Source organism: Gavia stellata, chromosome 4 (assembly GCF_030936135.1).
Source record: "Gavia stellata isolate bGavSte3 chromosome 4, bGavSte3.hap2, whole genome shotgun sequence".
Classification (NCBI taxonomy): Eukaryota; Metazoa; Chordata; class Aves; order Gaviiformes; family Gaviidae; genus Gavia; species Gavia stellata.
The window spans coordinates 44,533,599-44,757,025 of record NC_082597.1 but is presented as its reverse complement, the minus strand read 5'-3'; the positions used below and the strand labels follow the sequence as shown (position 1 = coordinate 44,757,025).

Genomic DNA, 223,427 nt, shown 5'->3' with positions numbered 1-223,427 from the left:
AGGGACGCCGCGCGCCCCGCCCCACCCCGCGCCACTGGCGCGCCCGTGCCCGCCCTCCCGCATCGGTCCCCCCCCCGCGGCTCCTCCCAGTCCCGCCTCCCCCCCCCGCCCTCCGTGAAATCTCGCGGGGTTATGCTAACGAGGCTGCCGTCGTCCCGCCCCTCCGGTTCCCTCCCGCCCTGCGCCCTCCATCTGGGTGGGTGAGTGAGCGAGGGTGAGTGCGGGCCGCGGTGCGCTGTGGGATACTGGCGGTATATAGTCTATCCTCGGTGCAGCGTTAGCTAAGGGGGCCAGGCAGGAGCGGGGTATGAAGATGGCGGACGCCAAGCAGAAGCGGAACGAGCAGCTGAAGCGCTGGATCGGCTCCGAGACCGACCTGGAGCCGCCCGTGGTCAAGCGCAAAAAGACCAAGGTGAAGTTCGACGACGGCGCCGTCTTCCTGGCCGCCTGCTCTAGCGGGGACACCGAGGAGGTGCTGCGGCTGCTGGAGCGGGGCGCCGACATCAACTACGCCAATGTGGACGGGCTCACCGCGCTCCACCAGGTCGGTGCAGAGCCGTTCCCGCCGGCCGGGGGGGGCCTGGCCAAGCTCGGCGGCGGGACCGGGGCTCGGGAAGGGGGGAGCGAGGCCGGCCGGCGAAGTGCCCCCCCGAGAGGAGGAGGAGGAGGAGGAAGGAGCCGGAGGCTGCTGCTCTCCCCTCCGCTGGGGGGTGTCGGGGCGGGGAGGGGCCGCGAGCGCGGGGCGGGAGGTGGCGGCGACCGGGGTCAGGCTCGGGGGTGGCCGGCCGGCCGCAGGGGGCCACGGGGGAGCGGCCCGGGCCGGCTGGGCTGGAGGGGGCGAGAGGCTGCGCCCCCTCCCCGCAGGCCGGGCGTCGGAAGGGGGCGGTTGGGCCTCTCCTTCGGCGGGGAGGAGGTGCCGGTGACCCTCTTTCGCTTTCCCCGCTCGCCTCGCTTCCCCTGTTGGCAGCGCCTCCCTCGGGAGGGACGGGGGGAGCGGGCCCTGCCCCGAGGTGTCTGGGGGGGACGGGACAGGTGCCCCCCGGCGGAGGGGTGGTGGCCGGCAGGTGAGGGAGGCGGGCTCGCCTCGGGGGACGCTTCCCCCGGCTGCCTCTTGCCCGGGATCCCGGTAGCAGTTTCCTGCTTCCCCCGTCTCCCCGGTTTCGCAGCAGTTGAGCCGATTAAACCTGCTCGTGTGTGCGGGCGGGCGGGCGTGTGGAGAGACGGGTCATCTATTTCTCTCCGGTTTCTAAGGGGAACCAGTGTTTTGTTCCTAATATAGAAACGTGTATCAATAACAGGCTGCTTGCTTTCTTTAGTGATGGCTTCTGCCGCAGTGTGAAAGCTGAACTTTAAGGGGAGCAGAGCTCTTACAGTTCTCTTTCGTGCGTTGGAGAGCAATAAAAAAACCGAATCCATATTGCTTTGTTCTGGTGTGGGTATGTGGGAGGGGGGTTGGTGCTGAGGGAGATAACTTTCACTTGGGGCAGGGGGGGAATGGAAGGGAAGCTGGCTGTGAAGTTTCCTCAAAATGGATGCTTTGTGCATGTTGAACTTCATAGCAGTCTGATTGGAATCTCAAAACGTTAGCCAAATAAGGAAAGGCTGTGGCAATCCAGAGATAATGCGGGTTTGCCTGAATAGTTTTTGTTTCTCTAGAAGGCCAAAAGCTTCCACACAACATGAAATTTACTGGATATCCAAAAAGCAAAAAATTATCTTTGACAGGCTAGCTGCTTGTTCTTAAGTTTAGAAGTTGTTTGGTAGTTTAAAAAAAAACCATAATGATTATGACATATAAGTTGACCAAGTAGAAATCTTCCCAAAATCAGTTATGTCAAAGGTGACATAATTAGAACATTGTTGTACAGTGCTTTTCTTAAATTCACCACCTCATTTTTGTTTAATGTATTTTAACGATCCCATATAGATTTTCCAAGGATGTGAGGCTCTACAAATACATAAGTTGCACCATAGTACTGGATAGAATCCCCTCCTGAACATAAGATGTAAAATTCTACTACTCTTTGCTCTATTTCCTGTGTATAAGTTGTCATTTGCTCCCCTGTAAAAAGGGTATTGGTTTACTTTCAGTTGTGAACTGAACTGAAGGAATTCATGTATGTTGTGGTTAAGCCCGTCAGCATGTTACTGCAGCACGATTACCTGACTTCAGGCTAGCCTGTCACTTCATAGTGAGGTTTTATGTATTTATTATTTTCTAATCAAGTTATGATTGCTTTATGCTTCCAGGGAGCTCTGTATTAGAAGTCATACCTTAACTGGTTAGATCGTTGGGTCTACAAGTTACTGTACTCCAGTGATTGGTGGGAAAGGATGACGTTTGGTTTGACTCTATTGTTAGAATAAGAGATGAATGGTGGTGTTTGTCTTCATGAAGTCCAGATGGCTTTTTCAAAATGTCTTTGATACTATATACAACAAAGCTTTCATCAAGATCGTTCTGAGCTTATTCTCCCCTCCTTTTTACCTGTATTTGGCTTGCAGTTTGGAAGGGCAAAGTCTATGGGAACAGAGGTGAAGATTTACATCACTGCTAAAACTCTTGTTCACTCTCCTTCTCCCCTCTCCCCTGCCCCCCTCCCAGTGATAATGAAGAGCCTTTTCTGGTTTTGTGATACTGAAAGCAAATAAGAATGTTGCCTGTTGCTAGAAAAAAAAGGCATATAACCAATGCCTGCCCATGACCAACTCTGTATTGTTTCACTTCATTATTATCAATAAATCTTTTTCTCCTCTAATATGCCATATGAAAGGCGCAAATCATACATGATGCAGTCTATAACATGAATTCATTTAATCAGATTTGGCTGTGGCATGGAACAAAGCTGTATCTGTTCCCAAAGGAAACTCTTCAAAAACTTGTCATTCTTCCTGACAGAGTTTTGTCTGACTGATGTCAATTGTGCTAAAGTCCACATTGTTGTGTTTAAGACTGCCATGGTTTGCTGTTGCTTTGTGGGTTTTGTTGGTGGTTTGGGTTTTTTTGGGTTGTTTTTTTTTTTGGGGGGGGGATCTGACAGGCAACACATAGCAACGTGGATTTTGCTGCTTCACAGGAATAGCTCAGTAAAGATACAGTGACTCTACCTTTTTTGGGTTGTGTCCTTTTTGTCTTGCATCTGACTTTTTTTGCAGTTATTGAAATAGCAGTAGAATTACATACTATTTTGCCTTTCTTTGTCCAGCTAACTAGGAGGAGACTTAAGCTGTGTTTTCTTTTTCACAGCCCAGGTGGTTGGAAGTGCTCAGGGGAAAGTACCATTAATCCTGAAATTCTGGTGAACTTCAGATCTGGTCTTTAATGGAGCATCAAGCTTTGTTACGAAAGCCATTAGCCAAACTTTTCCTGTAACAGTGGGCTAGAATGCCATCACCATCAGAAAGCTTTATGTAGAATTGTTTCTCTTAATGTATATGGGAAAGAAAAAATAACAATTGGCTTGGTAGCTTAGAGAAGGAAGGAGCAGAGCCAATGCAGGTACTTTCTTCACCTCTTGACACTACCAGTGAGTGATTTTGTTTTATACTTGCACGCGCATAAATGAGTGGACTTGAGTGCATCATATCTGAGAACATGTGAAATAAATTTCAAATTAAAAAGGGGAAAAATTGTCATTAGGTGATCGTTATTATTCCTGTATGTAATGTTGGGTTCAAATATCATTCTCTTTAAGAACTTGTTTCAGCATACATTCAGGTTAGGCTTTCAGCACAAAGGACGAATTTTCAGCACAAGGCCATTTTTCTGTCTATGGGAGATACTATCCTGCTGCAATATCCTATATTGCATGTATGTATTGTGCTAGCATATCCTACATATTATACATGTTGTGTGTGTATGTCTGTAAGACCAGAAAACTTACTTTTAAATTAGACCTTGAATTTACAATCAGATGTTTGTTCTATTAATTTAGTGGAGGTTGAAGTTTATTCTCAGCTTTTCTCATCTGCCTTAACAATTGAATGTAAGGAGAAATTGAGAGAAAAATGGAGCCCAGAGGTGAGCTGTGACCTCACAGATTAATAGTTTCTGCAGAGTGGGGGGGGAAGAGGCCTATTCTGAAATAATGTAAAGAAGAGACTATATACTGTTTTCAATAAAACCTGGTCCCTTCCAGGGCAGTCATATTTATTTGGAGTGGGATTCAGTTCTATCATCCTGAAAGCTTAGGACCTATCCTTCCTCAGAGTTTGGACTCTCTCTTCCCTTGCTTTCCACAAAAGAGGACTTGGTTCACTAGCTCTGATTGGAATTTATTGCTTAAGTGACTGAAAGTAGTTTGTCTGAAAGTTACATAGAGTTCTGTATGGGAAAGAGGAGCCCACCCTTTCTGGGCAGCACTATGGAAAGGCTGCATGTGGTGGGGAGGGACTGTGATGGGACCAGTTTCCTGGAAGGCTGGATTTCCTGTGCGTGCTGCTCCCCTGGGAGCATGGGGTGTGCGCTGTGGAGTACCTGCATGCTCCTGATAAAGAAGGTGGCTGAGATTAGGCTGTGGTTAGGTATGACAATTTATGCAGCCTGATTTTTTTTTTTTATTTTGGTTGCCCTTTTTCTTTGAGGCTGCTCAGACTTTGGAGGTTGTAACCTGGTTTTTGGCCTCATTTTCTTTGAGTGATGAAGGTGGGTGCTGCGGCCTAATTCCACCACATAGCATGAAGGGAGCATGTTCTGCTGTCTTGATCTTGCTTCTTTCTGGGGAGAGTGCTGCTTTGGAAGTAAGATAAGGGAAATTGTCTTGGCTGTTTGTGCATGGGGATCATTGAGTACTGTAGGTATTGTCCTTGGTGAAGGCTGAACAGCAAGAGATGCTCCTTATCATTAATGAAGGATTCATGTGCTCTTTTTTGTCCAGGACAAGTACAGTTTAATTAAGCAAAGTTCTCCAAAGGTGCTCTCTCTGTTGCAAAAATGAGTGTTTTTCTGCAACTCTTCAAATACTAAAGTGACTATGAAGGTGAGACTGTTTTACCCACATTCTAGTTATGTATTGGTTTGCAGGCATAGCAGTATGCAGTGTTAAATAGAAATTTTGATTTGATGCCACTGCTGTAGGACTCTGCTGCATTGATCCCTCAGTAGTAATTAAGATGCTGAGAAACTCTTCACAAGTGTGTTTCACTGAACACTTACTCTTTCTAACTGATTAAGGACAGTTATTGCTGTCTTAATATTTCCTGTGGGTTCTGTGGGATTTATTTCTTGGATAAGAAGTACCTTCCTTTGCGGGAGTTTCTGCAATAGTTTATGTGAAAAAGTCTGTTAGGACTCCTGGTGGTATGCTCATAGTACCTGTTACAGTAAAGGGTATCGTAATGGTAGGCATCAACCGTCATCCTTGTTACAACATCCTTTCAAACAGCAGGGAGTGATGAAAAAGAGACATAAAATCTACCAGCACTGGATACCTTTGCCTTGGAACTTGATAGAGGGCATTAAGGCTGTACTGTCAGGATCCTTTTTGACAAATGATACCACAGGTCATGTATTTGAGCTGGGGCCATAGCATGCAGAGCATGTCAAGTCATAAGAGCAAAGAACAGGTTGCCACAGTCTTAAATCTCTAGGGTGTTTGCATCACAACAGCAGCACCCAACAACCAAGGGTAAGGAAGGTATGGAACTGGCTCAAAGTTGTCTTCGTAACCTCCTAGCTATGACTTCTACACTGCCTCTTTTGGAGGGTGAAAATACTGGTGTGTATGGTAAACCTGGTAATTTTTCAAGACCGTCAAGTAAGAGAACTTCCTTTCGTACAGAGAGGTTTGTACTTAGTTATGAACCTGATGCCTAAATCTCACTGTTCAGAGGGGAAACAACCTCCCACCCACCAAACCCCCTAATGCTCTCCTTGTAGATGATAGACAATTTTGGGTTGTCATTTGCTCAGCTTGTATTATGTTATCCTGATTTATTTTTTTAATTCTCTATCTGTGCCATAGAGCACAGAGAAAATGAGTCCTGAAATAAGTGTAATGTCAACTTCACTCAGTGATTAGACTACAGAGTAGTATTTGTTTAAAATCCCTTTTGTAATAGGAGTTGGTTCTTGTGTGGGCTATAGATCTTTCTCTCCGTGGTTACAGTAGCTAGGTTCAGATTCTACAATAAGTACTTGTTAACTTCCTACTGATCTTGTCATCTAAGTTGGTTTTTTTTTTTACCCTTTGAAATGGAGGCAAGAAGAGGAAAAAAGATGTGATTCTTCATAATATACTCTAAGTATAACAGTAGAAATCTAAATGCTGCATTTGAATTGTGTTTTGCTTGGTGTTTTATAAAAGAAACGAGTAACAATCTTTTCACCTTTTTAGGTTTATCTCCAAGTGTCTCTTGGCTTCTTCGTGTCTGTTAAGTTTCAACCTGGGGTTTCAATGTCTGGTTACATAGCAGTTTTCATTGCTACGGATATTTCTTGTGCACAAATAGAACAACCCGAGTGAATTCTAGCATATAGTAGTTGTTCTAATTATTTCACAGAATCACTAAGGTTGGAAAAGACCTGTAAGATCATCAAGTCCAACCATCAACCAACACCACTATGCCCATTAAACCATGTCCTACAATGCCTCATCCACATGTTCCTTGAACACCTCCAGGGATGGTGACTCCACCACCTCCCTGGGCAGCTTAGTCTAATGTCTCACCACTCTCTCAGTAAAGAAATGTTTCCTACTATCCAGCCTGAACCTCCCCTGATGCAACTTGAGGCCATTTCCTCTTGTCCTGTCGCTAGTCACTTGGGAGACGAGACCAACACCCACCTCTCTGCAACCCCCTTTCAGGTAATTGTAGAGAGCGATAAGGTCTCCCCTCAGCAAGTTTCCATGTTAGTGTAACTGACAGATTTCTTAAACTTACCTAGTCATGGAGGAAGACTTCTGTGTTCAATGTAAGGATGAATTCAGCTAGTAGGGCTTTAGTATTTACTGAAGCTCATGTTCAGGGGCAATTTCTGCTGGTCTATAGCTATGAGTTTCACTGTAGCATTAATACTACTTTTACAATAAAGCTTTATCCATGGTATTCTACTATATTCTTGGTATTGTTAGAATATTTTTTTCATGATATCTACTCTTACAAGGTGTATTTGAGTTGGATATGCTCTTGCATGTATGAATAAAACTGATTTGAACACACTTGATTTGAGGCCTTTTTGATCTTGGCACTGTAGTAGCAAACGTATTATTTTTTACCAAATTACTCAATTTCAGTTTGTTAGCTAAATCTGAGGCTAGGAGACAGAAGTAGTCATTATAAATCATTAGAGATACAACTTCAGTGTTCTAACTGAGGATCTGTGTTCCCAGCTTAAAGGGTATATGCTAAATTTTAGTTGGAACAGATGGTTTGACAGGCTTTTGGCCAGTTCTTTTCTTGTTTATCCCTTTGCTTGTGCTCTCGCTTGCTCTCTTTCTCTGAGTTGTTACTTGGGCTAGTAAGATACTTACTGCAATCCTCTCAAAAATTGAGAGCCCAGCAAATTGCTTGCTTCTTTCTGTGTAGTTGTGACTCTTTTGAGGCTGGGCTGACAGGATGTGGAATTGAGGAACGTGCATGTGTTCTTGGCAAATACTTAAATTTTATCCAAGAATATATTCAGATGGGCTAGACTTAGACAAACTAATATGCTCTGAAAGGAATGTGGTGGTAGTTTTGGATAACTATGGCATGAGTACATCCTTCTGGGACTCTTGCAACCAAGAAATTGTAAATTATGCCTTGTTGCTGCCATACTATATCAATATAGAGTATATGCATATAGGACATGCAATGTATGAGGACATTAACCTAACAAATGTTGCATCAGTGCTTAACAATATATCTTTCTTCACCGATCTGGGCAACTGTAAAAATGCAAACTGGAATGCAGCTGCAAGGTAGTGGAGCTGTCAGTAAGCTGGGCAGCTTCTGATGCTGCTGGATGGGTGGAGACATTCCAAGCTGCTTTACTTTCCTATATGCATTCCTGAAATGACAGTCAATGGAAAGCATGGTATAAGAATGGCAGCATTCCTCAGCTGTTTCCTTTCTAGTAATTTCAAAACTGTAAGGTTAGAACAAGAAGACAAAAGATGATCAGGGTACTTGGGGGTAGACGGGGAAGTATTTCTGGATTTATTTATTTTTCAAATGCTTTGTTTTGACAAGACCTGGTACCCAGCTTTTCTGTCTCAGTTGTTTTTTGAGAACATTGAATCAGCGACTGCGCTTAACCTGGAAGCACTGAATCTTCGACAACACTCATTCACAAAAACAAAATTAGAGCAATATAATGAAGTCTTTGAACAAGACTATTTCCTACTTATGCCTGAGTGCTGTTAGCACTTACCCCATTAACAATATATGTTTCTTAAACTAGTGGCTTCTAAAGGTCTGTTAAACAGAGTGAAGAGTGGAGTTGGCTTTAATAAGAGAGTGAAACCCCTGAAGAAAACTTGACCAGCAAATGCAGCCTCATTTTGGGCCTACACACAGAAGTAGGTTTCTCTTCAAGGCTGCAAGTAAATAGTTCTTATAGTACTGCAACTTTTGAATACTTTAATTTTACATTTGGTCTATAACTGGCGCATAACCATGCTCTTCGATACTAATATCTGTAAGCTGTGGTTGTTAGAAATGGTTCCAGCTCTAAAACATTGTCAGAGGCCAAGTCTCACTGATTTTTTTTTTTCCCTTAAATCGGTCTGAAATATCCTTTGATTTATTTTCCCATGTTATGATTGTAATTCATTGTCTTGAGTTCAAACTATGACAGCTTGCTTTGACAGGATCAGTTAGCCAGCCAGTGGTGATTACTATGCAAGTTTTAGTTCTGGGGTGATTATTTAGTGCTGCTGCTGTTTTAACATCTTGATAGTGAAGCTAGAAGAGTAACCAAAGTATCTTCTGTATATGTACTTGAGTATTTGAGGTTTCTTGTACATCAGGGGATCATAGGCAAGTCTTGGCCTGTGTTGTGGATCTGAAATATATATATGTCACTTTTAATGTGAATTTAATTTTCCTGTTATTTTGTTGGTTCTTTCACAGAATGACTAAGATGAATATTAGCAACATGAAACTTGTTTGTTAATAGTTCTGCTTCAAACTTATAGGATGAACTTACCGAACAGTATTTTTCTTAAAATTTCACACTTGAATTGAGTATTTGTTTAAGGCAAAATAACAATATCTTCATCTGGTAACAAAGGTGAGCACAGCTGGCAAGCATGTATACTGATGTATGTGTGTGGTCAATGCTACCTTCTGAAACACCTAACTTGGATGAAGCTTTCATTGAGAAGCTGTATTCCTCTGTTAAATCCAGGATCCTTGTGGGCTCCTTCTGAAAGCAAAATACCATCTTGGGCTTCCGGCTTTGAAACTTTTGGCTGCTTAATGTCCTGAGATTTGCTATAGCATTCTTGATTGTAAACCTATGCTTCCATTACTGAAGTGGAAAATTTGTTATTTTAAAGCTGCAAAGCATGTAATCTCAAGTTTTAACAAAAGTGTTGTTACTTGCAGTATATTCGCAAATGTATGCAATTATACTTGAATGAGTAGGCTTAATTGAGTGAATAATCTTAATGAAATCAATGAGAGTTTTCAAAAAGTGTGCCCCCATCCCAGAGATGAAACACTCCAAGCTATTGGTATTAGCGCCTCAATCAGTCTTAATTTTGACTACCTTTCCTGTATTCTATAAAATGTAAGTAACCCTGCTTATTGTTGTTGCAGCATTAAGTTATTTTTTTATCTAGTTACAAAAAGTCAACAACTCTTAAACTTGTTTTACTACCCTTGTCTTTGGAAATGTTTTCAAATCAATCCAGCCTGGTGCTTTAGGTGCCGAAATTGCTGCAAACTTGGGCAAAAATGAATTGCCTTAGGTTTTAATCAAAGTGAAAAGTGAAGACTGGGGTGACAGCATTGTGCCTGTGGGCCAAATTGGGACTCCTGTTGTTAAGTAATAATCTAATTTCAATCAAACCATATAAAACAATGTTTTCAGAAAGCTTGCCAAACTTCACAATTTGCTACCACTTTTGTTTTGTTCAACTACTGCAACTTGAATTATTCTAGGTCCTAATTATAAAGATTTTTTTCAAGGGGAGCATGCGATTTGTCTCCTACTAAATGGAAAACAGAAGTTTAACACTATCTCTTTAAGAAGAATTTTTGTGTAACATCAGTTTCTTGGCTTTTGAGAATAGCAGAGCAGAGAGGGTAGGTTGCACTAACACTGTGGCTGTCAGTGGATTTTTGTTTGTTAATCTCTCTGGACATGGCTTTCTGGTCACTTATTTTCTACCTGCTTGAATACAACCTAGCCAAATGCTTGGCATTTTTGTCTCTGTATAGCTACACTTGTATGTGTGTAAGAGTGGTATTGAATGCTAATACTTGTATGTCACAGTGCTTATCAGATATGATTAGTAAGAGAAACAACTTCCCCCATCTCTGCAAAGGAGTAACTTAACAGATCTTGTGGCTCTTGTGCTTAACACTTGTAATATACTTACAAAATACTGAAGAAGGCCACTGACAAGTATATGATTGCCCTCTGTTTTAGTTGAGCTGCCCTCAAACTTGGTTTTATGGGAAATAATTTCTTCATATTTTTACCTGCAATTTACATTGTCATACCTTATCCACTGTCTACCTGGCTTTGGCCTGATCTGTCAAATGTGACTTCAAAGAAAGCTCATGAAGTTATTGTATAAACAAGTTTTACCTATAGCTGTAGGTAAATACAGCAGTGGTGATTTAAAAAAACTACCATTTCAAAGTAGAATACAAGAAAACTTAGTGTCAATGCCAGAAGACATATCACATATTTTGTAAAAGTGTTTTATCAGTTACTGACCCATGTAAGAAGATGTGGGGGAGCTCTTTTCCAATTGTATTCTCAGCAATTGAAGAGGATGCTGCACTCCATAATACGGTAAAAAAGTGTTGATTGTAATTATAGGTCTGTGTTTGCAAGCTCAAGTGACGTTTGGATTTTTAGAATACCTTCTCTGCTGTTTGTTAAAAGATTTGACTGCTGCAAATAAATACTAATGGAAATGTTGCACTTGCTGCTTCCAGAATAAGAAGAAAAATTTTCATTTTGGTACACAAATAGCTCCAGATGTAAACATCATGAATGTAATACTGTGGGGTGGGGGGAAATCTAATTGATGGATTGTAATAGCTTGTGAAAAGAAGGACTTAAGTTAGAGGAGCTGCTGTTGGGATCCAGGAAGAGGCTGTCTTGAGAAACTTAGGCTTTGGCAACATATACCAGTGCTGGATGCAAATGTAAATACTGATGTGAAGTATGGAAACACAGGCAACCTCTGGCTGTTTGTATATAGGAATTTTTTAAAAAGAGGTATTACTTGCTTTTCTGAAAGCAGGATGAGAGGTGTGGGGGGATTTTATCCTTTCCTTAATTTCCTTTAGAGAGTTGTTCTTGAATTAGATTATCCTAGTGCCAACCTCTGTAAGTAAGACACAACTTGAGGCCATCTCCTCTTGTCCTATCACCTGTCACTTGGGAGGAGAGACCAGTACCCACCTCTCTGCAACCTCCTTTCAGGTAGTTGTAGAGAGTGATAAGGTCTCCCCTGAACCTCCTTGTCTCCAGGCTAAACAACCCCAGCTCTCTCAACTGCTCCTCATAAGGCTTGTGCTCCAGACCCTTCACCAGCTTCGTTGCCCTCTCTGAACACACTATCCTTCACTTGAAACTAGTAATTCCTGACTAATTCCTTGCTAATGGGTTAGCTTTTCACTAATGAATAGAAGTAATAATCTAATTTCATATGGCTGTCGAGGTTTGGAATCCATGTGCTGTTGTAGTATCTAAGCAATGTTAAAGATGATGCTGTCGTATGATGAGGTTACTTTTAAAAAAGCTAAATGCAGACTAGGCATTTTTTCCTTTTTCTCCTCATAGAGGAGGCAGAGCTTCATATAGTGATAACTGTAGCTAGCTGACTACCATTAATTGGGGAAAAATACTTAGTGTCAGATGCTGAATTTACATGATGCTGTGGTAGATTACTTCTGTCTCTCTGGTAGTAGTACCAGCATGTCAAATGTAACTCTTCCCTTTTCATGAAGGGGAATGTGCAAGAGAAGGTATTTATGTGACTGCAAGGAAAAGTCCATTTCCATTTAGCTATCACTGTGCCTTTTTATCATGGGATTCTTTTGTGGTGGCCTGAGATACTGCTTTTTATATATATAATAAGTATCTTAATTGCTAGAGTCCATTCAGTGTATCTAAATTCTTAAACACTACTTTTCCCCGCAGTCCCTAGAAAAGCAAAACTGTACTGTATTGATAGGTGTGAGTATACCACAGATGATGGAACTTCTATTTGGAGAAACATGCATCGTAGGCTTGAAGTGCCAGGTGATTCTGTGGTACTGTCTTTGGGTGCCCGAGGAAGACTGTTTGATTTATCTTCTTGCTAGTTACAGATTAGCTAGTATTCAGGTTTAGTTTGTTGGTTTTGGTCTTGTTTAAGGCTAGAGACTTCCCCAAAGTATTTGAATGTCACATTGCCTTCAGTAAGAACTTCATGCTCAAACATGTAATTTCCCTTCAAGAAAAACTGCCACCCTGAACAAGCTTTATTAAAGACTAGTACAAATATTTAATATGGTTCTGAGTACAGTTGAATAGAGTTCTTCAGTAAAATTACTACTGGAGTTCTGAGTTTTTTCTTAACCAGCATTTTCAGTTCACAATTCGTAAAGATTGTGTAAAGTAAACATGAAGCCGAAGTAGCAGCTACAACATTCAGTACCTGGTTATATTTGGTAAGATGACTGGAGGCCTATCACTGATTCGCCAGTCACTTTAAGTAGTTGCCTTATTTTATATCTATCGATTGAGATTTATACATATGAACTCAGTTTGTCCAGTTGGAGAGCTGGGCTGTGTCCAGAATGCTATAGTAATTGCTAGTTCCTGATGCAGAGTGCTGTTAACTAGACTTCTCAGCACCTCCCAATTTCTGCCTAGGATTACAGATTTCCTATTGAAATTCAAATAAGGCTCTTGTAACCATTTGGTGACTTGAATTTTCTCTTGATTCTAGCATAATTGTCCATCCTGTCACCAAGGCAGGAATGGTACAGTAACCCGAGAAGATGCTCATCTCCATGTTTAGTGCAATAGAAGAAAGAAAAATTTACACACAATTCAAAATGAGAAGGACGTACTGCATTGGGTGAAGCTTTTATTTTGATATAGCAGATGGATTGATTGGGTGACATGTTTGTGAGGGATTGAAATCAATTTAAATGTGTCTGGAGCTGTCTTTTATTTTTGCTGCAAGAAGTCCACCCATGTGAGAATTGCTGTACCTGCGAACAAGTCACCATAGCTTTCTGGAGCCTAATCATTAGTAGTTTCTCTGGCACAAGAACATGGAAATAGGGGAGTTTTTCTGGATGCGTATGGAGCGGTGCCGGAGGGAAGGTCAGCTGTTGGGTGTCAACTTCAGTTTGACTTATAGAAACTTTATAAAAGCCAGAAAAGCCTACTAATGCAAAGTACTTGATTAATAAGATGGTGGATTTTAAAAGCTGTTGATGCTATTGTTTGGCATTCTCTTTTAGATTAAGTGACCTGTAATGTCAGGTGTGTATGCTATATTAAAACATGAAAACAAGAGAATCCTGGCATGGAAAAACTTGCATGATAATAGTCTTATTAAAGATATTTTTCCATTTAAGTTTTTTTCCAAAATATGGCACATAAATAGAAATCATCAGTAAAAGTTGAAGGTATTTGAACTATGGGCATTCCAATAAAAGTCCAAACAGCACTTAAAAGTAACTTTCTGTTAAGCCTTGTCGGCATCAGAGCCATAGATTCTTCAGTGACATAGTTTATCATCAACTACACAGAGATACGACTCAAGTGTTTACTTGAAGAGCTGATGTGTAATTTCCCCCTTCTTGGAGATCCTCCAGGGACTTTGTATCTCGGCAGCTGTTTGCTTACCTGCACATATGGTATCAAGACAAACTCTTGTGACTGTGTTTGGAAGGCTTTGCTGTCTTAATTTCTTTCTTCTAGGATTTCAAGCACTTTTCATATCCTCTCTGTAATTATCTAGTATTTTCTATAACCGATTAAATGACTTAAATATGGGAGAATTATCTTGGTGTTTTTTTTTCTGTTCATTTTGCTTTGTCATGTTTCATTGCTGATAATGTGTTCGATAACATGCTTTGCTTTCTATTAGTATTTGGAAGGTGTTTATGCAGAATTTAAACAAATACCAGCCTAAGTCAACTGATTTGGACTGCTTTATTGCAGCTTAAACTACAGATACTACTTGAGTATTAAAATCATTTAAACCTTAAGCCAGAACCTTCAATTTTTAAAACAAAGATAGTTTAAAATCTGGCTTTAGATGTTTGTCAGTTAGGGTCATGTGATAGACTGTAAAGCTGAGGAATGTCACTTAACTAGGTATGACATCACTAACTTTTTTATCAATACACTTCTGTACTTATCTTTGGTAGCTGTCTGTGGTTCATGAGACCCATATTACATCATACAGTTGCCTAAGTTGCTTTTTGAAGAAGTTCTTTGACCTAGACAGAGGTGGGCACAGGGAAAGACAGGGTAGAAAATATTCCCCTGATCATAAGATAGAACAGTGACAGAGGTAGGAATTTTAATCCCAGATAAATTGCCTGTTTTCTCTTTTTCTGTTCTCCTGTCTCCTTGTGCTACTTGTGTTACAGAAACTGGGTCTTGGCAATCAAATTCTTTTGCCTCGTAACTTTAAATAAGCAGCACTGGTTAGTTATTTGTGTGTTTAGAGCTATAAAAGCAGGCTCTGAATTCAAGTCTGCATCTGTAGACAGTTAAACAAGGTGCTGATGCTTACGGTAACCCTGCATAACCAACTTTGATTTCTTTCTCCAGTAAAGTTCTGTCACAGGTTTGTTCCCTTTCTTTGATAGTATCAGCAACCATTGAGACACAGGATATTTACATCTCTGCTCTTCACTTCATGAGGATACCTAAGATGACACCCCATCCTCCCAAACCTATGATTGCACTATAAATTTCTCCCTCTGAATATTTTAACTCTGCTTAATGCAAGGAATTGTGAAGAATTGTTCTTGTAAAACCAATCATGTGAACCAAAGATTTTTATGAACTCTTGCTTTTGCCAGTCTCAGTGTGTAGACTGTGACATGCTTATGGCACTTCCAGTGAGTCTTGATTCACTAAGAATATTGATGACTCCATTAGGCTATTTACCTTCTTAATCTCAAATATTTCTGGGTGAAGTCCAATTTTAGTAATGCTCCAGCTTTAGAAGTTGCATATAAGACTCTTAAATTCTTATGTTAAGATGCAGGTAATTTGCTCGCTGTAGGCACAATGTGGTGTGTGGGTTTTCTGCAATTTTTTGATTTCTGAATATAAGACTTAAATTGCCAGATACTTCAGTGACTGAGTTTTATCAGTTGGTGGAACCTGACTCCATAACAACAGAATGCTTGGAAAAAAGTTATTAACCACTCCAGTGAATATTGCAAAAAGTTGTCACTCATGGAGAAAAGTATGATTCCCTCCTTCCATGAAACACTTCAGTCATACAACAACAGTACTGTTGCCAGTTTAAAAGACGGTGCTGAATGTAGGGAAACTGCTGCTTACAAGATTATGCTGATACATGAAGGGTGAGTAGCAGACTGTTGGTGGCCTGCTGGAATAACTAGGGAAAGGTAATTTGTCTGCCCCGTCTGCTTTATGGGGGTGGAGGGTTGAGAACAGCACTTGATTTGTAAAATTACACCTTCAAGTTAGCACAGTGTCTAAACTGAAAAATGCAATTAGGCAGCAAGTTGCTGGCTAAATGGGCTAGTCCATCATGCCAAGAGAATTCTCTCTTCAGCTAGCAAGGCGCGTGTTTCTACAGTTGATCCAGTAGTTCTGGCTACTTTGCTATCTTGTATTTGAATGTGTCTTCTGAAGCCTGTTTAACCTAAGGCTTTTGACTTGTCATCAGGTTTATCCCTTTGGCTTTGTCACAGCTGATGTCCACAAAAGCAAGAATTAAAGGGAAGCGCTGCATCTTGCTGAATGAGAGAGTGTAAAATGTCAGATTGGACTGGTTATGGTAAAGGCTGTAGGAGATGCAGTATGAAGTGAAGCTCAGTGAAAAACTTGTGCAGAAGATGCTGCAGTTACAACTTTTCTTCTCTACAGTTGCTTATATTTTTGCAACAGAAATAAATATCCTTTATCAGCAAGTATCAAGAGGTTACAGGTAAGAGCAAACTCATAGTGTTTTTGATTGTTTGTATAGTTTTAGAAGTATTTGGAGGTCTGTTCCACTTAAGTTTTAGTTTCTAGCCTGAAAAGTGGCAGTGTGTTTCTAAAACAGACTGCTGTGATGGTTATAGTGTAAGTGTGTAATTTTTCTCCCCTCCCACTTCAAGTGTAAACTACATTTATAGTTAATACTTCTTAACATTCTGAATGGCTTTTCTTTGCAGCTCTTAAGAGATGTTTCCATGCCATATAGTTTATTGACTCTCATGGTATCCCTTGAGTTCAGGGTTGAATAGGTGGGTGTGCTCTAGAACCTTCAGTTGTATAGTAGTGATGTAATTAACCTGTAATATCTCCATGTTATTACTAGGTCTTCATACTGTTTTTATTAGAGTTTTGCAGCCTTGATTAACCAACAGTATGGGTGCTTGGCTGATTGACAGTACTCTTCAGCCATAAAATGAATAGTTAAAATTTTGGCTTTAATTATGTCTCTGAATCTTTGATGCAATAAACTTTTACAGCATTCTTTTTGAGCTTGGGAATTCAAGTGAATATGTCAACAGTAACTTTTTTAGAAGAATGTTCAAATTGGCAAGCTTTATGTTGGGTTTGACCTGTGACTTCAATATACATACCACATACAATGAAAGAATTCTGAATTTTCTGTATTGTCGTAATTCTTTCCTATATTATGCCAGTAGTTACAACACTCTGTACTTTCACGAAGTGCTCTAAGCTAGTAATCCTGTCTTTTCTCCGAGTTCTTTTGAAGGACCACAGGGAAGGAGAAGCATGGACATTCTGCACTTGCTAATTGGCAGACATATGTTGAGTTGTACATGGCCACTGAATTTGAAGATAAGAGAAGTCTCTGAATACCTGAAACCAAAATGCTTACCTGCCGTTACTGTGATGTGGGATTATTGAATTTGTAATTTCATCCAACACTTGAGCTAAAACTGCTAGAAGTAAATGTTAAATTCTTCAGTAGTAGCTGAATCTCAGTAGTAAAGTTTAGTGCAACTTCTGCCGAAGCTGATAAAATTCTTTTCTAGTACACTTGCTTTTATGAACTTAGATTATATTTTGCGCATGTACTGGCAGAAGCAGATCTTTCAGCTTGTAACCAACCGTGATGTGTAATCAAGGATAGCTAGATTGCTCTGACCTCCTGAAAGTTGGTCTCCTAAAATGGAAATTATTCATTTTGCAGATGGAAATTGGAGCCAAGCAACTGTGAATTTCTGGAGACATACTGAGGCAAATTCATAACTTTGCTGTTCTGTTCAACAACCAAATGACAGTTGATTCCAGTATTTGCCACTTGCTTTCCATCTGTGATTTAAAGATCTTTTCCGTGAAGCCAGCAAGTATTTCACAGAATCACTAAGGTTGGAAAAGACCTGTAAGATCATCAAGTCCAACATCAATCCAACACCACCATGCCCACTAAACCATGTCCCGCAATGCCACACTCGCATGTTCCTTGAACATCCCCAGGGATGGTGACTCTACCACCTTCCTGGGCAGCCTGTTCCAATGCTTCACCGCTCTCTCAGTAAAGAAATTTTTCTTAATATCCAGCCTGAACCTCCCCTGGCGCAACTTGAGGCCATTTCCTCTTGTCCTATCACTAGTCACTTGGGAGAAGAGACCAACACCCACCTCTCTGCAACCCCCTTTCAGGTAATTGTAGAGAGCGATAAGGTCTCCCCTCAGCCTCCTCTTCTCCAGACTGAACAACCCCAGTTCCCTCAGCCGCTCCTCATAAGGCTTGTGCTCCAGACCCCTCACCAGCTTCGTCGCCCTTCTCTGGACATGCTCCAGCAACTGCTTAATAGCTAAAGTTTTTTGTTTTTTTTTAAATAAGTCTTGTCTTCATAATTCTTGCCTTCCCTAGCTTCCTCCCCAAAAACAAGCAGCTCTCGCTATACCCCCAACCTTTACTTCTGTGGCTGCTGTTTTAGGGACTTACTGTTAATTAGTGTTTAATCAGCTCTTACAGACTGAATGGCAGGAAACTAGGATAGTTTGACAACTTTGTGTGCGCATTTTCCTACACATGCAGCAGTGACTCTGGTTACCTGCGGTCTGAGAGGTCGGTGTGGAACTGCTGAACTAAAAGGGCTATTACAAAAGCAGAAGTCAGAAATTACATGCTTATAAATGATACTTCCGTGAATCTGTGCTCCACTGTGGCTCAGTATAAATATCCTTGCCTAGATGGAAGGTTTACTGTTCCATCCTTGGTTTAGTTTTGGAAGTTAAGAACAAAAACTGGGTGAAATTGTATTACTACTATTGCCAGTGTTCTGTGCTGTTCTCATGGGACTACTTCTTTAAACTTACAAAACCATCATCTAACTGATACAGAAATTTTCAGTCTTGTGTGAAAGTTTGCTGTATATTTCAGGTTTTGATAGAGGCTTGCAACTAGCACTATTTCAGGTTTTGTTTTTGACAAAAATCTGACTTGTAAGCAAAAGCAGAGCTGGGAATATATGCAGGCAAACTACCAAACAGTTCTGCTAACAGAGGGGTCCTACATGAACTGGAAAAAAAATGATGCAGCCTCCTTAAACTGCAATCCTAGTAGCCATATTCAAACCTTACCTTTAAAGAAAGAAGGCTCTTGTAGTAGTGCCCTAGTGCTGCAAAAAACCTAATACAATGGTGTACCTAAGCAGAATGGTTAGGATCGTTTCCCAATAGCCACATCAGACTATAGGAATTCTTTTTTGGTGGAAAGTGCTGTATTGGAGGACCGTTAAGAAGGTAAAAGACAAAGTAGAGCTGTGGTTTGCTTAAAATTATTTTTTAAACAAGTCTTCTACTGGGCCTTGAAGATAAGATGCTGCTGTTACATGGGTTTCACAACCTTCCTGATTCAGCTCTCAAGGAGCAGACACTGTGAACATGGTACTACTTTCTGTTATAAGGTGGGCTGTATTTAAAGTATGTAAAGTACCTTTAGATGCCAGCTGTTGAGTGCCTAGTGGAAGGTTGTACTACTTCTACCACTGAAGTATCTGGAAGATACTTGCTTAATCTTCATTCGAGTGCTTTTAGGTGAAATAAAAATGGGAGGGCTGTCTTCTACTTGGGGGGGAAAAAGTCTTAAATGTGGTTTATGTGGCTTTTGATTTATAGAGTCTTAGGAATTCTGACTTCCTTAAGTCCCTGGCCATGGAAGGCAAGTAAATATATGGAGACCGGGTACTTAACTGCAGTTGGGTACCAAACAGTCTTCTGTTTCCTGCTATATTTGCACAGATACAGGTTGAGCGGAGAATACAGCACAAATACAGGCTGGGCAGAGAATGGATTGAGAGCAGCCCTGAGGAGAAGGACTTGGGGGTGTTGGTTGATGAAAAGCTCAACATGAGCTGGTAGTGCATGCTTGCAGTCCAGAAAGCCAACTGTATCCTGGGCTGCGTCAAAAGAAGCGTGACCAGCAGGTTGAGGGAGGTGATTCTCCCCTTCTACTCTGCTCTCATGAGACCCCACCTGGAATACTGTGTCCAGCTCTGGGACCCCCAGCATAAGAAGGACATGGACCTGTTGGAGCGAGTCCAGAGGAGGGCCACAAAGATGATCAAAGGGCTGGAGCACCTCTGCTATGAAGACAGGCTGAGAGAGTTGGGGTTGTTCAGCCTGGAGGAGAGAAGGCTCCAGGGAGACCTTATTAGCAGCCTTCCAGTACCTGAAGGGAGCCTACAAGAAAGCTGGAGAGGGACTTTTTACAAGGGCATGTAGTGATAGGACAAGGGGTAATGGCTTTAAGCTGCAAGAGAGTAGATTTAGATTAGATATTAGGAAGAAATTCTTCAGCATGAGGCTGGTGAGGCACTGGAACAGGTTGCCCAGAGCAGTTGTGGATGCCCCAACCCTGGAAGTGTTCAAGTCCAGGTTGGATGGGGCTTTGAGCAACCTGGTCTAGTGGAAGGTGTCCCTGCCCGTTGCAAGGTTGGAACTAGATGACCTTTAAGGTCCCTTCCAACCCAAACCATTCTATGATGGTAATGTTCTCTTTGGCCTTTCTTTTTTTCCCAAGGTTACCAGAAGGAATAAGATGATCTTAGCTCTGCTCTTCTAACTATGTACATTTAGCAGACAGACAGTTTTAGAATGCTGTTTGGTATTATATTGACCTCGATAGCTTGTGGTGTGGTCTTTCCTGTTTCAGTCAGACCAAGCAAGGAGTATCTCGCCAGTCTAAATGCAAGAATGCAAGCTTCAGTCTGTTGAGAAGCAAAGGGATTTGTCTGCTCAGCCTATTCCTGGACCTATGAGCTTATTTCTTTGGCAGGTAGGTATGTGTTATAATCTTCCCACGTACTGCAGAGTTAGTCTGGACAGAAGTTGTGCTCATCTTAAGTGGTCTTAGTTCCTGAAAAGCATAACGTAGGAACCAAAGAAACTAGTGGAGAGCAGGAATGGCAAGAGCATACCAAATAGAAAAGATTTGATGTGAAAAGAAAGTAACAAGTTTTGTTAGAGCAAAGTATTTTGTTCCACAAAGCAGTGATGTAAAATGCAGTTCTTTGATGCTATGTAAGTGAGTATTTAATACATATTGGTTATCTTGCAGTACCTCTCTAGATTTTGCAACAGTCTGTGCCTTAGACTGACATTTAACTTTTTTTTTAAATGTGACAAATGTGTGAATAGGTGAGTAAGGGAAGAGGTGAGGGGCACTAGCTTGATGAGAAATCAGTTTGAAGAGAATTGTTTTTTTAATGAAAGCATACCTTAGACTGTCTGCTTTGAATAGTCATTCTTAAAATTGGATGTAGAAATTTAGATACCCAGGATAGATCTTCAGCAGTATTGTTTGTGGAGTTAAGGACTCTTGGTGGCATGCTAACTAATGCTCATCTACTTATTTTAATTTTTTTCTTCCTTCCCTTTTTGGAGACTCTTCTGTTTTTGCTACACTCAGGCAGATTTTTGGCTATCAAAGCAGAAACCTCTTCCAGAAAACCTGAATTGCTCTCCAGACGTGGATACGATGCTTCTGGAGATTGTGGTCTGTGTCTAGAGCTCCTAGGTGTTACAGTAATATAGGGGGTTATGTGGTAACTGCTGTATTCAATAGCTTTTATCCCATAATCTGCCTGACATACAGACCCAGCAGAAATTCCTAATGAAACAGTGGCTTTACTTGTGCTAGACTATGTACAGACCTGGGAAGACATCATTCCTACTCTCCAGTGCACTATAGTGGAAGATGTATGTGAAGTCTGGAGAGGAAGAATACAATCAAACACATAAAATTACACTAGCTTGCAATTTAATGCGAGTTTCCTGTTGAAAGAAAATAAATTTTTGACTTACTATACTATTCTGTCAAAGGTAGATTGTACTCCATTTGTATCTGTACCTGCAAATTGAGGGGCACTGTAGTAATACTGGAAAGATGTCCACTGTTCCTGTGCTGTTCAGTTTTTGTTCTTTGGGGTTTTTCTTCCTTATCAGGTGAATTTAATTTGAGTAGTTGGGTAGGAATAATTATTCAGAACTTCTTTAGGGCAACTTTACTTCCAGCTTTCAAATTTTTTTTTCTTTGAAAACTGAAATACTATCAAATATGTGAAATTATCCAATCCTGTAAACTGTAAGGGTTTTTTTGTAATAGTGTATGCATGTATTTAATGCAGTAGCTATTAAAGAAACAAATATGCAGTCTTGCTGTTCAGAAACTTTATTTGTAATGTGACAAAGCAGAGGATCTTTTTAACAGCCTGTAGTTTTTATGGAGTTTTCATTTGTATAAAGCCACGATCCTAAAGTAAGAAATTAAAACTGTGATGGTATAAGTTAAGATCCCTGGTGATAAAAATCTTTATGTTGGGTCCCTAACATCCATCGAAAAGGTGATAAAACTGTTGCTATTTGTTACTTGATGACAAAGAAGGAATGGGTTAAATCTATATTTTGGTATTTAAGTATTGTACAGGGTTTTTTAAATTAGATGGGCCATAACTCCTACTTCAAGCTCATTTTAATTGCTAATTTCTGCAAATTTTATCTTGCTTTAACCATAGTTTTGAAGCTGTGATGTTCTGAACATGCTCAAACTGAAAGCATCCAATAAAAACAAAGTAGCTTGCAGTAATGGAAAAAATGACTCAGTACATGTTGAGAACAGAAATTGGCTAAAAGGCAAATAGTAATCCTTAGAACAGAAGTTGAGTTTAAGCACTTCATAAACTAGGTTGAAAATCAGTCTATTCTGCTGGTTTTCCAGTTACACAAGTGCTTCAGTCATAGTGTTCATGTATAATTTTTACTAAAATTTCCCGGTTTTGCCAACCAAATTTCACACTGTCAGTGTTTTAAGGTTGGTCAATTATTACCTTATTTCAAGAACCATAAGCCAATGCGAGTGCAGTCATCTGAGATTAAGGTACAATTTAACTGAGGAAACTCATGCTGCACAGTTTAGAATGTCACCTGAAGGACAAAGATGGTACCAGTTTGCTCATCTTCTGCTGGTTTTGCCAATGAATGCACACTTTGTTGGAGTAATGAGGAGGTTGCTGGTGACACAGGAGCCATCAACTGTTCAGCTTCTCTGGTTCTGTGTCTACATACAATGTTCTGAGATATAGATCAAATAAATCTCAAATGAAAGAAATAAGCCATTTCCTTATGTGCAAAAAAAGTCATGTATTGCAGTTGCACATTTAACCTTAAATGTTAAGCATTAATAAGGAAGATTGCTGCAATTAGAGACTCATTACTTTATAGTTATGAATGAGGCTAGTTCATAGACATCTCATATAAAGCATGGTATTAATCAAATTAACAATAAGGTGCTTCTTTCCTTTGACTCTTGTCTAATTCAATCTGTTCTAACTGTACCTTTGCCCAAACTACAACTAATAACTCGAATATTCTGCTTAAACTACCTAGTCATATTTTGTGATGTTACACTCTGCATTGCTAGACATGTAGCACGTACCTACCAAAACAATACCTGGAACTTGTGTTGTAATGCGTGTTGCAGTTGGGTAGACATTTATTTTATAGACACTGCTTTTGTTACCTCAATACTCCCTAAACATGCTTATAACATGGGAGGAACTAACTCCTGCTTTTATGGCATCCAAATGAGCTCCAAATTATGGAAAACTGGTTTTGTCACTTGGTTTCCCAAGAGGAAGTGAAAATTAAACACAGCTTACTCTTAAACTTCCTAATCACTTTTTCAAGGTGATAATTCTCAGTTTTACACACCTTTTCCCTTCCCATATTCAATTTCTAATGTTGGCTCCTGCATGAATGATGCCTCTATTATACAGGTGGCTTAAGGCACAAGCATGCATAGACTTCTTCCCCAGATAGCATTAGCTTTCCAAATAAGAATGGGGAAGTTCTGAATAAGGGCTTTGGGCTGCCTTTGTAAGCATTGGCCAAGTTTGAGTCCAACACTTTCTAGTCTCATTGTTAGAGATAATGACTCTACAATCACCTGAATGCAGTGATTTAGAACACCAGGAAAATAAATACAATTAATCCTTTTTTTTGTTGTCTTATTTGTGATAAAATTGATTCAAGTTGCACTTGATAATTGCTTAACAAAATACTACTAATCATTCTTCTAAGAACATTATTAATCCACATCTGACACCTTCATCTTAAAACCTTGATTATCAATGTTTGTCTAAGAAACAATGATTAATTTACTTATCAATCTTTATAGGGTTCTACTGTAGACAGTAGTGAGCACAGACTCAAGAACTGCATGTTGCTTCTACACCTGGAAGCACTTAAACTTCTGTAAATTCCACAGCTTTAGTGGAATTATCTGTAAGACTTCCCCAGCTGGGGCAAAACTCTACAGCTGTTTCTTGGTATACCTGGAGCATCCTTTTGTTAATGCTCGCATTTAAAATCATATATTCTAGATTCTCCAACACTATAGCTATAACTTTAATGCAGCTTTCCAGTTTGCAAAGGCATTGTTCTCCCCATCTCTAGAACAATAAACAATTCTTATCTAAGCACACAGTTTGCATCTGTTTTAATGAAATAAATTGCTTAGCAAAAGGAACTATCTATGGTAATACCTAAACCTGTTTTACTGCAGACAGTATCAAAGTACTTTTTTCTGGTCTGCTGGATAATTATATACTCTGCTTTTGGAATGGAGTGATTAAACACAAACCTTTAGAGCAGCGAGGTGGTGTGAGTGTCTTCTGTCTCACCTCTGTTTTTGCTTACCGTCTTGATGTGGGGGAACTTTGAGTTTGACACAACTCACCTGTTTCTTCTACTTGGATAATAACCTCATTCATTTGTAAATATGCTGCTGCTGGTGTCTCTGGTGTCCTGTAACTTTTCATTAGGGCTGAGAGAACTGATTCTTGTAACCATTGTAAAACAAAGTCTTTTCTTCTGAAACTTGACATCTACGTTGATTTTAATGCAAATATATACACATGCTATTTTATTGATGAATGTATCAACAATATGGTGTTGTATGAAGATACAAAGAATAACTGTAAAGTTACTGGAAACTTCTTGGCCAGAAAGTGACCGAATTGGATTTGGATTCAACTAGTCTGGATCAGACCTCTTCTTCACTTTGACCTCAGAAAGTGACATTTGCGTTCTGCAACATCATCATCTTTCACAACTGTCCTCCACGGCTGTGAGATGCAACTTTGTGATAAGAATGAGGATGAGCAGTGCGCTAGCATGTGATCAAGGTCAGCGGTTTGTAGGTTTTGAAAGAGGAGTGGTTATTACTCTTTGAGACCTTACAAGGCTTAAGACTTCTAAATTGTCACTCATTAAACTAAGAAGGGTGTATGCTCTTGTTTTGCCCTGACCTGAATTTCTACTGTTTTCTTAAGTGATCATAAAGACTGCTTGGCTGAATTTTGTTGATAATCAGTTACTCTCTCCTCTCACAGTTCCTAGGCAGCAGGAGGGGAATTAGGAAGGGGCAAGATGTGAACTGATTCTAAAATTTTAAGCTAATGACTGGATAAGAAGGTTCAGAGTGACTCTGCAGCATCAGCTGTTGTCCGTGTAGAACCCCACTCCTTGTATGCTGCAGCTTAGGATATTTAGGTGCAAAGTACCCATCTGTTTTAGCAACCTGTTCTGTCTGAGATATTAGGTTTTTTCCATGGGAAGAAAGTAATCGGTAGCCCAGACTAGCTTAGAAAGGCAAAATCTCACCTGCCATCTCATTTCCCTCTCTCTCTTACCTACTAGCACATTGCCGAGGACTTTGACATGCTCATGGTATTCATATGTCTGTAGCATGCTACATCTGTGCTGCGTTTTTTACCTAACCTAATTTAGTATAACAAGGGTTAGTCCTCAGCAGAGCAGTAGGTATTTTCTGTGCCATTCCTAAGGCCAACAGTGTATTAATGGTATATTGCTTCAGTGTTAATCTGATATTATATATTTAGTGGAGGACTGTTAGAAAATAACTTTGCTGGATTCTAGAAGCGTCTCAATACTGAATACAGTCCTTCGAAATGAAAGCTCACCATTTCAGCAGCCACAGAGGCAATCTCTGGGATGCCCATAGGAATTGGATGAGTACACTTCCTTAGACCTTTCTTCTTAGGAGAGCTTTTTGAGTCCAAGGCCACATAAAACATGCTTTTAGCAAATTGTTATCCTGCAGAGCAGAAATATAGTTGTAGCTACTATAAAGTTATCTAAACTGGCTTGGTATAACGATACTTTTTTCTGAACTAAGCGTGCGTTTACTTTAGATGGTTAGGGATGTAGATACTCTGAACTACAGTGCTGTCATTATTATAGACTAAATGCCTTACTTAAGCACAGTACTTACTCATTGATAGTTCCTATACATTCCTGTGCTCTTTCACTCTTGTGTAGAGAAGTTTAATTTGTCCAGTTGGCAAGTCATGTGATAGACAAGCTTGCAGTTGGAGTGCAGTAACTTATAAAACATTGGTCTAAGAACTAATTGAGCAGTCCATTAAATTACTGCTTAGGACAACCCAATGATAAGATCTTGAGGACGAGAATCTTAGCTCTCCTCTGTGGATAAAATCGCATAAATCTAAGTGCTTTACAGGTCCTTAGGGGATTTTTTTAATTTGGAGGAGTGCTAGCCAATGAGTTCTGAACTTGAACAGAGATGGCTGTGATTCCTAGTGTGGCACATAGGTTTCAAGGGTGGTTAACGCTGGGGGCAATTTAAGAACAGACTGAAATTTCATCTTACACATAAATGTAGTTCACATCTCTCCTTCTGTGTGTATTTATACTGTGGTCACATATGTACTTAATTTCTGTAATGAAACTGATTATGGGTCCTGTTTGGCTACACATTGCTTCTTTTTGCCCCCTTTTTTTTTTAACTGGTGTAATTGCCTATACTATTAATCATATAAATCTTAGTGATTATGAGATTTAAGACTATCTTAAACATTGCACTACTTCTTTCTATTTAATATATATATGAGGCAAGATGGAGATATAAAGTTCATAGAGATCTGGCCCATAAAATTTTCTCTAGGTTAATTTTTCTGTTTTTATTGGTCCAGACTGACCTTTGTTTCCTGATAATTACACTTGGTTTTGGACTTCCGTACTAAACTTAGTAAATGTGAAACGACGGGAAACCATGCTATATTGTTAAGTTCTCTTCAGTTATGAACAAAATCTTCAAGTCCATCGGAGTGGGAGGGGAAACTAAGTGAAAGATTATTCCTGGAATGTCTAGACTTTCTGATTTTTGAGACTTTTGCCAGTAACTCACACCTCAACTGGAATAGAAGAGGCATCTTCAGGAGATCTATCTGTATATATTTATATAGTTTAATAGGAAAATTGTCTCTTAACAGAAAGTTCTGTCCTGACTTAAAGTGGTGGCCATCATTTTATATTAAATGACTGTGAAAAGATCCCCCCCACTAGGGTGTATTAAATAAATAACTTATGGGAAGAGAAAGCAGTGGATTTGTTAGTCCTTTCTAAAGCTTAATTCTTAGAAGACCAGAGTGCCATTCATAAGTATTAAATCTACAGGTGAAATCTTTTCTCGGTCAAAGATGTGCATCCCACCTGCCTTATAGTTTAGAGCTTGAAGAGCTTGTTCTTTGGATGCCCAAACTAGCCTTTCCCCGGAAGGAAGCCCCATTTCTGAATATTGCTGCTTTTATGTTCTAGCCTAAATCTTGAGGGCTGTCTCTCTAAATAAACTCTTTATTTTGTCAGCCCATCCCATTCTGAATCTGTTTATTTGCATTGAGGAAGAAACCCCATGTGTTATTTTAGTTCTTGGAAGTCTGTGCTTAAAGTTCTCGATGAGCAGAGAGTTGTTTGCATTTATCAGCTATGGCTGTTGTATTCTGGTTACGGATACAAATAGAAATCAGTATTGTACTTTGACTAGAAGGTTCATCCTTCTGTAAATGGTTTTGCTTTTCTAAATCAGAACCTTGTCTTAATCAGAACTGTTGCCTTATCTAACAATGCCAGTTAATGATTACATAAAATTCAAACGCTGAGGTAAGTGGAAACATAGTCTTCCTCTCTCCCTCAGGAAATTAAAAAAAAAAAATCAGAGCAAACCTAGGGGATGTAAAATCTAAGGAAAATCTTTGACGTTTACTTTCGTTTTTGGATACAGGAATTGTTATATGTAGGGGTGCCATAGTGATGTGATGGCTGGTTAGGCACTGAGCTGGTGGTGTGTGCATTGATAGTTAATGTAATTTTCCAGTGTGCTTGCAGGAAAAACTCAGCCGCTTTTGTAGACAATGTAATGTAAATGGTTATACTAACATGAAACTCCTGTATTTTTATGGAGGGTATATGAAGTTGTTCTGACTACCTGACATTTTACAGATTCTTTGATGTGAGTGACTGGAATAGTAGCTAATAGATTGGTGATATTGTCATTTAGTTTGTGAGCAGTTGGGCTGCGGCAGAGGGAATCCCAAAACAGCTATTAAAGGTGAATAGCATGAGCCATATGCAATGGAGGAAGCATTTAAATTTTGCGTATTTAATGGATAGAATTGTTGGTGACTGATACTAATTACTAGTTGTTGTTACTGCACATTGTTTCCCATGGTAGACAGGACAGCAAAAATCTAAAATTTCACTTCTCTGTTAGGGGAAGGGAATTTTTAGGTAGAGAATTCTGCATTGAAAATACCAACTTCCAGCATCATGCTACACAAGCCTGCGTCGTACAGGCAGTTGGTAACCAGTGCATATGTTGAGTATTATTTTTAATATTAGTACAGAGATTTTTTTCTGTGTTAGATGGAGTATATTCTCTGAGGTGCAAGAAGGCAGCTAGACCTGGCAGCAGCTAGAATTTATTGGAAGGAATAGTTCGGTTCAGATTGTATTAAACTACAGACACATTTTTCATCTTTATGAATCAATAGACTATGTGTTGATTGTAGGATTACATTCTAGTCCCAGCTAAAGCAGGTGCAAATGTCCTAGTTAATTTAACAGACAGGTAGTCAGGTATACAGAATACTGCAAGGTTTTGATATCTGTTTGAAAAGGAAACCCAGTGTTGACCAAACCATACAATGTATTGGCAAAATTGAGTTCTCATAAAGCATTAATCTGTGTTGTGAAATTCATACCTAAAAAGATACTAATTTAATTAATTAATTAACTTTTTAATAAAAGCAAATAGTAAGTGAAGGTAGGATCTAAGAGGAATGGCAGAGTTCTCTAGTAATTTTGGTACTGTGTCAGAAGTGTTTCTTCCCAACATTTAAGTGCTTGATTCCTTCTGAAAAATAAATCCTAGAGTTAAGAAGATACTGTCGTCATGCTGGCACATACCTCCTACTAAGGCTTTTTGTATTCCTGTATTTGTCTGTGTAACCCTAAGGTCTGCATAGATTTCTTTCTTGCCCGTTCTTTGAGACTTATAATGTTTTCCTTCTATTGTTTCGAAAGTTCCCCTGCCCTTCTGAAGTGGAAGCCCTGCAGTCCTCTTTATTTCGTACCCCCACCTATTCAAGAATGGTGCTTTCTCCAGTTCTCCCTGCCGTTTCTCTGTAGACTCTGTATTACCATCTCCTTATAAGCCCTTGCTCGTTAGAGTTATTCTTGTTGGAATCTAGGCTACAAATAATCTTTCCATGCAGCAAGTTGCTGCCTCTGATAAATGCAGGCTGCAGCCAGCAGCTGGCAGGAAGATACATTTGCTGTCAGACCCCTGAATTGTGAATTAGGCTTTTTTGGTAGTTTTCATCTGCACCAAAATCAAAGACATTGTGCTTATGAATGCTGCCTGCAATTTTGAAATTGATCTAGTCTAATATTACCTAAATAAAGGTATTCAGTCAAATGTTATGCTGTAAATTCTTCTGGAAGGCTACTTAGATGAATTCAGTTAAGGCAAAAGTAATGCTGTATCTGTAAGATGTAATTCTGAAGTGTCTTTTAAAAATGTACTGCAAATGTTCATATTAACTATAATATATAAACTAAAAAGACTGCATGGATCTGATTTGTGTAAGCATTTTCTATGGGAATCCCAGTGCCTTATATGGTCAACTGGCTTTGTAGTGTTTCAGTGAAATGAAGGCAGCCATCCAACAACCAAAAAAAAAAAAAAAAAACCACCACAAAAAAACCCCAACACCAGCCCAGCTGGCTTTAGCTTTGTCTATAATACCCTCTTGCTTGGCCTCCTTCAGTAGCACAGTAGCTAATTATTAAAACTAAAAATGTGGCAAGAGCCTACGTAGCTAGTAGAAGAAATTCCTTTTGTGGCAGTGACTGTATACTAAAGATTTAATGCTAATTTCATAAAGAATAGTAGCACATTGATAATACAGCTTTGTTGCATAATGAACTTGTGCCATCAGATAAGCTTTACCCTAGCTTGTTGTAAACTGATGATAATTCCTGTTACAAACAAAGTTTAGTCGACAGAATCCAGGATGGTTTTTTTCTGTGTGTTTGACCTATTAACTGCTTGAATAGATGCTAGCAGTTTAAATAAGCACCTGTTGAGGCTTGCGTATTAAGGAATTGCTTCAGAGAGATCTGGTTCAGGTTCCTCTGGAAAGAGCATCTGAGTATGGTGGCACCAGTCATTGAAAATGACTACGTTTGCAGCGAGGTAAGCTACCCTGTATTTACTCTCAAGTATTAGGATGCACATAAGCTTTACTGTACCACTCCTTGTGGTAACTTACATACCTATACTTTAAAAAACCCTCCTGAATGAGAGGCTAGACTGTTAAACTTAGTCATATCTCTTTATTGAGATACACAGAATCCGGTTTTAAAAGAAGTACGATAAATTAAGAATGCAAGAACGTCAGTACCTTTGTTTGGAATATTAATGAAAAACACAACTTATTTTCTGTTGCAGAAAAGAAGAAACAGCACTTTGTCACTTACCTACTGTGATGAGAATAGTATGTAGTAAAAATGCTATAGTATTCATTTGACTTGCAGTGAGGAGAGTTTTTTTCTATATCTGGGCTGCCTAAGGCCTTTAGGACACTTCCAGTTAATCACATAGCTCCAGTGCCTGATTTATGTAAAAAGGACAGGCCAATCTACTGAACTCAGTAATAAGGCATCTCTGCTTCTGCTGATACAGGGCATTCCAATCAGCTTTCGAAAAAGCAGCTTTTGTTTTCTGATGTCTTTTGGTCTCAACTCTTACTAGCTTCATGTAATGACTTCAACTCCTTGTACTAGCAGAAAGGCTGAACAGCTGATTCCTATTTACTTTCTCCATATTACTCATGATTTTGTAGTCCTTTATTATATGGTCATCAAAGTCATTTTGTTGTAGGCTGAAGAGTTCTAGGCCTGTTGAGTTCTTCCTTTTCTGGAAGACAGTCCATACCTTTGATCAAAAGTATGGATCTCTACAAAGTCTGTTCTCTCACTTTTTTCAGCTAAGAGCTGTAAAGAAGGATGATACTGTCTTTTTTCTTCAGCCAGTCAGGGTTGCGTTTGCCTCCATGGTAGGGCATTCTGTCAATTGTAGCTTCAGAGTGACAGCTGGATGTTTTTATAATTAATCAAATTGGGAGAAACAAAGAGAAAGTCTCCTTGGATGAATCTGTGTTTTTAATATTCTAGCATTTTGGAGGCTATTTAGGATTTTTCAGAACTCCTTTTTTCAAACATTTCAGATTCAGCAGAAGAGTACTTCAGAGAAAAGCTCATAGCCAACAGAATTTACCAAGACCTAAAGAAAAACTGCAGTACTGTACAGTGATATATCTAAGTTAATTTTGAATATGGTCATTCAGAACATGGAAGCAGTACAGACACCAGGTTGCTGTGGACTTCTGAAGTCAGTTAGAGACATGCTACAGCTGTCTGTGCTGTGACCTCTCTGCCTCCACTAGCACAGAGGAGGAAGCTGTAAGATGCAGAAATAGAGTAGGGAGGTGGGAGTGAGTCAGAAGAGTGGAGGCAAAAGCGAGCTGTCAGATGTGGGCTGGCTGTCAGAATGAAACTGAGAGTTAGGAAAATTAAATGGTGGTGTGGAAAAGGAAGTGGGAAAGAAAGGCTGGTACTGGGAATACCGAAATAATGGAACTCAGGTGGTGGTGTATTGGATATCAGGTAATTAATGTTGCCTGTGAAATCTGTACTTGGACTTAACATGCATTAACCTTTTAATACTCTATTATGTCATCATGCCTAGATTATAGGGCCTGTATAGAGGATTTGCTCTTGGGATAGTTTAGGACATCTGATAAAAGATGCTGTTGCACATGGGACTTCTGCTTTATCAGTGGGGGAAAAAGAAGAGTGGTATATGGAGTAGGGGACTCTGTAGAAACATTGTGCACTTGTGGCTGTAAGTGTAATGAAAGGAAGCTTTTCTTTAGCCGTATGAAATTGTGTATATCCTAGAACTTCAGTTCCATGGTATTTCAAAACGTATGGTTAAATCAGGGAGTATGGCTTATGTTGACCTTTTTGTCTGTTTACCATCTGTAAAATGGTAACTTTTGTGGGGGAGGTTTTATAAGAATTCTGCTTAAGTATGTAAATGGTCGTAAGTGCTGATAGGTAGAAGAGCCCATGAGAAAATGACTTCCATTTGGAACAAGATTGGAATAATACAGCCGAACACGTAACAGTGAAGAAAAATCCATAATTTTGAATAGCTGCACATTATGAAAGCACTGATCATCTCACAGATTGAACAAAACAAGTTCCAGTAGAGATCATGCAGGTCTGTACACAGGTGAAATGCTTGTGGGGCCAGTTGCTTTGGCGTAGACAGCATTAATTAAAGCATTTCCTAGTCCTGGAATATTTGGCTGTTTGCCCTTACTATTGCTTAAATATAGGTCTATGCGTAAATGAAAATTTAATGTAAGAATGGAGTCCTTAGAGAAGCATAACGCTTAAGCACGTTTTGGCTAATTTAATAGTGTAAATTATGTGGCAGAACAGCTTTCCCCTCCAGGAATTCTTGTGGAGGTGTGCACCATAGAGGAGAAAAAGCAAGCTCAGGGCAGCGAAGGTAGTCTTCTGGCATGTCAGGGAGTGGGTTTCTCTTTTCTGTTTAACATGGAGGCAGTTTCTCACCATGTGCTCCAAGGCATTTGGAGCATAGCCCTTAGCCAGACGGATAGATCTTTCATGAAAATAAATTGAGAACCAGTTTTAAAAACAGTTTGCATTGCAGGAGCTTTCAGTTTGCAGCATGAATGGTGGATGATTGAATAGTAGAGAAAGCCAGATGGGCCTATGTCCGTTTTTCTGAAATGGGGAAACTTGGAAGTCTTCCCTGTCAAACCCTACCCCTGCCCTTGCTGCTGCTCTGTCCCTGCCAGGGCCACTGAATGGTTACCTGCCAAAACTTTGCAGCACATAGACTTTCCCATGCTTAGGCAGTGTGTATACTTTCTCCGTATAATCAAATCTGTTTCATTTTTTGTAGTTTTCCACCTGGTTACTTTCGCGTTTGTTCTTACATATTTGTGGGGGAAATGCAGTCAGTAAAGTCACTCACATTGCTATGACTGACGTTGAAGCCAATGTGCTTTTCAACCAGCCTTTCATTTTTGTGCTCTTTTATAATAATTGTCTTCAACTAGCAGTCTGATGTACAAGAAGCAGACTTTAAAACATTTATGATTAATTTCATGATGACATGCGTACTGCTAAGGTCAGGTAAACAACAGACTTCTGGGTTCTTGTTATTTCTTTCAAGCTGACACAGTCCTGGTGAAGAGAAGGCCAGCATGTTTTCTGTCCTGGTGCAATTCAGCAGTCTCTCAGAACTTAGAAGTCAACACAAATGAGTTACTACATAATTAGAAATGTAGGCTTTTACCCCTTTCTCCAGATCCTTTCTAAGAAGGAAAGTCAGAAGTGGCTGCAGCTCCATGGGTGACTAAGTTAATACTGTACTTTGCCGCCTTGAAAGGGCGTGCTCTTGCTTCTTCCTCCCACCATGCTATTTTCTGTGCCTCCTGTTTGTTTATTTATTTATTTATTTATTTCAATGGGTGGGGAGGGAGAAAGGGTTGTTTCTGCCCTGCTGGTGAGTTGAATTGGCTAATGCAGAGTCTGAAAAATGCTTTTGGGAGTGTGCAGTTGAGAATGAGGAGGGAAACTGGGTCCTCCCTGTTTGTCAACAGTGAGCTCCTATAGAATCATGCCCTGAGTGATTAGCGTATGTTAGCTCAAAGGAGGTAGGGTTTGCTTGTTTTATAACACTACCTCCTGCAGGAAACAGAATATTGCTTAAAACTCATATTGAAACATAGAAATTAAAATTATCCAGTAGGGGTGGTATTTATTAGTACTTTTAAACATTGTCATCTCCTGAATGTCAGAGATTCTAATGCAGAATATTCAGGTGAGGGTCCAGTTATTATCAGCTGGGATATTGGTTTTGTATAACTACCTAAAATCAAGTCTAGCAGGGGAAGGAGATCCTACAAGCTCGATTAGAATACTTTCTTAAAGTGTGTGTTTTTATCAGGATTTGACTACAAGAACTTTTACCAAAGGTATCTCCTGCTAACTTCTTAAAGGTGGTATTATATGCTGCTAAAGACAGTGGAAGAAATACGTCAATATCTTACTTGGACTCAAGTGAAAGCTTCCTGCAAAGTGAGACTGTTGATGAATTAGTGAGCATAAGTACTTAACCTTTTTTAAGAAATACTTTGGTTTTCTGGCAAGTTTCTTTAGTGCCTTTTCTCCTTGAAACTGATGTCTGAGCTTCCAAAATCTGGCATGCAGGACTGAGAAGCTAGAGATGAACTGCCACAGCGTATGTAAGAATGTATGAATTCCTTGTGCTCTGGCGAAAGAGCAGATGACATGAGTGCCATGCTGATTTTGGTATGTATGGTTTGGGTTACAATTGCTCATCTAGGTACGGTATTTTCCTGTTGCTTGTTTGATTGGATGAAATTGCTCTTCAAAAGAGTAGTGAGAAGTGGAAGATTTAGCGGTTCCTAGGCTACAGGTTTACCTTTGCACACAAAGGGAACTTGGTTTGTGAGGACTTAAGGCTCTGTAGGTGATGGGGAAAATACAGCTGTATTCTTGCCCTTTTTGTAAGCTCTTCCCTAGATGTTTTGCAGAGAATTTGGGGATGGCAGGCACGACCTCTTCAGGCAGTGCAAGTCGTGCCACACAGAAGAGGCAGTGACCACAGATGTCATTTGGTGATGAGAAGCTGCAGGTGTACTGCCCAAGTGTTTGGTGGCAATGGTGAAGGTGGTATAGTGTGAATCATAGTATAAAAATATGCCATAATGAGTCTGGAGACATTGGTGGTAGTGGTGCACATGCGGCAATTTGAAGAAAAAGAAGCTGCCGCTTCCTTTCCTCCTGTATCAGAATAAATATGGAGCTGAGGAGTCTGGTTTGCTTTTACTTTTAATGCCGTGAGAAGAAGAACAATGATGCTGGTTGCAGATGCAAGCTAGAGACGGGCTTCTCAAAAATACTAAATTTCTGCTGGCTTTTCATGTGCTGTGTGCCAAAACAATGGAGTTAGTCTTTGATACTTGGTGTGATGAGGGGCTACTATGGCTAAAAAAAAAGAAGTCTGTGTAATTCAGGTTTTGGGGACATGCTTAAAGGTGTCTTCTGGTGAGGAAGCCTGTTCAGGTTCAGCACCTATGGTGTCTTAGCTGCATGAAAGCTAATAAACCTTCATGAACATTTATGAACAGTTGCCCTGTGTGGAGTCAACTTTCACCTGGCAAGGCTACAAGCTTAAAAAGCCTTGATGGACCCATGTTGGTTAAAAGCTGCGTTTGCTGGTGCCCCAGATCTTAGGAGTGTGTCAGCTGGGGTCCTTCAGTGTTGATCAGGTCTGGCCTCTGGTGCAAAAAAGCAGGGGTGCTGTTGGTGAAGTTAAGCAAGCCTTTGAAGCAATGTAACTGCTGGCATAATATTGCCTTCCTGCTAATAAGCCTAATGAACCTCAGTTATCTTGATATGTCAAATGGATTTTTTTTGTGTATGTGTTTTTTAATTCTTTTATCCAGTATGGCTGACAGGATAATTCGTTTATGTATCTGTGTTACTACTTTGTAGTGCTGGTGTAGTGTTAACAGTCCTCTACTGTTTCCCAGGTACTTCAAGATCTGTTTAGAAAATGAGTATCGGCAGACTTGAAGCTGCCTTAGGTTCCTGAATAGTGGCTAGAGAGCTGCCTAAGCAGACTTGTGATTTCTATTACCAAGTTCTACCGAGTTAAATAGTGATCTGTGGGTTTTTAGCATTTTTCTTTATTACTAATAGACTGGAAGGTGATATATAATCCTCATTATGCAAGACAAATAAAACTTTCTGCTTCTTTCAAAACACAAAGCAGAGGATTTTGTTAACCAATTTTCTCTCTCCTGTATTATTTGTAATTTTGCCCTATATCACTGGTAGTTTTTTCCCCGTTCTTAATATAATTAAGAAATGCCTTAGTATTCCTGCCCCTGCCAACTGTGTTTTTTCTCTGATGTTCATAGCTTTCCTTTCCGAATTTCTACTCCCTCTTACTTAACGTTTATACTGATTTATACCCAGTTTTTAAATTCTGATTTTTGTATTGATTTCACATTTTCATTATTTGTTAAACATTTTATTTTTAATTGCTGCCATTCCTTTGGTTTATCTCTGTACTACTGTAATTTCCAAATCAAATTGCTGTGTAGAATAATTGCTTCTGGTCCATATGATACCCATTCAAAAAAAAAAAAAAGAATTGAAAATTGGCCCTTTTAAAATGCCATGTATTGTGTATATATAGTGGTATATACTATTGTAGATGAGTCTATATGAACTTAGATTATTTTACTTGTTGGCTGTTGTCTTCCTGTTCATTTTTCAATGTAATTGGGATGTAAGCGGTTTCCTAGGAACTTGTTGATTGCTTGCAGTTTCTTCGTTAATCTGTCACAATGAGTTTCTAACGGGACAACTGTACCAAAGTATTTCCTGTTTGGATAGACCGGAGGGAGTCTGATGTCGAAGCTGGTAATTCTTTCATGTTCTTTTGGGAGAGAGAAAGTTCACAAAGTGGATGTTGTTTTTGCGTTTGTGGCTGGAGAGAAATTGTTAGATGTATCTGATAAGAAGTACTCATGGCTGTTTTCTTGTGCTGGTGAACAATTTGGATACAGTCGAAAGATAGTTGTTGGAGGTGGGACTGGGATTGCTGCCGGGGCAGAGGAAGCACACAGAAGTGAGCGCGGGTTTCCTCTTCGTTCCAGACAGTGAGGGTTTGCTCAGCAAGTTGAACGATGGATGTGGCTAGCCTATTATTAAGTTACACTGTGGCAAAAATGCCTCTTTTAGAAGTTGCAAACCGTATCTGTGTAGATGAACAGCTGCATAGCTAGCCCTTGAGAGAGCGGGAGTTTGGTACTGAATACTTTTTTTTATTCTTTGTACTTGACAGAGGCTTGTAGTGCATTTGATTATCATCCCCTTATTTGTTTGTACAGTTTTGTTAACTATACTAAAACATGGCGATGTATTTATTTTAAGTTATTTTAGAAGATTGTTTAGCAAATTTAGCAAAGGCACAGCATGAGTACACCCTTATTTAATTTTGAAGAGATTCCTGAAGTGCCTAGTCTGACTCAAATTTTGGCTTTAGATATAGTCTGAGTCGATCTTATCCTTGCAGAGGATTTATTTGAGTCTTGGTGATCTTTGTCTGTTGCAAGTACCTTACCTTTTTGAGGGATCACAGTGACATTTCTTTGTGCAGATTAAATGAGAAAAAAGGCTTTGGACAGGTTGTTCCAAGTGATGCTGTGTGTTTACCTACAATGGGGAATATGACAACGTATATGAAAATTACCTGACACCGAATTTTTTAGCATTGTCTATACCTTATGTGCTCCCCTGAGTAATTCCTTCAAAGTTGCGGTAGATCAGAAGGCAAACCAGGTCCCGGTTTCTTTAGGTTTTATGCTGAATATATTTCTGAAGGCAGAAATTAATTGAGCTGGTTTAAAATGTAGTTACGTATATATGTGTGTGCCACAGCCAGTCTTTTCTAAAAAGGAAAATTGGAGAGCTGCTTCTTGGTTTTTTTTGTTGAAGAGTGAAGTTAAAATGCGTATACATTACTGATGAGTATAAAACGTACTGTGCTGTCTTTAGGTGTTTAAAATGCTAACAGGATTATCCTGGAGATTTATCAACATGTCTGTGTTGCCCTGCTTCGGAGCTAGGGCTGCCCTTAGGAGCATTGAGGTGTTACTTCTGGTACACCTGGCAAAGGTGTTGTCTGACACCTGCAGGGTTGTGGGGACTGGAAGCTGCAGGTTTCTCACCTTGTTACTGTCTCAATAGACAAAATCTGTATTATAAATTACAATTTTAAGGAATAGCAACTGTTTGACACTTACCGTAACAAATTTGGCTACTTTGCTTTTGGGTAATTTCACTAAAACTGTATTTAATTGGTTTTTAGACAATCCTTGGTTTTCTGCTGAAATTTTAGCAAGACTGTCAGAATACTCTGCTTTCACCCTGAACCTGCTGATTTGGAGACTCCCAGCTTTGAGACTTATTAGCATTTTTTTTAAGAGCTGTAAATGCTTTCCAATTTATCTAGTCAACTCAGTGAATCATAAGTTTGATCACAAATTGAAAAATTTACTGGTATTTATATAAAAGAAGGATAGCTTTTCTTTTCCCAGTCTAGGAACAGAAAGCAGGAGTAGCAATATATTCTTTCCTTAAAAATGGAAAATTATGAGAAACAATTAGTTTAAGTTTCCTGTTTATATGTAGTACTCCTTTGTTTAATTGGTTTTGTGTACAAAATGCAGTTTTGATAAACTAATATATTTACCACATTTAAGATAATTTGATTAATGTTTAAGCAGTTCAAAATGCCACTTTTACTTCTAATTTAATTCTTGTTTCCACCCAGCTGCAAGATGATTATATTAATTTTTAACTTATAAAATGTATATAAATCTAACTGGTGTACCATTTGTTCTTCACATGTACTTTTTTATTTTATGTTAAATTGAATTATACAAATTAGCTGTTTATTTACATAGATTCCTCTACTTAGAGAGGAAAAAAGTCCTCAATGATACCAGCCTTATCAGCTTACTAAAAATAGGCTTTTACTTCTAATATATTGTATAATGATGAGGATAAAACCACACACGGCAAATGCTGATTGAATGAAGCATTCATAGGCGTGTAGTTGCAAATCTGAGTGTCTTACTGCCTTTTTATACGTGTAATCTTGGTTTCTTCTGTTAAAGGTGCTTTTTACTGTCAGCAGTAATGTGTAGCAGGAAAGTAACCTCACAGAATGTTTGTCTTGGTTAGTTTAGTATGCCCTATCAACATGTATATTCTTTTTTCCCTGATGGGATGAAGGGTTATCATTGTTTTTATTAAATTCAGTGTTACTACTTTTGTTATACTCATCTTTGCCTCTTCAGTTGGCTAAAATCAGAAAGCACTGAAAAATGCTCCTACATCCTGCTAAAGCAGAGGATTAAATGTCAGCTGACGAGTAGATCACTAATGTAGCCCCTAAGAGTTCACAGCGGAGTGCTGATAGATGTGGTGAGGTTTCCTTTCTCCCTGGCTTTTCAGACCAAGGCAGCACAGTTCTTCCCTCTGAAGAACCCAGAGCTGTGTAGAGGTGATAGTCAGAAGCAGAAGAAAAAAGAGAAACTTAGCACATGTGGTTTAAATTAAATCCAAGGAGCACAAAAGTGAACAAACCTCTTCACTTATGTAAAGATTCTTCTAGTAAGTTTTCTTGATGCCTTTTTGGTTTTTTAGATGATTAATTTGGTTAAGAACGTGTAGTAGAGGTTATCAGTATGTTAGGTATTTTAAATTGAAAAGCTGCTTTGGCACATGAACTTGTTTAGTTTCCCATATGCTGAAAGCAGATTACTTTTACTCATGAAAAATACAAGGATTTGAAATATGATTGGCATGTTCTTAAATTTGACTGGGACAGAAATACGTATACTATATGACACTGCCGCCTTCTTCTCAAATTTAATATTTACACATTGTGTGACCATGAAAACTCATCACTATCTGCCAAAATTATAACAATAAATGCTTAATGAAAGCATAGCTGCCTAATGGCGCTGTATTTTTACAGTATGAAAATTTTGTTTACTCCTGAAAAACATTTCTTTGCAATGAATAGACTGCTTCTGTACCTGTCAGGAGGTAGATGTGGAAGGTTGTTTGTGTCCTGCTGAGCATGGTGCATAAGCCACAGCTGTTGAAATTGCCTCAGGAAGCAAACTGCAAAGGCACAGGCCAGAAGAGTGAGAAAACCATTTGTGAAATGAATGAGTCTGAAATTCGGTTCTGGATTTAACTCCCAAATTCACAGATTTGGTGCTGCTGGACAAAAGGCCTAGGTTTCAACAATGTGTGGCTAAAATGAGAATCTGTCATATGTAATTTGTACATACCTGCCTGCTTTAAGCCTTCAGGGTTCAAGACAGCTTGTGAATTTGTACATTGTACTAGCTGTAATACCATGCTGTCAGTCAGATCTTCGTTTCTCCATTTCGCCCAGTAAACTCATGCTCTTTCACCTGCAGTGCAGTTATAAAGCTGACTAAGAAACCGGAATCTACATCTAAAAGCAAGTTCTGTTGTTCCATGGAATGTACTAGTTTTGTTTTTAAATGTAAAGAAACCAGAAGGAACGGCAGAAGTTGTTTCTCAGATGCTTAATACCATGACTTTAAGACAGAGCCTCATTTGTGTGAAGTTTAGGCAAAGGTTGCTTCATAGAGTCCTTCGTGTCCAGTACCTTCACCAACTTCATGTCAATATATTGAGCCAGGAGAAAAAAGGGCGTTCAGGCAAATGGATCTGCTCCAGTACTAGTATTTTAGTCTTTGAATGCTGTTTGGTTTGATCTCTTCTAAAATAATTTTGTTAGGGCTAGCATTTTTTTTCCATGACATCTCATTTTTCCAGGATTGTTTGGGGTTTTTTGGCAGGCATTTTCCAGCTATTTTTTTGGCAGGTTGTCTTGAGATTTTTCTTTGAGTTGAAATAAATGAATACCATTAAAGTTTAATACTAAACATTTGGTATGGTAGTTTTAATTAAGCGATAACTTTTATTGTGAGAATTTCAAGTGTTCCTGAAAATAGATTTGCATGCAGCTAAGAAAGAAAACAAATATTTACTTGAAAGTAGGTTTGCATGTCATACTAGGTAGCCTGGAATAGTTGGGGTTTTTTTCAGCAAAAACAGGAAAGCAGGCATTAGACTGGGTTGTTTTGTCCATATATTGTCTGTCAAAGTGAGTCCTGATCCATTACTGGGATTGCTAACAGGAGTGGTAGCATCTCTGGTTATAATAAATAACATGTTATGGCCAACTCTCCTCTTCCCCTTATTTATCTCGGCAGGAGGTTAAAGGACAAGAATAATTCTATCTCTACTTAATTATACGTATTCTATTACAGTCCTGATTAAGAACTATGATTAAGCATTCATTAGTGTTTAAATAGTGGGAAGTCCCTATGAAATCAGTTTTATAACACGTAGATTATATCAGTCTCAACAGCAATAGATTTTAGTGTTTTTCATGAATTGTGCCCTTAATTAAATTTACAGGTTTAACTATAAATTACAAACTAACAAAGCTTAAGGGCATGTAATTAATTTAGTAGTTCAGTGTAACAGAGAAAACAAGGCAAAACTGTAATACAGAAATTACATTATGCTCTTACTGAATATTTGAGCTAAACAGTTCTTGATTTCTTGTAGCTCCTGGATTTATGCACCTCTTGGAGCTGAAATAAAATCTAAGTGAACTTCTATTGACATATACTCATGCATATGACAAGGAGTTTACATGAAGTGGAATTAATAGCTAGAGAAGTTTGAGTTCTGGAATGATTTGTCTATTTTTGTCAATGTTTGGCAGCTCTGCAGCATTCGAATTAAGTAATGATGGTTAATGGGTGCTTGGTTTCAATAGTCTCTGCATGCTTTCCCCATGAGACTTGAATGGACATGAAACATTGCATCAGCCTCAAGTAGTGTTTTCTCCTTAGGAGAAAGTGTCTTGCCCACCTGCTTTTGCAGGTGTCTAAAAGGATCCTCATTTTCTACAGTTAGAAGTGAAACCTTTCCAAGAAATCTCTCCGGAGAAAAGTTTGCTGCCCTGCAGTGGGGGAAAGGGTTTGACGTTGAAATTTATGCCAAGATTGACTCATATTCTGGGGTGAGAGAAATACAAACAATAAACTTGAAACTGCCGGAACTTGCAGAAGCAATGAGATGCTCTTGAAATGACTTGTTAATTTGAGTTATTGGATATGGCAACTATAATTTTAACAATTTTGAATGGATCAACTCTCCAGGATTTTAAATAGTAGGCCGTTCTTAACTGAAAATAACACACATATGCATCATACACACAGTATTTACAAACAAATTAAAAAAATAACACTAACGTAGCAGAAGGGTCATATTACTAGTTTATCAAGAATATTTGCACGGTAAACTGTTCCATTTTTACTGGTAAGCATGCTTTAAAAAAGTAAAATATTCACTCCTAAAACTAGATTTTGTCAATATGCAGATATATCTGGTATTACCCCAACTCACTGAAAAATAGAAGTTGTGACTTGTGGGTTGGCTAAATGAACACTGGAAAGATTATACTTAATTTCATATTGAGCAACATTTGTCATCTGTAGTACTAGATTAGTGCCTGAAGTTCTGTTACACCACCAAAACTGTCCTGTTTCTTACCGTAAACATGAACATCGACAGCAGCCTGTATGTACTATATTAAAAAGAATACTCAGCAAATGTAAAATATGTGCTTTTATAGTGATTCCTTAAGTAGTAAATAAGTGTAATAATCACTAATATGTCATGACCTAATTTGTTGGTCATTCGTATTACCCTTTATCCAGGAAGTGTTCCCAAATATTCAGTGAGTCTGAGGACATTGTCATTACTAATATTAGACTCTTAAGCTGTTAATACTTTGTATGAAAACATTGAGGTAATGACCTGCAAACAAATTTAAGGTGCAAACAAATGTTCCTCCTTTGTTCTGGTGGCTGTAACTGCCAGGTTACCGCAAATCTGTAGTTTGGAAGTTAGATACGGCTTATGTTTTCATTTCATACGCCTTACTGCCACTTCACCTGTTTGTGCTGCATTCTTAATTAATGTGCAGCATAAATATGTGACCTACCCAAAATGGAAAGTGTTGCTCAAGCTTGCTTTGGATCTTTCGACCAAGTTTCTTTTTATACCTTCTCAGTTAGTGGTTATTGAAAGAAAAAAATAAGAATTGCAATATGTAAGCTTATTCTTTTTTTCCCAAGGAGATTGAAGATGAACAGAAGATGTTCATAAACAGTGTGACTAGTGAACTGTAATGTCCTCTGTCCTAACAAAACCTTTCCTCATGAGGGCAAAAAACATTGCAGACTGAGACCGGTATTCAAACTGTGGGGATTATCTGGCGGTGCTGAGCTCACTGAAGGGCCAGCGAGAGGACCCAGGTAGAAGTGGTAATTGTGGAGTTCACACTGTGAGCTGCTCTGTGGCAGCATTATTTCAGAGGACTCATCCTTTAACCACCTTTTCATGACAAGTAATTCTTTTAATTAATTTAATTGTCTTCAACCTCTCTTCCTGTCCAAATTCCGGTTGATATGCTGAAGAAAGGAGGACAGCCAGGTAGACAGAGTGAGGAATGTGATTTCCTTAGGAAGTCTGTACAACAAGTAGGCTAAAAAGTGTTGTAAATTTAAAAGTGAGAGTGGTAGAAGTGGTTGCAAATTTAGAAATGTGTTCTTTGAAAAGTGTCAGTTTGAAACAAGAAGCTTTAACACAGGGTTTGTAGTGGGTGAAATTTCACAGTGAAACGCAATTTTGTTTCTCTTATAGTGGAATTAGTACATGAAGATGAATTTCAGAACTAGGTTTCTTCTCTGAATATAAAAAACATTTAATATAATCAGAGCAAATAATTCTGCTTTAATCAGATAAAGATAATAGTATGTTGCTGTCATTTTCTTATTTTATTTAATTTTAAATTCTAATTGCTTTTCTGATCCACTTTAGATCCAGTTCAGGAAAGTATGTCGGCATAGCTATAAGGGTGTGGTATGTGATGGCAGAGGGAACAAGCAGTCCAGGGTGAAGAGAATAGGAACCACTTTTAACTAGCTCTGCTGCTAGGTTTGAATGCCCTCCCTTAATTTGATTGTCGGGTACGTTAACAAAGATGTTAATGTCCCGCTTAGTACCATTGGACTCACTGGACTTGGTTCACTAGATAAATCAAAGGAAGGGATAAACTATTTTCCAGGCCACTGTGTGAGGTCTTTCTCCTGTTTCCAGCATTCCCACAGGAATTCAGAATGGTTGGTTGGCTTGTTTTATCCCTGTAAGTCTAACGTATTATTCCACGTTCATATTTTTGACTGCTTTCTGTACTAAGAGTAAATAAGGAAAAATGAAATGTGATGACAGAGGTTAAACATACAATGTTTATTTTCTGCTGTTAGAGGCAAAATATCTTAATTGGTGGAATAGATCAGGATACCAATCAGGTAACAGTAGAAGGTAGGTTTCAATCTCTCCAGAAAATACTGGTAAAAAATCGAACATCTAAACCTCATTAGATGGCATTACATCATTAGATCTCATCATTGATGAAAAACAATAAAAGTTGTAGTCCAATGTAAGGTACATACTGTATAGCTTTGCTGCATGTATATGGGACACTAGTCTGATTGTTTGCCTCTTTCCCTACAAGTTTTCTGATTTAAAAAAAAAAAAAATATGGACTCGTTTTTCCTGTCATTTGGAGAGGGGTACTGTCTGCTGAATACTTTGGGTGGTTACTTACTGAGGGACCAAGCACTCTAGGTATCTCTTTTAAAGCTATGTATTTTTAAGGTTACTTACTAACTTAGGTCTACCCTTCACCTACGTACTTAACGCCTGATAGTAAGGAATGCCAGCTAGATCACACGCCACTTGCACTGGGGTACGAAGTTGTGGTGAATACAGTTAAAATCTAGCATGTTCAGCAGGCATCTATCTGGTTATCCTTTTCCAAGTGATCAGAAGGTATTTCTGGGAAAAGTTTAAAATGTTGTTTCGCTTAACATAGGCATGTTGTTTCCAGGACAAGTTGGACCTACCTAAGCTTGGTCTGTGTGGGAGCTGAGTGCTGTTGATCTTTGCTGGTCTTTGCAGTCCAGGTTTCAGGTTGTTGTACAAATAGAACGCGGTTTTTTTTCCTGGTCCTTAATATACTTCTGTTGAGATTTCATCTCTGTTCTTATCAGAAAGGGTAACCAGACTTTGTATTATCAATTTTGCTTTGTTTTGCTTCCTTTATGACTAATTACCCTAGTTTCTAAATTAGTTCCCAAAGGAAACGGGGTTTATATGATTGCACTGTCCAGCTGTTTTTCTGTTTGGGGCCCATTGGCTAACTTTCATCAAATTTGTCAGGGTAATGAGTGCTTCATGCAGAAATGCGCCTTTCTACCAGTTTGTGGAGGCTGGGAACGGGGTTGAGAGACAGAACCAGTGCATGGGATGAAGGGTATCTTGACCGTGAGCTCCCATGCTCTTTTGCTTACCCCAGGAGCTGGCTGGTGTGTGTGCTCTACAGATGTGGTGGTTAGCAAGGACTTGGAAAGAATTTTAGGACAACCTGTTGTTTCACCAAGTGGTAGCTGAGGGTCTAGGTGGGAACTAAGGACCATGAAGGGAGAGACTGGAAATGGGGAGATGAATGCGGTTAATCCTAGAAGGATTGTAGCAGACGTGGAAGAGGAAGGCCTGAGGCTACCTGTCCTCTGTGCAGAGACTGGGATAGAAGACATCATGGGAGTTGGTCTTTTTGAGTCATCATAACATCAGTGGAACTCTTGTTACTTACGTCTTGCATGTACATTGCTTTTTCCTTTGTAATAACTTTCAGGCTGAGGTCTAAAAGGGCAGACTTTTCGAAGACTGTTGCTTTAAGTTTATCATGCTGTTCTGACAAGCTTTCCTTTTGGGGTTGAGATGTCAGTCTTTAACAACAGAGGCACTTCTGGCACTTGATAAATACTGCTTTTAGAAGTGACTGTGAAGATAGCACAATGTCAAGCGGAGCAGAAATGGAAAAACATTGAGATAGAGTTTCTTTTATAGCATTTGTTTCTTGGCTTTCTGACTTAAGGTACCTGCTGATAGTCAGAGTTGTCTTTCATATGGAAAGTGGTGAGAGTGATAGGGTCCATTAGACACCTGCCTGCAGCACTGTTAAGGGGAAAAAGGGGACTAGGAGAAATAGGATGTGTTATATATGTGTTCTTCAGCAATAGAATCAATTGCACTTGCTTTTTCTTCACCTTAAGATAGGTAATAACCTTCTTAGAGGCCACAGTGGGTTTTCTATAAAACGTTTCAGGTACAAGGCTCATTTTTAAGTAATCTTTGTTTAAGGAAACAAAGGTCCTATTTTCTAAATTATACAACTGTCTTCCATTTCATCCACCTCAGCTTCTGTGGCTTCTGTTGTTCCATAATAAAATTGTTAGAACAGTTGTTCAGATTGTATGATCAGTTATGAGGAACACTATTTAAACCTCACCGATGTGATTGCTAGTAATGCCAGTACTCTTCCATTTGCATATGCAAGTAAATTCTTTTATTATCTTAACAGTTACTCTTCTATCATCCTAATATATATAATCTCACAGATTGTTTATCTTTGCTTGTCGTGAATTTGCAATCTCTGATAATACATGAGAAGTGTATTTGAGCTCTCCTGATTCTTGCCATGTATGGCACAATAAACTGCCCAAATTTGGTCAAATATTTTTAGCCACTTAGTCATATGTCTTTTAATGTGCTGCATATGTAAGCTTTTGATTCACTTAGCAACAGTATTTTTATGACTATGTCTTGCCAGTTTTTCTAATGTATACTTGAAAAATGAGCAAGGATTGTTCTGTGTTGGGTTGCGTCACAACCAGATGGTCTGGCTTTTTTTTTTTATAGTGCTAATTAATTTTAAGATAATCCTTTTTTCACAGATTGAGTTTTAGAGGATTTTATGATATACGAGTATGCGGCATATTGAAATATTAAAAATAAAATATTAAAATATCTATATTTAAAAATGCTTAGGCAATTTCAAAGGTTTCTGATATAAATTTATTTTCCTTACAATAAACTAGTGAATATTATGATATACATATGATATCAATGGTCAGAAATATTGGATATCCAGAAAAACTGGATATATGGCATGTGTGAAATATGGCTAGGTTAATGTTTCTGTGAAATATAAACATATGTGTTTCTTGAATTTGTTTTCCTCCTGAACTGAGTTATGATGTCTTGCATTTAGTTCCTTTTTATTTAAGTAACAAAATGCCTTGCAAAGAGAGGCGACTCTTTTCTTTTAGAGCTTGTTACTAGCATATAAGCATTGTACAGTGATGATAAGTGGAAGAAATTGAAGACAGTATGCTTGAGGAATTTGTAGTCTTTATTGTTGGAGTATGTTCATAAATTATTTTATCAAAAGAATTGCTGATTTTAGGGATTGATATGACTAAAAAGATAATTCAGAAAATCCTTTAGGAAGGCAGTTTTCAAGAATACCTGAAAAGGTAGGAAAGTTTATGAATGTTTTCACTCAATAATGTGGTTTTGTTTTTAATTGAAAAAGAAATAGTGCAAACAATGTATTGCAGTCTAGTTGCAAGTTTATGGATGAACAAGTCCAGATGAGAATCCTTGTTAAAACTGTTCTGTGTTACATTCTAAACAAAGCCTTAAGTTCCTGCCTAACTAAAGCAAACGGGGTCAAAGAGGGATAATTTGTTGCTGTTTTTGTTTGGCTGGTTAAACAGGGCAGCAGCACATCTCCTTCACAGTGTAGCTGTTGCCTTAGCACCACCGAATGGAGGAAAGCTTTGGGATTCATCTTGGAAGGCACAATTGCTTAAATAAGGAAATCTGAGGTGTTTTGCCATAATAAAGCAGTATATAATTTTTAGTCTTTATTGCTGTAGAAGTAAAATCTATAACTTCATTGTATTTAATTAGAGGCATAATTCTCTAGAAAGATTTAGGAGTCCAGCAGTAAAAGTTCTCATTTCAGCCTTCTGGTTATGTAGTATTGTTGATTTATTAAGCTAAAAAGTAAATACCAGTCTTGTGGGGTCTAGCTGTTTTGAGTCCTTGCTGTCCTGAAATGCAGAGGGACTTTTCTCTCTGTTGCTCTGCCCTTTTAAGGGCAGCAGTATGGAAGTTGGCAAGAAAACTCACTGAGCACCCTGTGAGAAAAATACTCAAACGCAGAGAAGAAAGGCAAAATAGGAGCCAGTCAGGATGGAGATCTGGAAAACGGCAGTAGTTCTGCATCTGGGCAACACTGTTTGCTTGGTAATTAAGAGATGTGCACAAATGATAATATTTTTGCAGTGTGCCAAATTGATACTCAAGTAAGTTTATAAACAGCAGTGATTAGTAGACTGTTAAAAGATGTATGGTGGAATGGAATATGCTGCAGTAGAAAACAGCAGGAGGGTGTTGAAATGCAACGTAGCATGCCCTTCCATACTCCTTAGTCTCTACTGCAATGTAATTAAAACCACGTTATGGTATTGTTTTCCAAATTGCTCCCCATCTCTTGGTCACAACAATTCTACTTCACAGTGTAGCTGTTTACTCAATTGTAATATCCACTCAAGTGACTGAGCTGGGCCTGGGATGGAGTGAGGGCCTGGGGGCTTTATAAAGGGAACCGCTTTGTACTGGAGAACAAGGTTGTGGTGGGGATTGTAAATGGCTTCTCAGAAAATCCAAACAAATTTACCTGAGGGAGTCATATTTGATGGTTTTGAATTTGTTTATTTAAGAATTTTTACAAATATGTAACACCTGCTGCTTTTCTCTCAAATTTTTCCTGTCTTGCTGTAAAACCCCAACAAATAAACCCTACTCGCTCATCAGACCTGAAAATACTCACCTTTTTTCCTGAAGATGTTGCTTAAAGATGCACAGTATTGTAGAACAACTTTAATATGAACTTATTTCTTAAATCTTTCTTTCTTTCTTTATAGGCTTGTATAGATGATAATGTAGATATGGTGAAATTTCTGGTGGAAAATGGAGCAAATATTAATCAACCAGATAATGAAGGCTGGATACCTCTACATGCAGCTGCTTCCTGTGGATATCTTGATATAGCAGAGTAAGACTTTTTCCTCTATTTTTTAAATACATGTATTTTGCTAATACATTGTTAGAGGAGTGCTAGAAGCAGATGGCATTCATAAATTGTCTTTTTAATTGCCTCTGGGATGTGTAGTGACAGAGAATGCTTTTATATTGTGTGTTGGTTGTGAAGTGTGCTGTGTGCATAACTATTTGTGCATTGCATTTTCTCTTTCTAGCTTCCTTACGTTGTATCATAGGTAGCTGTAAGGTGTAAACACTTAAGACTGTTCATGACTGTGAAATGATTTTTTTAAATTATTTTCTTCTGTAGGAAGGTTGTTGGGGGGAGGCATGGGGAGAAAGTTCAAATTTTTATTAGTAGTCTGAAACATTATCCCGGGATAAGTCTGTGTGTAGGAGATTAATTTTGCAATTGTATTTGCAGTCTTGAAACTTTTGTTTTTCAGGTGTGGTATAAAATGGTGACTTTTGCTAATTATTTTGTCTGTGGAGCAAAATCTTACAGTTGAAGTTAGATGCCTGTTATGGTATTAGTTAAAGCTTACTCAGTACTAAATTCCAGGAGTGGTTTTGTTGTTATTCTTGAAGCCTGTTGAGGGCTACTGAAGATATGCTAAAATCAAATTTTTCCAGAGGTTGTCTATTTTAACCTGAAGTAATGATTGATTTGAGAAAATGTGTGGCACGTTGTTCAGTGTGCTGTTCTTGCAGTAAAGAAGGTAATAGCGTCTTTCTAAAGACCCTTTGGGTAAGCACAAACTTCATTAATTCTGCTAAACTCAGTGTGATGTCTGATCCAGTGTAAGACTTGGATAAAATATAAAGTATTTAATTATTTTACTGTACTAATTACAGTGGCAAAAGATGGAAATGGTAATTTTAGGGGATCGTTTATTGACGTTCTGAGAGAGGTTTAATTGCTTGAATCTTAAGGGAGAGGAAAAATTCTGGAGACTTTTGTATATTGTTTTCACTGGGAAAATACTTTTTTGCATGTTCATGGAGTGAAGTGCTTTGTATATCCTTTTTATAACTGGGACACTGTATGACCACTAACTTTTGTAATCTGCCTTTCTACACTATGCAGATGTTTGATGCTGTAATCTCCCTTGCATGCACGCTGGAAATGTTTACTTGTTGGTTATACTATGACAAGAATTTCCTTACAAACTGAGATAATATAAGCCTTTCTTCAGTTTAGTGGAGGTAAAACACCTGCCTTTTTTCCACAATAGGAACAAGTTGAATAAATGTTCTTGCTTTGGCATTGCAGCCTAATGCAGGCAGATGTTCAGGGACGAAAGAATGATGTCCCTTGTCCACAAGACAGTTTTTCACTATTGACTTGAGTATCTGAAATCTATAATAGCAGTGAAGACTGTCATCTGTTTTTTATTCTCTCAGGATCTGCCTGCATATTTTCTCTAGATATCCTTTAAAGAAATGAGATTATTGGAGTATAATCCTGTGGGATGTGGGACATCTAAGTTGTTGGAAGAGCAGTGTTTTTAAGGTGCAAGGAGTTTTGAAGATAAGCTGTTGAAACAAATTTCCACATAGAACTGAGAAGGGTAACCTGACCTGAATGGAGCAATATTTACATCGGATGAGGCCCATAGAGTTTCAGTTTTCTTCAAACTGCTTCTCCAGGAGCTCAGCTTCAAATAATTTACAAAACTGACAGCAGAATTTGCAGCTGAGGCAAAACTGGGGGAAGACAAAAGGATGATACAATAAATACAGGAGGTTAGAAATATGATTTTTATTTGGCCCATAGTACATGCTGGGTCCAGCATCTGCTTTGGTGAGGATGCATCTTTCTTGGGAAGCATGAGAATGTGTGTTTGTGTGTGTCTGTGTCTGAATCTGATATGTTTCGTTTTTAGCACTAAATTTTCTGGTTCGTGGAAGGGAGCTTTTAATTTGGGTCAATTATGGAGCTTATATTTATAGTTCTGAAAAGATTACGGATAATAGCTTGTCATCTTTCTGTCCTGTATGATATGGACTAGAATTTTTGTACAGAACATCTTCTGTTCCTTTCCTATTTTCTTGCAAGGTGCAAGAGAGAAGAGTCAGGGAATGGGTTCTGATGTTTCCTGACTTTGTTAATGAAGGGCTGGGGAGAGTCTGACCTGTGCTTCCCTTACCTCTCCTCCAGTGGAACTGCCTGTTGCACAACTGTGTGGAGCTGCTCAAATTGGAGACTCAGCAATCTATTTTTGCTTCCTCTGCTGCCATCTTAATTCTTCTTAGGGCTTCCTTCAGATGTAAATAGTTGGAATTTATTTCTCTTGAAATAGCACACTCTGTATAATACTCCAAATATGCAAACTTAGTTAATGTATTTAGTTTGTTTACAATGCTTATAGTTTTACAATTCATAAGAAAAAATGTGGCATGATAGCATACTTTCTTTATTTCAGGTTTTCATGTCTCAAAATCAAAAATTATGTCTAGGAAAGCAACAGAGCTAGGAGATGAAGATATTTTCTGTTATGAAACGTTTTTCTGTGTTTAGAATGTAATTTAGGGACTTTTTAGCACTAAGCATGTCCTCTGTATGTTGACTATGTTCACTTTTCAACCTTAACATTCTTCATTTATGTGTGTGCATCACTTTCTAGGCTTAAAAGAGGGGGAAAGAAAGCAGAAGGTCTGTTAACATTGCATGATAACTCTTGCATGATTCATCACTAGGATTACATCTATGAAATATAACTGAAATGGCATGTGTTGGAGTTCACAGGTCTGTTAATAGGATGTGAAATCTTGGTTCTGCTTTCAAAATGAGGAAAAAAAAAGTTTAATCATTACGAACCTTTATAGCGCAATCTTTATCGTAGTTTTTCTTCTCCTGATGCTCATTTGACTTCCACAGGATTATATTTAGGGTGTTTAATGTACTTTCTTACAGAGTAAGAAGGGTTTCTGTTCAGACTGCTTTTCTAATTGAGGCAGTACACAATCAATCTCACAGTTAAGCTATTCTTTCTATGTGTTCCATCCATTTGGTGCTAACACCCATTTCCTATTATGTACAGTAAATGGGAATGACTCGGAGTCACTCTGGGTTAATACAGAATGGTGCCTGCCTATTTGATCAATGCAGCAACCTTCCCATCTCGCTGTGCTTTCACTGAAACCTGATTCTCTCTCTCTCTCGCTTTATTCTTCTTAAGTAGCACCTGCTGCTACTCAGATGTTCCTGAGTGAGTGCACCCATGTGCTTGAGATGGAGATCTGGGAGAAGTACAGGATATGTAGGTGGTAGGGAGCTCCTGTGAATAAATTCTAGATGTCTGAGGGAACCACCACTTCAGCCATGTTTTGGTGTTGGTCTTGTGCTAATTGCTAATGGGCTGAATGAATTTGTGGCATGGCCCCCACTCGTTGGGGTTTTTATTTTGATTTTGGTAGCTGTGCTGTCTGGCCAATGGGCTTCTCACTGCAGGTATATTCCCTGTCATCCTCCATTGTGTTCATTAGTCCTACGGCATCTTCTCCCAGCAGCATCTCCTGTCCCACTACAGTTTTCTGCTCCTTTCTGCATCTTCCAGTTTAAGAAATGTTAATCTTGTAGAAGCCCACTTCAGGTGAAATACAGCAAGAGAGCATAGTTAGGTGTGAAATAAAGTGTTAGCTGGTTACAGATGGGGAGTTGTGCTGTAAAAGCAAAAACTCCCATGGAGGGCAACTGCTCCTTTTGTTTCCATTGTTGTTTCTGAGATCTGTAAATGCTGGGAGTGCTTCAGCCTGCTGGAAATTCTTTGAATAATTTTAGAATTGCCTACGTAAGTTAGTGTTCATCTAGTTTATGCTCATGTGAATTAGGTTACAAGTAATTGTAATATGAATGTGTTTTAAATTAAAATTCTACAAAGTTGCCAAAACAGGTGGATTTTATGTAGCATGTTCTCTTTTTCTATTCTCCTTCACTTTTTGCATGTACGGAAAGCTTTACACAAAGGAGCCTTTTTTTCTCCAATGTGTTAGTGTGAATTAAAAAGTCAGCATCAAATGCCTTGAAAAATTATACTTATGTGGAAACAAACTTTAATGCAGGAAGACTTGAACAGAAATTTTGTGTGCATTCTTTAAGATGGTATTTAATGGATAGGACCCTTAAATTTACCTTTGTAAAACTCTTGTAAAACTATTTGGTTGTTCGTAATGAATTTTTTTATCTGATATATTTCTTCTACAGTTTAAAAGCAGTATAAGGGAATAAACAAATTCCTTTTTAGAACGCAAAAAATGTAATGGAGGAAAAATAGTGCAAAGTGGCATTTAAGAAGCAGAATTTTAAAATGCTTACTTTTTTATTTCTCTCTGCTTTGTATTGTACCAGATTAATGTAAAATAAATCTGAAATGGTAGAAGTTTCTTTTCTGTTGAAGAATTAAAGTTTGTGTTAAAAATGTATTTTCTTGTGGGCTTTGTACCATACCCAGGTGTGAGTGGGTAGTTGATGTATTTTGAAGCTTGTTTGCAAGTATTTAGAGGCTACGGTACAGCTTTACTACTTAAGTCCGAATGCTTTTTCATTTTCCCCAGAATGAAAGAAGGTGCATCTTCCAGCAAGTGTAAGGAAAGCAGTTTTCGAAAATAACTTAGAAGTCAGTGACAGTTACGCTTTTGTGCAAAAAAAAGAGGGGGAGAGAGATGTCTCCTGAGGGAAGAATAGGGGATTTATACCTTCATGCAGTGGGTACTACATCTGTGTAAGAGTTTGCCAAATGTTACTGTAGATAGTAAAATTTCTCATGGGTTCACAGGGTAAGAAATCCACTGAGGGTGTATACATAAAAAAATGCAAATGCAAATACGTACATACAAATGGGATCTGGTTCAGAAAATCCATGGAAGTAGTTGAAGACTGGCAAGGTATTACAGGAAAAGTAGGATGTATTTGCCCCATTTTTATTATCCATGAAGATGTGCTCACTTTTGGAGACAGGCTAGATGTTAAATGGATGTTTGGTCTAACTCAGTATGGTTGCTTTTATGTTTGGGAGGCATGTTTGATACATGTAGTTACACATAGAGACTCTAAGGCTTAGCACAGTTTCAATATACACCTTCTTTATTTTACAGGTTTTAAAGGCTGAAGCATATGATTACAGTTAGAGCCTAAGTTCAGAGCCTCCTCTGTCAGTTCATTTAGGAAGAGAATAGCAGCTTGACCAACTCTGCTGCTTTAAAACGCAGCTCACCCGCTTTCCTTCCTGCCCAAAGTTTCCTATGTTGTATCCCCTCCTTCCCCTAATATTTAAAGCAGACATTAAAAGGCTTGTGTGTAACCATTGCCGTGCTGCTGACGCCCATCTGTTTTTCCAGACTGCAGACACCTGAAAGTGAACCCAGCCAAACTAGTTTGCTGAAGCCTCAGCAAGCTGTTGTTCCAGGATCTCTCTATTTTAGCAACAGTTCATTAAGACTAAATGAATGGATCATTGTCTGGTATATGGAGGAGTGAGAGACAGTCCTGCAAACCGGTAGTTGAATACATAGATGTTCAGTGATAGGTGGTTTACTTACAGCTCTAATTGCCTTGTGGGGACTGCTGTGGGTGCTGGGTGGTAGTGATTCCTGCCCGTGGTACAAGGACAGGGCCAGTGCTCATCTGGCAACAGCTACTAAAGGGAATTCAGTGCAGTTTCACAATATGCTTAATGTGATCTACCTTGAGACTACTGCAGAAATGGCAGTCATTCCCTTCTCTCCTTGGTTTTCCCTCCTCCACAGGCTTTTACCCCCTCTCCTGCATTATCTAATGATCACACAACAATGTGGGAACTATTAGGATAAGACTAGCCTTCAGGGGGTTTGAAGGGTTTATTTTCTTTTGGATCAGTGAGCTGATCTGGCTTGCCAGCAGCAGTTGGCATACATAGGCGGGTATAAAAAAAAAAGTCTGGGCTGCTTTTCAGACATAGCTTGTACCTCTGATCAGAAGCCTGGCTGTGGAGAGCTGCCTGTGCTGAAGTGTAGTCCTCTCCTTCACCCCCCACCTCATGAGTCTGAACCAGCTGGTACTGTTGAATATTCTTCCACCATATCTGAGGGTGGTGGTGCCACAATATATGTTTCAAAGCAGTTGTTTCTAGTCCATTTCTCTCTAAGTTTTAATAACTTGATCATCTGGAGCTATTACTTACTGGAGTGTTTTTAATCTAAACTCTTTTGCCGTGACCCATTATAATCCTAGAAGAGCAAGGCAATATTTAGGCAAAGCAGACTGATAAAAATGTCAGGGATGGCTCCCGTCTCCTTTAGCTTTGTTCCCAGTTATGGTTTTAACTAACTGAGAATGAAGTGATGTTATTAGTGATCCATCCAGAAATGGATCCTTGAAGGATAATCAGAAGTTTGGATTTGTGAATGACAACGTGGAGTTGGTGGTCTGATGTAAACCACATGCAAACTAATTATGCAAACTCATATAGGGTTTGGTCTGATAGAGATGCTACAAGATGAATGAATGTTTTTGTCAGGATTCAAGATGTTACTTGAAATGACACAAGGAAATGTTAACTGGAGGAGTAGAATTAAAAGGAAAAAGGACCAAAGATGAAACTTGATACAACACACTCAGAAAATGAGAAGAGCACTTCAGAAGGATATATTGTAAAACAAGCCACGTGACAAAATAGAAGCAGGAAAAGAAGATGTATTCGCAGCCAAAGAAGAATAGCTCTTCTAGAAGAATGACTGACTTCTTACAAGTTGACGCTGGTGGAGATGCAATGTTTTTTTTGAGAGCTGTGAAAAGGTCACTGCAGGTGTTGGAAGATTGTTTCAGTTAATTCGTTTCTATTTGCTGCCTTGTTTCTTTCTGGAAGAAAATGTGTGTAGGGAAGATCTTACTTGTTTATCACAGAGCATTGGTTTTATTGGTATCCTAAGAACAATTAGAGTAGATATCTTGCCTGTGAATTCTGAAGTTGAATGTGATACATATGGAAGAGAAGACATATGGAAGACTGATAGATATGGAAGCATGGGAGCTCAGGTAGATTCCCAAGAAACATAACACATCAGGTCCTCCCTGGATGATGGCTTGTAACTGCCTGTTGCCACCAATTGACTCCTATTTTCTAGGTATGACTGGAACATGGGAGAGCAGCTCTAGATACATGTGCAACCAGGTTTTGAATTGAGCAAGGGCTTGGTAAGATGGCATACTGTCGCTTGTGAGTGACATCAGTTGTCACTTGTGAGTGATCATCAACTAGTTCAAAATTGCTGTTTCAGAGAGAGGAGGCGATAGATTCTTTTTAGACTGTGGAATCTATGGAATTGTAGGTGCTTAAATATTGAATATAGTACTTACTCAGTTATCTGATATAAAAATAATTTAATACACGGTAAAGTTTGTTTTGAGTGTTGTTTTCTAGGAGAAAACATGGGTGTGGTATAGATTGTCACTTCTGTGTGTCTCAGTTTTTATTTTCTTTCAGCTTTTACTTGAGCGTTTTTCTCTGTTGCGAGTTTGACTCTATTCTGCCACATGCAGTAGATTTTCTAATGACACTAAAGCAACTTACTATCTACTTACCCTTTCTTACAGCTGTGTCTTTTATTGGATATCCTAAACTACGTCATTTTGGTTCAAATGATCCTAGGCTGTGTGTAATTTTCTAGTCTTATCCCTGACTGAGACAGAAAAAAAGCTGCTTGAATTCTTCTGAAATCCATGTAAATACAGTGTGGTATCTCTAGAGACATAAGGCTGCTGTGCATTGATGAGAGTGAGTTATTTGGATACAATTCAGATACTAAGACACAAAAATGTAAGTGTTTTTATAAATGGCAGGTATGACAGGAAAAAAGTATGAAAAAGGAATTACTTGAAATCTCTTGATTACAGTTGAGGTACTGCTTATAAAATTTGAATAAAGAGTAAGAGTTTCTTTTGGAAGAAACGTGTTTTCAAGGAAGTTCAAAGCTGACTGGACAGGTAAACAACTGCTATGAATTGCAGATTGCTGATACCTAACCAGGGGTCAGACTGAGTTCAGTACTACTGGGTGATGCTAAAAGCTGCACTGTGGTAGTAACGTTGCTTCACAGAGAGATTTGGTCACTGTATTATTGCATAATATAATTACAAACAAGATAAGTTCTGTGATGTAGTGATTACATCTATGCTAATATCTGTTTAAGCACAGTAAAAGAATTGACCTTCGTTTAAATTTTTCTGATATAAATGCCAACGTGTGGCTGTTGGAGGAAAACAAGCTTGTTAGATTAGGTCCATACTCATAACTTCCACAGAAATAGAAAGCAGCAGTTAAAAATCAGAATTTGTGATGCTACTGTAGCCAAATACCGCAATGCTATTCTTGGCACAAGGCAGCAGGGATGGTAAGCTAGTGGTGTGATCACCTTTTGTTGGTGAGGAATTAGCTGAGGAAGGTAGGCAGTAGCATGGTTTTCCTTCTTCCTCCTCCTTTTCTGCCCCCATGCTGTTGTTACCTCTTCTTTTCAACCACTGTAACTAAATCCCAAGTATTCACCTTGATGACCCTTCCATAAATGACCACAAATGCTCGGAGACTTGCTACAGGAAAGCATCCTGAGCACAGTGGTGAGGTGTACTGTATGTACTCTTCTGCAGCTGCAACAAGATATTTTTCAAACTCAACCTTCATTTTTGCACTGTAGGGTGCAGACTTCCAAGCAAAGGAGAGAAATGCTTGTTCATAAAGTGCATCGTGAAATTAACATTTGGTATGCACTTTAAAAATACTTCCTGTTTCGCTTTATTTCTTTTTCTGCTGAAGTTTTTGCCTTGTATTCTTCCTGACATTACCAGGCTCCAGTTCTTTTTGTTTTTCTTTCTTTCCATTTCTCTCTTTTTTCTTTTTCCCCTTTTTTTTTTTTGTAAATGGGTTACAGCATATGTTTCCTATATAGCTTTCTTCATGTTTCCTACTTTCCTCTTCTCAGTTACTGTTTAGTTTCACCTAAACATTGCTCTGCCACCTCTCATATATCTTTCCTCTATATGCATACAGGAAAATATGAAGGCTTAGTTGCTTTTCATATGCTGCAGTGAGGAATTTTTCCTGTTCCGTCTTTGGACCGCTAATGTTTAGGTGGCTGCCTATGTAAAAATATTTCTAGAGCTTATTCCTGGCTTTTTTCAGAGGTTTCTTGGAACACAGAAGGACTAAGACTAACCAGATACTGTTCCCTACACTGTTTCTTCTATGCTTTTGCATACAAAGAAGGAAAACAGATGTGACTCTAGTTACTGTGCTTCCTTGGGCATGCAAGTTGCAGGGGAGGCGAGGGACAGCCAGCTGTGTGCAGAGCTCAGTGGTGTGTTGGTACATTGTGGAGTGTTGGCTTCATAAACATAAATATATTTTTCATATAGGTACAGTATTTAGAATTGATAGAAAGTGCTGTTTGTGTAGGGGGAATTTTTCTTCTCAACTCTGTGGCATAGTACTTTGATAGCTTTGGGAGTATTTGACAATTTTGAAGCAAAGATGTGTGTCTGTCCAAGATGCCTTTCGTAACAGCTTCACGACGGAGAATCAGAAGCTGGATTTGCTGCTATCTGGAGGAGCTCTTGCATATTGAAGAATATAAAAAAGTCTTTTCAAACTGGTCCATAATTTAGAAAAACACATATGCTGAAATCTGGATTAGACTGGTGAAAATTGAAAAGAAATGTCCCTTCCCATTTGCATAAAATCATGTGGCCATTTGTTTCTCAACTATTTTTTTTTTTTAACATCTCTAGCTATCTGAAATTTTCAGCTCTTGTGTTCTGCAGGAGGAAATCATTAATTCACCTCAGATCTCTTGTTGATATCAGTGGTCTTAAAATCATCACTCCCGTATTTCGGGACAAATAATTATCTAGTTTTGCCAAATAATCCTAATCGGCCTTATTTAACTTGATGTTTTGTGTAGCTGCTGGCTGATGATACTGCTCATAGGGGGAGCATTCCTATTTAGAAAGTGCTGCAGCATTTTTTTTCCGAGAGAGAAAGATGTGAGTGAGAATCTTCTGGAATTGGCAAAGAGACATAACCTTAAAAGTGCCTGAGTTTTATCATGATTTGATTTTGATTTAAATGCCATCACAGAAGCCTGTCTACTTATGTCAGTCTCTGTTCAGTTCTAAATATTTAGAGGCAGAAGATTGAGGCACAGCAGCGACTGACTGTGTAGGATGGAGTTTTGCAGAGTGCCCAAATAAGACATCCCTATGAGTTTGACTTAATTTTTTTCAAGTAATTTGATTTATTCTACATGAGTCTTAAAATCATGCAGCAGGATTTGTACAGTTTCGGTTCCAGTATTGAACATGGAGCCTTCGTTTTCTTCTGTAAATCATAGATTTGGGAGAAATATCAGGAATATCTCAGCTGTGGAGAAAGGAGGACAGGGGAAATTATCTGTCGATTGTCGTTAAAGAGGGTGAGGAGATGCCCCGTTGTGCAGAGCGGGGTGCTGTGCGGGGTACCCCCTGCGCAGGCAAGCAGGGCTCCTCCGTGCCTTGCGAGACCTGCCAGCCACCTGCCCATGTTGCACACATTTTAATGCTCTCCACCAGATGCTTGCAAGGGTTAGAACATATATTTCTAAAATAGCCAAATTGTGGCTTTTTACCATTACATTTATATGGGTTTTGAATAATGTGTGTAAAAGCAAGTGTGGCTGTGTGAGGGTGCATGAGAGAGGATTTGAGGGGTGGCTGTTCACTCGTATTCAGCCGATTGTGCATTTTCCTTGAAACTTGCCTACTGACACAGGGCATATGCGTACCATGTACCACAGCAGAATTTAGTGCAATGTTATTCTAATGCTGTCGTATTTGCTTCAAGTTTGAATTATTTAAGATTTCTTAAGAAAAAAAAAAAAAGAAAAGAAAAAGGCTAGGCCTTTCTTTAAGATGCTGTTTTGAGAACAAAAAATTCAAGAATCACATAGAAGCTGTAATTTTATTTCTTGATATGCTGTATATGCAGGTAGGTGTACCTTTGCTTGCCTGGCCTTGAAGTATTATTTTTGCTGCAGATTTAAAACAAAGCAAAACAAAACCAGACCCAAACCAAAACCACTTTTGAGAAGGGCTAGGGAGCTTGAGGTAGCATTTCTACTTCCATCTGAGTTAATAACAACATTGTTAAGAATTTAAATTCGAAGTGAAACTCTTCTGCAGTGAGAAAATGTTTGAAGAAATATTCCCAGACACTCAAACCAATAGAAGGTCTGAAAAGGATCAGGTGTTACAGTTTTAGTGTCCTTCAACCTTTAAAAAAAAATAAATTGGAGACAGCAATGTTAAAATTTTATAATTTTTATTTGTTAAATGTCTCTTGAAGGTCTAATTGTTTGTCCAGATTTATTATGGATGGCTTTTTATTAGTCATTTGAAAGATTTACAAAGATGTACTTTTAAAAGTTTATTGATACTTTACATTTAAAAAAATCAGTGAAATAATTCTGAAAGGCATTTTAAAAGAAGGCAATTAAAATACGTATTCCAAAGATGTGTAAGTTTTTAATTTGTGTTTACATCCTGTGGACTGTTGGGCAGATTTTTTTTTCCATTGTTTGTTTCTTCAAATGACAGCTTGTAGCTTCATGAACAAAGTGACACTTTTTCTGTCTTTGACTCCCTATTATCATTCAGTTAAGACACTCATGGAATTAATTTGAACTCCACCATCTATGGATTAAAAAAAAAAAAAAAAAACAACAGCAGGGCTTAGCTGAAATTGCTACTTAGGTAAAAGCTCTTAGGAGAGTGGTGGTGCTGTTGGTTGGTGCCCCCGGTAGCAATTAAGCCATGTTTCCCTGGAAGGCCACACCGAACATGTTTATTTTAAATGTATACACAACATGTTGAACCTCTATTCAGCAAGAAATTTTTTAGGAGGGTCCCTCTACTCACATTTTAGGAGTTAGAGACTGCCATCCAGTCTTCTGACTAGTCTGAAGGGACCCCTTGTTTTCACTAGTGAGTCTTAAATGAGCTCAGTAAGCAATTTTTAATGAACTGAATCCATTCAGTGGCCACTTCTCTGCCCTGCCTTGTGCTCGCCACAGTTCTGGTGACCTTCTGGTTCAGCAAGTACTTAAAAGTTAATTATATCCCTAATGGCTTTGCAAACTTGTTTGCAGATATTGTGAACTGGGACAAGGTTCGAATGTAAACATACGACCCTCTTTCTGTTGCCGAGATAAATAATATTAAAATGTTATCTGCCATGTATCTTGTTGTCTGAAGCTGACAAACTTCAGTAAAGCCGAAGTTTGAGTGTCTTCCAGATTCTTAAGTTCTAAATTCACAAATGTAACTGTCTTCAGAGAGAGGTGTCTTCCTCTCCATTTACTTTATGGCTCTATATGCATTTTGTTAATAGAGTTACACACACACAAAAAAAATAAGTCAGCTGTAAGGGGTTTTTTATTGGTTTTTTTTTTTAATTCAGAGTGTAGGCCAAGTTGCTAGTTAAAATTTTTAACTTCCAGTTCCTGAGCTTGCTTTTGGTGTGGTCTGTTGGGCTTTTGTACAGTAATCTCAGAGGTTTGTTACTTATTGTCTCAGAGATACTGAGATTCCAACCCTTTATGAAGGTTACTGAATGTATTTTTAATAAAATTATGTGAGAGAGTCTGGGTTTCATAATAATTATAGAAAATAAATGTTTCATGCTTTTTTCAAGGTTGTTAATTTTTGTCTATAATAGCTATTGAGGAATATACAGCAGTGATTCCTAAAACACAAATTTCAAATAGAAGTATTTATGCTTTCATAAAATAATGGTATCACGAAGCAAACTTGTTCTTCCAGTTTTACCCAGACTGCGTAATGCTTGTCATGGAAACATCAGGGCAAAAGTATCAGGAATGATTTTGTTTTGTTTTCATGCTCTTATCTTTCCTAGTATTCCTGGGATACTTGCAATTCTCTATACTTAGACCACAAGAGTATCTAAATGAAGTACCTTTTGCTTCCATATCAACACTTGAAAGCTTTAGCTCCAAAAGTAAGCATGGTATGGATCAAGCTACTATTTCCTTCTCATTTATTTACATTTTGAATGAGCACCTACCAGAATGTTATATAAACTATGGTTGGATTTTCTGAATTATTCTTCTGTAGCTGTCTGTTGAACATGGCCATTTTGCAACAAGTGAATTACAAAAGGCAGAAATTTTAGTGGTATACCAAATGGTTGTGTAAGTAGGTAACGGTGGGAGTCTTATATGTTCCTACTTTTCCACTGCATCCAAGTTTACAAAAAGCACCTTTTTCTGGACATGGTATCAAAGGGCATGGTTCTGGACTTTTTATTACACAGCTCCAATTTCTTTTTCACCACATACATGTAACTGTATCAATTAAATATCAGCTGAGGAAATGAAAGTTATACTATGTTTACTTGCTTTAGAAAGATGAAATTTCAAGATGAAGGTAGTACCTACTTAAAAAATGTAAAATACAAGCAATTATTTCTGGGTTTTTTTTAAAAACATGGATGACTTTTTTAATATGCATACATACCTACACACAAAAATACGCTGTTGCATGTGAAGATTTTAGTATATGGTACCAGAATAACTGAAATGTCAAATACACCCAAATTTGAAGTCATACTATAAGTTTTAATTAACATTTAGGTTGAAGTACAATTTGTTTAGAAAGAAATTTTTGAAAAAAAAACAACAAAACCTTCTGATTTTTAGGATTATTCTGGTACTGGCTTCTGCTCAGCTGTGCCTTACAAACTCAGAGCATCGGTCTCTTAGTCTCGTTTACCAAATCTGTTTCCTTTCTGTATGTGATGCAGAGTCAAGTTACATACAAGTCTGAAATGATTGCTCTCCTTTCCCTTGGTAACACTAGGCTTCCTAATTAAAGCTATGATCCTGTAGGCACCAGAGTGACTTCATGCACCATCTGAACCCTGTCATTGCTTTGCTGTAACTATTTTTACTGTAAGTGAAGATAAATGCATAAAATGCATAAACAATGCATAAAAACAAATGCATAAACTTTTTCAGGACAGGGTCATCTGTTACTGAATGACATGGAAAACAGAACAAATACGGATTTCATTACCAGGCTTAAAAGGTGTCTTCAAAATAGTTGGAATTTGAATAATTTGGTTTAGACTGAGTATTGTTCTTTCACTATTAATTTACTTGAGGGGATCACCATTAATTTTTTGGTGGGGATATGTCGTGGTTTAAGCCCAGCCGGACTAATCACCACACAGCTGCTCACTCCCCTTCCTCAGCTGGACAGGAGAGAGAAAATATGAGGAAAGGCTCGTAGGTCGAGACAAGGACATAGGGAGATCACTCACCAACTACCATCATGGGCAAAACAGACTTGACTTGGGGAAATTAGTTTAATTTATTACCAATCAAAATCAGAGTAGGATAATGAGAAGTAAAACCAAATCTTAAAAAAACAACACCTTCCCCCCACCCCTCCCTTCTTCCCGGGCTCAACTTCACTCCCGATTTTCTACCTCTCCCCGCGAGCGGCGCAGGGGGACGGGGAATGGGGGTTGCGGTCAGTTCATCACACGTCGTTTCTGCCGCTCCTTCCTCCTCACACTCTTCCCCTGCTCCAGCGTGGGGTCCCTCCCACAGGAGACAGTTCTCCACGAACTTCTCCAACGTGGGTTCTTCCCACGGGCTGCAGTTCTTCACGAACTGCTCCAGCATGGGTCCGTTCCACGGGGTGCAGTCCTTCAGGAACAGACTGCTCCAGCGTGGGTCCCCCTCGGGATCGCAAGTCCTGCCAGAAAACCTGCTCCAGTGTGGGCTCCTCGCTCCACAGGTCCTGCCAGGAGCCTGCTCCAGCATGGGCTTCCCACAGGGTCACAGCCTCCTTCAGGCATCCCCCTGCTCCAGCGTGGGGTCCTCCATGGGCTGCAGGTGGATATCTGCTCCACCGTGGACCTCCATGGGCTGCAGGGGACAGCCTGCCTCACCATGGTCTTCACCACGGGCTGCAGGGGAATCTCTGCTCCGGCGCCTGGAGCACCTCCTCCCCCTCCTTCTTCACTGACCTTGGTGTCTGCAGAGTTGTTTCTCTCACATATTCTCACTCCTCTCTTCTCCGGCTGCCTCTTCCCGGTTTTTCAGCCCTTCTTAAATATGTTATCCCAGAGGCGCTACCACTGTTGCTGATTAGCTCAGCCTTAACCAGTGGCAGGTCCGTCTTGGAGCCGGCTGGCATTGGCTCTATCAGACACAGGAGAAGCTTCTAGCAGCTTCTCGCAGAAGCCACCCCTGTAGCCCCCCTGCTACCAAAGTGCTGCCATACAAATCCAATACAGGATAGCAGAGGGGAGGCCTAGTTGGAGTGGCTGAAGGAAGGTTGGGAAAGGACCATTCTCACTTCCCTGGCCTGGAGCGTGCTACCTTTCCTCTTTTTCCTGTTTCTCTCATCCCTTTAAATCCTGTGAACTCGGGGCAGGTTCACGTGTCCTTCCTTTGCTGACCCAGGAAAACCAAAACCCTGTAAGTATATGCAAAGGGGAACTCAGATAACTCTAGTTCTCCAGCCCTACTAATCCCTCTAGCTCTGCTGATCTGATTTTGGTCTGTAAGCAGCTTCATTTTTGGAGTTTACTTTAAAGGATCATTTGATCATGAAGTTGTTCATATATCTCAATAATAACTTTCTGAAATGCTGCTGTAGCCTTTTGTTCATTCCCTATGCTTTCTTATGCATTGCTCCTTTTATCATGTCTTTAAGTTATTGACCCGGATGATCAAATACAACCACTTCAATGAGATATGTATTTACCTTAGAAAAGTAGCTTAAGTTTTCCTTATAGGTGTTAGGTGGAAACAGGTAAAAATAATTTTTTTTTAAACATAACTTTTTTTGTGTCTATATTAGAAAAAACAAGTTGAAAGAATATGAATGTTGACTTCAGATCTTTTTATAAAGATATTTTTGTCAGTGGTTGACTTTGGTTTTGAATCAACGTTTTGACATTGTAAGAAAGTTAGTTTCCCTACTGCTGTTTTTGCCTGTTAGCAGACACCCTGCATAGCGATTATCTGATCTGTATCCTGGAAAGCTGTGTCACTGTTAAAACAGTAGGACTGGTATTGTTGAGAAATGTTGTTACTTTGTATTAGTTTTTCATTCCCTCAGAAGTTAAATCTTTAATCTGGAGAGACATAAGAGTCACAGCAGCACTCTTAAAAGAGGAACAGAATAAAACCGGCACTGCATAACAGCATCAAAGTTAGTGGTGGCAACTGATGATGCATATCCCAGGAGATGAGGTTACACTTCTGGGAATTCATTTCCATGTTGTGATCTGTCAGTTCTTACCTCTTCTTGATGTAATTACAGAGGTTTAATAACAAGTGCTATTTAATTCATACATTACAAAATAGAAATGTATGAGAATACTTGATGCTGAGTTATTAAATAAAGGTAAGGAAAAATTCAATCCTAGATCTGAAATCTGTTATTGTTGATTGGCAGTAGTTAAGCAGAAATTAGGTAAGCATTTGTATTACTGTTGGATTTGTGTTTGGCTCCTGCATCATTTGGCATTCTGCAATAGTGAGGTTAAGAATGCACTTTGGATTTCATACACCTGTTATCAAATGGTAACTAGTTCTTCAGGTCTGAGTATTTCCTGATATTTTTTTTCTTCAAATATGCAGAAGGTATAAATTAAGCTCTGCAAGGCAGGAGGTATGTTTGCGATTTTTTGCTTGTGTTGAGTCCTATCGTGGCTTAGACTGTTGAATTTTTTAGGGAACTGGAAATGTTATTGTCAGAAGGTATAAGACTGATCTGTATTGATGTTTTAATTATTGTTCATTGTGTACTTAGAAACATATCTATATTAAGCTGTAGCTTCTCAAATACTTTATAGACTTATGGTTTAATACGATGAAATAACTTAATCGTTTTGTGACTTACTGTTGGAATTGATCCATTTGACTTAATTGGAAATTCAGAAATAAATTCCACTGAGTCTGGATTGTTGACTCCTGAGACAGTAGTACTTTAAGAAAACACTTAGTGGGTTTGGAATAGAGTGTAAATTACTGCTTCCTTTCTCCCTTTGCCTCTTTCCCCACCAAAAGCTGACGTTACGAATAATTAGGAGCAGAGGTGATTCTGGTTTTACTAACTTTATGAAGCTGCCTCAGAGACCAGGAGTCATAATTCTGGCAAAGTATAGAAACATAATTTGCCACTGAACTTGGAATTTCTAGGAAGAGTGGCTAAATATGAGGAGGTCATGGGAATCAACGGTTCGACTCTTGTTAGCCTTGTGTTCACTTTTGTTCATCATCTAACCATTTTCTTCTTTCAGTTCTTGCAAATATGTATTTAAATGTGTCAGGAGTCTTTGTGGCAAACTGAGGAGCAGAGTGCTATTTGTATTAATGGGTATTATGGTGACAAGGCAAACAGGTATTCAGGGATTGTAGACAGTCATGAGATTTTTTACATATACCTAATGTAGTTGTTTCTATCGATTGTATGTGTGCATGTATATACCCATTGTATACGATATCCTAGTGTCTGCTGGTTTTTTTGCATCAGCTTTACTATGTTGCTTACAGTTTGTTTTTCTTTTTCAATTGGCAGATATTTAATTAGTCAAGGAGCACATGTAGGAGCTGTAAATAGTGAAGGAGACACTCCATTAGATATTGCGGAAGAAGAGGCAATGGAAGAGCTGCTTCAGAATGAAGTAAATAGACAAGGTAATTTTGAATATGGAAGGGTGATTTTGTTTATTGGAAACTAAATATATTTTTTGAAAACTTATACTAAATTAGGAATTTTAAAGTCACTCAATTTATTTTCTAAAGAGAATTGTCGATACAATGTACAGTGCTGAAGCTGTCTTCTAGGTGGTTTTACTCAGCCCAGCCTCTTGTAACAAAAGAGGTCAGAAGTATTGAACCCAGGTGTCGATTGGATTCCTGCATTCACTTAACTCTACAGAATTTAGGTGGTATTCAGATACTGTGCATAGTATTCAGTGCATCTGGGATATAGACTTCTATATCCCAGCTTTAGGCTATTTCTAAAGAGGTTCCTGCCTTAGAGTGTACAGAAATAGGCACTTTTAGGGTGACTCAGATTGTCAGTTTTAGGATGAAGTGAATCCAGCCTTAACGTAACTGTTTCTTTCCATTGACTACAAGAAAGCCTAGAATAACTAAAACAAGAGGAAACAACTATACTGTATTCCATAAATCACCCTTTGTGTCTAGTTCTGACCTTTTGAATGCCCTTCTACAATGCCAAATGTATGAAACTACTTCTTGGGATAAGGAGTCCTAGACTGCACTTGTTTTAGGCCTGAGAACCTATTGTGAACCTTTAAGTTCCTTCTGGTTTTGTCTGCTCTTCTGAGAGCACTATATAGGTGAGCATTCATGTAGCAGTTAAGGGACAGGTACCAAGTTTTGACAGTATCGTTTAAAAATGTGTGCCGTAAATATATGCGCCTTGCTCCTAGAAAATTGCTAGGGCAGTACTGGCAGTGGTGTCTTTACAAGAGAAATCGGCCTTTGAAAAAGCATTTTGATTTGGTTTTCCCTGGTTTTTTTTCTCCTTCTTACACTGCTGTTTTCCATGTTCCAATTCTCAGGTGGGTTTTCCAGTGAAAGGTCTTTGAAAGTTTCTGGTTTTTCCATTCCAGAGAGGCAAGAATATTCAGTTGCTGTTGATTGACCATCTTAAGTCCAATAGAAATGCTCTGCTATCCCCAAACTCACAGTACAAGAACTAGGGTGATGCGGTCTGAGTTATATTATATATTGAAGGAAGATGACATTCAGCGTGAAGATGGAGCCTTTGTGGGGGGTATGCAAGGGGACTACATCTACATTGCTTCTAGACCCTTGCCTACCTCTTAAAAGGCTTCTTCCTCCTTCAAAATATTTATTTTTGGTAGCATTAAATTTATATCTCTAAGACAGATTTACATAATTTAACAGTAAACTATTAATTGCTTCAGGCTTTGCCCTAATTTAATTTGTGTGGTTAAACCTGTTTAACATCCAAAGCAAATGGTGAAAAGAAAGCGGATGACATGATATGCAGGGAAATAAGGGATACCTGCTGATATACAGAAGTAGACTAGATTTGATAGAGGCTTTGATTCAATTATTTGGTAGTGTTAACAGAATTTTGATTAACAGTTCTTAAAGTTAACACACAAAGAACAAGAGATTAGATAGTTGCGAGTATTTTTTCTTGTCTGTACTACCATTTGTCTATTTTAATTAGTTTGGAAAAACCACACAGTTGTTGCTCTCTTTTCTGTCAATCTTTTCTGGAGAGTTGTTTCTGGAATGTGCCTCAGCCTAAATTCTTTAAGGTTGTTTTTGAAATGTGTGACTTTACTGATGTGCTATAGTAATTGACTGTAGTAGTTCTTTGTAAAATTGACATTATTTGGGAAAAGAACTCTTTTCCAAAATCTCTTATTTATATGTTACTGCTTTTTTAAAAAAAAATACTATTTGTTATATGGGGTTTTATGTACATTTTTACAATGCGGAGATTCAACATTACGTGCTAATTTTTATTCTTTTGCAAGTTTAATTATTTGAACAGCCCAATCATAAAATTAGCATTGGCAGCCTAAGCTAAATGCCATAATTCACTGAAAATTACAGTGTGGTTTTTATATTTCATATTTAAAGCTTACAATAAACTATGTATGGTACTGTATAAGTCTCAGAAGAATGTATATGTTCCCACACTGTAGCTGTTAGCTTCTAAAGGGATAATTCAGGTTGTTTTAAAATACTGTATTTCAGTTGCTATGGAAAACCTATTTTCCAAGCATTCCTCTTACATTTTTATGTTAGTTGGCTTGCTGACTAGCTAAAGGATTTTCAGAAGATGGATCTTCCTAAGTTGTTTTGAAAAATATATTGGTTGAACCAGGCACCATGTCAGGTGAGGAAAAACTTGCTAGGGCTCTGCTTCAGCGTGGTTTGACCTCCTTCTGTGGAGAACAGGAAGTGGATGCTGCTGTCCTGAAGAGTGACCACACTGTGTACGTCCCTGACAGCATTTCTGCCTTCCTGGTCTGAACAGGACACTAAAGCCTATGGTTATATACATAGCCTCTCTATATATTATTTTAATTTTTATATATTTGTTTGTGTATATTTACATGCACACATATATATGAATGCATTTGTATGTATGTATTCTACCTAGCTTGTTTTGCTGTTAGACCACTTAGGAGTTTCAGTTTCACAGAAGCAGGGAAGAAGGCATGCAGCTTCTCTCCTTCTGAATTTGTGTCTGAAGGTGTAAGAACTGAGGGCTTTTACTTGCAGGGATGAAATCATAGGAAATATTTAATGATTGTGGATGAGAATGGAATAAAAAGGGTATGAATCCAGATGTGAGTATGTAGTGTATATCTTACTAAATCGCGAGACAGTTGTCTCAGCAATAAGGTTTTAATCATGTGCTTTTGATTACATCCTTAACTTGCATATAAAATTAATATTACATACAGAATGATTATTTAGCCATTATCATGATCACTTGAAAACTGCCTAACTGTGTGCATGTTGTAGCTAGAGAAGTTAATAGCTCTAAAATAGGAACCTAATTGTTTATTTTAATGTGGAATTAACACTGATGCATTGTGACAGGTTCATCTTTGACTATACATGTGGCTGAACGCAGTTATCCCTCCAGCTTTAGCATTGCTCCTTGTACAAAATAAAGCAGTGCCACAGTTTTTATAATGCAAGTTAACTATAGGGTCTGTGGAAAGATCAGCCCTGGCTCAGTGTTACTGGTAGTGGAAAATCAGCCTATTTGTTTTCCAAATAAACAAACCTAGGTGCCAAAAAATCTTACCTCTGTGTAAAACATGCAGTGTGGAAATTACGTAGACGTTTTCTGTAATGTTCTTGCCTTGCAACCTTTTCATGTGTATTTATTCCAACATGCATTATAGTTTCATTTTTGTGTTGCTTAGTTAATGCTGTGAGTATGGCTTCCTACATATTGGCGTTAGCAGTCAGTCGTTTGGTGGCAAAAGATTGCCTGGGAAGAACAGTCAGGTCCACTGTGGTTTCAGATGTGTGTAAGTCATGAAATTTGCTATTTGTTTCTGGTAGAAATCTGAGGAGAATCACCCTTTTTGCTGCTTTTGCAGACCTTCAGTCTTTATAGGAAAAATTCAAACAGAGCCTTTCAGTTGTGCAACTATTCAGCCTTCTACAGATCATCAGTTTGTATTTATGCCGAATTTTCACAGGTATCATTATATTTTAAGGACATGTCTAACTACAGGACAAAAAAATAGGAGCCTCTGGAGACACTAAATTCACAGAAACAAATTACAGAATAGAACACAATTCAGTTCTATGTGACATTACAGGCTTAGTACAAGGAAGGATCTGCAGTGTTTACTCATCCTGTTTTAACATTCAGATTCCAAAATCTGACCTGTCTAGAGAGGACATGGTCAGTGATCCAAAGTAATCTTCTTGTTTTACAAGTTCTGTTGTAAGGCGTGTTGGACATCAAAGAAGGGAGCTTTTGTGTTATTGTTATCCAATATCTTTCTTTCTTCAGTTATTCTGATCTCCATATGTGACACTTGTAAATTGTGACCCTTGTTCAGGCTGTGGGCTACAGATCCCCAGGCAAGGCCACCTTGTGTTCCGCTGCGCATATAGCAGGACCCTGTTGATATAACGAACTATGCAGTAGTTCTGACTAATGGCCTAGCTACCCTATAAGTGAAGCCATCGCAATCCGTTAGCAAGGAAAGCATATTTCTACAAAGGGGAATTTCTTTTTTCATTTTTCTTCAAAGGGAAATTATTGGCTTAATTATTTTTTAAGCTTAAAACCTAGTTTAGTTTTATACCCTGCGATAAGGTAAATTACATACACACTCTATAGTAAAGTATAAAGATTTTTTGACACAGTTACGAACACTTCACAAATAGCAAAACTAGGTGTTTTATGGAAATTATTCTACAGTAACTGCTGAACGGCTATGCTCTTTGCATGCCACGTGTTCTAACTATTTCATGTGTTACACAAAAAACTTCTCGTAGAACCTGTTGTTTCTCCTTATGACTGATATCTTTATCAGGGGCCAGCCCCATGTATATAGATGTCACTGCAATCCACAGAATTCTGTATCTTCATTTAAAATATTACTATCCCTAGCTTCTTGATATGATCCCTTATGTTTCTACTCTGCAATGTTTCAACTTTCGTAGTCGTGGAAGTTGTCTTTTGCCAGTAGTGTAAAGTTTTCATTTGCACTGGCGAAAGCTAGCAGAGTTGAGAGAGATGTTGCTTGGCTATCGCTTTAGTCCCAGCTAGCCCTGGCTAGTTTTAAATGTTGCCTCTCCTCAGGTTTCGAGTAGGGTTAACTGTTATGGTTTGAAGCAATTTTTTAGCTGTTTCTCATCAGATGTCCTCTTAAAATTATTTTAAACTGCTCAAGCAGTTATTTTGAATTCTAGGAAATATTCTCAGGCGGTGAGATAGTGGGGAGAGGTGACGTGAGGTGAACCAGGAGTTCATGACACAGTATGGTAGCTATTCAGTAAGTATTAGAGAGATCACTTACCCTTTTCCAAGGAGAAGCAAATGTTCCTCATTCTTAATTATAGGTAAATGTAAGGAGACTCTCTCAGATGTATTGCTTAACTCAGCTTTGTTTATCTGGATAAAATGCGAACTATTACATTTGTATATAAACATTAACTACATGAAGTAAAAAGTGGGTTGATCTCCCATGCAGTATCTATGAAACATGACTTTATATGGCTGAGGAGTCCTGAAACAGTGATTCAGCATTTAAATTTATGCTGAATTTCATTAAATGCTCACTGAACGCCACACTGTTTTCAAACCTGATTGGGACTGTTGAATAATACTTGTTGATCAGAAAAAATGAAAGCATTTAGCAATAAATTATTAATCATTTAAGAAGTTGTTAGACTGCCAGAAGTTAAGTGTACTGATGGTGTGAGTGAATATTCCAGCTGAAGTTGAGCTGGGAGGCAGCACATTGCCATCTATGGGCCGTATGAAGAAAATGTTTGAAATGTATGACGAGCATTTTCTTTTTCCCTGATATCTTAATAGAGTCTGGAAAACAAAAGCAAGGCAAAAGGTCCGTACAAGGTGTAATAAAGGCTGTTTACATTCCATTTTCTGTAGTTAATAATGGGAATTGTATTTAGATTATCTCAGACAGCAGCTTTTTTTCTATGACGCAAAGTTTGATTCCCATTTTCCTGCCAGTTATTAATGTGGGATGTTTTATTTAGGTTGGCAAGATTCTCCTACTTTCTTCTGTTTAAATATGATCAGAAATTCACTGTCTTGTAAAATAATGTACTGATGCAGCCGTTAGTCCTCTGCAGCCATTATATCTTATTTGGGCTTCAGAAATGCAATTGTTTGTGATATGGATAGACGCCTATATTCAGTATTAGTTACTTTTTCTGCAAAAGCATTGCTATTTTGTCATAATTCTTTGGGTCTCTAGGCATACCTGGAAAGTATGTTTAGACATTAACCGTTAGAAGTTGGAGATCAGGGTTTGGGAAAAACTTTTTCTCTGTTCTTCCTTCATACAAAAGTGCCTCAAGATGACCAGCCACACACATGAACAGTTTTACACTGATAGGAATTTATGTCGGATTCTTCAGGTGGAGAAGGTTACTCATGCTGATAAGCATCCAGTTAGACCTCGGACGTGCAAAAAGGGAATGGACATAAATGTGACTAACAGATGATACATAAACTATTTATTTGTGTAGCAGTGTTTTGCAGGCAACACTGACATGTAAATGACTGTACTCTAGAGAATTATTTTCCCAGGATCTGCTGATCTGCCCTGCTGTGTCATTCTGAAAGGCAAGCAGATGCGAAGGCCCAAGGAAGTTACAATTTGCATTAGTTCATACATCAATATGTAGGAGCCTTCTGGAGGAATGAGAATACGTGATTATTAATACGTTATTGATTCAGAGTTCCTGGTTTTCATTCTTCATATCTGTCAGAGTTATAAAGATTATTAGATATGTAAAACTTAATCTCTGTTCAGATTTATTTAGTCATGGGTTGTCTTGAGAAGAGGCAATTTTAGAAACTTTCATGTATTTAATTTTTGCCACAGCTTCTTTCAAACAAGTACACTTTAGCTTTTTCCTCTGCTTAGTGCTTCAGCAGTCTTTTGTATCTTCCTGCATCTTGCAGACTTAGCCTCCAGATTAATGGGATTTCATCAGTTTCTGGTAAAATATAATTCTGTTAATTTTTATTAAATTGGGAAGACTGAAATGGTTGTTTTAGTTGATTAAGTGGATGAGTCTAGGAATTCAGTCAACTGCTTAAAACACTTAATGTATAAGCTGCCTCACTTATTTTATGATACTTTGTAAAGTTTTATCTTTGCAGCTGTCCTTAACATAATGTTTTAGCAGATTTACTTAGTGAACAGAATCTTTTCTCCAACTGATCTTTCTTTGTGTTTGTTGTTTTTTTTTAACAAAATTCTTTTTTTTTTTTTTACATATTTGTAGACATGGAATATCTGTTATGCTGTGAATTGACAGAAGAATAATAAAAAAGTGAACTCTGTTGTAGCACTGTTACATGCTACTGCAAACCAAACAAACTTTATGTTTCCAAAAGCATGTAATAATTACATTCCTTCTTTTTACATTTCAGGAAATTTTGCTTTGGGCATGTAATTTTCAAGGGTTTTCTTGCTGTATAATTGGGGAATTGCAGCATCTGTGAAATACTAATTCATACGTAATGTAATAGATATATCAGTCTGCTACCCACTGCCTTAAGGGTATTTCAGCAGTGCCGATACAATTGCTTTCAGTTTGCCAGTTTGTTGCTCTGGCTTTCTAGTTGCCAGTTGATTGATAAGAGCTTGATGAATCTGTTTTATTATAATCTATTTTATCATGTTTTGCACAATAAAATGATGCATTGCACTACATGTGATCATGTCTATATTATCTATGTCTTTTCATTTTATGATATTAATAATTTCTTTAATGAAGGCCACTTCATCCCTTAGCTCAGTTTCTGCTGCATGTCTAAATGGGCAACAGTCAAGTTGGTTTCCATATTCTGGGGATTCATTCACCCTGTAAAGGATTAGTAGCTCACAGTTTCCTTGAATACATTAGAGCCTAAAATTGCTGTTCATTATAAAGACTTGAAAATTAATTAAAATTAATTAATTATGTAGAGTAGTTTTGAAAAGAAGTGTTCTAGCTTTGCATGGTCTTGTTTGCAGTCTGCTTTATATTGTTATGCTTTGATTAGTTAGACAGTTCGGAGAGTTATGTGATGGAAACATGTTTGCTGGAGAAAACCAGTTTGATGGCAGATGAAGCTTCAGCAGGAAATACTGAAAGAAGGCAGAATTAGATCTGAGTCAAGGACCATCTATCTCTTAAGTGTTTTTAAAATCATCCTAACTTCTGTTTTATAGGCTATAAGGACTACTGTTGAAGCTCGTGGTTTTATCTAGTAAATCAGTACCTCTTTCTAGATTTCACTTTTTTTAATAGGTCCAAGCTAATGCTTTGCTCCATGAGAAATGAAAAATTCAGAAGAACAGTATATATTTCGCAAGTCCCTGCATACCAGTGTCTAAGATTAGACAAATCATACACACAAAATAATTTTGCTGAAGTTTGGCCCACTGATATTCTGTTAGAGGTCAACCCAGATACAATTTGTGCTCTTGATGACCACAATTCCCAAGTCCCTTTTCCTCACAAAGTTGTCACTGTTCAGTCACCATAGATAGAATGCTCATGCATAGCTCTCTTCAAGACCCCTTTCCTGCTCTGTTCTTTGTATCACTCCACGTGATAATAATTAAAAAATGCTTGCAAATACATGCTTTGCTTTGCCCATTCGGGGTCTGGGGTTTTTTTCAATCTGTTTAACCTGATGTGTATACTTGTAAATGTTACATTGTGTTCCTCCCTTTTCATCAGTGTATGATAGTTTTTTGTGAGATGTACTATAAAAAGGTTTCAGTGTTTTGGGTTTTTTTTACCTGAGATATGAAGGGAGATTTCCAAAGGCTTGGCTATTGGCTATTTGAGTATCAGGTTTCTGTTTCACAGTGATAGAAGACAAACTGGTTTTAATGAGATATTCTTTAGAAAGTATAAAAAAGCTTTCTTGTAAGTATTCATCAATGTTGAGTTCCTCTTCTCCTTGTAAAAAAATTGTAGCTGTTTTCTACTTCCTACAGATACATCGAACCAGACTTATATTTTGGTGCTTAGAAGGTTAAAATACAATTTTTCTCATTTTTTAACAGGTCACTTCAGTGGTTATTACTGTGATGGTAGACATTCTTAAAATTGAAGAACCAGTTTTAGTAGCTTTCTCTTTTTTTTCCCTCCTTATTTTGGAAAAAAACTGCATTATGCATGCAAAGTGCCATGCAGTAATGGATGTTTCCATAACCTTTTGGGGTTCATCTTCAAAAATGTATTCGTATCTAACCGTGAACATTATTCATATTGCTTAGTTGTTATTTAATTGTATAACATAAACATGGTGTAAGATTTGTTACATAATTGAATTGAAGTATTGGAACTAAAATATTTTGTGTCCTCTCTTCCCCTCTCCCTGTCCCTATCTGAATTAGGGGTTGATATAGAAGCAGCTCGAAAAGAAGAAGAACGAATAATGCTAAGAGATGCAAGACAGTGGCTCAACAGTGGCCATATAAATGATGTCAGGCATGCAAAATCTGGTGGTACAGCACTTCATGTAGCTGCTGCTAAGGGCTATACAGAAGTCTTAAAGTAAGTGTGGTTTAAATGGAAGTTTTTCATATTTGATTGTCTTGTTGATGTAATGCTGCTTGGAACTGATAGGGTTGGACACTTCTGACTTTTAGGGATTGTGTCTTGGAAAATAACAATCTCTAGAATTATCTTTTCCTCAAAGCTTGATTTTATGTTTTCAGGCACTCATAAATTGTGATGCTGTTAGCTTTCTATGTTAAGTCATTCAAAATATGAACACAGTGTGCATACTGAGCCTGAATACTTACATAAAAGAAGAAAGTTGACAAAAAAACTTGCCCTGTTTCTGAAACCAACTGTGTAAACAAGCCTAATACCTTTTTATAATGCCAGTTAGCATTCTGGTTGATGCATATTTTCAAGACACCATACTTATTTGCATACATAATGCAGAGTTTGTAATCCAGACTAAAGGTTTTTAGACCTAAAGAGCAGAGAATTTAATTTTGCTTTTTTTATATTGTTGTTGAAAATCATGATTCTTGGAATCTTTCCTGGAAAGCTTCAGGCTTTTGGTGTCCCGTAATTCACAAGTAGCTTTTCAGTAATACAATATAATACAGGTACATACTATAACAGAGGTTTAATTTGTTTTTCATCAAAGCTCTGCTTTTATTGAAGTAAAGCATGCTTAATAATCATTGCTTTACTGTGATTGTAAATGTATTTGACTGCTTTGGCAGTACTAGGAACCATTCTATACTGTAAGTAGACTATGTAAGTATTGCTACCTTTAAGGTCTGCAGAGCCATGTAATGCTTTGTCAACACAGAAGCTGAATGACAGAGCTCTTTTAATCATTAGAACTATTACATACAATTTACTGAATGGGAGTTCTGCTTCAAAAAACCCTAGTGCTTCAACATGATGAAGAGAAATTATTCTGTTGGGAAAGAATAATTTTTATTTTAGAATAGCATGTGTCTGTAAGGGAATTATATCTATGACTGGGGGGGTTTTTTAGCTCTCTCAGTTAGTGTCTTTTTTGTAGTCCAGTCCATATACTTTTCCTACGAGGGGAAAAATACATGTGCAGGCAATTTTTGTGATGGCTTCAAATTATCAAAAATGTGTTCACTGTGTAGGATGCAAGACTGCAAGACTTTGCAGCTGAGCATGTGTGAAACTTGACTCATTGGAGGATATTACTATAACCATATTGGCTCTTGAGAAATGGAGAGAAGTTTTGAGAAGAATACTTGACGGTTATGTGCTTTTTAATCATTATGGACAGTGTTTCGGAGATCTGATAGTCCTTTACACAAAACTGTTTGTCAGGTTAAGTGTCACTTTGACACTCACGTCAAAACCATGCCGAATTTGAGTACTGAATGGAGACTGACAAGCAGGTCTTCTATTTGATGAGCTTTGCTCTCTCTCAGAGAGCAACTGAAGCACGTAAACACTAGACTGTTAGAACATCAAATGTTAATGACAGGAGGAGATTCAAGTTTCAAGCAACTAATATTAGACTTAACAGCTTGAAGCAACTAATATTAGAATAGAAGGAGTTTTTAATAATTTACTAGATAAGAACACTGTATTTAACAATTTTTGACATTTTACAGCTTTCCTTTCCTTAAAATGGCTTTTCTCTATTACTGCACATGTAGAGAAAAATATTTAACTGTATAGAAACAATTGACTTTGAATGAAGAGGAAGTGAATAAAGAAGAAAATGAAAAAGGCTATTTTTCTTGAATTTTCCTTAAAAATATATATACCTACTGAACAATGACAAGGCAGATGTATCTGTGAGGAAATAAAGTTAATCAATTGTCAATAGCCCAACTAAAATATGTATGATGAAAAAGGAGAAGGATATTATTGTCGAATAATTTTATTATTTTACGACAGCTTATTTATCCCTGTCAGCAGTGTCAAGATCTAATTCTTTAAATTTCTTTAGGCTTTTAATACAGGCTCGCTACGATGTAAATATTAAAGATTATGATGGCTGGACACCACTTCATGCTGCTGCTCACTGGGGTAAAGAAGAAGCATGTCGCATTTTAGTGGAAAACCTATGTGATATGGAGGCTGTCAACAAAGTGGTAGGATTTTTATGTAATCCTTGTCAAGATACAAAGTTCTGGTCTCTAAAGTGACTTTAGAAGCCAGGGTAAGAAAAGTGATGATAAACTGCTGTTTACTGTACATGGAGCTTTATATAATGCATGTTTTGTCAAAACAGCATGTTTGTGTTCCAAACTAAATTATCTTGATTGTCTGAATTAATTTCTAGGCCCACTTTTTGCTTAGTTCTATATTAAATGATCTATGTAACCTTTGGCAGGGAAATTCAAAACAGAATGGGTTTATTGACATTTCAGAGCTATAAAATTAGTGACTTGGTGGATTGCGTACAGGCTTTCATTTGATCACTGACGACAATGATGATGCCTTTGGGTAGTGTTTTAACTCTTAAAATCAGCTTGTGTTGGCATACTAAAGAGTTATCACTATATGCTGGTTTGGGTGTGCTGGAAGAAACTTTTAGGCATCTCTGGACTCCCTAGAAATAACTTGAATGCTTCCTAAGCTATATTTCCTTGACTTTTGCACAAAGGCCTGCGTAGCTTGCTGGCTTTGCAAGATCTTGCTCCAAACAGATATAAGTATGTTCATGATTCGCATAGGCATCCCAGGGATCCAAAAAACTTTTCATTCAACTGTCTTAAGTGCTGAAGCTTTTTTTCTTCTCTTTGCACCATGTTTTACAGATAGATTCTGATCTGCCTCCCATTTCTGTCAATACTGTATATTTAAATTACCTGCCCAACTTTTAAGATGGATTCTTCATTGAATTTTTTCATAAACTTTTAAAAATAAATCAGGGAAATATGCAGATACAGATAATGAATTAGCAAGTATTTACTCTATATAACGGCAAAATACTGCTGCTTAACATTTTTAGTTTTTGTCGACTTTTTCTTCCTTAGAAATTGAGGTTGGTTATAATAAAATCAATGAAATCTGGAGTTAAATTTCAAATAGCTTCAACTCTGTATAATGCTTATAGAACTTCTAAATATCAGCTGTATAACTGTATTTTGTATCAGGCAATCAAAGGCTGATGTAATTAATTGAAGCCAGTTTATCAAGTTATCTGTTAGACTTTTTACTGGGGTTGTGAGAATGTGGAGGGTGGTATTCCTGAGAGCACTCTCATGAAAGTATGTTACACTCAACTGGGGCAAGAATAAGAATAAAGGAGGTAGAGAGTTTGTTTCATTTGGTGTATGGGCTTGTCTGTGCAACTTAGGAAACTTTTGCCTGTTGTGTTCTTAAGTAAACCAGTAAGCATTTTTGCTTTTGGAGATACAAAGGTTGAAAACGTCTCTGGATTTGGTTTCAGTTGTAGGTGCTTAGCATCTGAGAGAACTCGGCCATTATTGTTTAGGCACTTGACTTCAGGTACAAACTTTTATAAATTGGGTTTAGATACAACCTTCCAACCACAATGGTGGTTTTTTCAAAGTGATTTTTTGTGGTGAGAGTGGGTCTAACTCATATTTTTTGGAAATAAACCCACTTAATAGCTACCTAAAAATAGAAGGCCAGATTAAAAACTGTAGTCATAATGCAAATATAAACTTGAGATAATTTTGTTGTTTAGTTTCCAGGTTAGTGCTGTGGAATAGTTCAAATGTCAGAGGACCTCAAGCTGTTTTGGGTAATGCTTTTTGAAAGGTGCACATGCTTCTGCTGTATGGTCAGAAGTTTTATGGATGTGAAAATTAGTGGTTTGAAGGTCCATCCTTTCTAACCAGTTAAGATAGCCTTTAAAGTGTAATTAGGAATACGTTTGCCTTTAGTTAACATTTTGAGAAACTGAAATAAGCAGAGACAAATATGAACATCTTTAATTATCTTTACAAGCTGCTATGACCACTTCTAAATGACAGTTCTGTCTTTATTGTTGGTTATTGTACAGAAGTACTTACTTGACTGATTTTGTCATGATCCTCCCAACATTTCAGTTTGTCCACCCAGCATGTTGATGCAGCTAAATTTATACCTGTGGATCCAGGACTTTGCCTAGATTCCAGCCTTCTTGTATTTGAATGCAAACTTCCAAATACAAAACATTGTATTGCAGTATCAAAGAAAGTTAGGCTTTCTTTGTGAACCAGTGTGAGTTTCAGCCCTTCTCGTCTTCAAGCAGAGATGAAGAAAGTGAATTTTTGAAATCTTTATCAATTCAGACCTTAAAAATAGAATCTCACGTCCTATGGGCATCTGGTCTAGTCAAGAATTGCAGTGACTATGTAGATGTATGATGTGGCAAGCTGAAGAAATTCTACCTGACAGCATTACTCTGCGTCAGTGAGTCACATGATGATCTGTTTATTCAAGTACATGTCCCATGGAAATCACAGAATCACGAATCACTAAGGTTGGAAAAGACCTGTAAGATCATCAAGTCCAACCTAAGATCAAGTCCAACCAATCATACACTAAGGGGGGATAAGAACCAATGGTTGTAGCAGATCTTTTCTAAAATGGAATGTAAAATGTAAAATACAGTTTTACTGTAAAAATGGGAAAGCGTGACTACTTAAATTTAGTATAGCTTGCTTAAATAATTTAAGCTTTAAAAAATCAAGCTGTATCTGGTAGTCCAAGAGGGGCAGGATACTGAAATGCTCAGGATCCATCCATACAACTGCCATTGGAATAGTTGTTTGGAACTAATATTGTTAGAATCATATTCTTTCAACCTACTTTTCCTTGAGAGGCATTTTTTTTTTTTCCCTTCAAAGGACAGCAAAATTTTACTGAAGTTGTGTTTTTATCTCTTAAAAACATGTTACTCATCAGGATAGATGTTTCTGTTTCAATTACTGAAAAAAAGTAGTATTGCAAAATTGTTTTCAACTACTGACAGACTAACAGTTTTTAATAGAGCTTGGCTTATACTTTCTAATTTCTCTGTCTGAATGTGCTCCTCACCTGCATCATCATGTGATAAGGCATCGTAATCCATTATATTTAATTTCTGCTGTGCAATTTTGGTGTTTTACTTCTTCCCCTTCTCCAGGGGCAGACAGCGTTTGATGTGGCAGATGAAGATATTCTAGGATATTTAGAAGAATTACAAAAGAAGCAGAATCTGGTAGGCCTTTTGCATATAAATGTGTATACATATATGTTATACTTTGTTATACCTATGATTATGGTATACAGCTCAGAGCAGCGTATAGATTAAAAACAAAGGTTCGATTTGGAGCTTCAATTCAGGTAATGCCACAGTCATCTCAAAAGATCTTTTATGCCCTTACTTGGTCACTTATGTTGACCAAAAAGCTGTGGAAGAAGGAAGGTGCTCTTCTACTTGCCTTGTCCAGTGAACATTTTATGATCTGAAGCATCAACAATGAGCAACTTACTTGGAATAACAGTTTCTGAGATTTTAGAGTTTTTAACACTTTGAAAGTTTATACACATTCTAGTGTTTGTAGTAGGTAGAGAAGATTTCCCTCCATTTGTAATTTTGTCGCACTGATACCATTCTGTCAATTTAACTGCATCATTCTATATGTTTTGAAGCTTCATAGTGAAAAACGGGAAAAGAAATCTCCCCTAATTGAATCCACAGCCAACATGGATAATAATCAGACACAGAAAACATTCAAAAAGTAAGTAAACTAGGAAAAATCTTAAGGTCTTAATAAAAAAGATAACTTTACAAGCTGTCACAAACTCCTATTTGACAGGCTTTAGTAAATTTTTCAGGACTTAGTGAGTATTTTTCTTTTCAAACTTAGTAAGGAGACCTTGATTATGGAGCAAGAAAAAAATGCATCTAGTATAGAGTCTCTGGAGCAAGAAAAAGCAGATGAGGAAGAAGAAGGAAAGAAGGATGAATCCAGTTGTTCTAGTGAAGAGGAAGAGGATGACGACTCAGAATCTGAAGCAGAGACAGGTACGTTATTTGGACAATTGTCTTTCTTTAAGTTTTTACTTTATAAATTTACTTATTTAATATCACATGATACAGAGTTAAGTATCTTAAGTTTCAGTTACTCTTCTGCGTTTCACTAAGGTTCCAATCATTTTGAAGCAAGTTTATGTATGTCTAAAATCAAGTTGTAACAGAGATATCAAACAGATGTCTTTACTGGTGGCTATTTAGGTAAAGCTATTAACCTACTTATTTGATTGGCTACTTAACAATTGGTACTTTCAATTAAATAGTTGGAATAATATAAGCCTTAAGTAGCATGTCAGAAAACATTGAAGAAGTTAGAAGATCAAATCAGAAATGAAGGCTTCATAGCAGTGTTTGCTTGTGCAACTGATACAGAGATTGGAACCGCAGAAGGGTAAACATTCTCATTTGTTCTTGCCATCCTGAAGTAATTACCAATTGATCAGGCAATCTCAGATTAGGTATTCATAAAGTAATGGTACATATATTTTCAGTGGGTACTGAAATAAAATTTTAAAGGTGCTATTTTAATGTTAACAGTTACTTCATATACAACTTCATTTCAAGAGGAACGTTTTTTGAAAACTTCGGAATCGTGTGCACAGAAACACATTACTCTGTACTTCTCTCTTCAGTGCAATTTTTTTTTTTCTTGAACAATTATCAGAGTCTTAAAGCAAGTAGTGATACAAGAACAGCATAGCATCTTTTTCTTTCAAATCAGAAAGCAAATGTCAGGCAATCAGTGTTTAAAGATGTGTGTTCAATCCTAATAAAGAATTTTAGAATTACAGTGCAGCAAAACAATACACAGACATAGATGCCATTAGAAATATCTTGTTAATATTTTATACTTACACTTTTTAAAATAAGTAACCCTTTTTGGTGAGCTGTCAGTTCTCATTTTAAAACATTCTTTCCGATTTCTTCACCTGAAAAGATAAGACTAAGGAGGGATTTTAGAGCTAACCAATATATCATAAATATTTAACATAGGCAGAAATAAAAATAAGTTGCAAAACCAAACTGTCTATTATCGTTTAATTATTTTTGTATTTTGAAATAGACCAGCATTTCAGTGTTTAGCTGGAAAAACGTGTGTCAAGCTTTGTAATTAGTCTTTTGCCTTAATATACTTGCATCCCTTATTTACAGAAACTGAGCTTTGATAAAATCAGAACACTTGTAATGTATAACATGTAGTGATTTCTCAGTCACTGAGCTAACTGTAATGTCTCCTGAACTTTATGACTGTGGTAACTGTGTTCTCTTCGTTACCAGTAGATAGTTTGTGCCAGGAAAATTTGACTGTGACACAAGAATTAATTTATGTAAACTTTGGGGTTTTTAATATCAACAAGGCTTTATCATACTTTATTTGGCCAGCTAGACTTTAAGCTTTTCCCTGTAGAGCTGCATCTCTAAATTCCAAGCTTGTACTTTCCCTTTTTTCCCATTATTCAGCTTAAGGTAGCTTTCTAGTGAAAAACCTGAAGATTATAAGGAGCATTCTGGTTGTAAAATATTTTAACAGTGTTCAATATTCTGTACTGGAAACTGTGGTTTCTAATCTATTGGGATATTTGAAATGTTTTCCTAAAACTTACACTCTGTTTCACTGATTATGTGAGAATACAGTGTAAAAATAAATATATTTCTGTCAGTAAGACCAAGAAGGGAAATATGAATATGAAGCTAGCATCTCCTAAAGGACAGGGAAACAAGCTGAAAAATAAAGTTTTCGGCACTCCAGGTTTTTTAACTTAGTTTGTTTGAGGTAGTTTAATGTTTTTTGAAAGTTAGTCAATATTACCTCAGTCATGCATACAACTAACTATATTCTTGCTCTCCTTGAAATAATTTCAGAATACAGTTGTGAAAAATCCATTTTTCTCCTTCCATGCTTTCAATCGTGATAATTTTTTCTGTATATTTTAAAACCGTATTACTCGTTTGCAAATTTCCAGCAGATCTGCCTGTGCATCATCTCAAATCGTACTGTCAGTCTGCATTGCCCTGTTGAACTTTTTATCACCATGACCTAGAAGTTTACCACCATTTGTTTTCACTTGTGTTTAAAAAGAACTTTCCATTAAGTGCAGTTAGTCATGTAAGCTGATTTTTTTTATATTTGTGTTTACTGCGTAAGTAATTATCCAAAACATCTGTTCAGCTATGTCCATAACTAAAACAACTGTGTAACAGCAATACCATTAATTATGCAATTTCCAGTCATAGGTTGGTACTTTGCTGAATTTGAATGTTACATGTGAGAACACTGTATGAAAATATTGTATACTTTCTAAATTAACTGTTTCTATGCTGTATGGGTAGTGTGGACATAAAGGTATGTTTATAGTAGGGCCAAAACCAATGGGGATTGAACCCCATGTTGCTCCATACTGCACAGATAGGATGTAGCATCCTACTCCAAAGAATGTGCAATTTGAATAGGTGAAACAGAAGTGAGGTCTAAGATTATGAAGCTCAGGCAAGTACAGTGACAACAGTTGTTGTATCACAACCATAACATTTTTTGTATGTTTGTGTAAGAGGGGTTAAGGTACACAGACAAAGGACAGAGGAGGAAATGTGGGCAGGAAGGACAAAGCAGAAGAGGGTAGAGTAGGTAGACAGTGAAACTTAGGTAAGAAAAGAAAGGGACAAAGAAGGAGTGAAGCAAATGGAAAGTTGGAGCTCTGGAAGGCAAGTCCCTGCCTCGGCTCATTCTAGTGACCGGAATCCCTGGCTGGGTTCTCTGTGCAGTTAATTATTTCTTTGCAATCAACATACACAGTTATCCGAGAATAAACGTTTTACTTTGAATTAGCATCTTCTATAGTTCAAATTAACTATTACATGCCAACATACCTCCTACTGTTAAATTTTTATGGTCTGTGGAATCTCTGTCTCTAGAGGTTTTCAAGACCTGACTCATCAAAGACCTGAGCAATCTGGTCTGTATGCAATATTGACCCTGCTTTGAGCAGGAGGTTGAATTAGGTGACCTCCTGAGGTCATTTTCAATCCAAATGATTCTGTGGTTCTGTCTCTGCATCTCTGAGTGTTTAACACTTGCTGAATAACAAAAAAAATATTACATGCATGACCGTTATGGAAAAAAGATGGACCTAACTAAGGTACAGATTGGGAGTGAGGGGGAAAACACTGAGGAATAAGTAATAAAATGCTATTCGGAAGGTTGACCGTCAAATCTGTTCAAAAGAAATTCAAGTCTGTGTTGCAGAAGAGAAGAAATTGTGAATGAAAAATGAAAATTAAAATCTTGTAAATATTTTGCAGATAAGACCAAAACCGTGGCAGCTGTAACTAATAATGCAAATACCACAAGTACACAATCAGCATCGGTAGCTGTGACAGCACCTTCAGTAGCCGGTGGCCAAGGGGCGCCTACATCGCCTGTTAAGAAGGTACAATAAAATACCTTTCTCGTGATTTTAGATTTCTGTTCTTCTGTGTAAGCATACGTTTTTTTTTTTAATTATTGTGTAAAAAGTGGATTGGGTTATCCAGTGAATTGATGAAAATATGCACAGATTCCTAAAATATTTTGTGTTTTTCTGCAGAAACTGTGTTCAATTTTTTTAAATTTTGAATGGCTTTGATTCTAAACAGGGATCTAAAATACAGAACTATAAAATAGCTGAACATAAGATCCTTTTAAAAAGGCAAAAATCTGTTGCACAGTGAGCGGAGTTGTTGTTTTTCTGAAGCTAAACTTCATCTTTTGAAAGTCTTTTCTATGCCAGACTCCTTCAGAATTTTTAGAAACTACAATTCTGTGCCTATATTTGTGATGCACTTAAGGCAAGGGAGGCAGGCGTGACTTAAGGTACTTTCAGGAGTCCTTAGAAGCATTCAGTTAGTGCTTAGGCACAGAAGTTGAAAACGATACCTGAAATAAGAAGTAGAAAGTGCTGTAGGGTCCCAACCCTGATTTCAATATGGTTAGGACCTCATGGAAGAGCTAGAGAATTGGGACACATTTACTCAACGCACAGCTCAAAAACACACCTAGCAAAGCCATATTGCGTGCAGGAAGCTTTTTACAGCTTGATGTGAAAAGTTAATTGGAATGAATTTTAGTTTTGCTTGTCAAAGGGAAGATATGTATGCCTTGGGAAAAGAATTACAGTAGATAATCATGCATAGTTAGAAGGTGGTGTACAAGTCAAACTTTTAGAATATCAAAGCGAGCTGGATAGTAAGCCAGTAAGGCTTCATTTGTCAATCATTACTACTTTTCTATATACATCATCAAATCGTAACTCTTTGCTGGTGCTTCTGAAAAACGTGTTCAGGAGAAGTGGTAGCCATGGTATACTGAAACCACAGTAGAGAGAGAAGATGTACTGCTGGGTGTGAATAGTATGTATTGTATTTAGCTCCTGAGACCTTATTGGAGTTATACATTAATATTCACAATAGAACCTAATGATGATTCATCTTACAAAGTATACTTTAACGTAACAGATGCAGGGAATATGTTGTCCAATTGCATCGTATTATGTGATACTGTACAACAGAGTTGGGCCAACCTTCCTGATCCCAAGAGCTGCTTTACAAAAGTCATTGTGACTGACGTCCACAAGATTTATCTCAAAAAAACATGAGAGTAAAAGGGGAACTGTGGGCATGGCTCACCGTCAGGAATGACTACTGTTTCCCCTTGCTGAGCTTTGTGGCTGGGCAGACAGCTGGATTCCAGGGTGGTGATCTGACATTAATCTGAACAGTTCTTGCTGGCTCAGTAAGGAATTGTGGTTCTCTGTCATGGGAGCTGCATTTGCATTGCTCAGGAGCTGTGCAGAACTTAAGAGCCACAAGTTCTCCACACAAGCCATAGCAAACGCGTGAGGGAGGGAAGACATTGTGAGTAACTGCTGGTTTGCTAACTGTGCCTAACTGGAACGAATTCAAATACATAGTGTGAATTTTATTGCAAGGAAATAGGCCTACTTTATATAGTTTATTTTTTTAAATTGCTTCAGCATTTGTGACAGTTGAGCAGTTTAACTGATGTGCTCTCCACCCATTTTTTTTTTACTGCGCTTAATTATCTTTGCACGCTGGAGATTCTAAGATATCTAACACTTCAAACACTTAATTTTTCTTGTAATTGTCTGAACTTCATCTTGAAGTCAAAAGTTTCCTAGCTTGTCCCTTCAAATCAATTTATTTCTTATTATGCAAAAGCCTTCTAAGCTATATGACCTTCAGCAATAGGACGTTACCAAATTGTTGCTAGCTGGGTGTGGCTTGATATTCCAAAGTTGAATGATCAAATAGACATAATTCTTTGGTATGTGAGTAAATGACGATGTAAGGGGGAGAAAAAACTTTTTTATAGGAAGAAGTAAGTATGATTTTAAGCTGAATTGTAACCTTTTATAAATCATAAATACACTGGCATTTAGTTTGTTCTAATTCTGTTATGCAGTAATTAATGGCTTATCTTTTGGTCTTAAAGGTAAAAGCTGCAGGTTAAAAGTGTACAGTAGTTATCTTTCTAATACTATATATGATAAATTCAGGGCCTTCTGTAACTGCAAAATAAATGCACATTTATATCAAGACTGATCATGTTGTAACATAGCATGTACATGTGATCTAGAGAAGCAGTTGCAGCTCATATCAATGAACAAAAAGGCTTTAAACTGTATTTACTAATGAAGGTAAAACAGCACTGTATGTGTGATCTTGCACCTACTCTTGCACCTGCCTTTTCAGGTTTGCACCATCTGTGCTACTGCAGCTACTCTTCTGCTTTTACACCATAGATGGCCAAACCATGCGTTGCTCACAGGTGGTGTAGATGCAGTGTACTAAGCATAAATTTGGGGTTTCTTCAGTCTATCTGGCATTCAGTAATGTTGCTTTCTGTCTGAGGGTACTGAAGTAAGGCAAGTTTGGGAGTGAAGGTATGGGTTTGATAGCTAAGCTAGCATGGGATGTGATTAAGGGATGTGAATGAAACATGATAAGAAGATAAGAGGTATGTTAGTGTGAATCTTCCAGTATTCTCAACCATATGAGGATTTAGGCCACGGACCTTGTTAGGTCAACAGGCTTTGCTGTCCTTTTCTATGCAAACTGCAATTCTGTCTCTGAATTAGCTAAACATGCTGTGTTGTGTTGAATAAGAATCTGTTACTAAGGTTTTAAGTCTCTTACTGCTTTTTGGTATTTTGTGCTCTAATGAAGAGCTACATAATCTAAACATAGGAAAAAACTGTGGTTTTGAAACAACTTTTTATTTCTATTTTCCATTCTTTCAATCTTCATCTTTGTCTTGTCTTAACTGGCTTTAGTATGATTTCATTCCTCCTATCATGCCTGTCGTGGAGTCAGTAGATCCTGCATCATGGAGGCAGGGCTTGCGCAAAACTGGCATTGTTCTTGTGCCCAATAAGGGTGAAAAATCTATGGTGAGGTTCTGGTGTGCACAGGTTTGTGTAGAGGTTGCAAAATAACATATTTAATCAAAATGTTGATACTGGATTTGCATGTTTCTAAGTTTGCATCTCATGATCACAGTGTGTATTACAAAGTGTGGGTTTTTCTAAGCTAACTTTTAGAGGAGTAGTATACTTGACCAGTCTTCCATTTCTTATCTCATTAACTAATTTGAGAAGAGTGTGTAGGTTGTCTCTCACTACAACTCCCCTACAAATTCAACACTTCTATGATGATTAGAACAGTTGTGTTCTCAAATCTCCGCAAGGAGCATGAATTACCACAGGTAATGTAAATTAATAATGTAAATTCATTTATATGTGTTTCATAGTTTCCAACATCTACAACCAAGGTTTCTCCCAAAGAAGAGGAGAGGAAAGATGAATCTCCTGCTTCGTGGAGGTTAGGTCTTAGAAAAACTGGTAGTTATGGTGCACTTGCAGAGATTACTGCTTCCAAAGAAGCTCAGAAAGAAAAGGACTCTGCAGGTGTTATGCGTTCTGCTTCAAGTCCTAGACTTTCATCTTCATTGGACAACAAAGAAAAGGTAATAGTTTTCAGTGTGAAACAACATTTTGAGGAATGTTTATGATGTATTGTAGAAATAAGACTTTCTCTGTAGACTGTAACGCACACATCTATTCTTTACCAAAATTGCGAAAAGTTAAATTATGCAGTTTCTGTGTAGTCTTTTTAAAAGTGTAGTATGCACCTTCATTGTCTGGTGACCTGGTATATAGGTCTGGGGCTTTTCCCTTTTTGCGACTTGCAATGCTAGTAGTAGTTTTTACAGTTAAGGGAGATCAGAGGTTTGATAGTTTCGGCATCACTTTTAGAGTGATGTTGAAAGAATCTTACAGAAAAGGAGTCTCTTTTTGTATTCCATAGTAATTTTTTATTTAGAAAAAATTAATTCTATTGTTAAACATGAATACAGTGAACCAAGTGAAGGACTAATTTGGAACAGGTAACTGAACAGCATAGAACTTGTGGTTCTGTTTCAAGTACAAATGTTTAAATGTTTCCAGGATTAAGAATAATACTATACAATACTATACTATATAAATATACTAAAACAGGTGCTTTCAGTAATCAGTGTTGGAATTGTACTGCAGCAAAGCAGAAAAAAGAGAAATCACGTCATTTGCATCCCTAGAATGAAAACAGTTTCCTTTTCCTATTGTATTACTTATGATATTTAACTGAAGCTTAAAACTCACTTGTATAATTGAGTCACAATAAATACTGCTAAAGTTGTCATAATGATGATTTTCCAGCCAATAGCAATATAATCAATAATAGTAACACTTAATAAAAAATACATGTCTTTCAGGAGAAAGATGGAAAAGGAACTCGACTTGCATATGTTGCACCTACAATACCAAGACGACTAGCCAGTACCTCTGACATTGATGAAAAAGAAAACAGGTCACTCTGAAGTTCTAATTTCTGTTACTTACTTAAAGCTGTAAGAGATTTTTGACATTTAGTCTGACCTTTACATGTAGAATTTAACCATCTGCCCTACAGATACCTTAATAAATTATTAAGGTTTCTGCCTTTGTCCCAGATCTTTGTCCTCGATGCTTAGAATAAGAACACAGCATTAAGCTACCTTTCTGAACGCCTGCTTGTCTAGCTTATTGATGATGTAGTGTAATCCAGCCAACATCCTATTGTGAGTAATGGAAAGGACTTCAAAATGACTCCTAGATGGACTTTTAGATTAATAAATCTCAGGCATCCAGCCTCAGTCGAGTAGCCAATGCTACAGCAAAAATGCTGGCAAAGTGAAGCCTTCAGTAATTAAAAAAAAATTTGTCATGCAGCAGGACCTTCCTGTGGTAGGTGATATCTGAGAATTTGTGTTTCTCTTTGGTGGTAGGAGATGACACTGCATTGGCTTGAGTTTGATAATCTTCTAAAGTTGTTTCTGACCACAGAAGTGCTAGCATACATTTTTGTGCAAAATGAGGTACATTCTGAAGGTCAAATCTATCTGAACATAAAATACATCTTTACAAAATTTTGTTTTATTTTCCCTCGCACACCTGGTTGCCTTTTACGTATAGTTTTGTGAAAGGCATTTTTTTCTTCCTTGTATCTGAACTTTACTTCAAATCTTGAGCTTACGTTTTTGTTAGAAATGCAGTTCTTTGTATATCATATCAGTTTTCAGGGTAGTTTTTCTAAATAGATTTTTGCAAGGTTATTTCTTGATGCTATAAACTGCAACAAAAGGCTGGAAATTCATGATGACTGAAGTAATGTCAGCTGGTGATAGGTGACAGGCTACTCAGGAATGGCTACTGCAGGCCTGTTTACACTAGTCTACAGTATCATGAGTTCTAAAGACTAGTTAGCTTTTGAACTTCTTATAACATCCAAGAACGACAAAACCCATGAAATAAATTTCTAAAAAACCCGAGTACTTTTCCCTTTACTGCACTGGATAATCTCAGGAGCAAACAGAAAAGCCTCTTGTTCCTTTTTTGAGAAAAACAAAGCCAGCAATGGACATAGATAAAAGCTGATGGTTGATTTCACGTTGATTAAATCCTCTTTAGCAGTTGTTTTTTTTTTTATGCTACTTTTCTATTACATTTCTAATAGTGTTAGTATGAATGTAGTATTTTTGCACAGGAGCTTGAAAATGATTGTCCATAAAGGTAATTTTATTCCTGTTCTGCGTGGTTATGTTTATTCTAAGTGTGTTATCCAGGGTTTTAATCTTTAATTTGAAACTCCTTTTCAGCTCGCGTCAAGAACAACCTTTAGTATGAGTTTGATAAAATAAAATCTTTTTTACAGGGACTCATCTGCTAGCTCAATACGTGGTGGCAGTTCCTACACCAGGAGAAAATGGGAGGAAGATGTCAAGAAAAACAGTTTGAATGAAAGTCCTACATCATTAAACACAAGTTATCAAAGAAGGTGTGGGATTTTCTCTTTTCTTTTTTTTATCAAAATAAGCTTACAAATTGAAAGAAATAAATTAAGTACTGAATCACTTCGTAACTACAGTTTAAAATTCAATGATGACATGTTAAAATGTTGTTCAGAGTAATTGTGAATATGTACTTATGCCGATGCAATGCTTGTGCTGTTTTTAAAGCTACACTGTTTTTACTAGCTTAGAGTGTTGCAGTAGCTGCTATATAATTAAAATTATATGCTTCCTTTTTCCTATTGTTTATTTCAGTTTGAGGTTCGTTTGACTCTTTCCAGATTAGTTTAGTAGCCAAAGATAACTATTTTAAATGTTGGAATAGAAGTAATTCTGCTTGATGTTTGAAAAGGGGAAAAATACTGTCTCTCTTGAATTTTGGGTTTGCATGACAGTATCAGAGGTCTTGGGCTGCTCTCCGTAATGGTAGATTATAACCACACCTACCTTGAGTATGAGCATCATAGAACACATATGTAAAACTAACTTAAATGCAAAGTAAATGATGATTACTATGAAAATAATTTTCAGGTGTGTGTGGTTCCTGTCTTGCAGGATTTTCTCAGAAAGAATTCCATCCTGCAAATACATACATGATTAACTTTACTCCATTGTGTAGTGTCAGTGCAGCTATTTGAGTCAAGTTCTTCACTGGAATTAGTGGAGCAATAAATATCTAAAATGAATAGATCAAAAGAAAAGATTGTCATTCAGATAGCTAAGCTGTATATTGATATGTGCTGATGATGTATGTGGTGATGGGTACTTAACTTTTTTTTTGTCTTGACATTGAAGTCGTCAGTGGCATGTAGTCAGGCTGTTTCATACAGCATAATACATCTTACATCTTTGTTAACCTCCTGCCTTAAAAAGAAACCTCAATTCTCCTAACTTCAGGTTTAGGAAAGATGTTGCACAGATTTCCTGTTCTGGATGGAAAATATCAACAGTTGATATATGAGAACAATCTTTGCATGTTAGCTTTTATCAATATTTATGCTCCAGTCTTCAAACAAAATGTGCTCATCGCTTTTAAATTGCATGTGGTGCTTTAATGGTGTATTTCCTTAGTTGTTCTTGTACAATTATTTTTTCTTTATCATTTTAGAATTGACAGTAACAGAAAAAATGATCAATTGCAGAATGACAAGGAAGCATCTTCAATCTTTTGCAGTTAGTAATATGAAGCTCTGTCTGTCCTAACTGTGGATTCTGAGGTTTAGTCATGGGCAAACATCCTGACTTGATAATGCAAAATTTTTTCAGCCAGAGCCAATGAATGAAAATGTGGAAAATACTGGATCTTCTTTACAACTTGAAGAGCAAGGGAAAAGCATGAGTGGGAGGTTAATCTTTCTGGGACTGATTAAAATTTAAAAAAAAATAAGTAATACATTTAATTGGTTGAAAATTATAAGAGGAGTATTATTGATGACATTTTCTTTTCTGACAAGCTGTAGAGTAGTATTCTGCATTTTCTGAGGTATTCAGTGTGGGTGAAACAGCAGTTTAAAAATGGGACGTTAGGGGCCCTTTATGAACTTCAGTAGATGCTATCAAGACAGTCATACATAAACCAGTGAGATTCCATTCTTTACCTCCTCTTCTTGTGGAGAAATGGTTGGGACTAAGGGACACTTCTGCTGCCCTCTGAAGTCATAAATTAAAAGTTCTAGTCAAAGAAATAGTGAAGAAAATGGCTTTTGAAAATGCTTCTTTTGACCCAGAAGTTTCCGAGACTCAACTGAGACACAGAATACATGGGCAGGAATTTGATGGATCATTCACAGCTTTATGATATTTTAATGAGCAAAGATAAGTAATACAATGCATTCATTGTACATGTCTCTCCTTCAGTGGCTCCTTTGGTAGAAGACAAGATGATTTGATTAGTTCTAATGTTCCAAGTAGTGCATCAACAGTTACCTCTTCTGCTAGTCTTCAGAAAACGCTGCCTGCCAGCGCAAACACTACTACAAAGAGTACAACAGGTTCTACTTCAGCAGGTGTACAAAGCAGGTAATGGCACCAGCAAGCTTGTTTTTTCTTTTTTCTTTTTTTTTTTTTTTTTTTGTCAGGTCTACTGTGTGCTTATGTATGTGCATGCGTTCTTGTTTAGTAGATCCTGGGGCTCTGGATTTTTTCACTTTCCTGTTAAATTTGTTTTAATTTTATACAATTTGGCTCAAAAATTGTGAATGGCTTTCTACTGTAAAGTGAGAGCCATGTTGGTGTAAAAGAATAAATCCAATGTTAGAAGGGTGTGAAGAATAGAAGTTCAATTATTGTGAACTGCTCAATTCTTAATTTATTCAATTTAATAGCTCAAGTTGAGCTCTCATAGTAGAGACATTTCTCAGTTTGCTTTTAAAAAAAATCCATCCCTCTATTTACATGTTATTAGTTGTTTAGTAAAGTGCTTTCATTGTTTAGCTGTTTCCTTTTCTCTTTTTTTGTGTTGCTGCTTGTTATGCTGTAGTACCTCAAATCGTTTGTGGGCTGAGGATAGTACTGAGAAAGAAAAGGACAGTGTTCCTACAGCAGTGACCGTTCCTGTTGCACCATCTGTTGTAAATGCTACAGCCACTACCACAGCCATGACTACAGCTACTTCTGGCACTGTGTCCTCAACATCAGAGGTCAGGGAGAGACGGAGGTGTGTAAAGGTCCTAAGAGTAATGTTGCTCTTACACAAAAGTTACATTTTTTTCTTATTTAAAGGAATGTGTTGGTTACCACAAGTTTGGATAGTACAGTATGTAAAGCAGTGTTGTTTGCTTCCTGTGTATTGAAACAACTAGCAGTGTGCCTCAATTTATGTAAGAGCTTAGTACTGGTAGAGACCATTCATGAAACTTTGATATTGTATATTTTTGACTGGCCTTGGGTTCTTATTTGATATGCAGTATTTTCATACTTGTGTTTCTGTTAATAGATTAAATGAGTCCTCTTAAAAATACCCATAACTGCAAAAATGCTGAATTAAAAAAAGAAAATCAATAATTAATTACTTACTACAAGTGCATTGCTGCTGATTGAGCTACTGTGCCACTGGCAGTATGCTAGTAAGTTACAATGGAGCATTTTTTCAGTCATTTTGTATGCCTGGCACTATTTAGAAAAGAGTATTGAACCCAACACATTCTGTTTACTTCATTGCATCATTTAGGGTCTCTTCTATTTGAAACGTAATATACAGTTGTAAATGCAATGGTTTAAGAGGTATTCAGTATGAAGAATGAGTAAGAATCTGATGTAAATCTTATTTTAAGAATACAGTGTTTTTTCTGTTGTAATTACATGGAGGATGAGTTAAGATTGGTGCATATTTATGTTTCCATAAAGAGTTGTTACCTGTTATTTATGGAAGCAAAAATAAGATTTCATAAGGTTAATTCCTGTTAGCTTTCCCTGGGTGGTGGTTCTTCTGGATATTTATAAATGTTTATACTTTAACCCTTCTGCTGAAATGCAAGTTCAGATTTCTGTGTTGCTCCTGTAGTAGTTTTGAAATGTAACTCCTGTATCAATGCCATATATGTGTATCTCTGTATGTTTACAGAGGTAATGTTACAGAAGAAACCTGGATTCTTTTGGTTCACTTAAAGGCAGCAACAATGTTTAAATATTTCTCATAGCTTTAGACCTATTTAGGATAGTCTGTTTGCCGTAGTTTTCCATTCATACTCAAAACTGACATGAAATAACTTTATGAAATGGGGTTTTACTTTTTTTTTTTCCCCACCATGATTTAGGACGTGCCCACAGGTGCTTATAACCCATTTCAGTGACAACCATAGTCGGAACCTGCGTTTTCCACAGCGAAATTTGACTGAACCCGACAAAGCAAAAGCAAAACCAACAAAATGCATCTTTTTTTAAAAAGTAGTTCCAATTTTAAAATGCAAATGCTATTTCAGTCTCATATGAGCTAGAAAAGCAAGGAAATGTAGAACTAAGGCTTTTGCTGTCTTGTTTGCTATCACTAGTGTGTGTATACTAATGCGCATGTACTACATACGTTTTAGATACCTGCAGTTGGCCTGAAATTCCTTGCTTTTATCTGACTCTGGGCTGATTGTGTAATACACTGTTGCAGATGCATTCTTGATGACATATTAAATATCCATTAAGTCTTAGAAATCAGCAAAACTGGAGTAATTACAGCATGCATGTGAGAAGGTAGTGCTCTAAATATCAGCACATGCATATCTATCTGTATATATACAGATACATATATATATGTGCGTGTGTGTATCTATGTATGTTTATATGCACATGAAAATCTTGTCTGTATATGAAATATTATACGCTAAATATTTTTTAAGAAAATAAGTTGGTTAATTCATATTTATAGACAAAGAGTGTATTTAGAAAGTACGTTTGAAATAGTATTTCAAAGAATATTTGAAAAGTAAACAATTATAAACCACTTTTAGTAAAGAAGCATGAAATGGTGCATCCTCTTGGAATAGCTGAAGAAGCTATATTCTTTATCTAGTTTTTAGGATTGTTTTAGAGAAACAGGGAAGAGAATGACAAACTCGAGTCTTTAAATCGTCGTATTATCAATAATACCGCATAGGTAACCTGTGTGGCATAAACAAGGGACGTTAGGGAGGAGCACTTTCTACTCTTGACAGTAGCTGTAGTGTGCACCTGGCAAGTTGAGAGTTTTCATTTTCCCTCAGTGAGGTTTAAAGTATTTCAGATTTATTGGAGGGCAGGACTATGTACATCAGTTACTAAAGAGCAAGTTGTCTGGAGTAGTTTGTAGCAATTTTCAGGCCCTAAAGATTACACCTGCTCTGCAGTCAAGGCCTCCTAGGTAGGCAGTATTTCAGGTCATGCTAAAGCAGCTAACATCACCCTTTTCCTAATAGGATAGGGCCTAGGGCTCTAGGAATATGGAAAATCTATAAAAAATGCTATTTGCAAGAGAACAGGATAGGGAAATCAAATTAATATAGTGGGGTTTTTTTTAAAGATGTGTCATAAGATAGGGGATGTTTCAGCATTTGTAAATGTAGCAGCTATTTATAAATATTTTCCTGTGTTTTGGGGGTAATTTGTTTAGTAGAGATAGAACATGGGTAGTAACCCATGGGTCTGTGTACTCAAAAGTTATTTTTAAAGCGTAGAATTGTTTTAGAAGTGTTTTTAGTATGTGCTAAGGCTGACAAATACATAATTAGGTGACCAAAGCGCTGCTCTTTCCATAGATAAATGATTTAAGTGTTAGTAGGTAATGGCTTCTCAAACATAATCATTAGCCAATTATTGAATCATTAGCCAATTTTTCTTAGAGAGTCCATACCTTGCATGTCTACTCTAGTAGCCTTTTGGCTTTGATTACAATTACCTGCTTACTCTGCAGGATTTTTGTGGCTTTCATGAGGATTTATTTTTAAGCACAGTTTTTTCAAAGGGTGTTGGATTGCTCAAAGCATGGATGATTCATGTGAAAATATGGTAGCCGCCTCCTCAAGGTTTTTAAATCTCTGGTACAGTAGATATTATAATTAGGTTTTCTGCATTATCAGTATATTTAGTCTTTTCTGAAAGGCTACAAGTTATGTTAAAAGTTTATACACACACATATACACATATTTTATGTGTAAATGTGTAACTGGCTGAATCTCTGAGGTTAGTAGAGTAGTGAAAAAGCTTAAGTTATATTTAGAGAACATGGTCAAAACAAACCTAAATTAAGTAGGGAAACACTGTGTATTTTAATTGAGTTGTAAGGCTGCTATCTTGATGAATAGATCATTATGATATGGATGAAATGTCTAAAATGTAATCTGTCTTATATAGTTAAAGATTTTCTTCTAACTGCTTTGGTTTTCAGTCATATTGTGTTGTGGGTTTTTTTTCTGACCATTTAATGCATTAGTACAAAAATTATAATTTGCCAATTTTGTTTGTAATTAATTTTTTAGATCATACCTCACTCCAGTACGGGATGAAGAGTCAGAGTCCCAAAGAAAAGCTAGATCCAGGCAAGCAAGACAGTCTAGAAGATCTACGCAGGTATAGTTTTATTACAGCTTCTACTGTTATGGAAACATACCCATGTAGCTTCCTGAGTACAGTGAATTTTTAATTTCCAAGTAAAGCTCCAAATAAACTGCTGGGTCTTCCTGGTATAAAACAACTGGCACCAGATGAAATAAAGCCTCTTTTTTTTCCTTTCTTCCCTGAAAGCTTGAAGACCCTTCATTGCGTACTGAAATTTGCTTTTTCTGATCACTGAATACAGATTTGAAAGCACAGACTCCTCCACTGAAAGGAAGTTTTTGATTGCATTATGGTAAAATGGCTTACTCAAGTAGTTGTATCTGATGTTACGTAGATGTTTAAATCTAAGACTTAATTCTTCAAGGACTACAGCTATATGCTTCTGGCTGAAGACTTAATACTTGAGAAATAGGCATAGCATACTGTATTTACTTCCATTTCTAAGTCTTTTTTCTGTGCATGGACTGTTGAAGATAATGTGATTGAGCTGACCAACATATGGATAGCCGCTAAGTTCCATGGCATAGAAAAAATACGCATTCAACTTAGTTTTTGTGGACATGGGAGAGTACCATGGAAGAGTTTTTTGTTACTTGCTAATAATCTAGAATCTAATTGCATGTCTCCTTTCAGCGTTTCTATCTCTTAGTTTACATACTGATATATTTGGTGGTTCTTCCCAATTTCTATCAGGACTACCTCATACTGAATTGCAACCAGTGCAGTCCCGACATAGGAAAGGATGTGACAGTAGCAAAACAGATTATCTCTAAATAGTACTTGAATGCTCTTTGGGCAGTGGAGCAATTACCAACCACTATCGTCTGGAGTGTGTCTACCCATCTCCTGTGTTAGCTGACAAACTGAGAATAATCAGCAAATAGTCCCTGGATGAAACGGCACAAAGAAATTCTCTAGCCATCATCCTTACCTGCTTTAAGACAGGGTCTATATCTACATTGTTTACTGATGTTACTTTCAAATTTTTGCAGTTTTAAACCCCTGAAATATTTCTGGTTACCTTTCTTATTGAGAGATCCACACTGCTTGATACAGTTTTATCTTACTAGAGTTCTTTTTTACCTCTTGATACTAATCCAGAGCCCTGAGAGATGGTCAAACCACAGGCCAGCTATTGTTGAATCTTTACAGTGAAGAAGCTACAAGGAATTACTGTATTAAAACATTATCAACACAAAAAGCAATTAAATAATTGATAAGCTGCAAAGTTGGCTTTGAAGAATAGGTCAGGAAATGTTTTGAGAAGTTTCTCAGTAATATACATCAACTGAAAAGTCCAGTAGAGAAAAGTTGTCTTCAAAAATTGTTTGCTTTTTGGGCTTATTTCAAAACTAGTTTTTAGCCTCAGAATAACAAGGAAATAAGGAATGAGTTGCAACATTCTCTGGTGCTGTCAATGCAATTTTTTTTGTGTTGTTGACCTAAAAATACAGTTGTAGTGAGTGAATTTGTAAAACATCAACACTTCTGAAAGTTTGGTAAGTATTGTATTTTTAGGGTTCTTCAAAAAATATTTAGTATGCTTATGATGATATTGGAAGGATTTAATGGTTCTTAAATTATTTCTACATGATTTTCTATGTGATCTGTATGTACTACTTCAACTAAAAATTGTGTCGGGGGAGAACCTGTGGTAGATCACATTAGATCAAATACTTGCCAATAATCGAAGAGGGATGTTTGGTTCCAAGATTCGAGAGAAAAGCTTATAGGTAGAATATATAACTAAAAATTATTTCTTAATAGATAGAATTAATTTTCTTAAGCTGAATTTTCTGTTTAAGATATGTATTTATATAATGTGATCATCTGCATTAATATCAGTGATGTATTGAAACGTTGTTTGCTGACTGCTGTTTTCACAGGGTGTAACACTGACAGATCTTCAAGAAGCTGAAAAAACTATAGGAAGGAGTCGTCCCACGCGAACCAGAGAACAGGAAAATGAAGAAAAAGAAAAAGAAGAGAAAGAAAAGCAAGACAAAGAAAAACAAGAAGAAAAGAAAGAATCTGAAACTAAAGATGATGATTATAGACAAAGATATTCCCGAACTGTTGAAGAGGTATTTTCATGATGGGTCTCTTTAGGTAGAGAAATTATATGAATCTTAACTCCAACTATAATATTATAATTTTGGTACTACTATAAGAATTGATTTTGTATTTAAATGTTTTAATATCCTGTGGTTTATATTTGTTTAATCTTTGTAAATTAATTTTGAAATTTTTCTGCTGAACAGCCATATCATCGCTATAGACCAGCTTCAACTTCAACTTCTTCATCATCCACCTCTTCGCTCTCCACTTCCACTAGCTCTCTTTCAACTTCAAGTCAACTAAACAGACCAAACAGCCTTATAGGTATAACTTCTGCCTATTCTCGGAGTGGAACAAAGGAAAGTGAAAGAGGTAGGAGTACTGTTTGTGAAGGGGATTTTTGTTTGTTTTAGTTGCAAAGGGCAGCTTATGTTTCTAAAGATAGTTGGAAATGGGGTGCGGTATGTAAGACCACTGGGGATGTATCTTATCCACCTTCTATAAGAGATTCCAGAACTTGCGTTATAGAGAGGAAGAAAGATTCTGTACTTGGTGGTGTTTTGCAGCTGTTTAGTATGTAAATCTGGGTTTTCCATTGGTGGGTCATAGAAATGTCAAATATACTGCTATCAGTATCCACATAATGCTTTCATTTCTGCTTTAACACAGCAACTATAATAAAATATCACATTTCACAGTTTAAATACTTGCAGGTATTGAGGAGGAATTTTACTTGATTAAATAATTGCTAAATAGTGAACTGGGATTTTGTTTCAGTCCTTCCACATTGAAGAACTGGAATGATGCTTTAATGCCTTAAGGACCTCTCATGGTTTCATGAGCAGCTGAAAACAAAGTTGGGAAGGGGATACTTCTAGGGGTAATGTGGTGTTTGTTCAGAATATTTAATGTAATCATATTTCTAGATACTTAATTGGTTTATCTAATCTTAAGCTGAGGATCAGATGTGTGATTCAGAGGTTAGAAAAAAGCTTTTCTCTGATGTCACAGAGTTTTTGCTCTCATTTCAAATGTGAATCATCTGCTATAATTCTCAGAAATACTGTGCCTGATGAGTTGCCTGTCAAAGGAGGAGGCTGTTGACATACAGTGTGATCTCCTGTTCTCTTTCAGAGGCACTCTGCTGTTGACTTGGGAGAAATACTTGAATTCAAATTATTGATTCAGTATAGGATTACTGATAGATATTGATAGTTTTGTTAACAGAGTTTTGTTTATATTATACATATATACATTTTGTTTATATTATACATATATTATACATTAGTTCTGTTATTCAATCATTCATTGATCAAATCTCCATGAAGTATACAGCAGCATTGCCATGTTCCCTAGGCTGGTATTTTCTGAGGAAGTTATTGGGTCTAAGCTTCAGGGATATGCTTTCTGATTTTTTTCCTTCTGTCCGAACGTGAACTGAAATTTGGATTAAGATTCTTCAGTAATTCATGCTTACTGAAGGAAACTCTTTCTAGACTGTTCTATGGAAAAGATTTTCATGGGTAAATATTAGCTACAGCAGGTTTTTTTTCAAATTATGGCTTTAGGAGGAGAAATAAATTACCATCTGAAAGCCCAGAGGTAAAATCATCATTTCTTTAATCAGGAAAGTTGTATGTTCACCATGAATATTTATATTTCCTTCTCTTCTGTTTAATTCTTGCTTCACACTAAAATGTTTATTTACCTCTGAAGACCAGTGATGGTAAAGATAAGTTAGTAGTGATGCTTCAATCTGAACTCAAATCTATGGTTTCTTTCTTTAATAAAAGAATAGCAGACTGAATAGACTGCATGAAAATAAGTAAATAACTTTGTTTTGGGCAGGTTTGTTTAATTTTATTTTTTTTACAAATGACTTGTAAAAATATAGGGGAACAAACACAATCCTGAGGTATTATGTTGGGTTTGAATTGCAACTGCGTTTCTTCTAAAGAAAAAGGAAATCTATAATATATTATTAATCTAATCTAGGAGATCCCATTTTATTCTCCTTTAGAGGGGAAAATGGAGAGGACTGTGGTGAAAAGGGCGACTCTAAGGAGGACTTAACAGACTTTCAAATTTTTTGTTTAGTACAGAACTCTTGATGTAAGCAAAAAAACCTTGTTGAAGAATGGTGAAGAATTATCTTCTCTTATACATCTACTGACACAGATGTTTGAATTGTGTGACAGTTTTGAAAATTGAATTTTAAGTCCAATTTGTAGCGTATTACTGTTATATTGAAACATTTTGTTTAGGAGGCTCAGATGGAATTACTATTTTGCAATTGCTATTCACCAATTGGAACAGTATTTACAGTATTTTAGAGCTATGTACTGAGGAATGTATATTACAGCAAACCCTGTATGTGGTAAGAAGCTCTTTAGTGAATTTTTCAGGAAAAAACATTAATTGTAAGCATTTTAAAAACTGAGAAGTATTTCAGAAAATTGGGTTGTATCATACTTAAATGAACAAGAAAGTTGTTATTAACAGAAGGGGGCAAAAAAGAGGAAGAAAAAGAAGAAGATAAGTCACAGACTAAGTCTATAAGGGAAAGGCGGCGACCGAGAGAAAAACGACGATCTACAGGAGTTTCTTTTTGGACTCAAGATGTAAGTAAATGACTGCTACTGCTGGTTTAGAGCCTTAGCTTGTAGCAATATGGAATGTGTATAGTCTATTCTTAAAACAGAGAATAGTTTAGACTAATACAGTTTATAACTAATTGTTCTGGAAAAACTGATGCTTGTTCAAGTTATGTATTCTCTGTTTCTCTGTTTTGAAGCTTTCAGGAGCAAAATCAAAATTAAGTCTAGGTTATATTGATAATGCTAAAAAATGCTAGAATACTGTAATAACCATAACTTAATAGGAATTAATCATAATCTAAGGAAAAAATAATCATTGAACAGTTAATTTCTATTGCATGCATACCAAAGCTGTAAGAATGAGACTTACTGTTTGACACGTTACAAGTAGCCATGTACTTACAACTGGAGGAACTGCTGTCAGATTAGAAAGGTTATAGTTGATGTTTCAGCCGGTTCTCTTTCCCTTTTCTTTGTCATGGGATCAGTATGTAATTTTGTAAAAGCAAGATTTTCATGTGCCAAATGCAAAGTTCTGTTTCCTGTCCTTCTGGTACTGAAAACGTGTATTTGTCTGAGAATTTTCATCATATATCCTATATATTCTCTATACATTTTAGTTAGGTAGAATTCTGCTGCTATTAGATTTTCATATTAAAAGTCTAGAATGCCTTAAAATCTCAGTAAGCTTTCAACAGTTTAATTATTTTTCCTCTCCCACCTCTTTTACCAGAGTGATGAAAATGAACAGGAACACCAGTCTGATTCAGAAGAAGGAACAAATAAGAAAGAAACTCAGGTAATTTTAAAAAGATAATTAATTAATTAACTTTCTAACAGATAGATTTTGATGGTAAAATTTCTGTTGCAGTAGGATTCAATTAAAGAGGACTTATGGTAGAGTTCTTACGAGTGCTTTCTGATTCATAATTTGTGGCTATGGTTCAGTGTTGTTTCCTTTGCAGACTTCAATAACAATTTTTAATGTATTAACAACGGCTAAAACTGATGTTTTTCTCTTCCATTCTGATTATGTAGAATTCACATCCAGAAAACGTAGGTGAAATTTCTGACACATAGGTCAGGGACATGTTGCAGCAAGTTGCTGGAGGGAGCTTTCAGTTTCTACCTTGCAAAAATCTTTATTCCATCTGCTCTGTTATTTTCAGATAAATGATGTCCAGTGACTTATGCACACTAATTAAAACCTTTTAAAATTAAACTCAGTGCTATCAATAATGTAATTAACAAATAATATGAGAAGTTAATGTAATGAAGCATAGAAGGTTGAAGAGCACGATGTACCTGATTTTTCTATTGAAGAAAATGGATTTCTGAACATCCTAATTCAGTATTATGAATCTTGTTAAAAAGTCAATGGAAAACACTATAATAGACTTGATTTGATGGCAAAAGTCCTTATAAAACTGAATGATGTGTGACAGTTTGATGAAGAGGGGTTAAAAGGGAAGCAGTGAGTTAAGCTGTACTATAAAATGGTGTAGCAGAATGTATTTCTTTTGACCTAAACCCTGGAGAAACACACTACAGAATCAGCTTCATTACTGAGGAATAAAACTCAAGTGATGTTTCTCTCCTTTTTGTAAAAGCTTCCATTACACATTCCTTAAATATTTTAGTTAAGAGATGCATTCTGTGCTATTTTGGTTTGCTGTATTTTTTATTTCCATGTCACGTTAACATAAATGCATAGTCCTGTCTCCCCCACTAGTACATATCGTTATCCTTGGATCTGTAATTACTCCATATTCTGTTCTGTAGAAATTCATTTTGGTAAAATGTGCATGTGTTGCTTGTGATAAAATTAGACTGATAAAACTACAGTGAAATAATGATAAATCAGGCCCAAAATTATGAATATTAGCTATGATTAAAATGGTGAGTGTATTGGGATGGGATGGTGGAGAAGTGTAGAATTGACTTAGGAGTCAAAACATTCTCTTAGCCTGTATACTTCCTACAAAAGACCTTGGTAGTTTGATTTCATTATAAATCAATATAATATCAGATTTGAGTTCATGGAGAGCTCTGAAATAAATTGATTGTGTGAACAAAGTTCACTGTCACCAAGCTACATAAATTGATTTTGCTTTGTTGATATAAGCTCTTTTGTCATATCAGCTGCAGAAAATACAAAACCAGAGTGAAAGTGAGTTGAATATCAAAATAAGTATTTCATGTGGTTTTATGTTTTCTTTTCAAATGTTGTCAAACCTACTACGGAATTTCTAGTATAGTATCAAAATTGCAGAAAATGTCCTAGCCTTGTAATTATTATAATCCTGTTAACTATGAGACATCTTAAAATTTGCATATAATAATTTCATTGTTTTCATATTAAGGTGTTTTTTTCCTTTGCATACAAACAGTTTATCAGAGTTTTAAAACATTATGTAGATGTCAAGTAATTTCTGTTCTTTAATAAACAACTATTCGTCATTTATCAATGATAAACTGAGAACTAAATATCACAGAATCACTAAGGTTGGAAAAGACCTGTAAGATCATCAAGTCCAACCATCAACCCAACACCACCATGCCCATTAAACCATGTCCCACAATGCCTCGTCCACACGTTCCTTGAACACCTCCAGGGATGGTGACTCCACCACTTCCCTGGGCAGCTTATTCCAGTGTCTCACCACTCTCTCAGTAAAGAAATTTTTCTTAATATCCAGCCTAAACTTCCTCTGACACAACTTGAGGCCATTTCCTCTTGTCCTGTCACTCGTCACTTGGGAGAAGAGACCAACACCCACCTCTCTGCAACCCCCTTTCAGGTAATTGTAGAGAGTGATAAGGTCTCCCCTCAGCCTCCTCTTCTCCAGACTGAACAACCCCAGTTCCCTCAGCCGCTCCTCATAAGGCTTGTGCTCCAGACCCCTCACCAGCTTCGTTGCCCTTCTCTGGACACACTCCAGCACCTCAATGTCTTTCTTGTAGTGAGGGGCCCAAAACTGCACACAGTATTCGAGGTGCGGCCTCACCAGGGCCGAGTACAGGGGCACGATCACCTCCCTGCTCCTGCTGGCCACACTGTTTCTGATCCAGGCCAGGATGCCGTTGGCCTTCTTGGCCACCTGGGCACACTGCTGGCTCATCTTCAGCTGGCTGTCAATCAACACCCCCAGGTCCTTTTCTGCAGGGCAGCTTTCCAGCCACTCGTCCCCAAGCCTGTAGCGTTGCCTGGGGTTGTTGTGGCCGAAGTGCAGGACCCGGCACTTGGCCTTGTTGAACCTCATACAATTGGCCAATGCCATATTTTGCCACCTTAGAAAAATGACATTGGAATAGATCTTGAATATTCTAATAGGCAATTTGTTCCCAAATCCATGGCAAAAAGTGTATTTATATTTTTTAAATGCCTAAAGAAATTGCTCTTTCCTTTTTGCATTTGCTAAATCTACTTTCACTTTGACATGGATCTTGCATGCTTTATTGTAGAAATTCATAATTCCTTGCTTATAAATCCTTTTCTGTTCTAGAAAGAGAAGAGGAAAGAGATATGAATAAACTAGAATTATAATGAAAGACATTCAGGAAATATTTATGCTTTTTCAGTTGTGCTGATTATTTGATGTACTTCAGAAGTCAGAAACTTTGGAAATACTGAAATTCTCTGTTACTCCCTTATGTGGTGCTGCTGTGGTTTTATTGCTTGGTGAAGCTACAAGCCAGAGGTAGAAGATGGTAACTACAAACTTTCAAGGGCTTTGGCAGTAACTCAAGAATTTAGACTAAAGAGAGGAGGTCAAGAGGAAGCCTTGTGCATGGGTGCATGCTAAATTAAAGTAACTTAGACAAAATAATTTCTAGCCTGAAATCTTTAAGGAATCAGAGAAATTATTGTTTTACTTATCTCAGAGGTCTTTGAAAGAACTGTCTTGTAAGATTTCAGTTTCTGCTTTCTTGTTCTTCAGTTCTTCAGAACTGTCTTTTGACTTCTTAGCTGGTCATTTGTCCATAAAGGAGAGCTATTAAAGAGAAGTCAGACTTTGATAAGCATTTGGCAGTTGGAGGTTGTTCTAATGAAATTTTGTTTAGGCTTTTTAATGTTAAGAGCTGATAATTTCCTCAATTCACACAACAAAAGCCATGTTACTTAAAGGAAATTGGTGTTCTTGCTAGAAGGATAGTCTTAGAACTAAGTTGTAGGATGGCAATTCAGAAATAAGAAAGTCGGAAGAACACTGAAGGATGCTAAGTAAAAAAGTGTTTCTGTGAAGTGTGGTTTTCAGTATGATGTATTTAAAAAAATAATTTTAATATGTACTACAACTGTGATTAGGTTATAATTGAATGGACTGAAATTTTATTTTGCCAGAAATCAGATATGTGACTTCTGAAAGATGAAAGCTAGCAATGTTAGGATAATAAATGTCATTAGGTCTTCTAATTCTATGGGAATAAACATGAGAAGCTGGCATTAATAGTGTTGATTAAATACTGTACTCAAATTTTGTTTCTCAGTTTTACTGCTGTGGTACTTTTACGGAAACACTCATTTATAACAGTACAGAAAATTCCACCTGACTTAAATGTTTTATTTCCATTACCAGTAATTATCCTAATCTCACTAAAATGTAATGTGCCTGTCTAGAAGCTTAATGTACATTTTCAAATACAGAGTTTATTTTGGGGCACACTAATGTTTTGTATAGACTGATAGCATAGGGTTAGAAGTATGTGTTATTTCAGATTGTGTAGATAAGGATACGGATGTTTTAATTTTTCGTTAATGCTTGTGTCCTGCTAATGTAACTGGTTGCACAGTCTGCTCAGTTCTGTGACTGTATGAAGAACATCCATCTCGTGTGATTTGGATACACGGGGATATCTGTGTTGGCATCATTTCTTCTCAAGCTCTGTGGGAAGTTTGTAGACTTACACTTTTTCACAATTTTTTTTGTCACATGTCAAAAATTGTGACTGAGCTGAACTGACAGAAATTGAAGGGGAAAATAAAGAAAGAAAACAGCTAAGACTGTGCTAAAAAAAATCCCCCCTTGTGAAAAGCGAGGGGAACGAGAACAGGCATGTGCTTGAGAAATATGCTGCTTTTTCAGTGAGGTGTGGAGGCTGGATGGTGCTTGAGCGGCAAGAGCAGGGCTTCACGGCTTTCAGGGAACAGAAACCACTGATGTACAGTTTTCTGAAGATTACAGAGTCCTTGTCCGGCTTCTCGGGTTCCCAGTCTCAGCCAGGAGAATGGGAATGGGCTGCGTCTGTGTTTTCCTGCCTCTAGTAATTAGTGCTCTCTTACCTCACCAGTTCATTTGTTGTCCCCCTGTGTAGCTGGAAAATTTTGTTTCTGAGATGGTCTGTGTGTGACTTAATAACTTGCCTTTCCGTTTGGGAAGCTATAGTGCAGCAGGGGAATAGAGATCTGGGAGGTTTTCACATTCCCACGGCACCATGGGGAGTCCACTAGAAGCAAAGAAAAACAGTCTTTAGAAAGCGTATTTGTTAAGAAATAATGTAGGAATGGTTTACTTCCTTGTGGTGGCTGTCCTATGTTGTAGGTAAAGGTTAAAAGGATCAGCTTAGCATTTTTCTGTATGCAGCATTCCTTCAAGGTAGAAAGAGAAAACATAAAGTCTTTATGGACAAAGCTTCCTCTGTTTTGTTCAGGTAAGAAGGAAGCAGTGGAAAAGGGATTTTTGTAGGTCATTGATTACATGGTGGAATTCTGTAATCTCACACTGATCTTACTTAAATATATGATAATGCAAGATAAGACTCATACTTAGGTGGAAGTTAATCTTATTGTGGCCAGTAGCTTAAAAACTATCCATGTATAGGTGTGTGCCTACTAACTGACTTTCTCTACAAAATCTCTTAAGTTCTCGGCATTATGTGCGCTCTTAACAGAAAATAACAATGTTTTATTAGGAATGGTTAGGCTACAGCACATACTTTTTATATCCTATGTGTAGTAAATGCACTTCAAGGTGTCAAAGGGGAAATTGAGTGTATAGTGGAGAATGTGGGTATTTTCCTCTACGCAAGTTGAAAAAATACAGTTTCCTTCTAAAAAAGGAAACTAAACAAACCACACCACCCCCAAAAAAACCCCACCTATGGATAAGGCTTCAGCCACTGCTAGGTGAATAATGTTGGAGGGTGTCCAGGTGATGATACATCAGTAGAGTTTCTTGACTGAAATGTCTTCACTGAAGATTGTTATTATAATTGGAGTGCATGATGAATCTGTATTGACCACCCAGAAGGGGAAAAGGTTTGTATGACTGATGTAATGCTTAGTGGGCACTCCCCAACTCTTAAGTCATCACTTCTAATTAAATTTTGCTTGTCAAGTAAAGTGAGTTGAACTTTGTGCCTGTGGATTCACCTGAAATGAATGAATGAATGAATGCAAGAAAGTAATATAAAAAATGAAATTATCATTTAAATTAAGTCTAATAAGTACTTCCTTACGTTGTTGGTATAGTAGCTTGTTTCCCATCAACCTATGTTGAAACAATAATATTGTAGCTTATTTTGTATTATAATTTTAAGCTGAAGTCATTATTATGTTGACCTTTCAAAACATTATTGCTAATGTTAGAGAAGAGGAAGGAGGAGTAGGGAATTCAGGGACCATAGTTCTGATGCCTTTGATAACAGGCAGGCAAATCACAGAATGCATTGACTGCTGAAATGACTCCAGCATTTAGGAGAGTCCAGACTTTTAGAGTGTAATGTTAATGTCCTTGTAAATCTTATTTTGGCAAGCACATTCTAGCATGTATTTATGTTCTCTTCCAGACATAACAAAATTGAAGCTTGACAATGTTCAGATGATATATACTGTGGCATAGCGTGTGCGTTTAACATAACTGTTTGGCTATACTTGTTCACAGATTGTTACATGTTTTGTTTAATTAGTTATTGACTTGATCTATTCTTTTTCTCTCTTTTTACCCCTCCCCACCTCAGAGTGATAGCCTTTCAAGGTATGTGCAATTTAAACAAATAAATTTAAAATTGTCACACTTTTTGTTCACGTATTCTCATTTTAAGCTCTTTATGTACAAATTCAACTTAACCCCAGTAGTCAGCTGGGTTGAGCTTTAAAAGATGTTAATCATATTTAACATTTGTATGAAATATGGTTGTAAATCTACAGTTCTGAATATTTTTTCTATGTGTTTCCATTTTTTCTGTGGTGGGGTACTCCATTGTTGGGAATGTGTTGGACTCTGTATTTGTAGTGCACTGAAGGCAGGCTGGGCATTTTGTAGAACACAGTGGGTATGGTACCATTCCCTACAAATTTTTCAGTATAAAGTCAGCTTTTACAAAGAAGACAAGAGGTTCTTGTTGCCGCTCTTCTAGAATACCCTACTGAAAATTTTCTAAGGAATCTCAAGAAAAGTACTACAGCCTCTGAAAATTGGATTTCCTTAATATTAGTTAAAAAGCAAATGCAGAAATAGCAATCACTTAAAAAAAAAAAAGTTTTCATTTGTTTTTAGACCTTTAGCATTAATTATTAGATTTTATTACATTCCATCTGTGCTGAAAATCTGTTAAACAGAACTACTACGCCACCTGATCAGTGAAGAGTAAGTAGTGTGAAATTATTCTAAACTTTATCAATACTGATTGTAATTTAGTGATTAATAGGATATTCATAAACTGCTTCTGTTGAAATACTGGCATTCACAACAAATAGTATTGAAGTCTCCTTCGTTTCTCTAATAAAACTTGGAGAATTCATCTAGGTTGATATTTTAGAGATTACTTTTTTTAAACCCTTCAATTAAATTAATAGATTTTTTAAAAATAGGTCGTCTTTATAAATAAAGAAGAATTAAATTATCTAAGCTAGTATAAAGTAATGTAAATATTTGCTTGAATTAAGTAGTTTAATTTAAAAGATTTCTCTGCTTACAAGGAGGCACTTATTTGTCAGACTGAGCAATTTGAACACATTTTCACACAGATGATCTTGAAGTACTGAAGGAATGTAAAAATTAAATTTGTATCAAATTAGAAGACAGTGGCTTAATTAAAATACATAATTGCATCTGGTTGTTTTCAGCTGGGTAATGGCAAACTCAATGTTTGATACAGTGTGTGGTCTCAGTTTGAACTCGAAGGCAAAGAAAAATAAGAACTTTTCTTTTACAGATATGATACGGGGTCCCTCAGCATGTCTTCAGGTGATCGTTACGATTCAGCGCAGGGGCGATCGGGGTCACAGAGTTACCTTGAAGATCGAAAACCGTACTGCAGTAGACTAGAAAAAGAAGATAGCACTGATTTTAAGAAGGTATCTGATCCAACAATTTTGGTTTGAAAATAGAACTTTATTACTGTTTTTCATAAATTGTCTGGAAATAATCTCAGATTGCATCACAAATGCTGCTTAAAGCAACTCAGCTGAGTGGAGGAGCAGAGCAACCATTACAGTGGGGGAAAATGCACATTACAAAACAGCTTCTGGCTTTTGCACTTTTCAACACAAGGGAGAAATCTAGACGAGCCAAGATCCGTTGTTAATGACAAATACTATTATATTATTTTTTTAGTTGATTGTATCATTAAAACTGTTTTATACATATGTGAAGCCTTTTATTTTATACGTTTGCTAGCTTACATACATATGATGTAAAAATTTGTTTAGATCTTGCTTTAAAATAGAGGAGGAGTTTATCGAAAAGTTTACTGTGGTGCGTAATCTGTGAAGTCTGAAGCAAAAAAAGTGGCAAGTATTTTTTTAATATGTGTAAGGTAAGTTATGTGCTCCCTATGCAAAGTTGCTTGTTTCTAGAAATATTTGGTAACAGTTCTTTAAAGTGCTTGCTAATTCTAAACATCTTTAAAATCTATAACTGATTTTTACTTCTTAGACCATTAATGTATTTGTTCATTTCACATGTAGCTCAACCATGTTTTTTAAATTCTTCAGCTAATCTCACTGAATTATTATTTGGGGTTTTTTTAAATGAATATTTTCTCTTAGCTTTATGAACAGATTCTAGCTGAAAATGAAAAACTGAAAGCACAGTTACATGATACCAACATGGAACTTACAGATCTTAAGCTACAGCTGGAGAAGACCACTCAGGTTTGTATAAAACAGAAAAGCCTATACTTAGCTGACAAGGCAGATAGCAAACTAGCAGCGCCCCAGGGTATGGGCTGCTCTTTACTCGGCATCAGCTTTGTTTCTTATCCAAAGATGGGAGTGAAGAAGAGCACCTCTCTGTTTCTAAAGAGAAAAGAGCGCAGGATTCTGGTCTTCTGCTGTGAACAAAATGTGTGAGACTGCCTTCTACCTATTTAAGTAGTAGTCATTCTTGCCAGCATGTATCTGTAACTTCTTTGCAGGGTAGGGATAAACACTTTCTACACTGTTAAGTTTATATTCAAACTGTCAGTTGGGATTGATTGATTAATTCATAAACCTGCTGGCAGATTGGCATAACCTGCCAGTTCTTCCTGGCTGGTTAGATAGCTTTATCTTTGAACTGAAGAGCAAATAGTGCACTCCAGTTACAGATAACTGCTGTCAGATAACATTGCTGCATACAGTAATACCAAATATGTACACAAGTTAAATTTTTCTTAAATTGCTGTAGAAAGAGTGTTTCCTATTCTCAGATCACATTTGCCACAATTTACCTGTGTAGGTACTTAAGTGTCTTCCATGTGTATGCCATAAATATCAGTGAAGTACATTAAAAAGATGTTTGTTTTGTAATGCTTTTAGATAGAAATACTGTATTACTCCTATTTGCCGAAGGCTACGTAGTGATTAAATTACTTAGGGATGGTCACAGAGGAAGTGCGTGATAAATCCAGTTCATTCTTCTTTATTCTTTATTTCAGTGTTGCTTCCCTGAACACACTTTAAAATGCTTTTGAAGACATACTTCAGACAGAATACTAAAATGTCCAGTTTAATTGTTTTTCCTCAGTTTTATGTTGTTTAAGAACAAGTACCAATGTCTATATTAATTTTGTGTTTCAGAGACAAGAAAGATTTGCTGACAGATCACTCTTGGAAATGGAGAAAAGGGTGAGTTTCTGCCAAAGATCTCTTGGGTACTCCAATTCAGGCTTTGTTTTAGTTTGTTTTGCAACCCCTGGCTTGAATATACTTTAGTGGGAACAGAAGCCTTTCTTATAACTTGCATTTTTGAGAAGATTTAGGGATTTTAGGTTTCAAAGTGGCAGTGAATGTGAAATACTGCGAGATGGAATTACTCTTAAGAATTGCCTTCAGGTTGCCTGTTGGTTTGTGATGACCAGGTTGTAAACCCCACTGCCCTCCAGGGATCTGCCGCTTGTTCCACCTCATCCAAAACAACTTTGGCACTCCGGAGGGTTAGGCAGGTTCAGTGTGTTTCATCTTCTAATGAATTTCCAACATTCAGAGACTTTAATTTCCTCAGAGCTTTCCAGAGGCATGTGTGTTGTTTTACCAATTATTGTTGATAATGAAGTAGCTGCTTCTATCTCATGGACATGAGACCTTAAAAACCTGCTAATGACATAAAATTAATCATAACCTGACTCTTTACTTGTACTGTAACTTTTTCCAGAGGGAATATGATACTGGGGCAGGGGAGGAAGAATGAGTAAGCAGTGTGGGAAGAGGGGCATCAGGGTCAGAGACAACCCTAAATTGCATGGGAAAGAAGTCATGTAATAAATCCATATATGAGATAGACTACAGGAATTATTTCAGAAGTTGGACACATGATAATTTTAGGCTGTAGTTTCATGCTAGTTTAAAATCATCCCTGTAAAAGTTTAGTTCCACTGTTACTGAAAATCGTAACCAAGAAAACTCTCCAAACCGAGATGTTCTGTAACACCACAACAGTGTAAAGCAAACTGTGTTGGTTTTGTTGTGGTCCTGGCTTCCTTCATGATCCTGTCCACATGTTCCTGTCTCCTCCCCTGATCCTGGAGTGACACATTAGACACTTAAATGGGAAGAAAACTAAATGGACTTTGACAGTAATAAGTGATATGGTATACATTTATTTATCCCTGCTAAACTTCACATTCACTAGCCTTTTATGTTTTTTTTCCCAGTATATGAGGTTTAGAAAACAGTTTAGTTCTACAAACCTGTCTGGTGTATAAACAAACACTTGGTAGATTTTATAGGAGCACATGGAGATGTAGAAATGCTCTCAGGCACTTCCTGAAGTTCCATTATCTTTATCATCATAATCTCTCCAGATAATTGCAGTGGCCTTTTAGCACCTATTTCTCCTTGATTTTTTGGCATCCTGCTGTAAACAGTGATTTCATCAGTAGAAAAGTTTCATCAGCAGCTTTAATTGGTTCCTTGCTTGCTATCATGGCCACACAAGTGGACATTCAATTATTTCGTAGATTTAGCTGCATCCATTACTATATGGGTTCCATACTGCAGAGCATTCAGTACTGCATAGCCAGACATTATTTTAGTTTTAAATTACTGCTTTGTTTTTTCCCAAAATAGGTCATTGCATTAAAACAATTGGCTATAAAAGAAATTTTTGCAGCTTTTTTTTTTGTAAAGACATTTAGCCCAGCAGCAAAATGTCTTTCAGAAATGTTACTCTTCCTAAATGTATTAGTACTAAAGCTAACAGGTAAAAAAAAAAAGTTAGAGATAATGCTGTATGGCTGAAACATGATTTATGCAAGATTTAGATGTTCCTTGTATTTTATAATTTTAAACTTCTTTTCAGACAAGAATTTAAAACAGGAATTTATTTGTGATTGTATGTCCCTTGTTAAAATCTGGAGTTACTTTGACTTTGAAAGTGACTGAAGCAGGATTCTCAGCTGCTAGTCATCAACAGCTGATCTCTTGAAATAAGCTTACCACATTCAGTTCAAATTGTGGATCTTTAAGAATAATTTTAAAGACACCTTTTTAATGTGTCATGTAACAGTATAAATGTAAAAAGTAGAAACAAATTGTAGAGCTTTTCTAAGTATACTTTTCCGAGTATATGACTTCACTAAAATAAAATATAAAACTGAAGATTTTTATATAAATTACATAAAGAAAAGGGGAGGGGAAAAGTAAAGTGGTGAGAATAAATTGGAAGAAATAAAAGGCTGTCAGAGAAAAACCTGAAGGCATTTTTGAACTATGACATTTTCAAGCTGAAACATACCTTTTCAGTAAAGAAGATGGGAACATCTGTTAAACCTAGAATTGCACAGTAATAAAATTCAGAAAATACTGGCTTTGAATTTTATTTGAACTCAGCCTTCAGAAGTGAGTTTCCATGATGTGATTTGGTGATGCATTGTCAATATTGTTCATTTGAGAACTGTTTACCAGAAAGGGGCTATTTCCATGGGGATGGGGGTACAGATCGGATCACAGATGCAAGCTCCTAGCAATACATAGGCAAAAATAAGGGTTTCACTAACGACCTGTCACTCTGAAAAGTACGCTAAAAGTCCTTTGCAGAATTTCTTATGATGTGATAATAAAACTCAAACTGCAGGGTTTCAGTCTGAATCAGAATTCAGAATTGTAGGTACGTTTAACCATTTCCTCCCAAATTTAGAATTAATCGCCTGGGAATTTGGGTTGTGGAGAGGTATATTTTTTGTTACTACTGAATTTACAAATATATGTAGGTATATACATCTGGTTTTACTTCTTAATAATTTTATAACTCTGGAGTCAATTTTTCGCCTATGTATATGCCCGTACCTCAGTCTCACTGCACCAAGGCTGTGGTTCCTAGTTGCTTTGATAAATACAAATGAGCTATTGTATTTTATAAGCTGAGAGACTAGCACATATTTTTTTCATTTTGAGGGTTACAAATGTTCCTTGGCATACCTTATAGAGTTGTTGAAGTATCTCATAAAATTTTAGAAGGCATAAATTTCAAACCCTTTCTTTGAGTCCAGGGACTAATCAAATAATACTGGCAAATCTTCCCAGTAAAACTGCAATGTGTTACTGTGTTGGCATTCCTCAAGCCAGTTCGTAAAAGAATATGCAGTTAAGGAAAAAGAAAAGCATAGCTTCATCTAATCAGAACAATACTTTTTCATAATTAATCTTATATCTAGGCCAGTCCATTTATATGTTTCTTTTATATAATGTGGCTTTTATTGCTAATAGTTGTTCTTAGACAAGCTCAACGTGCTAGTTAAGCAAATGCATCAAAAGGACTAACAATTTTTAACCATCTGAAATTTTGAGATTTATTTGATCAGTAATTCCAGGAACTGACAAATATTGCTTAATATAAGAGCACTGATAATGTATGTTATTCTACAAAGCTAGTAGGTAACTGATACAATTCTAAGCAACGTAAGATGGTGTGGGGTTTTTGTTAGTCACTTGCTTACTGCAGTTAACTCACTGGTACTTACGATGCCCATTACTATCAGTCAGTATCGTTATGGGAAAAGTCTTAACTCGAAGGACTTAAGTACATTAAGTACTAACAACTGCAGTGATCTATTACTTTGATAAACCTTTAAAATTGTTTGCTAAAATGGGAAAATGTTGGGGTATAACTGCACCATGATTAAACTGAATTCAACTGATTTATATCTGAAAGGTGACCGGCAAGAGTCAGTATCTACTGGGCGGTATGATCTAACCAAAGTTTTACACACCTCAGTCAATGCTGCTTGCTGTTTGCATAACACCGTTGTATGCAGATGCATATGTCCACTTTGCAATAATCTGTTGCTTTTGCCTTTCACACTTTGGAAAAATCTGAATGTAGAGTACTGATAACCGCAGCTGCTTTTAAATGAGGCACACTGCATTGTCTGACACAGGAAAGCAAGCAATCAAGCTATAAACCCCTGAGGTCTATTGCATTAGCTATTCACCTGTCAGATGTGTTGAAAATTAGGTTTAAACAAAATAATGTCATTTAGAAATGTGGGAGTGTGTCTGCAGTGCAGACTGCAGCATACTATAGAAAACCCTAAGCTAACTTTCAATAAGCTAGCTTGGGTGCTGTAATCAGTGTAATCAAAACAACCTAAAGTTCTTTGCAAAGCACAATTTCTCCTGCTTCTCAGGTAAAAAAAAAAAAAAAAAAAAACTATACTAGAAATGCAGAAAATATTAAGGAAACATTTACTCAAGAAGCAGGTGGTCTTACGTAGCTAGATTTCTTTGGTACTCAGCTGAACTCCTTTAATGTAAAGTTGGGTGTATCTACACTACGTTGCGGTTTATAGTGTGGACAGATCCCACTGAGCTGAGATGGATGTTTCAGCTACGTTTGCTTGTCAAAGAAAGCTTACGATTTTGTGCTTGTTTCTTTTAATATTCTTGTTTGTTTCTGATAATTTTCTGCATTTCTTGTATATTAAACTATTAAGGAAGCCTAGTTCATGAAAAATAAATCCAAACAAGTGGTACTTACAACCTGTCTAAATTTGAGTAAAGGAAGGGGTATATTTTGTAGGACTTGATGTACATTTCTATATCTCTTCCTCCTCAGGTATTCAAATTCCATATTGACAAAATTTCTGTGTATCACTGCCATCACGAGTTTCCTGTCCACACTATGCTTTTGGTTGTATGATCTTTGAAACTTGAAGTTTTTCACTGTTACCACAGTATTTACAAGCAGTAATTTTTAAAAAATTGTATTGTTCAGTGTTAACACACATCTTCTGATTTAGGAAAGAAGAGCTCTAGAAAGAAGGATATCTGAAATGGAAGAGGAACTGAAAGTAAGTAAACTATTACACATTAAACTATTAATAATAAAGTGTATGACTATGTCAGGGCAAAATGTAGTCTGGCAGTATTACTGGCCTCTATAATTCCATTAGAAAATAACGAAGCTATAGCTGCATTTCAAAATCTCTCATGTCATACAGCTTGTGGCAAAGCTGTTATGCCAGCATAAACAGTCATACCTGTAGGACTTGTAAGAAGGCACTGAGACTTACGCTTCCATAAACATATTGGCTAACAAGAAACATTCAAAGATGGTTGGTGTGAAACATATCTTAATCTAATCAAGGTGGAATTGCAATCTATGTTTTTGATGTGATACTCTGTATTTTATTAACTTAAAAATAATGGTAGCATATAATTCCGTAGATATTTAAGCATTAAATGTTGCTTCAACCTTTATCTCAAGCTCTTTAAATTATGTATTAGACAGCATGTTACCGATATCAAAACTTTCATTTGTATGGAGTGAATAATAATGAGTTTTTAGTTAATAAAAATCAGTGGATAGATTTCAGACGTTGACATGCACTGATTTCCATTTATTTCAACTACGTATAAACTGAATCCCAGAAGGAAAATACTTTTTTAATACATTTCAGGCCTTTTTTTTTTTTTTTAAACCAGTCATGGTATGACTTTTCTCATTTCCTGGTTTATCAGTGTTAAGTCTTCTGGTACGATTAAGAAGGGTGAGAAATTTGGCAGGTTTGTTTTGTATTATGTCCTTGGATATAATATTGGAGAGGGTCAACCAAACTGATAGAATTAAAGTATGGCTAGAAGACTAGTGGAACATGACGAAATAGAAAACATTTTTGCACTCCAAAATTTTAAAGAAGTACCACTGTTTTGACATTTGATATTTGTCATTGATTAATAAAAAGTTTCCTTTCAAGCTCATTTTTGAGCTCCCTCTGGTGCTTGGAAACAGCATTAACTTCTAAAAACTTATTAAAATATGTGCATGAAGTTTTGTTGAAATAATGGAAGCTGACAGGCAAATGTAGGCACAAGGCAACCACAATGCCTCTAGCTCCCTTGGATTCAGGCCAAGATAGTTTGCTGTAAGGGAGGACACAATGTCTGTGGTTCCTCGAGGGGTCTTCAGAAGTGAAATATGTAGACAGCAAACTATGGTATAGGAAAATAATTGTCTAAGAGTGGAAGACAGAATGTGAGCTTCTATCATCAACCTGTAAATTCCTGTTAGGGAAGGTTGGGCTTCTGAGAAAAATAGAGAATGCAAATATATTGCCTTTTTTCAAAAGCTTAAATTCAGTAAGCAGTATGTGAAAGTTTTGAATTAAAGATGAAATACTTTTCATATAATTTGTTGCACTTCTGTGTAAAAGTACATGTTATATGTGTCATTATTTACAGACTTTTGAATAGGAGCTTTAGTTTGTGCAATTAGGATGTTAAGTAAAGGATTCCAGGAATAGCTCTCATTGTTAATGTATCCTGAACTGTTTTGGAAAGCTGTGACTAATCACTGCTGGTTCTTAGATTGCTTTTCAAGAATGTGTCACTTGTTTGATGCTTTCCTTTCACAGCGACTTACCTACTTTAAACAGGACTGCCTCTTCTAAGTTTTCTTTCAATTCTGCTCATCTCTAGTTCTTTTAAACATAATATACATGTTTTTTTTCTTCTTTTCACTCCTATTTCTTTGATTCCTGCAGAACCTGCAACAAATAAAGCAGATTCAGTCTTTGAGACACATAAATGAGCGACTGGTGACTGAGAATAGGGCCTTGACCCGAGTGGTTGCCAAGCTGTCAGGGTCCTGTAGGCAACTGCGCTCTGTGGACTTGTAATTTCTTCCTTCTCCTTTGTGTAGCCAGGCAGGTGTTGACATTCAGTTTGTGCTTGGGTAGAATTTTACTATTAACACTTGTGTGTCAGAAACTGACTTGCTGCTGCTCGCATATGGAAGTGTGGCTAAAGCATGGTGTCCGGTGTACCAACTACAGGTGTCTCAGATGTGTTGGTATAGTGTGGTATTGTCCTTCCTAGCACTGAAGCTTGTTCTCCCTTACTGGAAGATAAATCGGCAATGATTCAGGAGACCTTTGACATGATAAAACCTTGGCAACAATTGAAAGGATTTGAATTCGCACTAGGATACAGTGAAGTCGCTCCCTTGTTTTGATGTTGGAGTAAATGCTCAAGTAGATACATCTGCCTCTAGTTTTCCAATAAATTGAAATTAAGAATTGAGCTTTCTTACTGCAGTATAATTGAAATGCATAGAATTGATAGGAATCTAGTCTCAACTAAAGAATGTTTGAGAAGTGGTTTCAGTACTGTGCATTCCTGAACAGTTGCATTAGCAACTTTGTTTCTTACATTTGTGTGTTTTAGTGTTTAGAGGGGACCAAAGTCTTCCCTTTCAAAAATGTATTGGAGTTTCAAGTTGATTAATATTTTCACATATTAACTTCCTGTGTGGTTCTGGCCAATCCTTATTTTTATCTAGACAGCTTAAAATACCCTTAAAATAGCACTGAGTTAAGGTTATTGATTTATATTGCTATATATGTAGGCATTCCAGTCGTGGACCAGAATCCTATCATGCAAGGACTATACAAACACAGACACAAAAAAACCTGTCTAGTGTGTCAGATTGGTTCGTACTTACTAGGTCATCTGGTTCAATCTCCTTCTGTAGAAGGTATGAACTGTTTTGAGTTTCATCTTGGAAAAAAAAATGCCAGTTTGTTGTCCTTAGTGTTATTGCAGGGCTGTTTCAAAAACCCACTGAAGGTTCAAAACTTCTGTGCGGAACAAAATGTGGTTTCATTCCACACCAAATCTATATGCCTTTCTTCCTCCTCTTACATAACAACAGTATAGGGTGGAGGTTTCAGTGAGCTTTTAAGATCTGTAGGTGAAAAAAAAATTTTCCTTCTGCACAGCGACTCTTGCTAAACTGCTTCCTGTCGCCTACCCCCCTTCCCACTTAGAAGCAAGGCAACGAGTGTACATTTTTTCATTCTGCTCAGAGTTCGATCTCAGGTTTTCCCCACTAAGAGGCACGAAATAAAGAGAAGGTTTATCCTTTGGCTTCTTGTCTTCCTGGAGTTGGTCTAACAATAGAGTGTGGATAGAAATGTTGTTCCTGGTCCAGGCCCTGGATTCTTCAACGTTCCCTTGTGTTAACCCTTGCTGAGTAAGTCAAGTCAGCTCACTGACCTGGCTGAAAACAAATCCATTTATTTGTTATATCACTTGATACATCTCACCCCAGCATTGTTGAATCACTAAACTAACATGCAGAAGGCAGCAGGAGCATACTGCTGCATGCGAAGGGAGAGCTGTCCCTTTAGGGCAGCCTGTCTTACATCAGCTTCAGCTAACAATGTGTTTTTCCAACACAGCTGAGCTGATCTAATGACTGCTGTCCACAGCCACACATCCATACCATCTTTTTTTGCTAGCACTGGCATTCCTTTAACTACGGTAAGCCAGTTCAGGGTGTTAATCCACAGAAAACCATTCAGCATTGCTATTTGTAGGGGGAGTTTTCAATAGCAGATCACTGTGGAGCTTGAGGAGCCTGGCTAGCAAAAGAAAAGCAGTGGAAACACAGCAGGGAGGCTTGACATTATGGTGGTATCTTAACCATAGCAGTGTGCCTGATTAATCTGAACAGGTGCCTTAATGGTTCATGAGCTTTTTGTAATCCTAATTTGCAGATCTGTTTTGCATGTAAAAACTTGTTAAATCCTCCAGCAAACACAGATACTATTATTACTACTGTACAGATCTGAGTTGGCTCCACATATGTCAGGTGATTATTGAATAATTATTTGCTCAATGACAGCACTGCAAAGTTACTTGCTAGTCATATAATACAGATAGGCAAAATAGTGCATTTGTAATTTTATTCAGGAATCTCATCACAGGGAGATACTTTGCTATTTCAGTGAGAAGCAAATTGGAATTCAAAGTGTTAAGTACAGTATGTAACTAATTTTATTGAATTTACTGCAAAGCTCTTTTTCCTGCTTCTGCACATTAAAGGTGTGTGGTTTCACCTCATGAGAAGTTTGAGTACCATAGGAATGCACTGCTTCAAGAAAATTGTATAAATGTCTTTGGCTAGGTTAAAAGTATGTGAGGATTAGTATAGATGAGAAGCATAAGTATTTTAGGTTACTTGAGCTTACCCTTCCTTATCAACCTCCTATGACTCATAACTGCTTTTGTCTCCTACCAGTCTTCCCCTATTCTTTAACAGACTCACAACAAAAGAGAAAATGTTTTCTTAATACCTATTCTACCTATTAGTTTAATCAGGATTAAAATCTATCTACAGAGATTTGCAGACATATAATGGTACTGGATTATGTTAAAGCTCTAAATTTGAATAGCGGCTTTTTTGTTAAAATAGCTCACCAGAAAATACACCACTCTGTGGGTCTGCCTGTATGTAATTAAGCATCATGGGCAGCAGCTCCCTAGTCAGTAAGCTGAAAGAGGACCGTGACATTCCTGGAGTTACTTTGAGGTTTCATTGGACGGTATACACAACACCACTTGTCGAGATACCCATTTAACAAGAACAAAATCAGACTCCCTTGCTTCCTTGTGCATGGCTAGATGAAGGCTGTTGTGTTTCCACCCAGGATCTTTGGTATAAAGTCCATAACAGAATGAAAAGGAGGAAGGAAAGGTGTTAGTTGCTTTGCCTGAACAAATGGCTGTTTCATTGTTTGCAGATACATGTCATAGGACAACCCTAGGTTTATCCTAATATTATAGGTGCACGCACAAATGCATGGTACGTGTGCCTGTTACCTGGATGTGACCCCTAGCATGTGTATCTCAGACAACAGCAGTTGTTTTTTACAGCCTAGAAAACTTAGCACAGATAATACTCGAAAAATGCCATATGATTACTTGTGTTGCCCAATTTCAAATACCTTGACACAATTTTTGAAAGTAATCAGCATTTTACAGAACTTTCTGTTCGGAGCACAACTCTCACTTGACTATAATGGAAGCTTACCTCTGAGTCTGTGAAGAGCTCGGTTTAGGTGGCTTGCCCTAAGCTCCATCATGGAGCAGAGTTGGAATCCAGGTTAACAGAATGATATTTTACTTATTCTACTTGTAGAGACCACCTTTTTTCTTCTTACAATCTCCTGTCGTCTTCCTTTCACAGACTTTGATATTTGCAGGTAAATAAACTAGAGCTCCTATAACCTCAGTCATCTTCAGTGCACCATCGTGTTTCACTCTGTGAGAAGGTTTGGTGAACTGAGTGTGGACAGGAATCTTTTAGAGGAGATGTGTAAATGAAGCCTCTAGTGTAATGCAGTTAATTAACCCTGCATTTTTAAACTTCTCAGTTCTTTCTGTTCCATAATAATGTTCTGAATGTAGGGGGGTTGAAAGTATAATTTTGCTTGAATAAATGAAAACAAAACCAGTGGCAAGGAAATTTCATAATGAAAAATTATGTAGCAGTTGTTACATAGGTCACTAGCTGGACTTAGACCTCTTGCATGCACTTGCACTTGAGGTTACTGAATAACAGCTGTGCAGGAATAGGCTGTTACCTCCTGTGTAAACCTGCCGCTAGAAACCATACACGTAATTTAGCCATGAGTGGTTTGTTATCCGTGTGTGAACGTAGATATGGAGAGCTGCTGAGATTACTTCTGGTTTCTCTGACAAGTTATATTCTCCCAGTATAAACCTCTGTGCACTGACTTGTCCTCCTTTCCTGTCTGATCCTGTCCAACTTTCACCTCACTTGGCTTCTGCCTTCCTGCTGTTGTGCTTGTGTGTCACCCATCTCCTGTGGCAACCTTAACTTGCCATCTCCTAACTTGTATGCTTGAGTATGCAGCCTGGTGTTTCAGTGATCTCTTTCAATGATCTGATCTTGTGTGAACTATGCTATTCAGGGATATGATCTCAAATTATGGGATGTGTGCTTCAACATGAGTTTGGAAGTGGTTGGAAGATTAATGCTATGAGCTAACAAGCTGTGAATCACACTGTATCTGATCAGGATGAAATCATCCAAGAGCACAGTGGTAGATATGCTTAGCCACAGCATGTTTTTTTGAAACTGTGCCAAGTGCAGTATAGACAAGCCTCTTTAAATTGTTGGCAATTAACATTTTTTTGTTTTGCACTGAAATTTGAAGCATTTCATTACTTTCTTCATGCTACTATAAATGCTTTTGTTAGAGGCTTGTCACATGCACCACTGAGTTTTAGTGCATCTAGTCCAAGCGAATGAAAACTCCAAATCTTAGAACTCTTAACTGTCTCATGCTAAAAGGTGAGATTTTTCTGAACTGCTGATATGAAGGGGGAGAACTACCAAGATGCTTAAGCTGAATAAAGATTTTTATCCCCCATGCTTGTCTAGTCTTGTTGCTTTTACTTGGGGTATAACAGCAAATAACCATCATGTTTCATTTTTCATAGATGCTACCAGACCTGAAGGCAGACAACCAGAGGCTAAAAGATGAAAATGGGGCCTTGATCAGAGTTATAAGCAAACTTTCCAAATAAAGGGTTTACTGCAGCAGCAAATAACGGTATTGCACATCACTAATAACTCCAGTGGACCATAGTATGGCAGTCACTGGAAGTGTGGGAAGATCCCTTGGAGACTGTCATTTTCAGATATCCTGCCAAACGCCCTCTTACCTGTGTGTTTTTTTGTATCAAGATCATTGTTTCTGTTAAAATGCAGCTGCTGAGAAGATAAAATGACTGAGAAATCTTGTTTACAGCTACAGCATAATAAGGAAAGTGTTCAAGGCCAGATACGCCTCAGATATTTAACCAGTAAGCCTTAGTTGTACATAAACACTTTTACATCAACAAAAGCTTTCAGCTCTCACAGAAGACAGTTACTCAATAATGTTTTTGTTGTGCCACAATTCCCAGGTTTTTTTCTATACTCAGTTTTTCTTTAAATCTTAAGTTTGGATTTTTTTTTCCCTTCTAATAATTCATGTACCAGATTTTCTTGTACAGTGTTTTCACAGCTTTACCATTTGCAGAGACCACACACTCTTTTAAATTACGTATTTGTGTAGCTACCTAGAGTTGTATTGTCCAACCACCTGGAACAGAGATGTTTGGTGGAACATTTGCTTTCACTGTTTGTGCAATATGCATTTATTTCCTATACAAAACGCTTTAAAAGTCAGTTGAAACTAGAAATATTTTAAGAGTCCTGTTTTCTGCCTTTATTGGTCACTTTAAAAAAAAAAAAAGTTTGTAGTGAAAGATGTTAGATCCTGTAATCGTCACATTCATTTGAGCAGGTACTGAGTGATGCTGTATATATAAATGTGTACTGGTTTGATTTTTTCAGACCACCACGTGGCATGCTTGAATATATTTCCCTATTGCAAATGTCTGTTAATGCAAATTAGGCTACTCCAGAATAGTGTGTTTAACAAAGTTCATTAATTTTTATGGCATAAAGAATTTAGACATTGTACATTGTATGGAGCCCTATCTTTACAAAAGGTCTAAACTATATAAAATACTTTATTATCTTTTCCTCCCATTTTTTTTTTTTTCATTTGGTAGTGTTCACCGTAATAAAAAAATGCATAAATATAACTGCTTCACTACATTTCACATACCTGTATTTATCTGAGTGCTGTCCAAAACTGTTGTGCTAGCCAAAGTAATGTACTAAATCATTTGAAAAACATAACCCGTTAGACTCACATTAATATTTATATGCACTGTTGTTGCCATGTGAGAAGGCATTCAATTTGATAACACTGTCATGTCAGACCATTTTATACATTTCAGTGGCCTTTAAAAACAAAAAAAGTACTTAAGTGAAGATCGCTTTTGTTAGAAACAGCTTTTATATTTTCACTAAACCATTCAAAATACAACATCCTATTGGCACATAGTTTATTGCCTAAAACCACTGAACAGATCAGCCATTAAAACAAATTGTACATTGTAAAGCTTGTAGTAGCTATTGTATTATTGATTATATTGTATACTATATTAAATGTGAATTTGTACCCCTTCATTTAAAAAGGTCATTGTGTTCTACTGCCTACTTGGGGGGTGGGGGTTAGTTGTATGGGGGTGGGATATGTTTTGGTAAGGAAGACGTGATGTCCTCTCTCTGTTGATTGGTTTTTTGAAGATGTAAGGTTATGCTCTTACTACCAAGCTCAGGATTCTTGATTTTAAAGGTACACAGATAGTTTGAAATATCATATTATAATTGATCTGTATGAGAGGTGGGTCTGAACCATAGGGACTTCCATTGTCTTACGCTAACATAAAATAAAGAATTGAATGGCTGCAACGTATTGAGTTCTGTTACAAGACAGTTAGGCATATTCTGGATTATATTTGGTAAAGTTTGGGTGCCTGTGAATGATTAAATACGTGTTTCTAATATTTTAGTGTTTTATATTTAGGTTATTTATTCTTTATATCTAAAAAATGAATGGCTACTGTGCTATATTGATTTTATTGGTAGTACTGAGCAGACCTTGTATCTGCATGAAACTAGTTGCAAAACCCACTATTTTGGAAAAAAAAAATGTATTTTGACATATACAAATAAAATGAATACAAACTATTTTAAATGTGTGAAAGTTTTACTGAGAAGACATTGAAATTTGTTATGAATTTAAACCATGTTATAAGTTATTTAAATTCTTTGGTGGGCATTTTTCATTCATTGCATTACTTAGATGCAAGGTTCAAGTACCTTTCAGAGATTGTAATCAAATTGTGATTATTTGCACATCATTGTACATGCACATCTGTAAATGCAACAGTAAAAATGCCATATTTATGCAATCTGTAACAACTTGGACAATTGTTTATATATTTTACATAAACCTGTCTGTGTGCAGAATCTGAGAACCATTTTTTATGTGATATTAACCAAATCTCACAAAGCAATTGTTAAACTTGTGTCTTATTGTACTGATCATGTTGCGGATCAAACACATCCCCAGAAAACTCAGCTACCACAGAGCGAAAATGGGCAGTGGAGGACTATTTTATTATTTAGGAGACAGTTTGCATACGAGAAATATATTGCTGCCGGCTGCTGACTCTGGCAAGCTTCCTTAAGCGACTCATGGCTTAAATGGTAGTTCAAAACAGCAACTTAGATTTTCCAGGGGACTTGTCACAGTGTGGAAAGGGATCTTTATGTCCCAGAATTAACATCAAATACACATGGAGGCATGGAAGTAGCTGGTGCTGGAGAACTAAGAGGCAAAGGGCATGCCCAGAACCAGCCCCAGCTCTAAAGGAAGCCATAACCCAGAGAGGAGGAGTGACTGAAGGTGGGAAAGCAGCCCGGGCAGCCGAGTGCAGGGAGGGTGGGGGCAGCCCTGACCTTAATGGCTCTCAATGGTAGCAGTTACCTAGAAGAAAAGACTCGAGCTGGAACTTCATTTTTTCCCCACCTCATCTCCTTCATCATAAACCATTCCCTCTGGACCGCCCCAATTCCTACTACATACTGTTTTCAGACTTCTTCTGTTTCCTTGCCAGATTCTAAAAAGAGCAGTTATAATGCATAATCTGTAGGTTGCTGCATTTGTTTGCTCAGCACGAAGTACAAAACACGCGTCTCAGCGTTTCTCTCCTTTAGAAATGCCTTCCGTGCTTAACTTTGGCTTGTTCTCAGGTGAACATCAATGGGTATGAATCTTACCTGTTCAGTATTCCTAGCCAACGTCCATTTGGTGGTCTTTTAAGAGCAAATGTGTCGTCATAGTACAACTATTTACATGTCATATTATAGAAGAGGAAAAAAGCATGCTTTTGGGGAAGATACCTGCCTTAGGGTTTGTGTGTCAAGGGAGAAATTTTAATTATTTCCTTAACCTTTATCATACAGCAGTGAGTTCCACATGACATGGCTCCTGCCACTGCTAGCTGACTTAACCATGAGGTCTATAGTCAAGAGTGAGGGCACCACTTAATGCTAAAAACATCCATATGACAATACAGAGGGAATCTACACAAAGAAAGGCAGGTGGTGAGGAGGAAGTATGCCACAATGATGGATGTGGAAAGACAACACCATGTCAGAAAATGAACAGTTCACATGGAGAAAGGTAGGGGACACATCAGAACAAAGCTGGTCAGAAGTCAGAGCCCCACTGCATCCAAACTCCTGAACAGAGAAAAGTTGTCCAAAGTTAGCAATAGTATCAATTATGCCTTGCTGCTGGCTTGTACTACTGCTCAGAGGAGGTATTAATTTCTTGTTAAATGAAGTTGTGGTGATGAAAATAATCATTACCCTGGCTCTTACTTGATCTGGGTGATCCTGGAAGTGGCTTGACTCTCCAGAGCTGCACTGTACAGTTGCTTTATGGGCATCTTGAGGTCTTCCCCAGCTGTGTAGCACACCAGCTCCTCCGGAAAGGAACACACACCCATTTGTCTCTACCGGGTTGCTTGTGGTCTTGTGGCAGAAGCATAAACGGAGGTGGCCAAATCTGCCACGCTGCAATGCCGTGCAGCCACGGCAGGAGCTCCAGCTGAGCCTCCCCAGAGAGCGCTAGGCCCTCCATGGGGCGAGGGGTGCCAAGGGCTCTTGGCAGCTGTGGCCTTAAGCCCATCCAGTACGGAAGGCATAGTCAGCCACATTTTCCGTTACACTGCAAGCCTAATTTTGCGGGCAGTAGATAATTTTGACACTTTAATTGTGCAACTGAGAGGTTAACATGTTTTATAGATGAAATTTAATTTCCACCTACAATGTGGAGAACTGTCATAGTAAAACATGACACAAATTCACTACATAATGTACAGTTTAAAAAAGAAAAACTCTACAGCCATACAAACATTACAGAATTTTTTGTGGAGCCTATTTTCAATGACAGTGGAGAAACAAGTGTAACTGCTTTCCCACCTGCTTTAAATCTTAAAACTAGTTTTGTTACAGCTCTGCTGGTTACCTCTGTGAAATTGTCATTTTTTCCTATGTAGGAATAGCCAGTCTGTCTGTTGGGGGACAGAAGAAACAATTTGCTGAAGTTTTTCAGCAGCAGTTCTCAGGGCTCATGGTTATGTACGCAATGTTCACATTCACCTTCTTGGAGTTCTTCAGTCAAAGCCACTGCTAACAAGGGTATGAAATGCTGGTGACTAGAGTTACTTGCTTTACATTTGTTTTGATTGCAAGAGCAGCAGTTGGGGTTTGTTAGTGAGTAATAGCAAGCATTATTATGCTCTGTCTCACCATAGATGTAAAGTAAGACTACAACGGTCCTAAAGGTAACTGCAGGTTCCTGCATAGAAGACAGAATTAAAAAAAAACAAAAACAAAAAAACCCCAAACCCACAATGAATTGCACACACTTTAGAGAGCTGCTGCCACACTGATGAAGTCATCAGCTATTCTTGCTTGTGTCAGCACCTCCCCATTTTGTACTACTGATTAGATAGGAAAAGTATGTAGCCTTTAGAGAAAGGAGGAACTGTTCTTTTTTTCATCTAAAAACATCACCTGTTGGATGTCTAATGTTTCTGATCTGGCCCAGGGATAATTACAGCAGGGACAAAAGCCCCACATTCCAACTCTAATTATTTCAACCTTCTTACTTGGGTTCTACACGTCGGTTTTGCAAAACTATTAAAGCTTTAGCAGAAGTAGTTAGCCAAGACAGCACAATTAATCTTCCAGTGTGGTCTTTTCCCTTTGTTTTATTTGCTGGAGAAAAAAAATCAAGGGGGGAGGTGGTTGAGAAGAACCTATTTATTTCTTTGGTACTGTATTTCTGCGCTCCACCTGTTCCACTAGAGAGTCGTTTGAGCGGAGACTCACTGAGCTGAATTCCTCTTTTAGCAAAGCAGTGCAGGGAGAAGCTGCTGCAGATCTTGCTGTCCTGTGCATCCCATCTGCCTGCACCGCCTCCGGTGGGCTCCCTGGCACGGCTGGCTGCTGCACCTGCCCTTGCCCCCCTCAACCCCCCAAAAAAGAAAACGAAGAAAATTGACAGCCCTGTTGCCCTCATTTGTGTCTACTTTATATACCCCTGTTTTAAGGCTATGTCTCTACCTCTAAAAAGGACGGGCCTGGTCTGAGGGAGTTGCTACGTTACAGCTAAAATAAAGCTACTGCTCTCTGTGAGTGGTTACCCGGACCTGTATCCCAAGTCTTCCGAAGAAAAGAGCATGACTTCATTAGATCAGCTGGTACAAAGTACACATTTACACAAAATTTACACAAAATACACATCTAGCTACACAGTCCGGTCACTGCTCGGAAAGAAGATTTAATGAAAAAGTAAGTAAGTTGGTTTAAAAATAAAAATCCACATTAGCTGCTGATACCATGGGCACGATTCTCCAGCTGTTTCCAGCTCACCTCTCTATTCTTTGCTGTATGAAAAGCAGCAAATTCCACTAAGTAAATTCTTTCCTCCCACTTAATCCGTGGCTGTAGGTGCTGCATTACATTAAGTAAATTGCCCAGTAACTCATCCTCAGCTCCTCTGGTATAAAATGCCAATGTTCTACGAAAATAAGAGAGCTTTCACTGCGGGCTTTCGTTATGCTTCTTTAATCCTGTGCACAAAAAAGGAGAAACTCTATTTAAAATTACAAGGGGGTGGGGAGAGGCGGAAGGAATGCTACCTAGGTGCTGAATTGCTAATATGACTTTACCAGTTTCTGCCTAGAAAAAACGACACCGAGACCAGTTTTCAGCCCGTGGAGGCGCCGGGACCCGGGGAAGGGCCGCTGGCAGGCGGCTGAGCCGGGAGGTGGCACCAGACGGCTTCGCTTCCCCTCCCGGGCTCCTCCCGGGCTGCGGCAGCACCTCGGCGGGGCGAGCTGCCACCGCCTCGGGCAGCTCTGAGCCAGGCAGCGAAGCACGGCGTCAGAGACCCGGCCCGTGTTTGTCTGCTCCCCCCCTTCTTTTCCTTTTTTCCCCCCGACAACAGTACGTAGGAACGGCTCCAACGACAGCGACTCGGGGAAATTCTGCCTCTGCTCTAAGTTAAGCCAATTCTAGTCTGACAGATGAAGCGTGGCAGAGAACAGCAATCACAAATTAATTTAGACACAAGGGACGCACGGAGTTAGTCTGAACGCGGCAAGGACCCCTTATAAATATCTTCTACTGAAAGCCTGTGAAAGGAGCGGTATGATTTAACACCCTGGGAATCGCAGAGAGCGCGCTCAGCTTGGCTGGTGAGCTGAAATCCATCCCGTCGGGAGACAGAAACTCTAACCCAAGGAGGGCTGGCCAGTGGGTCTGGGGGAACGGATCCGTCAGTGCGCAGAGGCAGGGAGCTGCTGCACAGTGAGCGCTCCTGTACTGTGTGAAGAGACTTACGGACTAGGAGCAGGCACTCACCAAGCACCACAGGACGGCTCTGCTACAACCGAGAGAGAGGAAAAGCAAAAAAAATTATCTTCCATATCAAAAGCTGTCAAGCCAGCAGTTCATAGCAGCACTGAACTTGGCTGACATGCCAAAACACTGTTTAATTCCTTCTTGCTCAACCCCCTTTCAATATGGACACTGTATCAGAGTGTTGCTTTGCTTTGTAATCAGAGCACTCTGTACACTGTGAGGTCCTTGTAGTCCTCCCTTTGTCCCCTTCAATCTCTCCTCCCTGTTCATTGCCTTGCAAGCATGTGCAGCACACCACACACACTCACATGCTTCTCCAGTCTCCTCAACCTTTTCTCAGCTCTGCATGGACAGGGTTCTGCCCTATTTCCAAGCCACCACATAGAATTATTTTCTGTGCAAGAGAGGGCTTTGAGGTCTAATTACATTCCCGGTTATTCAGGGTGATAGCCACAAGAACCAAAAGACCCCAAAAGCCACTTCCCCTGGGACCTTGAGCATGCCCTGAATTTCCCTGTGTCTGGGGAGTGGCACTCAGAATTGCTACACGCAGACACTAAGTACAAGAACTCCCTTCATATTTTACTAACAAGTCACTACAAGCTTACCGACATGCCACAGCTGCTGGAGAGAACAGGCTCTCCTCCGTCTTCTGCTCATCTCAGCTGTCAGTCTTCTCAGTTACTCCTGTGTGCCACTCAGATCACCAAGACCCTCCTTGGATATTCAGTTCCCTGCACTTCTCATTCAGTCCTTCCGGTACTTGCTGCCTATTTCTGCCCCCTTAGGCCATCTCCCATCCTTCTGCTTGCATCTTGCATTTCCTACTCATTTGCTGCTTCTCTCTCCTGTTTCACTCCCCCTTCAGACCTAACCACTGGTCACTTCTTCCCGAGCTAATTGCTCTACAGTTTTATCTTCTATTGACTTCCCTGTTGTCCACAACTCCTCTCCCCACAACTCGGCAGCCTCGACACTTTGCGTGCTCTCCCTCCACTGCTGTTCCTCACCTCCTGCTCCCCCTTTCCTCACACCGCCTCATCCCGAGCTCCTCAGAAGCACACATCCCTAATGGTTTCAAAGACTCCATTAATCTTTTCCTGACCACTGGACCTTTTTTTCACTGACAGTCTAACCTTTACTCAGTAGGAATGTCTCTACCCAGCCATTTAGTTCCCACCTGCTCTCGTTTCTCTCTAATCCAAGGGGGTAGTTTTACCATAAACTAAGCACACTCTACAAGTCACCTGTTCCCCCTTAATCCAGTTATTCCCCTCCTCAGGAATCAGCACTATTTTCCATAGGCCTTTTTCCTATTTTTCTCCTTCTCTCCACACAGTTTCAGGGTGAAAGCAGTGAAAGGTCTTGTACTTCTTCCCTTGTTTTCAACTCATCGAGGTGTTTGCAGGCAGCCATTCGCTATTTCTTAATTAGTTGCCTTTCATCCCTTTTTGAGTGTCCAACAATAAAGCAAATACAGAAGGCAAGACCTGTTGGGTCCTAATGCCTAATTTGGGAATAAATACGATAAACTGAGCATTGGCCGTGGATTTGCTTGTATGCAAAGGACAAAGTATGCAGCTTGTCCTCTTTCAAGTAACTTGTTAACTTAAAATATCTTTTTAATATGTATTTAAAGCTTGTCATCTTAAATACCTTGGCAGTTTTCACCTTGAAACAGCGAATAATGTGTATTATGAGCAAAATACAACATTCGTTTTTAAGCATTGTCCATGTTTATATAAAATCATTACAATATAGGCACATAGATTTTGTTCTAATTGTTCACACAAAAATTCAGTCCCAAACTTTCATCCTAGATTTTTACAGCATGGCCATGTATCATTGAAATAAGTTCCATAATATGAAATATCAACACAATTTTAACAATAGGAAGTATATGTTATTTTTTGTGTTCTTTTAAGCTATTCTCTCCCTTTGTAGTCTGTTTGATTTCATACACACTGACTCTGAACTCTTCTAAGTGCTTTCCCCTCCTCTGCTTACACTCACTGATATGTCACAGCCATTGATTGATTGCTGTTTGTGTTTGTTTTGGACACTTCCAGATGATTGCTAGTAATAACCAGTACTGAATTCCTGAAATATCTGCCTGATTCCTTTTACAAGGCAACTTCATTATGGTCCGTCATATGAAACACAGTAGGCCCTAGGAATACCGTGGTGCAGGAGAAAAATAATCGCCAAATGAACAGATAGCTCAAACAAAGCATTGTAAAAAGCCATCACACTAAATTCTGCATGCATCATCTACCACATTTCAATGAAGGCCAAGTTTCTCAGTCAGCTCTCTGAGATCCGTCAGCCCTAACTATGATTCTTTTGGGACATAGTTTTGTGTCCGCTGCACTTTTCTACTGTGTGCAGCTCATCACCTGCATCAGGTTAGGTCAAAAGGATGCAAGTACAACTGTTTAACCAAGAGGTACACGGTGAGAATCCAGAGACCTAATTAATTAATTTTTACTGACTTTGTATTGGTCAAAAAACCCCAAACAACAGCCCTGGAGGGTTATGAATTATAAACAGTACCAACAAGACTCGGACTGACAGTAAGCCAGTAACCACTGGATTTGGTTTCTAATTATTCATTTGCATGCTTACATTTGGAGATACAGAAAGACAGGAACCAAATTGTCTTTGGTGTGGACCAAAATCTGTTCAACAATGTATTAAACTGTAAGGAGAGTTAGCTGCATAGAGGTGAGTATGGTCAGAGGATGCTGTCTTTAAGAAGAATGGATAGGCTCCGTAGGTGCTGGAAAAGTATCATAAATATAAAAAGCAACAAAGGTAGTGTTATTCAGATAACTTAAGGTTATCTTAAGGGTAACTTAAACCTACGATATTATTATTTCTGTCCTATGGATAGGTACAGTCAGCTCTTCATTACCAAGGTGATAGACAGTACCTTCAATGGCACAACAGCTTGGTAACCTGGCGGCTCCCCCACTAGCTAAGATGGTGGCAGCCGAGCTACCCATGCAGGGTATTCCTGAGAACTCAGGAGTCTAGAGGACAATGATGTTGCACGAAGACAAGCCCCAGAAAACATCCAGGGCTAGCTTGTGTCCAGAAGACTACATGAGCGCTCTCTCTTGTGGAGGACTGCAAAGAGAGCAGAGCACCTCTATTTTATAAGCAGTTCGTTACCAAAAGGGCAAGTGTGGAGGCTGGACTAAGGAGCCAGTGTACGGACAAATCCAATTCCTCTGCGTTACACTTCCTGGTATTCTTACTGTGAGGCAGCATGGACATCCTGCAGGAGCATTTTAGTTTGACAGACCCAGTGTTGCTCAAGTATGTCTAGGTAGCTTGTTACCTTAGAAAACTTTCCTCAACGTTAAGTCACTTTACATTTATCTACACTGAATTCCATCTGCTACTTTATCACTGCCACTCAGTTCGGCAATTTGTTATTTTTCACTTTCTCAATTTGTTCTGTTGCTTTGCAATACTTTGATTTTGATGGATTCTCTGTAATGAAGAGCTCCACTGTGAGATGCTCCCTAGGTTCCTTCACAGTGAACACAAAAGTGGGGACCATAATGGAAAAACTGTCTCCTCCAAGTGCTTCTTTCGTATCGTGATCATATCCTGGTCCTACTGATTTGTTTCTATGCCTTTTGCAAACTGGTCCTCAAGCACATTCATACCCTGACATACAGCATCCACCCTTTCCCCCCTTCTCTCAAGCTCTGTGAGGCTTGTCAGCGTCATTTTTTCTCTACCTTCTTATAACTCACTGGGCAACATTTTGACTCTATGTCTGTTTTTCATCTCTACTCCTCAGCAAGTTGCTCTAGGGCATACTCACCTGGTTCACTGTTCAAATCTGGCCCTAGAGAGTACCTACTTAGAAAAAGAGGTAGCATGGTTGCTGAATAAACTGTTTCACAGCTATGCTGACTGAACTTCATCACAAATAGCAAGGAGTAGTAAGATAAGTTATCATCAAGTTATCACTCTGTACCCTCATGCAGTGCAGAACATGAGAAGCAGCAACAGACCATCTTACAGAGTGAGATTGTGAACTGTGGCAAAAAAAGTTCTCAGCACGCCTTTGAAGTCTTCTGCAGAGACACTGAACCCACTCCCATCCCCACTGTCATTCTTATCCAACAACTGCCAGCTGGAGACAGATGGCAATCTTCACACTAATTTCTCATACTAGAAGATGAAATACTTGAAAAAAATCAAGCAAACTTCTTTCTGTAAGTTTGTTTTTTTCCTTTTCACACTGCACTCCTCCATAAACTAGATGAATGAACTTTGCTGCAAGAAACAATACTAGTTTGTCTGTCAAACCAAACTAGTTCAAAGAAACTACGTAGTTATTTTTGCTCAAATGATAGCAGAGGAGTTCAAGAATGGTAAAACACATACAGAAACCAGACCAGAAGATGGACTCTAAGATTGATCTTGAATGCTAGTATCTCCTGATAAATCTAGCTATTTCACAAAGCCCTGTTGTATTTACATGCAAGATTTCAAATCAGACCCTAGCACTTCAAAAGAGTTTTAAGCATCCAATTCAGCAGCACAGCAAATAGGATGAAACTGGTATTTCAGTGGAAGTGGGACTGTCTGATTTGTATGAGTTTCCAGGCACGATCCATAACAAAGTAATCTAGTTAAACCACTGACTACAGTGACTACAACGTAATTGTTAGAACCTTACAGAGGAAAACCTTGCCAGAAGGTTTGCACTGTGACACTAAGCTCCAGTGAGGGGAGAAAAAGAATAATTTAATTAACTCCTGTAAGAAAAGGAAATAAAAATTCATGATGATAGGCTAAGCTTCTCAGATTTAGATAGCGTGCATAGCTCAGAAGTAGCAGAAAGTGGTATTAAATTGCAAGGGATGGCAGTTTATCTGCATTTAGACAAAAATGCAAAAACAACCAAGCCCAAGCAGTAACAGAATTTGGTAGGTAAGAAGAGATAAACCAAAGATTAAGAGAGAATTTGAAAAGCAAACAGTACAGATGTAAACAGAAATAAAAACTCCCTCTACATACTTAAAAACAAGTAATTTGGTTAGAGACAAAATATGCAATCACTTCACTGTCCAGAAATGAGACTACCGGCATCTCCACGTTACCCTTCATAGCTTCACGCCTTCGCTGGGATCCGCTACAAATGAATCTTCTGAAGTCATGGGAAAGAGGCCAATGGTCAAGACTATGGAGCACCACCCAATTTTTTTAACTCTTTTGACCCTCTCTGACAGAGATACTACATGTTCTGTTAGTGATATAACTGGTAATAACAAAATGAGTGCAAGGAGGAAGACACTTACAAAGTATGTTTCACTAGGTTTTGTCTCATCCTAGGCATGTGGTCTAAGGCAGTGTGACTGGTTGGAGAGAGGAGACGAGTATTGCTGCAGGGCAGCAGAGCATTGGCTTGGAAAGCTTTAGTAAGAAAAGGTTAAAAGGAAGAGTCAAGAGAGATAGTGCTATGCTTGAGGATTATTTTACTTTTAGGGGGAGATCTGACATTAGAAATGTCATGGAGCATAAGTGGGGATTTTACAGGAAGGTTAGAGGTAAGTTATGGTAAAAGATTTCATGTGAAAGGTTTAAAGAGAGGCTTTTGAAATTTTATGGATAAAAAGAGGAACAGTTATTTCTACAAAAAGAAGCAGATTTCACTGAGTCATAGCAATTTTAAGCAACAGCATTTATGGAAGGATAGTGCAGAAACAAGTAGATAGATAGGTTAGTTGAGGTACACAGTGATGGGTGTGAGGATTATCCAGCAGGTGAAATCTAAATCAACAGAGAGGGAAGATTTAATGGGACAGCACCGGAGCAAGCTTAGTAAACCTAGTTTATAAAGCAAGAGTGATAAAGCAGGTAGAACCAGCATGTGGATGAAAAAGTTTGTACTGGGTGAAGAAACATGAAGAATGCTGATTGAATGGACTTCAAAGGGGATCAGATATGGGAAGCAGCTGGTAGGTGCATTACGCGAGAGTTTCATGGAAGGTCAGGTACGGCAGGCAGAGGTGGGGTGAAGTCTGGAGCGGAAGGAAGAGTTACGTGTGTTTAAGAGACAAGCAGGCAAATACAGCAATCTCAACAGAGCCTTTGGGGAGAGCTTCCAGAGATGCTGAGGAGTGTTAGAGGGAGGGAGTGTTTCAGTGGAGAGGACACCAGCACCAGTAGGTATAACAAAGTTTGCTAAGCTTGGAGCCTGACGGTAATGAGCAAATGGACATTGGGCAGGAATTTGGATGTTGTCCTTAATTTCCTAAGCCAATAATATGTTACTGTGTTCACTATTTTATTTTCCAGCCCTTGAAAACTGCCACTTCAGAAAAGATCATGGCTCAGATATAGACTTGTACACAGAACCTTAATAAGGTTGGATAATTTGGTTGAATCTGTGGAAGAAATTACAAAAATCTTAAACAGCTTGCAACCCTTTACAAAAGAACCAGCTTTAAAGTGCCCAACCCAAAAAGGCACTTAATTTCCTCAAGATTTTAAGAATAAATTATGGGTTTTATTCTAAATTGAAAAATGAAGTGTTCGTTTTTTGCCTGGCAAAGGTGATCAAGATCATCCTACCCAATCCTGGTAGTAATTTTACCTCTAGGGGAGAGTCTCATTCCATAATGATTAATATATAAAAAACAGTATCTTAAGGCTTAGGGACCCTTGTCATTACACCAGCTTAAAATGTAGCTAATAAAATGAATTGTATTTCTAGGCCTTAAGAATATCCTGAAGATTTTTTTGGTAAGAAAAGAGAAAAGTGCTGTTCTAAAAATGTTTGCAAGCTATGAAGCTGTTCTCGGTTGTGGCAGAGGAAAACATGCAGCGTGATACTTAAACTATTTGGGACTTTATCCCTGAAAGCTCTCCAGCACAGACAACCTTACGGAGAAGCAAACATCTGACAGTCAGCATTTTTGTATTGGGCACTTAAGCCCAACCTCACTCACCACAACATAACTTCTGTTAATATATAACAGACTGTAAGGAACACAAAGCCTTTTTGGCACTAAAAAACCCCACAATGTTTTTTATAGAAGATTAGAGAAAAAAAAAAATCCAACAGCAATGGTGGATGCAGCTAAAGCTTGGCAACAGCACCTCGTACACATAAGAAAGGTGGGCAGATAAGATGCAAAGTGGGCAAGCACGTCTAAGCCTTGCTAGCTGCTAAGGACTGCCACAGAGAGAGGGGCCCAGGTAGCAGCTGGGGAGACCCGGGGTAGCAGAGAACTTAGGGTATCCCAAGAACTAAAATACATCTGTATATTTTTCCATATACACAACATACTGTAAGTAACGGCTTTCTAATCTGACTCTTTTTATGCATTTTTGGCCAGATGTGCTGCTCGTGGTGTAACAGTGAGGGGCGCAATACTGGTATTGTCACAGTTACATGATTCTCTCAAGAAAAGCTCTTCATCATATAAAAGGAAAAAATTGACAGAATGGGAAAGACAGACAAGAATTCACATGAAGAATCCTTTCTCTAACTTGTGTTTTCTAAAAACACAATTGAGTAGTTTTCTTAAGTTAGAAACTCTACAGATAAAAGTGCAGATAATGTTTTTTTCGAGAGTGCTTAGTCAAAACTTTTGCTAAGTCAACTTTTTGTTAAGCGCTTGATCTGCAAATAGAAATATGACCAACTTTAATAATTTTGTATTGCTGGGTGTTAAATAGTAGAGCTAGTACAGGACTATGTTTTCAACATCTACTTTTCTGCCTGTTTACAGCTTTCCAGCACAATACAGAACAACTAGACTGTTTTGTTTTGGGATTTTCCCATAACCTGAAAGATAAGGTTTTGTCTGCACTGAGGATCCTGATACCTTCACTTCCATGTACACAAACATTTAAACACCCCTTCAAAACCAACCGCCACACAAAAAAAACCCCTAAACCCAAACCAGAGCAGAAATCAGATATGAGTTAAGTGGGAAGTCCAAGTAAATGAATGATCACCAGAAGGGCAGAGAAGGTTGGAAGGGTGAGACAGTGCCCACTGCTGTGGAAGAGGACGGGGTAGAGACATGCCTAAGGTGAAAGCGGTTGCATGGACTTTATTTATACTGTAGGGCGCAGAGCCTAGTGCCAGATATTTGGGGCCCCATTTTGCTAGATATTTTTTATCTGTATCTGCAGCATCTATATTTTTTTCTGTAAAAAGAAACCAAAAACTTTTGCGAAGTTTATATTCTGAACTCCAAATAATGAATCTTATTAACCAGGTGGACAAATTCAGGACTGAATTTGAAAGAGAGAAAAAAGGTGATGAAAAGGTGAGAACGTGCTCCCAGCTATGTAAGCCCAGGCTATGTGTATTTCCTCTGCCTCTGAAGTAAGCTTGTGCCTTGTCCTGAGCCTGCTGGAAAGGTAGCACGGATACACCCCTTCATTTCCCTCAGCATACCCCTTATAAAGCAGGATTACACAAGCCACGAATCTATTGAGAGCAGCGATTTCCAAAAATACAACGATCAGTTTTCAGGGTGCTATTAAGACATAGTGAATTCAGCAAAACCAAAAAAGCTGAGTTTTCTGTGCAGGTTTAGCCATTCGATCACCTACACAAACCGTTTAACCGATACTGCATACTCCCACCACATTCCCTGCACATGCCTTCTTCCTAATATTTAACCCAGTTAGGTTTCCCCACTGAAGGCTGTATTCTTTATAACCAAGACATCTTTCAAGCGTTCGCAGCGTGACTGGTGGAAACCCCTTGAATCCTTGTTTCTTGTAACATCACGAAAACACAGGCTTTTTCCCAACCTTCCACCCGCGAGAGTGAACTCCAGTAGATAACTTTGGTCTGCGCGCCAGAGCCGCAGACGAGAGGAAGTTACTGTGCTGCGGGAGCAATTAACTTCAGGCTCTTCCCACCGTGCATCGACCCCATTAAACGACGACGCGAGAGCAGCGGCGGTAGCCACGTTTTCACGCCAAACCGGCGCTCCTGTCCCCAGCGCGGCGTTTCCCTAACGACAGCCGAAGCCGAAGGTTGACCAAGCCGGGCTTTACACACGGCTTCTTGCCTTGCCGCTGGTGACAGCCGCCGGCGGGGCCGGGGAGCCGCACCGCTCGAGCGCCGACCCCCGGGCACCTGCCCCGCCGTCAGGCGGCCCACACCGGGTACGCCGGCAGGGCGCGGCGGGCTCCTCAGCCCCCCTCACCGGAGGCTTTACGGCAGGTGCGGGGCGGGGTTGGCAGAGCCCCCCGCGGGCCGGGGGACACCAGACCGCCTCCTCCGGCCCCTCGTGGCTGGGCTCTGCCAGCCCCCGCCCGCCGCCCGTTAAAGCCGGCGGTGAAGAGAGAGCGCGGCCTGAGGCGGGCGGGTGGCGGTGTCCCGCTCCGCTCCGCTCCGCTCCGCTCCTCTCCTCACGCGGTCGCGGCGCCCCTGGCCCCTCCCGCCCGCGTTGCCGCTCGTCGAGAGCGCCGGGGCCCGTGGCCCCGCCCGTGCCGGCGCTGCCCGGGGCAGGTGGCGGGACCCCGCAGCGGGCCGGCACCCGGCGCGGTCAGGTCACGGCGCGCAGCGCACCGGGCCGGGCCTCCCCGCCCTCACCCCATTGTTGAGGCCATCTCGGCAGTTTCCGCCCTGGCTTCGGCTCTGTCCGTGCCGCGATGGGGAAAGGGGAGGGAGGGGGGGAGGGAGGGGGAGCTCGGGAAGCCTCGGGGCTGCGCCGCTCCTTCCGGGACGGCGGGAGGCGGTGCCGCTCACCTGGTGCCGCCGGCGCTGCGGAGCGCCCGAGCCGCGGCCCCGCCGGGCGGGAGGTGAGCGCCGACCGCCTCCGCCCCGCCCCGCGCGGGAACTCGGTCCCCCGGCAGGCAAGCGGGCGTCGGGGGGGATGGCACACGCTCCGGCCCCGGGGGCGAGGGACGGCGCTTCGCGGTCGTCGCGGCCGCAGCTGGCGGGCGTCGGGGCGTCGGCGAGCGGGGGAGGCGGGCACCTCCGGGCGGCCCCGCGCCGAGGGGTGAGGGGAGCCCCCGCGGGCGCGGGGTGCTGCGCCGGGGCCGGACGGCGCGATCCGAGCTGCGGGAGCCCGGCGTGCGAGGGCGGGCGGTGATGGAGACGCGTCCCTGGGGGCCGGGGGGCTGCCTGGGGAGTTGGCGGGGCGGCGGGACGGTTCATCTCTCCCCTTTTGTTTCTCTCCAGGGTGTTCGTGCTTCTCCGAGTCTCTCTCCCCGCCCCCGTCTCTCCCGCCCGCCCCGCCGGGACCTCTCCTCTCCGGGCGGCAGCAGAGCCGCCTCAGGGCGGGCGGCGGCAGAGGTGCTGGTAGGGCGCTCTCGGCGTCCAGCCCGCCGGGAACATGGCGACCGGCGGCTACCGCAGCGCAGGGGGCAGCACCACGGACTTTCTGGAGGAGTGGAAGGCCAAGCGGGAGAAGATGCGGGCGAAGCAGGCGCCGCCGGCCCCGGGGGCAGCCGCCGGGGGGGAGGCCAGGCCTGCGGGGGGCGCCTCCTCCGCCGAGCTGAACAACAACCTGCCCCCCGGCGGACCGGCCGCCCCGCCCGACCGCGCGGCGCCCCCCGCCGGCGGGGCCGTCAACTGCGTCAGCCTCTCCAGCGCCGCCTTGGGCCGGGCCGCCCCCGCCAAGGAGCCGCCGCCGGCCCTCGCCGGGGGCCGGGGCGCTGAGCCTGCCGCCAAGCCGCCTCCCGCCGCCGCGCCGGGCTCCCCCGAGGGCGAGGAGAAGCTGGCCGCCAAGGGAAAGAGCTCGGGCCCCAGCGCCAGGAAGGGGAAGGGGCAGATCGAGAAGAGGAAGCTCAGGGAGAAGAGGAGGTCGACAGGTGTGGTGAACATCCCGGCCGCCGAGGTGAGCCCGCGGGGGGGGCGCGCCGCTGCCGCCGCCGCCGCACCTGAGCCGCCGCTGGGGGCTCCGGGGGCGCCCGGTGCGGGCCGGGGGCTCAGCCCGCGGGGGCGGCAGCCGTGCACACCGGGACTGTTCCCAGCGCTCCTCGCCCGCGCCTGGGCTTCTCGCGTGGGCCAGCCGCGGCGGCGCAGCCGTCTCCCTACGCCGTGTGGAAAAGCACGAAGGCCTGCGCGCAGTCGGGGGGATGTACTGTGGTGGTTACAGTGCGGCGTCCAAACAGACGAGGTGCTATTTGTTCTAAATAAATTAGAACTGTCACGACCTGTGGCTTTTTTTTAATGTCTTCTTGTTGACGGAGGGTAGGTTCTAGGGCTTTTGGAAGATCAGACCGAGACACGTGCCTGTTAAAGTATGGTCAAAACAATAGTAATGAAAGAAAACTGATTTATCAGCTCTGAATAGATGTTCAGGTGTAAATATTATCCAGTTTGGAACCCAAAAGAATTTCCTGCACTGGAAAAAATGTAGTGGTTTAAAGAGCATTTTTTTGAAGGCAGAGGAAGATATTTTTATCAGCCAACACCACTGTCCTCTGTGGTTTGCTACTAGTATAAAAATCTGGCATTGATTTATAATACTCCTAGAGGAATTCAGAAGAATGATAACTAAGTTTTTAGCTTTTTTTGCAGTTAATAAGAAAGGACACAGGAAACTTCAAATAAAGCTGGATTACAATTTTGCACTAATATTGGTGACCACCATCACTGTAGAAGAAACTTTTAGTTTTTCTTTTGGTTAACATTATAGATTATTAAAATAACACTAGAAAGTAAGATCTTTGTTTCTAAAGCAGCAGGAGAAGATGAAATCATGTTCTCCATACCTGAAGTCACTAATTTTTTTTTTTTTTTATGACATCCTAGGCACTTTCACAGCAGATTGTTTTCATGCAAGAAGGTATCAGAAGGTGAGGAATGAGTTTTAGGAACAGCAGAAATCTTTATAGTTGTGGTTTTTGAGAATAATTACTTGCATAGTCTTTAGTTTGAGGTGAAGTGTTTTGGCACAGGTCTTCAATATTCTTGCTTTGGAAAGTGAGGAATACAAGTGAGTTCTTTTAATTCTCTGGCTTCAGAGTGTGCAAGCTTTGTAGACTGTGGTTTGTTTTATACAAAGCCCCCTAAATACCTGCCCCCCGTGCTTCTATAGGAACTCTTAAAATGCTGTATCTTTACTTCCCTAAGTAAACTAGTCCTGGCCCTTTCCCAGTTAATAATGTTTTTGCACATTGCAGCAGGCATTGTACAAGATCGTATTTTAGGGGCTGCTGCTGTGTACTTCATCCCCTGTCATCATCTTTTTTTGTTTGTTTTTGGCTGATGGGTTTCTTTTTGCTTTTTGAGACTAGTATCCCAGCTCTTTGAACTAGTTTTCTGAACTGGTGTTCCTTCAGTGTTTTTTGGGTACTGTGGTTTGGGGTTTGCTAGTTTGGTGGGTTTGGTGGTGGTTGGGGTTTTTGTTTGTTTGTTTTGTTTAAGTATTGCTCAAAATATGCTTTGCTTTTCAGGAAAACTCATTCCTTGCTTAGCAGCCATTCGAATCTTATGTATGAATTTGCTACTGTAGGTTCTGCTGCATTCTTAAGGGTGGCTTATTTATTAAGGTTAACATATTTAGGCATTGAGAAGCAAGTTGTCGCTCGTTCCCATATTTCTGAGGGCCTAATAACTTTGCTGCCTGTCACCATGTGTTGGCGCTTCTTGGAAACTTCTTGTGTCTTTACACTAATTACTTCTGTAACTAGCGAGTAAGCATTCCATCACATTTTTTCTGAGTCAAATTTTAATAAACCTAGATACCTGTTGTACAAGGTATTATTGGGGAAACTTGCTAGTAGTAAGTGTTGCATTTTTGACTGGCATATAGTTATGCAAAGCTATCTTTTTTCAGTATTTCACATTTCTTAAATGTTTTTAATCATTACCACATGCATTCCTAAGAATTCTTTAACTAGGGAACACTGGATCATTCCTGATTGTGGACAGCTTCAAAAACTGTGTCCAGTGTCAAATGTGAGTAACTACTTAGCAATGAATGCTTTGCAGAATATTTACTTGTACTGTCTTTTATATGTTTATTAATGAGAAAATATTTTAAAGCACTGATTCAACATGGTCAGTTGAAGTTCTTGGACAAAAGAAGGCTGCGATGTAGGTGATTTGTTGGAGTAATCAAGTTCAAAATCTACAACACTCCAGTTTCTTGCTGTCTTTCTCATCAGATGCTAGGTCTAGCTTCACCATGCTATACATAGTGACTTGGTAGTAGTACACACTGAATTTAACCACTTAGCTCTCATATCTCTGTGTGGTGTATGTTTTAAAATTACTTTTCAGGAGATGCTGTTTTAGAGCTTTACTGGGTGTTTTATTGTGTTATTTTTCAAGAAAATAGTCTTTCTTTAGAATGGAGTTGCTATTTTATGCTAAACATTTTCCTTTTATGATCAGTATGCCACTGTAGTGGAGAACGATGATATGCGGAGATTCTGATACTCTGAAATTAAAATGGGAAACTGTCGACAAAATGTACTCACAGAAGACACATAGTGCCTAGAAGCTTCTCTGCCCAAAATTGAATACAAAAACAGTTTTTACCCCAAAGAAGTAGGATCTAATTTCAGTTGCAATGCAGCTGGAGAATTTAATGATATGAAAGGTGGTGGAGTAAGGAGAGTAAAAGTTTGTGTTGTCTCAGTTATCTTGAAATAGACAGGAAAAATATTAGCGGATCGTTATTCATTAATGATTAATTTTTCTTCTGTTCAATAGGAAGGCAATAGAGCTAGGTCTTAAACAGTTCTGTGTCTTAAATATATTTGTATTGAAGTCGGCGGAGGACAGAAACCATAGGAGAAGCTGTGAAAACAGATGATGACAGGTTGGGAGTAGTGGTGACACTTTGTATTTAGAGGCCATTCTGATAGAAGTAAAGGCTGGTTTTTATCTTCTCAGCACTGGTGCTTATCTAAGTAATGGTGGCTTTTGACAATGGCTTCTGAAATACTTGCATCTTTTTTCTTTTCAGTGGTTGTAAAGTAGTTTCTCTATAGCTTGTTGAATCTTGAAAGTTGATTTCACTCTAAATACTAAGTGCTGTGGGATTTGGGTTTTGTTGCCTCATAACAGTTCTTCAGGTTGTGAAAGGTAACTAAATTGTATGTAACTATCATTACTACCTAAGTTTCCTTTTTTTAAATATTAAGCTTTATAACCATTTTTAGCTGTGTTAGAAAGTGTTTCTCAGTTTGTACATATTCACTTGATGCAGGTGTTAAGTTTACTTGTAACATTTTTCTCACTTACAGCTGTGCTAGTATCTGTGCAAGAAGCACATAGAGTTCCCGTTATGCTACACTGACAGTGCTTTGTGAGGACCCATGTATAGGATGAGAGTTATGTTTTGTATTGTTACAGTAATTCTTCTGTTCTGCTCCAAGCAAAACAGGCTGCACTGGTAAAGGTGCTGCTTTATTTTGTAACTGTTTACACTGGAGGATTCTGCTGGCATAGCTGTGTGGGTAAGTTTTTTCTGAACCCCAACCAGGAGAATAGCAACTATTTTTGTGGTTACCTTTTTGAGAGGTGTATATATAATCAAAATCTTGGTCCATCTAGGAAGGCCAGTTAGATAGCTGGGATTTATTTAATGTGCTTGTAAACAAAGTTTACATTTTCACCTAACCAGATGGAAGTCATCTAAATTCAGAAGTGTTCTTCTGTTAATAACAGGGTGATGAATGATTTAAAAAAGTGCAAAGAACTCAGATCTGTGTATTTTGCATGTGAAGCTGCCAGATACAAGACACAACAGTCTCCTGACCTGTTTGTGGGAAATACTGGAGATACTAGTAGAATAAAAAGTAGAAGAGATTCAAATGTGGAATCTGCATAGCATGTTCAGCCAGTCTGTGTTCATTTCTTGTCTTCTTATTAACAGCAATAAGGGTATGACTTCTTGACACTATGCTGTTGGCTTGCCACCAGGAGTCTGCCTGCCTCTTTAGAAAGCACTTGCATATGTGGTGCTTGGTAGGTGTCATACTGAACGACAGCATTGTAAGTAAGCAGAAAGCAATGAGCTCTTTCTCTGGGGAAGGAAAGGGTTCCTGCTACTAGAGTAGTCCAGCGTGCTGAGTTGTGTGGACTGAGAGAAAATGGCTGTATTCCAGTTGGAAAAACAAGGCAAATTTAAATGCCGAATGTGTCACGCATAGCAATTACTGGGTATGTTGTAAAGGAATTGAAATCCTTCTCTGAATGGCTGGAAGCTAGAGAGAGGAGTGGAATCTTGTGCTAGTGGTTGGACTCTTTTGACTAGAAGTTTGCCTTCAGCAGTATCTTTCTTAGTGATTCCCTACCTAAGGATTAAGTTAAATGAAAGAGCAGTTCTAGCCATCTCTTCATATTGAGGTAGTGTCTTTGCATGGTGTAACATCTCTGTGCATTTTCTTGTAAAACAACTTGCTGCTTTTTGCATATGCTGGGGAAAAAAAGTCTCAATAAGTATTTGTTCAAAGTACTGGAATAATTTCTGACCACTGATACCCGTACCATCCACACAGAGGTATTTTCAGATTCTAGTAAAAGGATTGTATTGAGAATGTTTACATCCAGTCTGTTTTGCTGTTGATACCTTAGTGAATTCTGATTTTGACCAAGCCTCTGCGCAACACCTCTTCAAAGGGCATGTTCTTTTTTCTTTCCATCTTTCTTTAGCACATGATAAGCTTATATTCCCTTTTTTTGTTTGTCTGGTTTTTTTGTTTAAGAGCATGTTTTAGTATCTTGACACATAGCTAGGTAAGGGAAGTTATTTCAGAATCACAGAATCACTAAGGTTGGAAAAGACCTGTAAGATCATCAAGTCCAACCATCAACCAACACCACCATGCCCATTAAACCATGTCCCACAATGCCTCGTCCACACGTTCCTTGAACACCTCCAGTGATGGTGACTCCACCACTTCCCTGGGCAGCTTATTCCAGTGTGTCACCACAGGTCTGTACCAGAAAGTACCTATTCTTTTAAGTACTTAGTTCTTTTTAATTCCAGCGCTCGTTCCTACTGGAATGGGAAGGATGGTGATGGAAAACTATCAGACGCTGTTAATTTCCCCTCTAATTCTTTTGACCTTGCATTTATTTCTAAGTGCAATTTTGGGAAGGTTGGTTTTTAAAATGATCTTTTAATAGTTAGGTATAATTGGAAAACATTATTGCATGGTTGCTTTCTTTCACTCTCCTGTTTTTGGGGTGAATCATCTGAAATGATAGAGTTACTAGGTGGAAAATAAATGCAATGTAAGTAACGTACTTCCTCTTCTGTTGAGTACTGAATTCTGCAGCAAGTAAGAAAAGTATTTAGTTTAGGTTATAATTGGTGGTTGAAAACTTGTTAATGCTCCGCCTTGCCAGTTACTGCCTCTTCTTGCTAGTCTGTCATGTAGCCAATAACCCTAAATAAATGTAGATGTTGGTTGGCTAAAGATAAATATTTCTTTGTGTGCTTTCTCTAGTACTTAAGACTGAAACACTGTCCCATTGTTGTTTGTTCCTAAAGCCTACTTAAAAGACAAGATAATCTGGAAGAAAAAAATATTGTAAAGAGTAGAAACAGCCTGTCAGCTACGCATTTGTCTACTTTTACACTGAAATAAACGTATGAAGCATCTTGCTTTCCAGTGGAAATGAGGTAACTCCAGTCTCATTGAAAAGCACAGGGAGGGAAGTGTTGATATGACCAATTATTTCACTGAAGTGAACACACTGCCAAGTACCGCTGAAAATGACTTATCTGACAATTTTTTCCAAAACTTGTATGTAGCTTCACTGTAATGAGTAATTGCTCTGAAAATACTTAATTTTTTTTTTTATGAAAATGCCTTAGTCTGATCCTCAAATTGGAAAGGCTTCGCTTAAATGATAGTTTGATGGTTTCCTATAAAGCAGTAAGAAACTTATGCTGCTTTGGCTATTTGAAACTAGTGGCTCAGACATATAAATGTGAAAATAATAACTTCAAGTTAATTTTATGAGATTTAAACTTGTATCCTAAATATGAATAATAATATTGTGAGGTTATACTGTAGCTGAAACTTCATTACAAGAAACAAGTATGGACAACCTGCCCTGGGTCTGATCACGTATTTAAAGCTGGGTACTAAAGATTTTTCAGCATTGGTGTACGATACATTACACCGTAATAGGCACAGAGTCATAACAGTAATACAGTTTGGAAGGGATCTCTGAAAAAGTTGTCTGGTCCAATCTCCTGCTCAAAGTGGGCCAGTTTTGATCAGGTTGCTTAGGGTCTTGCCTAGTAAAGTTTTGAATATATTCATCCTGTTGAGGCTGGTATAAATAGCAGCTCTGCCTTCCATCCACTTAACCAGTCCCTACCAGTTTGGTGTCAGCCACAAACTTGCTTAGAGTACCTTCCATCTCATTGTTCAGGTTGTTAATAAAGGTGTTGTGTATTATTAGCACTAATATCAACCCCCGAGAGATGCCACTTACTTGGCTGCCAACACAAGTCTGTAATACTGGTTTTAACCTTCTGAGCCTGAAGGTGCAGCCAGTATTCCACCACCTAATAGTACACTTCTGTGGGCCATATTTAACCAGTTTGGCTTTAAGGATACTACAGGGAGACCAAGTCAAAGGCCCTCCTTCATCCTTGAAGGAAACTTTCAAAGTTTCTGGAATTGCTGGTGCAGAAAACCCTAGTACGAGAGCTGTGTACACTAATACAGCTGAATTGTTAGAATTGTCTATATGAGAGAAATTGTTCAGGGTTTTCTAGTTTCTTGTGGTAGTGGAAGTGCTGGAAAACTTTTGCTTTTTCAAGGCAGCAAGACAAAAGAATAAGTAGTTTGAAAGATGGCAAGAGGTCAGTCCATCTTGATGCTCTGTGGATTTTCTGTGGAAAACTTGTGGTATTTTGATATTTAACTATTTAATATTGAAACAATATTATAAACCCCTAAAACTTTATAATATTATAAAGAAACTACCTTGAGTGATGAATAATGAGTTGGTGCTTTGGCTTCATTCTCCAGTTGAATCCACCTTTGCTATCTCATCTCTTGTAACACTTACTTAGAGCTGTCTTCTGAACGTAATGGGATTAAATAGCAATCTTGGGTATTTGTAACAGTGTTTTCAAATTCTGATATTCATAGCTGTGGAGGAAATAACAACTTAATGAGTAAACCCTGAAGGTTGAAAAAATGAAAGGATAAATGGAGAAGCACTCCAAAGCTGCTGCTTCTAGAACTTCAACGTTTGGAATTGGCATGTCTTCAAAATGCCTTCATGACTGCGGAGATCTTTATTCATCCGAAACCTGAATATATCCCAGATATGTTACTACTATATTATACAGTAGTGTGTATATATATACACACTACTATATATACATACACTACTATGTTACTACTATATCCCAGATGTGTTACTTTCAAAAGAACCAAACTAAAAAAAAAACCCCCCAAAACCTCCCAAAACAAATAGCCCTCCATCTCCTATGTGAGAGAAGCAAAAAAACAATCCCCCTAAAACCCATCCAACTCTTGATTACACCTTACCCTATTTCAGTTTTGCTCTATGCAACTTGAATATTCATGCATCTCTGATGGCAACTGAGTTTGAGCAGATCTTTCTGTGCCACTTAAAAAAAAAAAAAAATCCTGTGTCAAAAATGTAGTTTTTTTGTATCCCAATAAGAGCTCAAGGAACGATTAAAACAAAACCCACCCCAACTCTAAATTAAATATGATAATATGAATTGATGTGCAAAATATTTATTGGCACAAACTTCTTATGCTTCTTATTTCGTTGCATCTCTGGGCCATGGTTGTTTTCTAAATACTTCTGTAGCTCGAAGTGTATGGGGAACTTTTGGAAAGGTCAGTGTTGAGTTCCACACAAGTTTGTACTGATCTCTTAAAACTATCTTTATCTGGTTTGCATTCATTACATATATGCAAACTCATGTATGTTTTTCTCTGCTACTTTTTTTTTTTTTAAGTTGAAGCTGTGTTTTTAAAGACTTTCCAATTGGAATACCATAGGTGGATGACTATTTCCCATGCTTCACAAGGTCATGAGAAATTAAAATATAAACCACAATCCTGATGTTTTATTTCAGGATTTTTACTGTATTTGATCTGCTTGCTTGTTGCTAGGAAGGACTGGATGGAACATTTAGGTCTCTTACTCCAGGCCTGCAAATGTCATATTCAACTATATTGTATAGTCTTACCATGTAATAATCACATGTCATCTTAAATGCAGCCAGGTTTGGTGTCTTGATACGAGAACATCAGCCTGGGTGAAGGTAAACTTAAAAAACAAAGCATACCAACCAAACAAAAAACCCTCAGAGAAACAAAATAACACTGTGTCAACTGCAGATTTTACTTAACACCTCTCAAGTCTCAGCCACCTTCAAACAAAAATATGTGCTAGGCTTGGGCTTCATACAGTGTGTTATGCAGTACTTCTTCAATAATGAGATAGCATTAATTTTCTTGATCTGAAGCCTATGTAGGTAACTAATGTTTTAAACCTCTGAGTCAGAGACTTTTTAGTAGATGAGAGGCTTGTAGAAACACGGTCTAGGGCAGCACTGAGTGCTTTCTGTGTGTAGACATTGGATCTAAGTGTCATTAAGGTTGGAAGGAACCTCAGGAGGTCTTTAATCCAACCTGGTGCTCAAGGCTTTACCCAGTCAGGTATTGAAAACCTCCAAGGATGAAGACAGCACAGCCTCTCTGGGCAACCTTTCCAGTGCTTGACTGTCCTTACGATGAAAGTGTTTCCCTGCTTTTGTTCAGAACCTCTCTCCTTTAAATTTATCTCGGTTGTCTCCTGCCATGCACTGCTGCAGAGCTTAGCTGTATACTCGGTGGCTGCCTGGAACAACTGGAAGAAAGATGCTTTTAGGTTTTTGGCAGAGCAACAACCTAGGTGTGCTTTATAGCACCTCTTGTTTCTGTTGAGTAATGACATTTGAGGCACAGAGGCAGGATAGCTGATCCGAATGCATACAGCACTCAGATGTGGAAAAAGTGTTGTGGAATAACTGCTGTTTGTCTGTATATATGGTGTCTGAGCCAAATACATCAATGACCAGAGACATGAGTGGCAGGCAGAAGCCAAGCAAGCAGCAATTGGGATTCCCCGCTTTCACCGTTCCTCCTCTCAGCACTTTCTGACCTTGCTAATTGTTTTTATGAGTCATAGGAACCTGTGCATGTCCTGCTTGTCTGCTGTAGTTACTGGTGCATATTTTATGAATTATTTTCCATGCAATATGCGGTTTAGTGTTTGTAGGAACATGGGATTTCCATTGAAACCTGTGGTCATCTGGACCAGTCTCCTCCCACTGTATGCACCTAGGGTGCATTTAAATGCTTTGTAAAGCTTTAGCTTAATTTTTCCTCTCTGTACACTGTAAGAAAATAAGACTGATTATAGTGGGTCTGACTAAGAAGCCACCTAGCTTGGTGTCCTGCTCCTACAATGGCCATAAACAGACACATATTATGGAAAAAGAATGTAGAAATCTTATCAGGCATTTCCTGTGAATTAGTTTTCTAGCCTCTTGGCAGTTTTAATCTTGAAGACATGTCACATCAGATGAAGATTACTAAATAGAAATGAAAATGAATTTATCTGCCAAGTACTCGTTCAGTTTCCCCTTGAACCTGTGTAAACTGTTAGCATACAAAAAATCATTGGGCAGTGAGGTCCACGCTTCTATGAACACTAATATAAGATGAGCCACCTTTTTATGATTATTGCTTCCTCCTCTTCCCCTCAAAAACCTAACGTGGTATCTGTTAGCCTTATGTCGTGGTCCTTATTCACTAGTTATTCTAAAGCAAGGCTGTCGTAATGTTTAAGAGGCATTATCTAATTTGATTTTGTTTCCTTTGCAGGGATCTCTGGTCTGTTCCCTTGCTCTCTTGTGTGACAGTCTGTTACTTACAGCCATCAATCTGCTGCTGTCCCTTAGAGCCTCTTTTTTTTTTTTTCACTCGCAGGTGGGGCTGTGGTACTTTTCCTCACTCTGTGCAAGCACTTGAACTTTTAGATTTTTGTGGTTCATTTGTTCATTTGTTGGCTTAAGCCACTGTGGAACCATACCTGAAGATGAGGAGTTTTTTGCTCATCTGTTCACATCCACCACATGTTCCCTTGTAGACTTCTGCTTTTGGAAGCAAACCTTCATCCAGATAGGTTTAGAAATTCTTTGTACACTCTTCTGTTTTATTTGAGATACAGGCCCTGACTGTTGTACCACTTTGAATGAAAAGTTCTGGATCCTCATCATACAAGTTCTTGTGCAGCCAAGTTCAGATGACCTCACTAACCAGCTCCTTTTAGTTTACCAGAATTTGTAATAAGGGCAGACTTTTGAAAGTATCTTGTTAAAGACCTTTAAAGTGGAAACCTAAATATCTTATTATCTGAACCAACCACATGTGGTTGTTCAGTACAAAACAGCAAGTTATTTTATGTAACCTGCTCTTCTGTAATGTCCTCTTTAGTTATAAAACCCAATCTCTTACTTGTTTAGTAATTCAGTTAAGAAACCTGTGTGCTATAACATCTAGAAGTATCCAGGCCCTACCAGGTAAACAGTTGGCTTAAGCTTAAAAATGTTGACATTTGTTTTTCTTGTATATTTTATCTTTTCATTTCTATATTTTGTTCTGGGGAGAGAAGAGGAAAATTATGTGAGAGTTGCTGATCATTGCTGAAATTTTTTTTGCATGTATGTAAAAATTGCTAAGTGTAGAGACTGAGGCTCCCGTGTTTACAAATGGTATGTGGATAAAGGCTGCATAAGAAGCTAGCTCCTAATGATCGAAATAATGGCAAAATAAACAGATGCAATATTCATTCTTGAATGGGTCATTGATTTAAAATAATTTCTTAATTGTTTACATAGTGCTTTTTGTCTTGTTTTACTTCCTCTTCCAAGCCAGCAGTACTAAAGGAAATTAAGCTGACCTACATCTTTTATAATTGGAAAGGGTAGAGAAGTTTTTGATATTGAATGCTAAATTAGATGGTAGCAAATGAGAAACGAGTTATTTGCAGGTTGGTTTTTTTTGTCCTCTTCAGTGTTTAGGTACATACTTGCATACTAAGGTCTTTATTTCAGATTAACAAGCAGAAAACTTATGCTAAATTAGATTTTTTTTTTTTTTACAGAACAGCTTTTCTCTTCCAGCCTCCTTTTTTTTTTTTTTTTTTTAAGAACATTTGTTTTTCTGGCCAGGAATAGAATATGAAGCTTTTCAATTTGATATGTTTTTCCTGAATTTAAAAAATAAATACATTCTTCAAGATCTTTTGAGCTTATGAAAGATGACCTTTATTGAAAAGTTTAGGAGCTAATTAATGTTCTGGTACCCTGAAGCAGATTATTAAACAAACCTAACTTCAAAAAAGCTCTTAAAACAGCAATGTACTGTGAGTAGCCATTTAGAAAGAGCTCTAAGAACTCTTAGTCTGTTCTCAGACCTCTTAGAACTAATTTAATCTGAATAATTCTTCCAAGGTGCAGCGAACAGACTAGTCAATGATGTGAAGTATAATCTCAAGTTCTTCCATAAAAACACTTTTTTGTCTTTGCAGGTTAAAGTAGGAATTATTCATTATTATTAATGATCAATTAAGCCGTGCTTTGCCAAGCCAGAACCATGCTAGTGCCTTATTTTTTGAAAGTATTTTAAGATAGTTGTTCTAAGTTTGGCAGAAGTTGTGCTTGTAGTCTGTGTCCCAGAATGTTAATAACAAACAAGTTGAGATGCAGAGTGTGTGTATTTTTTCACTTGTGCTGATGTGGTTTATTAATTTTTGTAGACTAAATCCGATCTGAAGTAGTATCATGACTTCAATGTTTTCAACAAGCCACATATCAAAAGTCATATTGATCACTGGTCAGACAACAGTACTTAGCAATACCTTACTAATACCTTAGTTAACAGTTTAGTTCTCCTCATCCTATGTTATATGGCACACATTCTTTAGAACGTAGAAATGCAAATTTGGCATTGTAATCTGGAACCCAGAGAAGATTCTCTGCATGTTTGCTCCATTCTTCATACTGGTTTAGTAACTATTATCTTTTCAGAGGTACCATTTAATGATTAGTAATTTTTCCTGAAGCTGGTAGCTGCTGGAGTTGCCTCTAGAAAAAAAGTCAAAAGCTTATCTTTCTCTTTTTTCCCAGGAGTGTTGTAGGCTTTTGTGTAAATAGTCATGTAACTTCTTGCATACTTACATTGAAAGTTTTCTGTGAAATCTGTTTTGAGTAAAGACCTGGGTATTTTGGAATGTGGGAGGTGGAGTGGAACCTGGAAGTGCTTGGTCCTGTAGCAAATTGTGTTCTAGACCTGTACTAAATGAGTTGCTTAACTTCTGTCTGTTAAACAGCCATGTTTAGGATTACCATTTTTTTCCTTCCTATAAAAGTTCTCAGATCCTTATGTGAAAAAGTGCTATTTAAATTAATGTACTAACTTCAAGATGAAAGATTTAGTTTTTTGTGTGTGTAATGTTGTGCTTCAAAGGATAGTTGTATGACACTGTCCTTTCAATTAGATAAAAGCTACAAACATCTGTAAAATGCTGAGATGTGCTGAATGATTTAAAAACTGAATGTGCAGAGAAATTTTGCAGAGGAGTCCTTTGGGTTCGTCCTTAAAAAAAAAAGGGTGAATTGAGATGCGCCACATTAGTATTTGATGTCAAAAAACTTTTTTTTTTTTTTAAACTCATTTTTCCTATAGTATGCTGAGAAGAGGTTAAAGGGTATGTTTGGGGCTTACGTTATTAGTTTACAGATTTGACATTTTTGTTCGTGATGTTTGAGCGTATCGAATTGTAGGCTTCAGCTTTGGGGAGAAAAAAAGTGAGGGACAGCATGCAGTCATACTCTAAAGGATGTTGCAGAACTGGGTGCTAGGGAATTTTGTACTACAGTGGGCAATGGAAAGGTGTTGCTGGAAGTCTGACCACAAGGATGTTGCATTAATGAAGCACTTCTTTCACAGAGAAGTCACATTTCTTTCAAAAAGGTATTAAATACTCTCGTAAGCTCAGAAATGTGGTAATTTTTCCACATTTGGAAATCTACAGCTGAATGTTTTAAGTAAGTGGCATATATTTGGTGTGCTAAGTACTCTATTAAAGCATTCCAGTGAAATATATTGGAATTAGGCACTTTGAGCATATTGACAATTAAATTAGGGGCCTGCCCTTGACAATCAAATATTTAGGGGCCTGCATTCAGACACTTCTGAATAATGGTGTAGCTAAAGTTTAGTTGGTCCTAACACATCTGTGAAAGAATTTCCTGTTCAGCCTATTTCTTTACTCTTTTGATTTGTTACTAATTGAAAGAATTGAAAAAGGACAGGGTCCTTAATACTTCCTAATGAACTCCTATGTCTAGAAAGACATAGAAACCCTAAAAGTAATTATTTGTGAAAAGGGAGCTAAACTAAAAATTTTAAAAAAAATGTACAGTGAGTGCACATGAAGATGTCTTATATCCTGTTGAAGATGATGTGCATTATCTTGCATGAAATAAAGACACCTCAGGCAGTTGACTTTTACAGCAAAATGTAGGAGTTATTTTAGCCTGAAGCAGAAACTGAGGAGCATCCCATTATCTGATAGTCTTCTTTAGTCTAAAACATAAATGGGTGTTTTAATATAATTCCATTTTGTGGGTTTGCTTCTTCCTTTCAATTAAAAAAAATTGGGCTCGTCAGATGTCAGATCAGATTTTGTCAAATTTACCCCGAGGCTATTTGAACACAGGTGTTGCTAAGCAGTTCAACACTAGAAACCACTTCTCATAGCATGTTACATTTTTTATAAGATGTAAGAATGTTTCAAACCAGAATGTATCAAACCAAGAAATCAGAAATGGATATATTAATGTATTTATGCATGCATGAAATATTCCCAGCTACCATTCTGCTTCCCTTGTTGATTCTTCATAAATTTTTTTGTTCTGCTTATTTGGAAAGATTTGGAGGTTGTTCGTGTGTTTATACGTTATAAAGCTTTCAGCACTTACTGCTAGCTGGCTCAGAGAGACTGGGAACTGAGATCTGAAGCCTGAATTCTCCACATTGTAAGCTATCAGTTAATTATCTATTCCATTATGATGAGTGTAGACATCCCTACAGCTTTTTATAAGCTGGTCCTGCGTATTAGTTTAGGTTGAGGATTGTTGTTGTTCTGTTTTGAGATCCCACTTGGGTCGATCTGGGAGCACCGTGATGGTGCTCGTGCACTGCTGAACTTGTGGTTAATAAATCACGCTGACCTAACCTGGCTCCATCTAGAAGTACTGGGAAATGTGGGTATGCAAATGTGATGCAGTGATGTTCAAGCTGACCTTTCGATGTCAGTGTTGCTTCTCGCTTCTAAGAGTGTTTGGTGGGTTTGCCACTACGTTGCATAAGTACAGCTGTTTTTAAATCAGTGCAGATTTTGCATTGATTCATGTGCTTGAGGTCTGTGTGTCACAGACCTTACTTTGGAAGTAGCCAATATTACAAAGAATAGCTTTTGTACCATTTTGGCAGAATGGTGTGATGAAGATATATCTGAAAATGCGTTTCTGTCCCTTTAAAATATGTCTGTAAAAACCTTCTTTAAATTTGTTTGCAGTTTTTTTTAATTAAAAAAAAGTAGATTTACTGAAGTTGTAGTAAATAACAAAAAAGGCTAAACTGAAGGATAAATTCAAGATGTCGCTGTCCCTTAATATGGTACAGAACCTCGACAAAGATTACAAATGTCCTGATCTTTAAAAGAACAGATGATAAGGAATGATAGCTAACTATAGACATAGTTTAGAAGAGATAGTTTTGTGGATTTTCTTCTCGGTTAGGACTACAGGTTGTGCTATCTGTAGAGAATTGATGAGTATGATAAATAATAAGCAGTTCACTAAACAGAGGTATAAGAATGGATTATTTATCTGAGTAATCTCATACTCAGTTGTAAGAGGTTTTATTAACAAGCAAACTAAAAGCTACTAAATGTTGAAGTGCCCAAGCTCATGTTTTCAGTTTCATTATACTGCCATCATAGATCATTATACTTTATTTACCATAGTAAATAAAGTGAAGAAATAGAAGATTAGAACAGTAAAGTCTCTTTGCTGTAGAACATTAGAACTTTAGTCAATAGCCTAACATGAAGAAAACTGTTACTTTTTGGTAGTGTTTCCCAGATGATTTTCTTTTGTGTCATCCATTGGTTTATTTTTATCTTCATTTGCTTTTTTTTTTTGTCTGTTGAATGCATGATGTATCAAGTGCTCATACTTGCATATAAGATTGTGTTTATAGAGCCTTCTGGGTTTCTCCATAATTCTGAGACTGAGAGAAACTTTTTTGAAGAATCCTGGAAAAAAACAGACTGGGTTGCAGTAAGCATTAACTGCTTTAAATCTGCAATGACTAGGTGACTGGGTTGTTCCTTAAGTTTCCGAAACACCTCCAGAATGAGTATGTGACAGACAAAACTTGTGTTGGAAAAACAGAGGTGAGCACATGGCAAAGAGAAAGTAGAGCAGCAGAATTTGAGTGTGAGAAGGGAGAAAGAAAAAGTGTGTTTCAGTCAAGTTGTGTATACAGTGTATTTTAATTATAGGTTCTGAAATGGAAAGCATGTTACAGGCATTCTTAAAACATAGGTGACCAAAATTTTAGTTCATATAAATATATATGAATCCAAGCTAAAATGTGGAAATTAGATTGGTTTCGTTTATATGAGCCAGTATTTAAAATGTACATTTTAAAATGTACCTCTTTATTCCTCCATGAATTTGAAATTTAATTGGTAGTATTTACATAATGAATAGTTTAGTGTAGTGATCTAAATCTGAAACAAAAGCTAAAGAGACTTGTTTTTTGGTTGGTTTGCCACAGTCATTGGTTCTGCATAACAGGACTCTGGTTGAAGTTTGGAGGGACTGTGTGACCCAGGATCTGTTGATAGACTAGTATTTTGTCAATATCAAAGTTACTGATTAGCAAAATGGAAGTAGGGCCTGTAAAACAATATTCCACAGTTCTAAGTGGAATTTTTTCCATTATCATCTGCTTTTACCCAATTTTCAGAGCTCAGATTTTTCTCTCTTTTGTGCAGGAATGGTTCTTCCACTTGGACGCTGTTTTTTAGGAAGCTGCACTAATAAATCATGAATTAATGCCCTAAAATATCACAGTATAGTGGGGGAGGGGGACTATATTTTTTTACCATTACGATTTGTGTTTAAAGAAAAGCTTGAGAAATAAAGTATTTTTTATTTGTTTCTAAGTGCAGCTTAGATATTGCTGATACTACTATTAAAATAATAAATATAGAACGTTAACATTACAAGTATATTCTAAAAAAGCGGGTAGTTTTTAGTCATCAGCACAAAAGTAGACAGAGTCTAATGAAATATGGGAGGAGAATCTGACAGGGGAATCATGAAATGTATTTCATATTAGCCTTGCATTCATAGGAAAGGCTGCCATTTCTCCTCTTTAGATTAAAATCAGTACTCAGATGTCATACTGGGATCTTCTAGTTGATCAAACCTCAAAATACATGTTGGTTATTTGTTTTCATTTGGATGATGCTGAAGGAAAGGCTAATTTTGCACCTGGACATGGCTATAGAAATTGCATAGAAGTAGGAGCTTGTGTACCACCATAAAGAGGTTGCCGTCAAGGATGTTTATAACAGATGCTGCCTTATATCTGGAATTTAGCCTGGACCATACTTTTCTAGCTCTCTTCACAGGTACAAACTATTCATAAGCCAGCATGCTATGAACTTCCTAGATGACTGGGTGTAAGAAGTGAGCTTAGAGGGAGTAGTACCGGCGTGGGGAACCAAATATGCTGAATGGGGTGTGCAAGAGGGTGAGTGAGTTGGGAAGCAGCCTGCCCAGACAAAGAAGCTTAAAGAATTCAGTGGTACGTCACAGATGTTTGTGCATGGAGATAGCCACCTGACTCTGAAATCAGCTCCACATCTAGACTTAAACCAAAATAAGTGCAGCTGATGTGATTTGGAAGGGCCTTGACTTTGAACCAGCTACAGGTACAAGGAAGGGCACGTTTTCTGTGCGATGGGCAGCCCTGCCAAAGAAGACTTTAAATAATACATTCCGTCTGCTCCTTTTTTTACATATTGAGGAAGCTTGTTTGAAAAAAAAGTTTTTGCAGTTTACTTGGCTTGTAGTTATGGAAATCTGTACCTTAAAATACTTTGCATTAAGAAAATTACAAATTTTCTAGTCAGTGTTTTCATGAGTTAGCAGCTGCTGGCAGAGGTTGATTTGAAAGTGCAATTGTAAGCGAAAGTGAAGATTACTTGAAAACAAAAAAAAATTATTCACCTTATTTTTCACTTTTTACTTTTAAGTACTTGATTAAAATTTTAGGTGTCATACATCATGTCTGTAAGAGGATGTTCCCTTAATCAGTTGTAGCTGCAGGTTTTATTTAACAAGTACAATCTCTAAATGGCATGTTCAGTCATGCCTTAACTGTATGACAAACAAAATGCCTAAAGCCGATAGAGATAACAGCAAAGACACACTGGCTCATTAAACAGTCATGTTCATCCCTGGTATTCCAACCCTTTCTTTTCTTTCTTCCCTCAAAATTCTGGCACTGCCAGGTACTGCCAGTATGCACTAGTAATTAAGAGGAGAAAGGATGTGAAGCCTATATGCCTGAACAAGTTCATTTGAGGTAAAAGTATGTGATACCAGTACAACATTTCTCATTGATCATTGAGAGGATTTAATTCATGGTAAATCTTTTTTCCAAATTGAACAACAAAAAAACCCACTTACTGAGGGGAACAAAGAAAGTAACCCATTTAAAGTGCAGCTAGCAAGCTTCTAAAGTCCTTCCTCTTTTCTTTGTGTGTGTAATGAAGGAAAGTAGGAGGGTAGATAAAAAAGCTAGAATAATCTTGAAGATTCAGTTTTAAAACCTATTTTTTAAAGGGGACAGAAAAGGGCAGAGAGAACTGTATTTGAGTCTTTGCTTAGCTTCATTTAGAGCAAGCAGATAGATAGATTTTCTTTTTTACAGAAGTAGCTTGCTTTTTTATTTCCGATTTGTCTCCTTACCTGGTCCTCCATTTGTCTTAGTAATTTGTTTCTGGCTAATTTTTTTAATGGCCTGTTAGGTACCGTGTCTACTTCTGTAATCAATGGTTGATTTATTGTTGTTCATACTCTGCCATAGTATCCCATTTAATTAAATGAGACTGACTGTTTTCATTAGTGTGGTAACCATTTAATTCTTGAATTCACCATGACTTTTGGGTGTATACTTCTAGGGATTTATTTCTTACTTATTGCTTTAGTTCTTCATTTTTAGTATGACTTTGTAATGTTTATGCAAAACTATGCTTGTAGGGGAATTTTTATTAAATTACCTTTTGAAGTTTTAATGGGTTTGTTTTTTTGAAGACTGTGTGCTGGGAACTTAAAAATAAAAGATCTTTTCAGACTGTGAATGCATAGTGCATGCCTTGGACTTTTTTTTTGTCTCCAGGTATGTCTGAGGTAGAGCAAAGGTCAAATGTTAACCATCTCCTCAAGTTTCAGATTAAGAAGACATGAATGTCAGGAATTTGCAGGATTGAGTTTAGTGAGGCCAGTAATGTCAAAGTATTAGTTGAAAATGTGAGGAGAGGGAGAAGGGAGTGTGGCAAGAGGGAGGGGGATATTCTGGAGATATTTAAATGTATTTCACCTAGAACAGACAGTGTGCTACAAGGCATTGCATAAGTGGTAGTGTTGGGATAAAAAATTGTGTGTGGATTTTGGTTTTAAATTAATAATCAGTTTATTAGTTGCAAAATGGTTTGGTTTTGAACAAAATAAACATTTGCTGCTGTTAGTTTTTTGTTGGTTTTTTTTTGCTGAAATGTTTTAACACCTTTGAAAGTCTACAATATAAATAGGTGGAAGTGTAATCGTAGATGTTTAGTTTGGGGTTTTTTAACAATTGGGAAGCTTTTCAAGAATGCGCTTATTTTCTGCTTAAATGCATTTGCTGCATATAATTTTAATGAGTTTGTAGATGAGTGCTTTTTACTTTCAAGACCAATGCTCTTCAAAAGATGGAACCGTCCTTGAAAGGTGGATTTATTTCTAAGAGCTTTATAAAAAGCCATTTATCTTCAGAAGGCTCTTTTTATTGTTTAGAACATAATCCCGTCCTCTAAATATTTCATCTGTTGGTCAGAATGTTTTATACACAGCAGTTGGATTGAATCCGTTGATTCTTAGGGTATATTGGACTTGAAGATAGCGCTATGGCTGAGTCTGTTCTTGCTGAAATATGGCTAGATGTCTACTGCTGCCATCAACTGATCCAACAAGAATTTGTCAGGAATTCAGTTCACACAGTCATGTTATATTTAAATTTGCTTCTCTGTTGGAGTGACTTATGTTGATGGTATGTCATCAGCAACAGCACCAAAACCTGGACAAAAGATAACAAGAAGGAACAATTCCTACTCAGCTGTTTTAAAGTATTTGGAAGGAGAACTACAAAGCAAAGCAGAGACTTTTTTTTTTTTTTTAAGCTTTAGTTCATGCTAAAATGTGCCTGTAATGAGGCAGAAAGAATTGTCATTGGCTGCTTACCCATTTCAGACATTTGGTAGCTGCCTGGTTAGTCCCCATAAAAAGTCCCTTGATAGTCATCCCTTGATAGTAAATAGTGAGGGGGAAAGGTGTTGTGAAGCTTACACACTGGAAATCCCTGTGGTGTACTTGCTGGTAGAGTATTGTAACAGAAACAGGCACGTCACTTCCAGATGTTAATGTCTGCTAGGAAGGTTAAGTGCAGTTTGTTTTGAGAACCGAATAAAATTAAAATACACTGAGCTGTGTGCTTTTTTACTTGAGCTTAATTTGAAGGCAGCCTTAATTCCCAAGACAGGTGTTATCAATTTTATTTTATGCTGCTGTGACTTGGCAAAAGATTTTCATTATTTTTGTCATTGGTTCCTAATTTCGATAAAATATTTACTATCAGTTAATTTCTGGCATAGATCTACCTTTGTCAGTACACCCTAACTGTAGTTATTGACTGCAGGTTTATTTGTTTTCATCAACAGTCCTTTCTTGTATAAGTGGGACATTTGGGAAAGTAATCTTGAGAAGTTACTTTATAATGAAAATACAGTTGGCCTAATGTGCCTTGTTGTACACCAAATCATTGTGAAAAGTAAGTTAGTTTAATGGTGGTAGGTATCTTTTGGACTTCAATAAACAATGTGTTTTGTAGACAAATCCAAATCTAGTTTATGAAATACTGTAGAATACATACTTGTATTATCTTTATTTGTATCACCTTTCCTCAGAAGTCCTGCACAGGAACCTAGGAAAGCAGCCTTTCAAAATCAGGGGGAAAAATGGGTGTGAAATCATTATTACTGTAGGTTGTTCAATTACGGAACTATGTCTTATTCATGTGTACTGGAGAGGCAATTGGACTTGTACATCCAGTATACCTTTTCAGATGGCCTTCATTGGATTTGTTTCAGTGCCATGCAAAACGAATAGTTAAAGGCTGCACCCAGGTGTCCCTTGGCTTCTCACTAAGATCATGCAGCAGTATGCAAGGAACGGGATTTGTAGAGTATCTACGTGAAAAGCATGCATATTGTCTTTTATCTTCAGAAGATGAACAGGGTTGCCAGGTATATGGGTTGATGACTTCTTTCTTTATTGGGAAAGTAGTGGTAAAAGTAATCTTTTATGGTTGTTTTTCCTCTACAGCTTTTAACCCATGTGTCCCATTTCTTCTTTTCCTTAAATCTGAGAAAGTTGCCACTCTCAGTAGTAATAAACCTCTTATAAATTCCATAATGGAAAGCCAAGAAAAGAAGAGAGCCAATTAATATGCAACAGAAGGAAATGTAATGTAAGTGAAAGCATTGCCAAAAAACATCAGAAAATAATTCATGCAAAGGAGAGAGATTTCTGAGTTTGTCAACTTTGAATTGATTGAATTGAACCAACACATCACAAATCCGTTGGAACCTGATCTTCATTGGATTTGGTGCATTCAGAACTCCCTGCTCAATATACAGTCTTTGTCATGTGGTGTGTGATACGACTTGTGACTTGACTGTATATATATGTGTATATATATGTATGTAGCCAGTAGAATCATAGAATCATTTAGGTTGGAAAAGACCTTTAAGATCATCAGTTCCAACCGTAAACCTAACCCTGCTAAGCCCACCACTAAACCATGTCCCTAGGTGACATATCTACATGTCTTTTAAATACCTCCAGGGATGGTGGGCTTTGGCCCTTCTAATTTTCTCCCTGCAAAACCTCACAACATCCTTGTAGTCTTCCTGAGTTGCCAGCCCCTTCTTCCAAAGGTTATAAACTCTCTCCTTTTTCCTGAGTTGCATCCAAAGCTCTCTGTTCATCAGGCTGGTCTTCTTCCCCGCTGGCTTGTCTTTCGGCACATGAGGATGGCCTGCTCCTGCACCTTTAAGACTTCCTTCTTGAAGAGTGTCCAGCCTTATTGGACTCCTTTGCCCTTCAGGACTGCCTCCCAAGGGACTCTGTCCACCAGGCTCCTAAACAGGCCAAAGTCAGCCCTCTGGAAGTCCAGGGTAGCAGTTCTGCTGACCCCCCTCCTTACTTCTCTGATAATCGAAAACTCTGTCATTTCATGATCGCTGTGCCCAAGACGGCCTCCCACTGTCGCATCCCCCACAAGGCCTTGTCCGTTCACAAACAACAGGTCCAGTGGGGCGCCTTCCCTAGTTGGCTCACTCATCAGCTGAGTAAGAGTTGGAACAGTAAAGCAGTAAGGAAACATTTGGTTAGGGCAGCTCATCTTTTGGGGGTGGGTTACTTATTAAGCAAATGTTACAGGAAGAAGTATACATCTATTCAGATAAAGTGTATGCATTTTAAACAGTCCATCTTTCTCCATTCTCTGAATGAATAATAGCGTATCAGTTGGCTGTTTCAAAACCAGAAACTTTGGCTTTTAAAAGCTTTTCCTTTGCATATTTTTGGAGAACTTTTCTACACATTCTTCTTAACAAATGCATCTGATTACTTGTTTGCTTGGATTTTTTTTGTCCATTGTTTGCTTCTGCATGTCTTTTTGGATGCATCTGTGGATTTGTGCCCGGATCCTTCTTTGCACAGAGCTTTAAATCACAGAACATTTTGCCTGAATCATCCTAGGAGGTAAGTATTAATCTCAGCTGCTGCCCAAATGTAAGAAAAATAAAAGCCAAGTGGACCCTGAGATTTCCAGTTTGGGGGGAAGTGGGCAACAGGGCACAAAAAAGAAATCAGACAACCTCACCTGTAAATGGATAGAAATGTTGATTGAAGGGGGCCTTTGGAAATCTCAGAGCATTACTTTCAGCAGCCCTGGATCAGGTCAGCCATGGCTTTGTCTTGCTGATGTTTGAAAACCTCTAAGGATGGTGCCACTGTCTCTCTGAGCAGCCTGACCCAATGCCGTACTGCCCCTCTCACTGAGATGTTGTTCCTAGTGTCCAGTTGATGCATTTTGTACCCTTTGGTGTATCATCTGCTGCTTCTGAGAGGAGCCTGGCTCTTTGTAACTAGCCTTCAAATAGTTCTAGGTTGCTATTAAATTGTTCCTTGGCTTCCTCTTCAGCAGACTAAACAAGCCCTTCTTTGTCATGTGCTCTTGCTCTATAGACCCTCTCTAGTTTCTTTTCCTCCTGTTCACTTGGTTCCTTCATTTCAGAAATTACTCCGATTTTGTACTTTAATCATGTTTTAATACAACTAAGGGGAGATAAAGCATTATTTATTATTTTTGTTGGTTCTCCTTGCCCTTGTTGTCAGTGAGCAGAAGCACATCTGAGAAAAGTTTCTCTTTGTTGGTTCTCCTTGCTGGAGGTACCGGTCATCAGAAGCATATCAGTGAGAGTGTGGTTTGGGGTTTTTTTTAGGCAAAAAGAAAATTACATTGAGACACAGATAATTCTTTCTCAGAAGCTAGTTAAAGTTTATGTTTTTCTCAGATCCTTTTCTTTCCAGATGTTTCAGGGGCCTAGGGAGCTTAATTCAACTGTTCTTTCAACAATGGAATCAAGATGGATCCAGAAAGGATATGTTCAATACAGTAATTCTAAGTAGGAAATATTTTTTTAGGTTGTTCCTCATTCTTTAAACTGAAGCATTTTAATTGCTAACAGAACCAAAAGTATTTCTAGTAACAAAAATAGTCAGTGTTTATTTGGATAGATATGTATTCACATATTTCTAGTATTTTAAAGAATTCTGCTATTGCTTGCAGCAGCCATCTAGAAGACTCATAATCTTGGTGAATTATGGAATGCACATACAAATATATCTGTTCTCCAGTTACAGATAGTTGAGATTTAAATTTGAATGTGAAAACAACATTAAATGTTTATTCTGACTACTAACTTTTCAAGTCCATCTCGGTATCTTAATCGCTCTAATAGTGTTTGTTTTGAAAAAAGTTATTTGTTGCCTTTGTGCTGATAAGAAAAAATACTTACTCCACTGTTTTAAGAAGAATATTTGTTCTTTCTTAAAAGTTTTAAGAAAAGTTTAGAGATAGAATGATCTGCATAGTGGGGTTTTTCTACAGGATGGTTCTGGAAGTTGAATAATGCTACTGTTTGTGAAGCGTCACTTAGCTTGGTGTTTTCAAAAATGGTGTTTTATTTCCTTGGTTTCCTTTCAGAAAGCCAAATTGTAAATCGTGTGTCCAAAGAATTTTTTTATTAGCTTCCCATAACGGACAATATGAATCCTCAAATATGTACTTTCTGGTGGCGAAGTTCTTCTCTCTTTCTGAGTTGAAAATAAGGTCCAGCCTTTGATTTTTCATTTGACTCTTTAGTCATGCTGATAATAAACTTATACTTGGACAATACAGAAATGAAATCTGCGCTTGCTTTTTAAATCGGAGTGGTGTGGGATGGCTTGTTCATGAATAAAGTGCTCGATCTAGTTGTGGAGCCCAAAAGCAATTTGGGGAAAGTACAAAGTAATTTTGTCATCCTCATCATAGAATCTTTCAGGTTGGAAAAGATCTTTAAGATCATCAAGTCCAACCATTAACCTAGCACTGCCATGTCCCATGTCCCTAAGTGCCACATCCACACGTCTTTTAAATACCTCCAGGAATGGTGATTCAACCACCTCCCTGGGCAGCCTGTTCCAATGTCTGACAAGCCTTTCAGTGAAGACGTTTTTCCTAATACCCAGTCTAAACTTCCCCTGACGCAACTTGAGGCCATTTCCTCTTGTCCTATCACCTGTCACTTGGGAGAAGAGACCGACACCCACCTCTCTACAACCTCCTTTCAGGTAGTTGTAGAGAGTGATAAGGTCTCCCCTGAACCTCCTCTTCTTCTCCAGACTGAACAACCCCAGCTCCCTCAGCCGCTCCTCATAAGACTTGTGCTCCAGACCCTTCACCAGCTTTGTCACCCTTCTCGGTACATGCTCCAGCACCTCAATGTCTTTCTTGTAGTGAGGGGCCCAAAACTGAACACAGTATTGTGTGTATAATACTTGTCAATGTTCTATTTTTATTTTTATCACTAAAGCGTTTGCTACAGAACAAGAGCTGGCTATTGAGATGCCTAAAAGTCTTTTTCTTTGACAGTTTGAGGGAGTTTCTCAAGGGGCATACTCAGGTTGTATCTGTCTTCCAGTAGTGAATAAATGTGACATCCATAATGTAAAAATTGCGGCTCAATAGTGTTCAATAATAATGTTAGAGTAGTCATAAAATCAATTTGATTTTATGGTCTCCTTCTCAAATAAGGCTAAATAAGATGTTTTACTCCCCAACTCTTTCTCTTTCTTTATGACTTGTGTGTAAGAAAAGTTATTTGATTTTTTTTAAACTATTTCGCTATTAAACTAAAGGTCGTGTGAGAATCCCCAGGAATCAGCCATTTCCCAAGAATGTGACTCCTGAAAGATGGTCTGTTTTAACATACTGCTTCTTTAGCCATGATGTGCTGCACGTCAGAGTAAATTAGAGTGCAGCTTATTCATTCTCCTGCCACATCACAGGAGTTGGATTTTGAATACCCATTACTCTTTAGTCTTCAGACTTCATTAATAGTTTCGGACCACGAGTAAAGCTCTAGGTCACTGGCCCTTTCCCCGTTAGTGTTAATGGAGCCCTTTTTAAGTCTCCTGGAATGTGAAGAATGAAGTTTTACTTCCTTTTTTGGGAACTCCTAATTTTTGCCAGTTGTACAATTACTTCAAGCTTCTTCATTGTTTTAAGCAATAAAAGCGTATCACTAATTTATTTACTATGAATAATGAGAATTTACAACATAAAGAAATGACATTTAAGCCTTAGCGTTTCAGGAAACTAATTATCATGTATATGAAGATTCCCTAGAAGACAGGAACTGAATGTTGAGAAGATTTGATTTAATGAGACTGTTTTAAGTTTCTTTTTTATGTTAAGGTCCGTTTTTATTCGGATGACCTACTGATAGGCTGAGGGGAAAAATCAGATTGGAATGAACAAATAAGAAATTATTTTAAGACACGCATTTCTCAAATCCTATTAAAAATTGGGACTTGCATTTGAAATAGAGATGCATAATTCCAGTCTTTAATGTAAAATTATCTTTTCACATGTCAGTTTAAAACTAGCAGCTTCAACTTCAAATATTGCAGGATTTTACAAAGTTAGATTCCGTAGTAGCTTTGAGAAGTACAAACAGGTTTAATTTGGTTTAGAAACAGTATTGCAATAAGTATTTTTCACTTAGCAAAAAACCCCTCACATTATCATATTAAAACGGACTTTGCATGTTGATGGTTGTGTTTTTCAAGGAAAGAGATCAGGAAGAATGAGAATGTTCTCTTTTGTGTGTGTGTGTGTGTGACTGTATCCAAGTTACTATCCGTAACTCAGGTTTTGTTCTGCAGCAGACTAATTTAAATCCTCCTAGGAATGCACAATATCCTCGCCAAAGGGTTTCACAGAGCAATTGAAAGCTGTTTTTCAAAATAGGTGTTCTTTACAAATACTTGAATTAAAATTTTGTCTTTAAGAATAGACTATAATAGTGCATGTGCTTTGTGGCAAATAGAGGTAAATGTTTAGTCTTTGCTGTTGAATAACTAAAAGCTCAATATGGTTAGCTTTGCCAGTAGTGCAGCTTAGTGCAGGGTGGCATTTGAAGAAAACCACAAATTAAAGCACTGTAGGAGTGTAATCAATAAAACAAACTGTTGGATTGATTAAAAAGAAAACAAAAAGAATTGCAATTATTGTCTCTTTTTTAAAAAGATTATAAATAAGTAATGAAGCAAAACCAGTGCAGTCAGATAAATGCCCAAAGTTTCCAACACTTGGCTGCACACACAGATGGTTCAACCAGTGGCTTTCAGATCTTTCCTCTGGAAGTGCACAGCAGCATCTGTTACTGAGAACTGTGACCACTACAGATTGGGTTGGACCTGTCCTGCTTCCAGTAGAGGCTGCGTTCATCTGCCAGAGAGATCCGCAAGGCACTGACTGCTTTAGACTTGGGCTTATGGTCAGCCGTCAGCGATGATGGTGTTGTTAGTACTGGTTTTTGCGCCTCGTGCTTGCCTTTCTCACTTAAGGTCGAGTTACTGATAGTGGGTGTGCTGTTAGCTCCTTGCAGTGCAAAATAAGGGGTTTGTTTCAAACAGTCGGTTTGGGTGCTTTAAATGAATCCTTTCAGTTCAGAGGTCTGGTACCATGGCCATGGCCAAGTGCTACATTTCATTTGGAGGATCCAGTCTCACTTAAATGTGAATTTTTTCCTCAGTTATGTGATCATAATCTAGGTAATGTTCTTTGTTTTTCTGGTTAGATTGGTATTATTATGCTACATTGACAAGTGATTGCCATTAGGAGTACATGTTCAAGAAATGTTTCTGTTTTCTGTCTGGTGGAAACAGCAGTAAGTATTCATATCAAAATAGAATTTTCCAGGGAGTTAGTTCATCTTCAGCGAGGATAAACATTTGGAAAAAAGCATGTCCAGACAACTTGCACTCAAAGCAGTTGGCCAAAGTAGTTCCTGGTGCAGTAATACTGATTTCTAAGAAACCTTGGAATACTGGAGAAGTTTGCAGAGAATTTGAGTATAAAATTATGATTATAATTAAAAAAGCAAATCCAGGAGCATAAATCTAGATCAGCAGATGCTAGCTGGATAGATGTCAGTTCCAGGTAAATTAGTGGGAAATCTATTTTATTTAATTCTTGACTAAAGAACAGGCAGTGTAATTTAGCAGATCTTTTCTTCCTAGGATTTTAACTGGATCTTTGAGACCTTCATCACAGAAGTCTATTGTAGTTGTCTTGTGAGTAGCTTGTGTTAATAGGAAGGCAGAGGTTGTAAGAAAGGTAGTAAATTTTGACTAAACAAGCAGGGAAAATGGATCACAGTGTCTTCAGTAGATAAAATAGACTAGTAGTAATTGAAGCTAATACTATGGTGCAGACAATTGGATAAGGTCAAGAGGGGAAAAACATAATTTCAGAACTGATATTCTGTGCTTTTAAGTAAAAGAAGTCTCTACATCAAAATGACATAAGAGCAGTTGTCCTCGTTCAGGGTAACACTCCAACCATCCCAGCATCCTTTCTTGGCAGGGATGAGTGGGAACGTGTTTGAGAGATGTAGAACAAACTTTTTCTTACTTTTTTAATACTGTTACCTTCCCAGATTAGAGCAATATTCTGCTTAGGAAGTTCTTGATGCATATGCCCATATCTTCTGATGAAGAGCCAGAGTGCTGCAGTCCCATACATGCTGGATGATGTGACAGCAGAATGGCCCTGCTTCTTATGCTTGCTTCTTCCAGTTTGCTGTGCAACTGCAGTTGATTTATGTGGGATGTATGCACAAAGGTTGGTGGGGAGAAATATGTTCTTGGTACAATTTGTTATCTTTATTTGTTATATGTGTTGCCATTGCAACTTTTCCTGCAAAGAGTTTACTGTTATAAAATTCTAGAAAATAAGGCTGCAGGGGACCTTCAAGAATCATCTAGTTCGTCATCTTGTCCCAACAGGATCCTTGTACCTGTGTTATCCCTGATATTTATCTGACATTGATGTGTTCTTTAAGATCTCCAGTGATGAAGATTGCTTTTCTACGCAGACTGCTCTATGCCCTTTTTTTGTGTGTGGCTTTTTGTTTGGTTTTGGGTTTTTTTGTGTGATGTATTTGTTGGGTTTGCAACAATATCTTTTTAGGTTCAATGAGATGCATAAGTGAATCAGTCTGCATTCTATTTGCAAGGTGATTTTTTTGCTATCACTGACCCAGTAAGTTGTTTATAATGTTAACTGGACTTTCGGGAGAAATCCTTTCTTGCAGCATTTTGTATCAGTGGTGAATGACTGTGGAAGCCTTTGAGGGTGTTTGATATGACAATGCATAGATGTACTTACGTCTTCCTTCTCTACGTATTTCAAAAACAGTCTTCAAACACAAGTCATAAATTGAAAAGCAGATACAGAAGCAAGTCAGAGACTTTTATTATCCCAACTCCGGTTAATAAGATACTCTATTACTTATAAATAAAGATAGCCAAATGTTAACTTAGCTGTTTCACATTTTCAAATTCACAGCTAGAAAAGATCCTAGGCTGGACTTACATTTCAGGCATAAACTACTACAACTTAATTAACAATACCTTCTTTTTAGCTTATTACAAATCCATGTCAGAAGTACAATTAAAAAAATCATGGAAGTGTGACTAGAGCTCTAATTGTTTTAAGAAAAAGGAGTTCTGTTTAAAACAACGTGGAAAATTCTACTTAAAGCAGTAATAAGAGACTACTAAAACCCTAGTACATAGGGCATAGTGTAATAGCTATGTTATGGTCTTTGTGGTCTTGATTTCAATGGGTATTTCTTCCTAAAATTACTTGCATATGTTAGCAGGAGAAGTTACTAATGTGAGGAACACTATGTATACCAGGTATACATATTTTAATGACATTTTTGCGTATCTGTGCCAAGAGAGGAGGTAATTTGATACAAATTTCACAAGGAGTTAGGCCAGGTCTAGTGGTTCCTCTCCTTGTGCTGTCCCTTTTGTTGTGTGTGGACACCTGTTTTTATAATAGGGGAAGTGGCAGGTCTGAAAATAACATTTTTGGGTTTTGATGAATTCATTTACAGCGGGATCAGTTCCTGCACAGGTAAACATTGTGCCGGGACAGAAGAACGGGCGATGCAGGCTCCAGGATGAGCAGAAGATGAGTCAGGGCTGTTTGATCAGTCTGTAGGTACTTCTGAGTTCATACTGTTTGTGGTGGAAAAGCCAGCTTAAGAAGTGCAGCTTTTCTTGTTTCTCCATCCTGCTCATTTATACTTATGTTGCAGTTTTCTTTCAGTTACAATGGCCCAGCTGCGTGTGGAGCCAAGCTGTTAGAAAGAGCATGTTAATCCACTGCAGACTCCTGATGGGCTTTTTACCTTAGGAATCATACCATGGGGCTATGCCATGTCATGTGGCATGGTGGTGAAGCTTCCAGTGGTTGGATGGATGAGCTCTGCAGCTCTGTATTAGCCCTCTTGTTGCTACTTAGAGTAATAGCAGCCGTGCAGGTTACAAGGGGAAAACTGTTCTGTAGCCCATACAACCTGCAGGTTGAAGAAGTCACCTTGGCCATGTGTCAGAGCTCTGAAATCTGAACCAATAGTTTGCTTCCCCTTAAAAATGGATGGTGTTTACTATTATCAGGGACACTATTTATATCCCAAAATAGTTAATAAAGTTCCACATTAGCATGTGCTTTTAGATGAACACTTCATTATTTCTCTGGTTTGAATTGCTGAGGTTTTAGTTTTGTGAGAGTTTAACCTTTTCCATGTCTAGGCTGCTTTGGATCTTTGCTTTTACCAGACTTGCCTGTGCTGACCCTGGCACTCCTTTGATCCTGTAGTTACCTAGACCAAGGCATACGGAAGACTATTCACTTTTTGTAGAGGTAGCTTTCTGCTAGTAAATTACCCTGATGTGGCTTGCCAGTGTCAGGGGAGGTGATGCAGAGGACTGGTAGATGCCCATAGGCAGGAGTGGGAAAGAGGGAGCGTTGGAGTACGGCTGAACGGACACAGGCTAATTTAAGCTGTTGTGGAGCCTCAGCCCTTGTCTGTCATGTTGTTAAATTTGTTAGGAGTCTTGGGGGAGGGAGAACAGTCTTGTTTTCATGGCTGGAAAAAGCAATTGCAGGGGGGCATGTGAAAATAAAAAGTAGGAAGTAATAATAAAATCAAAGCAATGCAGAGTTATTTCAGTGTCCAAATAAAGTTTGGCTTGACTTTAGGGTGAACGTTCAGTTCTGATTCTATCTGGAGTAGTTTCCTTTCTTTAAATTGTTTAGTGCCTTCATACAGTTAGTCATAGATACACAGAGAGACTTTTTATTTCTACTTTGTTTTTATAGTGTTAGAGAGACTTTTGGATTCCTTACTCTTCCAAATCTACAGACAAGAATCCTGTGGCAGGGGAGGGGAAGGGTTTAAAATTGTACTTGAACAAAAAGTAATGTGTATATAAAGCCTTCTGCTAATTTTTATATGTTTTAGCAGAGGTGCTAAAAGGTTAATAGCTAGCCTATCACTTCTATTGTATCAAAAGATTTTTTTTCTAACCTAAAGCAATGTTAATTTCCATTTAAGGAAGAATGTCTGCAGGAGCCAGTGGTATTTACTAACTGCGCCTGTGAAAACATTCCTCTTCACCCTCAGATGCTCACTCAGCCTTCTGTTTTCCAAGTGGCATTATTACAGGCTTTAGCTTGTAGTCTGAGAAATTAAAAGCACGTTTTAATAACGTGAACAGCAGTATCCTCAGTCCTGACTCCTCCTCAGACGCTTCCTCACTTATATTCCCCTGGCTTGGATTGGAGTGCAAGTGTAGCAATGGCTGGGGGATTCATTTTGTTGTTGGTTTTGGTTTTGGGTTCCCCCCCTGCCCCCGTTTACAGCACGAAGTCCCCTACTGGAGCATCATTTTAACTTTGAAAGTTTTTCTTGTCATTAAGATTCTTAAACCCAGATTTTTTTTCTCGATTTCAAGTATCGTTTGGCTGTGATAGATTATTGCACGAGATGAATTGAGCTCTGAATCCCATCTCCAGTGTTGTCAGCTCATGCTAATTCCTCTCCTTGTCCTCTGTCGGGTTGGATACAGGGATGGCTCAGGGCTGCTCCATGGTAACGGTGTGAATGCTCCTACCCTGTGGTACCTACAGGATGTGTAAAATTGTTTACCTTTCTTTCACTGGGGGATGGTAAAGCTTGAATGACCTTGTGTTTACCACAGTTTGGTCTACAGAAAACAACGCATGCGAACAGTTACCATGGAGAAGACGATACACATTAATTTTTGTATGGGTCTTCACCTTAACCTCACGCTCTCTTTACACTCAATAGAAAATGGCGGGGGGGGGGGGGCGTGTTGTCGTGGCCCTTTCATCCTGTGCCTCAGCAAGGGAGACCTTGCCAGTGCAGCACCAAGCAATGCACGGGTCTGGAGCACAGAGCAGATCCGTGTCAGCATGTAACAAAGATTCCTGAGCATCTTTAATGGGTAGATTTCTAAGTACTTTAGAAAAGAGGACTGTACCCTTTATTCCTATTTTACAGTTGAGAAACGCATGTTATAGTTTGGAATAAGAAAACAAATGCCTTATAAGCTGAAATCAATGATTTGCTTGAGCTGTGTGGCCTGAAAAGGTAGATCTGTTGACATGCAAAGAACTTATTGGTTGCTGAAGACCTGGCCAAGACTTACGCTGTATTGTATGCAAGTAATTGTATAGTGAAAAACCCACAAAAACTGTATCAGTCGCTCAACAATTAAAAAAACACTAATGGAAAATTGCCTTTTTTGCACAAGCTTTTTATGAACTTGCGAATATAAGCTTTTATTTATCCAGTATTTTCCCTGCTTTATTTATTCCTGCTTTATTCTGGTTTGATCTGCAGTAGAAATACCATAGCTCTCTTACGCAATGAATTGCAGTAGTGCAAGGTTCCAGTGAATGCAGTTGTTTTGAACCAACTGTATGACATGACTCATTCTTCCCATTACAATCCTATACTACATTTCCTCACCTAGATTGATTTGGTTTTGTGTCTATGCATGTTCTTCTCTGTTTTGAGGTCCCCATATGCAAATGCCACTGCTGGTACGGTTTTGTGGGCTTAAAAGTGTGCACATGTAACGCTCTTGAGGGGCGAAGTCTTGTCTATCTGCATGCTCCCATCCTGAAGTCCTAGTTTTCCTTACCTTCTGGGAGAGGAGTATGTCCAGCCCTGTCTTAAATCTGGTAATCCAAATGTAAAGATTTTGGATGAGTGCTGCAGGGGAAATTAGGCAGATCACTCTGACAGTGACAGAAAGACCACAGAAAAGTATAATGTGTAGTTTTGCTTCTCAGACCATTTGAAACAGATGTGTTCTTTGCTTGCTTGCTTATTTTTGCTGTTGTAATCACAGTTTACTTGCGTAGCTCCCTCTCACCAGGCATCAGCTGCATGTTCTATGATCCTTTCCCACAGCTCTTTCTGTCTCCCACGCTTTCTCCTCCTCACTTGCAAGTCAATCCTATAGTTCCCTGAGTTCCTCATGGAGCCTTTGAATGGGAAGAGTCAAACACCTGCTGAGCTGGTTCAGGGCTGTATACAGCGCTGACTGCTCAGGTGGAAGGGTAACTGCCTGCTTTGTCTAGCCCTTGAATTACTGTGGCAGCTAATCTGTATCTTTCACTTTTAGCAAACTTGATTTAAAAAAAAAAAATTGTGCAACTTTCGTATCGTTACAATATTAACCTATTATTAATATTATTTATTACTGTCTGGACACCCCCCCCCTTCTGTCACTAGTGACTTCAAAAAAAATATGGGGAGAAAAGAACTGTGATTTCTGAGCACAGTTTCCATAAGAAGCAGGGGTACAAATGCTGGTGACAGAGGGTGTTTATGCTGTTAGGACATGGGATTGCACTATGAGAACCTGGACTGGATTTCCATCAGGACTCTCGGAGCTTGATACGAGCATTTATATGAAAAAAAGGCAAGGCCCGTGAGGAAGAGGACTTCCTTCCAAATGCAGAGCTAAAGGGTGATTTCAGAAGTCTAGGTTGGGAAACAGTTTCACAGCGTTGTTGCTAGGATTAATTTGTAGGTAGATAGATGTAAGGTGTTCTCCCAAGAAATAGTTACAATATTGACTGCAGCAGCAACTTTAATTTTTTTTTATCTTCTTTGGGTATTGCTATCCTAGCAGACTTCAGCACTATGGATGTCCCTTGTCTGCATGGCTTCAATCAGTAGTGTTCCTATTCCTGACATCAGTCCTGAGGGCTTCAGAAGTGCTAAGTTATTGCCTTGAAAGTCAAATTCAACAGTTATTATCCAGATACGTGCCTATCCTGTTTAATGTGCTTTTTCTGTACTTCCTCTCCTTTCTGCCCCACAGCTGAGTGTAGAGTCCTCATATCTCTTTAGGAAGAACAGCTATTTACATTAGGACTCAAAAAGAAACAGCTGGGAGACCAGAAAACCTGGTTGATATTTTTATCAGTTTTTCTATGAATTCAGAAGATCCCACTCCTAAAGGAGACATACAGTACAACTCTCAAAAAAGCATTGTGCCGAAGTTTTCTTTTTCCCTTGGAATTGGTTCTGAGTCTATTGTCGTGGCTTGTCCGTGCTCACTTGGTTGTCATCAGCCTCTTTGGCTTCGTTTAGTTTGACCAATCCCACACCCACTGTGTGTAAACACTGAATGAGATTCACTTGGGTAGAAAAAAGGAAAATTACCATTAGCCCGTTAAGCAAGAGAGCAGAAACCTATGAAGGCGCTGTACTGCATTATTTTTAAAAAACAATTTAAATGGAACTTGATATTCAGACAATATAAATATGTTGCTACAAACTGCATACTTCAGAGGATAGGATAGTTAGAAATACAGTACACTGATTAACCTGTTTGATCTCTTTTCAGAACATTCCTCAAATAATTTCTTTTTAGAAGTACCATAGACGTACTAGGGAAGAAAACAGGAATTGGATGCCTTCTGTATTACATGGTCACGTTAAAAGGAATACTGCTGTTTTGAAAATAGTGTGCTAATCTTCTCCAGGTTTTGTTTCTCTGGCTGCTCTTTTGCGTTTAAAGAGAAGGGTGCTCAAACTGTATGGTCTTTATCTACATGACAATACATCTTTCTCTCTTTTGGAGCATTGTTTCTATTTGCTTAGTTTTGGCAGAAGTACATGGCAATGGAAGTCAAAATGATGGTGGTTACAGGCATTTTAACTCCATTATCTAACTGTTCTTTGAGTGGCTTTTGTTCAGCCATTGTTCCTGGTGGGTGAACTGCTGCCATTTCAGACAGTTTACACTGTCTCTAATACCAATGTCTCCAAGAATCCTATTTAATACAGGAGCAAGTTTTATAGAGAAAATAGTGTGGGTGGGCATTAAGTCTGTAGACGCTTGTTTTCTATACATCTAGGAAGAGTTCTCTTTTCAGTGCTTGCAACCTGCTGTTGTTGTTTCCTAACATGTGTGGCATGATGCAAATTGAGAAATATTTCTCCTGTGAACAGTACAAATATCCTCAACATTTCTTTCTTCCTCCTGGCTGAAACAGGCAAACTTTGTTTTGCCAGGTTTCTTCTGCTCAGCCACTGGTTTGCGATCTTTGTATTAGGTAGGATGCATCATTTCTGAATGTTAATTAGGACGCTAGGGAGATGGGTTTGGTGACTGACTCCACTTTGGAACAAAATTATGATTTTTTTTTTTTTTTTTGGGAACATTTCTGGAACTTTTAGATTTGTATGTTCAATGCTATTGGTGATTTCTGTGTACAGAATGTAGCCTTCATTAACTCTATACCAGATGTAAACCATCAGCAGAAGAGAGAAAAGATGTGCTGTCACTAGCAAAATTTGGTTAGGACATAGAGGTAAGAAGAGCAGTGAGCAAAATTTCAAAAAGGAGGTGGATGTTTAATTTCCAGTGTATAGAGCTGTGCTGAAATCTGGGCCCTGTAGTTCTGGAAGTCAGGTGGGCTTGGAACTGCCTGTGGATCATACCAACAGCAGAAAGAGGATTTGGCTGCTTTTCTCTTAGCCCCTTTATTTACTGTTGGTTTTTGTTTTCTTTTTAAAAGCAGGGCATTGGTACTTTTTTGGATGAGTGGTTACTATATTCGTATAATCGTTTCCCCATGGAACACGAGTCAGCAGTTTGACTTCTTTGCAATAAGGAATCTTCAGTCAATTCTGCTGTTTGGTACTTCTGTTCTTAGATGGTGATCAATCTAGGGTCCAAGGTGCTAACTTTTGAGTGTAGTATTAAATAGTTTGGTGCTTAATTTTGACAGCTTGCCAATCCAAATTTTTTATTATGTTCTTTTTTAAGAAGGATTTTAATAATGCTAGATAGCTTGTCTTTTGCAGTTCTCTTGTATCGCTGGCATTTTACTCTGACTTTAATATTAGTATCACGTACTAAGTAGTTAAATTGAGCATTTCCACCAATCATTCTTGACAAGCCTTGTGATAAAGGATTTTTTGGCAATTAGTATAAGTTAAACATTTGACTTTTGAACTCATTCTTGTGGTATGTTTGAAGACAGTGGTGGCCAAACAGTGTATTTTGCTGAATAACAAACTGCAAACATAGCTGCTTTTTGTTATTATAATGGAGGGATAATTGACATTCTGGTGTTGATGTAGCTGATGTTTTACTTAAAGCTTTAAAAGAATTCAAAATACTTTGTTATTTTGCTCTAATACAGACAAATATGTGGGGTTTTTTTCCAGAAACATTTCTAAGTGGATTTTAAGACTGCAGATTGTATTTGCTCTGAAATATAATTGAGTATACAAAGTAGGCACTTGTAAATTCTCATTATGGGTGAGAAAAGGATAGAGTTCAAACAAAATGTAAATGTAACTTACAATCACAAATGCTATGAGTTCTGTAAAGCAAGATGTGCATCTGCTTGATCTCTAAGTGATGATCATCTTTTTGGTTTGCTTTGTTGGTAGGGTGGTCAAGGATGAGCGCATCCTATGGCTGCAGTCAGCTGTGCTCTGGCCCACCTGCTGGTCACTGACCCATTGCTGCATTTGGGTCCCTTTTGATCTTGGATACCAAAGATTCCTGCCTTTATTCTTTTTCTGGGTTAAAAATCCATGCTTGTGATCATACTAACTGTTGATGTTGGACTGCTCCATTTGGATACGTAGACTTTTAGAAGTACACAGAATCATTCAGATAAGGTGTTTGAGTTCAGAATCCTTTTTTGGACTCTTTTAATGTGAGAATTAAGTTCAAGTATTCTTAAAAAAATAAAATCTTTTACTGGGTAATCCATATCCATAAAACTGTTTGTAGGTTATTCCTATGAATAACGTTCGCTCTTTTCAGCTCTATAAAGATGTTTTTCACCTTGTAAAGAAAAGCACTTAGGCAAGCTAAACCTGATGAAAGGCTTGTGTAGTGAAAAAGATGCATTTTTTCCAATTACACTGTTCTAATAAAAGATTTTATTACTGTAAACCTGTTTTACTTAAATAGTTTGGGTACTGTCTGGACATTGTAATAAAAGCGTGTTTAAAAAGGATGATTAAAAATTGTGTTTCTGAAGGGGAAAGGTAATATGATCTCAAAACATTGAGGTTTGGGATTTTTGCTTGTTGCTGTGTATTTTGAGAGGTGATGACAGGTTTGATACTGTGCAAAGAGGTAGGAAGATGGTATTTAACAGATAGCACAGCTGTGCATGGTAAAGTGAGGAAGCATTTGGTTCTCAGTGCTTCAGCAAGAAGAGTGCTTATAGAGAAATGATGTGTAAAATAGTTGTCTTTTATCTGCAGTTGACTTTTCCAGGCTTTGCTGAATGATCAGCAGAGGGAAAAATAACGTTGATTCCCAAAATGTATTTAGTTGTAGTTAATTTTGACTAGTTACATTTTTTTCAGAGTTAAAACCAAAATTCTTACATTTTGTCTTGTATTTCTACTGTGGAAGTGTTTAGGAAATGTTTACATTTAATAGAAACCTTTGCACTTCTCCATCGTCTTGATACAAAGTTGTGAATAGTGCACTTTGAACTTTTAACTAAACATGGAAAATGTCTGTGCGGTAAAATGGATTTTTTAGACTTTTTTTTTAATTGTTCATAGTCATTTTGAGGCAATGGGAAGAAGCCTAGATTTGTTTCCTCTCCTAGATTGTTAGCATGGTTAAGAAGCTAAAAAAAAGTCAAGATAACGGATGGTGCTTGTGTTGTAGAGATTGTATTTATTCTCCAATTTGAACACAGGGTTTTACTGAGAGTATGTATCTGCTTGCACATCTTGTTGTACTCGTTAAATGTTATTATCTCAAGTGCTCATCATTTTCAAAAAGCTGATGTAGTGCAACCATCCATGGAGTTCTGTGAAATAAATAGTTTGAATGGGCTTGCATCTGGTTCAGGCAAAATCAACTGGGCTAATTAAAACCGCTGAAACTAACCTGACTGACCTTTCATGACATGAACTGGGAAGCTCTTAGATATGTGCTCGGCCAGCAGAACTGCAAGGCAAAAGCAAGCTGGTGCAGGAAGGGGGATGGGAACAGTGACGTTTTGACTCAGCATCATTTCTTGTGGTAAGAGCAGCTTGTGTGCGCTCAAAAACTAATCTTTTGTGTGTCAGAATACCGCTTGTTTTCATGGAAAAGACAGTCCCTCCACAATTTTATTTTGTTCTTGGCAATGCACAAATGTTTGTAGGAAGCAAACCAGTGAATCATTAGAAATGTTCTTTGTACAGTGTTTCCTTAAACTGCAAGCTAGTGGTGCACTGGAATGCTGGGATATCTTTGTGGCTGTTGCCTTCATCAGTCTGATTCTTTTGAAAGCATCTTATTCTGCTTGTATTTTCCATACTAGAGGTTTACAGAAAAATGTTTATACTACAGCTTCAAACACGTACTGAAATGCTAGAAAACCTAAAGAATTTCTGTGGATTCCTTATATCAAGATCAGATGTGGGAATGTCACATTGAATATCTGCTCTATAAAAGTCAGATGATTTTAATGGAAAATAAGAATCTGAAATGGTATGTGCCTAGCAGCAAAAGAAAAGGAAAGCAGGGGGAAGGGAATGGACAGAGAAAATTATGTAATGGGTCAGCGTTACACCTCGGTCGTTACAAGACCATTGCTCTGCTGTGCTGACAGAAAAGGTGATTACTGCGTTTATGTCTTTTTCAGTGACGTGAAACTAGTTTCTAAAGCAAAGTGGAGTGTTTGAGAGAAGCCTGCAATGCGAGCAATGCAGTAATCTGTCTGATTGAAATGTCCTGTGGACTGAGGCAGTTTCAGCTGCAGGGCAGTTTGAACAAAAATCGTTTTTAAAATGTGTAACAACACTTTGGACATTTTTAATTTTTCAATAGTAGTTAATCTATCAACTGGAACTTGGCTTTTATTGACTTCTATTACTGTAAAAGTTAGCTTAGAATATAAATAGCATTATGATTAGTAATCTAACTGAAGTTGATGGAGACGTGCATAAGCAGGATATCGAATGTAAAGTATTATTTTGCGTAAGAAAGCTTATTTCATCATGAGTCAAAACAAATGGATTTCCTTATTAAGGCTAACGGTTATTGAAACAAAACTTAGTAACTTTAGGAAAAAAGCAGTAAAATGTTAACATTCTGTAGTTATTATGTTGACTTGTGCTCAGCAAGCATTTCATGGACATCATTTAAATCAGTGTGCATGTATGTGCATGTCTCTTTGTTTGGAATGGGAATGTGACCTTTGTGTTTAGAAACCACAGAAGGTCCTTGACAGTGACTAGCAATCTGCTTTAGGGCAGGGAGGCATTGGCAGCCCTAGCCAAACGTGCCACATCGGCTGCAAATAGCGAGGATCAACCTGTCCATGACTTTTCTACCTCATCTGTAACAAGTAATAAAAACCCACTGCTTCTGTGGTTCTTGCCACTCAGACTTGTGTGCTCAGGGCCTGCTCCAATGAAGGGAACTGGAGCAAGACCAAGCCCCAGTAGCCTTCAAAGCAGGTTTGTGTGCTCCAAAGTAGGTTTACATAAACTGTTGTTAACTGTTCCATGCTTGGGAAGAAAGCCTTTGACTTTGGAAGTATGAATTATTTGGGGGGGGGTTAATACCTTTTGATGCTATTGATTAGTAGTCTTTTGTGATCTTGGACATTTCTGAGAAGAAGGGGAAGGGTGGGAATGGACATTGCTGGTAAATCCTAACTGAAAATGCTTAGTTCATACTTTTACGGCTGGAAATTTTGTATCAGATGATGACATTTTGTTCCTGTCCAAAACTGCTAAGAGAAGAGTTAGTAGCAGGTGATCTTGTATTGAAAGAAAGGAGAACATTCTTCCTCACAGATGTAATTGTATTCAGAGAAAAATATTTCTGTGGAATGCTGATGGTCTCTGGAAAGGTTATGAGAAGCATGTATCTGAAGAAGGAGAGAATTTGTGAAGAAAGGAGCACTTGTCTACTTAGTAGCTACAAAGACTTTTTTTACCTATAGTATTGTACTTTGAGTTTTATGCTTTTCCTTAAAGAATGTTGTTACTTGAAAATGCAAAGCTTTTTTGAGGTGTGTGAAGGTTACTGTTCTCTTCTGTCTCCAGTCGGTTTTCTGCTACGGTTATTAGAGGCTGCTCTTCCAAACTCACGTCAAAATATCTCTTTCCTTTGAGTTTATTTGGGATCTCCATTCTCGCACATGAACAACTTGGAGGCTGGAAGAACAACCTGAAAGTTTTCCTGTTTTTCTAACACAGTAATCATTCATCTGCATGACATTAGTCTTAATTTATGTGATACCTTCTGTGAGCATCATAGTTCTTTCTGTACAAGACTGGTTTTGTAAGAGCTGAAGATCACTCCATTTCTTGTTGCAGTAGTGGCTCATTATGCTTAGTTTGTCACTTCAGAATGGATTATTAGGATAATGGGATAAATTAGGATACGCTTAAGTTTATGTTACCAAAATTTTTAAGCTTTACAGTTTATAAAAGGTAGAGGATGTTGATTTAAAGATTGCCTGCTAGAATGTGCCGTGACAGTGTTTTTTAAATGCGCTGTTAAAAATGGACCTGAGAGAACCAAATTAAGTATTTTTTTTATGTATAATTATTTTATTTGAAAAGACCACTTACTGAAAGTATTTTTGACTATATAATGATTCAGCTGTAATAATCTTTCAAGTATGCCTTTTCTTAATGATAGAAGTAGACAGGTTTACATCAGTTGCATTAAAATGGTTAGAAGTAGATTGGTGAAATTGCATTAGGATTATGCCATGAGTGCTCCTGTACGGAATTTAAATGGCCTTTTTTCACTTTCACTTACATTCACTTTATTATGTTCGCTTTTGGAAACACACCTTTTCTAGTTTGTCAGTTTTCTGTCACTTCTATCACCATAGCGTTTGCTTTGGAGCAGCTGAAGTTAGTTTTCTAAATGCTAGTGCGATTTTCAGTTAGTAAATAACACTGGTTTTCTTTTTAAAAAATACTACATTCTGGCATTCTCATTATATGCTTTTGACTAGTTTTGGGTCCTTCGGATAAGATGATGTCGGAGATCGTCAGCATCTAAGCCTCAGAATAGTGATTTTATTTTTTGTGTGTTAGAAACTTCCACTGAACTAATTTGTCATTCATCTTTGTTCTCTTGTAGCCCTGTTCTCGTGTTTCTCAGCTGTTGCACATTCACCTAGGAGCTGCTTCTGATACCTTGGAATAGTTAGTTCCCTGTGCTTTTGTAACTACGTCTCACACACCTCTTGTTTTAATGTAGGGTGTTGTCAAACAGCTTGTGATGTTATGGTCAATTTTTTTTGAGCTTCATGTCTCTTTAAGTTGGTCTTCTAAACATGAGATTGTGGTTTTTTCTTCATGTAAATTTTTACATGATGAACTAATAGACTGATCTAGACATAGCTGACTTAGTCCAAAGCTGGTTGAGTCCTCACATTTCTACCCTGACCTCAGCGTGGCTTTGAGCTAGAACAGAAGCAGTATTACTGATTTTTTTTTTTTAAATTATTTCCCTGTCTCTTACATCTCAGCAGTCAGTGCTTTAGAAACTTAATCCTTTTGAATGAAGTATTTCAGTAAATCTAGTATGAAACATTTGTGATGAAGAACTAAAATGTTATATGTTAGTGTAAATTGTTAGTAATTAATGACTGTCCAAATAATTTAAAAATGACAAATTTTCAACAGAAAATTTTCAAAGACAAAACCAAAAACAAGGAGAGCAAAATTAAGGTGGGTGATTCAGTCTGACACTTCAGTCTCAGCAAATGTGTCAAAAAAGGTCAGCTATTGACTGAAGAGTACAACTAACTCTTTTTTTCCTTTTCTGTGCTTCCTCAAAATCTCTTCTGTAGAGGTAAAATTATTGCTTATGACAAATGGGATTGTAAAATCATTCAAATGGAAGGGACCTCAGGTGTAGCCCACTCTCCTGCTCACAGCTGGATTAACGCTGAACTCAGACATCGTTACCCTAGGGCTTTGTCAAGTTGGATCTTGATTTGATTATTTCTTTTTTTTGTGATCAAGAAAAAGCAGTTAGTTGTCATACTTCATTCTTGTATTGGAGATACTAATATCCATGAAAAGAAAAAACATTTAAACATTTTAATTAAACTTTTCTGAAGTATAAAATTAGTCTTTGAAAAAAATTGACTGATGCATGAACTTTATGAAATATGGGAAGCATGTGAAGCAACATACAAAGACTGTCTTGTAACTGAAAATTTTTGGTTTTAGAGCCTTGATGAATATGAAGATGATGAAGCAGGGCAGAAGGAGCGAAAGAAGGAGGATGCTATTACCCAACAGAACACGATACAAAATGAGAGTTCCAGTGCAGATACCCCTGGCTCGTACTTAATACAGGTGAGATTGTAACACTTGGCTCGTTTCGATATTTTACTTAGTTTTTAAACTCATACTATCTTCTTCTTTGTACTCCTACTTAACAGTACATTATACCCTATATAGTAACAAGAAATTCAGGAGTTGTCACATTACTAAAAACAGAGTATGAGGTTCCATTCCCAAACCTCAACACTACGGAGACCGGCTTTGGAGAACAGCATCCCTTGTTTCTGTAGGGGCTTTGAAGGTAAAGGTATTGATGTCCACCACTCATTTGATTAGAGGAAGAGAATCCTGGAGATTCAAGTGAAAAATACTTGTAGCTTTAGAAAATTCAATTAATCAGGACCTAATTTCTCTATTTAACTTATTGTCAATTAACAAACTTCTAATTACTGATTCTAATATTGAAACAAGCACACACACTTAGGGAGGACACTCCTTGCCCTCTGTGAAACCTCTTCTCCCCTTTTTATATTCTCCAGTCGACTCGCCACAGGTTATACTCAGTCCTGCAGCCATCTCCCCATCAAAACCTTGCCTATTATGCACTGTACACTCCTCCTGCATGCTATATGACCTGTGGCACATGTTCTGTCTCTTTCCTTTTGTGCCCTTAGTTTCTTCAGCCAGTCTTGTTTGTCCTTCTCTTCTGTTACCTAACAGCATGTGCAAAGCCAGCTGTACACACCGAGTCCATCTAGCTCTGCCACTTGCCTCTAACAGAGGCAATAGCACATGCATAGGGAGAAAAATATACAGAGCAAGCCAATAGTGATAATTTTCAAACCACCAGTGGGATATGCTGAACCAGAGGGGGCATCACTGAATTTAGTGGGTCTGGAGGCACTTTCCTTCTAAAATTTTGCCCAGTCTTTCGTATGCTTATGGATGCATTTAAGATTCAGATGAGCCTATGACAAAGAGGTCTACAGTTTAATTACCTGGAAAGTGAGGAACAGTCTCCTTTTGTTTAAGTTGAACCTGTTGTTTGCCATCTGTTTCTATGTGATTTCACCAAGGTGTCCCAGTGGAAGACATGGAGAACAACTGCTTCCTCTTTATGTGACTGAGTGCCACAGAGATAGCACAGCCCCTCTCAGCTGTCTCTTCTCTAGGCTGAAGAATTCTATTTTATTTATTTGTTCCTTGTACAGGAGATATTCAGTAACAGTCTGTACTTTTTCTGGTTTGAACTATATTTTATTTCGGATCAGGAAACAGAACTGAAGAGTTCAGTACAGCATGCAATTGTGGAGTGGTTTAATGGTGGTTTTTGTTTTGTTTCTTTCCTCACAATTCCTGATAGTCTGCCTGTTTGTCTGCAGCAAAGCATTGAGTTTACTTTTTTTTGATGTGTGTGTCTACTCTAACTTAACATTTTGGGGTTATCTGTGAGTGATAATCACCAACTCAGAGGCTGATGCATATGTGAAGTTAGAAGCATGTTTACCTTTTTGTCTCACTTTGTGCTTATGTACACTGAATTTCATCTCCTGTTTGACCTTCCAGCCACTCCCAATAGAGAAGTCCTGCATGTTTTCACTGTTGACCCTCATCTTTTCTGTTCTGAGTAGCATCAGTGGACACCTGCTTCTCGAAAATATTGAAAAGCAGAATCACAGAATCACTAAGGTTGGAAAGGACCTGTAAGATCATCAAGTCCAACCAAAAAAAAAAAAAACCCCAAAAAAAACCCAAACAAAAAAAAAACCCAAACCAAAAACCAACCCACCCAACACCACACAGCACCATGCCCATCAAGCCACATCCCACAATGCCACATCCACACGCTCCTTGAATACCTCCAGGGAGGGTGACTCTACCACCTCCCTGGGCAGCCTATTCCAATGTTTCACTACTCTTTCAGTAAAGAGTAAAGAGTAAAGCACAGGTCCCAGAACAGGTTCCCATGGAATTCTTTTGGGTAGTCCACTGCAAAAGCTGACCATCAAGACCCACCATTATTTTCTATCTTTTCACCAGTGATTTTTTCATGGAAGGACATTACTGCAGTGTGGCTTACTTTATTTAAGAGGCTTTGGGGAATGCTTTTTTGAAACTCAGTAGACTTCCAATCAATTTTCTCTTCTGGACATTTTTTCCCTTAAAAAGCTGTATTAGATTTGTGAAGTGTAGCTATTTTACAAATACCCTCTCTTCCACACTATTATCATATTTACTCACTTATTCCCTAATTGTTTCAGACTTAATAGCACCATTTTATTCAGTATAAATATCAAACTTACTGGTCTATAGTTCTCTAGTCTACTCTAGAATCTGCTTAAAGAGTGGTACTAGGGCAGTTTTAAGTGAGAGATTATATACGGTCTTGAGTAGCTTAGCTGTTACATTTTTCAGTAACATCAATAGTTCCTTCAAAGCTCAAGGAATAAATACCTTCTCATTCTGGCAGTTAGCTTTTTTTTTCTTTTTTAATTTTGTTGATTTGTTTTTAAGTTCTACCTTCTCATTCTGGCAATTAGCTTTTTTTTTTTCTTTTTTAATTTTGTTGATTTGTTTTTAAGTTCTACCAGTGCTTCTGTTTGAAACAGACCCTTTCACTCTTCCATGGAGACATACTCTGATGTGAGACCCTTACCATGCTATTCTATGGTGAACACCCACAAAAATATTTCTGCAGAGAAACTGTCTCTGAGCACTCCTCTTAAAACTTGATCTATTGTCTTTGCAGATTCTTTGGCAGGATTCCTCATTCTGAAATGTTCTTATACTTTTTCCAAGTTGTTGGTTAGACTCTTCCTTATTGTGTTCACTCTGTTTTCATTTCTTCAACAAATACTCCAAAAGTTGTCACTTTTCATTTCCCGTAGTTGTATTACATAATGCTTTGGCTATATTCCCATGCCCCTGTTTTTTCATCCATATTTTCTATTCTTCTTGACCAGCAATCTCAGTTTCTGTTTACCAGGCTGTCTGTATTAATTGTATCCTACATGGTTCCAAGTTTGTCACCTCCGTTTCCAAACTTCTTCGTTGACAGAGCACAGCAGGGGGGTTCTGTCACTGACAATACGGACGAGAGTCCCAGTCCTTAGATCTGGCAAAGACCCAGGATGGCACATGTACAGAACAGATGGAACCTTAGAAAGTTGTAGCTGCTAAGACTTAGTCAGTTTATTACTGACTCTGTCAACTTGCTTTTTATGAGAAGCCTTACAACTTGCACAATTTGAACAGAATTTGACGACAGTGTTCTTTCGGCTTTGATGACTTAGTTTCCCTTTTTTTCTCCTCTGTGCAACAGTTAAGCCTAATTCTGTTCTTAAAAGTAGAATTTGTTTTAGATCTAAGAATTCAGTCAATTCTAGTTGCCATTAACCAGTATCTATTCTAGTTCTATCTACTAAGGAGAATAAATACATTTCTGTAGTAACAGGCATGTTCAGTGACTTGTCCAGTCTATTATAATTTTATGAAATTTGTAAATATATAATTACTGTGATATTTATATGGGAAACAAGAGAGTTAATACTGACTTCATGTACAATGGACACGTATATTGATGAATAATGTTTTGTTTCCAATCCTTAACCTGCTTTTTCAGTTCTATTTTAACATTGTCAGAAGTTGCTGTTCTCCTTCTCATGGGCAAAATGTACAGTTTTTGAAAACTCTGGCTGAATTTGAAGTCCTTGATCCAGAGCACAGAGGTATGAGATTTGTTTAAGAACAGATCTAAAAATACACCAGACCTGAGAGTGTTCTCCCTGAAGCAGAACTATTTGACTGAAATCAGCTTCTCAATTGTTTTGTATTATAAGTATGGAAGATGATAGGTCTGGCAACATTATAAACATTGAAAAACAATTACAATCAGAACTGTTACTTAACTTTAGCAGAAGATAGTACGGAAAGCTTCATCTCACCAGGTGAATCAACACTTACTCCACTCCCAAACACAAGTGTTACATCTGGCTCTGACTTCCTTCCTTCCTTCCATTCCTCAAATTTAATGCTGCAATTCAGTGGTTTTCAGCTTGTGAGTCACAGTGCTGTGATGTGATGTACTCATTGATGTGTATGGGGGATGCAAACTGAGAGTGATTTAAGTTACATGTAATGAAGCTTAGAACTCTTACAAATTAGGTAAAAACTTGTAATGCTAAGGACAGCATAGTTAAAGTTACTACTTTAAAGTTGCTAAAGTTACTACTTTAACTAGGAATCGATGGACTCTGGTAATTATATAAATCTAGCTCTTGCTTAGCAGAGATGGTAAAATTAAAAATAGTGCCAAACTATTTGATTGCAATGTCTTGCAGTTGGACAGAAATGATATTATGTTCAGGATAATGAACATCTCTTTTCTTAATTGAAGAAGGTGTTAGTATGTACACAATATAAAGATAACTTGCATTGGAAAACCTACAAGATTTGGCTGGAAAAACGATTAGTTTACTGATGATTTTTTTTAAGTCTCTTGGAAGACTTGCTGAGTTCCAGAATGTGGAAAAATGCTACTATTGTGCTAATGCTCAAAAAAAACCCCACCAAAAACCACCATATACAAGGCCTTAAATTTTGCATCAAAGCATTGAGGTTGTGCTGATACCATCGTCAACCTGCCTCCTGGAATTCATTTGTTTGGGGAATATTTTAGGAGACCAGATGCACAAATAACGTGCCCTTCTTGGTGTAATCCTGTGGCAGTAAGGTTAACATAACTTCTGTGTCATTGTAGAAGTGATATCTGAGTATGATAGCATGTTGTGGTGTCTGTATTACTTTGTGGTGTTCTTGGAAAATTGGAGAGCAAATTGGGAAGGCTGAGAAGATTAGTCCAAAACTAACGTAAAGCCTTGCAGTGGGAGACACGTGTAGGTCCTCCATCCCTTAAAACCTTCAAATCACAACTGGCTGTTTTTCTGGAAATTATGCCATAATCACACAGAACTGCCATTCTCAATACCTTGGAAGGAGTTTGAAATCCTTTGCTTCATGTTATCTTTGGTTCCTTTCTGCTCGCATTTTATTTCAAATGTTGTAGTGTCTGTGAATGCTAGTTGTTGTGCTGTGCACTGTATGAACACACTGCAAAAAATTTCATCAGCTGTGAACAGTTTGACATTTAAGTGCAAGATAGGGGAATAGTTCAATAAATATGTATTGGCAAAAGTACCAACAAACAACAAGATACTTGAGATCTTCAGAGTTATTTTTGACATTGGCAATGGGGATAGGGTTTACTGTGTTCTGGATGTGTGTTTTTCTTCCCACTGGTGACAAAAGGGGTCTCACCTAGATGAGATGTAGGTGTCTAAAATTAGATGGGCTGAATCCTTTCCTCTCCCTGGCAAACTTGGACAAAGCATGTTAGAATGATTTTTGCTACTAACATAGCTTGGAAATAGGGATCAGTTAGAAAGAGTGTGAGATACCAATTTTTGTGCCTGTGAGCATGAAAAGGGGAAGCTCTCAAGCACTTAGATAATGAGGTTCAACCTTTGTGAAATAAATATTCTCAATCCTTCAAGTGAAAGGTAACAACGTATAAAAATGAGAGTGATTTAGAGTATCCTGCTGTAAAAAGGGAATGCTGATCATTATTATTGTCACACAGTAGCAAAATTTGTCCAGTGTATTTCTTAATTCCAAGTTAAGAAACTGCAGATTGTAACTATCACAGTTACTAATACCATTTGTGTCTGGAATGACTGCCGAAGATCTCTCTACGGTCATCTGCTAGAAACGTGCTTTTGAATTTGTATTGCTGGCATGAAACTGGTAGGGGAATGTTGCTTCTCAAGCGTTCTGAAGCCTGGGACCCCAATGGGAGACAACTCATTCTTTTTTGTTGAGCCACACCAACTGTTCTGCTGTACCTGATTGCATGTTATATACTGCTGCGAAGCCCAGGACCTCATTCAAGACCTTTGCACCCTAGTTAGAAATTGCGATCATCTTGTTCCAACCATTAATTTATTTTCTGTATGGAGTTGTAATGGGCATTTTTGGAGTGCCTGTATTGCTCTTAGGTTGTGCAGCAACAAGAAATTAAAGAAATTTTAAGATGTTGAATCTCACCATATTATTTTATACAATATACAACTTTGAAAGATACATTTGAGACAGTTAAACATCCACATGAATCACAGTCAACAGCACTAGACAGATTCGCTGGACAAAAAATGTCACTTCATTTGCAGCACTGAACCTTGTCTTTATACTATATATTGTATCATATTTTTGAAATCAATTCAAATTGTGTGCATTAGTAGAGAGGCTAAAGCTTGACCCTAGTACTGAATTCCTGTGGAGCTGTTAATCCAAGACAACGAAACGAGAAGTTGCTCTAATTTGCAACTCACAGCACTGACTTGCATACACAGTAGTATTGCCATGTCTTGGATTGCTCTCACTCCTCTCTGTAGCAGCAATGCAGGTTTTTGTTCTCTGCAAGAGATTAGCTTGTGACAGATGCTCGGATAATCATTCTGTTTAGTGTAGAAATTACCCAGTACCTTTGAAAGGATCCTTCTAGCTGGTTGGAGGTAAGGATAGGATGAAATGTCTACATAATCAGCATTTACCTAATGGTATAATTATAAAATCGTGCCACTGCAGATTGGGATCGTAGTTAACTTCAGTAGTGAATAAGTTAGATGGCTGGCGAAGTCAACTAAACTTGATGTATTATCATGACCATTTAGTTATGAATTGTGCATTTAATTGTAAGTTATCCAAGAGACTGTGAAAATTGAAGGAAAACCACATCTGATTTTTTTTTTTAACCTTTTATTGTAAAAAAGCTTAACGTTTCACCAGAACACTGCAGGCAATTTCTAAAAGGAATGTGGTCCAAAGATATTCCCCCAGAAGTGCTCTGGTGCAGTTCTGATTGCTTAAATACCATCCTTTACTTTAGATGTGACCCAACATGTTGACGTTTTCTGATGCAGTGATGTATGCCGGTGTCACAAAGCTGTAAATGGTTAATAGAGGCACCTTATAAGCTATGCTGAAAGCAGTAAATAAAATGAAATTAGGGAATAAAAGTCTCTGGTGACTTCTTAGCTGCGTGACAAACTGCGAGGAATGCAGGGAACTGAAGTATTACACGCATCTCCGTTAGGAAACAGAGCCGAAAACCTGCTTGACACAAGCTTCCCCAGAGTCTTGTACTTGAATCTTATGCCAAGAATATGCTGCCAAATAAGCTTCTCAACTTGTATTGTAGTTTATACTTGTCTATTTTGCATTTCCTGGCTTTTTATTTGGCACAGCAGTGTAATGTCATACAGCATCGTTTTGCAATTACTCTTACTATCCAAAGTATGTGCTAATGATATTCATGTCTATTCATACCCGACCACAGCTTTTCAAAGATGTTTTGCATCTAGGTTTCATGTAGTTCTTGCAAAGGAAAACTGTGTGCATATATTCAGGAGTAATAAATCATCTTACAATATAAGTATATTGTCATGATCTTACTTGGTGTTAATTTCTGTCCGCAGAGAAAATGCAGTTGTGCTACAGGGCATGCCCATATGTGTTAAGGCATGTATTTTATTTTCTATGCTATATTTCTTCAGATGTTAGGCCAAGGATTATTTTACATAATAATGTGATTATAATACTGATACTGTTTTAAAAAGTGAATAAATAAAATGGGAGTAAAATACAGAACTATGTAAATTAGGAAGAGCTGTGTTTGAGCATATGAAGTCTTAACTCTGCAAAATCAGGTTGTGAGACTCTAATATTTGACAGTTAATTACCAGATAATATTGATCTTGGGTTTTCTATTTGCAGATAAGGACATGATCCACTTCACAGAGATGGTATGAAAACAGTCATTAGTATTCGCAAAGCACTTAAGCAATAATAGTGAATGCAATAGAAAGACTAATGAGGAAATTACTGTATGTCTAAAAATGTTCCCACAAAAATGGGTTAAAAAGTATTCAAATTCAGTGTTGTTTAAGTATTAAAAGATCCCTTCATTTTTAAAATATATTTGCATGTAAAGTCAGTCTTGTGTGTGCAGTGTTTTTAAAGGAAGTTACATCAGTTGCAGGGAATTTGCTGCCCTGTACAATCCATGACATGACCCAGGTGCTTCAGGTGTTTAACTGCAATGGTTGGCATGGCTTGGGAGACCCAGATTATTCCTGTGATCTGAATAAGGAAAACAGGAACACAGGAGTTCCATCCTTCCATGATCACATATGATCCAGTCCATCACTCAAGTAGTTTCTAGCAATATGGGCATCTATTCAGAGCAGTTTGAGTATGTGAATAGCAGTAAATAAGGCATGGTGGCCACTTTGTGAAAAACAAGCAAACGCAAAATACTGAACACTGCTGACTGAGTACTCTTCTGTGTGTTCCACTGAAGAGATCCTGTTGAAAAATACGTTGTGTGATGATATCGGGAAAGGCAGCATCATGATGCATGTAGTTGTAAGAATTTGGATGAACGTTGCATATGTCAACAATGTTCTGACCTGTTCTGAACTGGTTGACTTTGCTGTCTTAATTTTCTTTAAATGCTTTTTGTCTGTATTATTGAGACTGGGAAAAAACCCACCCCAGGTAGTAACTTTTTAATTAATCCAGAAGGTAACTTCTCTGAGTTTAGGAGTAGTAATGTTGCATGGTGGTCTTGTCTGGTATAACCGGAGGCTTTAAAGACACTGAATGAATTGTTTTGCAAAAATGAGATTACTATTTTTTAGTTAAACTGTGTGTGTGTCTGTGTGTTTTTTAATAGAAACTGAGTTTTGGAACAGTGGAGTCTGGATTTCTCAGCTGAATGGGCTATGTAATAAACATTGTTGTAGCAGCATAGGTTTCTCTGCCAAAATCATCCTCCTCTCCTCTTGTGAGCAAATTTAGTATATGTGTGCCTCTGTGTAGTGCTGCTGATCCATGCATGTTCAGTGGGTTTTACGTTCCCAAAGGATCTGCACATGCTCAGCAAATCTGATTCAACTGTATTCCGTGTGCACTGTCTAATACTGCTGCTTTCAGAAAGTGCTTACAAGTGAAATCGCAGTCCCCTTTGCCCCCAAGGAATCAGGAAGCTGAGAGCTAGCAGTTACTAATGTGAGACTGAAGGGAAAGTGGGTGGCTGTAAACTGGCTACGAGCCAGGGGAAGCTGTTTTGGCTGGTGACATGTAGCCGTGAGGCTTGGAGGTTGGGCATCCCTACTTTGAGTCATCTGACTTCTCCTCCTGTAGAGAAATATTAATACATGGTTATCAACATTTGTCTTCATAACAACTGATCAAAAAGAGAAATATTTCAGTTTGTTTGTGGAAGGGATCATTAGTGTTCAGTGCCTGATCATTGTCAGCATAAATTTGATTACCTTTGACAAGCAAACTGCTTTTCTTAGAAAGAAACACAAAATGATGAACACTTTCAATGTCTGTGTTCAGTAAAGTTTAATTTAGTGGATAAGTGGTTTAAGCTTAAAAATTTGTTTCAGGAATGCATTTCACTCCCAGTAAATAAAGTTTAATGTACCCATGAAGTCTCTTATAATTAAATATTTGGTTTTGTGTGCCTATGTACACGTACAACTATTTATCACAGGATGTGCATGAAGACTGAAACTGAGTCAAGCCTGAATATGTGAAGACAAGGCGGTGTGGAGGCTTCTTACTCCTGCTCTAGATTTGTGGTTGTGCCTAGGAACTGCAGGGGCTTCAGCCCAGCCTGCTCTTTGGGTACTTTTTAAATCCTTGTGCCGACCAAGTGGGAAGCAAAGTACATGCATAATGATTTCTTTCATGTAGTATCTCTTAAGTTCAGTTGTGATCCTTCCATTAAGATTTTCTTTCCTTTGTTTACTTTTCTTCTCTTTTTTTCTCATCTACAGATGTTGCTGCTATGTACTCAGCCTATATGAGCAGGTGTTTGTTTCATTGTTGCCCTATTCCTTTCACTGTTGAGTTCATGAAGCTGTGCTCCAGAATTGCATAAGCTGGTGCATTAGCTGGTGTTACACTGGTTTGGAGCTTTTATACAGCCAGAAGGAATAGGAAGCAGTTTCTCAAATTCCCAGTTAATGTTTTGAGCAGTCAGTGGGGGCCTCATGTGAACAAATTCATTTTCTTTCTCACATGCTTTCTTTTTTTGGACTGGCATCACTTTTTAACTCAGCTAACTGAATGCTCATTTGAGAAGATGTTTTATCTCTGAAGGAGTCAATATGGAAATTCTGGTCACCTGTCAAAAATGATAATGTCTAAGCGGGTATCTTCTCCCAGTCTTCTCTTAAAATTTCTTGGGGGGGAATGTGACCCCATGGAGTATAATCATACACTATAGCTGAGGTTTCTGTGGGAAGAAGAGTCCTCTGGTAAATACAAATTTATTGAAAAAGGAAGGACTTCCTAACATACCTGCTTGTACAAATGAATGACACAGCCTGACTGGTGTCAAAAGCTACTGTAAGATATAGTAATACTCCTGATTCCTGCGCTTTTCTGTTACTCTATTTTAGAGAGAGAAATTTACTTAATGCTGTTGTCATGTCAGGAGGAAATCTGAAGCCTAGATAATGAAGTTACCAGTAATTGAGGTGTGTGCACAGAGGAGGAGGAGGACACTTCTGCAAGAACCTGCATGGACCAAGGGGATTCCTACTGAATGTGTTTGTGCAAGGTGGAGTAGGGGAGAAAAGTTACTGTTGCAGAAAGATGAACAAAAACTTAACGCAGTTCTACAGAAGTGGACACAGCAATAGTTGTCAAACGTTTTTATAACGTGGATCATACATTTGTGTTATTCATAGTAAGTTAGAGGATAACATAGTGATAGTTACTCAGATGTGCTTTTGTGTTTAGAAGCTGCATATTCCAGTTCCATAGTGGTGTGAGGATGGAGGAGGAGCCTACTTCTCTACATCCTTGTAGTCTAGTGTAATTAATGTGATGACTTAGGAGGGAGGAGGAATCCAGAATTCAGAGTTGTTTGGTGGAGACAGTCTGACTGCATTTATATTGCTAAAAAGAGCAAGATCTGGGTGTGAGCTCAACAACCACTGCACTATCACACAGCACTGGGTTTGGCCACTTGTGTAGTGCTACTGGGACTTTACTAGCCTTTACTAGCTCAGAAACAGCTGCATGTCCTTAAATCAACATACTGGGGTGTGCAACACAGACCTAGGTTTTAGGCTGTGAAAACACTGCTTTGGGCTGCAGTTCAGCCCTCACGTTGTTTCAGATGCTTTTAACTGGGGGGGAGCCCACAGGTAATTATTTCTTAGGGACATCGCATGAGACATGGAGGAGACCCACAGTCAAGTGCTTGGAGTATGGATGTGGCAATTCTGTGTCACTTGGCCTTGGAGTCATAGAGTAGCCTCCGGCTTGTCTGCTTCCATTGACTCTTTTGTTAGTAGAAGCTGTCAGGCCCATTCTGCTGGTAAGCTCACCGACAAGAACCTCTCTCCTTTCTTGGAACCAGCACCTAGTAGAGGTGGGCAGGATGGTTTATTGTTCTAAACTGGTTCCACTGAAAAAGCTGGCTGATTTTACACTAGTTATGTTTCTAGTACATAGTGTGCAAACCACACTGATCCATGACGGTCATATATTGGATATAATCACTGTCTTTCTGGTTATTTTTCCAGCTCTGCTCTGTCAGTGAGTCACCTGAGATGCAGTCAGGCTTTGTCAGCCTGATCTAATCAGCTCCTTCATAGCTTTTGTTCTGAGTGCCTAACTGCTTGTCCTGAATTTTTGTTCTGGCTCTTTGGGGTTAAACATTGCTTGGGTATAGAAATGGAGAGTAACAAATAAAGAAAAAACTCTGTTCGTACATTTTAGTGAGTATTTTCGGTTTCCTTATTTTGGGGAGCTGTTTTCTTCTTGATGACACTTGACTTCCCTGGGGGTTACTTGATTTGCCTGCAAGCATTTCTTTAATTTTTTCCTCTCACCTAATGTCCTTGATACATTTCTTCATAGGTAAGAATTAAGGATACTCACCTTCCTGTTAGACGTCTGATTTGATTCCCTAGACATTCTTGTAGTGTTTTTCCATGGCCTCCTGGCTCTGTGTAAACAAGGAGATGAGTCATAATTTCTTTGGCTTCACAGGAATACTGCATATCACTTGCACCCAGACGTTTTAGCATATCTATGTTGGTTCTTGTTTGAAGTCCTTATTAATTACGTATTAATTAAAGGTAGTAGATGAGTCTGTAAAAAATAATGTTAAGGTTCACTTAAGTAGGTGAATGGAAGTAAGGACACTTAACTTTTCCCTGACTGAAATTTGTTTTTCCAGTCTGTTTTGGGTGGTCCCCCCCCCACCCCCACCCCCCCCCCCCGGCTTTTTCCCCACTCCTTTGGAGTTTAGCCCACTACACAGGCTGATGACTAAGTGGAAATAACAATTTTCACTGTATTTCTTTCATTTTCTGTCATGTTGGTGTCTCCTTTTTCTGAGCAAATTTTAATCTGTAATTAATAATCTGGTTTATTTTGCTTTACAAGTTACATGTGATAACTCTGAAACCTCTAGGACGTTGTAAACTTACTTAAATCACATGACTATGTCAATCTATATGAAAACAATATGCTATAATCTAACAGGAGAAGATACTATATAAAATACTTACATATAAGTGTATGTAATATAAATATAAGGTCCCTGCCAACCTTAACCATTCTGTGATTCTGTGTTACTAACCTCTATTTTAAAGCTGATGTAAGAGATGCAGGTGAACTATAAGAACTAATAAACTTAAAAATCCTCCATTTGTTTGTATAAAAATACAAACAGGTTTGTAAACCATATCAGCCAAGAAGTAGTCCAGAAAGTTAGGTATTAGATTTAGTTAATTTTATTTATTAGGCAAAAAAACACCATGAACCTACATATTCTAGTGAGTTTTTCTTAATATAAAACAGTCATACCTTTGCAGCTATGGAATTATGTAAGAGCAGATAAAAACCCTTATGCCAAGATTTGTAAATTATATTAACATGATAAGAAATAAGTCTGACCTAAAATTGTGCCACAGTTAAATAATTGGTGTACCAATATAGTTGATTTTTTTCTTCACAATCAGACAGGTAATTAATACTTGGAATAACTGGATTTTATCCAGTGATGTAATTAGAGACAGATGAGGCGAGTACTGCAGAATACTTCAGGGAACATGGTACAAATATATTTCAGTAGGTCAGGATAGAATGAGCATCTATGTGGCAGACTTCAATGTTGCTGCCCATGCTGCAGCCTGGCTGGCTCTTCTTTGAGGCAGTTGAGTGCTTTTGAACCATGCTTCCCACTCGGCTGGGCTCAGAAAGGGGCGTGCCTGTGTCCGCGGGACGTGGTGCCCAGGCAGGCTGTATGTAAGAATGTTTGAGTCACGCTGCGCATGCAGATGAGGCTGGTGCTGAGCCAGAGGTCACAGGTACCTTTGGATTCTGACAGATTTTAGGAAGAGGTATTCTTTGCATGGTCATCTTCATAGCTCCTGATTTTTAGAAAACCAAAACCAGCACATAAGCAGGTTCTGTGCATGTGGATATTGGATGTGCAGTACTTCACTGAGGCTCTGCTCTGTCAGATAAAGAGAACTGAAGTGTTTTCACCTAGGACATCATTCATCTACAGTCCAGAAACACACACACATCACAGAGGATGACATGTTTTCAGATTTTCCATTTGAAAAAAGAAATTGAATAGCTTTTCTCCCCGAAGGGTTGCATAGTCAAGAGGTAGAAGAGGCTGCCTTGAACCTGTTTGAGATGCATGGACTTCATATGGGCTGCAGTGAAAGGGCCTGGGAAATTCGAAGTCAGTCTAGGGAGCTGGTAATTTGTGGTGCTGTCCTAATTTATTTTGAGGTTACTCTAGATCTGGAGAGGTGTCGTCTTTTTGGATCCTCTGTTATCGTTCTTTTTCTCTCTGTGCTCTCTCCCTCTCCCTCTCCCCACCTCCCCACCACCTTTCTCCGCACACTCTCCCCCCCCCCCCTCCCCCCCCCCCCGCTCTCTCAATACTCTGACAGATTAATTTACTTATTGAACTGACCTTTATATTTTCTCTCATGGCTTCCTTCATAAAGAAAGCAGCATCCTTGTAAAGAATGTAATGTCATTGCCTTTCCACTTTTATAAATACCTTCCTGAATTGATCAGCCAGTATTTAAGAAACATGTGACCACAGGGTATATTAACCTTAAATTTCCTCTCTTTAGCACAGGTAAAGAAACTCTATCTTCCTTTTCCCCCATGACATTTTTTTAGGTCTTGCTTGTCTATATCAACTGCTTCGCATGGAAGAGGTTGTTCTGTATTGCTGATGTGGAATTAAGTATCTGGGTGCCACAATATCAAAATAGTTCTGGCAATTGAATTTTAATCTCCAGAATATAGGAATGTCTTTTTCCTGCTCAAAGTTTTATTCTGTTATGTGTTATTCATTATGGCCTGTTTTAAAAAGATCAGTTGGACATAAATTAAACAAGGCTCTTTTAAAATGTGTTGGTTCCAACTTGACACAGTACAAATCAAAGAAAGATGAAAATACGAAAAATTTTGTCAGGCTATTTAAGAACAGTAGGTCAGCTTTTGTTTTTGTTTAATCTTAGCAGGTTCCTGTTTCAGTTTATTTTGTAACTGATTAATAGGTGGTGATAACTTCATGCTTTCTTAACAGTTTTAGAAATAAAAGCTCATTTTGAGAATGTCTGCTTATAAAAGAGATTTACTGGGTGAGTAAAGAGTGTTTAAGGTCATTTCTAGGAAATCTGCACGAGGAAAAAATAAAATGTAATGAATCTCGGAAATAGTCGTAAAAACTTGGCAGCTAGGAGAATGAGGGGAGGGGAGGGAGCCTGTCATGGTTTTGTTCATACAAGTCTTCTGTCCAAGTAGAGATCTAGAAAGTGCACAGCTACAAGGTGTGCAAGTAGTTGAATGATAGAATTGCTGCTTTAAGCTTCTTGAAATAATAGTTTCTGTGGAAGTAATTAGAGAATATTTTTCCCTCCCCAACTGGTGAAAGCATTTCCATTCAAAGTTGAATTTGTGTTGCATTACATGAAAACCATCTCTAGAAATTTTCAAATGGTTTAGAATCAGGAATGGAAGGTAAATGGTATCTCCATGACTCTGTTGCTCCTGAGAGGTGCTTGCTTCTGGGGAATTCGATGGGATGGGGAAGAGGTGTATTTCATCTTTCTTTGTCCTGCTTTTCACACCTGCAGTTATTCCTGGTTTGCATTAGGATCAGATTGCCTTTCAGTTGTCAAGCATTTAGATGTTATCTCAGTTTAATATCTGAATGAAACTGCATTGCAGAAGATATGTAACTGCCATTTCCTTAGAAATGGCAATGTAAAGTTGTACTGAATGTAAGAAGAAAGTAGATGTAGTTAATCAAGATGTGACTCATGAAGGAGACTGGAGTTAATTTGATTGGCTGGATGGAGGTAGAATCTACCTGTTCCTTGATATGTAAGAAGGCAAGAAACCCCAGTAATAGATGACCTTCCTCCATGCAGTGAAGTTGTATCTGCTCAAACCTTGAAGAAAGTATAGGAAACTTTGTAGGAAGCCCATATTTGGATTGCATATGAAAAACTAAGTTGTTTTGATAGCCTAATTTCAGTAAAAATTTAATCGTACATGTGTCAGGAATGTCATTATGTAGTCATAGTTTACACTAGTCTGTGGTTGAATTCTAACACTGCATGTATTCTCCATGCCAGTATATATACCAGTGCACCCTAGCAGCATGATTTGATCCAGGCAATTTGCTTTAATTGTTTGCAAAACTTTTAAGTAGTCTTTCATGGGATTCCAGTGAACCGTTTTCATAGTCCAGTTGACTCAGAGTTTGTACATGTTTAAAACCAATGTTTATTAGTGCATTTGTAATGGTAGGGTTGGTTTAACATCTGGAAATCTTTGTCAGACACTTGTAAACACAGACAACTCTTATTTATTTAAAGCCTGATGACCAGCTTGTTTATGTAATCTATGTATTGGCCAGATGAAATACAAAGATGAGCCAGGAGCAGAGAGGGGAGTTAGCAAAGTTTCTTACATGCTAGTTTGACAGAAATTCAACTGGCAGTAAATGGTTTCATTAATAGGAATGGTCTCAGCTGCCTTTTCTGCCCTTACACATTCTCTTTCTCTTGTTCAGCAGGTATGTGTGTTAGGCTGTGTGGTGAATCAGATGAAGGAGCTCATGTGGAATGAGACAAACCTTTGCTTTTTCCTTGGTTATTTTTACTTAGATCACACCCTGTCATGCATTAATATGTGCACACTTCAGTAGACATGATGAAAAGGGAGCATGACCAGTTTTCTGGAGCACTGCTGACGTATGTCAGTCTGCAGTGTTCTTGAACTCCCACCTGAGATGGAGCAAGAGCAAGATTACTTGATTATGCAATTTATTAGCAGTAGTATATATTGTTAAAAGGTAATACAGGTTGCCAGAGATCATGTGAAGAAGTAAAAGTAATTTTAAAGCTGTATTTTGAATACTGTATTGAAACGAGTGTTTGATTTCAACCCTGAATGAAGAACTGATGTTGTTAGATGTCTTTGACAGCAGTATTTCTTCACCAGTTTGAAGGAAACCATTAGCATAACTGTTATGGGCTACTTCTTTACTGATTGCTTTTCTGTTCAGGATTTCCCCAGACAGTAAAGAGAATTCCTTTTTTAAAGGGAGATGTTGAAATAAACTGATCTCTTCATTGCTCATAAACAATTATTTGACAAATCATTCATTTTTATAGGAATTACTATATATTTCAAACATGGGTTAAAACTCAAAGTTTAAAAATATTAAAGAATATAAGCAAGATTTATTATTAGTATTTATCTACATGCCTCATCATCTGCTTTTAGGTTAATTCTTTGCAGGAATCTTCCTCCTTTCTCCTTCCCCTTCATTTTCTGCCAACCTTCTCTTCTCCAAAAATGGTGGAGGAGATGAGAACTTAAATTCTAAGAGATGTTTGCCTCATTTTAAGAGCTTTTGAATAGTCTGACAGCTTAGATTAATTTTGATGAATAGACACATAATGCTGTTTGTACTATAACTACATATATTCCTGTTCCCAGCAACTTTTGGATAAATAACACACACAAAATACATTTCATAACATAAGAACAGAGATAAATAGTATTTCACTGGTGCTTGCATCATCACCTTAAAGAATGATTCATTTGCATTTACATTACAAATTCCAAAATAATAGTCACAATTTAACAAATCTGCAGTATTAATTTGGTTATCAGAGGAGATTGGTTTTATGCATCAGATGTGTATTTTTAACTTTTTGTTCATAGTTAGTTTTAAATGCAAAAATAAAAACCACTAATATTTGCTGTAGAAACATCCGTTACAAAGGTCTAGTTAATTGTTTTTTTTCTTTTTTAGTTTTAACAGCTGTCGTTTGTAGCAAAGGAGAGTATTTGCCATGTACTTTGTCCCTGAGCATTTGTTTGCTTTCCCAGCTTTCTTTTTCTGAAGAACTAGCTTTTCTGAATAGTACTGCCAAACTTTTACAAGTCTCCTGTTGAGGTAAATGTACAAGTCTGTGTATATAAATTGCTTTACAGCTTATATTTGCATTTACTATATGAAAAGCAAATTTGAGGGCATACGATACATACATTAAATCCCTTTGGTGTCTAGAATAGAAAACAAGCAACCAAGAACCAGATATTTCTTTGTACAAGGGTATGTGTGCTTCACTAGACTGCAATGTCACATACAAATTCTCCCTTTCTTGTGAATTCTGCCTTTCACTGTAAGCAGAGTCTTATGTTCACCAGGAAGCACGGCTATAGCCTCAAGGCTTCAGCATTTTCCTAGAAAAGAAGATTATTTAAAAAATAAAACATGAGGAAGCTTAGAGCCCAGAGTTCCTACTTCATGGGCAAGAGTTTTATCTACAGACAGTTAGGTAAAATTTTGACCCACTCACCTATGTGTCTCTCTTTCTCCATCCAAGCTTAAAAAGAGAGTTGAATCACTTGTTTGTGGTTAATGGGACACCCAGGATGTTTCTGAGACCATCACCACCAAGAACTGTGGCTGATATTGCTGATATGGCATTTCAGTTTTCATATACAGTGAATATCTATATTAACATATTAGGTGAAACTACTTGAATCTGTTCACATACATCAGAGTCAAATCACCTTGTTTGGCTGTTGCTGACTGTCTTAAAGCTAAGAATCAGGTCACAGAATCACAGAATCACTAAGGTTGGAAAAGACCTGTAAGATCATCAAGTCCAACCTAAAAAACCAAAAAAAACCAAACACCCCCCCCCCCCCCCCAAAAAAAATCAAACACAACACACCAAAAACCAACCCACCCAACACCACACAGCACCATGCCCATCAAGCCACATCCCACAATGCCACATCCACACACTTCTTGAATACCTCCAGGGAGGGTGACTCTACCACCTCCCTGGGCAGCCTATTCCAATGTTTCACTACTCTCTCAGTAAAGAACTTTTTCCTAATATCCAGCCTGAACCTCCCCTGGCGCAACTTGAGGCCATTTCCTCTAGTCCTGTCACTTGTCACTTGGGAGAAGAGACCATCACCCACCTCTCTGCAACCCCCTTTCAGGTAGTTGTAGAGAGCGATAAGGTCTCCCCTCAGCCTCCTCTTCTCCAGGCTAAACAACCCCAGTTCCCTCAGCCGCTCCTCATAAGACTTGTGCTCCAGACCCCTCACCAGCTTCGTCGCCCTTCTCTGGACACGCTCCAGAACCTCGATGTCCTTCTTGTAGTGAGGGGCCCAAAACTGAACACAGTATTCGAGGTGTGGCCTCACCAGAGCCGAGTACAGAGGCATGATCACCTCCCTGCTCCTGCTGGCCACACCATTTCTGATCCAGGCCAGGATGCTGTTGGCCTTCTTGGCCACCTGGGCACACTGCTGGCTCATCTTCAGCCCGCTGTCAATCAACACCCCCAGGTCCTTTTCTGCGGGGGAGCTTTCCAGCCACTCGACCCCAAGCCTGTAGCGTTGCCTGGGGTTGTTGTGGCCAAAGTGTAGAACCCGGCACTTGGCCTTATTGAACTTCATCCGGTTGGTCTCAGCCCATCGATCCAGCCTGTCCACATCCCTCTGCAGAGCCTTCCTACCCTCGAGCAGATCAACACTCCCTCCCAGCTTGGTGTCGTCTGCAAACTTGCTGAGGGTGCACTCTATCCCCTCATCCAGATCATCAATGAAGACGTTAAACAAGACCGGTCCCAAAACTGAGCCCTAGGGGACTCCGCTTCTGACCGGCCGCCAACTGGATTTCACCCCATTCACTACAACTCTCTGGGCTCAGCCATCCAGCCAGTTTTTTACCCAGCGAAGAGTGTACCTGTCTAAACCACGGGCCGCCAGCTTCTCCAGGAGAATACTGTGGGGAACAGTGTCAAAGGCTTTGCTGAAGTCCAGGTAGACAACATCAACAGCCTTCCCCTCATCCACTAGGCGGGTCACCTGGTCATAGAAGGAGATCAGGTTGGTCAAGCAGGACCTGCCTTTCATGAACCCGTGCTGGCTGGGCCTGATCCCTTGGTTGTCCTGCACGTGCCCTGTGAGCACCCTCAAGATGAACCTCTCCGTAACCTTCCCCGGCACCGAGGTCAGGCTGACAGGCCTGTAGTTCCCCGGATCCTCCTTCCGACCCTTCTTGTAGATGGGTGTCACGTTGGCAAGCCTCCAGTCGTCTGGGACCTCCCCCGTTAACCAGGACCTGTTAACCAGGTCGTTACAGTCCTCTGTATGTAAAGTTCAGATAGGCAAGTCCCTAGATAACAATATTAGAGGGCAGAATGAAATCCTCTGAAACTGCCAGATGTTAGGTATGTGTTCACTTAAACTCACTAAGCTCAGAGAATAATGCAGATGGAAAACTCACAGACGAGCAGAGCAGAAGCACAGAATCATTAAGGCTGGAAGGATCTCAGGAAGTCTCTAGTCCAACGCACCGCGGACAAAGCAGTGTCAACTATAGCAAATTGCTCAGGACTGTGGCCAGTTGGTTTTTTATTATCTCCATAGATAGAAACTCCGTAACCTCTCTAGGCAACCTGCTCCAGTGTTTAATCTCACAGTAAGAAAGTATTTTCTTAGATTTACGTTGAATTTCCTGTATTTCACTTTCTGTCCATTGCCTCTCATCCTTTCTCTGGGCACAATGGAGTATGGCTCCATCTCCTTTACCCTATCGTGTATTTATACGCATGGGCAAAATACCTCTTGAGCATTCTCTTCTCCAGGCTGAACATTCCCAGCACTCTCAGCTTCTCCTCAGGTGTCAGATGCTCCAAACCTTTAATCATCTGCATGGCCCTTGGCTGGAGTCTGTCCAGTATGTCTTTCCCATACTGAGAAGCCCAGAACTGGACCCAGCACTCCAGCTGTGGTCCCACCAGGGCTGAGCAGAGGGGAAGGATCACCTCCCTTGACCTGCTGGCAATGCATTCTGCAGATGCCATTGGCCTTCTTTGCTGCAAGGGCACATTGCTGGTCATGTTCAACTTGGTGTCCACCAGGACCCCCAGGTCATTTTCTGCACAGCAGCTTTCCAACCGGTCCGCAGCATGTACTGGTGCTTGGGATTATTCCTTCCCAAGAGCAAGACTTCGCATTTCCCTTTTTTTGAACTTCGTGAGGTCTCTGTTAGCCCATTTTCCAGCCTGTCAATGTCCCTCTGCATGGCGATACAGCTATCTGATATATTATAAACCGCTCATCCAAGTTTTGTGTACTCTGCAAACTTGCTGATGGTGCACTTTGTCCCATCGTCCGTGTCATTAATGAAGATGTTAAACAGTACTGGCCCCTGTATCAACCCCTGCTAGTGACTGGCATCCAGCTGGATTTCGTGCTGCTGTTGATAACCCTTTGAGCCTGGTAGTCCGGTCGCTTTTCATTGCCCCTCACAGTCTACTTACCTGGTCCATATTTCAGCAGTTTGTCTATACATATGTTATGTGGGAAGATGTTGAAAGCCTTGCTGAAATCGAGATAAATGTCACCTGCTCTCCCTTCATCCACTGAGCTGGTCATCTCCTTGTAGAAGGCTGTTAGGTCAGTCAGGCATGATTTTCCCTTCGTATATCCATGCTGATTTCACCTTCTTGTCCTTCAGGATTTGTTTTGTCACGTACTCAGGGACTGAGGTAAGGACTGACCTGTAGTTCTCTGGATCTTTCTTCTTGAAGACAGGAATGACATTTACTTCCTTCCAGTCCATGACCTTTCAAAGATAATGTACCCTTAGTAAACTTTAAAAATAGAGTTGGTACCATTTAAAATTTTGTTTCCTTGCCATTTTAGAAGTGAAATTAGGTTGCTGTTTCATAGCTATGAATTGCTACTTTTCAGATGCTGTCATCAATGATAAAATAGTTATCAGTGTTAAACCCACTTTGTGGGTTTCTTCAAATAATTCCCATGACTTAATTTTGTTGAATATTGTTCTTCTGCTTCTATTATAGAAAATGTAGCACATATTGCAGAAGTTGAAAATGTTTCATAAAATAAAATGCACTTTAAGATCAAGTTTTGTTTCTGTATATTTTTGTCAACTTTATTTTCTAAAATAAAATAATATTATTTTTATCTATTTTTTAGCTTGTGTATTTACTTACAAAGACGTTAATACACTGATCAGTGAAGGTAATGTAATGTTTTGTAAGATTTTCAGAGTGGATGGAATTTCTCTTGCATCTTGTTTTGAGAACTCAATTTATTCTTTCGTTGGCAGTTAGTGTCATAAATAGACAGAATTTGATACTTTGCCATTATTTTTTTCCAGTAAAGGCAATTGTTCAGTTCATTAAGTCCTTAAATACTCTTCCTGACTTTTTACCTAATATTTGCTGATGCTGAGGGGAGTTTTGTCTATGACTAATAAAATAATTGGTTCATGTTCTTCTTGCAACATCCTAAAAAATACTTGTGGACTTACTCTGTGTAATCTGAGCCATCATTTACTAGTTGAAACATGTCTTAATTTTTCTATGTGATCAGACCGATATTGGGAAGCTACAAACATAGCATTGTTGATGCAAATATATTGTTTCAGGTTTTCTTATTGGTACATAATGCATTGATGTTTTTCCAGGTTTTGTGTATTCCCCACTGTTCTTTTTGTTTCCATTTCCATCTTTACAGAGCCAGAATAAAAGCATAATGGATTTTTTCAAATTAAAATAAAAAACAAACCCAACAAAAAAACCCAAACCAAAACATAATCTTAGTGAAAACACCGTCTTACTGCATTCTGGGAATCTGAAAAGTAATGAAATTCTTTACCTTAAGCTAAAAGATATGATAAGACTTGTAATCTGCAAGTAGTCCATGTATGTATCTTTGAAGGGCCAGATGCATAGCTTTTGCACCATTGAACTCATATTTAAAATGTGTACTGTTTCTTAAAGTATGTTCTGTTTCTCACTATTTCAGTTGTTAATTTCCAAAGCGCAATCAAAGGAGATGCGGGTTATTCTTTAAGTTTGTAGTCAGAATGCTTTAAGCCTCTGCAGGTGCTTAGAAAGCAATGATCAAAAATCAACTTACCGTAGCTTGACAAGTCACTGTCTGACATTTGAGTGCCTGAAAAGTCCACATACAGACTTCTAGCCTACCTGCTTAACGGTAAATGCCAGGAGAACACCACTTCAGTTAGCCTGAGAGAAACTGAGGTGAACCAGGTTGCAACATCTGGGTTAGCATGGCGAAGAGCATACCATGACCCAACTGATAAGTAATAAATTGATTTGGGTCTCAACCCTGTACTACTTGCCAGCTTCAGTTTTTGGTCCATCCAGAAGGGCAGCAGTGGTGCTGAAGAATTGGAACAGTTTTGCTCTGCTGCTCTTGGACAAGTAGATGAGCAGCTATCAAAGTGCACAAGCATTTCTGTATTAGTGGTAGTGAAGGTGTATTGGTGGTAGGGTGTATACTGTTTTGGTAAGCTGCATGTTCTGGATGCTGGGAGACAGAGTAGGTGCATCCAGTTTTAAGATGTAACCAGAAGCTGTTGTTTAAGGGTTCTGAGCTGATGTTCAGAAGCAGTAACATGGTGACAATAATCCTGGTGTTCTGTCTATTCCTGACAGCAAAAGAGTGCAAAACTGAGTGCAAACCAGTAGCTGTTTGAGGCATGGGCCTCCTGCTCTTAACTGCAGGCTTCATTTTCTATGGAGCGATAAAGTATTTTGGTAGTACAAATACAAGAAAAATGTTAATTAGTTTTTCCTTTCTGTTTCTTTTAGGACTCCTCCAGGATGGTTTCAAGCAGGTACAAAAGGTATGAGATCTTTGTATGCAACAAATTTCTTTACATATATAGTTCTGCCAGAAATAAAGCTGATTAAATGGGTGTTTGTAGTAGAGGCCATCATACTGCTACTGTAGATATATAGCCTGGTTTTGGGGAAAGGACCTGAGAAATGCAGCAAACTAATCCAAACCCCTCTATTATGTCACTATTTTAAAATAAATTCAGCTAGTATTTTGCTGGGTTTTACTAGTGCAGAACAGTTTCCCAAGCAAATGTCTAACTTGACTACACATTACCTAGGAGCTAATAGTTTCACAGTTAATTTATGAACCACCATCTTCTGAAGTTTAATACAGGAAGATAGTTTTGTTGCTCTCCACAGTAATATTGAAAGAAATTTCTATGGTTTTGTCATACTGCTGCCTCAGTTGTAGGGGATACTGCCCACATGTAGCATGTTCTGTTTGTTATTTGTTTGTCTTTGAGCCAGGTGTTACCCTGGTCATTACTCAAGTTCTTCAATCAGAAAAATATTTCGGAAGCTCTTGATGCATCTGACCACTGTGTGAAATTTTTGCCCATGTGGAATTAATATTGACACAGCTATCACAATTATTAGGAAAATGTAATGGTAACATGGGGTCTAAAATAGGTCAACTGAAGCAAAGCATTTGTGTAAACATATTTTTATTTGATACATGAATGTATTCTCTTTTAGATATCCTTTACTCAAGTAAAATGTGTAGGTGGTTAGTTCATCTGTGTCTATATATCCTGGCTGTAGAAGTAAGTGCCATGGGCAGGAACATCTTTCACTAAATTATGTTGATCAAAGTCCCACCCAACCTGACCTTGAACACTTCCAATGATGGGGCATCCACAACTTCTCTGGGCAACCTGTTCCAGTGCCTCACCACCCTCATTGTAAAAAATAATAACCTATCCTGTTATGCTTTAGATTTCTTACTGTGGTGCTGTCTTTCATATTTATATTCCTGAGTTCTCATAAACCTAATTGAGTGATGCTTTTTATTGCTGTAGGGTTTTTTTTTTTTAATCACTTTGTCATTGCAGAATGGGTGGACTTATTGTCACAACCTTAATAACTATATAATTTCATGATTACTTTCTTATTAATCAAACACATTTTAGTTCAATCTCCATTTCCTCTTCAGTCCCTGTGCAGAATTTAGTTGCTATTTGTATCTGCCAAATACTTAGTGGTGTGCGTTACAGTGCTTTGTGGCTTTTCATAAACCTTATCTTTACTCTGTTCACATGCTGTATATACTCACTCACTTGCAAAAACTTGATTGTGTGTGGGGTGGTAGTAAATAGAAGTTTGCACAATCACATTCGTAGCTTATTTGAAAATAGACTAATTCTTCTGATTAGCATTGCAAAAATAGGAAACTCCAAAGCTAGAAAATGCTAAAATAAGACTTGTTTGTGCAGCCTTCATTCAGGCAGCTTTACTTATATGTGGGATGTACATTCTTTGTTTGTCAACTTTCTCATTCAGGACTGACATCACATTCAGGAGGAATCAGACTTGCTGTGAGCTGCTGTTCAATATTTTGTTATGTATGTTGCCATCTATCTTACTCATTGCATAGTCTTCAAACCTCATGTTGAAAACAAAGGATTATTTTCCTGTGAAGTCAGCACAGTGCCCAGTGCTCACAAATACTAAGTGGGTTTTAATCTAACTTAACCTCCATGAGGTATACAACGCCCACTGTGATTAGAGTTAACAGTATCTGTTGATTTTCCTCTATATTTGAAAATCTCTACCTTCCCTGAAGTAATTTTTCAGGTAAGAGTACTTGAACAAAATATGTCTCCCAGTGGCTTCACTTTTTGGTATGAGTGCTAAAGGAGTGGAGTCAGGACCAGAGTCCTCTTCTGTTCTGACAATGTTTGGCTTGTTTGCCCCTTCCAACATCTGCAGTAAGGGAAGGTGTTACAGACAATAGCCTCCTCCTCTACAGTAGTTCTCATTCAGATCACTCAGATCTCACTTATGTCCTAAGTACCGCAGAAGTCCTTTGGAAACTGAAAATGCTGTTCTGTGATTACACCTAGAACTGCAATGTGAATGCAAAAAGGCTGAATTGAGACCATAAGCTGCTTGAAGGCTCAAATATGTTCAACTTAATGTGCTTTTAACAGTTTTGGGTGTACTCCCTTACGTTTTCAAAGCAAACTGAGAGCAAAGCATGTTCTCACGTAGAGACAACCACTCTGAGATCCCATTTGAAACTGTTACTTGTGTTACTCCAATAACAGGTGGTCAGTACTTTGTGGGTGGGAAAGAGACTGTTAGTGGACTTTGCAGGCATATGACAGCAAAAGTGAAAAAATAATGTTTTCCTAAAATCTTGGGTTCTGTTATAGACACATTATTTGTCAGGCATTTTCAGGTTGCTTTCCCTCATCTTTGCTACTGCTGCTCCTTCTTTTGCTTTCTCCCTCTTCCCCAGTTGTTCCTTACCAGAAGTGACATGTCTTCATCTCAGCATTTTTCTTCACTTCACTGGTTTCCATTTCCTAGCCCAGTTAGACACCCTTTCCTCTCTCTCCCCCTTTCTCATACATACTTACATTTAACTATTCAGGTCCTAGCCTTCTCTTTGTTATTTTTCTGTCCTCAGGTTTTTTTTCCTGTTCTATCTCCATCCTCTGTCCTCTTCTGACTTCTACTCTTGGGTTACTGATACCATCCCAGGCTTCCAGTACCTTCTCTTTCCCTTCCCATGTAGCTGTTTTCATGTCTTCATTGAGATACCCAGCCTCCTGGACCTAGCAAGACAAGACAGACTGAAGAGCAGAGAAGAAGGATCTGTGCTGTGTGTTCTCATGGAATTGCTGTTCTCTAAATATGCTCCAGGGCTCAAGGAATTGCATAGATTTTACTACCTATTTAATCAGACACACTGGCTACTTTGCCTTATATGGATGCGGCAATCCATGGTTAAACATTCATATGACATTTCTGAGAACCCCGTTTCACTGAGTGCCTGTTAACTGGAAGACATGTTTACAAATGAACTCTGCTGGCTGCTGTTGTGTTATTCTACTTCTGTTCTAGCTGACTTGGACAAACGGAGCCTGTTTCCTTATGCAACGAAGTAAATTAAAGCTTGGAAAGAGGATCTTAATCTATAACTGTACTCTGTCTTCTGAATTTACTTTGAAAATTTTCATACTTGCACCGCAGCAGTTTGTATAGGGGTTCCTTTGTAGTTGCATGATTAACCGCACAAAATATTTTCAAAAGAAAGTGATGGTTCTGTTGTGGTTTGGAGTGGTACTGTAAGATCTATTAAAAGCATGACCAGAATCTTCAGGGTCATGCTGACATGAATCCACAGGACATGTTCATGAGTGTATTTAAGAGTTGTGACCAGCCATTTGTCCTGGTTGTGAGCTTCATGTGATTAAAATGTGCAGGTATCCTTCAGTGGTAATAGCCCATGTCAACTTCCTCACCCTTCCTTTTCCCCTAAGCTTTTCTTCATGTGATAAGCCTCATCTTGGCCATTCCAAACTACTATTACTGTAACTGGGTCTACCAGTTTTTGCACTGCTTTGTGAGTAGTTATTTTAATGCAACAAGCATGTCACCATTAGTAAGAATGGCTTTCTGAGTCTGGTCTGATGCTATCAGCATAGCTGGTGTCATCACTGATTTCTCAAACAAGAGAATGACAAAGTCTATTCTGTTTATTGAAATACTTGAGTGTAATCTACATGTAAACAGGAATTATGTTTCTCTTGCATTCTGTGAACTAAAAAGTTTGTTTGCAAGGAACAGTAAAGCAAGATATGTATGTGGACGTAGGAATATTTTTTAAGTAAAGAGAATTTGTTTTAGCAGCTTATTTTTAAGACTGTCTACTAGCTTTTGAACCAATTTAGCTTCTTTTTTAGAAATGTCTTAAATTGAAAAAACCTTACAAATCGGGATTTAAAATAACTCAGAAGATTTTTGCATGGTTCATGGATCAGACAGATCAGGCTGGATCAGTTTACAGAAAGAGTTAGATTAAAATCTCTTAGTGGTTCAGGGCTGTGTTCCCCTTATAAGTTTGTTTATTGGTGGAAGTGAATACAATATGGTATGACTTTATGGCTTCCAGACAAAATGTCAGAGGGTTTTTTCCCCCTCTTTTAGGACAGTACGACACACTAACATGGAACCCAATGGGCAGAGACCCTTACCCAGTAGTTCTAAAAGACCACATTGTACTCTAGTTCAGCATTCATGCAGGAGTTGAAAAATAAAAGAGGAAGAAGAGATCACAAGAAGAGAAGAAGCTAGTGCTTCAGAGCACTTACTGGAAGTGTTGTGAAGGAAATGCTAAAGCCCTGCTGAAATTCTCATGCTCAGTGTTTTTAGAATACTACAGAGCTTAAACTATAACAGTTTACATTCTATCATACTAACCTTGGTCTCACTAATTAAAAAAAATGCAGCTGCAAAATACTATTTCATAACGCTATGCTCAGACTTGCCTATTTGCCTGTGTTTGGGAGTTTTGCATCAAGGGTTGGCTGTTGAAGCACTGTCTCGTCTAGCTTGTTACATTAGGACCACTACTGTGCGGATATGAACACCTAAAATAGACAGGAGTCACTCAAGGTGCTTTTCTTGACATCGTGTCGAACATGCCCTTCTGAAGCAGTAGTGAGGGATGTTTCTGTCCAGATGCATTCTCATTTGCTACTCTCTGGGTGGGCACTCTAATCCAGTGTACATATGGCTACAAGTACAATCTCAGATACTCTTCTTGAAAAATAATTTTAAAAAATAACTTTCCTGCAGCTATAGCCTATGGCTAGATGTTTCAACTGCAAGTGTTGAAACAGTCATGTGCATAAATTACTTGAATGCTAACAAGTGGAATACATTTTGAACTGCATTCTTGAGCAGTGACTCCAAATTTTTTCAACTTGTGGACCCCTGTCATTTTTCATCTGGTGCTAATGACTGCATTTACCCAATGTACATCTACTGGCAATAGGCTTTCTTTTCTTTCATACCTCTTGTGAGATTTCAGCAACTTCCAAGTCGCAAGTATTTGTGAACCTTTATTCAGTTAGGAAGTGGAGGAAGCAAGGTTTCAGTTCAAATTGAACGGGTTTTACTGTCACATTCATGTGCCCCCCCTCCAAAGGCATAAACCCAGTTTGTTTTCATAGTAGTATACAAATCTCTTCAGTTGGGACAGTTTATTATTAGTAGTAAAAATATAAAATAGATTTTACATACATATATAAATGTGCAGGTTTATTTCCATAGAGATATCTTTGCTAGGGCTGGTTGATAGGTATTTTCTCTTAGTAAAGCATAGACACCAAGTTCAGTGATAACTGTTACTCTAGGTAAGTTTTCTTTCTTGTTTAAGGCTCTCGAAGTGACATTGTATCTGAAGACTAAAATTCCATTCTTTATGAAAGATAGGTCTACTCTCTTTTTTGCTGTTGCTGTCTACTGGACATTGGTTATAACAGCCAAAATAATGAACTTTGTATCTGTCACATTCCTTGTGTCAGGTTACGTACTAATGCCTCCTTAAATGTGTCTTTAAATCCTATTTCCTAGAAGTCTTCATGATATGTCCTTTTTACATGCTGATACTGAAAAGGAATGTGTTCAGTAGGGTCTGCTCCCCAGTGGAATAGGTGAGGAAATTTTTGAGTATGAGTTTCAGGGAAAATACAGAAAATGTCTTAATTTTCAGTATTAATGAAACCCTTCCTGTTTAGGTATTCTTTCTTCTAACTTCCCTGTAGGAGCATCTGACAGTATCACTCATTGGAGCTGAGTTGAGATACACCAGAATCACAGAGTCACTAAGGTTGGAAAAGAGCTGTAAGATCATCAATTCCAACCATCAACTAACACCACCATGCCCGTTAAGCCATGTCCCACAATGCCTCGTCCACACGTTCCTTGAACACCTTCAGGGGTGGTGACTCCACCACTTCCCTGGGCAGCCTGTTCCAGTGTCTCACCATTCTCTCAGTAAACAAATTTTTCCTAATATCCAGCCTGAACCTCCCCTGATGCAACTTGAGGCCATTTCCTCTAGTCCTGTCACTCGTCACTTGGGAGAAGAGACCAGCACCCACCTCTCTGCAACCCCCTTTCAGGTAATTGTAGAGAGTGATGAGGTCTCCCCTCAGCCTCCTCTTCTCCAGACTGAACAACCCCAGTTCCCTCAGCCGCTCCTCATAAGACTTGTGCTCCAGACCCCTCACCAGCTTCGTTGCCCTTCTCTGGACACGCTCCAGCACCTCAATGTCCTTCTTGTCGTGAGGGGCCCAAAACTGCACACAGTATTTGAGGTGCGGCCTCACCAGCGCCGAGTACAGGGGCACGATCACCTCCCTACTCCTGCTGGCCACACTATTTCTGATCCAGGCCAGGATGCCGTTGGCCTTCTTGGCCACCTGGGCACACTGATGGCTCATCTTCAGCCGGCTGTCAATCAACACCCCCAGGTCCTTTTCTGCGGGGGAGCTTTCCAGCCACTCGTCCCCAGGCCCGTAGCACTGCATGGGGTTGTTGTGACCCAAGTGCAGGACCCGGCGCTTGGCCTTGTTGAACCTCATACAATTGGCCTGGGCCCATCAATCCAGCCTGTCCACATCCCTCTGCAGAGCCTTCCGACCCTCAAGCAGATCAACACTCCCACCCAACTTGGTGTCATCTGCAAACTTGCTGAGGGTGCACTCAATCCCCTCATCCAGATCATTGATAAAGATATTAAACATGACCGGTCCCAAAACTGAGCCCTGGGGGACTCCGCTTGTGACCGGCCGCCAACTGGATTTCACTCCATTCACAACGACTCTCTGGGCTCGGCTGTCCAGACAGTTTTTCACCCAGTGAAGAGTGCACCTGTCTAAGCCACGATTCGCCAGCTTCTCCAGGAGAATACTGTGGGAGACAGTGTCGAAGGCTTTACTAAAGTCCAGGTAGACAACAGCAACAGCCTTCCCCTCACCCACTAGGCGGGTCACCTGGTCATAGAAGGAGATCAGGTTGGTCAAGCAGGACCTGCCCTTCATGAACCCGTGCTGGCTGGGCCTGATCCCTTGGTTGTCCTGCACGTGCCCCGTGAGCGCCCTCAGGCTGAACCTCTCCATAATCTTCCCCAGCACCAAGGTCAGGCTGACAGGCCTGTAGTTCCCCGGATCCTCCTTCCGGCCCTTCTTGCAGATGGGCGTCAGGTTGGCAAGCAGTACATTGGCAAAAGGGTTCATTTTTGAGGGATGAAAAATCAAGCCTTTTTTTGTATGGTCTATCCTTGTGACATTAACAGCATAAAACAACACGTCTTCCAGAAAGCTAAATAATCTAGTATTTATAGAGTTAAGCTAAAATATTTCTCTTATGTTGTGTTGCAACATGTGTATCCGGTCCTAGAAATGTTTTTTTAAAAAATCTTCTAGATGAAGAATAAACAGTGCTAAATATGGTAATAACATTAAGCTACAAAATTCCTTACAATTGTGTCAGTGTGCCTTGGAAACTTCACACATACTGGGGCAAAATAATATTTATATCCATGAAAAGACATCCCTTTGCCAGATACTCCTGCTTTTGATTTACACTGTATCCATCTAGATTTGCACATTGTCAGCAGGGTTTTCTAGAGTTATGAAATGCAAGACTATTAAATGAACCCGTTAATCATATACTCTTCTATGTTTTAAAGGAAACGTTATAGGGATACTCATAGTGCTTTTCATTCTTTTCCTAAGTGCTCTAGAAAACCATTGCATACCTAATTTCAGCTGCGTGGTTTCACAGAATCAAAGACTGGTTGATGTTGGAAGGGACCTCTGGAGAGCGTCTTGTCCAAATCCCCTGCTCAAGTAGGACCACCTAGAGCTGGTTGCCCAACACCATGTCTGGATGGCTTTTGAGTATCTCCATTCAAGTTCTCCTGGTGAAGACTGAACAAGGGGTTTTTTTTTTTTATCTTTGGCTGTTTAGCTGTATATTTTAAAAGTCTAAGAAAGTGTGGTTTTCGTAAATTGAAGAGGGAAAGATCTGTATCTTTCTGCCTGGTCCCAGGGCACTCTGTCTGCTGCTCTTAATTCATTAGATTCTACATTGAAAGTAAATAACATTGCTATTAGGAAGAAAATAGCTATGGGAAGAACACTATTAAATTTGTGACTTTGAAAATACTTGACTTCTCATATATATTTTTAAATTAGCACTGGTTTTGTACATAGCAATCATAATGGAGAACCTATAAGCTTTTTTAAAACTAGCTTGTGTGCATTTGCAATGCTTATCTGTTAAGATTCCATTACAGTGATTTTTAAGGAATAGACACGTGTCCTAAAGCAAAAAACATACCACCAGTTAATGAGTGAGTGCCTACCAACTGAGCTATGACAAACTGCTGTGTATTCAAGTTCTGAAGTAAAATATTTGGAAATGGCATAAAAATATGTTGCGCCACATCACTTTCTCACTTGGGTTTGTTTTCCAGTTCCTTACAGGCCATACCCATAATTCCTGAAAGTTGATACCTGTAAGCTTCTTACATTTCGGACATGTACTTGTTTTTCATCCTCTATGTTTTCATCTACTTAGAAAGATGCTTGGTTTAAACTACATAGCGGTACTTTACTTTTTAAGATGAAGTTGTTTAGCTTGGTTTTTAATGCGCACAGTTCATAAAACTTTTAAATTTTTAAAAATAAGATAGGATAAGTGTGTGTTTAAAGTTGATTGCCTATGTGATGAGAGCTGCATTATCCAAGTATTCGACTCCCTGAGGCAGTGAATTTGGTGAGTTCTCAGCAACACAAGAGTTGTGAGATAAGTTCTCTGCAGTTTATTAGACTGACCCATTGAGTGCTTTGGAAAGCACTTCCTGCTACTTCTATCATTTTAATTTTGTTAAATGTATAAACAAGTGTCTGCTTTCCTCTTTGCCTTGGTAGCACAGCTAATGCACCCGAAGATGATGCTCCAAATAGATACTCCCGAACAGACAGGGCAACTTACAGCAGATACAGCAGGGAGGCAAATTCTTCTGGCAGTTCTGTACCAAGTAACACTTTGGAAAAGAGGATTGAGGAACTTGAAAGGGTAAGTACCAACTAACATCTGCATAGCATACATCTGAAATAAAGTACCTTTGAAACTCCATGGGAAAATTTACAAATAGAATATATAAAAATCATGCTAAATGCTTGAAGTACAGATAGTTATGTCTATAGAAATGTATAAAGAGTCAGATTGACTGAGAAGAATGTGAACTTTCTAATCACAGATGTTTAGTTTTCATTTGGTATATACATGAGAAATAGTCAAGTTAAAGATAGTACACTTAAAGAACCAGCAGTGCTCTGTGTATTTCTCCTATGTACCTTCTGACACACCAACACAGGGCAAATAACTTGTGGGAAGGAGGGGCTCACTGGCTGTTCAGAAAATTAGCAAGCCTGTTTCTCATCTGCTTCTTGTTTTGGATTTTTTAATGTACTGAAATATTACAAAATTTAATTGCTATCCAGTTGTTTGTTAAAGTTTTAAACATTTAAAATATATATTCTAAACAAAGTTTTCATTATTTCAGACATTCTTCATACAAACAGTTTTGGGAAAATGTAATAAAGTTAAAGCTGCATTTTTTGCCTAAAACAGTGTTTTGTTAAATAACGTCATCTGTGTAATCTATTACCGGCTTCTCTGTCTTCCTCTGAAGTGGATTTTTGTGGGTAACTTGCCAAATATTCTTGAATTTGTATGGACGAAAGTTACTAAGTAAACACAATTTGAATAGATCCTTTTTTGAAAGGATGAAAATAAAGTATATTTTGTAGAAATTACTTTTTTTTTTTTTTAAAGACTTGGGGAAGCCTGATTTCAGTGAAATACACTGTAATCTTCCCTTCCAAATCAGCTTCCTTCTGAAATAATTTATCTGCCAGTAACACAGAAAATAGAGGAAGATTTAAGGGCTTTATTTCAGTATCCTGAACCCCGATATACTGAATTCCTAATGGACATTTTTATTTTTTCTCACATTCAGGCCTACAGATCTAACAGTGAATCTTCATTCCTAGTTAATGGTAGTATTGAAAAAAAAACCACCAATCAAAACCACCAAACAAATAAACAAAGAAAAGGACTAACCCTCCCAATATAACAAATTTGGGAGCTGATACTTTACATTTACTTACTTCTGTTTTGGGCCTCTATCCAATTTTGCGTTCATGCTTAAGTTAAATATTAATTAAAACATTATCTCTGGAATCAGAGATAACACACAGGTTTGCTGTGGGTAAAATATTTTCTTAGATGTGATTCTTTAGCTCCTTGAAATGTAAGGGCTTGAAGACGTGGGTTTGACTTGCTGTGGAAAAGGAATTATAGGTAAGTGTGGGTAGGGTTTTGTTTGTTTGTTTTAAATGGTAATAACTTAAAATTGTCTCTTAAAACCAAAAATTACATTTCAAACTTCATTGCATATTCTGGTTTTAGGAACTTGTAAAGGAGAGACAGGAAAATGCGAGATTAATGAAGATGACCCAGGACAAAGAGGAACTAATTGGAAAGCTGAAGGAAGAAATTGATTTATTAAATAGAGTAAGCACATACTTTCTTATATGGTGCTATATAAAGAGGGGATAAAAGTCTCTGCATTCTCTGTGCTCTTCTTCAGACACCCGCATCCACTGGGCAAGGTCAGAAGAGAATTAAGTGTAGGGGTTTTTTTGTATTTGTGTAACTTTTCAAGAGGCGTGTTAATAAGTTTATGTTTTTTCCAGGTGACTTCTGTTTGTCATGAATAACTTCTGCAAGTTTTGTGTTATTGGAGTTCCTGAATTTTGTGTTGCTATAAGCGTTCGTAGAACAAGGTTATAAAAGCAAGAGATCTTTACTGACTCTTCTTTCCAAATTCAGTATGTAGCATACTAGTAAATAATTAAGTTGGGTTTTGGCAGTTTTCTCAATAAATTATTACCTAGGACATTTGTTAGACAAAGTAATTATAAATTTAATTTCATTTTAGTCAGCTTTTAATTACTAATAATAGTTTAGATTATCTTAGAAATATTTGGGAGTAAGTGCTTTATATTCTGACACATATTCTCATACTCTTTATCGTTGATCCCCAGGTAAAGGCAGAACAAGACAGGGAGCAGGACTCAGGCTAGCAGCACTCAGGCAAGGTGTGTAGGCAGGAGAAGAAGGGGTCATAAAGTGAGACATGCTTGGGAATGCGACAGGATGAGAAGTTTTAAAGTTGATAGAAGATACCAATTTTAACAAGTCCCAGTTTTAAGGGCAGACTGGAACTCTTTTACAGAATGGATTAGTGACTTTATCTTGCACATCCTGACTGAGGGGCAGAGCTTGGATGTACTAGGGAAATATGCTTCCACTGGTCCAGTGCAGACATTCCCATAAAAATTCAGAAAAAAAAAATCAGAACTGGCTTTGGTCAGTCCAGCAGTGAAAGGAGGCAATAACTCTATGTGCCTAGTGGCAAACACTCATTTTGCACTATTCATTTGTAGCAAAGGAGGACTACAAAAGTCTGCAAACTAATCTAGAGGACTAAAGTAGCTGAGACTATTCTGAAACAGGTATCTTTTATTTTTTTCATAAAGAAAGTTGGAAGTTAATTTGTAGGATAGATGAGGTATTGTCTGTTTTGGAGAGATTTCTATTTTAATTGAAGAATTGGTCTTTATGCTGCTCTTCCATTCTGCGAAGAATCTGTCACATCTAAGCTGATGACCTTCTTACAGTCAAGGCAAGTGTTCATTCCTTCTACATAATGGATGGCAAATCTCCTTAATACTGCTGGTCACACCTGACTTCCTGACTCAGAGGTCAGAAAGAACAAATCAAAAAAACCTAAATCACTGAAAGCTTGTGTTTTAGGACCATGACTGTTTGCAAAGTTTGCTGTTCCAGAAACAATGTTATTTTTTTTTTCTGCTACATATGAAGTATGATGTTCTAAATTCAATCCATGGAGTGTCTGAGTAGAACCATCTTTGAACATTTGCAGTGAAGTCAAGCAGTGACTGTGCCTTGCCTGTGTTGAAGTATGATGGCAATTTCTGCTTGTTGTGTGGCAAGAAAACATAAAACAGAATATCGATCTTCCAAAAACCTCTTTATTATAAAATGACTAAAATAATACTGTTCCATGAGATCTACAAAGCCACCTTACTGGTGCTTCCTAGGTAGCCTCTCTTAAATGCAGAAGAGAATGTTTTCTTATTTTTTTAATTCATCAGGTCAGCATTTATCATAGCTATAACATTGTCTGTTAGCTTAATTGCAGTGCAAGTTATTTATGTTTACATACCTTGGGGTTTTCTTAACAATGAAATAGCTACCCTTTGACTTTATGACCAACTTAATAATTTGTTGTCTTATAAAAGTTTGAACCCATGTCTCAAGTGATGCTTCCATTAAAACAGATGCAGTTTTACTTTCTTTTTTAATAGCTTTTGCATTTATGACTACTTCTGTATTGGCTATCCATGTGGATTTAGAAAGAGGAAAGCTTTAGAATATTAAGAAAAGCTACAGAAGTACTCCCATCATTCCCGTGATAGAAGGTTATTGAATTTAATAGGGCAGTTGTATTTGCCTAAGGTTTATTATCATAACTAACATTATGAGAGCCAGCGCTTGGACATCCAAGCTCTAGACCTGGCACCAGGATTGACTGCTTTGCTTGGAAGAACAGTTGTGATCTTCAGCCTTCTGCTCAGTTAAAAGGATGTCCTGAGGACTAAACTTTACTTAGTGAGCTTATGCAGAGATGTTTTTGAAAGGTTTTGCTTGTAGGTAACCTGAATAGGGGTCTTTAAATTTGCCCATCTACGCATTCATGGTATTTCTCCATCTTTTCTATTAATCAAAATATGCAGTTATTGCATGTTAGGTTGTAGAGACATGGAAAGTATTTCAAGTCAAAGAGCCTAAATAACTTTTTAAAATGCCATTTTATTGCATAGTTTTCTGACTGCTCAGCCCTCATATTGAAAGAAATGCTCTTTCTTGACATTTCAGTCAGTTCATAACCATGGATGCATCCTTCATTGGCAAAGATTTTGTGTTACAGTTCAAAAACCATTTTTACAAGAATCCTGCAAACTTTTTGGCAGACTTTTTCTCATTTTAAGTAAATATATTTATTTAATGTAACAACATAATTTTACTGAGATCAGTCAGTACATCACAAAGATACTTAAAGAACATGAGCTGCATTTATACTGAGAAATGGAAAAGGTTTTCTGCCATAAATGGTGTTCTTTCACTCCAGTACATTAGCCACTAAAACTATGTCTGCCGCGTTTTTTGTAAGAAAGGGGTAATTGCTTCATAAAAACCTCAAATGTCTGAAGGGAAAGGCATCTCAAGACATTTAAATATTTGTAGGCTAAGTTAAACTGTCAACTAGTTTACACTTGGCCATCTCTGACCTCACTAAGATGTCATTGTAGTTAAATGGGTGTTTGCAGAGAGTCTGTCAGTGAGGATTTACAATCCAATTAGTGTCAGTTGTGTCGTTATTGGTTCCTTCGGTATGTGAAGTTCAAGCTTTCCTGCTATTGCATCTTTTTTACTAATAAGCATAAATTAGTGTTACAATTTTGAATTTTGAATAAGAAACTTTAAATTTCAGAGTGGCAAAAAACACCTGCATCCCTTGGTCCGTTGTTTCTGTAGATATTTAAACTGCAATAGTTATTTTTCCTGGCTCATATTCAAGAAACTCTTCCTTGTAGTAATCTTTGGAATGTTATTCTTGCAGCATAAGTATTTCACAGACTTTTATTTTGAGTAAAATACAGGTATTTTAAACAGAAAGTTTTTAGGTAAGCTTTAACTGAGGCATCTGATGGCTAGGTTAACAAGTTCCAACACAGTATTATGTATACTGAACTAAAAAATACCATTTTATTGAAAAAGTGTTGTCCCTTCTATCTGATCATTGATCTGAACTGCACAAGAAAGAAAACAAAGTGTGTTTCTTACAATTACAAAGTAAATTGTATTTATAGTAGCTATCCATCAAAACTTTTCATGTTTAGATGTTTAAGTCACTTGTATCTGTTACATCAGAGTGGTCAAATACTTTTCCTGGAAGTCATTCGTACTGTGATGCCACATTACTTCTGTGAGGCAAAGAGGAATTTCTGCTGGCAATTTCTTGATTCCACATTACAAAAACAATAAAGTAATTGCGAAGGTATTGTTGTATGGATTTTGGCTTGGCTTTTAAAAATCATGATACCAATTAAACACAACATCTGTAGCATGCACTTCTGGAATGACCCCGCTAAAAAGAAACAAGAAAATAGTCTCCGTATGTCAAACACCACTTAAGAACTTAAAGGAACAGAAGAGAGAAATTCTTTTCTCTACTAATGTTTTATGTTTAATCTAGCATGGCAACAGTAGGGTTTTGCAGACTTCAGTCAAAAGGCATCTAAGATCTCTAATGAGAATCCTGGTTCTTCCTCCTTTGCCTGTGTCGTGGTTTAAGCCCAGCTGGCAACTAAGCACCACACAGCCGCTCACTCACTCCCCCCAGGTGGGGTGGGGGAGAGAACCAGAAGAGTAAAAGTGAGAAAACTCGTGGGCTGAGATAAAAACAGTTTAATAGGTAGAGCAAAAGAACACTGCGCGGAGAAGCAAAGCGAAAGAAGGAATTAATTCACCACTTCCCGTCGGCAGGCAGGTGTTCAGCTATCTGCAGGGAAGCAGGGCTCTATCACGCGTAGCGGTTGCTCGGGAAGACAAACGCCATTACTCCGAATGTCCCCACCTTCCTTCTTCCTCCCCCGGCTTTATATACTGAGCATGATGTCATATGGTCTGGAATATCCCTTTGGTCAGTTGGGGTCAGCTGTCCCGGCTGTGTCCCCTCCCAACTTCCCGTGCACCCCCAGCCCACTCACTGGTGGGGTGGGGTGAGGAGCAGAAAAGGCCTTGGTGCTGTGTGAGCCCTGCTCAGCAGTAACTAAAACATTCCTGCTTTATCAACATTGTTTCCAGCCCAAATCCAAAACACAGCCCCATACAATCCAAAACACAGCCCCATACTAGCTGCTATGAAGAAGGTTAACCCCATCCCAGCCAAAACCAGCACAGCCTGCCTTTCATTTTCCTCCTTAAAGTGCTATCCTTGAGGTCACTCTTCTGTTTCTTCATTTTTTCTTCCATGTTTTTTTTGTAAAGTAAAATTACTTTTACCAAAGTAATGCTTACATTAAACAGCCAAGTTCATCGGTTTTCACTTTAAAAGCTTGAAAAGACTTAGTAGGAAGTGAAGAAGTGAAATGGGAACTGTGTAAATATGGTAATTGGTGGAAGAGGGATGAACATTTGGGGTGGGAGCAATCTATTTTAAGCACCCATTATTACTGTGTATGCTGTCTGTTCTTTCAGTAGCAATTTAGACAGAAGTTACAAAATGGTAATTTCTTGTTCTCAAATTAATTTCTATTCCATTCTTCACTGTAGTGATTTGAAAAATTTGTGTGTAAAGTTCGTTCTTACTTTCATGTTACAGTTAACTAGTTCTCAGTGCAGGTGCTAAACAACCTCTCAAGGAAGCTCCAGGGATACTTTTTTCCACAAAAAAAAAGGGCAGGCAGGCAGTACTTTTTCTGAAAATTTTGATACTTAATTTAAAACACAAAGAAGGTCTTCTTGCAGTAAGAACCAGTGATGTGTATGTGTGAGTGAAATAGTTGCAGACTAGCAAGCACAGTCTGGGGAGCAGAGGCAATAGCTGACGAATACACTCTCTCTATATGCCAATAAAATAATCGCACTCATCCTGTGTTGGTTTCTTGACGCATTAATTCCTGCTGTAGCTTTTGATTCTGTTTCCATTTAAAGGTGCTTGTACATGGGGCTATAATATTAATGTTCTGTAATTACAATAACACTTGGAAAAAGGTTGGTTTAACAGATTTGAGGGTGGCTACTGTAACAGCAATTCTTCCCAACCCCAGCTTCTTCATTTCAGAACTAAAATGATAAAATTCCTACTGCTACTAATTGAGACCTTGTATTTTTGTCCTGAGAAATATTTATTTTTCTTTTTCCTTTCACAGGACCTAGATGATATAGAAGATGAAAATGAACAATTGAAGCAAGAAAATAAAACCCTCTTAAAAGTTGTTGGACAGCTGACAAGGTAGAAGATTCAAGCCTCAATGAGGAAAGATTTAAAAACTACTGATTGAACATTAAGGTCAATATAGTAATACTTCCTGTGTTGCAGTATGTTATAATAACTGTCTTTATATTTATTGTTAGGAAACCAGATGAATGTTTATTTTCATAGTACTTTCTTCTTCATTCAATGAAATGGCATCAAATTTGGGGTATATTTTTAGCTTTCTTTTCACATAAGAATAATTAAAATTTTTTACATATTTCAAAATATTAAGTTCAAAAATATTTGGGTTTTGTATCTTCAGATTACATCTAGATAAATTACAGTAATTTAAAACTCATAGCACCAAGATCACTTTCAGTCCATGTGGGTGTATATTTTTGAAATGAATGGAAGCAATACATTTAAGCTTTGTTTACACAGATCCAAAATATATATTTTGGGAGATATTTCCTTTTTTTGTTTAAACAGCTGTAAAGTGGATGCCTTATTACTGATGTATAACATTTTGCAGATTGATTACTTGCTCTAAAACTCTTGTATGTTGAGGTTTTTTTACTGTATCTGAAAGACTGACAGTAGTAGAGAGTAGCAATTTTTTTTTTCTGTATAACAGTATTCTGGCAGGAGGGGGAGGTTTTATTAAAAAAAAAAAAAGAAAACAGAAAAAAACACCCAAAAAACAATAAATCACCTGTGGTATCAGCATTAATGAGTTCTTAAAATCATATTGAAGTTGTGCACTGCAGTTTATTTTAAAGCATTTGCTTTAGCAATGAAATGCAAGTTTGCTATCAGCCAGTAGGTTTGTTTGCTGTGTTGAGAATTCAAACAGAGCCTGGAGCTTTCATTTTAGCAAAGACACTTTTGCAATACTCTTCTACTTAGAGCTGTCATCTTAAAATTTGTAGTGATCATACCCAATATGAGTTTTTTGATGTTTTCATTTTTTAAGCTGGCTGAAAGTTTTTGTACATAACAAAGAAGAGAGGC

General features: G+C 38.4%; 2 protein-coding genes across 6 annotated transcripts; both read left to right on the top strand.

Moving 5' to 3' along the window:
* Positions 1-307: 307 nt before the first annotated feature.
* PPP1R12A (protein phosphatase 1 regulatory subunit 12A) lies at positions 308-124,726 on the top strand. 5 transcript variants are annotated; one of them, XM_059815991.1, is made up of 26 exons: positions 308-544; positions 48,904-49,034; positions 66,645-66,763; positions 75,718-75,877; positions 77,790-77,934; positions 80,925-80,999; positions 81,434-81,522; positions 81,652-81,809; positions 85,119-85,246; positions 88,148-88,264; positions 88,624-88,839; positions 89,626-89,720; positions 91,104-91,226; positions 93,097-93,258; positions 93,719-93,895; positions 97,182-97,272; positions 99,147-99,344; positions 99,522-99,690; positions 101,821-101,939; positions 102,649-102,714; positions 108,876-108,892; positions 110,073-110,214; positions 110,908-111,012; positions 111,919-111,966; positions 116,577-116,627; positions 123,088-124,726. In XM_059815991.1, exons 1-26 carry the CDS (start codon positions 308-310, stop codon positions 123,172-123,174), a joined length of 3,225 nt encoding a protein of 1,074 aa, XP_059671974.1. In that variant the 3' UTR covers positions 123,175-124,726. The 5 variants fall into 5 exon arrangements, with proteins under 5 accessions (XP_059671974.1, XP_059671976.1, XP_059671975.1 ...); XM_059815993.1 differs by lacking the exon at positions 88,148-88,264; XM_059815992.1 differs by lacking the exons at positions 88,148-88,264; positions 123,088-124,726 and adding an exon at positions 118,320-118,475.
* A 15,602-nt stretch (positions 124,727-140,328) lies between these two features.
* PAWR (pro-apoptotic WT1 regulator) lies at positions 140,329-222,499 on the top strand. The gene is made up of 6 exons (XM_059817102.1): positions 140,329-140,832; positions 182,844-182,972; positions 206,225-206,259; positions 215,209-215,356; positions 216,755-216,859; positions 222,370-222,499. The coding sequence occupies exons 1-6, from the start codon at positions 140,329-140,331 to the stop codon at positions 222,454-222,456; spliced, it is 1,008 nt and encodes a 335-aa protein (XP_059673085.1). The 3' UTR covers positions 222,457-222,499.
* The last annotated feature ends 928 nt before the right edge of the window (positions 222,500-223,427 follow it).

What these genes read in the sequence shown, in the direction of transcription:
- PPP1R12A (XM_059815991.1), top strand. Translation starts at nt 308, where the DNA reads ATGAAGATGGCGGACGCCAAGCAGAAGCGGAACGAGCAGCTGAAGCGC. An exon ending in TTTCTTTTTGGACTCAAGAT is followed by an intron (nt 101,940 to 102,648) that starts GTAAGTAAATGA and finishes CTCTTTTACCAG; the next exon opens with AGTGATGAAAATGAACAGGA. An exon ending in TCTTGGAAATGGAGAAAAGG is followed by an intron (nt 111,967 to 116,576) that starts GTGAGTTTCTGC and finishes CTTCTGATTTAG; the next exon opens with GAAAGAAGAGCTCTAGAAAG.
- PAWR (XM_059817102.1), top strand. Translation starts at nt 140,329, where the DNA reads ATGGCGACCGGCGGCTACCGCAGCGCAGGGGGCAGCACCACGGACTTT. An exon ending in TGAACATCCCGGCCGCCGAG is followed by an intron (nt 140,833 to 182,843) that starts GTGAGCCCGCGG and finishes TTTTGGTTTTAG; the next exon opens with AGCCTTGATGAATATGAAGA. An exon ending in GGATTGAGGAACTTGAAAGG is followed by an intron (nt 215,357 to 216,754) that starts GTAAGTACCAAC and finishes TTCTGGTTTTAG; the next exon opens with GAACTTGTAAAGGAGAGACA.